General features: G+C 41.9%; 3 protein-coding genes and 1 non-coding gene across 4 annotated transcripts; 3 read left to right on the forward strand and 1 right to left on the reverse strand.

The window, feature by feature from the left end:
- Positions 1 to 6375: 6375 nt before the first annotated feature.
- TMEM41B (transmembrane protein 41B) lies at positions 6376 to 28071 on the reverse strand. Its single transcript, XM_077818395.1, has 7 exons — positions 27888 to 28071; positions 20710 to 20827; positions 19688 to 19816; positions 15048 to 15141; positions 12201 to 12305; positions 10323 to 10461; positions 6376 to 8314 (listed from the first exon to the last, which is right to left on the reverse strand). Exons 1-7 carry the CDS (start codon positions 27961 to 27963, stop codon positions 8145 to 8147), a joined length of 831 nt encoding a protein of 276 aa, XP_077674521.1. The 5' UTR covers positions 27964 to 28071; the 3' UTR covers positions 6376 to 8144.
- Positions 28072 to 63795: 35724 nt separating this feature from the next.
- On the forward strand, positions 63796 to 109932 carry IPO7 (importin 7). The gene is made up of 25 exons (XM_077818396.1): positions 63796 to 64014; positions 75920 to 76001; positions 79897 to 80050; positions 81076 to 81234; positions 83093 to 83249; positions 84100 to 84189; positions 84660 to 84754; positions 84858 to 84942; positions 90962 to 91096; positions 91957 to 92056; positions 93247 to 93323; positions 93751 to 93867; positions 94838 to 94927; positions 95447 to 95612; positions 96203 to 96363; positions 97342 to 97470; positions 99234 to 99300; positions 99381 to 99506; positions 99813 to 99910; positions 101367 to 101462; positions 102519 to 102739; positions 102847 to 103052; positions 104076 to 104282; positions 104689 to 104805; positions 108182 to 109932. Exons 1-25 carry the CDS (start codon positions 63865 to 63867, stop codon positions 108277 to 108279), a joined length of 3183 nt encoding a protein of 1060 aa, XP_077674522.1. The 5' UTR covers positions 63796 to 63864; the 3' UTR covers positions 108280 to 109932.
- On the forward strand, positions 95118 to 95299 carry LOC144267183 (small nucleolar RNA SNORA23). The gene has a single exon (XR_013346554.1). It is a non-coding gene; the product is annotated as a small nucleolar RNA SNORA23 (small nucleolar RNA).
- Positions 109933 to 120841: 10909 nt separating the features above from the next.
- ZNF143 (zinc finger protein 143) lies at positions 120842 to 197497 on the forward strand. Its single transcript, XM_077818398.1, has 16 exons — positions 120842 to 120950; positions 136429 to 136547; positions 137360 to 137452; positions 137817 to 137900; positions 138142 to 138222; positions 142007 to 142203; positions 143306 to 143380; positions 151602 to 151721; positions 153738 to 153813; positions 156869 to 156994; positions 171457 to 171636; positions 179929 to 180156; positions 181698 to 181846; positions 188646 to 188807; positions 190043 to 190186; positions 196739 to 197497. Exons 2-16 carry the CDS (start codon positions 136436 to 136438, stop codon positions 196820 to 196822), a joined length of 1911 nt encoding a protein of 636 aa, XP_077674524.1. The 5' UTR covers positions 120842 to 120950; positions 136429 to 136435; the 3' UTR covers positions 196823 to 197497.
- The last annotated feature ends 15659 nt before the right edge of the window (positions 197498 to 213156 follow it).

A 213156-nucleotide genomic window follows, 5' to 3' on the forward strand; every position in this document is an offset into this window, starting at 1 on the left:
AGAGACAAGCTTCTTTAGGTCAGGTTCTAATGATAACTGTCCACTGATTTCATCAGACTTGAATGGCTCTACGTATAGTGAAGTATTCACATTCCTCCGCTCCAGCGCTGCTTCAGCATAGGCTGTCAATGCATGTTAAGCATAATACGCAAAACCAGTCTCAAGTTGTCAATGGGCAGTAACAGCATTGAAACATGCACGTTAATGTCTCCAAATGAATCATTATGGTGTTTCATGACATCAGTACTGCAGTGTCTAGTATTCCATGTTTACAGGCATCTCCATTTCACCAGAATGGCTTGAGTACTTCCTGAAGTGCACCAGGGTGGCATATCAATGCATCATCCAAGCCACCTTGTATATGCAGGTGCCATGAAGCAAAGTGGATTCACTGGTTTTATATTTTCTTTAAATGCTATCATGAAAATAAAATATGCAAAAATTTACATTAAAACATTAGCACTACCCTAGGTATTACCCCACTTTTTAACTTATCTGCAGCATACTATCCCCTTTGAAGCTTGAAATATAAATCTGATCCCTGGCTGATTCCCCTCCCCTCCATAAACTCACTATTTTGTTGATGCTGCTCTTGTGTGCACCCAGATACCATAGCCCTTTTGTATACATAACTCCCACTGTGGTCAACTGGAATTTGGTGTGTGCAATGAACTGCAGGATTAGGCCTATTATTATTTCTGGTGTGCAGCCTATTAAAAAATACAACTAAGTAAAATCATTCTTTTTGGCTTGCCCCATTTACAGATAGTTGTGGAGGGGTTTTGTGGGGAGAGGGAGCATGGTAATTACATGCTCCTAATTAAAAATACTGCTGTAGCCACCTTCACCTAGCCACTTTCCACACCAGAGTTCCCTCACAATCCTTATTAAAATAGTTATTTTTATTTTATATAAATTGTTACCATACATTAGAATGAAGTAAGTACTAAGACAAAAGAAGGAAAGAAAAACTTCCTGTACTGCTAAATAGTATACATTAGTTTACCACTGTATAGGACCACAATTAAATAATATAAGTGAAGACAGGAGATTTAAAAGAGGTGCAATGTTCTGGGTCAAGGATGCCATGTCAGCACTTTCAATGTGGTTTTAAAAACGTGATTTCTTTTTTGTGGGGGAGGCTCTGTTTAAAAAGAAAAACCTAAAATGTTAGAGTTATTCACCATAGCCCAACACAAATCTGGTACACATCATCAAGGATGCAGATAAGAGTATTATATTTGCATTAGATTTTAGGTACCCTGGTTTAAGAGATGTTATTGAGATAAGTAATTCAAAAATGTTTTAATTCTATTTATACCTTAGTTTTAAAATTCAGTTTTAATAATCTATCTGCTTTATTAATTTCACCATTTAGGCTGTCTGTTTTATACTTCACTCAGTGTGAAAAAGTTAAAGTCAGTTCCATTTAATAGCTCATACTCTACCACAACTCTTTTCGGTTTTCAGCCCTGCAGGGAAGTATTTATATCCCAGGAACTATCCATTTCCCCTTATTTTTCCCTCCCATTAAAACATTTTTATTCATAGTGAGAGTTAAGGAAAATTGAAAGGGTTATTTTAAAAATTATTGTAAACTGTACACCTGAAACACATTAATGTGCTCAAAACGTTTGTGAAATGTTCAGCATTCAAGACATCCCACATACTTGCAACTATTAGCTAAACTAATTTATTTTTTCTCAAAATAGTAAAGACAATTATTTTAGAATTTAAACTAATCAAACACACACAAGTGCTAAGGATTCAGTCATCAAGATTTGAGAAAGAAAAATGTCTGATAATTCAAGCTCAGAAGAAAATTTATTCCCCCCTCCTCTCCAAGCTCCCAGAAAAGGTTTTCAAGACTGAACAATGTCTTTGATAAATCTTTATCTTGGCTCAGTGAATGATCTTTATGTCTGATGGGCCCAGTGGCTTATTACATACATTAAGGCTATAGTAGACTAATTATTAGAGTGTCTAAAAAAGTACTTGGAAATAATCTGAGTCTGCCAGGTGAGTAGAACTGGAGTTAGCAAGCTTTGATTTTGTTAACCCATTTGTAACCCTAGGTTAGGAATTGTTGAACCCTGGGTCTCAACCTGGGGCTCCAGCATCTACATTGCATTGTCCAAAACCATGTCCAACCACCCATATCCCAGACTTCCTAGCACTGCCCCAAAATGTGGCTGCTCTAGCCCTTTGTTCATGGTGCAGAATGGGAAAACTTGACTGTCCAGAGGATAAACGAAGTCAGCCCATGGGATTGTGGGATACTTTTGACAAACTCTCAGAGGACACATCCAGGGTGACTGCATCTATGCTGTAAAGCAATGGAACTTGTACCCTGTATCCTGGTTTTACTCAGGCCCTTTACCCCATGAGATCCTGGGACCACACCCTGGGTTAACATGATAAACGGAAGGGGGCTTAGGCTCTGGGTTTATATTGCAGTGTAGACATACCCCAAAGAAACAGAACCCAGCTGCTTATGTTGGGCTTTGTGCATTCAGAATTGCCAGCATCTGAACACTGGATAGCTCTGTAAAGAAGTTGTTGGTCTGAGCTACTAATAAACTGTTCCCTCACTCTTATCCAGAGCGCACTCTTCTCTACAGGGCTCTCTGGACATTTTAGTGAAATTTAGGTTTTCTCCTTTCTCTTTTTCTAATTGTTTAACTGTAGAATTGAAACTAATGAACAATATTAAAGAAACTCTATTTAGTAACTAAATTATAATTATATTAAAAATACTAAATTCTAAACCCACAAACCAGAAATCTAGTACATATAAGGAGATAAAGAAATTTCACATATAACACCTTCCCACAAATCTTGAAATACAACATGAAGTCAGGAACTGGGTATGTTTAGTTTGTAAGGGAGGAGAGTAAGGGGGGACATGATAGCAGTCTTCAATTACTTGGAGGGCTGCCATAAAAAAGATGGAGAAAAGTTGCGCTCTCTTGCCCCAGAGGGCAGGACAAGAGGCAGTGGGTTCAAACTACAACATAGCAGATTTAGGTTGCATCTCAAGAAAAACTTCCTAACTGTAAGAACTGTAGGACAATGGAACAGACTGCCTAGGGAGGTTGTGGAAGCTACTTCACTGGAGGTTTTCAAAAGGAGGCTGAAGAGCCATCTGTCTTGGATGGTTTAGCTGTAACAAATCCTGCATATTGGCATGGGGCTAGACTAGATGACTTTTACAGTCCCTTCTAACCCTATGATTCTATGATCAATACACAGCAAAACTGGCTACCAGGTGAGTGTCTGAGGTATAGGTGAAATATAATGCAATTTATCTTGCATCATCACTGCAAAGTGGGTAGGTTATGAGTCTGAGTGAAAGTGGAGCCCAGGCTCTAATCCACACATCCAGCTACCCCTAGGGCACATCTATACTAAACATTGTTTAATTGCAGCACTGATAGACATACCCACATTAGCTTTCATCTAGCTGGTGCAAGTGATAGTGAGGATATGGAAGCAAGGGCTAGCTGGCCTGTACTAGCCCTCCAGGTACATACTCTGGTTGATGATCAGGAGTCATGTGGCTTCAGTGCTATTATTAGCCATGGTCACTAGCTTAAAGCTACTGTAGGTATGCCTACCTGCACTGCAAATTGCCTTAATTTGCAGTGTAAATATACCTCAAGTTTCTATGCACTACTGAACTTGAGAGGTTGATGTATGTGTGAAGAAAAGGGGGACAGGGGTGACTGCAGTAAAGGCATATCCATAGTTGTGAACTTCAGCTCGTTCTGTCACTTGCAGAAGTGCCACATGTGCTGAGGCCCAACTACACCTGAGAGCTGTTGGAATGAAATCAGGTTAATCTTGCATATATACAGCTCAAAAGCAAATCTTTCTGATTTTGATCTTCCTAGAGTGGAGATTTTACTTCGCTAGGTAAAGGTAAACTTTCACTACTTTGCCAAAGTACAAAGTGTGTATGTAGAAAGCAATACCAGAGCCTGCATAGGGAACACATTAACATTAGTACAGTGGTGGTAGCTGCTAAGAAATTATAGCAATGAATTTTTTGGGGGGGAAAGATAGGTGCTACAACATAGAGGAGTTTAAAAACTAGACAAACTCTGAACAACTTTCAGATTACAACTTTTCAGGTCAATTCTGTTTTGGTGGATCCAGAAGAGGTAGAAATATCCAGCTGCTTCCTCTTTAAATCCTAGTAAACTGTACATAATGGTTTTTTGGCTATATTAGTGAGCCTCACTGTACCCATATATCTTAGATATCACCCCTCATGAAGCTGTGCTAGAATTGTACTTGTTAGTATTTCCACAGCATAATCACAGTGCTGCAAAGACATTAAAAATAGAACTTAACTCTTGCATAGCACCATTTACAAAATGCATAATATTCCACATAGTTTAAACGCTATTTACTAATGTTAAAAATAATTTTCCAAGGTGCATCAAGAAAACCTCTCGTTCAGTATTTCCATTCACTGAATAGGGTTGGTATAACCCCCAGCTGCCAGTAGGCCTGCCAGCTTGATACAGCCTTATCCCCTAGTAAAAGGCTGAGTATCATTAAGGCAGACAGGCTGAGAACACATAGGTGCCATTGCAAACCATAGGATGAGGTATTTCCAAAATTGTCCTAAGGTGAATTCTATTTTAGTTTATCTTACAATAGTGAATATCCATCTATTTCATATACCATTTACGAGCACAGACCAACCAAAACAGGATTGCAAACTGAGTTTGAAAAGCTCAAAAAAATAAATTAAAAAAGTGTTTTACTCTGCTTAATAGGATAGTCCAGTCAGTGGTATTTTAAAGGAAAAACACTTTCCTTATTTTCTATTGTAATTTTATGATAAAAAGCCTATTAGGTCCTTTTAATATGTAAGAACAATCCCACTGCTACAGGACAGCATTCTGTAGATTGGACATATGGATCCATCATTAACTTTGAAGACTATGAGTGATGTTTAACTTTCAAAACTTAAAATACTTCTGGGTCTTTCATCAATAATCCATTGAAAATATAAAATAAGTGATCAGCACAGATGATCTCATCATCTGGTCATCAGTGTCTGATTTGTATCATCCTAAATCCCTAGATATGGCAATTGTCTTAGTCTGAGCAGCATCACAACAGTACTCCATAATTAGTCATTAGGATTGTTTGTGCAAAATATTAAAATCCTCAGACATGGCAAAATGCCATGTTTTCTGACTTTGCTCTGATACCACAAACAAACAAACTAAATCTATTCTGCAAGGAGAATAGCCAGTGCATTGAAGTTGGCTTAATAATTCTAAGTGCCTGTAAAAACTATTTCAGAACACTTCAACTATTTATAAATAGATTCAGCTAAAAACTTACTGTATGTTCAGAAAAAAGGTGAAGATAGTGCACACAAAAGAAAGAAGTCATTACAAGTTTGTATAGTTTTGTTTTATTATCAAATGCAAAAAAGACATTTAGTAATGGTGTCTGGAAAATATTGTTTATAACTCCAAAGAGAACAGGTTACCTAACAGTTCAAAATGCCTTGATATTTCAAAGGAGCTACATTTTTTTATCTTCTTCTACCACCCCACTTGCTTCATGACAGACACTGTTTTCCTGTTAGAAAGCTGTGCCTACCTCTTAATCACTTGCTGAATTTCCTTCCAGTGAAAAGGCATTGCAAGTGTTCCATATCTAGGCCTTACCCCACATTCTTTTCATTCTAATGCCTGTAGTATTCAGATACCCTGAAGTAGTTCCCAGGGATGAGGGACTGTTCAAGGAATTTCTCTTGGCATCCACTGAAGATATATATGGAACAGTTGACTAGAAGCCAATTATGTTTTTGCAAAAGAAGAGAACTGTAAGATAAGGTCCTTTCTTTGATATAAAAAGCTACTGTGCTGGGAAGCCAATTAGAACATGGTTGGAGCAGTTTTAACTTCATAACATAGCTTAGTCCTATCTACACAGTGAATTGTGACTACCCTGTAAAATCCAAGGCTCTAGCATGATTCATAAGGACTTGAAACATATTTCAGACCCTTCTATGACAAGAGTCCCTCAAACTGCAGTTTGATAGTGTACATGAAACCTAAAAGTAGCATCTATACTGACCTATGTCAGGCAGGACACAAAGAAATGTTTAGAGATGCCACTGGACTAGCAGTGGTGCTGAACCATCTCTAAAGAGTGACTTTTTTTCTGACTGAGGTTAACACTACAGTAGGAAGAAGTCTCACTGTTCAGACTGGTGGATCCAAGGTCATAGAACATTATCAACCTTTAAAACTAAAGTACATTTTTAGACTAAAAATTCTAAACCCATAAATACCCAAAGCTGTATTTTACAAAGAAACTTGTAAACAAGTGATAAAACATTGATGTTTTAGTTAGCAACACAAAACCACCAGTTTATTGTGCAGTCCTCATCTGAATGAAAAATTCAATAGGCATTGAAAAGTTAGTTTACATAACAGAAAAACAGATGACAAAAATAGTGTAGGCAATTAATATATTTCCTATGTATTTACACATAATACTGTGATAAAATGAATGACTCAATCCACATTATGTTACAAAAGAACAAAGCTGTTGAAGGTACCAGTACCTTTCATATTATCCCATTTATAGTACTGTTCTCTTATATCTAAAATGTTCCATGACATGACAAGTTTTCAGGATGAGAAAACACTGTACAAAATTTCAGCTGAGTAATTCCTCAGAAATCTGAGCACTGCAAAGCAGGTACTAATGAGTCAGGACCTGATTCAGACAGATACTTAGGCAGTGCCTAACTTTAAAGCACGCAGATGCTGACTTCTGTGGGACTTACTCACATACTTAGGCACATGCTTAAGTATCATGTTGAATTGGGAGCTTATATTTTAAAGGGCCCACTGAGAATGCAACAAACTGACAACAGTAGTGATAACTATTGAAGAGAAGGTATTGTATACCTTAGTGAATGATAAAACACTACCAATTACCCACCAATCAGAACACAGAATGCAGCCTTCTAGGTTATGTATAAAGTGTAAGATTTTTATTACATGATGAACTGAGCTTTACATGGCAATATTTCAGATAAACAGAAGAATTTTGTAATAATTTGCATACCTGATAAAACTTTTTAGCCAGATGAGTTGTAATGGTAACAGGTTACTATTGCCAAGACCAAGATTCCCTCCCCTCCATCCCAAATTCTCAAGTAATATATCCTAAGAATTGTAAGTCACTTATAATTACTCTATTTGCTTTAATCATTTAAGGACTGAAAAATATTGTATAACAAAATCTGGTAATTATCTTAAATTGGCAGGATAAGTCTATGCATCTGAAATACTGGCAAAACTAGACAAATAAAAATCAGTCTAAACAAGCATTAAAAACTTCAGAGTTAATCAACAAGCCAAGATAAAATTCTGACCTGCTCTCCAAAAATAAAATCTACAATATGGGAATGATTTGACTGAATTTGTTAATCCAGTTAAAGCAGTTCAAGTATTTAAACTGAGACAACATTAATGAAGAGAAAGAAGAAAGCAGTTTAGCCTCCTGCAGTTTTACATCACTGGAATTTAACTTACTACTCCAAGAGAGAAGCCTTATGTTTTGCAAGTGAGTGCCATTGTACTTTACATTATTCTGGGACCAGTAAGGACAAAAGTAGATGAAAGGGGAAAATCAGAATGAAGAGAAAATTATTCAGAGCAAACCATTAAGTTACATGCAAGTCTTCAGAGTCATGTAGAATGCTACAAACTACATTGACCAATCAAAAGTTATTTGACCTTTTAGAAACCAATATTTGAAGGTTGCATTTTAAGCTATCCAATTTTGCCTTTCTGCCACATATATGAAGCAGAGCAAAAAGTTAACTAATCTTCTGTGTTTTGAGTTCCCTCCTCTTGCTTTCAAAGAATAAAACACTGATGATTTGGGCTACAAAGCTATATGCAGAGTATTTCTGAACACAGTTCCTTGAATTTCAGACAGTAAAATGTGCTCCTTTAAAGAAATAAGGAAGTTCTTATCCCTTACAAGTCTCCCCTTTTTTTACATTGCTGAGGATCTGATAAAAAACGAACATATGACCATCAGAAGTACTGATCCTGAGATGAATTATGGGAAATTTAGATCCAATGTGCTCTTTATTCAAACTTTTGTTTAAGCTTCTTCTGGAAGACAGCTGGCAGAATAGAGAGAATAGCTAGAATCATGAGAACAAATACAGAGTTCCAGGAAACTGCTTCCCCTGCTGTTGTAAGCTGGTACAGTGTTGTTCCCGCCTTAATTGCTACAAAAGATGGTGGTGCAACACCTATGCGTACAGAGATAAAACAAAGAATCAGTGAAAGAGAACTAAAACAATAAAAGCACACGTTACTTTTCAATTTTTTTTTTTTTTAAGGCAAGCAAATGCTCTCCATCTTAGAACTTTGTTGGAAACAGTTTAAGGCAACAAAGTCCAGTACTTAATAAAAATACAGTTCATAACAAGTACAGTATCATATAGAAAAACATACATACACACACCATTTTTCTATAGCACCTAGACCTTTATAATATAATCTAAAGAGGCAGTGTACATTCTTTTTCTGCGATGTATATTGTACTGACTTTTTAGTTTGCATACACAAAGACTAAGTAGCACATGGGGATTAGACCAAAAACAACAGTTTAACATGTCTAATTTTGTTTCTAATGACACATTTCTGTATGGATTTTTCTTAGTAATCCATTAGGAAATCAAATACTACATACTATTTCCAAAAAAAGACACTTAACTACCCATTCATAATAAAAAAAGACAAGCACGTATGCTGGTACACAAGAAGTCAGAGAGCAACTTCTGAAGGGTCACCATTTATAAAGAGGGAAATATAAGATGTAGTTCCATTGAAGCACAGGGAAAAAACTGAGCAAGTTTACCCAAACTGAGATTTCAGTTTGGATAGCTAATAATTTATGCATGTGGTTAAACTTTATTACCATGAGTAGTCCTTTTCTTTACAAGAGTGGGACCTTCCTAAATTACCACAACAGACTATATCCTAAAAGCCCAAACTAAGAACACCTTACAGTTCCCATTCATACTATTTCTATTCATTCTAAATTTTAAAAGACAGTGCCCTTCAAAAAAGCATATTACTTAGTAAGCTTTATTACAAACAGATTCTTATATTTAAGTCTCAACACCATAGTACAGTCTTGTTAAATTACATGCTGTTTTTCCCTACATAGTTAGTGGCTAATAATAAAATAAAATAAGTGCTAAGTAGATAATCTTTGTTTGTATTTTTAACTATGCAGCTCAATAAAACTGGAAGGTTGGAAAAATATAATTTTCTTGTGACAAGGAAAAGATGGAGTTTCCGAAACCTCTCGAAGCACATATTCTAATAGGCATACCAATGAATAGATGTATTTTGACATCATAGGGTTGGTTTTTTTAAGGGGAAAATAATTCACTTGTTCACCAAGATAGAGACAATTCCCATCCTGTAAGATTAATTTAGTTACCACTTTCTTTCAGGTTCAGTCAAGACATAATAAATAATACCACCACCTAGCTCTTTTATAGATCTCAAAGCATGTCAGTATTATCATCTGCATTTTACAGATGGGGAAATGGTGCACTTACTTTCCCAAGATCACCCAGCACTCCAATGGCAGGGCTAGGAATTGAACCAAGGTCTCCTGAGTGCTAATCCAGTGTCTCATCCGCTAGACTATACGGTTTTCAATACAGTTAATAGTATATGAATAGCTCATAGCCAATGCGAAAAATATTTGTAACAAAATGCAAACGGAAGCCCATTCAAAACATTTTTTTGAATATCATTAGGAAGTTAATCCGTTCAAGAAAAATGACAATGGTAAACAAATGGGAGAAAAACAAGCCCTTCATGTGAAAACAGAGATTCTGAGGCAAAACAATTTTGCATAAAGAACATGAAGTAAATCTGAGTTTCCCTTTTCAATAAAAAAAACCAGTCCCACTACTTCAAAGGAAAAAAAAAAGCACAAAATGGAACAAAGGACACTGCTGAAGCACACAGATTTGGCATGTAATTTTGGACAAGTAATTGAACTTCGGTCTCATTTTCCCCAACTGTAAAATGGGAACACTACTGGAGTAAGAAGTGAGGCCCTCACATATTATGATGATCAGCTCCATAGAGAAACAAATAAAAGAAATAGTGTAGTCATGTAATCATTCAGTTGACCAGTAGATGCGGATATACACTAAATGATTCTCTGAAGGGGCGGGAGGGGGGAACAATGGGGTCCTTAAAACGCTTTAATTTATTAACCAAAATTCTTACCTAGAAAAGTACCAATGAAAAATACTTTCAGTGGTACATTTATTACAGGAGATGTAATATTGATAAACCAATTAGGAAGAAAAGGCGTTATTCTCAAAAATATTATGTAGTTAATGAGGTGTTCTCTGTGTCGTTCAACCTGCCACAGAATTAGAAAAAATTCAGTAAAATCCCTGTCTTGGAAAAACACATGTATTATTCAATAAGGCTGCTCTTATTGAGCTACAGTGCATCTGCAGTCTAGTTATTAGCTAACAAGTTTATATAGATTTCTTTAGTGGAAACAAACACAAAAAAATAGACAATATATTTAAACAAGTTCTGGATTCGAGCTTGTGAGGAGGGTCAGGAAAAACATTTGTTAAATATAGTGCTGAAGTTAGCTTAGAAATTCTGACTTTTGGGATGGGAGTTAGACATTATATCTACTCAGTGAACTAAACCAACTCACTCTTTAAACAAGGAAAAGTAGTTCACCAAAGAGCAACTATTGGTCTTTGTTTGTGCAGCTACATCAGATAGAAAAGCAAAATGTATAAACTTAGATCCAGATGCCCTTTTACACCACATATTTGAAAACCTTATCCAGACTTGAGGTTTTACTATGTTTATACACCAAGGTTAGACATAGTAGATGTGTCTACATAAGGAATGAGGTGCATTTGAACATGAGTTAGCAAGGGAAGCCTAAGGCTTACTCTGACTAGCTAACATTAAAACTAATAACTACAAATTGTCTTGTCAACACCATGTTAAAAATACACTTTTTATCCTGGTGAAAAACAAGAGGAGTGAAGCCTTAAACTATAACACTGTTTGATCTTACCTGTGGGCCTAGAACCAAGATATGTTATCTGATTTAGAAACTGCTTCTCAACATGCTTATAACATGGTTTTGAGCTGTTCATGTATGTAGCTTTACTAGCGGAGATAGATTCTAGATAGCAAGTGCTTAATGTTTTCACTTAATTGGAATATACCCCAGGCTTTAGCACAATTCTTAAAACTGTCTCGGTTTCATCTACACTGCAGAACCAGTTGTGTTGGAAGAGTAATGGGACAACTACATTGTAATCAAATCCCACTCCCATAGTTGAATAGTCATGTAAGTGGGACTAGAGACCCTATATACACAAATAGCGATAACAGCTTAATGTGATTCCCGCCAAAACAGATCAGGTACAGTTTGCCTGGCTACGGAGAAACAGGTTTAAAAAAAAAAAAAAAAAGTTAAACGAACTATACGTCCAAAACAAAGGTTTGTAAAATAGTTATTCCTGATCCACAATTGCCAGAAAAGTTGGCTTTAAAGTTTGTTTAAGAATAGAACATTGGGCACAGAAAGTAAAGAGTATGGTTTTGTTCATCAAGAAAATCTCTTCCAGTGAAATTCATTCAAGAGGGTGTTTACTGTTGTAACATTAAAAAAGTCATGTTTTTAAAAATCTGAAATAAGAGGGTTACTGCAGTTAGATTAATTATGAACTCAAATTTAAGAGAACAGTTTAATTTTTAAATATTAAGCTGATTCTTTATATGAAAGAGTTTAAATATCATGTTAGAAAGACTACATATTTAATTGTATTTGCTGAACCTCCTTAATGCTAAATTTGCTTTCAACCTCATTCCATAAATGTGCTTTGGGCCAGACTCTGCCATGCTTATTCATACCAAGTACAGTAGTACTGTACACTCAAGGAGTTGCACCATTTGCTTTAAGGAGAATACACTTGGAGTGAGATACTAGGTGTGAGTAATGATAGCAGAATCAGCCATTTCTTATTAGGTTTATTGTGAACATCAAAACCTTTATGATTCCATCTTCTTCAATTCACATTTTATATAATCAGCATGAATGTTTACCAAAAGCAACTTTACCTGTTCTGACCATTTCACTGCTTTCTCTGTTAAATATCTGTACACAACTGGCCGTCCAACTAAATATGAAAGCATATAACAGAAAGAGGCTCCAAGTCCAGAACACTGCCAGTGGGAAAAAAAAAAAGTGAGAAGAAATTCTTTGCAATTTGTACAACAATCTCTAATCCCTGCTGATTTCATTAGCAGTAAAGGGCCTGGCTCCATACAGCTATCCATTTCGGCTGCTTTACAGGGTTCTCCTTTAATTGTCTGTGTTAGCCACTCCTACATATACACATACAACACCTATCGTTATAATATTTTCTATAACTGCTTTGCTTAGGCCACTGTGATCCATGGACGAGCTCCATTCAGGTGGTCCGCAGATAGTTCCCTCTAAGGTGCGCACCTGGGCAGCTGCACATGAGAGAATGAAGGGCCACCCACCTAATTAGTGCAGTCGCACAAGCTCGCAGCTCCACTAATTAGCTGCCTGGACCCTGGAGAAGACGCACATGTAAGGTGAGGTGGTGGCCTTGGGGGGAATATGGGGTAGTTGGGGGGGTGGGGCAGTGGGGTGAGGGGGAGGGAATTTGGGACATGCAGGGCTGTGGTGGCCAGAGAAAGAGGCGACTTTCCCCAGTGCTATGGCTGCTGGGGAGAGACAGCCCTCCTTCCCCGCCTTAGCTCCATGGTGGGGGAGAGACACACCTCCTCCTTCCCAGCTCAGCTGGGGGATGCCGCAGCAGGAGAGAGACAGCTCTCCCCAAACTACTGCTAAAAAAACTTAATGGAAATCACTTGTCCAGACAAGTGATTTCCATTACATTTGGGGAGAGGTATGGAAACCATTAAGGCCAGATCTTTATTACTGGTATAGTTCTGGCTCTTCAGAGTACTTCCATTGACTCTTAAGTAGCAAGCAGCACTAGGTTTAGTGGGGGTGCTGCTAGGTGTTTTGTAGGATAAAGACCTTATTTGCAAGCTCTTTGAAGCAGGGATCTGTCTGCAAGCTCCAAGCCACGTGTTAATGTGCTCCAGGGCTTGTAAAAACTCCATAAGTCCACTGTGAGTTTCTGAGTTGGTGACATACACAATGTGAAACCAGGAGATCTCTGCCTGTTTCTACAAGGCTCTGGTGCATTTGAACAGCGTGGGTCTTAAACACTCATTTAAAATACCCATGACCAACCACTTGATGTTTTACTTCCCTTCATATTTTCAGTGTCACTTGTTTGTTTATTGTTTTGCTCTTTGTGTTACTTTATTACTGACTCTTACTGTTCTATGTGTGAAGTATTAATCAAATTAAGAGTTGACATCTCAGAGAAATTTCATAAACCTGGGTGAATGCCTTTTACTCTCCTTTCCAGTATCAGAAAATATTGTATTAATATTTACAACAAGCATGACTATTTCTAGTTGACTCATAGATTTGTTTAGCATCTTAACGCAGAGCTAGCTATGTGTGCAGATAATATGCAAGCAAGAGGAATAGTTAATTATTATTACGTTTTTTTTTTAATATAGTGCTTTTATCCAAAGCGCTTGAACACAGTTAGCTAACGGTACAAACAACATTTGGAAAGATCATCAAGTGGTCCGCCAAGATCCTCAGCAATTTTCAAGTGGTCCACGAAAAAAAGTTTGAGAACCACTGATTTAGGCAAAAAGATGCATTGGTTTACATCCATCTTGACATTCATTATAGGTGTAACAAGATTACTTTCTATTCCAAAAATGCTAAATGAGAACAGTTACCACCAATCAGTTTAAGAAGACTTTGAATAGTAACAATAAAAAAGCCTTTTAAATGTATTCTAAATAGATTCAGATTCCTCGATTGTGAAAACCCATCACCTCAACTAGATCTAGCTCTAGACACCTCAAGTCTAGATCTACTTGACTAACTCTATCCTAAGCCCTTGAGGACCATCATCTTTTTGGCAGAAGAGGTCAGGACAAGACACGACACCCTTTGAAGCCTGTCAAGACCATTCAAGAACCTCTGTTTAAGCCACAAAACTCAGTGGTTTAAAAAACTGTTTCAGCTAACACCATTGTGTTACCAATAGGAACTGGAAAAAAGAAATTGGGGGGGGGGGGGCAGTATTTTTTGTAAGCATAGTGGTTTTGTTATATACACAGTATCCCTCTGATTTTGTAATGTAATGTAATAAATACACAGACCTAAATAATTAGCGGTCTGAATTTTATGATGTATTTTATAGGCAGTTTTCAGCATGAGTCAACAACTGGGGCCAGATTTTCGTAACTGCTCAGTACCCTGGCCCAAACAGCTAACACCAATGAAGTCTGGCTGAGCACTTTAGAAGCGAGGCTCTATCAGCCCAACAATGCTGACTGAAGTCTGCGATAATACTCCAATTGCCTCATTGGACTTAATCAGGGCTTGTCTACACTACACCGCTTTTAGTGACACAGCTGTGTCGCTACTGGCATGCCACTACAGCCGTGCGGCTAAGTCAGGCAGCGTAGGCGTTGTTTGTCAGCTCTCCTGCAGACAAAAAGCTTCCACCCCAACAAGCGGTGTTTGCGTTGTCAGCAGGAGAGTGCTCCTGCCAACAATGTTCACACTGGCACTTGTTGCAGCAAAACTTTTGTCTTTTTTGTTGTTGTTGTTGGGGGGGGAATTTAACACCTCAAAGACAAAAAAGTTGTGTCATTTAATTGCCAATGTAGACATAGCCTCGGTGCTAAAACCGCCTCACCAATACCTCAGGGGGTTAAGCTACAGGGATTAAGAGTGATACAGAGGCAGCATGCTCCTAAACCCTGCTTGACCATAACCGCAGTCATCCCAAATGCCAATTGGGGGAAGGGGAGGGAGGAATACATACTTACCAGACAGACAAGAAATAAGGCTAATGGGAACGGATAAAGAAACCCTGAGAGGATACTGAGAAATATAGAGCCAGGTATAGCAAATGTTTGCAAGCTGAGTGCTTCTCAGTTAAGGATAGAACATCGCATTACTTAGCACTTTTACATTCTTCATTTTAAAAGTGATCATGGTATTTACCAACTTACAAGCTGAATACTAGAAATATGTATATCTTCAAAATACTACTGTTGGCATAAGCAGTTTACAAGAGATATTTGGGGAGCACTGCATTAATGTATGAGTTTTTAAGGCCTTGCCCACATAAACTTGCACCAATTTAACAATCTTTTTTGCAAAGACACTTTTAGTTAAGTCAGTGCAAACTGTTTTCTTCTTTCAGATTTAGGTTTAATGTTCATTCGAGAGATGGGACAACTGAAACTGCTTTGATAAGGTACAGTACAAATAAGTACTATATAACCAGTAACAAAATCTCATTCTTCACCCGCAGCATACACATACCATTCCAGCCTCACACCACTTTTCTTAGATTTTAAGAGCAGAAGGGACCACTAGGATAATCTAGTCTGACCTTTCACATAACACTGGCCATAGACTTTTCACCTAGTCATTCCTGCCCAAACCTTTAACTTCTGTTTCAGCTGCAGAGTGGTTTTTTTCCCCCCCCAGAAGTTACCAAAACATCCTAAACATTGTGGAGGTTTTCTGGGTGTTGGTACTAGGATAAGACAAACCCATATTTGTTTGGGACATACACCAGAATTTGAAACCAAGTCTTCAAAAGTTAAAATCTAATACAATAATCCATTGTATGGGCTTAATTTTAAAGAGTGACAAGTTCGCATACAAACCAATGGTAATATCAGACAGCCATGAGATCGCCTTCCTACCCTAAATTTCTTCCCTTTTAAAAACCCCTTCATCCTAGAGGTCCATGTTAAGGACTACATACTTCTCACTACATAAACTAGATAAGGGATGTCAAACGTATAGTCCAGATTAAATTAAAGTATTTATTTATGTGGTCATCAAGACATGTTCAACTTGTGCAGAAGCTCACTCAGCTTCCCCCCACCCCCTTTCTAAAAAGGTGTATTTTTAGTCCTCAGTTGTTAAGGAAGCCATCCAAATGCAAACTTAGAGTAACTGATGCCATGTAGGCATGAATCTGAAAGCAACAGTGAGGCAGAGTGGTGGACTCCCTTGTCCAGTATTAATTTGCTTGAAGTGTCAATTCAAACTCAGTTCCATAGGAACTGGGAGTTGCTGCCTGGAAGTAGAGGAAAAAAGTTCTTGGGGATCTTGCCACCAATTCAGCTCCGTGTTGATATGAGGTGGGACTACAACCTTGTTCATCTGATGTCTTATCGAGCAGCAGGCTAACTGGAGCCAAAGTTGAAGGGGCCATAAGTGGAAGTCTGGAAAGCGCTGTCACAATCACTTGCCAATGTGGTATACAATTCCAAGGCAAGTCTGTACCATCATAGTCAGGTTTGATTTTATTCTGTTTAAAAATTACTACAATGATAGGACTCTGTCCTCTGGAAGGAAAGCCCTCACTGACCGGAACTGATCATGTCTCCTATGAACACTAATATTAGTGATGGGGAAGGACGATTCTTCTTAGTTCACACGGAAGCGCACTTAGGCAAAACAGGTAGAAGGCACATTTCAGGCTTGTTGACATCTATTGTTGGGGTCAGGTAGACATTGATACTTCTTCGGTTTGCAGCCACAACTAAGCATTTTGTGAAGGCTCACTGCTTGTACTAGTAATGGCTGGGCCCCAGTATGAATTTCAGGTACTTCCTGTGGGCCGGGTGGATGGCTATGCGGAAGTAGGAGTACTGTAAGTCGAGAGTTACAAGCCTCTATTGAGTCTGAAGAGATGGAATGATGGAGGCAAGTGTTACCATACTGAATCTGTGTCATTTTCATTCAATCTCCTCAGCTCTAGGATAGGACAAAGAATAAGGAAATACCAGATTCCCCCTTTCTTCAGAATAAAAAAATACCAGAACATCTCCCCGTATTCCTGCAGTACCTCTTTTATGACTTCTAGACAAAGCAACGAGGCTACTCCTGTTTGGAGTAGGTTCTCATGAGAAAGGTTTCTGAAAAGACAGGGAAGGAGGACTACATAGGGGGAAAGGCAAGGAAATGGTTAGAGTAGCCAGGGCTGATGATGCCTAGCACCCACTGGTCAACTGTAATCACAACCCACACCTGGTGAGAAGAACAAGGTGGCTTCTGAAGGTCAGGGTAGGCTCTAACTTGGCTCCAGTGTGTCTCCTTGAATCTCAGGGCCTTTCACAGAGGTACTCCAATTATTAAGTACGGAGTAGAAGGGAGCTCTCTCTTTTGGGGACGATATATGTACGATTACAATAGGGGACTGGGGTGCATTCCGCGAGGGATCACAACAGGGATCTAAAATCCTTAACGGAGTAGAGCACTTCAGCTGTTTGACTGCTGAAGAGCTCCATCCCTATGAAGGGCAGGTCCTCTACGATGCATTACACTTCTTGGAAATGCCGAACACTGGAAACCAAAGCCCATCTCATGGTGATGGCAGTGTCCGATACAACCGTGGCTACTTGTAAGCAAATCTTTGAGACCATTTGACCCTCCTTCATGAGCTCTCAGAGTTCCTTCTTATTATCCTGTGCGAGCATTGCTCTCATGTCACAAAATTATATTTTGAACAAAACCTATTTTACTTTAGAACACAGAGCTTAGTAGCGATGCTGAGGAATCAGTCTAACACCAAAAAAGGTCCATTTTTTAAATGGTCTTTTCTGGGGTGCCCTTTGCAGACCTGGATTTTTCCTGTACTACTGATATCACAGTTACAGTGGGCACATAAATTTTCAAAGCTCTTTTGTGGCTCCTCTTTTTTGCTCCTTGAAGATGAGGGAGCAAGAGTGGTTGGGGTCTGCCGAAGGTGAAGATTATGCCCTTCTCGAGTTCAAGTGTGCCCTCCCTGATAGGGAGGGCAATCCTGGCTGGGGCTGAGGAGTTCAGGATGTCAAAGATCTTAATGACCTTTTCCTGGGTCACTGAGATTTCAATGCACAGGGCCTCAGAGAGCCAGGTCTGCAGGTACTAGAATGCGTTGAAGGTGTCAGGTGCAAGTGCTACTGCCCCATCTAGTGACAAGGGAGGTTGCTGGAGCTCTTTTGGTATTGCCTTTTCATAAAGGCCCATGTCTGGCTCAAGCAAGGGAGGTCTGGCTAATGACCCCCCTATGGGGCAAGATCTTCTCTTCCATAAGACATGGGAGGGAGATCTGCTCCAGCACACACATGGTTCCCTAGTATGATGATTGGGGGCAAAGTGCTTAAATCCCTGTTAAGGGAACTTGTAAAAAAATATAGTATCAATCATATTTTAAAGTGCCATCCTGATATTAACTGTGTGTGACTGATCAGAACAACAAGACAAACATATAGTATCAAACTCAGAGTAAATGAACAAAGTGTACAATTGCTTTCTAAGCTTATTTCAAGGGTTGAGATAAACATCACAGCATGCACATTAGTTGACCAAAGTCTGTCACTAATCTAAGACCAACGACATTTAACTATCAGAGCAGCAGACGTCATGGTGTTTAGACAACTGATTGTTTTTTTTAAACACTTGTTACCTTACATCTATCTTTGTCATTTCAACTAATTTCCCTTTTGTACAGAATCCATTTAAAATGTTATTTGTGAACAACTGCTTTTTGGAATAGAATCAGCTGTAAAATAAATCATTAATGACATTCAATAACCCTGTTTTGAGTTACTAAAACCTCTCAAATTGAGTTAGAGAAGACCTCCTTCACCATCCTTTTTTAAAAATTGTAAGTGGAACAGCCATTGAAGGTTCACTTTTATCTAAGCATTTTTTTATTACCATTACTAATTAATATATTCTGAATCCTGCATCACTACCAACAAAAAGAAAACTGCTGCTTGGACTAACAATTAGACTGTACTTTAACTCCAAATATCTTGTACTTGTTAACTTCACATAAAGAGATCCAGCAATTCTTTGTGTAAAATAGGCATTACAGGAATTAAGGAGTGCCTTGAAATACTTCTAAGAAATGCCCCAGATACAAGTTTAAATTCTCTCATTCTTTTTATAGTAGCTGTAATAGATGCAGTGTTTGAGTATCTTAGGAATGTGGGGCTGTACTTAATTTTGATTTTCTTTTTAAGATCTCCACAAGATCCATACAAATGATTTGAAACAATTGAACCGATATGTTCTATAAAGCCAGATAGTTTATAAGTTAAATATTAAGAACCATTTCCAAAAAGGACACCGTCAAGATTGGTAGATTTAAAACAACGTTCTAGCTGCATTTACTAGTGAAGATGTACACCGCACTTTCCTTCTGCCAGTCTGGTCCATTCTTACAGGCAGGCAGGCACTGGAATACACAAGAAAATGACTAAGTACTTTAGAGTTCAGTATTCTTGTGCATTTCAATACCTAGCCTAAAGACAACCCAATAGTTACATTTTTAATCTTCATCCTCGAATGATTAAGAGCCAGTAAGCTTGTTTACATCCCTCCTTCAAATTTTTCAGAGAAAAACATCATTAATTGCAACTAAACAACTTTCATATCAGCAGGAAAAGGATACAAAACATATGTAGCAAAATAAGCCACTAATACTTGGACGTAGAAGGTGTCTTTGTATTTGGAGAGGACTTTTCCTAAGGCCTTAGCATCATCCATCTCTCTGGGAATCTTTATACATTCTCTCTCTTCTCTGAAGGGGGGGAGGGGGGGGAAAAAAAGATTTCCAAGAATTAGGCTAAGTAATCAGTAAATACAATTTTAAAATCATTTGCCCCAATATAAGATAATAAATCAAAGAGCTAGACTAATTGCTTTGCTCTCATCATAACTGCTGGCGATAGCTTTCCTAGCAGAGAACACAAATCTATAGGATTCTGCAGCTGAAACCCTCAGATAATTTTAGGTGTTTTCAACATTATTTCTCCTTGTTCAGTTTATACAGATGAAGAAAAATTAACATTGATTGAGATTTTTTGAGAGGGATGGCGTGTTACCTCCTTCAGAAGAGGAAACATTTTTCAGGTATTTTGCCTTATGGGTGCGTACTTTCTTTTTTGCCTTTAAGTTGAAGTCTGCAGTATAATTTTTGTACTGTTATACCTTATTTCAGTTAGGCATGAGAATTTTATTTTTTTGCCACTATAGTTAAAAGCAATACAACCTCCTCACTTTGGACACAATTATACCAGTATATACGTGCCTTACACAGGTATAGCTTATTTCCCCCACCCATATGAGAACAAATAATACCAGTATAAATCACATTTATACCCGTATAACTGTATCCAAAGAGGGGAAGGTTGTACTAATTTAATTATAGCATTATAGTTAAAGTGGTACAACTTTTGCTTTTAGACTAGCTGACTGGCAGTCTCCAGCACTTGCTTCTGGATATTTCCAACTTCAAAGTTTTATATTTTGACTTTCTGGGTTGTCTTATGAATTTCCTCCCCCCCAGTTTTTTTCAAATTTTTATCAGTTTATGAAAACGTTGAGGTATGTCAGTTTGGGGACCTCCTAAAACCTTTAGTTGTAGAGGATACTCCAAAGAAAAGCCAGCAAATTAATCCTTAATATACTTACTCACTAAGCTGTGGAAAATTTTTATATACTAGAAACATGATCGAAGCAGCAGACAGAAAGATGGACACTAATATGAGGAGTGACATTCGTGCTGATCCACCTTCTGTATGGGCCCTTCCTAAAAGTTAACAAAATTATAGTTAACATAAAAACAAATATGACAGAGTTCAAAGTTATGCTTCCAAAAGTTTTTAAAAGTAAGTATTTTGTGGATAAAATCTTCCCACCAAAAAGCCATCTCTCTTATATTCCCTAGAAGCTGCAGGCAAAATCTTGCATTCCTTACTTGAGCAAAGCTCCCACTGACATCAACCCAAATAAGGACTACTGGAGCTGGCCCTCAATTAATACATTAAAGGAGAAAGCCTGCTTTACACCCTTATTAACCACAGCAAAGTAACATGAGAACACGCAAGTACAGTACACTAAACTTTTTGCCAAAATTCCCCACCACTGGTTTAGCTACAGTAAACAAAATGCTGATGGCCATGCTGTCTAACTCTGCTCAGGGAAGATCTAGTGCTGCACTAACTCGGGCCACCCATGTCAACACTACAAGAAAAGGTATTTTTAAACACATTAACTAATCAAAGTAAATCCTAGGAGATACATTTACAAAATTATCTTCCCTTTTCTAGACTAGGATTTTAACACATACTTATTAACATATTGTAGCTAACATGTTAAAAACCACACCTTTTTAAATGTAGACAAGGCCTAAGGAAAAGGTACTTTTAAAGATCGCCTTAGTATACACAGGAAAGTTTTTTTTCCCCAATATAACCTAAGATGTGACATTAAACTGATATAACGATACAAGTAAACCCCTCCCCTACCCAATGGAGATACTCTTTACTCCTGGAGGAGTTCTGTGCTACTGTGTGCATGTATATTTAATGAGTCCCAGAGATTTCTAATTTTTCCCACACAAAAAAGCGTCTGCCAAAATGTTGCTGCAGTTCCACCTTTTGTCCACCAGAGGGTGCTGTGGCAACAGAACAAAGTTGCAGCTCCCCTCAGGGAGGGAGAGAACTGCCTTAGCAGCAGGGCTTGTCAGGCCAAGTCAGTGGACAGGAGCGGGGGGGGGGGGGGGGGGTGTGTCAGACAGGGGCTCATAAGGGCAGGAGAGACTGTCGCAGGGGCTGAATGGGAGTGGAGGCACAGGGCCACGGTGGGGAAGGAGGTGCAGAGACACATAGGGACAGGGGAGTGGCTGGGTGAGGGCACAGGGACACGTGGGGACAGGGGCAGATGTGCCTGACTGAATGGGAGAGGCTAGGGGTCAGCCAGGTTGCATAGGGGAAGCTCCCTAACAATCCTTCCCTACCCCACAAAAACACAACCTGTTCCATACTTTTCCCACCCATACCCAACAGCCCTCCAAGTTCACACCCAGGCTCCTTCCCAGCAATTACTTCCCTCTCCCTCAGCTCCGCTGTTACCCCGACTCCTCCAAGCCTTTGCTCTGCTTCAGAAAAAAGGCTGTGGGAAATACGGTTTTGTATTGTAGTTTAGATGAATTATTACTCAAAGTTCTGTATTAATATGCCTAGCAAGGAATCTATTTGTCAAAAAACATTTCTTGAATCTTTTTTGTTGTCTGTATTGTTACAGACATACTTGCTGACAGGTATTTTGAAATAAATTACCAAAAATAATTGAAACTGGTGTGATTATATTGTGTTATTCTGACAAATAAAATATGCAGAATTTTGCAGAATTAAAAAAATTCTGTGCACAATATTTTAAAGAAAAAAATTTGGTGCAGAATTCCACCGGGAACAACTCTTATTGCAGTATGAGGGTTTGTCTACATAAAGACATTCAGGAAAGTGAAGATTAACTGGTGCAACTTTAATGCACATTAACCCCCCCTCCCTCTATGGATGCTCTTTTTCACAAGTAACGTTGCTTTAGTCTGCTGTAGCTCAGTCCTTGAGTGTAACACAGCTATACCAGCAAAACCCTCCAACCACATATGCAGTAATACCAACCAGAAATGCTTTGGATGGTATAGCAGATACTGGGTTAGCAAGCAAAATGAGCTATACCAGCAAAGGCACTTTTTTAGCAGTATAACTGCATCTACACTAAGGCTTTTGCCAGCATAGCTATTCCATTAAAAATAAAAAAGCAAAAATTTTACATGTATACCTGGCCTTAATTTCTCTGCTGGAGCTCCACAACACAAAAATCCCAAGATGCTGTTTTCATTTGCAGCTCTTGGTGGCATGATTATGATGCCACTATGCAACATGCACAGCAATCTATTGCATTACCATTTCAATGTTGTAAGCCGGAAAAAGGATGATGAAACATAATAAAAACAAAACAAGTGCTCTGACTAGTTTCAAGTTTACTTACTTTGCCAATTTTGCCTTGAAGTCAGTAAAAATGTTTACCATAGTCCCTTGATTTTACTGCCTCTGTTTTGTCTGAAGTGCTAGAGCCATGCAGCTACAAACTTAATTGCGTTTTTTTTTACTACCACCTTCTCCAGGATGATAATCCAATATGAGGAAGGGAAATCTACTGAATGGAACTAATAGTAGTAAAATTAAGCATGTGTGGGACATTAGTATGTTCTCCATTTCTCATCCATTCCACCCAAATTTGTTCTAATAGTTTGCAAGATATACGGTAGAGAATTTATTATAAGTGACTAAAGATTTTAAATTGCACTGTGAAACCATGCCAATTTCCAAACCATGCTAATATAGTTCAATGTTTTTAACACAACCCAGAGTAGATAATCACAATACTTGCCATACCTAGTCAGACCAGATATATACAGCTGCCTTACCCAAATGCACCTAACTGATAGGGATTTTCTAAGTACGTTGTTGCCCTTTCCAACTCTATCAATTTACAACCAGATATTAAATTATTCTACTATTTTACATATCCAGTAAGTACACACAAATTAAAACCCCAATCTCGCAAGCCACTCTGTGCAAGTAAGGCTACGTGTGAGCACAGGGTTGCACATGACAGGTTACAGAAGTGAAAACTAAGGATGTATTTTCATTCTGAAGTGAGCTGTAGCTCACGAAAGCTCATGCTCAAATAAATTGGTTAGTCTCTAAGGTGCCACAAGTACTCCATTTCTTTTTGCAAATGCCTATGAACAGCCTTATGTACAACTGTGTGTAGTTTAGTACTGTACTTTATTAACATTGTTTCCCTGAAAATGCCCAGTCCTGACAAACTTACAAGTGACAACTCACAAATCATAGGTGCTGCAGACCCTTCTGTATGAGCCATTCACCCAAGAATGGTTCAGTACAGTGCCCTTCACTAGCACGTAACAGGGAGGGCTCAGATGACCAAAGTGAGATGTCTGCTTTAAGACACTCAGATCCTGACCAATGAGGAAGTGACACAACTGGAAGGGAAACACTGGGGTGCAAAGAGGGAGCCACCATTGGGTAACTGGCAGGGAGAGGCTTACTCCCTTGCTTACCCTTCTGGAAGAAGGGCAGAGATGCCCATCAGCACAGAATGAGCCACAGCATCACAGCCCCGCAGGGCTTAGCATGTCCTCGGAGCTGTTTGCTTAATGGCAACAACACTGCCCGCCACCTCCCCAAATCAATGCCACCTCAGTGCCTGCATGTCCCTGAACAGTGACCCTACACAGTGCCCCTCTCCCTGTCCCCATCTCCCCACATTGCTCCAACCTCACCAAACCAACCCCACCCCACTTCAGTGCCCCTTTCCCCAACACTGACCCCACAGAGTCCCTTCCACTGCCCCAAACCGACTGAACCTACAGTGTCCCCTGCCCCCCACACTACTCCACATCAACCCCCCTCAGTACCCATCCCTGAACACTGAATCCACAGACTCCCCTCTCCCTATTGCCTCCAACCTACCTTCTTTTGCAGTGCCCTTCCCTTTGCCCCAAACCAACCCCATATCAGTGCTCCCAATCCACACATCGACCAGACAGTGCCCCTCCCTTGACCTTCCCCCCACTCTGCCCCTACAGAGCCCTTCTCCCTACACCCATTGCCCCCTCCCCAGATACTGACTCCACAGAGCCCTTCTCCTTGCCCCCCATTGCCCCAAACCACCCCCCCAGTGCCCCCTCCCCAGACACTGACCCCCCCAGAGCCCTTCTCCCTGCCCCCGATTGCCCCAAACCACCCCCTCCTCAGACACTGACCCCCCCAGAGCCCTTCTCCCTGCCCCCGATTGCCCCCTCCCCGGACACTGACCCCCCAGAGCCCTTCTCCCTGCCCCCCATTGCCCCCTCCCCGGACACTGACCCCCGAGAGCCCTTCTCCCTGCCCCCCATTGCCCCCTCCCCGGACACTGACCCCCCAGAGCCCTTCTCCCTGCCCCCCATTGCCCCCTCCCCGGACACTGACCTCCCAGAGCCCTTCTCCCTGCCCCCCATTGCCCCCTCCCCGGACACTGACCCCCCCAGAGCCCTTCTCCCTGCCCCCGATTGCCCCCTCCCCGGACACTGACCCCCCAGAGCCCTTCTCCCTGCCCCCCATTGCCCCCTCCCCGGACACTGACCCCCCAGAGCCCTTCTCCCTGCCCCCCATTGCCCCCTCCCCGGACACCGACCCCCCAGAGCCCTTCTCCCTGCCCCCCATTGCCCCCTCCCCGGACACCGACCCCCCAGAGCCCTTCTCCCTGCCCCCGCCATTGCCCCCTCCCCGGACACTGACCCCCCAGAGCCCTTCTCCCTGCCCCCGCCATTGCCCCCTCCCCGGACACTGACCCCCCAGAGCCCTTCTCCCTGCCCCCGCCATTGCCCCCACCCCGGACACTGACCCCCCAGAGCCCTTCTCCCTGCCCCCGCCATTGCCCCCACCCCGGACACTGACCCCCCAGAGCCCTTCTCCCTGCCCCCGCCATTGCCCCCACCCCGGACACTGACCCCCCAGAGCCCTTCTCCCTGCCCCCGCCATTGCCCCCACCCCGGACACTGACCCCCCAGAGCCCTTCTCCCTGCCCCCGCCATTGCCCCCTCCCCGGACACTGACCCCCCAGAGCCCTTCTCCCTGCCCCCGCCATTGCCCCCTCCCCGGACACTGACCCCCCAGAGCCCTTCTCCCTGCCCCCGCCATTGCCCCCTCCCCGGACACTGACCCCCCAGAGCCCTTCTCCCTGCCCCCGCCATTGCCCCCTCCCCGGACACTGACCCCCCAGAGCCCTTCTCCCTGCCCCCGCCATTGCCCCCTCCCCGGACACTGACCCCCCAGAGCCCTTCTCCCTGCCCCCGCCATTGCCCCCTCCCCGGACACTGACCCCCCAGAGCCCTTCTCCCTGCCCCCGCCATTGCCCCCTCCCCGGACACTGACCCCCCAGAGCCCTTCTCCCTGCCCCCGCCATTGCCCCCTCCCCGGACACTGACCCCCCAGAGCCCTTCTCCCTGCCCCCGCCATTGCCCCCTCCCCGGACACTGACCCCCCAGAGCCCTTCTCCCTGCCCCCGCCATTGCCCCCTCCCCGGACACTGACCCCCCAGAGCCCTTCTCCCTGCCCCCGCCATTGCCCCCTCCCCGGACACTGACCCCCCAGAGCCCTTCTCCCTGCCCCCGCCATTGCCCCCTCCCCGGACACTGACCCCCCAGAGCCCTTCTCCCTGCCCCCGCCATTGCCCCCTCCCCGGACACTGACCCCCCAGAGCCCTTCTCCCTGCCCCCGCCATTGCCCCCTCCCCGGACACTGACCCCCCAGAGCCCTTCTCCCTGCCCCCGCCATTGCCCCCTCCCCGGACACTGACCCCCCAGAGCCCTTCTCCCTGCCCCCGCCATTGCCCCCTCCCCGGACACTGACCCCCCAGAGCCCTTCTCCCTGCCCCCGCCATTGCCCCCTCCCCGGACACTGACCCCCCAGAGCCCTTCTCCCTGCCCCCGCCATTGCCCCCTCCCCGGACACTGACCCCCCAGAGCCCTTCTCCCTGCCCCCGCCATTGCCCCCTCCCCGGACACTGACCCCCCAGAGCCCTTCTCCCTGCCCCCGCCATTGCCCCCTCCCCGGACACTGACCCCCCAGAGCCCTTCTCCCTGCCCCCGCCATTGCCCCCTCCCCGGACACTGACCCCCCAGAGCCCTTCTCCCTGCCCCCGCCATTGCCCCCTCCCCGGACACTGACCCCCCCAGAGCCCTTCTCCCTGCCCCCCATTGCCCCAAACCGCCCCCTCCCCGGACACTGACCCCCCAGAGCCCTTCTCCCTGCCCCCGCCATTGCCCCCTCCCCGGACACTGACCCCCCAGAGCCCTTCTCCCTGCCCCCGATTGCCCCCTCCCCGGACACTGACCCCCCCAGAGCCCTTCTCCCTGCCCCCCATTGCCCCAAACCGCCCCCTCCCCGGACACTGACCCCCCAGAGCCCTTCTCCCTGCCCCCGCCATTGCCCCCTCCCCGGACACTGACCCCCCAGAGCCCTTCTCCCTGTCCCCGCCATTGCCTCCTCCCCGGACACTGACCCCCCAGAGCCCTTCTCCCTGCCCCCGCCATTGCCCCCTCCCCGGACACTGACCCCCCAGAGCCCTTCTCCCTGCCCCCGCCATTGCCCCTTCCCCAGACACTGACCCCCCAGAACCCTTCTCCCTGCCCCCGATTGCCCCCTCCCCGGACACTGACCCCCCAGAGCCCTTCTCCCTGCCCCCGCCATTGCCCCCTCCCCGGACACTGACCCCCCAGAGCCCTTCTCCCTGCCCCCGCCATTGCCCCTTCCCCAGACACTGACCCCCCAGAACCCTTCTCCCTGCCCCCGATTGCCCCCTCCCCGGACACTGACCCCCCAGAGCCCTTCTCCCTGCCCCCGCCATTGCCCCTTCCCCAGACACTGACCCCCCAGAGCCCTTCTCCCTGCCCCCGATTGCCCCCTCCCCGGACACTGACCCCCCAGAGCCCTTCTCCCTGCCCCCCATTGCCCCAAACCGCCCCCTCCCCGGACACTGACCCCCTAGAGCCCTTCTCCCTGCCCCCCATTGCCCCAAACCGCCCCCTCCCCGGACACTGACCCCCCAGAGCCCTTCTCCCTGCCCCCGCCATTGCTCCAAACCGCCCCCTCCCCGGACACTGACCCCCCAGAGCCCTTCTCCCTGCCCCCGCCATTGCTCCAAACCGCCCCCTCCCCGGACACTGACCCCATCCTGCCCCCAGCAGCGGCCCCGCTGCTCACACCGCCCCCCGGCAGGCATCAGGGCGGCACCTTCAATGCGCTGCCGCTGGGGCCGGGCGCTCGCCAGCTCGCCGGGGCCCCGCTCCGCCGCTCTCCGCTGCGCCATGGCCCCGCGCTGCCAGGAGCCGGACACCCGGCAACGAGACACAGGCCCAGCCAGGTGAGCCCAGGCCCGCCCGGCACCAAGAGCCGCGAGAGGAGGCGGGACCCGTCGCTCCTGTCACCCCACCCAGGCCCCACACGGCGCATGTCCGCCTGCACCGCCTCGGACCTGCAGGCAGAGGGCCCCGCGTTTAACTGGTAAATACGGTAACGCCCAGTAGGTTTTGCGTTTTTAACCTGTTAATTACGACAAACCCTGAACTGTGGTAAAGCTAAATCAAGGTTGTGTGTTCAACCATGTAAATACGGTAATCCCTAGGCGGGAATATATGCTGTAAAACTGAGGGTGAGTTGCATGTTTCGGTTTATGCTAACGCCCAGTCACGGGTGCGTTTAGTCCATTAAATACGGCAGCGCACATCCAAGATTTCACTGTTTCCCGCTTCCCAACATGAAATCAGTAAAGCCTAGATCAGTGCGTGTTAAATGCTTAACCCAATAAATAATCTAAAACGGAGGGTAACGTGAGCCAGGTCTTCCTGATTAACCCATTAAACATGGTTTAAACCTCAAGATTGGACTTCAATAAATACGGTAACGTCCAACTAGAATAGCGTGTTTTCCGGAGTAAATATGACAGGTTTCAGCGTGGCAGCCCTGTTAGTCTGTATCCGCAAAAGGAACGAGGAGCCCTTGTGGCACCTTAGGGACTAACACATTTATGAGAGCATCCGATGAAGTGGGCTGTAGCCCACCAAAGCTTATGCTCGGATAAATTGGTTAGTCTCTAAGGTCCCACAAGTCCGCCTTTTCTTTTTGAGTAAATATGGTGGCCTGTTTAGCCTATTGACTATAACAGGAAGGCAGGGCTGTGTGTCTAGCGCAATACATAGGATCATGCTGTTAAATATGGCAATGCTCATCTGAGGCTGAATGTTTAACCGGTATACTTGGTAAGACACTCAATCAGAGCGCATTGTGTTTAAAACACAGTAAATACCGTAATGCAGAGCTGGAGTCAGTAAATATGGTAACACAGGGCCTCCTTTAACCGTGCCGGTAGTTAACCACTGGAACAATTTACCAAAGCTGGCAAATTTACCAAATTCTCCCTCACTGGCAGTTTTTAAATCAAGATTTCTAAAAGTTGTGCTCTAGGTCAGTCAGGAATTACTTTGAATATATGCTCTGGCCTGAGTTATACAGCAGGTCAGAGTACTGTAGATGATCTCAATGGTCCCTTCCGGCCTCAGAATCTCTGGGATAGTTGGTGGAGTGCTAAGTGCACCATGACTGGAGGGACAGCACTTTAAGCCCCTAGCAGCTGGTGGGTTCCAAAAACCACTTATATGTGTGGCTCGAACAATAGGATAATTAACTAGGCAGAAAAAAAAATGCAGATAGCTTAAATTTGTTGATTAAACAGTTACAACAAAGTAGGTCCTAGGACAGGGGTGGGCAAACTTTTTGGCCTGAGGGCCACATTGGGGTTCCGAAATTGTATGGAGGGCCAGGTAGGCAAGGCTGTGCCTCCCCAAACAACCTGGCCCCTGCCCTCTGACTGCCCCCCTCAGAACTCCCAACCCATCCAACACCCCACCTGCTCCTTGTCCCCTGACTGCCCCCTCCCAGGACTCCACCCTGCCCCTAACTGCCCCCTGGGACTCCACCCCCTATCCAACCCCCCCTGTTCCCTGTCTCCTGACTGCCCCAATCCCTATCCAAACCCCTGTGCCCTGACAGGCCCCCCGGGACTCCCACGCCTATCCAACCCCCCTGTTCCCCATCCCCTGACCGCCCCACCCCAGAACCTCCGCCCCATCCAACCGCCCCCTGCTCCGTGTCCCCTGACTGCCCCCCAGGACCGACTTCCCCTTATCCAACCCCCCACCCGCACCCTTACTATGCCGCTCAGAGCACCAGGACTGGCAGCCACGCCGCCTGGCCAGAGCCAGCCACACTGCCGCACAGTCTAGAGCACCAGGGCAGGCCAGCGGCTCTTGCGACCACGCTACCCGGTAGGAGTTTGTAGCCCCGCAACCCAGAGCGCTGGCAGCATGGTGAGTTGAGGCTGCGGGGAAGGGAGGACAGCAGTGGAGGTGCCGGGGGCTAGCCTCCCTGGCCGGGAGCTCAAGGGCTGGGCAGGAGGGTCCCGTGGGCTGGAGGTGGCCCATGGGCCACAGTTTGCCCACCTCTGCCCTAGGGGGAATCCAAAAGAGGATAGCACTTCTCAGGCCTAGTACCTGGGATTTATGTCCATTCCTTTCTTGGAGGTCCTCCTCTGAAAAGGATCTATCGCAACATCCTGTTTAGTCCACCAAGGGATCTTTGTGCCAGAAAGCTGTCCTAGGACTTTAAACCAAAAGCTTAAATCTCACAATCTCAACCTGCTCATTTTGGGTAGGGAACAGTGCACGTTCCAAGTGTGCCACTAGCCACTTCACACGGCTCACTGGAAGAGTAGGACTTCTTGCTCCCATAACTCTTGCAGATATAGATTACCATTTAAATACCTTTTAGCCTAGGGAAAGATGCCCTGAGTGGGGAGTCAGGAAACCATTACTTAAAATTTCACTCTATACTCTGCTGTCTATTTTTCTATGTATTTCATAATCATTAATGAGTAAGGCTTCATAGCCTAACTTGGGAGGCAGCAAGTATCATTCCTTCATTTTACAAGTTGATTGAGAGGTTGCACAAAATGGCTTCTGACAGATTTGGGACTAGAACCCAGGTTTCTACTATGGTAAACCCAAATCTCTGTCACACCGCCTTTCAGGTTTGAACATCCCAAATCTATGGCCTTAGCTATTTGTTTGTACCTCTGATCATAATCCACATTCCAATCTTAGAGCCAGGAGCAGAACCCAGGAATGTGAAGCTCCAACATTCCACTGCTTTTGAGCAAATAGTTGTATAAATCACTGGTAAAGGGAATGTCACATCCTCATGCAGGGCTGACAAATAACAGTTATTCCTTTAGATTAAATGGTAGATGCCTTTGCTGCAGTACACACAATCCAGAATTCAAACCAATGGAGGAGGAGGCCCTTGGAATTTCTGTTTCTCCCTTTTTTTCTGTCTTCTTAAAAATCTTGTTTATGCAATTAACATAAGAAAACATCATTAACAACACATTTTATAGTTAAAAAAATTATGTTCTGTCAATTATGGTGTGACACACAATAGCTAAGAGTTCCACTTTTTGGTCATTTGTCACCTATTTTACTTACTTATATCGCACATTGGCAAGTTTGAAGAATGATACATGTGAAGACTTTAGGGATATAGCTCTAGAGTGGCCATGTTCCCTGAGGGCAGAATGTGGCTTCAGTTCCATTGGAAACAATAGAAAATGTCAGCCATCTTTACTAGGGGCTCATTAATTTCCCCTGCCCCACCCAATCCCCTTATGAAAGCGTGACCATTGAGTTACTGCACTAAATGCAGCGTGAATGATTACCTACCTTGTGGGAAGGTAGCATATGTGTGCATTCAGTGCAAGGAGTTCATAGCCCTCAGAAACCAAGTACGGGCTCTTGAGACCGCAGTGGCTGAACTGGAGGAGCTAAGGCAGACAGAGAGATACATAGATGAGACTTTCTGGGACACAGTAGAGCTGTCCCACCCCCAGTCTGACAGCCTCTGTGCTGTTGAGGATGATGAAAATCTCAGGGAAGGAGAACATCAAATTGGAGAGGAAGAAAACAATCCCATAGTTGGGATTAGGGTGACCAGGTAGCAAGTGTGAAAAATTGGGACGGGGCAGGGGTAATAGTTGCCTGTATAAGACAAAGCCCCCAAATATTGGGACAGTCCCAGTGATATCGAGATGTCTGGTCACCCTAGTTGGACCTTCCCTCCAGATGATGTCATGGTATCCTCTCACACTGAGGATATCTCTTCTGGGGAGGGAATCCCAGTTATTGGGAAGATATAGGTAATAGTAATGGGGGGAATCATTAGAAACCGTTAGAAATATAGCTGGGTCTGTGATAACCGGCAGAACCTCATGGTGAACTGCCTGTTGGTGGCAAAGATTGTGAATCTCTCGAGACATCTAGGAAGAATTATGTGCAATTGCCAGGGAGCAGCTGATGGTCATGATACATATAGGTACCAATGACATAGAGAGAGGTAGGAGAGAGATCCTGGAGTCCAAATTTAGCCTGCAAGGTAAGATATTAAAGTCCAGAACATCCATGGTATATTCTCTGAAATGCTTCCAGTTCCGCGTGCAAGGCCAAGTTAGTCAGAATTGCAGGGTCTCTATGGATGGATGAGACAATGATGAAGGGAGGAGGGGTTTAGATCTATTAGGAACTGGAGAACCATTTGGGAAAGGAGGAGCCGATACAGGAAGGATGGGCTCCATCTAAACCAAAATGGAACCAGACTACTGTCATGTAAAATTAAAAAGGTAATAGAAGAGTTTTTAAATTAAGGGCTGAGGAAAAGTTGACAGGTAAGGAGGAGCATGTGGTTAAACAGAGACATCCCATAGGGGAAGATCTATTAACAGGGAATCTCTATATCCTAATAAAGAGGAGAGGATAGAAGTTGATAAAGTACAGGTAGGAACTGAAGAGAAACAGTCAATGAAAAATTTCAGAGTAGCAGCCGTGTTAGTCTGTAGTTGCAAAAAGAAAAGGAGTACTTGTGGCACCTTAGAGACTAACAAATTTATTTGAGCATAAGCTTTCGTGAGCTGTATAAGGTGCCACAAGTACTCCTTGTGGCAATGAAAAAGAATCCCATTCAATTACATCACATGAAGGCAGACAACTAACAAGTGACAATTTTTATAAGTGCTTGTATATAAATGCTAGAAGTCTAAATACTAAGACGGGTGAACTTCAGTGCCTGGTATTAAATTAAGATATTGATATAATAGGCATCACAGAAATTTGGTGGAATAATGACAATCAAGGGGACCCGGTAATACCAGGATACAAAATATATACAAATGACAGTGTAGGTCATGCTGGTGGGAGTGTGGCACTATATGTGAAAGAAAGCATAGAGTCAGATATAGTAAAAATCGTCAATGATTCAAACTGTACCATAGAATCTCCATGGATAGAAATTCCGTGCTTGAATAATTAAGAATATAGCAGTAGGAATATACTGCCGACCACCTGACCAGGATGGTGATGATGATTGTGAAATGTGCAGGGAGATTAGAGAGGCTTTAAAAAAAGAATAATGGAGGATTTCAATAATAATGGAGGATTTCAACTATCTCCATATTGACTGGGTATATGTCACCTCAGGATGTGATGCACATATAAAGTTGACCATTTGTGATCCCAGATGCTGTGCCCATCAACTACGTGGTATTGCCTCAGAGTAGCAGTGGTCACTGAAACAACTAAAAATAAGTGGTAATGTTAATAATCCAATCAATAGAATATTCCTCCCCCCTTGGAATTCCAAGGAATATGAAAAAAGTAACCATTGAACATAATATTGTCTTCCTGCAAGACGCTCTGTACTGGGGATAACAGCACTTACTAATCTGCCTAGGTATTGTGTTGTGAAGATCACTCTGAAATTGAAAAATACTGTATAAGTGCTAATTGTCATAATTAGTTATTAATAGCTCTCTCCACCTTGTCTATTTTATGTTCTTTTTGGTGCTTCTGTGGTAAATCTGTTAGCTATTTCACTACACACAGAAATTGTCAGTGGGGATTCAGATATACCTGAGGTCATAACTTAAATGTTTAGCCAAAGAGAATGCACATTCCTAACACCGTAGGCAGATACTCTGTGAAATATTCAAAACCAAAACATATCTGCCTGAAGGCTCAAACTGTACATAAATAAAGTAAATGAAGACATTAATTGAATTTGATTAAACTTACTGTAAAGAGGACAACGATTGAAACAATACTATCAAAGTTGGTAGTCTCTGATGAAGTTAGGAGAGAGAAAAATATGGCTAACTATAAATCACTAAGTGGCCAAGACAACTTTCTAGACAAAGATGCTTAAGGTAGGCAATGTTGGGAATGGCTTTGCTCCACAGTCCACTGGAAATAATAGATAGGAACTGAAAACAGTTACTGTTTACTGTTATCCCATAGTTTAACACACATGCATATCTTCAAAGTGTATTATAACATGAAATTGTGTTCTTTACTACATACACAAAGCCTCTCCTGTCTGCTAAGCCTCTCTCAGTGTACCACATAGTATGTAACACATGCTGCATTGCAATTATGCAGAGACTGGCTGGAGCAAGGAGCACGTCACGAGTACATGTTTGTTAATATAATCACAAGATGCAACTTCTTTTCTGACCATGCTGCTGCTGCTTCTAATTCCTTCAGAATGAAAATAAAACCCTGCCACAAGCTTCAAGTTTGCCCATTGGCTGTTTCAGCATTGGCTGGTGCCATACATACAGAATATGTACACGTCCCCAGAAGTTCTTAGTGAGTTATGCTTGGAAAATGTACCTTTAAACTGAACATATGAGAGTTTTCTCAAATTATATATATCTATTCAAGGGTGGGGGAAGCTTTTCTGAACCACTGAAAAGAAACAAACTATTTTGACAACTACTAGGGAGATGACTGAGGCGTTGGCTACACTTGCGAGTTACAGCGCAATAAAGCCGCCCGGAGCGCTGTACCTCACTCCCTGTGCACACTGGTAAGGCACGTAGAGCGCTCTGACTCTGTGGCTACAGCACTGCTGGTACTCCACCTTGGCGAGTGGAATAATGTTTGCTGCACGCCCGCTGGAGCGCTGCGCTACCAGTGTGGACTCCCTGGCCCTATATTGCACTCTGATCGGCCTCCAGAGGTGTCCCACATGCCTGTTCTAGCCTCTCTGGTCATCACTTTGAACGCTACTGCCCTGCCCACAGGTGACCAACCGTCAGACCCATCCTTTAAATTCTCTGGGAATTTTGAAAATCGCCTTCCTGTTTGCTAAGCCAGGCATGGAGTGCTCTCAGCGAATCTTTCCAGGTGACTATGCCTCCACGCACGAGGCGAGCCCCAGTATGGAGCAATGGCGAGGTGCTGGACCTCATCAGTGTTTGGGGGGAGGAAGCTGTCCAGTCCCAGCTGCGCTCCAGCAGTAGGAATTACGATACCTTTGGGCAGATATCAAGGGACATGATGGAAAGGGGCCATGAGCGGGATGCACTGCAGTGCAGGATTAAAGTGAAGGAGCTGCAGAATGCCTACCAGAAAGCCTGCGAGGCTAACCAGCACTCCATTGGTTAGCCTCGCAACCCCCGCAACCTGCTGTTTCTACAAAGAGCTGGACGCGATACTTGAGGGCGACCCCACCTCCACTCCGAGCACAACCATGGACACCTCAGAGGCCAGTCCAACAAGGCAGGAGGAGCAAAGTGGGAGCGAGGGTGCTGAGGAGGAGGAAGACACCCCAGAACCCCTAGATGCATGCAGCCAGGAGGAAGGTAGCCATTCGTGGCAGCCATGCTTGGGGAAGGACAAACACCAGAGGAGGTTCCCGGTTAGCAGCTTTTATTTTGGGAAGGAAGTTATTCGGTATGGGCTCTTGGGGCGAGGAGGGTTAGGGCTGCATCCATGCCTAGATGCGGAATAGTACGTTGATGTGCTCTCTAACATCACGGTAATCGGCCTCAGTGATCTCTTCAAAGGTCTCAGCCAGAACTTGGGCAATGCGCTTGTGCAGGTTTCTTGGGAGAGCCATTGTGGTCCTTGTCCCAGTCAGGCTAAGGTGTCCATGCCACTGTGCCATGAGGGGCAGGGGGACCATTGCTGCACACAGGCAAGCTGCATATGGGCCAGGGCAGAAGCCACATTGCAGTAGAAGACCCTCCCTTGCTTCCCAGGTCACCCTCAGCAGTGAGATATCTTCCAGGACGAACTCATCCTGTGGAAAATGTGAGGACAGTGTTTGGTATAGGGGTCCCCTGCCACTGTTGGCTCTCCCCAAGGCACAGAAACCCAGAGGACAGTACAGCCTTGAAACAGTCACTCTTGAGCCTGTGTTTACTCACCATTTTGGGGCTCCCGTGGGTTATGTGTGCTTGCTTTGGGTTGGGCAAATTATGCTATTGTGTAGACCGTGCTTGCCCTTAAGTACAGGGGAATCATTGCTCTGTCTGGTGTGAACAATGCTGCCTCTGTTAATTGTTGCATTTTGCCTTTACAGATGCAACCTTGAGATCTCAGCTATCCGTGATATCACCGGCCGAAAGGCTCCAAAGAATCAGAAAGAGGCCACGTAAAAGCAAGGAAGACACATTGCATGAAGTAATGCAGCATTCAAGTAATGAAAATTGAAAAGTGCAGGAGTGGCGGGACAGTGAAAGGAGGATCCGCTAGCAGAATGCGGATCGCCGGCACCAAAGCATGGAGCGGCTGATAAGCATCATGGAGCACCAAGCAGACTCTATCCAAGCACTCATAGCCATGCAGGCAGAGCACTACCGCACTCACCCCCCACCCCGCAGCTCTTGTCCCAAAACTCTTTCCCTTGTGCCCCCATGTCACCTCCAACCCACTTTCCCCAACATCTAGGTTCTTACCGCCACCAGCTGCTTCCAAAACCTGTAGCTTCACCACCCAGCCCTGAAAACTACGACCCTTACCCACTGCACTCAACCCCCATCACCATGCAGTATAGCCATCCTAAAGTGCAGCACTCCAGACAGGACATACACAAATCTGTGATTGTACCGTTCCCCACCCCACCCCCTGGCCCTTTCTGTTTCCCAAGCAGTTCTGTTTCTTTTCAATAAATGAATTTTTTGGCTTTGAAAACATTCTTTATTATTGCATAAAGTAAGAGATACCTTAGCCCAGGAAAGAAACAGGCACTGCAAGTCAGCGTAGGAAACATGGATTCCTACTAACATTGGAACCACTGCACTGTTCACTCCCATGCAGGGCACCAGATATTACTGGTGGCTTCAGCCTCGAATTGCTGCCTCAAGGCATCCCTAATCCTTGCAGCCCCGCGCTGGGCCCCTCTAATAGCCCTGCTCTTTGGCTGTTCAAATTCAGCCTCCAGGTGTTGAACCTCCGAGTTCCATGCCTGAGTGAAACGTTCACCTTTCCCTTCACAAATGTTATGGAGAGTACAGCATGTGGATATAACCATGGGGATGCTATCATCAGCCAGGTCCAGCTTCCCATACAGAGAGTGCCAGTGGCCCTTTAAACAGCCAAAAGCACACTCCACAGTCATTCTGCACCGGCTCAGCCTGATGTTGAACAGCTCCTTGCTGCTGTCAAGGCTCCCTGTGTAGGGTTTCATGAGCCATGGCATTAAAGGGTAAGTGGGGTCTCCAAGGATCTCACAATGGGCATTTCGACTTCCCCTAAGGTGATCTTCTGGTCTGGGAAAAAAGTCCCAGCCTGCAGCTTCCTGAACAGGCCAGTGTTCCAAAAGATGCGTGTGTCATGCACCTTTCCAGGCCAGCCTGTGTTAATGTCTGTGAAACACCCATGGTGATCCACAAGCGCCTGGAGAACCATAGAGAAATAGCCCTTTCAATTAACGTACTCAGAGGCTAGGTGGGCTGGTGCCAGAATTGGAATATGCATCCCATCTATCGCCCCTCCGCAGTTAGGGAAACCCATTTGTGCAAAGCCATCCACAATGTCCTGCACATTACCCAGAGGCACGGTTCTTCTGAGCAGGATGCGATTAATGGCCCTGCAAACTTGCATCAACACGATTCCAACGGTCGACTTCTCACTCCAAACTGGTTAGCGACCGATCGGTAGCTGTCTGGAGTTGCAAGTTTCCAGATTGCAATAGCCACCTGCGTCTCCACCATCAGGCCAGCTCTCAATCTCGTGTCCTTGCACCGCAGGGTACGGGCGAGTGCCTCACACAGACCCATGAAAGTGGCTTTTCTCATCCGAAAGTTCTGCAGGCACTGCTCGTCATCCCAGACTTACATGACGATGTGATCCTGCCACTCGGTGCTTGTTTCCTGAGCCCAAAAGTGGCGTTCCATGGTGGTGAGCATGTCCGTGAATGCCACAAGCAAACTTGTGTTCTATGCATTACTCACGTCAATATCATCGTCGGAGTCCTCACTATCACTTTGTAGCTTAAGGAGTAACTCGACTGCCAAACGTGACGTGCTGGCGAGACTCGTCGGCATATTCCTCAGCAGTTCGGGCTCCATTCCTGCAGCCCGAAAGGGAAGACAGAGCGCGCAGTACAAAAAACGTTGAAAGATGGTGCCAAATGTGGACGGAAACACAGGAATTGCTGGGATGCGAACCAATGCATCACGGGGCATTGGGACAGGACCCAGAATGCCCCTCCCTGCCCCCTTCCCACAAGCCACAGCGCCAGAATGGGAAGAGGTGCTCTGTGGGATAGCTGCCCATTATGCACCGCTCCCAATGCCGCTGCAAGTGCCGCAAATGCTGCCACGCCAGTGCGCTGTCAGCTCTCGGTGTGGACAGACCGCAGCGCTTTCCCTACTGCGCTCTACAAAGGCGAGTTTAACTCACGGCGCTCTACATCTGCAAGTGTAGCCATGCCCTAAATGGTCAGACATAGGTCAGCTCTCTTTGAGGGTAGTTGGTTGGAACATTGTATTTTTATCAGATGAAAAGAGCTGTGCCTTCCCTCAGTGGACCTTTCGCCTGACCAAATTTATGTATGTTTTTTTCCTTCTCTTAGGCAAGTAGAGAATATGTTGGAGGCCGAATCATTGACACTGTTGCAGACTAAGCTCTGTTTCTGACTGTCAGGAAAAGGCGAGAGTGGGCCTGATCCCTCCAGGTTCTAGCTGACCATATGTAAGTTAATTTCAAAATGTGAAGCAATACTCAGCTGTTTGTAGGTACTATTTCCTCAGAGGTAGAGGCAAGTTGTATTTTCAGAGCCCTTTATTCCCACTCCCATCAATTAGTCCTGGCTTCTTTGTGACCTCCATAGGGGGAAAATATGGGCTTGCTCCCTTTTTTGGTTCTTTTTGATGTATAAAGAAGCCATGAAAGGATTTTGTTTTATTTTTTTAAGACATTCAGGGCTTGTCTACATTTAAAACGCTACAGCGGCACAGCTGCACCACAACAGCAGCACCACTGTAGCACTTCAGCGTAGACATCACCTGTGCTAACAGGAGGGATTCTCCCGTCCATGTAGATAATCAACCACCCCAAGAGGTGGTAGCTAGGTGCAGAACAGAAAAATTATTCTGTTGACCTAGCACTGTCTACACAGGGACATAGGTCAGTTTAATTATCCTGCTGTGTGGATTTTTCTGACCACTGACAGATATAGTTAAATTGTCCTAGTTACCTACTGTAGGCCAGGCCTCAGGTCTTGTCTAACCAGGATCACTCTTGGTGACTGAAGAATTAGTGAAATGTTGATACCACAAAAGGCTGAAAGCTGAACACTGGAGAGCTGAGGGGATTTTTTAGTCAGACTGCTTAAAACTCTGTGGTTTTTGTTCACTTTTGTTAACATCTATTTAACACCAATGCATAATGAATAAGGCTAAAATTATGTCAGGGAAGTCACAGAAGTCACGGAATCCATGACTTCCAGAGACCTCTTGACATTTTCCACTTCAGCTGCCAGAGCAGTAGGGCCTATGGCAGAGTCAGGGGTTGAGCAGTGAGCACCCCCCGGGCACATTGGAAAGTTGGCACCTGTAGCTCCAACCACGGAGCCTGTGCCTATACAAGGAGCCGCATATTCACTTCTGAAGAGCCGCATGTGTCTCCGGAGCCACAGGTTGGCCACCCCTGGCCTAGATGGTAAATTACCAGATGGGTGTATAGTGTTGATCTTGACTAGCTATACTGAGGTAAAAACTACCTGCACCCTATCTCCATTAGGATTTTTATCAAGATAGTTATCACAATGTGAAAATGCACCTTTTTTGCAGCCAAGACATAGCCCTAGTCCAGACAAGGTCTTGGTTGAAAGGATGTTTCTGTTAACGTTTCAATGGACACACTTCATCCCTTCCATTAAAGTGTGAAAACTCACAATAAATACCTGATACCACTTCTAGGAAAAACAGTGAAGACCAGCTTTTATGTTCTTGATACTTCTAAGGTAAAAAATAGACAGGCCTTTTTGGTACGTAATAAATGAGCTTAGAAGGACAAAAACTCCTTTTCAGGTCACCTTTATTCATCTATTCAGCGTTTCTATAGGGAAGTTTTATGATAACAGCACATTTCTTTAGAGGGTAAATTCCCTAAGGGCTGATCTATACACAGGTCCTTTGAGAACAGATTTAACTAAATTGCTTTAGAAACTGATTTAGTTAAATTGGTGGAAACCGTCTTACATTGACACACTTATATCAGATTGAGAGTGCCCTGCTTTGATGTAGTTTAAGGCCTTACCTACACATAAAGGTTTTTCAGTATAACCCAAGGAGTAAATTTAAACCACTACTGTTATACGAGTAACCCAGGTCAACATTCTAGGCATGTCTACACTACAGCTACAACAGCAGCAGAGCTATGGCACAGTGCCATAACATAGACACTTCCTACATCAGTGGCAGAGTTTTTACCATGGACATAGTTAATCCATCTCTCCGAGAGGCAGCTAGATCTTTAGTACAGCAAAATACTCTTTAAGGAGGCTCACATATCCTCATGTGTCTTAAATTGCCCATTTGTCTGTAATGCAATTAAAACATGTAGAATCCTGTGTAAAGAATAAGAAATGTCTGCCAGAAATTAAACCTCTGGCATTTTTATGACTGATTTTATTCAAACTATAAAATACCCCAAATAAATGGTATGTGGGATATGCCCTACTTGCAACTGCAAGGAATGAGATTTGTGTGTTTTGATGAGCTCATCCCTTCTATTTACATTAGATCATGGTAAAGAGTTTCAGGATATAGACTGGTGAGTCAGCAGCCACACAAAAGAGAAATCAGGGTGGAATTCACTGATAAAAATGAATAGAAAAGTGCCATCAACGAGATAAACACAATAAACACCTCTCTAGTGGTTGAAAAGCTCTGCTTGCAGTGAATAAAGGATTAAAGATGTCTTGGAGCCATACCCAAAGATGAAAGAGAGCTTTTATTCAAGAGAATCAGTGCTCAAGGAGAAAATGGAGAAATAGGGATCAAACAGCAAGTGAGGTTAAGGATCTCACAGATCAAATTCAGCTGAGTCTGAACTAAAAAATCAAACAGTCAGAATTTCTTCCCCTTGCAGTTTGTTTATGGAATATATTCTCTTCTCACTATATGCATTATAACAAATTAGGTCAGGCAGTTTTTTTCTTGGTACCCATATCATTATTTAACTTTCTTTTCATTACTGTTTAATCAAACAGAAGCAGAGTACAAACTGATAATGTATAGTAGCTCTGATGCGCCATACAATACAGTATGTCTAAACATATGGGGCCAGATTCTCAGCTATAAAACAGCTCTTTTTTAGCACCCTGGTGCAAAAGGGGCCTTAAAGGCTGCTTAACTGGCCATCTAAGAATTTCCTTCTGCATGAGGAGAAACCCCTGGTGGTGTATAGGCTACTACTGGCCATGGAGCTTTTCTACTTAGGGCTTGGCTACGCTTGCGAGTTACAGCGCAATAAAGGAGCCCCGGGTGCACTAGCTCACTCCCCGTCCACACTGGCAAGGCACGTAGAGCGCTCTGACTCCGCAGCTACAGCGCTGCTAGTACTCCACCTCAGCAAGTGGAATAACATTTGCTGCGCCCCTGCTGGAGCGCCGCGGCGCCAGTGTGAATGAGGTGTTCCATTACTGCGCTCTGATCAGCCTCCGGAAACGTCCCATAATCCCCTTAAGTCAAGTGGCCATTCTTGTCATTGTTTTTGAATCGCTGCAGGAATGCGGATATGCCCTTTGAAAGCTCCATTTCTGACAGCCGGCTCCTTATCTGCTCTGAGACAAAGCAAGCCATTAGTGTGGAATGCTGTGTGTAAGAGAGAGAGGCGGGGGGCAAAGGGGGTCTGCTGCTGTCTGAACTTACAAGACAGCATGCTGACATGCTCTCAGCCCCCCCAAAACCCACTCTCCCCCCCCCCATATACACACAACACACTCCCTGTCACACTCCACCCCACCCACCCCATTTGAAAAGCACGTTGCAGTCACTTGCATGCTGGGATAGCTGCCCATAATGCACCGCTCCCAATGCCGCTGCAAGTGCCACAAATGTGAACACACCAGTGCGCTTGAAGCTGTGAGTGTGGACAGACTGCAGTGCTTTCCCTACTGTGCTCTCCGAAGGCTGGTTTAACTCAAAGCGCTCTACATCTGCAAGTGTAGCCATGCCCTTAGATTTCCCCTTTCTTATGTTTTAATGCAAAAAGGATTAGGGCCATTATGTCCTGTTGCCAAGCAGAAAAAGATACAAGTGTCCAGGAACAAACTTCTACCTTTCTAACCAAACCTCTTTGAAGCCCCCACTCTCATACTTTACTAGCAGTGCGAACCCCTTCCCCCTCCCCCAAATGCCTTACTACAGACACAAAAAACTTTACAAACCAGAAAATTATTTCCCCTAGAATACAACTCTCTCCTTTAAAACATCAGGAGAGGAGGGGACTTGCCATTGCAGGCCAGGAAACATCAAATGGCCTCTGGACACAAATAAACAATTACCAATAATTAAAAGAACACCAGGCAACCACCCACCTACCCTGCCAAAGGGCAAATAACCTCATCATAGCTCACCATTCAGACTCAAATACCTAAGTTATGGGAATGAATGCAGGAAGAAAATCTTCTGGCAGATCCAAAGACAATGGAGGACTTCTAGACTATCTAGGCTTAAAGCATACAGCGATTCTGTAGCCATTGATTAGATGAAAGTACAAATCTTCCAAATGCAGTAAAGTCCTTTTGTCACCTCATTCTCATCCACTGACACTAGCCACCCCAGAGCCAAAGGCCCCAAGGGCTCCCCACAACTGAAATTTCCCTTCATAAAATTTGGATGAAATAGCGCAAACAGAGACCAAATCCCACCTCATAGAACAAATGCAAGGAAAACACTGAGTGGCATTGGCACAAGAAGATAAGTCCTTGCTTGATTTGAAAGCAATCACAGTTGTGAGACTCCAACCATCTGGGACTTGTCTGTATTTGAAGATTTTAGTAATCTTCACATTAACTATCATGATTGTAAATTCCAGGTTAAATACTACATAAATATTTGTTCCAGGACACAAACACCAGGGTTAAACATGACTAGCACACACACAAAGTTTGTATCTAGTGTATAGCTGAATTTACAGTTATTTAAAGTAACATACCTAAAAATTCAAATGTAGTCATATCCTCTCTTTGGAGGAATTAGGTGATCTCCCTTCTCATTCTTCAGGTGTTTCTTCCCACCCACATCAGTGAGGTCTCTAAAGTCCTGTCTTCACAGGCAAAAAGGTGTGTTTTTTAACTGAGTTAGCTCATTGAAGTTAGCTTACTTGGATTGAAACCCCCTTTAATGCAGTTTAATACCTTTCAGATTGTTTGAGCAACCTCTGCCTATACAGGGTCTGCGAAGGTATTTCCAGTCAAGTTCAACTGAGCTACCCTCATTGAAACAAATACACCTATCATCTAAAATCTCACTTTTTCCAGAGGATACATGGCCAGGTCCTTGGTCTCAGTACAGTCCCTTTGCATCACTCTGGTAGCATAAAGGGTTTTTTAAGCTGCCATGTCTAGAAAGTTGTGGATTCCTCCAGTATGGAGAAACCCCAAGTGGCATAGAGCTGGGTTAGTACTCCACACCCTGCAGCCCCTAGTGTATGGAGAGTATCAGAGGTGTTCCTCTGAGAAGACCCTTTTGGGCTGTGGCAGCTGGTAGAACTTAAAGCATCAGAATGCAAGCAAGTGGTTTGAAGTCACTTTTGCCCCTGTCCTGTCAGCTGTACTGAGCAGGGCTGAGGAAGGATCTGGTTTACAGACCGCTAGGCTTCCAAGCTATAACAAACCAATCAGGAAACTCTTTTGTTTTCTACAAGCATTTACCCTCTGCATTCTTCTTCTCTCCAGTGGATTAGGCTAAAACAGGCTATGTTCTTCTCAACATTTCCACACAAGCAGCTTCATATTATTTTAATAGCACCTTCAAGATGGGCTCCTGGCAGTGTCCCAAAGAAATAAAGAAAGAAGTTGACGAGATAAATCTATTTACTGAAAATGACTTGCACAGTGCTAGTCTAAATACTGAAGAGAGAGGAAGTGTAATAAAAGACGCACAAAAAATGAGACTCTGTTGGTTATGAGACCTAAACAGAAACCAATTTAGTTTCCTCATTTACTCAACAGTACCTTTGTAATGTAGTCTTTACAAAAAAAAGAAAAGGAGTACTTGTGGCACCTTAGAGACTAACCAATTTATTTGAGCATGAGCTTTCGTGAGCTACAGCTCACTTCATCGGATGCATACTGTGGAAACTGCAGAAGACATTATATACACAGAGACCAGAAAACAATACCTCCTCCCACCCCACTCTCCTGCTGGTAATAGCTTATCCAAAGTGACTACTCTCCTCACAATGTGTATGAAAATCAAGGTGGGCCATTTCCAGCACAAATACAGGTTCTCTCACCCCCCCCACACTCCCTTTTTTTTAAAAAAACACACACACAAAAACTCACTCTCCTGCTGGTAATAGCTTATCCAAAGCGACCACTCTCCCTACAATAATGACAGGTTTCAGAGTAACAGCCGTGTTAGTCTGTATTCGCAAAAAGAAAAGGAGTCTTTGTGGCACCTTAGAGACTAACCAATTTATTTGAGCATGAGCTTTCGTGAGCTACAGCTCACTTCATCAGATGCATACCGTGGAAACTGCAGCAGACTTTATATATACACAGAGAATATGAAACAATACCTCCTCCCACCCCACTGTCCTGCTGGTAATAGCTTATCTAAAGTGAGCATCAGGTTAGGCCATTTCCAGCACAAATCCAGGTTTTCTCACCCTCCACCCCCCCACACAAATTCACTCTCCTGCTGGTGATAGCCAATCCAAAGTGACAACTCTTTACACAATGTGCATGATAATGAAGTTAGGCCATTTCCTGCACAAATCCAGGTTCTCTCACTCCCTCACCCCCCTCCAAAAACCACGCTCATACACACACAGACTCACTCTCCTGCTGGCAATAGCTCATCCAAACTGACCACTCTCCAAGTTTAAAACCAAGTTAAACCAGAACATCGGGGGGGGGGGTAGGAAAAAACAAGAGGAAATAGGCTACCTTGCATAATGACTTAGCCACTCCCAGTCTCTATTTAAGCCTAAATTAATAGTATCCAATTTGCAAATGAATTCCAATTCAGCGCTGGAGTCTGGATTTGAAGTTTCTTTGTTTTAAGATAGCGACCTTCATGTCTGTGATTGCGTGACCAGAGAGATTGAAGTGTTCTCCGACTGGTTTATGAATGTTATAATTCTTGACATCTGATTTGTGTCCATTTATTCTTTTACGTAGAGACTGTCCAGTTTGACCAATGTACATGGCAGAGGGGCATTGCTGGCACATGATGGCATAAATCACATTGGTGGATGTGCAGGTGAACGAGCCTCTGATAGTGTGGCTGATGTTATTAGGCCCTGTGATGGTGTCCCCTGAATAGATATGTGGGCACAATTGGCAACGGGCTTTGTTGCAAGGATAAGTTCCTGGGTTAGTGGTTCTGTTGTGTGGTATGTGGTTGTTGGTGAGTATTTGCTTCAGGTTGCGGGGCTGTCTGTAGGCAAGGACTGGCCTGTCTCCCAAGATTTGTGAGAGTGTTGGGTCATCCTTTAGGATAGGTTGTAGATCCTTAATAATGCGTTGGAGGGGTTTTAGTTGGGGGCTGAAGGTGACGGCTAGTGGAGTTCTGTTATTTTCTTTGTTAGGCCTGTCCTGTAGTAGGTAACTTCTGGGAACTCTTCTGGCTCTATCAATCTGTTTCTTTACTTCTGCAGGTGGGTATTGTAGTTGTAAGAAAGCTGGACAGAGATCTTGTAGGTGTTTGTCTCTGTCTGAGGGGTTGGAGCAAATGCGGTTGTATCGCAGAGCTTGGCTGTAGACGATGGATCGTGTGGTGTGGTCAGGGTGAAAGCTGGAGGCATGCAGGTAGGAATAGCGGTCAGTAGGTTTCCGGTATAGGGTGGTGTTTATGTGACCATTGTATATTAGCACTGTAGTGTCCAGGAAGTGGATCTCTTGTGTGGACTGGACCAGGCTGAGGTTGGTGGTACCCATAACTATTTCACATTTGGGGACAATGTATACCTTCAGATCAGCGGCACTGCTATGGGTACCCGCATGGCCCCACAGTATGCCAACATTTTTATGGCTGATTTAGAACAACGCTTCCTCAGCTCTCGTCCCCTAAAGCCCCTACTCTACTTGCGCTATATTGATGACATCTTCATCATCTGGACCCATGGAAAAGAAGCCCTTGAAGAATTCCACCATGATTTCAACAATTTCCATCCCACCACCAACCTCAGCCTGGTCCAGTCCACACAAGAGATCCACTTCCTGGACACTACAGTGCTAATAAACAATGGTCACATAAACACCACCCTATACCGGAAACCTACTGACCGCTATTCCTACCTGCATGCCTCCAGCTTTCACCCTGACCACACCACACGATCCATCGTCTACAGCCAAGCTCTGCGATACAACCGCATTTGCTCCAACCCCTCAGACAGAGACAAACACCTACAAGATCTCTGTCAAGCTTTCTTACAACTACAATACCCACCTGCGGAAGTAAAGAAACAGATTGATAGAGCCAGAAGAGTTCCCAGAAGTTACCTACTACAGGACAGGCCTAACAATTGTCCAGTCCACACAATTTTCCACACAATTTCCTACCCCCCCCCCCCAGATGTTCTGGTTTAACTTGGTTTTAAACTTGGAGAGTGGTCAGTTTGGATGAGCTATTACCAGCAGGAGAGTGAGTCTGTGTGTGTATGACGGTGGTTTTTGGAGGGGGGTGAGGGAGTGAGAGAACCTGGATTTGTGCAGGAAATGGCCTAACTTCATTATCATGCACATTGTGTAAAGAGTTGTCACTTTGGATGGGCTATCACCAGCAGGAGACTGAATTTGTGTGGGGGGGTGGAGGGTGAGAAAACCTGGATTTGTGCTGGAAATGGCCTAACCTGATGCTCACTTTAGATAAGCTATTACCAGCAGGACAGTGGGGTGGGAGGAGGTATTGTTTCATATTCTCTGTGTATATATAAAGTCTGCTGCAGTTTCCACGGTATGCATCTGATGAAGTGAGCTGTAGCTCACGAAAGCTCATGCTCAAATAAATTGGTTAGTCTCTAAGGTGCCACAAGGACTCCTTTTCTTTCTCCCTGCAATGTGCATGATAATCAAGGTGGGCCATTTCCAGCACAAATCCAGGTTTTCTCACCCCCCCCCCCCCATACACACACAAACTCACTCTCCTGCTGGTAATAGCTCATCCAAAGTGACCACTCTCCCTACAATGTGCATGATAATCAAGGTGGGCCATTTCCAGCACAAATCCAGGTTTTCTCACCCCCCCCCCCCCCCACACACACAAACTCACTCTCCTGCTGGTAATAGCTCATCCAAACTGACCATTCTCCTTACAATGTGCATGATAATCAAGATGGGCCATTTCCAGCATAAATCCAAGTTTAACCAGAATGTCCGGGGGGGGGGGGGGTAGGAAAAAAAAAGGAGAAATAGGCTACCTTGCATAATGACTTAGCCACTCCCAGTCTCTATTTAAGCCTAAATTAATAGTATCCAATTTGCAAATGAATTCCAATTCAGCAGTTTCTCGCTGGAGTCTGGATTTGAAGTTTTTTTGTTGTAAGATAGTGACCTTCATGTCTGTGATTGCGTGACCAGAGAGATTGAAGTGTTCTCCGACTGGTTTATGAATGTTATAATTCTTGACATCTGATTTGTGTCCATTTATTCTTTTACGTAGGGACTGTCCAGTTTGACCAATGTACATGGCAGAGGGGCATTGCTGGCACATGATGCCATCCACATGATGTGGATGATGCCTGCACATCCACCAATGTGATATATGCCATCATGTGCTGGATTTGTGTTGGAAATGGCCCACCTTGATTATCATGCACATTGTAGGGAGAGTGGTCGCTTTGGATAAGCTATTACCAGCAGGAGAGTGAGTTTGTGTGGGGGGGGGGGGTGAGAAAACCTGGATTTGTGCTGGAAATGGCCCACCTTGATTTTCATACACATTGTGAGGAGAGTAGTCACTTTGGATAAGCTATTACCAGCAGGAGAGTGAGTTTGTGTGTGTGGTTTTTGGAGGGGCGTGGGAAGGTGAGAAAACCTGGATTTGTGCTGGAAATGGCCCACCTTGATTATCATACACATTTTAAAGAGAGTGGTCACTTTGGATGGGCTATTACCAGCAGAAGAGTGAGTCGGGGGGTGGGGGGGCGGAGGGTGAGAAAACCTGGATTTGTGCTGGAAATGGCCCAACTTGATGATCACTTTAGATAAGCTATTACCAGCAGGAGAGTGGGGTGGGAGGAGGTATTGTTTCATGGTCTCCGTGTATATAATGTCTTCTGCAGTTTCCACAGTATGCATCTGATGAAGTGAGCTGTAGCTCACGAAAGCTCATGCTCAAATAAATTGGTTAGTCTCTAAGGTGTCACAAGTACTCCTTTTCTTTTTGCGAATACAGACTAACACGGCTGTTACTCTGAAACCTGTCTTTACAGAAAATAAACCACAATACTGGTACCGTCTTGGTATTCATGGACAGGATATGTCAACAGCAGGAGCTGTAGTTATCTAAAGTTATTTCAAAGATAATTGATTAAATACACAGTAGCATTGCCATCTTTCACTTTTTACCCTGAATAAAATTCTAACTCAAATGATTCTTTGGTGCTAATTAGTGAAACCATTTGGTCTGCAAAGGGAGAGAGAATCAGCAGTACAATTAGCACACACATACATGCTTTTTAATTCTTATAGCAGTTCACATAAAACAAAGAATCAACTAACGTTTGCTACCAAGAGGATATGTAGGTTTTAGGACATGTCTACACTTTGAAATTAGGTCAATTTTATAGAAGTAGATCTTTAGCAACAGATGTTACACAGTTGATCATGCGTGTCCCCACTAAGCACATTAGGTCGGCAGAGTGCGTCTTCAATACCGTGGCTAGCATCGACTCACGGAGTGGTGCACTGTGGGTAGCTATCCCACAGTTCCTGCTGCCCATTGGAATTCTGGGATAAGCTCCCAATGCCAGCACAAGGAAGATGGTGAGCAGGACATGGACACAGACGTTCCTGAAAGCACGGGATGTGGCAATTGGGATATCATGGCAGCATTGGGGCATGTTGATACAGTGGAACACCGATTCTGTGCCCGGCAAACAAACACAGACTGGTGGGACCGCATAGTGTTGCAGGTATGGGATGATTCCCATTGGCTGCAAAACTTTTGCATGCGTAAGGCCACTTTCCTGGAACTTTGTGAGTTGCTTTCCTCCGCCCTGAAGAGCAGGAATACCAAGATGAGAGCTGCCCTGACAATTGAGAAGCGAGTGGCGATAACCCTGTGGAAGCTTGCAACGCCTGACTGCTACCGGTCAGTCGGGAGTCAATTAGGAGTGGGCAATGCGGAGTAGAGCTGCTGTGATCTAAGTAGCCAAGGCAATCAATAACCTTCTGCTAACAAGGGTAGCGACTCTGGGAAATGTGCAGGTCATAGTGGACGGCTTTGCTGCAATGGGGTTCCCTAACTGTGGTGGGGCAATAGACAGAACGCATATCCCTATCTTGGCACCGTACCACCTTGCCAAACAGTACATAAACTGCAAGGGGTACTTCTCAATGGTGTTGCAAGCACTGGTGGATCACAAGGGCCATTTTACCAACATCAGCGTGGGATGGTCGGGAAAGGTGCATGACGCTCGCATCTTTCGGAACTCTGGGCTGTTCGAAAAGCTGCAAGAAGGGACTTTCTTTCCAGACCAGAAAATTACCATTGGGGATGTTGAAATGCCAACACAGTAATTCCTCGCTTAATGTTGTAGTTATGTTCCTGAAAAATGTGACTTTAAGCGAAAGGTGAAGTTACAGGGTGGAAGAGGGTGGGATATTTCTCAGTGAATGCCTTACTGCTAAATGATGAACTAGCATTCAGCTGAGCCCTCAAGGGTTAACACGTTGTTAATGTAGCCTCACACTCTTCAAGGCAGCAGGAATGGAGGGAAGGAAGACAGCATGGCAGACAGAGACAGAAACACACACCCTGTGTTAGAGAGAGAGAGAGATGTGCATTGCCCATTTAAGTATGCTGACACCACTCTAAGTACACTGCCTTTTTAAGTAGATCAGCAAGTTGAGACAGCAGCTGCGGCCAGCAAGCTCCCTCCGTCCTGAGCCCTGTTGTGTTCCCACCCTGCTTATATGGAGAAGGGGTAAGTGGGAGGGCAGGAGCAGGGGGGAGGGGGACACCCTGACATTAGCCCCCCCTTCCCTTCCCCCCGCCCGCACAGCAAGCAGGAGGCTCCCGGGAGCAGCTCCAAGGCAGAGGGCAGGAGCAGCATATGGTAGTGTGGGGAGGGACAGCTGAACTGCCAGCAATTGATAGCTGCTGGGGAAAATGGATTCTCCACTTGCCTGCTGTGCATTCTCCTTCTCCTCCTCTTCCTCATCCACAAAATCTTCCTCCCTGTTGCGTGAGGCTACCACCTTGCAGGTGTCCATGGACAGTGGTGGGGTAGTGGTAGGGTCCCCCCTTAGAATGAAATGCAGCTGATCAAAGAAGCAGCAGGTCTGGGGCTCTGACCTGGAGTGACTGTTTGCCTCTGTTGTCTTTTGGTAGGCTTGCCTGAGCTCCTTAATTTTCACGTGTGTCCCTGGTGTAGCCTCTGTCCGCCATGCCCTGTGCAATTTTGGCATATATAGCAGCATTTCTTCTGTTGGATCGGAGTTTTGCCTGTACAGATTCTTTTCCCCATACAGCAATCAGACCCAGTGTCTCCCGTTCACTCCATGCTGGAGCTCGTTTGCAATTCTGGTACTGTATGTTCACCTCTTCTGCTGAGCTTGCCATGCTGATCAAACAGGAAATGAAATTCAAAAATTCCTGGTGCTTTTCCTGTGTACCTGGCTAGTGCATCAGAGTTGAAAGTGCTGTCCAGAGCAGTCACACTGGAGCACTCTGGGTTAGCTCCTGGAGGCCAATACCACTGAATTTCACAGCGCTGCGTCTAAAGTACCCCAAATTCGACCTAGGACAGTCAATTTTAGTGCTACTCCCCTTGTCAGGGAGGAGTACAGCAGTCAATTTTAAGAGCCCTTTAGGTTGACGGAACGGGATTGGTTGTGTAGACACATTCCTTATAAAATCGACCTAATGCGGCTAAATTCGACCTAACCTCGTAGTGTAGACCAGGCCTTACGGTTACCAACTTTGGTTGGACATATTCCTGGAGGTTTCATCAGATGACATAATCTTTAATTAAAGGTTAATCTTTAATTCCTGGAGACTACAGGACTATCCTGGAGGGTTGGCAACCCCAGTATGTCTATTCACTAACTATCTGGAGCACAGACTCACTAGAGTTGTACCTTCTTTCCCTTAAGAGGTGTGACCCAGATGGCAATAAACACTACCAATACTGGAAAAATTCAAAGAACAAAGGGCCAGATTTTCAGAAGTGTTGAGCAAACACAACTTGAATTTAAAGTCACGCCCATAATATCCCAATACAATGCAATATCCAAAGACATTCCATTACTGGGGAATGCATTGTCCTATCTCCCATGTATTTGGCTGAACAATGCTCTATGCACCAACCCTTTTAAAGTTTACACTAAACCAATTCTCCCACAACTTCTCCCTGCTAAGATCCGCTGCATGTTGGGTGACAGGGCTGACCTGCACAGGGAGAGCTGTACTGCATGCTGGAGAGGATCATAGGCCTTCACCTTGGTCCTGTGAAGCACCAAGCCTGGGGAGTGGTAGGAAGGGGGCACATGGTACATCCATAGGACCTCTGAACCAAACTTCCCCTCCTTGTAACAGTAGGCCATCTACTTATGTTATCTTAGTCCACGTGGAGCTGGGGTAGCAAAAGAACTACAAAAATTAGCGGGAGTGCCACATCCCAGGATACAGTTTATGTGGTCATAGAGGCAAGCAGGAGCAGTAGACTGAGTTTAAACTTTGCATGGCCCTTTCCCAGAGCAATCAGTTGTTCACTTGTTGGCCCGCTGACCCAATCAGTGGCTGAGATTATCCCAAAGCAAGTCAACCATTGGTCAGGGTAGACAGCTGATGGATTTTCTGTGTAGATTTTTCTAACCTACAGTCATAACCTCCTGCCCAAGTGTAGCTTTTTAAAGTGGGTTTTCTACAATTAGATGTTCCGTTCTTGTCGTGAGTAATAATTTTTAGCATTTAAATAGTCTAAACCAGCAGTTACCCAACTGTGGTCAATGGAGCACTTGCTGGTGGCCTGCAGTCAGCAGGTCACCTATTCCTGGTTCCGCCCCTTGTTTCCAAATGGTTCTGCAGGCATCGAGAGGCTTCAAGAGCTGGAATGGAACTTGAAGAGAAGACAGAATTTCTAGCTCCACCAGAAGCTGTTTCTACATAAGAGGAGAAAGAGAGGAAAAATTAGGAACAAGAAGCGCTATCAGAAATGGCGACCTAGAAAGAGTGGAAAGGTACAGCAGAACAGAGCTAGGCAGCACATGCCAGAGAAAGAGGATTAGGCATTTAGGCAGTGTGTTGGGGGAGAAGGAAACCAAGTCCCTGGCAAATATATACAGAAGAGAAGGGGAAAAAATACATGCAGAGGAAGCCAAAGACCGAGACACACATGCTGATGAACAGAAGAGAGAAACAGAATAGATGGGAGGAGAGATGAAACAAAGAGCAAGAAGAAACAGGGGTTTTTTTTCCCTCAAAAGGACAAAACATTTATCACAATCAAAGAAGGTAAATAAATAAATAAATATTTTCCTAATATGACATCTCCATGTAAAACATTTGCTGCAGTTGCCAAATATGTTGCATGATTGCATATGAGACTGGGAGAGGAGGGGGGTTCATAAGATTATCTTTCTATTATGATGTGGTTCACACTATGAAACAATTTGAGAACACTTTGTCCAACCAGACTTTCATGTTATGTCATTTCAAGTTGACTTTAAGGTTGGGTGGGAAGGATACCTTTATTATTGCAATCACAAGACTGGAGGCAATGTGCATTACTTCACCTTGTGGGTGGAGAAGGCAACAGTGCACTAATACATAGTGAAGTATTTCTCCAGTTTTGCAACACAAAGGGACAGAAAGTTTTACATTTCTTTTCTGATTTATTTATTTAATAATTGATCAATCCTGTGAGGTATTGAGCACCTGCAACTTGAGAGCTCAGCACCTCTTATGATCCGGCCCTTAAGCTGTAAATTCTTCAGAGAAAAGACCCAAGTACTGAAAAGGATAAATTTTCCCGTGGTATTTGGAAGATTCAACATATAACCCCACAATTTTTCAAAATACATTCAGGCCACCATTAAACTAAGTATTCTACAATATAAGATAAGTAAAATATAAGGGCAATATCAAAGGGACCAACAACATATTTAATGGAAATATTTTAGAAAAGCTGTTTCATACAAAAATAAAGTGATGATAAATGACTATAGTTGAGTCCTTATGGAAAATTATTAGGTTAATTGAAGAAACTTTAGGTTTCAGAGTAACAGCCGTGTTAGTCTGTATTTGCAAAAAGAATAGGAGTACTTGTGGCACCTTAGAGACTAACCAATGGCATCCGATGAAGTGAGCTGTAGCTCACGAAAGCTTATGCTCAAATAAATTGGTTAGTCTCTAAGGTGCCACAAGTACTCCTTTCCTTTTTGAAGAAACTTTAGTGTCACTTACAGCATTTAGTGTCATAATAAATGGGCATCATGGAGTCAGCTGTTAATCAGGATTAGTGTTTTCCATGGGGAAGGGCTGAATGGAAGAAATGAGATAAGAACTACACTGTTTACACCTTAAGCAGCTCTCTGTACTAGAGCTGATTACTGATCTTGAACATCTTGGTTCCATGGCACAGACAAGTTCCTTGTTGACTAGCTTAGCTGGGTGTGGAAGGCAGATTTCTGTGGTGTAGAAATACACCTATATTTTGGCTGAACACAATACTTAGGACTCCATCCTTTTGCCTATGTAAAGATTGCAGGAATGGCTCCTTTGTATAATTCCCACAATTATATAGACTAAAATTATTGATTTCAGAAAAGAAATGGCTAAAAATAGTCTTGTGAAAGATTTAATAATAATTTGTAATTTAGAATTGTTTATGATTAGGCTAGGATAAGAAAAGGTACAAAAATGGTAATGTTAAACTACTAAAAATGTATGAAAAAATGTAATATGCCACTATTCTATATAAATCATTATTGTAATTGAATTAGCAATACTTTATTTGTATGAAGAAAAGGAGTACTTGTGGCACCTTAGAGACTACCCAATTTATTTGAGCATGAGCTTTCGTGAGCTACAGCTCACTGTAGCTCACGAAAGCTCATGCTCAAATAAATTGGTTAGTCTCTAAGGTGCCACAAGTACTCCTTTTCTTTTTGCAAATACAGACTAACACGGCTGTTACTCTGAAACCTGTCTTTATTTGTATGGAAATTCTTGCTCTATTGACACTATATTTTCCATTTAAAAACTTTAGTAACTTTTCAGCTTGGTTCAACCTCAGTAGTTATTATTTTGTCATGTAACACAGGCATGCAACACAATACATTTCATTATAATGTAAGGAATCCCCTGCTCAAAAAAGGCCCAAAAATTGAATACCAGGAGCACTGGAGGCCAGAACAAAGGTGCATTAACAGAGCTGCAAGAGGAAGCTAACATGCCACCTATGCTCTGAAAAAATTCTGGCTACCATGTGTACCTGTGCATGTCAGGAAACCTTGTACCATGACTACATAGTACCATTTGTGCATAGGTGTGTCAGGGGAATGAAGGGTAGATGTTTTTTTTTCACCTTAGCTTTGACTCCTTCACAAAACACATTGAGAAACCACTAGGAAGGCCTTCTGCAATTGAGGATACAGAGATATCAGTGGGGTGGTCCTCATGTTTGTGCACATAGCCCTCATCTCGTTGTGGCTCTGGGAATTATACAAATTTGCCTATTATCCTATATGAATTAATTTTGCTCTTAGCAGGAATAAATGTCAAGGAAGATGTCTGTCGGCTCACATGTGTAAAGCATAGACAGTAAAAATACAAGCTGGACAACAGTGGCACCAATTTAGATATTTCTGTGGGGAAGCAAATTCTGGTCCCTGCTCTCCTAACTCCCAGAAGGGACCCAATTCTGGTCCCCACTGTCCTCTCCCCTTCCACAAGGACCCTGGCGCCCCCTTGGCCAGAGATGGCCCCTGCAATGCATGAGACAGTGCTGCCAGGAGTCAAGCTCTCCGTGGACTCATTTGTACTGGGCCATTCAGGAACAGACTTCCTGTGCACCAGGTTGCAACACCATTTGGCTTTACCACCCCCTCTGCCTGGGCAGCGGGGCCAAATTTGAGTGGCGTTGTGACCTCATACACCACGTCACAACACCACTCACTGAAATTTGGCCTGTCTACCCTTTCAGGAATGGGGGTTGCCTGCAGCAGAACCAGTCTCTGGGCAACCTAACAAGTGCAGCTGGCCTGTCATCGGCTGCCTGATTGACTACACTGCCTGACTAGTGGAGAGTGATGACCAGACCAGCAGCAGCACTTTGGTCTTTGCTCAAACTGCTCAGGGCTTGATAGTACCTGCTCCTGCCTTGCCTCACTCCAGGTGACCTGGCTCTGATTCCTGACTTTGGCTCTGATCCTTAGCTCTGGCCTCTGGTCTATGACTCCAGCTCTGGGCCTGGGCTCCTATTCCTGGCTATTGACTCCTGCTCCAAACACTGGGCACACCCTCAGTATGTATGGAGGGGTGACGAGGGCACGTTTCAGTGGCATTGCAACCCTGCGCCCATGGTGATGCCATGGAGTGCTCTAGTAGCAGCCCTACTGATTTAGTATGGGACCACTGCTCCCTGGGCTCCACAGCCTTTGGAACTTTGAACAAGTGTAAAACTTTGGGGGGAGAGGGGAGAGAGTATCCCCCTCCTCCCCATAGTCCTTCCTTACTGATGCCATTGCTGGACAATAACAATGATTACTAGCATTAATGTGCCCTTGTTTCTGAGCCATTTACATGACTCCAGAAGCTGGTTCATTTTGATATTTCATAAACTAACTCAAACTGTTAAGTTTAAAAACATAATAAATTTATATATTCTAGTAAACTAATATATGACTTTATTGTTCAGTGTGGACATTACTATTGAATAGTAATAAATAAAAATATCACAAACTTAAATAATAAAGAAACCAGTAAAATCAGCCAAATAAATTAAAACGGTTACTCTAGAAAAGACAATGTTTCAAATACATGGAAAGAAAAACAAACAAAAAGTCATGACATTTGTTCTTGTCTTTGGAAGTATATAAAAATGTATAATGGAAGAAGTGATTTCAAATGTTTTGGCATACCAATGTTTTGAGACTTCCTTTTGTTGTATTTATAAAGTGTGTGATAGATATACTATATTATATTTTATTACTCCTCTGAACCCAGACAGCCAATATTTGAGATCTTGTGAGGTGTTTCCATTAGGGAGATAAATTGACAGGTATTTATTTTATGCAATCTTGTTTATTCACAAATAATGTACACAAAGTCATGTTTCCTTGAATGCAGTAGGAATAAAACAGGTGACAGTTTCTTTGGTGACAGTTCCATGTATATTTCCAGTCAGAACTCTACCCAAGAGCTCTTTCTCTTAATTTTTCTCAGGATAATGCTACAAGTGCTTCTTTGGATGCCTCTGGGTCTTCCTTGCTTCTTTCTCTGTTTGCTTCTGCTGCTTCTCTCACACTCAAACACTACCTATCCCCCTGCATTTGTGTTCAGGCCCCATTTAAACCCTTCCATCCACATAGCTCAAATTACTAACATCCTGGCATATGACCTGTGTTTTGGATGGTGGTTCCTATTGTTTCAGCTATTTATTCCATAAAGGAGCTTAACTGCTCTTTTTACCTTCCTCTGAATAGAAGACAACAGTTTTGTCTGCTGGCTTCAATGAGATTTCACCCAACTCTCCAGCATAACATTATATTTCTGGTTGTAGAATCCTCTACTCTCTTCCCTATTATCCTTGTAAAACATATAAAAATATTGAACTGGGAAAAAAGAACATGACTCTCAGCCCACACTAAAGAGTTAAATCAGAAAGTTCCATCATGCAGTTATTTTTAAAATAAACATATATATTTAAAGACTAGGCAGCTTCCATCTTGAACTTGCTGTCTAAGAAAGTTACATCCCTAATGTTTTGAACTCTTGATTTAGGCTTTTTAAATGGAAGATGCCAGTTAAAAGTGTGTAACTATAGTATATACAGTACACATTTGTCTCCTAAATTTTACAACAGAAAGAAAGAAAGGTGGATTGGGAAGGAGAAAGAGGGTAGGATAAAACATGGCAATAAAGAGCAAGAAATTGTTCTTTTTTTAATTATATATACAGACACCCAAACTGTGCATACAAAACCATAAATCATTTTTAAATTTCAGTCACATTAACTCACTATGCAAGCTTTGATTGCATGACCTGTGGTGTCACCATATCCATTCAGTGTAATTAAAATCTTTTAACTGAAATAGATGCATTTTCCCTTTCTTTTAATTAATCTCATTCCTTTACCTCTACTTTCTTCCTTTTACCTTTTCTTGTTATGCTATTTCCCACCCCTCCACCTTTGATTGTCTTTCTTTTTCTTTCCTTACATTCCTTCCTTCCTCCATATTTGCATTAAGAAAAGGAGGACTTGTGGCACCTTAGAGACTAACCAATTTATTTGAGCATAAGCTTTCGTGAGCTACAGCTCACTTCATCGGATGCATTCCGTGGAAAATACAGTGAGGAGATTTATATACACACAGAACATGAAAAAATGGGTGTTATCATACACACTGTAAGGAGAGTGATCACTTAAGATGAGCTATTATCAGCAGGAGAGTGGGGCGGGGGGGGGGAACCTTTTGTAGTGATAATCAAGGTGGGCCATTTCCAGCAGTTAACAAGAATGTCTGAGGAACAGTGGGGGATGGGAAATAAACATGGGGAAATAGTTTTATTTTGTGTAATGACCCATCCACTCCCAGTCTCTATTCAAGCCTAAGTTAATTGTTTCCAGTTTGCAAATTAATTCCAATTCATCAGTCTCTAGTTGGAGTCTGTTTTTGAAGTCTTTTTGTTGTAACATTGTGACCTTTAGGTCTGTAATCGAGTGACCAGAGAGATTGAAGTGTTCTCCGACTGGTTTATGAATGTTATAATTCTTGACATCTGATTTGTGTCCATTTATTCTTTTACGTAGAGACTGTCCAGTTTTACCAATGTACATGGCAGAGGGGCATTGCTGGCACATGATGGCATATATCACATTGGTAGATGTGCAGGTGAATGAGCCTCGGATAGTGTGGCTGATGTGATTAGGCCCTATGATGGTGTCCCCTGAATAGATATGTGGACACAGTTGGCAACAGGCTTTGTTGCAAGGATAGGTTCCTGGGTTAGTGGTTCTGCTGTGTGGTGTGTGGTTGCTGGTGCGTACTTGCTTCAGGTTGGGGGCTGTCTGTAGGCAAGGACTGGCCTGTCTCCCAAGATTTGTGAGAGTGATGGATCGTCCTTCAGGATAGGTTGTAGATCCCTGATGATGCGTTGGAGAGGTTTTAGTTGGGGGCTGAAGGTAATGCTAGTGGCGTTCTGTTATTTTCTTTGTTGGGCCTGTCCTGTAGTAGGTGACTTCTGGGTACTCTTCTGGCTCTGTCAATTTGTTTCTTCACTTCAGCAGGAGGGTATTGTAGTTGTAAGAATGCTGGACAGTCTCTATGTAAAAGAATAAATGGACACAAATCAGATGTCAGGAATTATAACATTCATAAACCAGTTGGAGAACACTTCAATCTCTTTGGTTACTCGATTACAGGCCTAAAAGTGGCAATTCTTCAACAAAAAGACTTCAAAAACAGACTCCAACTAGAGACTGATGAATTGGAATTAATTTGCAAACTGGAAACAATTAACTTAGGCTTGAATAGAGACTGGGAGTGAATGGGTCATTACACAAAATAAAACTATTTCCCCATGTTTATTTCCCACCCCCCACCGTTCCTCAGACGTTCTTGTTAACTGCTGGAAATGGCACACCTTGATTATCACTACAAAAGGTTTTCTTCCCGCCCCTCCCCCTGCCCCGCTCTCCTGCTGGTAATAGCTCATCTTAAGTGATCACTCTCCTTACAGTGTGTATGATAACACCCATTTTTTCATGTTCTGTGTGTATATAAATCTCCTCTCTGTATTTTCCACGGAATGTGTCCGATGAAGTGAGCTGTAGCTCACGAAAGCTCATGCTCAAATAAATTGGTTAGTCTCTAAGGTGCCACAAGTCCTCCTTTTCTTTTTGCGAATACAGACTAACAGGGTTGCTACTCTGAAACCTGTCATATTTGCATTGCAATTCTGCACTTCAGTGCTGAGTCATCATCACCACTCACAAAAGCCCTGCCTACTCCAAACATCTGACTGATGACTTCCGTTATGGGAGGAGGCAAAGCTTTAAGGACAGAATTAATGTTGTGGAAGAGCATTGCACTGACAGCAGTGTTCGTATACTTTTAATTGATAAGTGAGAATGTGGAAAGTTATGCAGTAACCTAAGAATCTATTTACCACATTCTTGGTGTTCCACTGACTATACTCGGAACACTCACTGAACAATGACATCTTCTTTTGGGAAGCTAGAATCTATCAAGAAAAGGAGGACTTATGGAACCTTAGAGACTAACAAATTTATTTATTATAAGCTTTTGTGAGCTACAGCTCACTTCATCGGATGCATTTAGTGTTTCTGGATGAATTATGCATTCAACCATTTGGAAATTCAAAGACCAGAATGGTTTAATAGTCCAAACTTTGTTACTAAATTATTTTATTTATAAATTAATGTTGAGGGCTCTTTGCAGATGAAAATCGTCTAATAAATGCTAAATACTCAATATATTTTTATAAAACAAAAGCCGAATCTTGATTCATTAAATACATTGATTTCACTACGTGCTGGATAAGGATCTAAAGACTTTAATTATTCTGAACTGAACAAAACTGACCTCTCTAATTGATTAATATCATATTAAATTATTAGAATTAAAGGTAAAATGTCAGGTTAAAATTATATATTTAATTATCTTTATCATATTACTAGCATCTTATACTATTACATCTGAAAGACTAAAATCCTATGAAGTTTTCAAAATTTTGGCTAAGTTTATTTTTTCACTTTCATATTCTAATGCACTAGAATAATATTGCTATGACTTGGTTGCAAAAACTTCAGTAAATGTTTATTTTTTAAAAAAAAGTTTCCATCACAACTTTAATAAATCACAGAAACACTTCAGTTGTTATTATTTTTGTAAAAGCTTATTTTTACAGAATTTAAATTCTGGGTCAAATCTGTCCTACCAGTAAAATATTGGGTCCATCCACTTCAATACTCCATATTGAAGTGAAAACAAAACAAAATACAAAATAAGGCTCCCACTGACTTTGACTTCATTATGTGATTTTTTGGCAAAAGGAATATGGAATAATGCTCCTAATGTACACAACTGAAATATATTTGGAGGTATTTCATGGTTCTGAGGCTACAGAACTTATGTCTTTGCTGCAGTACTGTGCTCTGGAATATTACCTTTCATTTTAAAATAACAAAACACTCCTAGTTCTTATGTTTGTGGTTATAACTTGAAAAATAGGAAGCAAGTGTAAAGTGATGCCATGTCCTCTATTAGTGTCAGCAGAGTCCTGAAACAACAGCTCTGACAGATGTTATTTGTTCCAATCATCTCAACTGGGGCCATATGAATTCCACAATTCTGTGGCTGTGTAATTTGGCATTTTCTCAAGTTGTCATGAATTTTTTGCAATTTTGCCACTGAATTCACTATTTTTCCAGGGCCCTGCCATTTTATTTTATCTTTTCCCTGCTCTGTCTGAAGCTGACTCTTGTTCTGCAGTTTTCCCTTCACACAGAAGTGAACTCAATTACAGCACATGTCTTTGCACTGTTCCATGTAGCCAGGCAGCTGGGCATCAGGGAGTCAAAGCTGGAGTCCAGCTTGCAGCCAACAACCAGGGGAAGCCCTCTGTGTAGGCCTGTGAGCTAGACAGCCTGGAGAACAGTGTAGCAACTGAGGGAGATAAACTGCTAAAACCACCTTCAATCCCCCCTCATTCCCTGGCACAAATGGGGGAAGTAGGCTCTGAGCTGCGTTGCTTGGACAGTACCATGCAATCCAAGGTGGACCCAGCCACCTGTCGAACATAGTGGGGAAAAAATCATGATTTGAGTTTGAAACCAGAAGGGACCCATTAGTTCATCTAGTCTGCTGCCTGTACACCACAGTTTCACCTAGTTACCCCTGTATTGAGTCCAGTAACTTTTGTGTGGCTAACGCATATATTCCCAAAAGGTGTCTGGTTTTGATTTGAAGACATCAAGAGATAGAGAATCCACTACTTTCTTTAGCAGTTTGTTCCAGTGGTTAATCACACTCTCTGTTAAAAATTTGTTCCTATCTTCTAATTCGAATTTGTCTGGCTTCAGCTTCCAACAGTAGATTCTTGTTGTAGCTTTCTCCACTGAATTACAGATCCCTTTAGTACCCAACATTTTCTCCCTGTGAAGTCATTTACACACTGTAATCAAGTCCTCTATCTTCTTTCTGATAAGCTAAACAGACTAAGTGCACTAATTGTCTCACTGAAAAGCATTTTCTCCAGCCCTGGAATGATTTCTGCGGCTCTTTTCTACACCCACCTCTCCAGTGTTTCAACATCATTTTAAAAATGTGGACCACAGAACTATATGCAATATTCCAGTAGCAGACTCATCAATGATGTACACATCACCACCTCACTCCTACTCACCACTCCCGCCTATATAGCCAAGGATCCCATTAGCCCTTCTTGCACAGTATCACACTCAGGTTCAGTTGCTTGTCCACGATGACCCCTAAATCGTTTTCAGAGTAATTTCTTTCTAGGATACAGTGCCCCATTCTGTACATATGGCTTGTATTTCTTGTTCCTAGATGTATAACTTTGCACTGGGCGTTATTAACACATTTTGTTTGAGTGCCCCCAAGTTATTCAGTGGTCCAGATTGCTCTGTACAACTGTCTCATCCACATCATTATTTACTACTCTGCTACTCTTTGGGTCATCCACAACTTTTATTTATATTTACTTACAGATCATTGACGAAAATGTTGAATAGCATGAGGCCGAGTACTGATCCCTGTGGAACCTTACTAGAAACACCCTGTTTGATGATCATTTCCCACTGATAACTACTGTTTGAGATTTTGAGGTCAGACAGTTCTTAATCTATTTAACATGTGCTCTACTGTTAGTCTCTAAGGTGCCACAAGTACTCCTTTTCTATTGATAATGTATAGTGCTCTTTTTTTAATGAGAATGTTGTGCAGTACTAAATCAAAAAGTCTATTACATGTACACAATTACCTTTATCAACTAAATTTATAATCAAATTAATCAATGAAATCACATTTGTTTGACAAGACCTACTTTTAATAAAATAATGATGACATTGACTGGCATTAATTGTATTGCTATCCTCTAATTCTTTATCAAATGAAATCTGTATCAGCTTTTGCATTAGTTCGTGTGGCGTTGACATCAGTCTAGTCATCTGGGTCATCTTGTTCACCCTTCTTGAATATTGGCACAGTATTAACACTCTTCCAATCTTGTGGAATTCCCCTTATTAAAAATTAGCATAGGTGGGCCAGCAAACTGCTCAGCCAATGTTTAGATCTCTTGGTGCAAGGTATCTGGGCCCGCTGATTAAAGAATATTTATCCCTATTAGATGTGGTCTAACATCCTCCTAAATTACTTATGGACTGTACTATACGTTATTGTTCTCATATTATATGAGTGCAGGGAGCCAAGCCCTGGCCCCGCCCATGTTCTGCCCTCTCCCCCATGCTGGTGCCCAAACTGGCAGAGGCTGAGCTTCACCTCTGGCTGGAGGCCAGCGGGCCAGCGCTGGGGGTGTCCCGGCGCTGAGGCCGGGGGGCTCATGCACCACCCATGGTGCTGTACAGCATTATTCTATCTGTATTATAAACAACAGAAAGAAACATACCTGAAAAAACATTCCTCCCCTTAAGCGAGTGCCAGGCTTTGAGATATAAAGAAAGTCCTTCCCTACTCTCCCAATAAAGACGATATTTGGAGACAGCAGATCTGACTGAAGGACTTTAAAGGGGTCCAGACAGTTACATGGCCCCCATTTCTATAATACAGTAGCCCCCCAAAAATATTAATTTATCCTCTCAACGGTCCTGTGAAAGAGAAAAATTATTCTCGACGTTTTACAGAGGAGGAACTAAGGTACAGAGAGGTTAAATAACCTAAGGTCGATTGGACGCGGCTGCCAGGGGGGTGAGGAAAGCTCCCCACCCCCACGAGGGCGGGGTTGGGGGGCACCGCTGCTTGGGGGGGAGGCCTCCCCCACATGTGGGGCTGAGGGGGGGTGCTCGGTTTGCTGGCGCACAGGTTGGCCCGGGGCGGGGCGGAGGAGGCCGCTGCCCCGGACTACAGCTCCCGTGGTGCCCCGCGGCGGAGCGGAAGGGCCCTGCTGGCCCGCGGCGCGGGGGTAGCTGCTCTATCCGGGGCCTTGGCGCTTCTCTTCCTTTCGCGCCGGCCGCCGCTGTGGAGCGGCGAGTCCATGTGCGCATCGAGCGGCGCTGCCCTGCCCTCCGCCTCCCCGCGCGCCGCCCGCCCCGGCCCGGCCATGGACCCCAACACCATCATCGAGGCCCTGCGGGGCACCATGGACCCGGCTCTGCGGGAAGCCGCCGAGAGGCAGCTCAATGAGGTGAGGGCGCAGCGGGGCCTGGGCTGGAGCAGGAGCCCGGCCGCCGGCAGGACAGGCGCCGGGCCTGGCCCGGGGGAGGAGGCGCTCAGCCCCCGGGGCCGCAGCGGGGAGGCCTGAGGGGCCGCCGGCGGGGGCAGCGGGGCAGGACTCGGCCGGGGAGCGCTGGCGGGATCCTCGGCGATGGGGGAGAGCCCGGGCAGAGCGGGGGTAGGCGAGGACGGGGCTGGGGAGTCTCCTGCCGTCAGCCGGGGCAGGAGGGGAGTCGCCCGGGGGACGCGGCGGCGTGGGGGGCCCGCTGGGGAAGCCATGTGGAGGGGCAGGCGGCGGCGGCACGGAGAGGTCTGTCTGCCGGAGGGGCCGGGGAAAGGCCGCGGCAGTGCAGTGCCTCGCTTGATGTCGTGTTGCCTTCCTGCTCCGTCAGCATTGTCCTCCGCTACCTGCCAGCCCCCGACGTGGGTCTCTGCAGCCGCTTGGGCGGAGTGCCTGGGGCAGCCCCCTGCTTGTCCCATGAGGAGCCATGAGTCGGACAAGTCCGGTTTCCATGAGCTTCTGTAAAGTGTTGGTCGTGAGTCTGGGGAAAGGAAAACCACGCTGAATTGTTTCCTAATTAAAATAGTCTTCGATATCACTCTCGGGTGTAGTTAATCCACATAGGGCCATACTGTTGAGTTTTGGGAGAGGGGGAGGAAGGGGTGTAACAAACTGCCACAAAAAGTTGTGCTCAGCTGGTGGCAGAAAGCACCCCATTCTGGAGGCCAAGAAATGCACAGTTCCTCTAATATCAGCCGTAAATTCTCCCCATTGTCTTTTCTGAACACCAGTAAACAATTTGTTTAACAGTGGAGTTTGGTGATCTTTATGGCTCCGAGGGACGGCATTTGGGACCCGGTTTGTGGCCATCTGTATGAATATTTAAAGACAACGTGTGTCTCTAAATTTGAGAACTGGAAAGGAAGATTAAACGGTGGAAGTCCATTGCTTTGTGATTTAAATGCCACAGGTAGCATTTGGTAAAAAGAAAAAAAGTTTTAGTTATGATTCTGATAGCTTGAAACTTTTTAATAGTTTTTAATCAGTTATTTAATCAATAATTTAAACAGTTGGTTTTGACCCTCATATTCAATGTAGCTTTGTTTTGCGTGCAGTTGGACTGTATATAACTTATTTACATAAGTGCCAATAGTGTAAATTTATGTGCTCAGTACATGTCTGAAGACAAGGTTCCTGCTCCAGAAGCTTGCACTCTCTACATGCCTATGTCTGGTGGTGGATGGGATGCAATGAAAGTAGCATGCCTTGTTAGTTCCATGGCTTGTTTGATTTTTAAAAAAGTTTGGGTGTCTTGTTTCAGTCCACCTAACTGGCTAACACACTTGTGTGCCAGAGGAATGGAGACTAAGACTTGTAGACCTTTTGGAAGAGTTGTATTTTAAGGGTTGATGTGAAGAAGGTGGTGTCACAGGGCAGACTTGGTGAGGGACTGGGCTGCCTGTCCGTTCTATACACTTGTAGAAAATATATTTGATGTGTATTAATCCTCAATTCAAATTTACTTTTTAATTTGTTTTTGAGTAAAAGTAATACAGAAGAACACACAAGTTGGCTAAAATGAATATAATATAATATATACACAAGTAAGTCAACATATATGGTAATTTTAGTTCAGATCTACTTGTACTGTTGTTTGCTGCAGGGTCCAGATTGTTGAGCATTCAGGACTTTTAGATCCTCTGGCAGTGGGGGACTCCAGGTAACAGATTAATACTGTTGATTGAGAAATCATGGTGACCATCAACTGACTTATTTTGTTCACTCTGAAGCGTGATGGCCTACCATACTGTATACAAGTGTCCCTGTAAAATCCAAATATCCCAGTTATTTTGAAATCCTAGGTCGTTACTGCACCAACATGTAATAAAATGGTGAATTATTTTTAAATACAGGCTCACTGACAATTGAGAGAACTTTCCTGGTTAAATATCATTAAGTCCTGATCCTACAAGCACTCATGTATGTGTACAAGTTTACTTATATGAATTCTCTTTCTTATCTGTTTTGTCAGTTATGCATCTGTTTGCAGGTTTAGGACCTTAATTTGTAACCTTTACTCAAATTGATGTTTTCTGCTCTATAATGGGCCTCCCTTTCTGCTGTAAAGATTAAACTGCTTCTAACACTTGAATGATACAATGCAAGTGGCCAGCAGCTCACATGCTTTTTAGTTTAATAATTCCTCCTGGCTGTCGTATTTCTCTATCTGTGCTTTGGCCGAAATGGTTCTGATGGACTGATATTGAGACTTGACTTGAGAATTGCTCTTCCTCTTTCCTTTTAAGAGGCTACTTCTGATTTTACCTTCTGACAAGGGGAAGCAGTTTTCAGCAAGAGAATAAAGAATGAATTGACAGTCATAATTAAACATTACTGCCAAATGTTTTTACCAGTGGTCATCCTATTCTTGATATGTAATATATGAGAAGGTATATGTACACAATTGTTGCATCATATTCAAATAATGTATTTGCTGGTTATGCAAACATTTTATGAGACTTCTTTCTGAAGGGGGGAATGTCATCAGAGTAGGGGACTGAGAGGCAGATTTCTGGATTCTTCCACGCTTTGCAACTGAATGTTTGACCTTGGACAAGTCATTTAATCTCTGCTTGACTTTAATATGACTTCTTCATTGATTTTATTTTATTTTGTTTTTATTTTGTTGAGTCAGGGATTGGCTGATTGTAAAGTGCTTTGAGATCTGCAGAGTTTGAAAGATGTTCTGTAAATGCAGAGATCTGAGGGCTCTAATCTTTTGCTCTTTCTTAGTCAATATTTGTGACACCACTTGGAGAGAGAAACTATTGACTATGATGCCACCAATAACCTGTTCCCCTGTCGTCCTCCCCCCAGCTCTTCATCTCATAGACTCATAGATATTAAGGTCAGAAGGGACCATTATGATCATCTAGTCTGACCTGCTGCACAATGCAGGCCACAGAATCTCACCCACCCACTCCTGCAATAAACCTCTCACCTATGTCTGAGCTATTGAAGTCCTCCTCTCATTGAGTGCTAATTCTTATCTCAGTATCTTACCAAAATAGAAACCTATATCATAACCAGCTATCTGAGGTTCAGTATAGGCAAAACAGAGGTAGTGTGTGTTAATAGAAGGGAGGGGAAATGCTTAGAAGAACTGGTAGAGTCTTTTATTACTTAGAGGGCATCTGTCCCAAGTTATCAAGATGGTTTGCAACCTGGGTGGTTCCCAATAGATTTATCTTTACTTCTTGGCTGGGTGGGAGGTTGCTAAGTAGCTACATTCTACAGGGACACTTAGGTTCTACTTGGAAGCTGACCCTTCAAGTAAGCCTATCACAAAGGAGGAGGATGAGCTATATTCCCAACTGGGACAATTTTGTACATTGAAAATGATATATAAAAAGGGCTCAGATACTAAAGTGATCAGTACCTCAGAAATGCATATGAAAAAAAGGTGTTTTAAGAAGGCAACTATGGGAAGACAGTCGATTGTATGCCCCTACCTTCTAAACTCAGAACAGTCACTATTTTGGTAGCTGGTGTTCTCTAGCATGTTCTTCATTGTGATTCCAGAGAATGGTTATGGTTTACTACTCGAGTCTGTCTGACATAACATTACAAGCTAGTCTTGTTAGGTAAGACACAAGAATAACTCAAATGCAGGTGTTATTAAAATGACCCATTCAAATAATAATCATACAACTTTTTTGTATGAGAACTTTCAAAAAATTACTGATTACAATGCTACATAGCATTACTTAACCCCAGTAACCTGTTTTTTGTGTTTTGTTTTTGAAGGAAAATAAATCTGAGTTTGTTGGGAAAAGTTATTATTCTTTGTGGTGTGAAGCCACTCCTTTCAAAAGTCAGGCTTAATCTGACGTCTCGGTCTGAAATATGATACGTAGAGTACTGTATAATATTGAAGAGTGGTCGCCAAAGCATACCCTCAGCCTAACAAAATAAATCTGTGTAATTCAATTGAGTAGCATTAATCTCCTGTTTTACACGCACGTAAATGCCTTGATGCTGAAACAATTGTTTAAGTAAAATTCTTGAACCTAGACTGACTAGTGAACGCTTTGGAGTAAAATGCATAATTTTCACATACGATCATGCCTTTGATCCAAAGATCTCCAGATGCTGAACCAAACATTAGTTCAGCTTTTTGGCATTCTAAAGTAGGGTAAATATAGTGGAAGTCCCATTTTTCAGATGGGTAAACTAAGATGGTCTTTAGCTGCATGACCATGGTGGGCAAATCACTTATCAGTGGTAACGCCAAGATTAGAGCATAGGAGTCCTGGCTATTTGCCATTTTCAAACCACTAAATCATGCTTTCTCAAGTGGCTTACTGTTTATAAGGTGCACTTGCTTCTCAGTAACCATCACATTTCCCCACTACTCAAAAACCAAAAAGTCGGTACATGACATCATTCTAAAAGGATTTTATCATCTTTGCCTTCCTTCCCTAATATAAATTGCTGTACAGTTTTTAAGAGGAAAAAATCCTAATGTTTATACTCTTGTCTAAGATGTTTTCTGTACTTAAAACTTATATTGACACAGCTGTGTCAGTCAGGGGTGTGGAAAAAACACTTCCCTGATCATCATAGCTATGCTGACAAAACTTCCAGTGTAGATGAAGCTATGCTGACTGAAGAGTGCTTCATAGATGTGGTGTTCCTACTCTGACTGAGAAAATAGGTATGGTGATTCTGCACTAGAGGGCTGTGCTGGTATTGGCTCAGTAGTGTAGACAGCCTAAGAGGAGGAATGGGAGAGATTAGCTTGTGAAAAAGAGAGTTTGAAAATACTGTTGCAGGCAGGATCAACACATGAAACGGACAGGAGGGGGCCAGAAGACTGTCTTCACTCGGGGGTGGGGGTTGGGGCAGAGTTGTGGTCTTAACCTGAGTTTGCTATTTCAAGTTAACTAATACTAGGTAAAATCCTTGTGAAGACAAGGCATCTTGTAGTTTCTATGTGAGTTATCAGGTGGAGTAAAAGACAATGGAGTTGGCTAACTCTAGGTCAGGCTTTTTCTACACTATCACTTTTGTTAGGGGTTATGGTACCCCCCTCCACCCCCGCAAGTTTACCGGGAAAAGTGAAAACAGCCTCTCCTTCTGACATAGGTCATTGGGAGTGGTTTAATTATCCCAGCAGGAGAGCGGCCACGTGGGAGAACTTACAGCAGCACAGCTGTAGTGGTACAGCTGTGCTGCTGTAAGGTTTGTGGTGTAGACACAGCCTTAGACGGCAGGTTTTTTTTTCCCTCACAAAACAGACTTCTGTACCTGCAGACTATTCTGATGAGTTAGGGCTGCAATGGTTTGCTTGGCAAGGTCTGATGTGAATGTATGCTCTCTCTACAGTATGCAGTGCTATTATAGCTCTGTCGGTCCTAGGATATTAGAGAAACAAGATGGGTGAGGTAATATCTTTTATTGGACCATCTTCTCTCACCAACAGAAGTTGGTCCAGTAAAAGATATTCCCTCACCTACCTCATGCTTGAATAGGTGTCCCGACACTGCTGCTTAGTAATGTTACATATCTTACTTACACTTTTTGTATGCAGCAAACAGTAACTTCACAAGAGAGACTAGATGGATACCACCAAATTGTGAAAAGATGAAATCAGAATAGCTTGAGCATCTTTTTAATGGCCAACTGAATTCTTCATCCTAATGTAATGATGTCTTGCTGTTTAGTGTCATTTCTGGATTGGTGAAGATAAGTAATTCACCTAGGAAAGCTTTACATTTTTGAAAAACATCATGATTCAGTGATGTGTTTATCTTGCTTGGAAAAGGTAAGTAAAGAATTCAGTGTTAGAATACTTTGTAAAGCTATACTGAACTTTTAAAAAAACTTGCATCTCATTGTAAAATAGTTTACTTGCTCAACTAGTGGCAGAGACCATACAGATATGAAATAGACTTTTTAGCAGTTTATATTTACTTCCTTTTGACCTATTATGCAAATTATTCATCTGATCTTTGTTAAAATGTGTGCTACCCTGGAAGAATATTTGTTTTTTGTTTACATAACTTGTGCTTCCAGTCTAGCAAAATATAATTTATTTTTAAAAACAGTCCTTTGGTTTGCTGCTTTGACTGTAAGAATTTTGGAAAAATACCATATGCAGTATGGCTTTTATGATAGCCTAAAATTTTCATGCTCCAAGGGAGAACAAGAAAGTTTACCTGTCTAGCAAAAGTGAGATGAAGTTGTTGGGGGTTATTTAGTATTCAGTTTTTCATAAAATATTATATTTGGGTATGAATATATATCCATTACAGTTACATTTATCTTTGTGGGAAAATAATGTCTTTTCTCTGTACTAATTACCTATCTGAAGTTTAATATGTTGTGCTTTGGTTTCTATCATGTTCATTTCAGATTGAATTTTATAGTTGAGATTATGTAGCACATGTTACAGTTTTCTGTTTGTAATATAATTGTACATGTATGACTATATCAGGTAGGCAGACACATATCTAGTGTATCAAATTTCTGAAATGTGCACGAAGATGTGTAGGCTCTGGAAAACTGATGCTAACGAACAGTGGGCTAACTTTTGTGGTCTGATAGAAAACATTCCTCAGCTAGTAAGGCTCAATGGCAAAGATTGCTCAGGGGAAAAGTCCCTGAATTCTTTGGCTCTTAGTCAACAAAGTCATACCAGTGACACAGCATGTTGGAGTGGGGAAAGAGCAGTAGGTCAGCATTGCTATTAAATGCTATATTACATGGTAGAAAAGGACAGGCTTTTATTACCAGAAATTATGCTGCAATTAAACATATTTGTAAGTCTAACTTTATTTTAATATGTACAAAAATTAATGATGTATGTAAACAAGGAAGATTAGAGCAAGATAATACTAATTTGACCACATTTTACTGATGCCAATGACTTAGACTTAAGAATTTCTCCTGTTTTCTCTACAGAATTTGAGCATTAGGTAGAAACCCTTTTGCAACCCTGCAATCTGTTGTTTTTCATTCCTGTCTTGGGTGATGGTAACTGCTTGTGGGATACTTTATACCCATATCTGGTATTTCCGAAGGCTGTGGTAAATGGAAATCTATAAAAACAAAAGCTTCTAAATTCAAACAATTGACATAAGGAGGAATAAATAAACTTTCATGCATTTGGGCTATTACTGTTTGAAATATTCTGAAAGTCATATTTCATTTTAATTGATGCCTGAATTTCCTCTCATTATTTTAAGTCCTCATTCCCAACTCCCCTTATGTTCTCAGATATTTCAGCTCATCCTGGGCATTCACAACAAAAGAAGTCAGTGGCTGTATAAAACAAGTGCTTAAAACACAGAGCATTTTTTTTTAGCTCTTGTGTCAGTGAACAGGAACCTGGAATGCTGGGACACAGCCATTTGTTAGAGAATAAAAATATGGTAGGAGCTTAGAGATGGCTGCAACAGGCAAGTCTGTCCAAAAACTTTTATGCTGTGATCACAATGACTACCTCCAGCATATGGTTCTAATCTTAGTTATAGTACGTAAGGCCACCTGTTGTGTGAAAATTAATGAAGTACTCAGGTGCAACAGAATGATCCATTGGAATTGAGTTGGTTTGGTTTTGTTGGTTTGCCTCAGACAATTAGGGTATGTCCACAGTTCAAGCTGGAGACATGCTCATGCTAGCTGTTGTTCAGTTCACACGCTGAAAACAGAGTTTCAGAGTAGCAGCCGTGTTAGTCTGTATTCGCAAAAAGAAAAGGAGTACTTGTGGCACTTTAGAGACTAACACATTTATTTGAGCATAAGTGAGCTGTAGCTCACGAAAGCTTATGCTCAAATAAATTTGTTAGTCTCTAAGGTGCCATAAGTCCTCCTTTTCTTTTAAAAACAGTGGAGCCTGAGCAGTGGGATGGGCTAGCTACCCCAAATACCTGCCTAGGGTCTTAGCTGGGCATGTACTTGGGGTAGCTAGCTCGTTGTGCTGCCATGGCTACAGTCTATTTTTCATGCATTCACTCGATGAGAGCATCCCTGAGTATGTCTCCATTGAAGTGGGAATTAGACCCCCAACGTAGTCATACCCTGAGGGTGAAATCCAGCCCCTGTTGACATGGCAAAATTCTCATTGACTTTGTAGTCAACTGCATCAGGCTCAGCTCTTGTTGAAGCCAGTGGAAAGACTTCAGTGGGCGCTCAGTCAGCATCTTAAATGTTTGAATGTACTTTTTTGAAGGCTGTTTGTTTAATAAAGAAATGGAAAGCAAGGGGAAAACTTACTTGACTCTTTTTGGTAGGGCCAATAAAATTCAGGCCTCAGAAGTCATATTAAGGCTTAGCTGCATGTGTATTGATGGTAATTAGGCAATGAGTCTCAACATTTTTTACGCTGGAACTTACCTTCAATTTAGTAGAATGGGGAAGATTGGGTTGTTGTGAAGCACATCTTGAGAGCCCAAATTTGATACACATCAATATTTACATTTTATATCTGTATGTGAATTTAGTGCTCATTGATTGCCTCGATTAGGAGAACAGCATTCATCTTTCATGCAGAGCCTATCTCACTACTGTGCTACTAGTGCAGCTACTTCAAGAATGGGTATCTACTCTGCTAAAGGGAATACACTAAATTAGAATTAAGGCCACTTAAGTTCTGTGTATGAGTGGCCACACAGGTTTAATTTAGTTTAACTGAATTAAATTCACACATTTAGTTAGTTCAGATTAATTTTTGGAATGATGTCCCCATCCCCTGACAGTCTCTAAAAGTGATAATTCTCAGGGTACCCAGGACTTTGAGCCACCTTGTTACCCCCTGTCTCCAGGCTAATTCTGAAGAAGATTAAAAATGACTTCAGATTTCTGTGTAGTCTGTTTTTTTTGTATCCATAGCAAGCAACTTGGGTAACTCAAGTCACCTTGTGTATATGCTGTCTTTTAAATTAAAAAAAAAAAAAGAAAGAAAAATTCTCGCTGAACTCCCAGTTAGCAAAATGCTTAATCCCTTTAAGAATGCCCCTTTAAGTATGTGGTCGTCCACTGACTTTAACGTTAGTTGTATGCTGCATTACCTTGCTGAATTGGGGCCTAATGCATGAGTCACTGCAATTAAAACATACTGCTGTACAAGAAAAAGTACTTGAATGCCATCCATTTCCACAAGTGCAGAGAATAGAGAAGGCTTAAACAGGTGCAGAAATTCATGTTATCAGATGATTTAAAAACAAACCTTTTTTAAATATAAACTAATATGCTTCATTTGATGAAAAGCTCCACATCTTTAGGACATAGGGAGCTGTGGAGAGGTAGGGGGCCATAGACCCTCAAACTCTGCAGTGTCTGTTACTCCCAATTACTTGTTCCTAGCTTTTCTTTCCTCTGCTCCTGTATCTTGAATCCCTGGATGCTGTAGGAATAATGACTCCAGTGCACGCTTTGTTTAAAAAGAAAAAAGACACTTGAGCTGTACGTAGTGGAGGCACTGTTTCTGTGGACTTCCACAGTCTGATATATATCGCATGTAGATCTTGTGACCCAGTGCTTAGAATGTGCATGCATAAATGTGTATTTTTTTTAAATCTCCAACAAAAAACCTTGTTAACTTCCAGTTCAGTTTGCTTCTTAATATTGTTTAAAATGAAGGTGTTTCAAGTTTAAAAAAAAAAAATCAAACGCAAACTATTAAAAAGTATGGAATTGACTAGTAAAGGCAAGTTGCATGAATATTCAAATATATGAACAAGTGTAAATGAATTTGTATCTAGAGCATTTAGGAGATGTTTCTTCATGAAACTTGTCTAGAGAGACTGCCACAGCTGGATAAACTAATCTGTTGATGTTGTAAATGCTTATAAGATGCATTCATGGTGTTACTGATTATTTGATCGTGTACAAAGAGCACTTGGTCCTGATAAAAGTATGTTTTTCATGATGGCTTGTTTATCTTGTAGAGGAGTTGTAAAAGATTGGTTTATCATAATTTTATACTGTATTGTAACGAGGCATTCTTTCATTTTGTAATGTCATAGGTAATGCCCTTTTAATGATCTTGAACATGTTGATATTTTCTTTGTTTCATATAGGAAGTAGCTAGTGGATAATGTGTAGGTAACAAACATTTTCCTATAAAATGTAGGTATTATGTTGCTCTGTCCCAGGTGCACATCATTGATACCTGTTTACTGAAAAGCAGGTAAAGCCACTATATTGACTTACGTTCTGTAAAGACAAGCAAGAAAGCAACATTTCACAAGTGGATAAAGGACAAAATCAAGGAAGAGATGTTTTCAAGTTGTAACGGTATTATAAACAAAGCCTTATATATTGTGTAGGTTTAAGTCGAGGTCACTTCCTCTCAGGAAATTTTCTTCTTTTAGTCTTTTCCAATTTTTCATGCTGGGGTTAGGGGCATATAGGTTGCTATCATAGTTTTAAACTTGGCTAGTAATATTGAGAATGCATACAACATTTTCTTGTAGGCAAAGTTAATCAGTGTAGTGAAGAAAACTACTCCTTTGAGGAGACTTATTGTGCATATCCTGCCAAATTTTTCACATTGCTGATGTTACTGTGTTTAGGTTTCTATGCAGAAGCCAAGGTTCTGTAAATTTGCCATTGTGCAGTGTATTCTGATGATGAGAATACAATTCTTTTGTTATAGAAGGCCATATTTATTGATAGTGAGGTTAAAAAAAAGTCAGTTGTGGTAAGAGTGTAGTGCTTAGTTTATAATAGAGTTGCAAACTACTCAGATTAGTCTATCATGAATTCATGCCTTGATGAATCATCCATGTCTCAAAGTAAAGGGAAGTCATTTGACATCCAGTGCCCCCTGTAAGCATTGCTAAAGAAGATAAAACTTTGGAAAAATGGTTCTAGGAATTTTAACAGCAAAGTGGACTTTGCCCAGCTGCACTTACATGCAGTAAGACAAGAAAATTGCCTTTATTTCTCCTTGCTTGTATCTTAAATTACATTAATCATCTCCTTTACTTAGGAAAGAGCTAACTTATCAATTTCCTTTTTCTGAGAGCAATTATAGCTCACATAATCTGATGTTAATAGACTATAAAATCTTATGGTTCTCTATTTGAGCTGTAGATGTTCACATCCTAAATGTTTAGATAAAGTGTAGAATTTTTTAAAAAAATTTAATGGAGGGTGATTTTATATAATATTAGATATTCAAATCTTTCTTTAAACATGGCAGCAAATTAGGTTAAATATAGGTCTATAAGCAAAGGCTCTGTCTAAACACAAATACGTATCTTTAAAAATATGTTTTTAGTCTGGTTCAAATATACTCATAGACTCAGGTCACAGTAGCAGATCAATGAATGACAAATGTTGGACAAAATCTGAGAATACCATGATGTTAGAAAATATGTACAGCCTGGCATCTCCAAATGCTAAAAAGATCAAATAATGACTTAACGTCACCATTCCATGCTGTCTTAATTCAGAATGCCAAGTTGTTATTTAATTACACAGTGTACTTGTAGCTGTGTTGTCATGATGTAATATATTTGTCCTAAACTGGGGATAATTTATTCTGTGGTAAAGAAATCTGATTACAGAAATCTGTTTCAGACATTGGGAAGGGAGGAAATGTGGTCTTCAGTAAATAATAAGAATGTCCCCCCCACCATGTGATCTTCTGAATACATCAAACTCAAGGGGTTTTGAAAGCTTTTATTTGTCACTTGATATTACAACATAATTTGAATTGCTGATGTCATGATTGCATCACATGGTACTCACAGACATTTTTGAAAATGTATCCTGAAGCTTCAAAGTTTTATTTGCAAGCCGATTGGTTTCCAGTGTTCTTTTTTAACATCTGGCTTACTTGGTTTTGTCTTCTGCTTTGCAGGCTCATAAGTCAGTGAACTTTGTTTCAACTCTGCTTCAGATCACTATGTCAGAGCAACTGGATTTACCAGTGAGACAGGCAGGCAAGTTTTCTTTTTCTTTATACTCAGAATGTTTACATACTGTATACACATTACATACAAAAAAATGAATATGACATTAAGGTTGCAAAGTCAAGCGTTCAAAAGCTAGACAGTGCCAGAATTAAGGTTGCCTATGTAGTAAATGAGACTGGTTGAATGATGAGGATAAAAAGAAATATTGAATAAGCTACCAGTTTAGTGAGCACAATCCATTCTGTGCAGTGAATGAGTGTCCTGTGGAAAAAATAATCTTAATTTATTATGCAATTTAGTATAATAGTGTACTGTCATGCATATGCATACACAGAGGCCAAATTAAGATGGCAACGGTAACCATGACTTTTTTGTTTTTTCTGAATTTTTGAATGCTTGCCTTTGTAACAGTAATGTTCTTTTAATGCAGTGTTTGGAAATAATTTCTAAGTTTATTTTGGTTTTTAGCACACTAAAATAAAAACAATGCACAGAAATTCCATCACATGGAACTATATTGACCTCTACATGGGTCCTCAGCAAGGCTGGAACCTTTTAGTCTTGGGGGAATTCTATGTCAAAAAATTAAAAATTCTGTGCACAATATTTTAAAATTCTGTTTATTTTGTTTGTCAAAATAACACAATATAATCACACCAGTTTCAATTATTTTGGTCATTTATTTCAAAATACCTATCAGCAAGTATGTCTGTAACAATAAAGACAACAAAAAGATTCCCCCAGGAGTAGAGCGTTAAAGAAACCCCTACATCAACCCAGTTCTTGTTTCTCTGTTTATGCTTTTGTTGGGTGCCTCAGACTGGATGTGTCACATGTGCCATCTGGGCACATCTTGCGGAGAAAACTCTGCCTCTCTGATCTTTTAGTAATTTTTCACCTCTTGCCCTGCTCCCATAGGGTTACCATATTTCAAGTTCCCAAATGCCAGGCTCAGGGGAAGCGAAGCTGTGTACTGGGATAGGGTGTTTGGGGGTGCAGGAGGGGCTGCATGGTGCCCCTGGACCAGACATCCGCACCCCCTTCGCCCCCAGAGCCCAGCTGCAGGCTCCACTCAGCTTCGTTACTGTCCTGCTGGGTAGAGACGACCTGTACCTGCTGATATGGGGGATGGGAGGCACAATTTAAAGATTCAGCTGTTCCTGGAACAGTTCGAGTCGCACCCCTGTCCCCCTGGCAGGTCCCTATTCCTGCTTACCCTCAGATTCTCTTCTCAGAAAGCAGCAGCCCCTCCCTACAGACCCCAGGTATTGCTCTTGTCTCTCCTCACAGAGCGCAGCTGCTGTACAGGGAGGGGGCCTAGCTCACCATGTGACTAAGCGGGGCCGGCAAACCTGGGAACCAAAGCCCTGCTGCGCAGGTGCACTGCGAGCTGAGGAGCCAGGCTCTGCTGGGTACAGCAGTCCCTGGCAGTGGCCAGCAGCTCTGCAGCACCATTTCTGCAGGTAAAAAAGAAATTCTATGCAGAACATTAATTCTGTGCAAATTCTGCATTGTGCAGTGGTGCAGAATTTCCCCAGAAATAACCTTTATATCCTAACACCAGACCTCTACGACATGAGCTAATGAAGTAATTGGTAGCAGTATGTGGACCAGCCACTAGAGGTGGGTGAGACAGATACACTTTGCCCATGGGTTTGTGCTAGATAGCAAGGGATGATTGAGACTCTCTAATCTTGAGTTGAATTCCAGGTTCTGTAGAGGCAAGTACTCTAAAGCAGGAGTTCTCGCAACAAATTCTTTTGTGGCCTCTCTTGCTGGTGGCTGAACTGACACTTTTTTCCCTAAAATACTTGATTAAGTTTAGGGAAAAAAATAAATAGCACATATACACATCCACATCATTGTAATTTATTTATTGCAGATACAAATATCACTTCACAGTAATATTTTTATTATTGAATGTTGGTTAATATCAGTCACTTTTCACAGGACACTATCTGGAAGGCTGTGAGAAGTGATACTTGCATGTTTAATATCACTTTTCTCAGCAACTCCCAGAACAAATTAAGCCCTGGATTGGGGGGTGAGGGGAGGGGTTGGCAGTGGGAGATGGGATGGGATGGATGTGGGCCGGGGGAGGCAACGGGGGCCTGGGGTGATGAAGGGGTGGATGCAGCGCCAGGAAGGCAGTGGGGTCCAGGGATGATGGGGAGGGGGGCATGGATGTAGGGCCAAAAGAGAGGAGGGTGGGGGGTGAGCCCTGCAGCTGTGCGGCTGGAGCGGGGTTGGCATCTGTTGCTGTGCGGCCAGGGGTCAGTGCCTGCTGCTAGATCCTGGAGCTGGGGGCAGGAGCTGCACGGCCGGGGAGGGGATCAGTGCTCGTGCCGGGATCAGGAGCTGCATGGCCGGGGCAGGGAGTTGGATCTCAGGGCCACAACACAGCCAGAGCCCAGAGCTGCATGACCAAATGCTGCGGGGGTCACTGCTCGCTGCCACAAGGCCTAAGACAGCACCTGCTGCTGTGCGTCCAGTGCGTGCTGCCACACAGCCAGGGCTGGGGATCGGCGTCTGGAGCCAACAGCCGCTTCGGTGTGGTTGGGACTACGGGTCAGCACCTGGGGTCAGCGGCCAGGGCTGGGGTTCAGAGCACATGGCTGGGGTTTGCTGCCAGGGTATTATTACATGGGAAGAACTTAGAATTTCAGAATCAAAAGGCTACAAGCTTTGACATATATTAAAAAAATTGAAAATGAAAAGGTAGATGAAGTGTTACTGCTTTTTAAAGAGAATATTTACAATCTTATAGTAAACTGTGGAGGTTCTTGGGTCTTTTGAACTTGTTATTTTTACATTGTGTCATATCTGACTGTGTTGGAACTAATTATCCCACCATCCTTTTCTGTTTCTTTGGGAGTGGCTCCTATCCTTTTTGCAGTAAGTAGGATAACTTCTGGTTACAGAAAATAAGGAAAAGAACAGCAGAAATAATTTCAACTAAAACCCTGATTTTCTTAGCTAATTTATACTGGCAGATTCTTGTGCCCATACAGATCAGCTGGCAAGGTCAGGAACTACATCATTATCATATTCAAAATAATAGGTTTACAAGGCGTGCTCTCTGAATCCTCTCTGATACTGGTGCTAGACACCATATAAACATTTAATTGAAAACCAGCAGAGAACCTATGGTACGTTGTACAGGTGTAGTCAGAATTCACTTAATATTAATTTTGCTGTAACTGTTTGTAAATCTGGACTTCCTTTTGCACTTGTAAAGAAAAGAGATTCATAAAGCATAGTAATCTGGAATCTGCCACATAAGCAGTTTGAATGTTTGTCAATTAGTGGAAACATGCATCTATGTCAGCAACCTAATATCTGCTATAAAGAGTCATAACGTATAATCTTTGTGTAGAGAAACTCAATTTGCTTTCAAGATTCACTTGAATGTAAAGCAGACCATGTAGCCCAAACATAGTCACATTATAGAATAAAATCATACTTTTAAAATACAAGCAATATTTGACTATAGAGATTTAATGCTGACTAGCCTTGTTTTTAAATGCCAAAAAATTGATCTCAAAATAATTACAAAGGAAGCTTCTTCAGAGATGGGTTTTAATAAAAAGTTACCACAATTCTTCTTCGTAACAAGAAGTGGAAATATGTTTTTCAAAAAGATTGTCTGAAAAGATAATAAAGTGTTGGGAATAGTGGACTTAAGAAATATTACAGATGCCACACTTGATAACTGAAGAAGGGGAAATTTTTGTTCCATACAGAAAATTGGGAGATTAGTGGTTTTTGTGTGCAGGTATGGTGGCTCTCTGATATGTTAAATGTTGTCCATTCAGTCAGAGTTCATTTATGGAATGCATTTTCTAAATGTAAAAATACGCATATCTGCATGATGACTGACTTTTGTATTGATACCAAGTGATGTCCTGCTGTTATCTGACAGGTGTTATCTACTTGAAGAATATGATAACTCAGTATTGGCCTGATCGTGAAACTACACCAGGGGAAATCCCACCTTATTCCATCCCAGAAGAAGATAGACATTGTATTCGTGAAAATATTGTAGAAGCCATTATTCATTCCCCTGAACTAATTAGGTATACAGTTTTAATTTGCTTATAATGTAGTCATAGTTTTGATACTGTTGTTTTAAAATTAATACCACTTGCATACTAAATTTCATTGTGTCTTGGATTGTAACACACAGATTTCAGAAAAGGGCAACAAAAATTATTAGTGTTAGGGAACAGATTCTGTGTGAGGAGAGATTAATAAGACTGCGACTTTTCAGCTTGGAAAAGAGATGGCTAAGGGGAAATATGATTGAAGTCTATAAAATCATGACTGGTATAGAGAAAGTAGATAAGGAAGGGTTGTTTACTACTTCTCATAACAAAGAACTAGGAGTCACCAAATGAAATTAATAGGCAGCAGGTTTAAAACAAATAAAAGGAAGTATTTCTTCACACAACACACAGTCAACCTGTGGAACACCTTGCCAGAGGATGTTGTGAAGGCCAAGACCATAACAGGGTTCAAAAAAGAACTAGATAAATTCATGGAGGTTAGGTCCGTCAATGGCTATTAGCCAGGATGGACAGGAATGGTGTCCCTAGCCTCTGTTTGCCAGAAGCTGGGAATGAGCGACAGGGCCTGGTTCACTTGATGATTACTTGTTCTGTTCATTCCCTCTGGGGCACTTGGCACTGGCCACTGTCGGAACACAGGATATTGGGCTAGATGGACCTTTCGTCTCACCCAGTAGGGCCGTTCTTATGTATTGGAGAACATAGAATTAATGCAGTTAGAGAAAATGGCTTTTCATTCTTCATTTGTACATTGTACAACATGTAAGCAATTTATTTGTGTAACATCTTTTGTACTTGGAGAAGAATGGATTCCTAAATTATTATAACCCTTTTACAAAATTTCAGAAGATAGTAAATGCTAAGCAGAAGGGAAATAGAAGACCAGATTAGACTCCTCTGTGTGTAAACAAGACTTCAGAACACGTTAAGTTTTATCTGTTCAGCCAAAAATGAGCTATTTCATCACCACAAAAAAACCTCTTAAAATAATGAAGGTAGTTATTTGTTTAACCATGTGTGTGTTTGATTTGCAGAGTACAGCTTACTACTTGCATTCACCATATTATCAAGCATGATTACCCTAACCGCTGGACTGCAGTTGTGGAGAAAATTGGTTTTTATCTTCAGTCTGATAACAGTGCTTGCTGGCTTGGAATTCTCCTTTGTCTTTATCAACTCGTGAAAAACTATGAGTGAGTTTTCCCCAAACAAAAAACTTAGAAAGTTTATCCATTTGTAGCAACATATTTTCTGTAAGTTTTATATATACTTCTGAATATGTGCTGGAGGTTAATGTATAAAATATTGAATTGCATGTTGCACTGAACACTGATAATTGGAGGTAATTTAATATAAATCTCTGAATTCAATAACAAGTCTTGGTAATATTTCACCATCTAGAGATAGTAGCTCATGTTGTCTTTCCTAATTAGTTCCATAAACGCAGTACATAACAATCTTTCTTCATATTAAAACTTTGAGATCAGAATACTAGGGTTTCTTTAAAGCAGTCGCTTTCTGAGTTGAAGATGGGCATGATTGTACAAGTCTTAGTGATAGGGGAAAGAGTGTCCAGGGGATAAAAGCATGGCTTTGTCAGGAACAACATGAGAAATAATGTTTGTTAGACATCTAGACAATTTGTAATCTAGATATTGTGTTACATGTGAAAAATATATAACAGTTGCAAAGTCCAAAAATTCAAAAGTTATGAAATGCGAGAATTAAGGTTGTCTGTGCAATCTTACTTTGGGCCCCTTGTGCGTATGCATTGTCCATTCTCTCATAGGAAGTCTGTAGCTGTAGCAGAGCCACAGATAAAATCCTATTCTCTAGCTCCCAATCTAGTGCCTTACATGCTTAATTTGTTTGTGAACGTCTGATGTTTGGCTATAAACCAGGTGTATCTAAGTGTAAATTCAGTCCATGCAATTGTATGTGTTAAATTTGAAAATCTGTCCCTCAGTGTGTAGTGTTATGGCTTAACAGTAGTAGGCAGTGATCCTTCACATCATCGGGTGTTAAGTAGCTGCCCCCGGACCACTTCCTACCAGCCTCCTTTTCCCCACAGATTAAATCAAAGAATCTCATATAAAGTCACTGACCTGCACTGTTAGTCATCTGCCTTTTCTTTGTAGGTGTGCTCAGGCAACGAGTTCCTGGGCAACACTGCCCCCAGAGTTCAGCGCCACTGGTCTCCTCCCTCTGAGCTGCTCTGCTTCCCCTTCCCCACAGGTGTGGTTGGGTGGAGCTGCGTAGGCCCACAGCTGCTCCTTAACCGCTTGCTCTCCCGTGTGGTGTTTGTACACCCCATCACTGTGGAGAATTTTGAATTTTGATTTTGTTTCACTTTGGAACAAAATGCAAAAAAATTTGAAATACTCCATGAAAGGGAATAGAGCCCTGGCTCCAGGTAAGTCCTCCTGGCTGGCTACCCTAGATCCATAGGCCGTGGAAGCACCAGGCAATCAAGGAGCTTCAAGCCTGAAAGCCCAGGCTCTCCAACAACTCAGTGGAGTTGGGTAGACGAGATGACAGGAAACAACTTCCTCCACTGATGTGGTTCTATCAGAATCAAACAGAATCCACGGAATATTTCAATTTTGGCAAATTCCAGTGAAAAAGTGTTTTGTTGGATATTTTCTGACCATCTTTACTTGTAACTTTCTTGTCTATAAAATTATGGGTTTTGCTCACTGTTTTCTTGCTACTGTGACCTTGTTTTACCATAGAAAATTGTGTGGCATGTATGTGATGTGGCATTCAAAGTGAGTGAGTTAGCAGGAGAACATTACGGTAGTGTTGAATGATAGTAAAATAATGGAAGCTGGGAAGTTGTTTTTTAACTTCATTTGGGTTTGGCTCTGTGTTGGTATAGCGCTTTTTATATGACCCCATGAGTGCCATAGTAAGATATAACTCAGTTTTTAAAATCTATCCTTAGGAGCCGCAGAGGCCTATGTGCCTCTCTTCTGTGCAGGCACAACTTACTTTTCATATCAATAAAGTTAGTTGTAAGATCTTTGTAAAGCATTTTATTCTTACCTAAAGGTACAAGAAACCAGAGGAGCGGAGTCCCTTGATAGCAGCAATGCAGCACTTCCTGCCTGTTCTGAAAGATCGTTTCATTCAGCTTCTGTCTGATCCATCTGATCAGTCTGTCCTCATCCAGAAACAGATCTTCAAAATCTTCTATGCTCTTGTTCAGGTGAAAGCAAATTTTCTGTATTCTTGAGCAAAGGTTTAATCTAAAGGTTTACTTCCTCCTTCTCTCTCTCGCTCTCTCTTCCCCTTCCCCCCCAAATATATTACACTCTAGGTACTAATGTATTCGAAACAATATTACCAATTCTGTTTCATTTGAGTCATTTTTCACCAATGCTCAACTGTGGTGTGAGTAACAAGCTTTTGGTATGATTCTGTGTACCATAACACCAATAATACAGATTTTTTTTTTTTAGTTTAAAATTGGGTTACACATTTTTTGAGTCTACCATCTTTGAACTCTCTGGAACCTGCCAGTGCCACTCCTGATTAAGTCAGAGTGGTTATGAGAGAACGAGCCATTTTATAACACTAGAAACAACCATTTATCTTTTATAGTGTTACTATATTGAGCTTATCTAACCAGAAGGAAACTGGACTAACATGCTGTTCAGAGCATTATTCTAATATTAGGTTGGGTGGTCTTGCAATGAAATTTAAAACCAGATTTACCAATCCTTCTATTGTACTTTAAGCGAAGCAAAGAATTGTCTCTAATTCGGAAAGATATAATAACTTAAATATTGTGAAATCATCTTCTATAGCAAAATTCTAAGTAAGGCAGAATTGAAAGGAAGCAGAATGTTTTTGAGGATGTAGAATAGGCTGCAAAAGATCTCTAACACCATCCAATATCACACTCACTTCTTTGCTCGCCGCTCATGGTACTCAAGTGTAGAGCAGATGTTCAGGAAGATTTTGGTAGATGAGCATTCAAACATATATAATTCAAGCAGTTGATCGGGTTGTTTTAAATGGCTTTATACTGAACCTATTTTATGCTTTTTAAATAGTATACATTACCTCTGGAGCTGATAAATCAGCAGAACCTGACAGAATGGATAGAAATTCTAAAAACGGTTGTGGACAGAGATGTACCTGCTGTAAGTACTTTTTTTATGTGTATGTTTTTCTTTCGGCTTGCAAATTGGCTTCTGAATTCGATTTCCTGTATTTAAAAGTTGGTTAAAAATGTTAACAGTATTGTTTTCTTTATTCTTACTACAAGACATCTTCTAAATGTGCGGCAGGACAAATAAGATTTTGTAAGGTTAATATGGTGGTTTAAACAGAGACTAAATGGAGAGAGTTTAAAATATTACCCTTTCTTTATAGACAAAACAGCAACTTGCAAGTTGTATTGTAACTATGTTGGCTTTTTACAAATGAAAGTTGTATTTGAACATTTATACATTACCTTTTTATTGTGGGCTTTTTTTAATTCATATTTTTAGATCTGATATTTCTGTTGATCTGGAAGCGTGTTTACATAGCTAATAGTGCAAAAAGAAAAGCAATTAAAAAAAAAAGACATTTCAGCAATATTCAACAAATTTAATCTTTCTTCCTAAAGGAAACTCTTCAAGTTGATGAAGATGATAGACCAGAATTGCCTTGGTGGAAATCCAAGAAATGGGCTTTGCACATCTTGGCTAGACTTTTTGAGAGGTAGTTGTTCTTCCCATGCCGTCAAATTGAAAAAAACCTAACTTCTAATATGAAATTTAGCAAAATATTTCTTCATACTTGAATTTTTCACTTTTAATTCTAGGTATGGAAGCCCTGGTAATGTTTCCAAGGAGTACAATGAATTTGCTGAAGTGTTCCTAAAGGCATTTGCTGTTGGTGTCCAACAGGTAAGAAATGCTTGAACCTGGGGTATTAGAGTAACTGTGACATTTAGCAATATTTTTTTCCTTCCCCCATCTTTTCGAAGGATATGACTCCTTTCAAAACATTTTGCATTAACCTGATGCTATCAGGGAGTATGCAGGAAATACTTACACTTAGTTATCAACTGAAACAATCTAGTGTTCACTTCTTAAGAAATATCGTATGTTGCTTGTGTAATCTGTTGAAGTACACTGTACCGCAGTTAGGCCCATGACACTGACTTGGGCTTAGGCTAAAGGGGTGTTTAATTGCAGTGAAGATGTTCAGGCTCAGGCTGCAGCCCAAGTTCTGGGACCCTCCCAACTGACAGGGTCCTAGAGCCTCGGCTCTCAGGACTGAGGAGGGGCACTGGATTTATGGCTTATTACAACATAAATGCCAATACATAAATCCATGGTATGACCACACTTGAATACTCATGAAGTTCTGCAGAGGTGTTAACAGTCCACAACCTTCAGTGGTCCCATACAGTATGTGCTAACTATTTATGCTAAACAGGCTGTTGCACCTTGCATTCTGCTGTGATGCTCCAAGTACCTTTCCCAGAACTGAAAAAGAGCTCTGTGTGGCTTGAAATCTCTCTCATCAACAAAGGTTGGTCCAGTAAAAGATACTACCTCACCTACCTTCTCTCAATATTCAGTGCAGTTTAGAAAGGCAAGATTTAATTCTCTCCCTAAAGTGGATTTGGCAGTAACTCCTTATAGAGGTGCTAATGTGCTAAGTACCAAGATTGTCCATCCTAAGGAGGAGTTATGAAGCCTGGATGGCTCCCCCCCCGCCCGATAATTTTAGTCTAGGCAGTTGATTGCATGGAAAAATGTCTTCAAAAGTTACAAGTTGATACTGTTAGAAGATTTTTTCAGGTGCACTTCTTAGACTTGCCTAGAATCACAGTTTCTCTGTCTGTGATTGTGTTATCCAGGAAACAACTATGGTTCAGGTCTTTAAAGGAAAATTCTTGAGGGACAGGATTTTTGAACCCATAAAAACTTCTCCTCTCTCTACAATATGAAGTTACATAGAAACGGAGTTATTTTGATCAGATTCTCAGGAAGGACACACATTTTGGAAGATGGTGCATGCGTGCGCACACGAGTGTGTGTGTGTGTGTGTGTATATATATATACATAAAAATAGGAAAGTCCAGAATATACTATTCCAACAGATTGTTTGCAGACATCAAACCCAACACGTGACACGGAACCCACGCTATTCAAAACTCTGACTTTTTGCACAGCGGTGGAGGTCAGCCTTAGGCATGTGCGCAAGGAAATTGATCCCTCAACTGCATGGTGGAAAAAATTCTTATAACATTTCTTTAATTGCAAAATCAAGAGACCCTCTGAAACACAAGAAAATAATAAGCAATTTCTGACGCATGAGGACAGGCTCAAGAGTTCCACTGACACTCTGTCGTGTACTCTGTTTTTATCAAAGAGAAATGGGGAGTAAATACACACTGTGGGATTACAAATTGTTCAAGTGCAGATTTGGCACAAAATAACTGAAGGTGTTCTTGGTGACTGTAGGCGTGCTCCTTCCTTCGTTGAAGAGCCATCTCCTATATTTCTGTTTTGGGTTACAAAATATCACTGATTGCCAATATGAGGCTCTATTGGTCATATCTCCATGAATTTTCAGAAGGGTCCTAATTACTGTTTGAAAGGAGTAGAGTACATGTCTGCTCCTCCCATTACTATCTCCTGATGGGTTTCCCAGAAGAAAGAAGGGATCTCTCAAAACAAATGATAAATGGGAAGAATCATATAGCTCCAGCACCAAGGATCCATTATCTGGATGTGATCATCGACCCAGGATTTTATTTGAATAGTAATCTGAAGGTTATCCACCACTAAATTTTTGGACACGTCATGTCACTCTGACTGCTTGGTGAAGCTATTAGTTGTACTAATTTCATACAGAAATGAAGTTTCTGCACTCTTCCTTCTTCTAAACAGCTTAAACAGCACAGTGAATGTACAGCAAGTGGTAAGAGATTATCTTACCACGAGGTGGCGGGGAACAAAACATAGCTTCTTCCAGAAAATGCTGAACTGGGAAGACTTGAAACAGATCACTTACCTGGGGAGTACATTCCAGAACCCACGTAGCACAGGACAAGTGGTCTGATAAGTCTTATCAGCTGGCTGATGCTGAGCCCAATTTGATTAGCTTTGGAAAGTATGATAAGTAATGTCAAAAGCAAACAGGTTTTCAATAATGCCATTGGTGTCATTTGAGCTGTCAAGGTTGAACCATCTGTATTGAAATGGGCAGAGCAGAATATAACTTTTATCCTACCACATTTGGTATCAAAGAACAAATGAACACCAGAGCCAACTGATTATGTTATGCTGAAATAAAGTGGGGAAGTGGAGCTCCTGTAACTAGGAAATTTAGGAACTTGGTTATAGATGTTAACATCCAAGAAAAAGAAAACTAATAATCTTTTCCAGAAGTAGCTCTGGATGAACTTTCTTAAACCTGGCCAAAAAAAACATTTATACACATTATGCGCATTCCCACGTCTAACAAAAATAATCTAGAACATTTGGGAGGGACAAAATCAATTACTTGGAATTATCTTCACTGTTTGAGACACCTGTGAATCTTGGACTGCTCCGCTGATGAATTAGGGGTGAGTCCAATGATAATACTCAAATAAGCATAGTCTTACTGTTAGGAGGGTGAGGAAAGAGGTGATCAAGAGTATTCGCACAGTATTCTGGCTCATAGAAAATCTTCACAATTTATTGTATATTATTGTTCAAATTCAAACATTGAGGGAATAACAAAGGAATTACTATAAAGATGTGAAACTAAGTAATATCCGAGAATTGTACTGGATGGCCTTTCCCTCAACTTAAAAAAAAACAAAACAAAACAAAAACACTCTTGTCCAGGTTTCAGCTATTGCTCATTTGATAAGAGCAGCAAGGGAAAGCTGATTTCTTATTCATATGTACCAGCTTCAAGGAATCCTCAGAGATACTGTTATCCAACACAGAACTTAAACTGGTTTAACAAGAAATCATCTTATATTCTAATCACTGCAGCCATATCTCTTTACGCATGTATGTGCCCATGCATAGCACACAGTGTAATTATGATGGAATTCCAATTTTGATTTTATTCCCCTATTTCGGTTGCTGGTAATTTAAATTTAATTTGAACTAAAAATGTTCAAGCTTGATCTCGGACCAAAGGTGAAGTTTTGTGGAGAGTTTGAGTAAAATATATTCAGCTGCTTCTGAGTTCTGGATGTGTGTTTGAGTTATAAGGTTTATTTTAAAAACTTTTTCTCCATATACTGTGTACTCATAACTCAAATGGCTGCATTGACTTACTATATTCCTTAGATTTAAATATCTACAAAATAAACCAAGTTCAAATCAAGTGTAAAGGAAATTGTTTCAATAGTTTTAAGTATTTAAAGGGGGAAACTTTATCAAGTAGTAAACATATAAGTTGTTTGATCAATTTAAATTTTTGAAAAGGCTGTGTACATGAGCCCATAGTTAGAGACGACAGAATTTAATAGCTAGATAAAGGAACTTACTAGCAGTTCTGATAATCTTTAAGGGAATTCAGTGCAAAATTGTATAATTTAATGCTAACTAATGCTAAAAAAACCTAAGGTCTCTGAAATCAGGAAATGCGGAAGGTTGAAAGTTTTAACACTGGTCCCTTATGCTTTGCCTTCTATAGTATGGTCTCTTGATATCTACTCATTGTCAAATACAATATATAATACAAACTGGAATTTCTGATGCAACCTTACATGCAGGAAATAACATTACAGGATATGCGCTCTTGACTTGGCTTATATCTCAACAATTTATTTACGTTGTTTAGCCTTTAGTTGTGCTCAAAGTTGGTAGTTTGGAATATATTTTAGAATACTACAAAAGTAGAATGATTTTGAACTTTGGAGCCTGTTTCACATTCATAGGTTAAATATCACTAAGCATAAAATATCTTTTACTGAAGTGATTTCTCCCCCCCCCCCCCCCCCAACTTGGCTTGTTTTGTAGCTCTTTATATTAGGCCTTAAAAATCAAGTCAATTCTGAATGTGAACTGTAACTTACTGTATATATAAGGCTGTATAAGACATTCCAACTCTATTGTTTAATTAACAGATTTAGTAAAGACTGTATTTTAAGGCATAACAGAGCTTAGAGAATCTGTTTCTTAAATACTTCATTTCTCAGTCTTGATGCAGAAATGGTAGGTTTTTTCCATGGAATATATTTTTAACCATCATTGTAGTCATCTTAATGACTGTAACTTTTCCAAGGAATATTTCTTAAAATAAAACAATTGAATTTCAACACTTTCAAGAAAATGATGGTGTCAGACCAAAGTTTCATCCATAAAACAAACTTCATCTTCTGTGAGTTTCAAGACTCAATTTCATATCCTGTATCTCTTCATTTAGCTTACAAGAGGGTAAACAGCAGTTTTGATACAAATAAGGATTGCTTTTCTGACATCCCAGGTGTGCCATTATAAAATCTAGGGTGTTTAAAGTCTTTGTGCTATGCCACTCTACTTTCTAAGGCAATGTATAAGCCATCTATAGTGGGATGGGTAAAATTCTGCATCTCCAAGTCTGCTAAGGTAATGAATGGGCTTTCAAACACCTTAATAGATCAGAGCCCAATCAATTTCAGTGAAGGCTAATATATAGGCAAAAATCATGAAACAATTTAGAAAGTAGCGATGTCCATCGTGAATATGTGGATAGATCCCTAGTTAAACTCCTGTGACAGTCTAAGGCAACTTTGTAATCTCATGTATAGATTTTTTTTTTTAAACTGAATTATTTTTCAAAATAATTGGATCTCATCTTCATCCATATTTCACTACTGGTAAGGTTTCGGAGGATTGATAGATGTGAATGACATTTTCCCAGTGGATACTTTTCTTTTAATCAGTTTTTCAGTCTTATCAAAGAGACAAAACATCAACTAAGCATAGAGACTGAACTTGACTTCTCCCTTTAGTCCCACCAGTTGCTTCTTTCAGAACAATTGTGGTATTACAGGCTTGGGCTGAGCTGCAGGGAAATTTTGCAGGACGTTGGTCCCCAGACTCGTCCAATCACTTGGAGATTAAATACCAATAATTAATGCAGTGGATCCAAGTTCTGGTTTGCAGTCAGCCCTTGGCTTGACAGAATTTAAATTGCTAGACTTACCTGGAGGAGCCCTATCCCCTTAGAAAAATAGGGCCAGGAGGCATACGAGAAGGAAAATGGAGCCAGCCCTCTACCCTCTCTGTTGCATGTTGTGTTTTGAATTAAGGGTTTTATTATACATGTATGTTATATGAGGTGACTGATACACCTCCATAATGCCATATTAAATTCAAACATGAAGCAGCAAACAGCTGGAAGGCCCCAGCCAAGGAGGCCAAGCAGTTTGGCAGGCCAAGCAGTGCAGCAGCTGGGTCTGCAAAAAGAATTGCAAGATGAAATGTCAGTGGTGCTCATTAACTTCCTTATCTCAGGGGAGAAAGGACCCATCATCCTGTGTTGTGGTGGTGGGTAGAGTTAGCATGAGTCACTGTTACCCAGACAGTTCTGAGGCCCATCTTCTCTCCTTTCCCAGAAGGCATTTTCTGATGGTGGAGTGTGGAGAACTTGCACTATTGCTGCATGAGCCATACCTGTTTGGTTAAATAAAGGACTTCAGTCTCCAGGGCTGTCAGTCCACCATCTCCCATGAACACTATAAAAATTACCTGAGCAAATTAACTAAACTTGTGTTGAAGAATTGGACGTGGCACAGACCAGAGGAACCCGTCACATGTTAACTTAGACTAGTCAACACTATTGTAGTGTAGTAAAAATCTGTTTACATTTGCAAGACTGTGAGGGGCTTTGTGTGGGCGGTCCTGCGGATTAAATGGCTTCTTGGTTACTGGTAAGGTGTTCAGATTTCTAGAAGCTGTTAATGAGACTTGATTTTCACAGGTGTTGCTGAAGGTGCTGTATCAGTACAAGGAAAAGCAGTACATGGCTCCTAGAGTTCTTCAGCAAACACTGAACTACATCAATCAAGGAGTGTCACATGCTGTGACCTGGAAGAATCTGAAGCCCCATATTCAAGTAAAACATTTTCTGGGAATAGCATCTAAATGACCAAATTACTATGTATAAGTCAGTTTGTTTATAAACTCTCTATCCCTACTAGAATTTAAGGTGTATGAGCTTGTATTATAAATTGTTTATTGAGCTTTCAGGTCTGCTCTGGGGAAGCACATCTTGTTACATTAGCATAGTTGAAATATTCATTTTCTCTGGATGAAACAAAAACATTTGCAATATTTAGGCCCCAGTCCTGCAAAGACTTCTACTTTAGGCTTGTGAATAGTCCCATTGATTTCAAGCATGTGTCTTTGCAGGATTGCAGCCCCACTAAAGGCTAAAACCCAGATTGGTTGATGCTCCTTATCGTGGACTTGGACGCTCTTTTAAAATGTAAAACATAGAGTGCATTTGTATTAGTATCATAATGGCTTAATACAATGGTGTGAACTAAGACATCCAAATGGAAACTGTTTTAAATAAGCCCTCACAATATAAATAAGATCCCAAAACAATCATGCAGTTTCATCAGCAGCCCTTTAGCATACTGAGCCTAATAGTTAAACTATTTGTATTCTTAATGGATCAAGAATTGTACATACAATGCAACACCACACAAGTTCAGAGTTAATGCCAGCAACAAAATTTATGCCACCTTTAGCAGCTCAATACTCCATTACCCAAAGCAAACACAATGGCTTGCATTGCATTGCAGGTCGTCCTTTAATTGGAAGCAGTTGGCTTTTATCTGTTATGACCGTATAATCCATCCCATATCTAAAATTGATGTAAGAGAAAATTTTAAATTTTTTCAATAGAAGAAAGCAAATGATGATTGATTTAATAGGTTACGTCCTTTTTTTGTAACACTTTAATTGCAGGGAATTATCCAAGATGTTATATTTCCACTGATGTGCTATACAGATGCTGATGAGGAGCTGTGGCAAGAAGACCCCTATGAATACATACGTATGAAGTTTGGTGAGAATTTTAAAATTTACATACACATTAATAAATATAATGCCAAACGAAGCCAGTATTTTAAGAAGTCCATTGTGAAAATAGAGGTAACTAGGGTTTTTTGTTTGTTTTTTTTGTTTAAGTGTAGTGCACTTTTCTTAAGTGAGGTAATAAATCAGTGCTTGTCAGCATGGCTACAGATACCTTAAATGCAGCTATCTTGGTTCTCACTGTAGGTGAACAACGTGTGTGTGTGTGAACACAAGATGTTTATATGGTGGTGCAATAACTTCTTCATAGCTGTAAAAGAGCTAAGTTTTAAAATTACAGAAGGTTGTTTAGATTGGCTAATGCTGTTTTTTGTTTTTCTTTAAAAATGCAGTTAAATTTAATTGTTAAAAGCATGTATGGCTTACATACAGTAGCTACTTTTCAGATGCTGATCTTTACCATGTGCCAAAATTTCTTATTACAAGGTCAAGTAATGCTTTACACAAGGCATAATTCGAAATAGATGTACCCATATAGAGACTAATATAGCCATGGAAGTTTTGGGTGTTCTGTTCATTTTTATGATGTTTTCCACTGGCTCTTCATTGTCTTTTGAAGTGTTCTAAAAGTCTTTGTAGCCTGTTCAAGAGGGGTGTGAAAGTGAAGGAATTGGACCTTCATGAAGGCTTTTTGATACACTTAGGACTTTAGGCTGCCTAGATCCCAATGGTATATTCTTTGCCCTATGGGCTAAACCCCAAAATGCAAACCATATGGCTATTGACAAGGGTTCTGAAAGCCTCTGAAGAAGGTTGAATAAGAAGAGAATTAAAGACCTAGTTTGTTTTCAGCTCTCCCAGTTTTGCCTCCTTATTACAACTAAAAAATATTTTCCCAGTGTAATTAGTATGTTAGATCTTTTGCAGATATAAGAGAAAGTCCTGGCCCTGGGGATCTTACAATTGCAAAAATTTGACATCATGCTGACAAAGGGTGGAATGTTTCTGTGCCAGAAAACTCAAGTCCTGTCTCATCTTGTCATTTCAAAGTTTAATTTTCTTATATGAGAGCTGCGTTGAAATGCTTGTAATATCAAGGCACAGCTGGGTGACATGTCTGAATACTGTTGCTCTTATTTTACATTAGATCCTTAATTTATTTTAACATTATGAACTGCATTAATGGACAAAAATTTATAGACTATTAAATTTATTTAATAGATGTGTTTGAAGACTTCATTTCTCCTACAACTGCTGCTCAGACATTGTTGTTTACAGCATGTAGTAAAAGAAAAGAGGTAAGCTGTTTAAGGATTAGCTTTGGACTAAACAAACCAAATAGTCTTATTTGATATTTTCTGCGCAACTTGCTGAGATATTTGAAACAAAAGATAAGAATCTATTAAGGTGGTTGTAAATCTTCCTGCTTAATACATAGGAACCATAATGTCACAATAATCCAATTGTTTTCTAGAAGTTTTTTTTGGTACTCATCTGTTGGTATGAATTTACTTCTTGAGGCTGGATAGCCATATTTGCTAATACACCCAGGAGTCATAAATCAACATGGTGTTTTAGCAATGGCATAAAACAATGCCTAAACCCAGTCTTTTGAAGAAAAAATGAAATACATTTTAACAATGAGAGTATTTTAGAGACCTGACAATGGTATTTTAGAAGACTGGCTGAACTATTTTTACTAACACAAAGCCCTTATCAAACTAGGTCCTGCAGAAGACCATGGGCTTTTGTTATCAGATCCTCACAGAGCCAAATGCTGATCCCCGTAAGAAAGATGGTGCTCTACATATGATTGGTTCTTTGGCTGAAATTCTCCTAAAAGTAAGTACTGATTTCTAGTGGGTTTTCTGGTTCTGTTTCCTTCTCCTTTTCTACCCATCCCCTCTACACCCAACCCAGTATTAGAATAGTCGAGATTAGCTCTCTAAATTTTTCAAATTTTGGTTTAGATGTCATGGTACAACTCTTCCATGGTGGAGCTTAATTATTTGGCTCTTGAACAGTTGCAGACTTCATTATACAAATCTCTTGCAAGAAGCTAGACTTCAGAAACATACACATATAGTTCTGGTGTGTTGACAACAAAGGAATGTGGATAACTGAATGACTCTCTGACAACATTCATTATAAATTATTTCATGAGACTTATTTTAGGTTCTTGGAACTGCTGTGCTGCCTTTTGATAAGCAGTAAATTGCTACATAGGTTCTTCAGTTCCACTTGATGATCAAATTCCTGGTTGTTCATGTCAGAAAATTTGTTTGATCAGAGAGAGCCTACTGATTTAGGCTTCATTTTCTTGTATAAAACTAGTTGTGTAACAGGTTTAGCAACCTTGTTTGCTTACGGTAGCAGAGGATGACGTGGAAGAAGCTGATTTCTCTTACTTTGGTTATAACTGATCCATCTTTTGAGGTGGTTGCCCTTTCATCCTTGTCATAGGTAGTTTGTCTTCGGTGTAAAATAGAGATAGAAACTGCAAAATAAAGAAGCCTTAGTGAGCCAAAGATAAGAGATTGTTTAAAAAAAAAACTGCACCATGAATCATTGCTCTTAATTGGTCTTGTTGGTTGTGATAGTGAATAGATAGCAAGCCATGCCACAAAGTGACAGACGGGCTAAGAAGGGTAAAAAGTCTGTTTTTCTTTTGTGGTATGTTAAGACATCACACTGTCTCCTTATTTACACTTTTATGTATAAAATAAGATTAACAATAACTCAGTTTTTTTCTCCCGCTTCTGGCTTTTATTTAAAAATACCAACTGATGTAATTGCCTTAATATTCTTGCAGAAGAAGATATACAAAGATCAGATGGAGTACATGTTGCAAAATCATGTGTTCCCTCTCTTCAGCAGTGAGCTGGGCTATATGAGAGCACGGGTAAGAATGTATAAGGTTTACTTTTATTCACTTGTTGATCTACAATTGAATAGCTTACAGTTTTTACTGAATTGTATCTTGCTCTAAATGGACAAACTATTTGCATCCCTCCTATAATAAAGTAAATTCAAGTTTTAATCATAAGTGTTAATTTCTTAAGATGTAGCAACATATAATTTTTTAAATGGCTGCAGTACTGTGTGCATAGTTTTTCCTCTGTGTCTGGTGGTATGGTCCATTTGCGTTTTGCATTTAGACCATACTGCTCACACAAAACCTGTGGCCAAAGATGAACTTGAGATCATAGTACTGGTCTAGTGATGTCTCAAAGACAAACCTACCACTGGCCAGCCTCCAAACTCTCAAACATCTTCATTTGTAAAAGTTCTTAGTATTTTAGTTAATAAATAACATCTGTAGTACTAATTAATTATTCATTATTTTCTTGGAGAACTGACAATCCACAAGTGTTGTTAAAATGACCACTTTCTGAAGTTGTTGGATGCATTTTTTTCACAGGCTTGCTGGGTCCTTCATTATTTCTGTGAAGTTAAATTTAAGAGTGACCAGAACCTCCAGACAGCCCTAGAACTCACAAGACGTTGTCTGATTGATGATAGGGAAATGCCTGTGAAAGTGGAAGCTGCCATAGCACTTCAGGTTTTGATCAGTAATCAAGAGAAAGGTACACTTTTTTTTTTTTGTTCAAGTTAGAGAAAACATCTCTGTAACATTTCTAAAGAAGACACAATTTAAGCAGAAAAGATATAATACACTATTTTCATGGGCTAAGCACTAATGTATTAGTATTGTAATTACCTTCTGGGAGATTCATTTTATATTACCATTTCTATTCATGGTAATTTGCCAGCTGTAGTTAGAACAAGTGGAGTGCTTGACATAAGTAATTTTTGGACAAGGAAACTTCTGTCGTGGCTCAGCAAGCTTAGAAAGAAACATAACCTGTAACATATAATTGCTGTATTGCTGAATTCCCAGCTGCTATTTGGAGTCTTGTAATAGTTATTTGTTAACAGTTTTTTGCTGTATACAAAATTTAATATGAAGTGTTTCATGTTTCATAGTACTTTGTTGATACACTTTGTCTCTCTGTTGGCTTTAGTTGTGTAAAAAATATATGTAGGCTATTACATGTCAAATATTTCAGTAGTATTAAAGTGTGAATTTCTGGTTTTCTTAAACTGATACAATGATTTTTATAACAAGAATGTAAGAATCAACATAATTGGTGTTTTATTTCTACTTACTTTGCAGCTAAGGAATATATTACACCATTCATTAGACCTGTCATGCAAGCTCTGCTTCATATTATAAGAGAGACTGAAAATGATGATCTTACCAATGTGATTCAGAAAATGATCTGTGAATATAGTGAAGAGGTTACTCCCATTGCAGTAGAAATGACCCAGCATTTGGTAAGCCTGTTTGGTCACTTCGCACGTGGGAAGTTTGTTCAACATGAGGGATTTTGTTCCTTATATTCAAGATGGTTTGTCATTTGCCAGCTGATTTTAGACCAGCCCATTTAAACCCGTTAATGCAGATGTTTCGCATACCTTGTGTTCAGAAGCTGTAAGCTGTTCTTAGCACAATAAGCAAATGTCTTCCATAGAGAAATAGTAATCCTGATTTTAGCCATGATAACCCTTCACAGCACACTTGAGAATCAGATTAGAGTAAAAAGTCTTACTGACCTCATTACTAAAGTTATTAAAACAGAAATTTAGAAGCAGTTTTTGGTAGTAAATTGTGGGTGCCAATAGTTAGATGTTTTAGGCTAAATTAGTTGCATCTGAAAATTTCCTGTTGTGTTCTTGGGACATCCACATAGCATAAGTTGTACCTGCAGTTTCATAAGTACAGAGGCCAGGTTGCTGCTGATCTCAAAATCAGGCCCTTTGTGTTTAGGTTTAATGGTTTATAATGAACTTCACTTTTCCGTTTCCTGTGAATTAGTAATATATGTGCAGTAATCCACTTTACCTATCTGGTACAAAACTACTAATTCTATTCTGTTTTTGAATCAGTCATCTTTGTTTTTGTAAACTGTTGAGTTAGCCCTGGGGTCTGTATTGTAAATGTTATTTCTTTATTTATAATTGCAAATCTACTTTATTCATATACAGATAAACCCTGATTATTCAAATGACTTTAGACAGAATTGAGAAATTTGGGATTTTGGAAAATGGGAATTTGGAAAAACAAAATTCTGATCTTGAGGGATATTTCAAATAGTTGGCATTCACCTGTACTGATTTTTTTAACACACGATATCTTAAAAGTTCAGTGTACAGAGTCTCAAACTTGTACAATAGTCTATCCCCCAAGCGTACCTTCTTTAATTAAACTACTTGAGTGACACACTTACCTGGGATTTTACTGTTACTGTGCAGGCAATGACATTTAACCAAGTCATTCAGACTGGACCAGATGAAGAAGGCAGTGATGACAAAGCAGTGACAGCAATGGGAATTTTGAATACCATTGATACACTCCTCAGTGTAGTTGAAGATCACAAAGAGGTAAGGAAAAACTCTTTCAAAGCAATTAAGTGCCCTAAGATGCTGGAAAATAGTTATTGTACATTGAATAAAAATCCAACAATATGCTTTCTGCCAATGTTTTAAAATCCTTTTAGTTAAAAATCTGTTAAGCTTATTTACACCTACACACACAGGTATAAAATCATAACTATGTTGCATGTACAATCTAGGAGCCATAACCATTTAAGATCTTGGACATTTTACACATTTCTGTAGCAGTCCAGATACTTGGATATAATTCTTGTGTACCAGCAGATAGAGGCAGTAACCACTAAAATTGAGTGATGTCATTTGTTCAGTTTGTCTGTAGCAAATGTAACAGTCTTGTCAGCTGTACTGACAAATGTCTGACTTGGTGCCGTCTACCCTTGGAGGAAAATAAATGCGTCAGTAATCAACTTACAATATTGTGTCCATTTCCTGCTGATGTATCAGTTTGCTGTCTGCCATGCAGCAAAGTATTGGAAAATCTGCATAAGGCCAAACTCAGTGTAGGGTTTTTTCTTTATTGACTTTGGCATGGTTGGCACTTAAAACTTACACCGGCATATCTGTCAGTCAAGGGTATGAAAAATATTCACCCCTGAAAGACATAGCTCTGCCGACCTAATCCCCATTCTAGACAGGGCTGACCTAGTTACTGCCTCTTGAGGAGGTGGATTACCTACGCTGATGGGCGAAGCCCTCCTGTCTGCATTAGTAGTGTGCACTAAAGCGCTCCAGCTATGCAGCTGTACTGCTGTGCCATTTTAAGTGTAGGCATTCCCTGACGTACCACAGTGGTGCAGCTGCATCTGTTCCACCCTGGTGTTTCTAGCATAGACATATCCTGCAGCTACACTAGGGGGCTCTGCTGGCATAACTCTGCCAGCATAGCCTCTGTAGTGTAGACACAGCCTTAGTCTGTGTTGTAAAATACTCCAGCAAAGATTGATGTAGCTACATTACTGAGTGTTATGCTACTACAGCTACTGACTTCTGATAAATGTTTTAATTCCATGGTGCCTAAACGGCTTGGTACTAAATATGTTCTTAAAGTTCCAGAGGTCTTGGTTAAGGAAGCATACTAAGGGTATGCCTATACTGCAATTAAAAACACACAGCTTGTCCATGCCAGCTGACTTGGGTTTGGGATAAGAGGCTGTTTAATTGTGCTGTAGATGTTCGTGCTTGGACTGGAGCCTGGATCATGGGAGGGTCCCAGAGCTCAGGCTACAGCCTGAGCCCAAATGTCTACATAGCCATTAAAAATCCCTGAGCTAAGTCAGCTGCCACAGGTGTCTAATTGCAGTGTAGATGTACCCTAAGACTTTTGTGTCAAAGCTCATAACATGATGCTGCCATATAACAAACCAAGGGACGTTCTGGTTTCTTAACTAGTTTACTGTTGTGTTATATGTATTCATTTATTATTTTTTTAATGGGGACTAAAAATGTTACTCAAAAACTAAATTAAAATAAGAGTAACAGTAAGTATAAGCAAAAACATACCTAAATGAGATTCCTCCAAGATCCAAAGAAGAATGGTGTTCCAGGAAAAAGATGGCATTAAAGAGAGGCTAACAGATCTTTAGCTATAATGGTGCAGTTATAATACATGTGGTATTCAAGAGATACGTAATCTTGTAATGTTTGTTAGAAGGTGACACTCTAGTAAAGGTACTTTACAGAATTTTATTTTAAAACTTATTTAAAACCAGTTTTTACATGTGCTTGAAACTCATTTAAACTTTCTCTTTCAGATTACGCAACAATTGGAAGGGATCTGTTTGCAAGTTATTGGAACAGTTTTACAGCAGCATGTTTTAGGTATGTGTCTCCTTGTTTGTGTCAATTATTTGCCTGTCATTAGCATTAAATTTAGTGCTAAAGTGCTACTTCCATTTTAGAATTCTATGAAGAGATCTTTTCCTTGGCTCACAGTCTGACATGTCAGCAAGTCTCTGCACAGATGTGGCAGCTTTTGCCTCTTGTTTTTGAAGTTTTTCAGCAGGATGGCTTTGATTACTTTACAGGTAAGAAATCCTAATAAAAAATGTCTTAAGATTAGTGGGTTTGATATATTTGTGTTGCGGCATAAATGAAATAAATCTCGATTGCAATTTAACCAATGTTCAGAACAGAGTTATATTTGCTGTACGTTATTTTGACCAAAATAGTTTTGCTCAAGCCATCTATATAACCAGGTTTGTCAGGTGACATCCTACTGTAGTATCCAACACCATGTTTAACTAGCTTACAATAAGCCTGAAAGCTACGTATTAACAGCTAGTGTTGTAAAAAATACACAGAACGGCTAATCGATTATTCTTATTTAATAGATATGATGCCTCTCTTGCATAATTATGTAACTGTCGATACAGACACGCTTCTGTCTGACACAAAATATCTTGAAATGATCTACAGTATGTGTAAAAAGGTAGGTAGACTCCTTCTGTCTAAAACTTACTGGCCTGTGTACAAAATGGAAAAAAAATTTTTGTAAAAATGTACTTCCTTTTACAACAATAGACTCTCAAACTGGAGACTTTTTTAAATTGTATCCTTCGGATATATGTTGTTTGGTATTTGCCGTGACTCTGCAAGGAACAGCAGCTGAAAAAAAGGAATTTACCAAGTCACTATCAGGGGTTTAGTTAAAGTAAACTCCCTCCTGCCCCCCAATAAGTTGTGCATCACATAAGAATATTAGAAATATGCACGGGCAATGGCTGGAGTCAGTCGTCATCGTCTTGTATTATTTGTATTACAACAGTGCCTAGAGTCCCATTTGAAATTGGAGCTTTATTATGCAAACATGTAGTAGGAGATTAAATCTAAATAGACAAGATAAATAACGTGGCAAGTGAAACAGGCACAGGGAGATGAAATTACTTGCCCAGGGCCACACGGCAGATTTGTGGTAGAGCTGGGGATAGAACCCTGGTCTCCTGGCTCCTGGTTCACCATCTTTTCCACTGGACTACACTGCCTCTCAACATTTTCTGTCCTTGGCATTTTAATCTTCTCAATATGTAGGGGTATATCGCATTCTTTGAAACCTTAGCCCTAGTTAGCCTAGGGAAATGCAAACCTTCTCAAATACAGTTCGTTTTCTCTTCAGGACTTGTGTATTGTATACGTGAGTCTTGTTATCTGAACTCTGCACCAAGCTGCTCTTTAGATTGAAGTGCTAACATTATTTCCTTTGGTTGAGTCTATGATTGGAAGTGTTTGAATTTTGTTGTGAATAACTTATCTGAAGAGTTATAGCCCTTTTTGTGTTTGTGAATTAGCTGCAAACAGGTTGATTTTTCATCTGTTTATTTTGTAATTGAGTAGTTCTTGCAAACAAACCATCTTAATTATTTGTGACCTGGTCATTGTCAGTTCTTACTACTTGTTTTCTATTAGTGCCATGTGGTTAGTCCTAGATTTTTATAGTATTTTCTGGTCCCTGGTTGGACAACAAAAATGTTATAAACAGGCTTTATAAAATTCTATGTGAATTGTTCAGATAACTATTCAGTGAATCTTTTGCACAAATAAACGTTTTCAAAATGGCTATAAGCACTTCTTATGCACGTACTCCTATAAACTTGTATACATACTAAGATTCAATATTTTTGCAGCACAAGTAGATGGTTGTTAGCTGCAATCATTTTTTTTGCTCCACTTACATATCTCCAGTTATGATCCTGAACCTTTGTTGAAGTTTATTCCCTTTTGTTTCTCTTCTTCACTGATGAAAGCTGGAAATGGCACTCTAGTTTTTATAGGACACTAGTATTTTAATAGAGATCTTAGTTGTACATTAACTTCTCAGAGAAAAACAGAATATCGAAAACATCTTTTATCCATAAGCAGAAAACTAACAGTAGTCTACTGTTTTTCAGGTCCTTACCGGAGTTGCAGGAGAAGATGCAGAATGCCATGCAGCAAAGCTATTGGAAGTCATCATTTTACAGTGCAAAGGGCGTGGCATTGATCAGGTTAGTTACATCTGCTTGCTATCTTAAAATCATGTGACAAAATCCACCATGTTTTAGTGAAACTAACAGTATCTGCTGAGATATCATACTGCAGTGCTAGGAGTATTATTAGGCAGCACTGGTAGAGCTAAAGAGCATACTTTGCCTCCAGAGGTAGAGTGCATCTGACAATCCAAAACACTTCCATGCATGAGGGAGCACAGTTTAAGAGCAGACTACGTCTTTTCGCTGTTGGATTAAATTCTGTAATGCACTTGAGTGCAAGGGAAAGATTTAATGGACCACATGGCAGCCCAGAATGAAGAAAGAGGGTGACGCCCGTAGCATCCCTTTTTGTACTGGCAAAAAAGCACCATCTGTAGGGACGCAATAATTTCTTCAGATTGTGTTTTAAAGAAAACCTAATCTGTGTTGAAATAATACTGCTAACCCTCTGCTTAGGGAAGCAGAGAAACTATTCTCACACTTCTGCTGGATATCTTGAGTTACATCCTGTAATGCTGTTCTCCAGTATTAATAACTGACATTACTACAGTAAAAAGTCAAAGGTGTGTTGTTTTTTTTTAACATGGGAAGTGACTAAGTCTGTTTTCTGGAGTTACTGATGATCATATTCTATTTACACCAGCTAGTTTTTTAAAAAACAAGATTACAGAATTATTGGGGAATTAAACATACACTTAAATATCTTTAGTATGGCTATCATGGGTAATATTACAAACCCAAGTACTACATATAGGTTTACTCACAGTTAATGATGTATTTCATTCGCGTTGGCTTGACTTCTACCACCAATTTAACACTGAGGTGTTAATATCCTTGGCGTTACTTACTGTTTTATTTCATCTATGTGTATGACCTCAGGTATATTTGTGCACCAGACTGCTAATTCAGCAGTGTTATGTACCATTCTGCAACTGTACCTATGAAATACTGTTGTTAAAATTATATATCTAATTATTCCATGTTGTGTATATAATTAACTCTTGCTTTTGGGGGGGGAAGGGTGTTAGAACCGTTATAAACTCAGTATTTTAATGGATCAATCTCTTCCAGTGTATACCTTTGTTTGTGGAAGCTGCATTAGAGAGATTGACCAGAGAGGTGAAAACAAGTGAACTGCGAACGATGTGCCTCCAGGTTGCCATAGCTGCTTTGTATTACAACCCTCATCTGTTATTAAATACCTTGGAAAATCTTCGTTTCCCCAATAACGTGGAGCCTGTCACTAATCACTTCATTACACAGTGGCTTAATGATGTAGACTGTTTCTTGGGGTAAGCTGCTCTCAGTTTGAAGACTGCCATGTGTAGTCTACCACCTATTTTCTATTTTTAGAAATTGGAAATAAGTAGATATAAAATGTTGTTGTTTTGTATTTTAGACTTCATGATAGAAAGATGTGTGTGCTGGGCTTGTGCGCTCTTATTGATCTGGAGCAAATACCACAGGTTTTAAATCAAGTTTCAGGACAGATCTTGCCAGCTTTTATCCTTTTATTTAATGGATTGAAAAGAGCATACGCTTGCCATGCAGAGCATGAAAATGACAGTGATGATGATGATGAAGCTGAAGAAGATGAGGAAACTGGTAAGGAAACCGAAACAGTACTGTTAAATTTCAATGTCTTGTGTCCCCTCCATGTCCGACAGTCTCTAGAGCATGGGGACGGCCAGCCCCTTCCTGTAATTCCCCACAGTCCTCTACCTCCACAGATAAAGCTAGTGCTGGGGCTTTGGAGCTTCTTTTTAGCCCTTTTATGGATCAGTTTGGCAATTTTCCTGACTGGAGCAGAAGTAAACTTTTTTTACGGATGAGATTCCTGGGCTGCTTCTCTCCAGAGTTGTCTTGGGCCGGCTCTTTTTATAGACATCCCCTGATTCCCAGGGGGTTATTGCTGGGACAGACCTTTCCCCCTTGCATCTATTTGAACCATGAGTGAGGGGCACAGAAAGAGAGCTGTAGGTGGACCTCTTGTTCCTCCACACTCCAGCTGTGCTACAGAGTGTCCCATGTTCTGGTGCTTTGAATCTGTATCTGAAACAGCACCTTCCTGCCTGTTCTAGCGTAATGTAACCTCCACCTCATCAGCTGTCTCCACTCTATCCAACAATCGTCCTTTCCAATCTCTCCGATCAGTCTTCCTCCTCTTCAGATCTCTTCTTTGTCTTTCTGCATGAAGTTCAAACTTTTGCAGAACTTTTGCCTGTGTCCACATCTATAGTCTCCATCACTTTCCACCTCTCCCCATGCTCCTGCCTGGACTTTTTAAATGCTAAATTCCTTGGGCTTAGGGACCATGTCTTGCTTAAATTTATGAAGTGTCATGCAAAATTTGCCATATAAGTGTATTTATTAATAACTAGTTTCTTGTGGCAGCAACATGTTCCTTTCCTACTGCTCAGAAGATAAGGAAAGGGACCACAAAGGAAAGTGTGACACTGGTAGAGGTGGAGAGGAGTGGCCCCTTTTGTGTGAAACCACATTTTTATTGATTCCATCACTGATCAGTATAACCAAAATCATACCTGAAGATAACAATTTGATTCTGAAGATAAAAATCTCATTGCTTTGTATGTAAAAGAGTCCTCTTCTGTGACATTCGCCTTACAGAGGAATTAGGGAGTGATGAAGATGATATTGATGAAGATGGACAAGAATACCTAGAGATTCTGGCAAAACAGGCAGGAGAAGATGGAGACGATGAGGACTGGGAAGAAGATGATGCTGAAGAGACTGCTCTGGAGGGCTATTCAACAATTATTGATGATGAAGACAACCCTGTTGATGAATATCAGATATTTAAAGCAATTTTTCAGAGTAAGAACTGTATTTCATCTGCTAGCTGACAGTTACATATTTTAATTCAATTTTAATTTGTTTTTGGAAAATTAAATGCATAATGGATTGTCATTTGGTGACAAATTATTAATTTTAGTTCCCTCCCTAGAGAGAGAAGTCAGTGTGGCTTACTGGGTGGGAGAAGGGAAGGTTGAAAGCAGTTAGAGAGATTAACATTTTTTGAGGCATTTTCATTGCTTTTTAGAACACTTGTATCTGTTTCTGAAATACCAATTTTAAGATTTCTTGTATTCTTAGTATTGTCTCTTCCTAAGGGAAGTCCAAGTCAAAATACAGGCTGCTTTCTGATTAAGGTGGCAGTGAGAAGAAGTTCTGAATGATGGAATAATCTAATGAGATGAATTGTCCTTTTTTTTCTTTGTAGCAATTCAGAATCGTAACCCCGTTTGGTACCAAGCTTTGACACATGGTCTTAATGAAGAACAAAGAAAACAGTTACAGGACATAGCAACTCTAGCAGATCAAAGGCGGGCAGCCCACGGTACCTTCCCATTCATACTTTATGGCATTTATTATTTTTTACTGTTTAAAAGTTGATATGCTCAGTGCTTCACAAGACATGCAACATGGACAGACCCTATCCAAAAAAACTTACATGTTAATAAGACATAAATAGAGTGTGTGGGTTGCAGTGGGAAGCCCAAAGGAGAGAGGATAATTAGTGTGTTTTGAATAGTTCAGCATTAACTTACAGCTTAATGTTTTAGCTTTTGATAATGTAACACTGTCAATATTTCTGCTTAAAATTGTTTACTGAATAGTGATCTCTCTCGAAATATATATTGGAGGTGGTTCAGACTTGCCCACAAGGTTCTAGGCCCTTCTGTACTTCTGCCTGTTTCTGTGCCTCCAGTGATCCAAATAGAGTAATGTCTCTGTTCCCACTATTGTAGTCTTAACTTCTAAAGCTGATTGGGAGAGTAGGCAGCAATAAGCACAACTTCCATGGCTTTGCTCTCCAAACAGGGACCACCTGCCACGCTCCTTTGTTTTGTTTTTTGTCTCCTCCCCCATCACAATGGAGCAGGCAAACAGAACAGGCTGAAGACCATGAGGTACGCAAAATACAAGGAGACCTCCCAGGAGTTGGAGGAGCAAAGTTCTGCCACAGTTGTTCTCTGCTCATGTAATCTCACTCTGCTGGGTGACAGGCCTTGGTCTATGTGGCTTGTTTGGGTCTGTGGATGCTTCTCCTCCCCCATAAAGCAGAGACTCTTTTAGAGTCTCCTCTGCAAGTATGGATCAGTCCTCTTCATCTCTTGGGACTCAGCAAGTTGGAATTTCATCTCCATGATCAAGGACTCTTTAGGAGGAAGTCCAAAACTCCAGGCCTCCCGTCCACTTAAGGGAAAGGATGTCCCATTGGAGGTTCATTCCAAAGTGGATAATCAAGTCACCTGGCAAGGAAACTAGAATCCTCCTGACTGTCCTTGACTTATTTCCTAGCTGCAATCATGTCGGTAAGAAGAATCTCCAAAATCTCTGCTCTTGAAGAACATGTAACTGACTGTACCATCCTTGAGGACTGTGTATTTTGTACTCCACAGTCTTGTAACCAAGGTTTACCTTTTCCACCCTGCTCCCCACATCTCCAGTGCCTCACAAGCAAGTAGTCTTCCTTTAGCTAATACAAAACCTCAACACATGATACAAACAGTCTGGCATATTGTAAATGTGAGCAGTGGTGCAAATAACTTAGTAGAGCTGACCGTCTGGAAAGCATTATTTGTTTCCTTTCTTTCTAAATGCCTGGGCCTGAAAGCATCGAGACCATCTTTAGCTAGGGTGGATCATGTGCTACAGTACACAGAATATGGTCTATGGCAGCCTGGGCAGAAAGGGCATCAACCACCGGAGGATTTCTCTAAAATGGCCACTTTATTCATTCATTAACAGGTTTATAAAATACTACAGTATTAACCATCATTATTCAATACAAGCATAATAGATTAAAGTTCTTAAGATTAGAAAAGAGAATATTTTCCTTCTGTTTCTTACTACTTCCTCTCGCGTATGTCTGATTGGGGATAGGTCAAGATCCAGACTGGAAAATTTGTTCTTTTCTTGGACTGACCTCGTCCATTCTGCCTTACCTTCAGAAGTTCTTCAGATATATCTTCTGAGTTCATGTATATAATTAAATAGGATTGAATAGTAACATAACGAATCAGACCAGTGGTATGGCTAGTCGAGAATCCTGCCTATCAGCAGCCAGTAACAGTTGCTTGAGTGGAAAGGTGCAAGAAACACAGTAAGCAACTATAGAATGACCCAAAGGGAAAGTTTTTTTTTTTTCCCTAATCATTATCAGAAGTTAGTTTATGCTCTGAAACATGTTTTCAAATGCTTGGGTTTTTTAATATCTACTATTGGAACTCTGGATGTCTTTATCCATATAAATGTCCAGATCTGCTTTGATCCCTGCTAAACTCTTGGCCTTAATGATACCTTGGGGGAGTGGGCTCCACATGCTAACTGTGCATGTTATGAAAAGGATCAGTTTTAAATTTTCAGCTGTTGGTTCCTAGCGCAAATTAAAGCAACTTTGAGGCTCATGTAATTTACATCAGCTGGTAATGTGTTTACATGCTTATGTTAGCCAGGGATTGCCCATAGCACAGAATCCTCCAGCTGGGCCCTCTGCAACTGAGCACACTTCTGACTTGCCCTATGTTGGAGACAGTTAGAATGTAGTCCACTATTGCTGACTCTGTGCCATGCAGGAATTTTCCTAACTGAACAGCTTTTCAGTCCCTTTACAGCACTGGAGCAGTGCACAAGGCTCATGGCATGTGCAAGGTTTTGGTTCTCAGTGTTTCCTTACTGCTCTGGAAGAAGTATTTGTCTGGTCTGAGTGCAGAAGAGGCACAAACAAGTCTGAACTGCCCCTGGTATTTGCAGGAAGAGGGGCACCATTCAAATGCGTCTGATCGGGAGAGAGTGTCTCAGAGAGGAAGTAATCAGGCAACTGTATGTTGTGCCTTTGATCTATACTAGTCTTGATTTGTGTGTGCATTGTAACTTATGAAAAGACACACCAAACCTATATAATTTTTTAAAAACACATGGAAACTATATGACCAGTCAATGTGGTCAGAGTTCAAATGTAACCGTTGATCCCTTCAAGATGAGGTTAGAGACGTGGACTCTGTTTGATAGAAAGAAAGGTAGCTGAGATTGAGAATTAGAGTGGAATGTAGAGGGGATGTTGAATAATTTAGTGCTTTTTGTTTTTTATAGTTTGCACCAACCTATGCAGTGTAGCAGCCTTAACTGGAAGGAGACGGTTTATTTTGTGTGTGTGCCCATGTGCATAGAGAACAACTTTCCTCTCCTCGTTGTTCCATTTATATTTCCCCTCCTACTGTTGAATCTGGGCAGGAACATTGAATTTTTCATTGACGTTCAAATGGTGCTTATTTAGTACAAGTACGTGTTTTTTTTTTTTTTTTTAGTGACTTGATTGACTGGTCTGTAGAATATCTCTTGTTAAACAGAAAGCATTGGAAGTTCAGTAGCAATCCAGTGGCCAGACTTTCAGCTATGTTTGACTCCTATTCAAGAACATGTCACACAGGAAGCATTTCATTTAAAAACTGTAATTTTTGAATTTATTATTAATATTCTCTGTAGATTTTTAAATCATAGTAAAATCTATTGCCAAGATTTTCAAAAGTGACTAGCAATTTTTGGGTGCCCAATACAGACACCTTAAAGGAATCTGATTTTTAGACTGTTGCTCAGCAGGTGCATTTTTGGGTGTCTCAAGCCCCCAAAATCTGAGGCATTCACAAACCGATTGTGATACTTACATTTTTTGATATCTTACATTCTACTAAAATATTTTTGTCTTTCAGAATCCAAAATGATTGAAAAGCATGGAGGATACAAATTCAATGCTCCAGTTGTGCCAAGTTCGTTCAATTTTGGAGGTCCAGCCTCAGGAATGAATTGAATTATCATTTTTCCTGCTACTGTGTGATTGTAGTGAAGAGCTTGTGTTCCTCCCAATAGTGGTTCCAGAACTGGTTCATGTTATCTACAACTCACTCTAAACGAATTGATAAATAGATTGGACAAAAAAAACCCAGGAAGTGGGACCTGATCATGCAACCTAATACTGGAAAGCAAACCAGAGGTTTTTTGAAGATAGGAAGAACCTGACTTGAAAGCTTCAAATGACACACTGTGGAAATCTGAAATCAAGAGGGGATGTCATGAAGGCAGCTTTTCTTTTTCTGAGGAAAAAATAGGCATGGGCTGCAGGACTATTTAAAATGTCTCATTTACAGGACAAGCTAGAAGGCTGATTTAATTTTGACACTTGTGGCAGTATGAGTATTGGCCCAATTTCCTTCCCTGTCCCTCCTCTCTATTGGGTGTTTATTCTTTTCATGTAAATAAGATAAGGTAATCGGATAGCCTTACTTAATCTTCATCATTTCCATTCATCAAGATTGTTCATATGTAGAATATTGGACACTTATTGTAGCACTACATAACTGGTAAATCTGTAAATGAATTAGCACTTTCATATTGAAACAAGCCTGCTAGCCTATGTACAAAATAGCAAAATGTTTGCTGTTTATTAAAAAAAAAAAAGAAAAAAAAAAAGGATGTAATGGGGAAAATAATTTCAAGTTTTAATTTAAAATTAACTAGCAGTTTTGTACCTGGTGACTTTGTGGTGCAGTCACCTCTGGTTGTGACTTGAATTCGGTTATGTAAAAAGGGGTTAGTGATATTTCATTGCTGCTAAAAAACAAACAAGAAAAAGGCAACACCCTCTGTGTCCTTTGTTTTTCTTAAAGCTCTCAATGTACAAGTGGAAATTTGGAGACAAAATCTTAATGTAAGCACTGAGAAACATTATCTTCTCTGAAGCATGTAAATTGGACATGAAATTCTGCTCTTAAAGAGTTTATTGAAGTGTGTGGATGAAACATCTATATATGCAATCTATTAAAAATTAATTCGGCTAACTTGGGCTTGATCTATGATTGCAGTTTATTCCTAATTTTGCAAAATAATTCATCCTGTTTTTTTCCCAGCAACTGGTAGTGGCTTTAACTACTACATTTCCTTCCCTGTTTTTGCACTCCCAGCATTAATATGTGCTCTGTTTGCCTGGTCCAGATGGGATGTTTGAGGTTTCACCAAGCTTTCACTTTTGAAGCCATACTTTCCCCCTTCATCTCCAGCTGTTATAGTACCTCGTATTTTAGCTAGAAAGGCAAAATAAAGTTCCCTCTGGGACCACTGTCAAAACCACTCTATCTAGAAGCCAGCAGTAAGGTGCTGTGAATGGGCTGGTTTATTGCCCCCCTTTTTCTTCTCTGAAAATCTAAATTAATAGTTTGATCCTGTGTTGAGATCATTGGTGTCAAATCTTTTAAAGCAAACATTCTTTTTTTTGGCTGTTTTTATGTGTCACCTGCTGTTACAACTGATATTAAACAAGCTACCTTAATTTAAATGTAAGCCTCCAAATCTTAAATGCAGGTTAAAATGAACTGAGTTTATATCTGTAAAAAATGAAACTGAAATGCACATATATATAGATATATATATATATTATGATATTCAAAATGCAGTCTTCAGAAAATTGGTTTGTGTGGTGTGTTTATTTTTTGAGTCAACAGAGTAACAGGTATCCAGAAGTTGGGTTTTCCTTGAGTTTGACCAGTAATAGTTACTACTTTTTGGCTTGTCACACAACTACTAGGACTGTTCTGAGCAGGGCTAACGGACGTTTCACTTATGCCTCTGTTTTGGATTGCCTTTCTCTCTCAAATCTTTCCATGTGCACAAAAACCAGTTCTAATGTGAAAGACTAGTCCAAGGCTGTGATGGAATGTTTCCCTATCTGAACACTTTAAGGGGATATGTGTAAGCAGTTTGTGGAATGAAGGAGTAGGAAAGAATGGATATTGCATCTGGTATAGAAGAGCCTACGGTTAGCCTTGAGCCTGGGTATCCTATATAGAGATGTAGTATGATAGCCCCATTATCACTTGCTGATTCCTAAAAAGGTTGACTGGCAAAGTACATATTTAAAATAAAACTTCTGAAAATGTCTATTCATTGCAGGCCTCAAAATGTGTTCTACTGTTGAGGTGGGAATCTCAAAACTTGATTTTGCTTTTGTGGCAAGGTGGTACAAGATATTATTACAGCATTTATTTTCCTGTCCATTCCTGAACTTTGAAAGCTTCCCTAATTTAACATGTTAAAAATAAAATACTGTATTTCTAAACTTCCACTTGTGGGGCAATAATTTATCTACTTATGCTTCCCAAGTATTAAAAAAAAAAAAAAAGCTTAGTTTTTGGGTCGGTGAGCATGACAATTTGGGTTGCAGGGAGGGAAATTTTGTGTGTGAGGGTGAAAAAATTGAGGGAAAGCTACTGAGAAGCTAGTTTCATGGTTATTTAGAGCTTGAATAGTTATATTTCTTGAGTCAATGGAAAATTTCTGTATCAGTGTGGAATAATGCAGTCTTATTTCCGATGATTTCATATGTATCTCAAAATTGGTAGGAACTGCATCACTTTTCAGGGTGGAACTGGGATTTGCTTTTTCTCTTCTCCAACAGGTACATTAGTATACAGTCCAAAGGAACAATTTTGCATTGGCAAGGTGATATGCTAGATTACCTAACAAGTTATGTTCGTCTTTTACTTTTAGTGATATTCTCATTGTACAATTCAGAACTGACTCCTTTTCTTGTGGGAACTTTCACTTATTCTGTTAGATTCTTTAAGTGTGTTGAGGAACTTAAAACCTGAGTGGTTTTTCTAATGTTGAAATTTTCCATTTGGATTAATATATCTAAACTACATCTTCACCACTTATCTCGCTGCATAATTCCAAACGCATAGCTGTAGACTTAGAATATCTTGGACTCTTGTTCTAGTTACATCACTCCTTATTAAAGTTTGCCTTATCCTGCTAACTATACTTTTTTCAAGCAGACATTCACAGATACAGTGCCTCACATTCCCCTTAAAAACTACACTTTTAAAGTTTAAAGCAAAAGTCAAGATATCTTTAAAGATTTGTGAAACCTTGTGAAGGTTTGACATGCTCTGGCCCTCAATAGCTTATCTTAGGGAAATTTCAAATGTCTGGTTTAGAAACCATTTTCTTACAATTCTTTCTGTCCTGGTCAGAAGTCATATTTCATGGATATTTGTCCAATCCAGGTGAATGAAAGCAAAGTTGTTTTTAAATAGAAATTACCATTCCTGTTCAAAATTAGAGTCCTGTTTTAGGTTGACATTGGTCCAGTATTAGATGCGTCCAAGGAAGTTTGAAGAAACCCCCTATCAACAAAAAGAAAAGGAGGACTTGTGGCACCTTAGAGACTAACATTTATTTGAGCATAAGCTTTCGTGAGCTACAGCTCACTTCATCGGACGCATGTGACAATTATGGAATAACGTGCCCATGGGGAAGTTTCTTGTCCCACTTGTTAGTGGCTGGCTTATATCTACGGCTTTGGATTTTTTTATTTTAACTGATAAACACTGATACAAAATGAAATTAAAATACATTTTATTTTATATATCTGGCAAGTACTGGAAAAAACTAAACGATTACTTGTATCTAAGCACTGGTGTACACAGAGCAGTAATGTGGACTGGGGCAGATGATTTCTAAAACACGTTAATATGCATTAATTGGTCACTGTGTACCCTGCTGGTGTGCACTAAATGTTCCTAGTACATTTTAACAGTGCTGTTTGAAATGACTATGTTAAAGCGCACTTGGGAACATTACAAAGATTGCTCATTACAGTACATACAGAAGAAGCCCTGAAAATCCCCAATATTTTGGACATCTACATCAAACTAAAACATTGCTAAAATTAAACATCTCAAAATGAAATTAACAAACTCCTAAAATATAAGACCTATTTATCTCCTATAGCATGAGTATTTATATCAACAAACAAAAATTCAAAGTGTAAATTTATGTTCTCTAGATATAAATGTCCATTTTTTTTTGATTCCTGCTAATACTTGGCCTCTGATACTTGGTTAATGAGATAACTTTAAAAAAAAAAAAAAAGCTGTCTTTTGACTGTCCCATGGTAAGCAGGAGTGCCCGATCTTTTTTCAGTCCTTTATACAAAATCTCTTAATATCTAATTTTTATTTCCAATGTGAACCCCTTCTATCTTCTCTTGAGAGATTGTTCAGAACTGAACATAGCACCAAGTGAGGACATAACATTAATTTGACCCCAGACCACTAGAGGAAGACACAGCTTTTTCAGTCCTCTACCCCCCTCTGACTCAAGACTCCTCCAGACAGATCTCCACAAGGACTAGTCACTTCTCTTCAGCTCTTGAGGCTCAACAATGACCATTCTGCAACCCAGTGTCTTCCCACAATCTGGATCTCTGGGTTTCTCTCCTCTACAGGTCACAAAGGCGGATCAGTGTTTTGGCGTTCCACAGTCCAGCCATGTCCCCTCTGCTCCTGCTTACTGCCAGATTCTCTGCCTCTGCAGCAGCAGGTAATGGTGGTTTCTTCTGCAGTCACCCTCGTTCCTATTTTAATTTTTCTGCTTAGCTTGGGGGCTCTGTGGAGCAGTATTCTGTCTCCTCGCCATTCTTCCTCCTCCCTGAGTTGGTTAACCCTTTAGGGATTTAACCCTTCGTGAGCCTCTGCACATCATCTTCCTTCTCTGTCCCTTACAGGCATGGCAGAGCATCCAGGAAAGCACCAGGTCAAATCCAAGAGGTGCTTTACAGGTAAGGCATCCTTCCCAGATTCAGTAGATGGCAAATTGTACCCAGACTTCTGTCACTAATTCTGTTAGGTTCCAGCGCTACAAATCAGACAGGCAGATGTGGTCCCTTATGCACCAAGGCACCCATCACCCCAGTGGGGGAAAATGGACTAGGAACCCCAGTGCAGAGCAGGGAGAGAGTCCAGATGTAAGATGGACCAATCAACTCAGGGGTAAGTCCTAGGAGACCCTGCAGAACAAAGGAGAGGCTTGCAGGGCTACAAGTCTTGCACCCCCCACCTAGTCTTAAAGTGGGTCCTGAGCACCCTCGGGAAAGAAGCACGGCCTCCAATCAGCTACCCTTCCTCACAAGCTAACCAGGGAGAATAGGACCCAGTGGGGGAGCATTCTAAGATGACCTCTCAGCGCTTCAGGCCTTAAGAAAGGGAAGCCACAGAAGGCCTCACCAAACTGCAGCAGAGCTCCTACACTCCCAAAGTGCTCTGAAAATGTTAAAATATCTAGAAAGGGAAAGGAAAAAGTACAAAAAAATCAGGAAATATGAGTCCTCCGCTCTTCCTCCTGCTTCCCCAAAGCAAGTTTGCTGTCTAGCAGGCTTCTGAGAGTAAACCTCAGAGTAAATTTCTCCCTGCAAAAATCCTGCCGTGAAGCTGAGATACCCCTTCACTACTTCAAGGAAGTGATTAGGGCTGAACAGAACAAGACTGATGAGGACTAGCACATTAATAAGAGCAACATCAGGCTCTGTAACATTCAAGAACCAAAGAGCTCTATTGTGGAGACACTATAAAGCTTGATGCTGCAGTAGCATCCCTCGCCAGGGATATGATTATTCCCTCAGAAGGGGAGTTCTACCCAAAGGAAGGTTTTCAGCTCCTTATAACTGGTTAGTTCGTGACAATGTTTGCAAAGGCATGCCCATCTGCCTTCCAGATCCTTTAGTCCTCACAGCTGAGGTTAGCCTGGAGGACTGGGGAGCTCACTTGGGAGACTCAAACAGCTCAGGGTCTCTGGAGTGAGAGGGAAAGGCTCACAGCATAAACCTAAAGTTGACTGGTCAGTCTAGCTCTGCAAAGGTTCCACCCACAGGGGGAATCATATTCTGGTTCAATCAGATAATATGACTAGAGTCACATATTGAAACAACCAAGGGGAAATCACGGCACTACGCATAGAAGAAGTGGAAGTGGAAATAATGAGGTAAGTAGAAGAGTTCCTTCTGTCCTTCAGAGTGATCCACATCAAAGAAGACCTGAATCAAAAGGCAGACTGGCTCAGCAGGCACGGGATCCAAGCTGCCTGATTCAGAAGGTTTTCAAGCTTAATGTTTAGCTGTCTGGTCTCCCTTCAACTGTTCATGAATTGTATGAATGAAAAGAGGCCAAAAAAATTCACGAAGAAAGCAGACACCAGATCCATAAGAACAGATGCTTAATAGCACAGTTAGCCACAGAGCCTACTTTATGCATTTCCACCCTTTCTGCTACTGGGGAAAATGGTTTAGAAAATAAAACAAGAAAAGGCAATGACAATGCTGATAAATCCTCCTTGGCTGAGGCTCAGACAGAATAGAGTTGACACTAGATCCCCCACTCCAGCATCTGAGAAGACTAGATAGCCTCTTGCCAAGGCCCTTCTCTTCAGACAAAAATGGATTCAACTAACACCATGGCTATTGAGAGGGAATGGACTCAGTCTGTCCTCCATAATCATTAAGACATTGCTTTCATCTGGGAGAGTACTGACACTAAAAGCATACTCTATCTGGCCCAGATACGGCAACTGGGGCCAAGCCCACAATGCAAATCCCAGAAATCCAGGAATTCCACCCATTCTGGACTTTCTCCAAGAAGGTACAGCTAGAGGTCTTCAGCCCAGTAGCACTGTCAGGTGTCTGCTCTTAATAGCATGCTATTCATAGGATCCTTGGGGTTCTTGGTAGACAATCCACAGGTAGCCAGATTCCTACAAGCAGTCTGATCAGCTAAAATGGGATCTTCCATTACCTTTTGAGCACCCTGATGAGCCATCCCTTCAAGCTTCTGTTTTAAGAGTCAGCCTTTTATCTATCCCTCAAGACTTGTTTTAGTAGCTCTTGTGTGTGCCAGGTGCTTGTCAGAGCTGGTAGCCTTATCTGTGCAGGAGTCTTACTGTGTGTTCAGGGCACCAGAATCTTTTCTTCTAAAGGTAAATTCCTCTTTCCATGTTTCCAAAGAGGTTGTGCTTCCTTCATTCTGTCCAAAACCATAATATCCAATTGAAAAGGTGAGGCACACTTTAGATGGCAGAAGAGCACTGAAAATGTATCTCAGGTATACAGAATCTACAAGATCAGACTCCCTACTCGTGTCCTTCCACCTAAAATGCCAGAGACTTAGAGCTTTCAAGTTCTCCATTGCTAGCTAGATTTTAGACTAAGCAGTGTGGCAGCCTACACTTGCAACCCCTCATAACTTAGTATCATCCACAAAGTTTATATGTGTATTCTGTCTTTATCTAAATCATTTATGAAAATACAGAAGTGGATCCAGGATAGATCCCTGCAGGATCCCACTTGATATGCCCTTCCCGCTTGACTGTGAAATATTGATAATGACAGCTTTCCAACTAGTTGTGCACTCACTTTACAGTAGATTAATCTAGACTGTATTTCTCTAGTTTGCTTATGAGGGGGGTCACACAAGACCGTTTAAAAAATCGGAAGTTACTAAAGTCAACATATATCACATCTACTACTTCTCCCTTATCCACAAAGCATGTTACCCTTTCAAGGGTAGAAGGTTGGTTTGAAATTTGTTCTTAACAAATCTATGTTGACTACCTTATTATCTACTAGGTGCTTACAAATTGTTTGATTATTTGCTCCATTATCTTTCCAGGTACTAAAGGTAAGCTGACTGTTCTACAATTCCTTGGGTTGTCCTTATTGCCCTTTTTATATATAGGTACTATATTTGCCCTTTTCCCATCCTCTGGGATCTCTCCGAGTTCTCAAAAATAATTGCTAATGGCTCAGAGGTCTCTTCAACCAGTTCTTTAAGTATTCGAGGATGTATTTCATCAGGCCCTACTGACCGAAGACATCTAACTTGTCTAAGTAATTCTCAACCCAGTTAATTATGTATGTTTGAAACAGTCTGGAAGTACTATAAAAAAGGATTTGATATTGCAACAACTTGGCTAAAATGTGTTTTGGATGAGGCCTGAATCAGGGTCTGCCAGTTCTGTGTGGATGTTAGGGGTCCAAAAGTACAGATATGAGGAGTTTGGTTGGTTGGCCTAAGGCAAAATTTCCGCTCTTCCTCCTGTTGTGATATATGTCAGGTAGATATCACTTTTCACTCCAAAGTGGATGCTCTTCTCTATTTCTGTGCACATGTATCAATTGTTGATACTTTGGGATTTTTCAAGAGGAATGCTTCATGTAACTTAAAATTACATAAAATGCATTAAACCAAACTATGAAAAAAGGGTGTGTAGAATGGGAAAATTTAAAAAACAAAAAAACCCCAAACCCACCACCACCAAAAAACCTTGGTCTGGATTTTGACTTGCAGAGTGCAGCAACTAGCAGGTGTATCTTAACTACAGGTTGAAAATGAAGGTGGGGTTTTGGTCCTTTTTTTAACACAACTACATGTGGTGGGGAAGAAGGGGAAAATTAATGTTTCCAGTGTTGTTTTACCTGTGCTGGTCCCAGGATCTGAGACAGAGTGGGTAAGGTAATAATATCAAGACCTGATGAAGAGCTCTGTGTACCCCAAAAGCTTATCTCTTTCACCAACAGAAGTTGGTCCCATAAAAGGCATTACCTCACCCACCCTGGCTCTACAAAAATTAATGAAAGAACAATGAGGCGAGACCAGGACAACTACCCAGAACTGGACAAATACAAAAACCAAGCTACAGGATTTCATAGAGCTCTAGGTGAAGGATCCCTATCTGAATTATTTTTTGGCCACATGAACTTGTGAAAAGAACAAGGAGTACTTGTGGCACCTTAGAGACTGAGGTGCCACAAGTACTCCTCGTTCTTTTTGCTGATACAGACTAACATGGCTACCACTATGAATTTGTGAGAGACACGAAATTGCCCAGGAACAAGACTCTACATTTACTACTAATTAGATGTTTGTGTAAAACAAAACATAGAAGTTTATAAATCTAGAATCAAGTGTTGTTTTTCCAACTAAGAAATGAAAAAGGACAAATCTCTTCTTAATGGAAGAGTAAAAATGTAGATCCATTTATTCAATTGTCATATACACAATCAGGACTTTTCTGAGGGTGTAGTTACTCAGGAACAACTGTGCCTGAATAACACCAGGTGTAGAAAACCCCTGAGGATTTTTAAAAAGCTTATTTTAGCTATAGTTTTTTGGCGTGGTGTTATAGGAGGCAGTCCATATGTTTAATATCCATGACGTAGTATAGATTTTATAGTCTCTTTGAAAGCAAAGGCAGGGGAAATTTTTCTATCTCAAAATCTTAGTGATGTGTTAACATGGGTTATTTTCTCTAATCAAGTAACTTATTAAATTGTTTTGAAACTAGAACTAGTTAAAAATTAGTTCCTTTCTCTCATTTGTTTGAAAATCTGATTTTTGGATCCTTCAATCTTTTAAAATTGAAATGCTTATGTGTTTAAAATAACTGTACATACATAACGGGAGACAACACCGTGTGTGGCTACAAAAGTTAGTAAAAACCTAAGAAACTAACAATTGCTAGCATATTTTTTACCACCTCAATTTAAAATTTTTAAGAGCTGACTCTGGGATCCTACTCTCTGAATTTCTAAAACCTTTGACAAGGGGAAAAAAAAGTGGAAAAAAATACAATTAAGGTGAGAGACATAGGTGGAGAAACAGGGTGGATTGGAAGGGCCTTCTCTTCTTCCCCTTTCATTAAGTTAGTTTCCACCTGAGAATCTGTCCTACTCCAACACTGCCACTGACTCCACAAGTCACTTTACAGGGCAGCTCTTGCTATAGGGCCCATCTCCCATCACTGTTGTTAATGTCAAGGGAAAATAAAGTCTGGACCTGGCTCCTATCAGCGGGTACAGGACGAGGACCAGCCAAGTTGGAGTTCCTGAGTAGGTAGAAGCTACATCCCAATAACGGGGTAGTCAGGATCCCCTTCTGGAGCGTAAGAAAAGGCCGTGGCCCAAAGAGTTTTGCAGTTAAGAAAAGCCAGGTTGGGGTTCCCCCCCTGTGTGGAAGTGGGAGGGTTGAGCTCAGTGGCTGGGGACGCTCCCCAATGTGTGTGTGAGAGGCTGCTGAGCCCATGTGTAAGGAGGGGCCAAGCTAGGTAGGGTTCTCCTCCAAAACCTCCAGGCTGTGTGGGGGAGGGGAAGCTAAATTGGGACTCACTCCCATGTGTAAAAAGAAAAGGAGTACTTGTGGCACCTTAGAGACTAACCAATTTATTTGAGCATAAGCTTTCGTGAGCTACAGCTCACTTCATCGGATGCATACTATGGAAACTGCAGAAGACATTATATACACAGAGACCATGAAACAATACTTCCTCCCACCCCACTCACCTGCTGGTAATAGCTTATCTAAAGTGATCACTCTCCTTACAATGTGTATGATAATCAAGTCGGGCCATTTCCAGCACAAATCCAGGTTTTCTCACCCTCCGTTCCCCCCCACACACAAACTCACTCTCCTGCTGGTAATAGCCCATCCAAAGTGACCGATGAAGTGAGCTTTAGCTCACGAAAGCTTATGCTCAAATAAATTGGTTAGTCTCTAAGGTGCCACAAGTACTCCTTTTCTTTTTGCGAATACAGACTAACACGGCTGTTACTCTGAAACTCTCTTTACAATGTGTATGATAATCAAGGTGGGCCATTTCCAGCACAAATCCAGGTTTTCTCACTCCTCCCCCCCCCCCCGCTTTTCCAAAAACCACACACACAAACTCACTCTCCTGCTGGTAATAGCTTATCCAAAGTGACCACTCTCCTTACAATGTGTATGATAATCAAGGTGGGCCATTTCCAGCATAAATCCAAGTTTAACCAGAACGTCTGGGGGGGTAGGAACAAACAAGGGGAAATAGGCTGGGAGTGGCTAAGTCATTATGCAAGGTAGCCTATTTCCCCTTGTTTTTTCCTACCCCCCCGATGTTCTGGTTAAACTTGGATATATGCTGGAAATGGCCCATCTTGATTATCATGCACATTGTAAGGAGAGTGGTCAGTTTGGATGAGCTATTGCCAGCAGGAGAGTGAGTGAGTGTGTGTGCGTGGGGGGGGGGGGTGAGAAGACCTGCATTTGTGCTGGAAATGGCCCACCGTGATTATCGTGCACATTGTGGAGAGAGCAGTCACTTTGGATAAGCTATTATGAACAGGAGAGTGAGTTTGTGTGTGTGGTTTTTGGAAAAGGGGGGGTGAGAGTGAGAAAACCTGGATTTGTGCTGGAAATGGCCTACCTTGATTATCATACACATTGTAAAGAGAGTGGTCATTTTGGATGGGCTATTACCAGCAGGAGAGTGGGGTGGGAGGAGGTATTGTTTCATGGTCTCTGTGTATATAATGTCTTCTGCAGTTTCCACAGTATGCATCCGATGAAGTGAGCTGTAGCTCATGAAAGCTTATGCTCAAATAAACTGGTTAGTCTCTAAGGTGCCACAAGTACTCCTTTTCTTTTTGCGAATACAGACTAATACGGTTGTTACCCTGAAACTCCCATATGTGCCCACGGGGGGGGGGGGGGGCAGGGTCCTGAGCCTATGAGCGTACAGAGTCTATGGATGTCCCTGGTGTGTGTCAGAGTCCTGGGGCACCTTATAGACTAACAGATGTATTGGAGCATAAACTTTCGTGGGTGAATACTCCAATATGTCTGTTAGTCTAGAAGGTGCCCTAGGACTCTTTGCTGCTTTTACAGATCCAGACTAACACGGCTACCCCTCTGATACCTGGTGTGTGGCTGTGTGTGTGGGGGGGTGGCACTGAGCCTAGGGCTCTCCCTGGTGTGTGCGGTGGGGGGAGGGGATGGTGACCAAATAGCAAGTGTAAAAAATCGGGACAGGGACTCCGGGGAGTAATAGGTGCCTATATAAGAAAAAGCCCCCCAAATCGGGACTGTCCTCTGGTCACCCTAGAGGGGGTCAAGGTGCTGAGCCGGTGAGCGGACGGGGTCTAGGCTGGATGTCCGGGGGGACGGGGACTGAGCCGGCGGGAGGGGCCAGCCTAGGGCTCTCCCCGCTGTGTGTGGAGCGACAGCTGATGCGCCACACTGTAGGCGGCAGTGATCCGCTCCTGAGGCGGGAGAAGCCCGGGCCCCGGGACGGACCAGGCTTGTGCCCCCATTACAGCACCTGGTGGTCCGTGGGGCTGGCAGAGGAAACCTACTAGCCTCCTCTCTGCGAGCGCGTCCGCCCGGCGGGGTGAATAAGAGAAACCGCAGGCTTCCACCCCCCAGAGCGCCCCAGAGCTCGCAGTCCCTGAAGCGCTGCTAACTACCGGCTTCTTCCTCGGACCGTGCGGGGAAATGGCGCCCCGCTCACTCGCTCCCTCTCTGACGCACAGGCACCTAGCTGGCCTTGATACAAAATGGCGGCGGTCACGGCCCCGAACCCAGCATAGCGAGAGTCTGTGGCGCGGGGATCAGGGCCCGCGGCGCATAGCCAATCGGGGTTGGCGCTGGGCCTCCGGCGACCAATGGAGTGTGTGGGCGGTGGTTTGTGGTGCCGGCTGTCCAATGGCGGCTCGGCGAGTGCTGGTTGCGGGGCCCGCCCGCATAGCTCTGGGCGGTGCTGGAGCGGGCGGGCGCTGAGGCGGCCGTTTCCTGTCCTGGTGCATGGTGGTCGGACGGAGGAATTGTTGGAAAATTTCTCGGCGAGGTTAGTATATAAATGTGTTTTTACCCAGTGTGCCTTATTCTACCCACCGCCATCTCCGGCTGGGCCCGCTGCGCCGACCCGCCGGGCCCGGCCCCTCCGCGCCGCGCGCGGGGAACCGGAGTGGGGCAGCCAGCGAGTGGGGGCAGCGCCGACTGACATTAATAAAACCGCGGTTCTGCCGCCCTCCCGCCCAGTACGTTTTCCTCCCCTCCCCCACCGGGCTTTCCACTGCCGCCGCCTCAGCTGCGCCAGCTTCCTCCCCGCTGGCGCCGCCGCCTCTGGATGCCGCTCGGGGCCGACGCCGCTCCCGAGCTCCATGAGAAACACGCGGCGGGGGCACGGGGAGGTGGCTAGGTCGGCGCGGCTCCCCCCGGCCTGCCCGCGCTCCGCGGGACAGGGGGCTGCGCGCCGCCGCTCCCCGGGGGCTTTGCCCTGGCCCCGGCCTCGGAGGGAAGGCGCCTCTAGCAGGGTGTGTCACTTGGGGAGCGGGGGCGCTCCCCTGCCCGGCGCTGTGTCCGGGCGGGTGTCGGCTCCCCTGCGCACGCTGCAGCAGCAGCTGCTTCCCCTTGCGCGCCGCTCTGCCTCGGGGGCAGGCGTCCAGCCAGCGCCGCCTCTAGCCGCAGTAGCGGGGGCGCCCATCAAACACACGCCTCGGAGTTTGATTGTATTGCGACGCAGGCCCGGTAGTGGTGTTCATGCTAAAGGGGTGTGTTGCAGACGCCTAGTTTTGGTTTTACTGTTGCCGTGTCTAAGGGATGGAGTCTTCCTCGTCCCTTGGACTTTTAATTGCCTTATGCAAAAGTTACCCTCTGTAAATAAAATTTTGCAGGTATAGTGTGTGTATGTGTTGGGGTGGGTGGGTGTTAATTGCTACCATATGTAAAGGGGATTTATTCGGTGTGCTTCTGTTTCCCCTTCTTAAAAATGACTTGCACCTGGAGCCAATTTGGAAGCTTTAAGTCACTTTTAGGAGGTGCGTGGTGCAGTGACAGTGAAGGAGGGAGTTCTCAAATCTGTCAATGACACAAACAGTACTCCATGCTTAAGAGGGAAGGACTTACAAAACAGCATTAAAGGGAATCACCCCCGTGAACGGGTCTCCCGCATTGGAGAGTTGGGAAGCAGCTCATTCTGGAGAAAATGCTGTTCTATCAATAGTATTTATAGTGTCATAAGTATAGGTACAGCTTCACTAACACAAGATGCAAAGAGTCCTGTGGCACCTTATAGACTAACAGACGTATTAGAGCATAAACTTCCGTGGGTATTTTGTTGGATGTGTTGCATGCGACGAAATGGGTATTCACACACAAAAGCTTAAGCTCCAATATGTCTGTTAGTCTATAAGGTGCCACAGGACTCTTAGTCTGGGTCTGTAAAAGCAGTAAACACGACTACCCCTCTGATACTTAACACAAGGTCCTTGCATTGTGTCTGATAGTCTATTTTACTTTAGCTTTCTCTGTTCATAAAAATAACATACAGCTATGTTTTTTTTTAAAAATACCATCACCTCTCTTTTCTTAGCACATTCTTCTTTCCAGAATTTGTAGCTGCATATATACAGTTAGAAGATCCAACTATAGAAAAAACACATTTCTTTTGCAGTAGATTACAATATATTTTCACAATTAAGCTGCTTTATGATTTTGTTAAGATGGGTCATCTTGTAAAAATTGAGGCTTTTTAAGAAAACCTAGCTGTTATCAGTGTTCTATATACAAAATCTATTATGGCTTAAATGTTAAGATAATGCAAATTTTAAATCTCTAGTAACTTGCGAAGTATGACATACTTCTCAAATGATTCCTTTTATAGGAATTTGTTTTTTTAAAAATTGTAAATAAAATACTTTTCTAGGATACTTCTCAAAATTTTGGTTCCAGTGTTATACATTTCCCATTGAATTAGAAGACTTTTTTCTGTACTAGAAATAACATGTCATATCATTTCAGGTAGATAATAGACAGTTAAATTTATTTACCTTTAATAGTTTGCATCCTTGGAGTAAAGGAATAAGCATTTGGTATATCTGCATAAATGTGCCTTTGGTTATCAAGATGTATTCTTAGAATTTCTAAGGTACAATAAAACAAGTATGCTTTAATGGCTTAGCTTTTTCGATTTCATTTTAATCATTTAATTTTGTGAGGGCTTAATCCTCCAAGACTTTCACATTTTCTAGAACAATAAGAATTTGAGTATTATTTTCACAGCAGAGTTTTTCAGCGTAATCAGTAAAGAAAATAAAACTGTTTACTTAAGATGATGCAGTGAAATACTGTATGGTCGTGTAATTACAGGATACCATATAGATTAAGTATAATATATTAAAATTATTTTACTGATGAGCACCATCCCCAGAGTTTATTGCAGTCCACATAAGTTGCCTTTCCGATAGTTGTGGAATAACATTTTACTTTTAACAGACTATCTACAGAATTATTATTCTGGTTTAGTTGATAAAACCTCAATTCAGTGAACACTTAAGCATGTGTATTACTTTATCACATGAATAATCTTGTAGGTTTCATTGGGTCTACTTATGTTCAATTTATTGCACACATGTGTATCTCTAGAATCCAAATACTTCATAAACATTAATTTATTTTCACAATACGCTGGTGAGGTAAAGTAGTAATATATCTGTTTTATAGATGGGGAACTGAGGCTCAAAGAGATTAAGGTCAAAAGTATTCACTAATTTTGGGTGTCTAAACTGAATGTCTTGGACCTGATTTTTCAGAGTACTCAGCATTACATAGCTCTATTTCCAAAATACAGCTCTCCGGTTATGTCTACGCTCCAGCCCAAGTCCAAACATCTACATTGCATTTAAGCAGACTCTTAGTGTGAGTCCCATAAGTCTGAGTCAGTTGGCGTGTACCAACCACACATTTAATTGCACTGTAGACATGCTTGTATTGACTTGAGTTGTAATTATGGGTGCTCAGCACTTTTGCACGTCAGACTGCAGGGTTTCAGATTGAACACCCAGACAATGAGGAACACATAATTAGTGACAACTTGTGAAAAGTTTGGTTTAGGTAACTTGCCCAATGTTAGTTATCATTGGCTCCCAGTTTTTCTTGTCCAGCCAGTCCTAGCCTTTCTCTCTAGCCACTCCTACTCTCTTCCCCTCTCTGATGGCACCCAGTCTCTCCCCTTTCAGTCTAATATCTTTGCCTAGCTACTTCCAGTCTTTTCTCCCTAGTTCCCAGTTCCAGTCTTTCTACCAAGCCAGTACCAGTCTTCTTACTTAGCCTGTCTCATTTCCTTCTTCAGCTCAGCCTCTCAGTATTCAGGCCAGACCTAGGAAAAACTGTTTCATCCTGGCATGCTTCAGCACGAGCAGGTAGGGGCTGACAAAGAACCCTCACATTCATAACTTTCATGCGCTTCAGCAAATAATGTCATAGCCAATTACTACTGTAGCTAACAACCAGTTCACCCTTATTTCCAGTCTTAGTCCAGAAAAGATTTATAACCTCCTTTCTCCCCAAGGCCTCTCCTCCTTGCTGTGGAGCAATAGCTTTTATGTTGCACCTGGGTTTGCATAGGCCTTACTTTTAAAATGACACTGATATGTGGGCTAGAAAGTGCATGTTGGCTCCTTCTAAGTCAGATTCTCTTTGTCTTATTCAAAACTGCTTTTGGTCAGAAGCCCTCTTAGAAAATTTCCCTTACCTCCTCAGTTATTCATTGGACCAAACATCCTTTCTACTTCATTCCTTCTGGCTTTATATCTTATTACTTTCAAGGCCTTCCTTCTGCTTGGTCATCAGGACTTTTCTTTACAACACACATTTCTTTAATCAAACTTAAGCTAACTCTTTAATTTCATATTTATTCTACAGGCATTTACAATATTTTCTCTACCGACTTATTTATTGAGTATGTTTAAAAACTATCTGTGAATTTATTGGTCAGTTGACAGCTCCAGAGACAATCCTCTTCCCAGGACAGGTGCACCATGCCATGGCAGTGTAAGCTTCCCACCTTGTTCCACCAATCTCTTTGCTTTTTAACTCTAGAGATGGTCCTTCTTAGTCAAAGAATGATTCACTGTGCTTGTTGGCCTTGTCTATGCTGGAGAAATTTGGTGTGCTAATCAGCCCTAATCTGCCTGTAACATATCTTGTATTTACACATTTATTCCCACTGATGCTTGCTCCACCTTTTGAATTAGACTGGCTTTGAGCTGGGCTGACCAAGAAGTGGTTGTCTCTCATGCCAAATCCACCAGTGCAATGCCGGTTGTATAGGATCACTGGCATAATTACCTTAACCATGAAAATGGTCTTTCTATTAATTATCCCACAGTCTACTATGTAAGTGCCTATTATACCTTCTGAACTCTACAGCACAGTGGTCAAGGATGCTTGAAGCCACACTCTCCAGGGACCTCAACATCGTGTTGTTTCCCCAGGAGGTTTTTGAAATCTGACTTCTAGAAAGCCTTTAAAAATCTTCCAGAAGTCACTGCTTCAGGAAGCTATTTTGGCATCTGTAGAATAGTTGTCCAGAAACTGTGCATCTGTTATGGTGAAGTACAGTGCAAGTGTGGTCGTGCTAGCTGACTAAACAGCACTGCTCTTGTGAACGTGCTGGATTTTTGGTTCTTCAATGCTGTCCTATTCATTCCGTTACCAGCAGTACAATTTTATGCTAACAAGCTTGCCAGTTGATGCCAGTTAGGATGGTTATTTTTGTATTGTACAGCTTACCCATTTTGAACTGTATCAAGACCACCAAAATAATTTCACTTAAGTCTTTAACCATCCTTTGCTAAGTTAAGTGCACGTATTCATGAATAGTGCTGAGTAGGCCAACTTAACCTGGGTCATCCTGAATCTTCAGCACATTATCAGTATTGTTTTCTAACCTTCCCACAGTCTCTTTTAAATGTCACACACTCTAAAGGGCACTCTGGGCACCACCAGAGTGCAAAATTTCACCAGAATGTATTATTATTTGTATTACTGTAGCACCCAGGAGCCCTAGTCATGGACCAGAACCACACAGTGCTAGATGTTGTACAAACCCAGGACAGAAAGATGGTTAGTGCCCATACAATTTACAATCTAGAACAATAATATCAGGGAAAATAAAACTTTTAAAATGTCAATTATTGTGTAACCAAGCTGGTTAATAAGATTCTTTTGTATAAAATGCAAGGATTGGCAATGTTCATATGTTCATTATTAAAGATGATTCAAACATTAAACTGAACATGTTTTTCTCCACTTCTGTTTGGGGTTAAAAATATAACTGCTAGAATAGTAAGAAAGCACAAAGGGTTCTGAGTTATTATCACTGTTCTCATAAGCAGGTGTAACTACACTGAAGTTAAAGGTGCACCTATGGCAATGATAACCTCAGTCTTGTACTTTATATCTTATTTGCGAATCTCAAAACTAGCAGCATTGTATTACCCCAGAGAAGAACTTAGTTATAACTAACAAGCCTCAACTTGTTGTGCAAAAAAGCTGAAGTGCCGTACAAAGGCCAAAATGTGATCTAGAATTTGGCCAGTCTCTGACGTGGCAGACCCAACTTTCATCCATTTAGCTACACTGAGTTTGAGAATGAATGTAATATCTAGATGCATGGCAGTATTGTCTGAAACCATAGTGTCCTCCAGAGCCAGAAATAGATACCCATAATTGTTTATTCCCAGCATTCCTTTGCTGTCTAGCAAATAGTTGTGTAAGACACTTTTCAAAATGCATGTCTGCCCTCACTCTAACTGCTGGTCTACATAGAGGTTAGCAGCCAAGTACTGCTACCAGTTTCTCCTTTAGCTCAACTGGTGGAGGTTTCTGCTGTGGATTTGAAAATCATGCATTACAAGCCCTATTAATGATCCATGCAAGGGATCAGTCTAGTTCCACCAGATAACTTCTGTTTTCTTTTCGGTTTGCTTTATAAAACCCTAGGAAGTTACATACACAAATTATATTGACAGAAAGTTAAGTTTGCAAAGTCAAGGACTTGGAAATGAGGAACTACCAGAATTAAGGATGTGTGTGCAAACTTAATTTGTCTTCATTGTGCATATGTGTTCTAGTCTTTACATAATCAATATTCTGTATGTTTTACAGGACGCATGCCCCATTTAGTGCACGGGTTAGACATCTAATGAGGCAAAGAGTTGCAAGAAGAGAAGGAGTATTTATTATGTTCAGAGCACTAGATTGGGACCTGTGAGAGCTGGATTCTATTCCTTGCTTTGCCACAGACTTTCTATGCAAAGTTGGCCAAGGCTATCCTAATATATACATATACCAGGGAATGGAAATAAAATTGCACAGACAACCTTAATTCTAGCATTTCTTAATTTTTCAATGGGTAACTATAATACTGTTTTGACATATTATGTATAATATATAACTTTTGTTCAGGCAGTCTCTATTCCAGACTTTTAGGCATCATTGAGTTCTCCAAGCAATTGTCAGTCCTGACCTTCTGCATTAAGGTCTGGAGTCTTATGATCTATATAGTATGATTTCAGGACTAGCACTGTGTGTGTCACTCTGAAGCCTATTTTCTGTCTGTAGAGTCAGTGTAAAACAATGGAAACCGCTAGAAGCATGTTTGAGGGCTCCTTTTATTCAGAATATCACCAGATTAAAACATTACTGGGTTTTGCTGTCTGTGTAACGTTACCAAGGGTACAATCTGGACAGTTGATCAGCTACGTCCCCTCAATTCTCCAGGCTGGGGTGCCTTTTACATTGCTTCACCGTGGGAGCAACCACTCCTGGTCTGCTCATGCACAGCCTCCACCATGTAAATTACTTCCAGTTGTACTGTATGAGTGCTACGGCCAGCCACTCTTTAATTACACTGCAGAGTAACACCAGCAAATTCCCAGTTCCAGACTTCCCCCAGAAATGTGCCCAGCCCTCTCCTGGACAACACAAGATTATATAAAGTCTGCAGTTTTAATAATAGAAAATGATGTGGACAAATCCTGTTATCTCAGATAGTTTCCCAAACACTTCAGTCCAATCACACAGTTCACATAAAACAATAAAACAAGTTTATTAACTACAGAAAGATAGATTTTAAGTGATTACAAATAATGAAGCCTAAAATTCAGAATTTGGTTACAAAGAAATAAAAGGTCAAACACAACTAATACCTAATTTAACAAACTTAAGTGAATTCAAAGCAAAAGGTCTCTCTCACCACATGTTTCAGCAGTCTTACTGGCTGAATTCATTTCAGACAGGATCCCTCCCTCAGTCCAAAGCTGTTTCTTTGTTCCTCAGGTGTGATTGCCATGGGTTGAGAGAAAGGGTGGACTAACTTGAGGTATCAGTTCTCCATTCTTCTGCTTTCCTCCTTTTTGAGAATCATCTCCAGCGGGGGTTCAGGAGACAGAAAGTCTGTGGGGATGGGAACCTTCTGCTGTTTCTTTGCCAAGATGTAAATTTCTCATTCACCCGTTTTCCCTCCAAAGAATGGCCACTTAACAAGGTGATGGTTTGACTTTGTTGTCACCTGGCTGAGGGTTTTTTTGTCTTTGAGGAACTGGTTTGTGGCGGCTTTCACAGGTTTGAAATATGTCTTAGGGCACGTCTTCACTAGCTATGGCAGCAGCGCTTTAGCGTGGCTGTGTAGTCACGGCACCAACGCTGTAAAAAACCACCTCTGCGAGGGGTTTAGCTACCAGCATTGTAGCACTGTCTACACTACCATGTTACAGCTCTGAAACTTGCAGCGCTCAGGGGTGTGTGTTTTTTCACACCCCAAGCGAGAAAGTTGCAGCGCTGTAAAGTGCCAGTGTAGACAAGCCCTTAGTAACATCATACAGTAGAATCTTGTAACTTTACATACAGTGTTGCCACACATATTTTACCAGGACAATAATGATCAGCAAATTCAGAATTTTCAAGTGATCCCTTACAAGGCAGAGTTTGTACAAAATTTATCATAGTCTTGAAACAGGGGTGAACATAGGGTTACAGACTGTCAGTCTGTTACCATCCAATTTTAAATTCTTAGCCATTTTAACTTTGAGTTACACCAATCCCAAGTCTCCCCCTCTGGGTTCTCTGTCTGAGTCCTCATCTTCCCTCACAACTCTCACAGAGTTACACCTGTGTGGTTTGAAGCTACCTATGTCATGCCAAGAGTCCTAGACCATTGTAATAGCAGAGGTAATTCAGCCAGTCACTACCCTTACTCAGCAGTTAATTTGCATGCTCCAGGTTGTATCAAGGAGACTGCACACATGGTGGATTCCTTGGTCGAACTGCCACTCTTGTGCACTCCACATGCTGCCATCACAAACCTCAAAGCACAACACAAATAGCATACACAATAATCCCTAAAACACACAGCCCCTCACTGCAGCACGTACCACTTCTCCATTCACACAAATCAACACAGAATCCCCCAGTACTACTACCCAGACACAAATCAATGCAACCACCAAACACAGCCCCTCACTGCAGCATACACATACTATTTGCTACCTGCACAAATCAACATACCAACTCACCACCCTCACTCATACTTACCATAAAACCATAAATGAGCCGCAAAACAGCAGGCCATCACTAATACATGTTAATTGCCAATTAACTTATAACCAACATGTTAACCATTGTAACTGTAAATGCTAATGTAGACACTTCACAAAATGAGTTGTGCCCTGGAATAAACATTTGTTAAGTGTCTGCTTTAGTGTTTACAAGTGTAAGAACCTGTATACAAGTGTTACAACATGACTGAACACTCTAGTCAAACATATTTAGGCTTTGTCTAGGCAGGGACAGCACCTCAAAGGTATTTAGGCACGTTAGGAACCTGAATACTTTAGAGGTTCTGGGTCTTAATACATGTTCTAAATACATGCAGTGATCCTTTATGCGTGATCTGCAATTTTACCAACTATAGGATCTCAGTTTCACAAGCCCCATCAATGAAAGCTGGTATTGTTCCTTTATTTCTGTTCTGTGTTATAGAGTTATGTGTCTTTTATCATTCTGGTTGTAGTTTTATAGTCCTGTTTTAGTTGTTTTCATAAGATTTTTTAAAATTATTGTACAGCACCAGAGGTGTGTTTATAAATAAAATTAATATTTATTATTCCATACCCTTTACAATACCATCTTCAAGGACAGAGAATAAGTAGCAGCTAACCTACCTTTCCAGGTTGATTTTTCTCAGGCTTTTTTCCCCCTCTACCCTCAGTTTCTTCCTTGGTCTTTTAGTTTCCTCTTGCTCTCTCATCAGCTCACTTTTCCATCCCCGACATTGCTGTTGTTACAAATTTTACTGTACTTCTTGTTAGTTTCTCCTTAGTGACTGCCATGTTTCCCCTCTCTTTATGGGGATCCTGCTATTGTTATTACCCTTTTCTTCAGTTTTCTTTGTCTAACTTCCCTGTGATTCCACGTAAGATTCCAGCTTCCTATTTCTCAACTGACCTTCCCATTCCCAACTGCCTCTTTGCCATCCATCATTCCAGTTCTCAACTGCCTACCTCCCTCCAGCCAAGTTCCTAGCTGCTGATTTCCCAGGTGCTCATAACCCAGTTACCACTCCCATTCCCAGATGCCCATTTCGTAACTAACACGGTTGCTCCCAACTGCCTAAATTCCAGCTGCTATTCCTGATCTCTGCTGCCCAGTGCTCAGCTGACACTCCCAATGCCAGCTGCTGCTTCCAGCTCCCATTGAACCGTCTGATTTAAACATTTCATCCCTTCTCCAAGTAAAGGAAAAGAACCCAAAATATTCTGTTGCTTGTTTGAGTACAGAAGCATGTTACATAGGCATCTTGTTTGACTGCTGCTGCACTCTGCATTATTCATGATAGATCCAATAATTCTTTCCTCCAACTTATGCAAGTTCAAAGCTCGTTTTTTTGTTTTTGTTTTTTATAAAATGTTCATTGCTCTACATTTATGGAAGGTAAATTCTGTCTGTCATCAGTTGCCAGTGTTTAAAGTCCATTTGAATTTTACATTTCTCTGTAGGTTTTCTACACTGAACCCAGTGCCAGCAGCAATCTTCACTCATTCACTAGCCAGTTCTGCCTCCAAATCATTATAGGCAGGGCTGGTTTTACTGCCTCTTGTTAAGGTTTCCAGACACATTGTATTATAAGATCGTGTTTTCAGTTGATTAATCAAACTTTAACCAACATTTTCCATGTAAGGTGTCTCAGGTTGAATTTTTTTGGGAAAATGTCAGACAAAATGGGTCAGCTGTTTCCAAGAATGAAAGAAGGGAAGAATACATTGTTTTGCCCCTACTAAAATTTTGTGAGGCCTTTTCTTTAAAATGATCAAGTAGCATGCAGTGTAGCAGGGGCTTGAAATTTGGAAGGGGTTGCCTTTGTGTGAGGAACGTGTCTTTTGCAGTAAAAATAAGTTCATAGCAACAACTGCAACTAAGCTTGCTTTAGCCCAAAGCTAGAGTATCAGAAAGGCTTTCTCTGTAATGGCTTTTCTCACAGGCTCTGGGCTGCGGTGGGGCAGGGCACTGGAACAGTGGAGATTGGGACTGGGTGCCAGGGAGGGAACCGGGGGTGGGGGGAAATGGACATCTGATGGAGTTATGGGGACAACACTGAGATTGGATAAGGAGCTGGGGTGAGGGGGAGGAGACTGGGACTGACTGGAGGAGGAACCAGTGAGGGGGAGAAGAGAGACAGATCTGACAAGGACCTGGGGTGTGCGTGATGCGGAGAACTGGAATTAGCTGGGCAAAGAGACTGAGACAAGGAGGGGATGAGGTGAGGAACCCAGTGAGGGAGACTAGTTGGGAGCCATTGGGGTGGGGAAGAGACAGTTCAGGCAAAGAGCTGGGAGTGGGTGACTGGGACTGAGAGTTGTGAGGGAAGATGAGGACTCAGACGGAGAACCCAGAGGGGGAGACTGGGATTGGCTGGGCAAGAAGACTGGGATGAGAAGCCTAAAGAGTGGAGAGTGGGTAGACAGGGAGTCTGTGACCGTGACAGGGAGCCTGGAGTGGGGAAGAAACAGGACTGGGGCAGGTTGGAGGGGGCTGGGCAGAAAGTCTGAAGACTGGGGGGAAACGAGTTTGTGTCCACTAGAACCTGTTTTCCTCCAGAGTGTGAAATGGTACCTCAGATTCCTCAGTCTCCCCATTTCTCTGCTATCAGCAAATATCTGTGAAACCCACTGACAAAACGTACGTTTCTTCTGCCTTTAGTGTTGGTCCACATAGCGAATGATAATCTACTACTGTTATCAGTTGGCTCGAGTAGCAGAGGTCTGTGTTGAGAATCTAAAGATTCCAGCCCCGCTCATGAATCTTGGGTGTCAGTATGATGCCACATGATGACATTTTTGGGAGTTTGGGTTTTTTTTCCTACTTGCTTTTTAGAAACCTAGCAAATTACACACACACAGCTATGTTAAAAGAACATTATTAAGGTTACAAAGTCCAGCAAACAAACATTACAAAATGCCAGAATTAAGGTTGCCTTTGCCACCTTAATTTGGCCTACTTGTGCATATGCATTATGATACAGTCTTTAATTAGATAATCACGTACAGTAGAACACCAGAGTTTATGAACTGGCTGGTCAACCACACACCTAATTTGAAACAGAAGTATGCAGTCAGGCAGCAGCTGAGACAAAAAAAGCTAATATAGTGCTGTGTTAAACATAAACTAGTAAAAAAAAGATTTGACAAGGTAAGGAAACTTTCTGTGCTTGTTTCATTTAAATTAAGGTGGTTAATAGCTGCATTTTTCTCCTGCATAATAAAAGTTTCAAAGCTGTATTAAGTCAATGTTCACTTGTAAACTTTTGAAAGAACAACCATCACGTTTTGTTCAGATTTACAAACATTTCAGTTACGAACAATCATCATTCCTGATGTGTTTGTAACTCTGAGGTTCTAGTGTCCTCTTTTTTTTTTTCCAGAGGACCCTCTGACTCATTCAGTGCCTAGAACAGATGGTGCTCTAGGGATGAATCAGGGTTGTACAGTGAAGGAGGCTGTTGACTTCAGGCCTCCTGTCTTATTTGTTTCAGAAATTGGAAGGTGTGTAGTGAATGAGGCAGGGAGTTGCAGGAAGAGCAAGGATGGTTTCATGGTTAAGAGCCTGGCAAGTTCAATGCTGAACTGAATAATTGGATTTTATCCCTGCCTCTGCCTCAGAGTTCTTGGTGCAATGCTAGTCAGATGACTTAAACCAAACTTTTCACAAGCGGTCACTAATTGTGTCATCCTCATTTTCTGGGTTCCCAGCTTGAGGCCTGGGGTCTGATTTGTAGAAATGCTGAGCCCTCACAGCTGTAACTGAAAGCACAGTTCCTACTGATTTGACCAAATAAGGTACTATATAATGCTAAGTACTCTGAAAAATCAGGTCCTAGACATCTGTTTAGATACCCACAATTACTGGGTACTTTTGTCCTTAATATCTCTGTGACAGTTCCCCATCGGTAATATGCTCCTGACAGGGGTGTTGTGAATACATCAACACAAAAAAAAAAAACCAAACCCCCAAATAAACTCACAATAGTGAGTCTCAGAGCCTGGTTCCACTGACGCAGGCTCACACCTCGGGGCTAAAAATAGCAGGCTCAGGCTGGAGACCGGGCTCTGAAACCCGGTGGGGAAGGAGCGTCTGACCAGGCTCCAAATTGAGCCCAAATATTTATATTGCTATTTTTAGTCCTACAGTAGGAGCCCAGGGAACCTGCATCAGCTGACCTGGGCTCTGAGACTCACTGCTGCCGCAGTGTTTTGTTGTTTTCTGTGTAGACGTACCCTGTTACTAAGTGAAGAATGCCATAAAAAAGCCCACAAGGAAGTTAATTCTGTCTTCTGAGCATAGTAGGTATTCCATAACTAAAATATTGAATAGCTACTCTTCAACTGAAGATCGTCCATCCCGTGCAGTGCATGAGGCAGGGGTCATGGAAAAAATAATATGTGATTATGTAATTAGAACATTATAATAATGCCTAGGCACAAGGAACCTGAATTAAGGATGCAGAGACCACCCTAACTCTGGCATTTTTTAACTTTTGAGTGCTTGACTTTGCAACTCTAATAGTGTTTTTTTCACATAGGTTTTTTGTGTGTCTAATTGAGTAAAACAGTGGTGGCCTCTGTAACAACCGTTAGATTATCTTTGCTGTTAACCTCTGTCTGTACTGAGTAGTCAGAAGTTCACTGACTCTTTTTGTTTTTAATTTTTTTTTAATCCACTGCAGTTTTTCTCTTTGTCCTCTAGTGGAGGGATTTTATAAAATATTTTGAAAATTCAAGTAAATAATTGTGACTAGATCACTGAAATTTATTTTTTTCTGCAAATAAAAGCAGACGTTTTCTCATACAACAGACATGATGATTTGACCCTGTCAGGCTATACTTCTTATTTAAGTGTTCTATTCTTCTGTCTGTAATCCAACTCTATTCTCATGATCTCCCTTGACTTTTTTTTAAAAGACAGATACCATATTAGTAGCTTTCCAGTTTTTAGCTACATTAGATCTTCTAAAGGATGTATTGTATGAATATAAGAGAGGCAACACAGTTCAGTGGACTGAGCACTGGGCTGGTGGCCAGGACTTCCTTCATTCTAATCCCTGCCAGATTCAGAATGTAGTCATGGGCAAGATCAGTAACTTCCTTGCCTCTGTCCTCCCATCTGTAGAATGAGGATAGTTACTAAGCAACCTATTTGAGAGAGGTGTCTTGAAAATTAATTAGTTAATGACTAGAGAACACTCTGAGTATGTAAAGCACTATGTAAGTGCTAAGAACTTAGACCATCATCATTAATAATAATACCCAACTTTTAGATAGGGCTTTTTGTCTTTAAATCTCAAAGCTCTTTATAAAGGAGGTCAGTATCACTATCTATTTTACAAAAGGGGAAATTGAAGCACAGGAAGGGAAGAGACTTGTCCATGGTCACCCAGCAGGCCAGTGGCAGAGACAGGAATTGAACCTAAATCTCCAGTGACCCAGTCCCATGCCCTATCCATGATCCTACCACTTTTAAAATATCTGCTATTGCACATTTTTTTCCCTTCAGAAATTTGGTGTGAATAATATCTGATCCAGGTGATTTTTCTGCACTGGAGTTTTTCTTTATGAGAGAACCAGATGATGAGATGAGAAATCTGCCTGTCAGTTATATGCAAATGTAATCCTTTTGCATGTTTTTCTAAATGATCTATGTTTCTGTTACTTTAAGAGAAGCTGTCTGATTGGAAGAGATGAAATAGAAATATAACTTTAAAGCCAACTAGCTAAGCGCTTCAGAAGCTTAATAAATTAGTGTAGGTTTTCTCTATGATTTTTCCTAAATCTGCAGCTCTGTGTGCAATATGTCAGAAGGGAGAAATGAGCCTCTGCAGTGCCCATACAAATCAATTTCAAGAATTCCTGGTTGAGTCGGTATGTGATGTTACTTAAAGAGCACTGAAGAACTCAGCTGGCAGGTGCAAGTGAAATATATGGTCTGTCCAGTCCAGTTTTTGATTTCTGTGGTGATGGAACCAACATCAGAGCTCTTAGAAGTCACTGTTGTCCATTTAATCCGTAACTGCTGGCTAATTGTGGAATATATGATTTTTGAAACCGTACTTGCAGACTTTAGGATCCAACAGTGTTCTGTAGTCCCTTGTGTTGAAACTTGGATAAAATACATTTCTCATTGAAAAGGGATAAGGTTATCTGATTTTACCAGGTAAGTGCTCAGTTGCAGTCTCCATTTGCCAGTCAATTCCTCTTTTCATAGTGACAGTTTTATAACATAAAACATAGTTACTTTCGAGCAGGTCATTCTTTTAATAGAATCCTGAATAATAGAGCCAGAAAATAAACAGCTGGATCATTCAGTCTGACTTCCCAATATTCAGGTCTTTCTTTAGCATGGGCCAGAGTGTGAACCTCTTAGTCTTACTGTTGAGCAGTTACTTGAATGGATAGTCCCACTGACTTTAATAGGACTCAGAAGGGGTTCTCCATATGGCCATGTGTGATTTGTTAAAGTTGTTGTTTTTAAGTCTGAAAAGAGATTATAGAACAGTGTAAACTGGCCCAAATACTTTTTAAAGCTTAGTAAGCCTTAATTAGCGGTATAATTACTGAAGTTTAATTGAAGTATAAATAGAGTTGGACCCACCTAAAATCTAGCAATTACTTTGATAAAGTTAATGAGAATAATAGTTGGCCATTTCATATAGCACTTTTTTTCCATCTTCTAAGCACTTTCCAGACACTAATAAATAATTGTATCATCTCTATGAGGTAGGTAAGACAAACTATCCGTAACATGCTAAGTGAAATTCTGGTTAAAGTAGGATTGTTCTTAACCTCTAGGATTTGTGTCTCATCCAGAAAATGGAATAAAATTTCACATAATTTCTTGATGTTACTTCTTAATGGTCCCTTCTGACCTAAATATCTATGAATCTATGGTTCTGAGTCTTTATGTTTTGTAAACTTGCTATTTGTTTCTAGATAAACAATGTTACTAGCCCAGATAAATCGAGACTCTCAGGGAATGACTGAGTTTTCTGGAGGAGGGATGGAGGCTCAGCATGTGACTCTCTGTTTGACAGAAGCAGTAGCTGTGCAAGGTGAGCATTCAGGTTAAAGTATCTCCACATCATCATGCAGTTTGTAGTTTTGCATTCAGAAAGAGCAGACTGTGTACTCTGTTGAACGTCTAAGCTTTGGAGTGATGTTGTGTATTGCAAATGGAGAAAATAATAAAAAGACCAAATTGTTTTTAGATAGTGTATTTGATTAATCTGAAATTTGATTTAATTCTGAAATGAAATTATTGCTTAATTAAAATAACAGTTGTGTTTGTAGTATAAAATCTGATTCCAATCAAATTAAAATACAGCATTACTATTTTGGATTATGTAATTCCAATTTATATGTAAATGATGTACAAAATAGACTCAGTTTTGCAGAAAGAATGGTGTTTTAGGATTGATATTAACATGTTGATGCTTTTTTGGCCATGCTTAATATTTATAAAAGAATAAAAGCTTTTGTCTAATTACTATATTTTACTCAAAATGGTCTTTTATGTGTTAATGACTGATGGTGCACAGAACAATGATTTACATTACGTGCATGTAATACTGCCATTTCTCATGATTTTGTTGTGAGTCTTCAATATTAGGTGTTTTTCTTAAAGCCCCAGTTCTCAGGCCATTTTATTTCATGAGAATTTTAGCTTTTATTTAAAATAAAACATTTTAGTTCTCATGCTTATGGGTAAAAACTTAACAATGTGACCTCAGTATATCCTAAAGGTTCAAAATCAAAAGGCTAATACAAAGCTTTTAAGTCCATCCCATGATTTTTTGGGGCTTGACTCACAATTTTAGAGCATATGGAGTTGGCAATATTGTAAATAAACTTTTTCCCCCAATAGATGGTGACAATTTAGAAAACATGGAAGGTGTAAGTTTGCAGGCAGTTACGCTTGCTGATGGCTCCACTGCTTACATACAGCACAATTCTAAAGGTATGTGCCTGACTAAAAATCAATAATTCTTCACTGTACATAAGTACGGCCATACTGGATCAGAGCAAAGGTCCATCTAGTCCAGTATCCTGTCTTCTGAAAGTGGCCGGTGCCAAGTGCTTCAGAGTATTCAGTGTATTTATTTGCTTGTTTGTATAGTACCCAGTACAATGGGGATCTGGTCCCAATTTAGTGTTTTTTATCCCAGGATCTCAAAGCACTTTACACATCCTAATACTATGGTTAATACTTCTTAAACTGTATTTTTGTTCTATGAAATACTTTATTCCAGAGAGTTTCAATGGTATGGTTTAAAATGTAACATGTCATATAGGATATTTTACATAAATATAATGTATTCCAGATGGTAAATTAATGGATGGCCAGGTGATTCAACTAGAAGATGGCTCTGCTGCCTATGTTCAACATGTATCCATGCCAAAAAGTAGTAAGTATATTACATCCATGAGTATGTTTTTAAATATTGACTGCACTGGTATAATATAGTATAGTTAGAATCAATAAAACATTGTTACAATAATTTCAGATGTCCAATACATATACTTTTATTATTTGAAGGTTAATATTTTTAGTGACTGTGGTTTCTAATCTGTTAAAACATTAAATCAAATACATTTATGATTGGTGATGCCTAAAGTTATGCTCTCCACCCTCCCTTCCCCAAACAGGGGACAGTCTGCGCCTGGAAGATGGACAGGCAGTTCAGCTGGAAGATGGAACTACTGCATTTATTCATCATGCTTCAAAAGGTAAACTGCATTTTGAAGTGTGATTCATTATATTATGAAACAATTTAATTGTAATTTCTCTTCTAGAGTACCACTTCTGACAATATGTTTAGATTATGACCATATTTACAAGTATTCTTATTGTAAATAACTTGTTGCATTTAAATAGGAACATCTGAAAAGAGCTGAGTTGAGAGTGGTTCGATTTCCTCATTCAGAATGTAGTAGTAAATGGCTGGATCAGAAGATTGCTGGGCATTTCTGTGTGCTATCCTAGAATCTTAACTTAGAAACAGTCATGCTACTTCTAGAGAATTTAAACCCTTGTATGAATTTCAAGAAAGACTGGACCTGGAAATGAAAAAAGGAAACCAGAAAAAAGCAGACATAACTTGAATGAGATTTTTGAGCTCTAGGGATATTTTAAATACTCTAAAAGAAAAGGAGTACTTGTGGCACCTTAGAGACTAACCAATTTATTTGAGCATAAGCTTCCGTGAGCTACAGCTCACTTCACGAAAGCTTATGCTCAAATAAATTGGTTAGTCTCTAAGGTGCCACAAGTACTCCTTTTCTTTTTGCGAATACAGACTAACACGGCTGTTACTCTGAAACCTTTAAATACTCTGTGAGTGAGATTTGATACTTTTTGGAAGACCTATCAATGTAACACACAAAGAACACCATAGCTGACAGTCAAGTATGCACATTTATTTTATTTTAAATTGAGCCTTAGATTGGCCTTCAAAAGAAGGGAAAAATAATGTCGTACCAGTACGGGTGTACTTCACTAAAGGACTTGGACAATATATGATCTTCCTTCTCCTTCATTATCACATTAGAAGTCGTACCTTTCTGTATCCATATACTTTCCAAATCTGACACAGGAGAGTGATTATTTCTAGACCTTATGGTTGTGAAGAAAAAAATATGGACTGAGTATAAACTGATGTTTTGCTGGCTTCTTGAGTGTGCGGATAGGAAGATAGCTGTGCCTCTGATCAGTTTTCACTCTGGTGTATCTTGGGAAAACCATAAACAATAGCAGAGTCTTGCTAGCTTCACTTTTCTACTAAAAACCCTGAATCTGGTACACTTCATAAGGTGAAAGTTAGTTAATTGTGTGATTTACATATAGTACATAGTATGCAGTGCTTTTATTCATTTAAATTGCAGTGCGGGTGTGATATTTTAACCCAGACCAATGAGGGGTTATGGCACAACCTGCCCTGTAACTCTGCGTGCTTTCAGTGCTGTGGTACTGTGGCTCACAGCCCTGACACCAATAGCCAGTGTTACAAGCGTGCAGGTCACACCCTGGCTTCCACCACCCAGTTATTTTTGCAGTGATCCAAATACCCACCCAGTCCCAAATTTACCCAAAACTGTCTCCGTGTGATAATTTGCTGAGGCTCCCAGAATTGTGAGCAGGAGAGTGAATTTGTGTGGGGGGGTGGAGGGTGAGAAAACCTGGATTTGTGCTGGAAATGGCCTAACCTGAAGATTACTTTAGATAAGCTATTACCAGCAGGACAGTGGGGTGGGAGGAGGTATTGTTTCATATTCTCTGTGTATATATAAAGTCTGCTGCAGTTTCCACGGTATGCATCTGATGAAGTGAGCTGTAGCTCACGAAAGCTCATGCTCAAATAAATTGGTTAGTCGCTAAGGTGCCACAAGTACTCCTTTTCTTTTTGCGAATACAGACTAACACGGCTGTTACTCTGAAACCTGAGTTACTCTTCTGAGCCTCAGCAAGTGAGAGTTTTGCTACTGCTAAGCTGTGTGACAATTCTCCTGCCACACCAGCTTGTCTGCCTTGCCAGCAAACTCCTCAGGACTCTGCCAGTCCAAACTTTGCCTTACAAGTAAAAGTGAACCCCAACTCCTGAATTTCCCTGAGACATCTCCCTGCAGTGTCCAGCTCTCTTCTGGAACACTCACAGAAGTTAAGTTTGTTGCTGCTGTAAAGAGAATAAACAGCAGTTCATTAATTTCACTGCAGTTTGACAAATGCTCTTATTTCAGTCACACCATAGAATTGATTTAAAGTAAAAGTCAAACAAGTTTATTAAACAAAAAGTCATAGGTTTAATGATACCAAGTATAAGAAATAAAGACAGAAATCGTTACAAACAAACAAAAGTAAAAATACACTTCAGGGACAGGTACTTGCTAAAATTAACTTTTAATCCTTGCCTAAGCAGGTTTGTCACCAATATTCAGTTCCCAGAGACTTCAGCCCTCTTGCTTGAAGGACTCAAGATTCTGTGATTTCAAGAGCTCAGGCCCCTTGAATCCGCCAAGTGATGGACCTATGGGGTTCTTTCCCCCTTTCCTTTTATAGTCCAGTTAACCTTTGAAATGTATTCTTTGGAAAGTAAGTCCTGCTGGGATTTAGACACTATGCTATCTTCCTAAATTTCATTGGCCCTGCTTCACAAAGCAGGAAGGCTTTCCAGGGGTACAGTTTCCATTCCCCTGCTGATTTGTATGTAAATTGAGCTTCCATTGTTTTTATTCCACACTACTTAATTTACATTGGAGACAAATAGGTAGCTGCCTTCCCTCTATCTAGGAGAAAACCTGTTTCTCTCTGTGTGTGGTCACAGACTTTAAAGCATAAGAACAGTGAGTATCTATAATTTGTTATATAGTGTTAATGCATACATTTTACATTGATATTAATCACTAGTGTGTCACAGGCTTTCATAAAAGCTCTTACTCAATACATTTGTATAATACAGTAATATTGTATACAATCAGCTGATTCAGCTGCTTATATTTGAGATTCAGACCCTGCTGTCTTTATATTTAAGAAGCTATCTCCCCACTCGTTAGTTTGATGGCCTTTTTTACCTTTTATATAAATGTGCCTTCATTGTCTCTGCCTGGTGACCAGGCAGGTCAGACAAGCAAATACACATTTCTTTATCTATGGCAGACAGAGTTTATGCATTGATTGCCAAACGCCTTTTAAAAACATAATTCAGGCACATATTTATAACTCTGTACAGCAGACGAGAATATTAATAATCAGTGAGTTATTAGTTTTCCAGTGATGTATTACATGATGATGTTTGGGTATATGTCATCACAGCAATGTTAGGTGTAGTGACTATGTCAGGCCTATCAAGAGTTGCTGACACAGAGTAGTGAATCACCAATGGGACTGTGTGTCACAAAGGCTTTGAGGGGAGTGACAGCACAGGTATTTTCACCCTGATTGGAAGACTTACTCCTCAGGCTAGTAGATATTGGGTAAATGTTTCAAGCCCTACATCTTTATATGATCTTAATATTGAAATTATTGTTGTGGTTGCTTATTAGGTTCCCACAGATTACTCGTTTCTGTAAACAATGCCATATGCAAAGTGTTTAAACCTTTATGTAAAATTAAAGCAATGGCAAAACATTGCTTTAGCCGTTGAAAGGATGCTTGGGTTCTTAGTGTAAAGGAAGCAGGTATACAAATCCTAAAACAGAGAGTATCAACAATTAATTGATCACTAGTGAGTAGAAATTTCAAAGTGTATGGTGTAATACTTTGTAAGTAAGAGCTAGGCTGTAATTGTAATTGTAATGCTGTTTATAAGCGGACAGAAATAGAAGTATTTTGGGGTAAGTAATCATTTACAACAAATTCAACCTGTGGTATTGATAGCAATTTTCTAAACTATTGTACTCATCAGTAGCATTTTAATGTGTATTGATAATTTCATATATGTGATGCCTTTATATTGGAGAAATGCAGACTCTGATATTCATTCCCTGTCTTAACAGTGTTTTTAATATTATTTCTTAGACAGTTATGACCAGAGTGCATTACAGGCAGTCCAGCTGGAAGATGGAACCACTGCTTACATTCACCATACAGTTCAAATGCCACAGTCAGATACCATCTTAGCTATTCAAGCTGATGGCACAGTAGCAGGCCTTCATACGGGAGATGCTACAATTGATCCAGATACCATCAGTGCTTTGGAGCAGTATGCAGCTAAGGTACATTATAATACATTTTATCTGTATGTAGTTTCTTTAATATATAGCATCACAATACATTTTACACAGAGATCTTGTAAACTAAGAAATATATGATGAGAATTAATTAGAGGAATTAGTTAGAAGCGTGGAAGATGGAAAAGGATGAATTCCTAATAGACAAGGCATCACAAATAAAAGATGTAACTTCAAACTGTGTAGAGTTGAAGGTAGGGATCATGAAGTTAAATACTGAAAGTGCAGAGTGAGATAGCAAATGTATAAGTGGATAGAAAATCAGAGGGGTATAGTAGAAGCAAATATATGGAAAACCACAAGAGTTATTTTGAATAATTTAAAAGGTGGTTTGGAAACCAGTGAAGGTAATGGAGAGTAGGAACTCCCTGAAGTTTACAAGGCATTGGATGTAGGAGGATTATAGAAAAAGGAATTGCAGTGGTTGAGATGAGATGAAGTCATGAGCTAGCTGTTGAAAGGGTTAGGGTAAGAATGTTTCTGAGCCAGGAGCTTTGGGGATAGTTTAGAAATGGTTATGGTGGATTCTCCCACATTGGAGGAATCCTTTGCTGTCTAGTTAAGCTGGTTTTACTGTCTATTTGTGCTGTTGGAACAGCTCAAAGGGGCCATTGTAAGGGCATGATCTGGCTCTATACTTTTAAATTTGCCATCATGTCCCCTTTACTAATAGTTTCAGGAACTCCATGCACAGAACAATGCTAGAAATGTTTGGTTAGAAGAAAGATTTAGAACCAAATTCATCCCTGATTTTAGCTTAATTGAAGTCATTGGTGACCAAACTAGCTCTTGAAGTCACTGTAGTTAAATCCGGGACAAATTTGGTCCTTGCTCTCCCTCCTTAATTGAATACAGCCTTAAGAAGTTCAGCACTTTGGTAGTTACACAAGGCTTTTGTTATAACATGGGGAGGATTTTACATTTTTTAAGAGCTAATATACCATATGGTAGCCATGTTTCAAGATGATGGAGTAACAGAGCTATGAATGTGCACCCTCAGAAGCTGAGTCCTTTCACTTCTGCATTATTCACTGAAGAAAAGCAACTGGTATATAATTTTAATTTTTTTCTTTCAAATTATTTTCAGGTGTCTATTGATGGAAATGAAAGTGTTAGTAGCTCAGGAATGATAGGTGAAAATGAACAAGAGAAAAAAATGCAGGTATGTAACACTATACAATATAATTGGATCCACTGGATTTTTATTTTCTCTGTCTCTTCTATGCCCAACAGTCTTTACAGTGCAAGTGTTCACCTTCCTCATAACAGCTGGAAGCATGCCGAATCATAGGCGCTTGAACTAGCGGTGTGGGGGTACTGCAGCATGCCCTGGCTTGAAGTGGTTTCCATTATATACAGGGTTTACAGTTTATTCAATGGCTGTCAGAACCCCCACTTTACAAATTGTTCAGCACTCATGCGCCAAGTATTTAGCTCTGAGCCAGGTCCTTGGGCTGCCTATCAGGAGTTCTCTGACTCCAAACCTGTGCAGATGGCAGGCTCCATTTCTCCCTTTATAGAAGAATAATTCACGGGATTTAAAAAACTTTTACAATTAACCACCATCACCAGCTGCCACTCCGCCAATGTATACAGTTTGGGGAGACAATGCCCCCACAACTCTGCCCATGGCAGGCCACCTGGGACTGTATCACAGCCCAGCTTTTGGCTGTGGCCCATAGTTTCGGAGCCCCTGATCTAGACTGAACTCCTGCACATTGCAGGCCATAGAACCTCTCCCATCCACTCCTGTAACAGACCCATAACCTCTGGCTGAGCTACTGAAGTCCTCAAATCATAATTTAAAGACTTCAAGTTACAGAGAATCCACTATTTACACTAGTTTAAACCTGCAAGTGACCTGTGCCCCATGCTGCAGAGGAAGGCAGCCCCCCCCCCCCCTTCCCCCTTGAGCTCTGCCTTTCTGACCTGGGGGAAAATTCCTTCCTGACCCCAAACATGATGATCAGTTAGCCTCTGAACATGTGGGCAAAACCTACCAACCAGACACCTGGGAAAGAATTATCTGTAGTAAGTCAGAGCCTTTCCCATCTAGTGTCCCATCACCAGCCACTGGAGATATTTGCTACTAGCAATGGAAGATCAGCTACATGCTGTTGTAGGCAGTCTCATCATACGATACCCTCGATACATTTATCAAGCTCAGTCTTGAAGCCAGTTAGGTTTTTACCCCTTCTACTCCCCTTGGAAGGCTGTTACTTCGCTCTTCTGATAGTTAAAAACCTTCATCTAAATTCAAGCCTAAACTTACTGATGGCCAGTTTATATCCCTTGGTTCTTGCATCAGCTTTGACACTGAACTTAAATAATTCCCTGATATTTATCCCTCTGATGAATTTATAGAGAGCAATCATATCTCAGCCTTTTATTGGTTAGGCTAAACAAGCCAAACTCTTCGAGTCTCCTCTCATAAGGTAGGGTTTCCATTCCTTGGATGATCCTAGTAATCCTTCTCTGCACCTGTTCCAGTTTGAATTCTTCTTTCTTAAACATGGGGGACAAGAATTGCACATGGTATTCCAGATGAGGTATCACCAGTGCCTTGTATAATGATACACTTCCCTGTCTCTATTGGAAATACCTTGCCTGATGCATCTTTAGTTCAGATATTTTTAATAAGCGGTGTCCATTGGTCCACACACACGCAGTTGTTGTTCTCACTGTGAACCGAGGGTATAAGGGAAGTGGCATCTCTCCAGTTCCTTGTTACTGCCACATGGCCTGAGTTGGAACCTTCATCCAGTTTCTTCTTCAATTGTGTCTATATGTAAATATATTTTTAAATAGTTTTAGTATTTAACTCTTTTAGTTTTAAGTACTAGTGTGGTTAGTTAGTTGTTTTTCACTGTCCCCAGGAAATCCTTCCTGAGGAGTTAGGATTATGTCCAGAGTCCTGGAGTTCAAAAATTACGTTCCTTGTCTCCGCTACTTTTTAGTGAGCAACATACACCAACTCTGCTATTATTGCCTAGGTGAGGCTCACATCTCAGTGAAGTACAGGATTTGCTGCTCCTTCCCTCCCAGAACTCATGATGATGAAGAGCTAAGACTTAGAAAACATCTGATGGAGAAAGCCAGGAGACTCCACTCAGATCTGGGTCGGGGAGACCCCCCCTGTACATCAGCCTCAGTCAACAGGCAGTGCAGGAGCTCAGGAGTCGAGGCTAAGACTTCCAAGACAAAGGAGAAGGCTTCTCTTGAGAGTAAAGGAAACTCTTACAAGCATAGAGACAAATCATCTTCTTCCAAGGATGCCCCCCAGAAAAGAGATCCCTCCTCTCCTTCAAGGTCAGGACAGTCCTCACACCTGTGTTCTGTAGATTTTGCCAGAGTAAACCTCCTTAGCAGGAGAAAGTGACCAGAAAGAGTATGGATCCCTCAACTGTGGCTTTTGTGACTCACTGGCTTTTGACAGGCAGACCATACAAGGCCCAGTTGCCAACTCAATTCCTCCTCTGTATGCTACATTCCCTGGGAATTTTTACCAATCACAAAAAGTCCTCTTTGACCACCCACAAGGTCCTCAAACTTCTTAGGAGCAACCTTAGACTCAATGAGAGCAAAATCCTAGCTACCAGTCGAAAGATTCCATGCCATGGGCAATCTCATAAAACAGGTCACCCATGGACTTCAGTTAGACTTGCCTTTTCCTCATGTGCACACCTGATGCCGTTTGCCAGGCTCCATCTCCATTATCTGCATACCTTGCTTCAGTCCGTCTACTCACCAGAAAAAATCAACATCAGTCCCAATTCATAGTTCCATCCAAGATTCTAGCCTCTCTTGTCCGGTGGACAAAGCCGGAGAAAGTTCAAGTGGGGACTCCTTTCCTCACACCTACACCTGAGGTGAGTATCATTACAGATAGTTCCCTCTTACATGGGGGAGGTCATATGAACAATCATACTGCACAAGGCAACTGGACCCTTCGGGAGTTCAGGTTGTATATCAGTTTATTGGAATTAACAGTGGTCTGTTGGGTCTGCAACACTTTCCTCCCACTCATTCAGTCATGACCTATCCAGATAATGTCAGACAGTATGTTAACTGTCTTCTAAATATAAAAAAGCAGGGAGGAACAATATCCTTTCCTCTGTGTGCAGAGACAGTCAACCTCTGGAATTGATATATCAGACATCAAGTAACTCTTTCTGCAGCATAACTACTAGTTGTGCAGAATTCCCTAGCACTGGGATCCTTGCTATTCTAGAATATCTACTTATCCTTAAGGCTTGGGTCTCTCTGTTAGCTCCTTACAGAGTCATTTAGCAGCAATCAGTGCTTTTCATTCTCCTATCAACGACTGTATCCTCTTAATTCATCCCATGACAAATAGATTCCGTAAGGGACTTCTTAAATCCTTCCCACGACTGGTGAAGCCAAGACCTCAATGGGACCTCAATGTTATTCTTTCATCTCTCACCAGACCTCCTCCTGAACCTTTAGCCACATGGACCATGACCCCTCTCTCAGTGAAAGTTGCCTTTGTAGTCACCATCACATCAGCCAGAAGAGTCAGTGAGCTGGGAGGGCTCATGGCAGACCCACCATATACTATCTTTCATAAAGAAAAGGTCTTTTTTTTTTTCACCCCCACCTGAAATTCATCACTAACGTAATTTCAGAATTTCACGAGAGTCAAACCATACCCTTACCATATTTTTTTCTTTCCCATGTGTTTGCTGAGAAGAGATGTCTTCATTCTCTTGATGTCCAAAGAGCACTGGCCTTTTATTTACAAAAGCACATAGAAAGACATCTAGACTTTTTGTTACCATAGCAGAGAGGTCAAGATATACATGCTCAGAGTCTTTCTAAATGGATCTCTGGCTGCATTCTCCTTTGCTATGAAACTAGCTCACATACCTCCCCAAGAGAGGGTGAGGGTCATTCCACCAGAGTGTAAGCAATCTCTTCTTTATCTGTAAGAGATGTACCTCTACTAGAGATATGTAGACCAATTACCTGAAGCTCCTTCCACATCTTTACAAGACATTACGCTTCAGCCAGTCATCAACTACAGATTCAGCTGTGGAGACAGCAATATTACATTCAGCCATCACTTCTGTGACCTTGCACCCACTTCCGGTATGACTACTGCTTACTCATCTCTCAGGTGGAATACATACAGGGGCCATCACTCAAAGAAGAAAAGGAGGTTACTCGAGGGTTTTTTAGATGTATAGTCCATATTTGTATTCCATTACCTGCCTTTCTTTCCCTCTGCTGCGGATATTACTAGATTTGTAGTAGGAGAAGGAACTGGAGAGGCGCCAGTCTGCACTGCCCCTTATGCCCTCAGTTCAGAGCATGAAGAGAACAACCACTCATGTGGGGACCAATGGATACTGCTTCCTAAAAATCTCCAGAGTCAGGAGAGCATGGTGCGCATGCGTACCCGCATGTAGAATACAAATAGGGACCACGTATCTGGAAGACCCTCCAGTTACAGTTAAGTAACCTCCTTTCCCCCCACCCACTATCGTCTTCAAAGTTTTTCTCCTGAAAACTGCTAGATTAAAAAAAATTCTCTTGGGTTTCTGATTTGGGTTTATAGGCTGACTCTTGGTTTGAGGACACAGCAGCAAGGGGTTAAGACAGCAGTTCTCAAACTGTGGGTCGGGACCCTAAAGTGGTTGCAACCCTGTTTTAATGGGATTGTCACAGCTGGCTTAGACTTGCTGGGGCCGGGGCCAAAGCCCGAGCCCCACCTTCCGGGGCTAAAGCTGGAGCCCGAGGACATCAGCCCTGGGCTGTGGGGCTCAGTTACAGGCCCCCTGCCTGAAGCTGTAGCCCTTGGGCATCAGCTTTGGTCCCCCTGCCTGGGGTGGTGAGGCTTGGGCTTTGGCCCCCCCACCCAGGACGGGGTCAGGCTTTGGTCCCCCCTCCTGGGGTCGTGTAGTAAATTTTGTTGTCAGAAAGGGGTCGCGGTGCAATGAAGTTTGAGAACCTCTGGGTTAAGCAATTCTACATCTAGTTTTTCAGCTTCCAGTTATCTCACAAAAGGTGATGAAGTGGCTGTTCTTTTCCTTAGAGAGACATACTAGGTATATGCCTCCAGACGCTCTCTTCGGTCTCCTTGGTAGCATTTCATTCTTCTACCAAGTGCCCCCCACTTGTCTCACAGATTTGGGCAAGGGAGCAGCAAAGGAGGCCTTGATCCAAATCAACCCTTTAAGGAGCAATGTAAAATTTCTATTCCTTTTGAAAATAAGATTGTTTCATTGAGTTCATAGTACCACTTAAAGTTTAAAAATCTTTCCAAAAGGGAAGTCTTCCCTGAGAGGTTCTAGTGGGAAAACTTGGATGCAATTTCTGAAGCTAGGCCCGGAGAAGGGTCAGGAGTCTCAATCTCTTAAACATAAGTGGGTATGACGGTCTTTCTCTTCACAGGGTCTTTTTGTAAAGAAATAGAATAAGACAAGGAAAGAACAGAGTTGCTTCTTTACTTTAAAGTTCCACAAACAAAAAAGGTAATTAAAAAAAACAATAAAAAGTCTTTCTTCCTACATCAAAGAAAATCTCTGTAATTCCTGCCGCTCCTGGCTAATGAGGACATGATTTAGATGGGGTGGAGAATTTCCTAACAAAGTGAAATTTGTGTCTCCACCCATGAAAGACAGGAAAACTACTCCTTTTCTTAATATTTGATGATGTCCTCCGAATATTCTGGTTATAAGCTCTTTGGAAAGCTAAGTCAGACAAGATAAAGATTTAAAACTGGACGTTGTCTGCATACCAAAGGCACTGGAAGCCCACATCTCACATGCCACAATGGTGTCAGAGAGCTGGGACCAAATTTTAAGTAATTTTATCCCCAAGGTATGAAAATTCCTTCACAGAAAGAAATTTTACTCTGTAACTTAGGGGAGACAGCCTAGATTAAATCATGCTATCAGTCACTCTAAACTCTACTGTTCAGGATTTCATGGATGCTGGTATGGGCCCTCTGTTTCAACAGTCAAGGACAAATTAGTATGCTACAGTTCTGTTTGATCATTAGTAGCCGTGTACAGTCAGCTGAATGATGCTTTCCCATTTCATCACCAGAATTTCTTCAGCGAGGAGGCCATAGCAGGGTAGCAGAGTAGCAGGTTTCCAATAGCAAACTTGCTTGAGAGACGAAATGCTGAAAACAATTTATTTTTCACTTTCTGAAGGCCCCTCATTAATTTTAGTTATACTTAGTAGTAGTAAAAATTGGTGAGTGCCCAGCCTGGTAGTTTCCTGGCACCAATATTTTCAGATGGTCTGTGGATGTGGTGTCTAACCTGTGGCCCTCAATGGCAACTACATTAAGAAGAAAATTGATTCTCCCACCCAGCCACAACACACAGCAACTTGGAGTCTGCTGTAACTTTGTACAGGTTGGCTTTGATTCCCAAAGAAACATATGGCAACTGAGGAGAGCCAGGGCGCAGCATACTCCGACCCAGAATGAGACCTGATTTTCAGAAAGTGCTGAGTATCCACTCTAAAAATCAGGCCTCTTTGAGGTGTCTCTAGTTGAGGCACCCCAAAATCACTAGTCACTTGACCATGATTTCATTTAGATTCAGGTTGGTGTCTGCATGTTTATTAGAGGAATGATACATTGAAATCCTCAGCTAAACAATAAAGGTAATCATGGGCATTAGTTGTCCAATGCAGCACCTTTTTGAGCCATTAGATTGGTTATTATATAGCTATTTTTCTGGTGGTAGCAAGTTTAGTACTTAAAATTAGTGAGTTATTGGCTCAAAAGATTGGATTAATTTTGATGTCCCGTGTGTTCTGTTACTTGTAATCTGTGTTGCAAGCAGAGAATCTTATTTCATGATGGTAAAGATAAAATAGCCCTTTATCACCAGCATTTTGAAAACGGAAACTTAAACCCAGCTGTGTATTTCAGTAATACTTCTCCCAAGGACACACTGATTTTAGACTTTAAAGGGACACTGTCAGAATAAAAATAATATTTAACAAAAATATTCCCTTACATTTGTTAATATTAGTACCTTAAATGATTAAAATGAAATAATTTTAACAATATAATTTACTCTTTCCAATTAACCTGATTTGTTTACTTTTTGCATTTTCAATTTGGACAAGGAAGACAGATTAGTTAGTTTTGCTTTTGTTTATAATGGATTTCAAATCTATTTTATGTTCTAGTTTTTATGTACCAGTGCAGTGCATTGTTCCATTGGGTTGCAAATATTGCTGGGGAATATTTAGAGCCGTGTTTTCTCTGAAATACTAATAATTTAAAAAATAAACCATATGAGTTAATATTTGGTGACGTAAACCTTTTTTAAAAAAAAGTAAATCCTAATTGGACTGTCCTGACCTGATATTTAATATTTTATTTTAAAAAGGTAAATTGGGAGTTGCTTCTGTTGCTGATTAATATTAAAAATAAAAGTTACAAGTGTCTGCAGTTGCATATACATTGTATTGTAATTTAGAGATAGCAGGCACTTTCAGAGTAGAAAGTAGGAAGCACGGCATCTGAATGTGTTCAGAGAAGCACTTCCTTTAGCACCTTTCCTATGAGTTTGGACAAGTGTTATAGTCTAACCCATTCACTTCCACTAGATTATTTACATTCTTTCTGGACTCACTTTTCATGTTAACTTTCTTTTCACTGTTTTTTGATTATTCATTTATGCCATTGTCATTTATTAGCTGAAAATAAATTAACTTCACAGGCTTCTGTGTTTTGTTTCCTCCTTTCACAACAAAATTCTGTTGGCCAAAATTTTGCAGACTGAAGTGCAATGTTACTCTTAACTTTTGAATAATTGTTTCTTATTTATTGAGCCCTGGTAGTATTCTCAGCCCCATATAAACCTATAAAAAGACTGTTCCTACCCTGAGGAATCGATAATCTAACCAAAACATAGATTACACAGTCCAAATATGCAGGCATAGAGGCTCAAGGTCTAATCTTCAAGCCAGAAATGCTTTTTTTTTTAAAAATCGTTTGTTTTTAAGTCTATATTAATTGTTTGGGGGGTTATTATTAAAAAGCCTCACAGAAGAATTGTGTTTTAAGGAAAGATTTGAATAAAGAGAAATAAAGTTGCTTGGTAGACCAGTTTGAGAGGAAATTCCAATTGCAGGAGCTGCATTGAAGAAGGCATGAAGACAAGAACGGGAGAAGGAAATGAAACTTAAGGGACATTAGGGAGAGTAGGTTGGAAGGAAGACAAGCTTCAGGAGGAGAATCAGCAAACACAGCAAATGGCAGGGTGGACTGAGTCAAAAGACATCAACTAGGATTAACTCTCATTATTTCTTATTTTGAAAATCTGATTTTTGTCTAATTGGTTATAAACGTCTTAAATGATTTCCATGTTGTCATATTTGTTTTATCCTAGATTGTCTTGCAAGGACATGGAACAAGAGTGACAGCTAAATCTCAGCCAAGTGGAGAGAAGGCTTTTCGCTGTGAATATGATGGCTGTGGAAAATTGTACACAACAGCTCACCATCTTAAGGTAATTGCAGAATGAGGGTCAGTGGCTTGCAGGCATTCTTTGGTTACACAATTACATGGACAAAGGTAATGGAAACATACAAGAAGTCAGACACAAGAGCATTCTTTTTATCCTAAGTTGAGTACACTGAAATCTCCATCAATAGGATGTTCTAGATGCCCCAGTTTCTCCAAACTGTCATGCTTAGTGTTCTGCGATGAGGCCCTTTTTAGAAAGTTTAACAGGTAATGGACTGTTATCAGTGGGCCAGCCAAATACACGCCACGCTTTGGGAAACGCTGCCAGAAAACATGAATTAAACAAATGCATCACAGCTGAGAACTGGGAAGACCAGCAGGAAAAAAGGTTGAATGTAAAGGTTGTCAATCTTCGGATTTTCAAAGCAGAATGAATGTAGATGTGTAAGGTTCCTATATTGCAAGTATCACAAAGTATGTCACTTTTTTCATCAAGATAGCCACCATCAGCAGTAGCCTGGAGATGCTACAATTAAATTTTAATTTCTATGTTTATATACAATGGGAAGCTCTGCTCTATCATGTGAATTCTCATATTGCTGTATTGTGATCTTTAGTTCTTTAGAGCGATCAAATATTCAAAGTTGAAAAGTTGGAACAGTTCTTGTTTTTCTACTTGCTCCCTGGTTCCCTTTTTCAATCCCGTGCTTAGCTCTGGTACATGGAACGTAGAGAAGTACAGATGCCAACTAGGTTAGTCGCTTGCAGATGCGGGAGGGTGCAACCTTTCCAATGATAGTGCAGTCTAGAATCAGTCTCTCACTCCATGTGGATCTAATCCAGTGGTGGAGTACTGGCTAAATGTCTCATGCAGCAGGGGAAGGATCACTGGGAGGCGTCATAGGGATTGAGAGAAGATTGGAGTGAAGGGTTGCCAACTTTATAATCGCACAAAACCAAACACCCTTGCCCCGAAGCTCTGCCCATACCCCTTCTCCTAGACCCCGCCCCCTGCTCACTCCATACTCCTTCCCTCTGTCGCTCCCTCTCCCACACCCTCCCTCACTTTCACTGAGCTGGGGCCTGAGGTTGGGAAACGGGAGGGGGTGAGGGCTCCAGCTGGGGGTGCAGGCACTGGGGTGGGGCCAGAAATAAGGGGTTCAGGGTGCAGGAGGGGGCTTAGGGCTGGGGCAGGGCATTGGGGTGCAGGAGGGGGTGCGGCTGGGGATGAGGGGTTTGGGGTGCAGGAGGGGGCTTAGGGCTGGGGTGTGGGAGGGGATGTGGTGTACAGGCTCTGGGAGGGAGTTTGGGTGTGAGAGGGGGACAGGAGGTGGGGGTGTGGGCTCCGGGAGGGAGTTAGGGTGTGGGATTGGGTTCTGACCTGGGGCAGGGGGTTGGGGTACAGGCTCCAGCCAGGCGATGCGGCCAGTCGGAGCTGCAAAGCCAGCGCTCGGGGTGGGGGCGGCCCGCAGAGTTCCTGTGGCTGACCCTGCGCCTAGGAGCCAGACATGCCAGCTGCTTCCGGGAGACGCGTAGAGTCAGGGAATGCAGGGAGTCTGCCTTAGTCCCACTGTGCCGCTGACTGGACTTTTAATGGCCTGGTCAGCAGTGCTGACCGGAGCTGCCAGAGTCCCTTTTCGACCAGGCATTCCAGTTGAAAAGTGGACTCCTGGCAACCCTATCAGGGTGGAGTGTAGCCCTTGAGACACACATGCACACAGCCAGACTACTGTCAATTTTGCCAGTTTAGCTGTTTGGTGACCCTTTCAGTTGTCTCTTCTGCTTCTTTACAAAAATAGGACAAATCACCTGTTTCAGTAAAACTGATCAGGGCATCAGGTCAGATCCTGAAAACAGAGACATTACTACTTTTCCAGAACACATTATTATCCTATTTTTAAAAAATCATTATTATTGTTGAAAAAAAGAACACTTCTTAAGCAGTGACTTCCAAGAAGAGAGACTAAACATATAATTTTTGACAATGAAATAGTTTTTATATTTGAGAAAGCGGACAAAATACTGTATTATATCAATGTGGTGGATGTCTTTTTAACAGGTGCATGAAAGGTCGCACACAGGAGATCGACCATATCAGTGTGAACATCCTGGTTGTGGCAAAGCATTTGCAACAGGTAACGTTTTGGGGAGTGTTTTCTCCTGTTTGCTAGGGCCTGTCTGTTTCCTTATAAGACATGTTTTTGTTAATGCAGTTTTTAAACTGCTATGCAGAAAGGCTAGATTTCAGTCCATTTATGAGAAGTGGGCATATTTTCAGCTAACATAGCTTAGTAAAGATGGAATGAGGCTTATGGAAAAGAGTATTTTGAGCGTTATTGAAGCAGAAACGTAATGAAACAAAGAGATACAGAAGAAAATGTGTAATCTAGCATCCTATTGTCAGTTTCTACACTATGGACAGAAAAATCTATTAATGTGGAATAAGTTTCATGAGTTAAATAAGGTGAAAATAAAAAGGCTCAACTTGCTGGCTGCAGACAAGGATATCTGAGCCTCTGATCCCCAGTTGAAAAAAAAATTTTGATCGGTGATACTCTGTGTCAAGCAGTGTGCTTGATCTGGTTCTTTTTCACCGTCGCATCAAGCAGTGACATTTCTCATAAAGTAAGTGAATTTAACAGCTCATACAGACTAGTCCATTTATGCATGACATTTCATTTGATCTTGTAAAATGGAGTGATGAGATGAGTAAGTAAAATATGGAGGATAGTAAAACAAGCAGTGGCTGTTTTAAAAAGTTCTTTTCTTGGTTTTTGAACATGATTGTAATAGAAACAAAGAGATAGGGTTAAAAAAACCCTGAAACTTGAAAGATTAAGAAGATTGCATGAAGAACTCCTTCCATGGTAATATAAAAAGCCTGGTTTCTTTGTAGGCATACTAATATAAGCAATACTAGGCTGAAAGGCCAACACAAAAACAACTGCACTTCAGTGACTTCACATAAATTTAGTTGCACAGTGTTTGTAAAGCAATTTTAAGATTATAGTACAAGGGTGGCCAAATTTACTGACCCTCTCAGCCACAAATGACAATCTTCAGAAGTTCGAGAGCTGGGGCGCACCTGTCGGAACTCGGGGCTTCAGTCCTGTGAGAAGCACCTGTTGGGGCTCAGGGCTTTAGCCTTGCCAGGAGGGGAGGTTTCTGGCTTTTAGCCCCATGGGAGGTGCCTCTCATTGCTAGGGGCTGAAGTCCCACTCCTGTTGAAGCCCTGAGCCATGGCAGGTGTGCCCCGTGGGGCTGAAGCCCTGAGTTGGGGTAGAAGCCAGAGGTGATGCGTGAGGTAGGGCATGTGGGGTCACATCCCCTCCCCGTCCCACACCTGATTTTTGCCAGGGTTTGCTGACCCCACTCGGTCTTATGGTGTCGCCAGGCCTCCTCCCTGCACGGCAGCTGCTGGAGCTGGCAAATTGGGAGCTGCGACCATGCGGAGAGGCAGCAGCAAACAGCTAGGAACTGCAGGGAGTGCCACTGCTTTTGCTGCTGCTTGTCCCTGTAGCTCCCAGCTGTTTGCAGCTGCCTCTCTATGGGGAGCTAACACCTGGGAGCTGCAGGGAGGGGCTGCTGAGGGTAAGAGGGGGGGATGTGCCTGGGGATGGTGACTCAAGCTGTTGGGGAGGCCGAACCTTTAAATTTTGTCCCCCCACTCTCAGCAACCACCTGTCATCTCAGGCAGAAGCCCTTCCCCCCACTGCAGGGCAGAAGCCCTGAACTCTCCCTGCCAGTCTGGTAGGCGGAGAATGTGCGGGGTTCTGCGAGCTGCACTTTAACTATGCAAGAGCCGCATGTGGCTTGCAAGACGCAGTTTGGCCACCTCCGCTGCATACCATTGCAACAGACAGAAGGACAAATACATTACCTTTTATTTTCCTATTAATGTCTAAGTGTATTTTTGATCAGTTATTGTACCAGTTGAGCCTGGCAAACCCTGCAGATGTTTAAATGCATCTTCAAGGATTAAATGACCTGGATTTAATAGTAGTAGCTTTTCTGAGTTGGATTCTGAGGCTGTGTTTGTGTTGTAGAAGTAAGAAAGAACACAAGTTAGGGGATTGGCTAACTTGGTAGACGCACTTCATGTTTTCAAATAGTGTTTTTAATCAAAACTTCAACTGTTACGGAGATATAGCAACAGCACATTGTAAAGTTAAATCAGGAACCACATTCTGAAAATCCAAGGCCTTTGTTTAGTAGAAATGTGTGTATCACTATGGGGCCAGGAAAGATGCATGTTAGTCTGTCTTCAGCAACTTTTTCTGGGTTCTTTGGTTCTGCATTTTTCTAGGGGACTAGAGATAGGATGCTCTCAGTGGAGGATCCTTTGCTCAGAAACTAGCCCCCACCTTCTCACTTCACCAAAACCTCCATTTTGTTGTCCCTTCAGGGCACAGCGCAAGGCAGTCCCTTTAGGGCCTAATCCAAAGCCCACTGAAGTGAATGAGCCTCCTCAAGGGGGGTATGTCTTCCCATTGAGTTCAGTGGCCTCTGGATCAGGCCCTTCAATTTCTCAGTATTGTTATTTATCACAGGATTATTGCTCTTGATATTTGCCTTAGAAGGGGAGATTGTCTATGGTTATTGCATAATGTGTTTCTAAAAAAATGAAATAGCACCCGGAGGCTTGACTGATGGGTGCAATTTTATAACTCAGAATAGTCGTTTGTAGAATAAGAAGCCAATAAATAAATGGGAGCCACGTGCCAGCTGTGTGTCTGAAGTCAGTGGGAGCAGGATTGGGCTCTGTCTGAAACTATTATGATGAGAATAGCTGCTAAGAGAGAGAAAGCTCAGATTGTTCTGGACCTTTTTTTTCTTTTACAGAAGCTTGAGCAAAGGTTTGACCACTTTGGTACAATCACCAGAATTTGTCCCATTGTAAGGAAAAGGAGAAAAATTAGAAAAAGTATGTTTTTCATAAGTAATGTGAAAGAGGATTTCTAAAATGCAAGCAGTGCTTTGTTGCTCTGGTTATGTGATCAGTGATATGTTTGGAGAGTGAGATGAATAGAAGAACTGATTTTTGTTACTGATTGGTCAGAGGACTTCATAACTGGACTGACGAGCACAGTTCTTATGACCAGATACATTCGGAGTATTAGATATATTTCCATGGCAGTATTGTAACATCTAAGATTTTGGTTTGTTGTTTTTTTTTTTAATTGTCTTCAGGTTATGGGTTAAAAAGCCATGTCCGAACCCATACTGGAGAGAAGCCCTATCGGTGTACAGAGGAGAACTGCACCAAGTCATTCAAGACTTCTGGAGACCTGCAGAAACACATCAGAACCCACACAGGTACAAGGAGTCTTTACAATGGTCGCTCTTTCTCTTTGCTTTCTTGGTTCTTTGTTTTAAATTAAAATCTATTTAGTTAGAGACGCTATAGAAGGAATTTAACCCTTCGCTTTGAGTGACTTGTATTTGTGAAATCAGAATAAGTATACTCTGCCTTAGCGCACAACTGCTCTCAAAAGTCCCCTTTGAAGCCTACATGACAAAATAGTATTTTAGCATTGCAAACACCGTTGCAAGTCCTTAGCACAATAGTAATGCTCCTCATCTCAACATACAGTTTTTTTGGGAACTGTGCATAGGCCTTCACACTGCTATTGCAGTTGCACTATCTTTGAACCAGGTGCATCACCATTGAATCCTACACTGACTGAGTCCGTCTGCACCTTTGCAGTGCCACTGTGGATAAAAGTTACTAGAATTGCAGCTGCAACAGAGCAATTACTCCTCCCAGTGCCAACTCTCAGTGCTGCTACTCATCCTCCAGTGACAGTTTTGTCATTTCAGAGCTAGCTGTCAAATACCTTGCCAACCAGCTGTGTGCAGGTCCAAGAACTGTGGTACTCAGCTTGTCTTGGCTCTTTCTGTTTTCCCCACGCCCTTAGAGCAGCAGGGAAGGACACAACAAGATCATGCAGAAAAACAGCAAAAATACTTTTTATTAAAACTTTTCAGTTGTATAAAAAATAAAATCTTTTGGTGTCTTCCATGCAGTGGTGGATCACTTAAAAAATAAAAAGAACAAAAATCCCTTATTAGCAGCAGCATGTAAGCACTTTACACACACCATCCACTTACTATAATAGTCGTTGTATTAAGATTAAGATTAAACTCGGTAAGTTTATGGAGGAGATGGTATGATGGGATAACATGGTTTTGGTAATTAAATATTCATGGTAAATAGGCCCAATGGCCTGTGATGGGATATTAGATGGGGTGGGATCTGAGTTACCCAGGAAAGAATTTTCTGTAGTATCTGGCTGATGAATCTTGCCCATATGCTCAGGGTTTAGCTGATCGCCATATTTGGGGTCGGGAAGGAATTTTCCTCCAGGGCAGATTGGAAGAGGCCCTGGAGGTTTTTCGCCTTCCTCTGTAGCATGGGGCTTGGGTCACTTGCTGGAGGATTCTCTGCTCCTTGAAGTCTTTAAACCATGATTTGAGGACTTCAATAGCACAGACATAAGTGAGAGGTTTTTTGCAGGAGTGAGTGGGTGAAATTCTGTGGCCTGCATTGTGCAGGAGGTCAGACTACATGATCATAATCGTCCCTTCTGACATAAATATCTATGAATCCATGACAGTCTGTACATCTATGGAATGTCACCTTCACTCCTGAGATCTGAAAAAGGGACATAAATTTAAAAATACACAACCAGGATGACCACCTAACCCCTACTCAACCTCTAGTGCCATTAAATACCTCATGATAGTGCTCCAGCACCTCCTTGTTCTTCTTCCTCCAACCAAATACCCTTGAAGAGTGATAGAAGAGTGGGCCCCCAGTTTATTAGATGGGATGGAATAATGGGGAGCTTGTTGGACCACATGGAGGACATCCTTCCTTCAGACCCTGGCCTTTACCGCTCACATCTCTGGATTTTAGAGGCCAAAAAAAGAGAGAGGGAAGGAAACCTTTAGTTGTACTTCAGATCCAGAAAAGAGAATCAAAAGCACAGGCAAAGAACAATTATAAAAACTGTTGAAAGAATAAAATCACTACATCTTTCTGGGCTTCCAGATCCAAAGTCAATCTACCAGTGGGCCAGGAGATACTTGTGATTCTTCACAATGATATCTGTGTGAGGGCATACAAGTGTTCATCACCTTCTCCTCCCAGCTCCTGTGTAGATCTTTGTTGAGAACTGAACCATATTAATGCAGTCATTACACAGTGCAGACAAATACACATTTAGATACCATAGATTAGGGCTCTCTAAATTTTTCATAGGATGGACCTCATCTTAATAGAAAAATTGTCCTGTGGATTGTCCCTCCTCTCATTCTTGCAATCACATATATTTGACAATTATAGCATTTGCTTACATAGAAAAGTCATATTAGTAAAGAATGTTACGTATTTTAATGCAATTTAGCAGCTGCAAGGAGTTGAGCCAGCACCATGTAACCAGCCAGCTCTTCACAGACCACCAGCAAGTCTTTCACAGTCCATCAATGGTCAAGGGACCATAGTTTGGGAACCTCTGCCATAGATATTGGATGCTGCGCCAGGAATTATGAATAGATGCAACAGTCCACAGGCTCAGCAGTAGTTGCAGTGAGTTCTGTTTGTGGATAAACCGAGTGATGCACCCAAAACAGGATGACTAATGTGGATGCACTGAACCAGTGCAAGTTGCACAGTGCAGTTCTCTTCCGTAGACCATGCCAGAGGCCCTCAGCCCTGATTGGCATTACGAACTAAAGCTGATATTGATCAATGCAAGATCTGCTGCTAACAACAAAAAACACATGCCCTCATGAGTGATGAGGCACCTGACATAGTCTGCATCACCAAAACCGGGAAGGATGACTCCACAAGCCTTGTGTTGGTGCACTTCACTCCCCCAGGTTTCTCAATATGCCACAGACCTAGATAGCACAAAAAGGCAGGTAGTACTGCATTCATTTTTTCTGCAAACCTGAAATGCAAGAGAGGTGCCTCAGGTAAGACCACTTCATCTGAATTCATTCATCTCACAGTAGAAACCAGAGCCAAAGATAACCTAGATTTTATGCTCACTTACAGACCACTAAAGGGTTCACAAGAGAGTTCACTGATACCTTGCCAGAGATGGTGGAGAGATACTCCAGACTTGTCATCCTGGGAGATTTAAACAAGGTCACAGATACAAAAGACCAGAAACTCATCTCCTCACTTCCCTCCCGAAGGTGTTCACAGGTCATCTCTGGTTCCGTCGACAAATCCAGTCACATCCTGGACCTGATCTTCAGGCTCTATGTTAGGATACAGAACATCACAACCTAGTCATTATTTTGGACTGATTGTTGTATGATTAGGGCAGTGGTCTCAGACTTTTCATTGCCCACACAACAAGAAAGACCAGTGACCCTGATTCAACCATGAAGACTCATGGACACCAACAAATTCCAGAGCTTTCTAAAGGACAACAGTACCCCACATGCTGAATGAGGAGTTGAGGACCTGGTGAGTCATTGCCATTCCATAGTGGCCTCAGCCACTGCTGTGCTGGCTCCCAGTTGGTCCCCTTCTCCCCATCACCCATACAGATCTTGGTTTTCTGACACTCTGTTTTGGATGAAGAAAGAAGGGGTGGAAACGTGAGTGCCGATAGTGGAAAACAAAGCCTGATTCAGATAGCATGAAAAAAAAAATTCCTCAAAGCTTATGCTGTGGCTGTGTTACAGGCCAAGACCTCTGTTGAAGCTGCTAAATCCCACCCCAAAGAGCTATCCATTGTGGTAAACCTCTTCATCAGTCCTGAATGCCAACCTGCAACAGAGCCTAGCACCAAATACTGCAAAGAGTGCCACTTTGCTGAAAAGATCATTTTGAGAAGCCGTCTCAAACAGCATGCATCTGCTCCACCTCCGCTCACCAACCAACATCCCACCTGCATTTCCAGAGTTCAGTACATTCAATGAAGAAGTTTTGTATACCCTAAAGGAGACTCGACGCAAGACTTATGACTCTGACCCATGCCCTTCTTGCTTGTGAAAGAGAGTTGTGAACAACTGGTGCCGCTTCTGACTGAAATAGCCAATGCCTCATTTAGAGAAGGAATCTTCCCTTGCTCCTTCAAACACCCAATAGTTTGACCAACACCTGAAGAAACCTACCCTGTATACTCAAGTCCTAGTCAGTTACCATCCTGCATCAAACCTCCCATAATTAAGCAAGTTCAGAGAAGAGCTAGCAAAAGGCTGATGATGCTCATTTAACTGACCCTAACGTTCTGACCCAGCACAGTCTGTATTCAGGGCAGGGCACAGAACCGAAACTGCTTTATTGGCACGGATGGATAATCTCCTCCTTTCAATGGATAGGCATCCATTCTCATCCTGCTGGACCTCTCTGCAGTATTTGACACTGTTGACCATGACATTCTGCTGTCTCGCCTTAGAGGGGTGACATGGGTCCAGGATAAGGCACAAAAATGGCTTGAGTCATCCCTGGAAGGATGTTTCCAGTGAGTAGTGATAGGAAACTGCAGCTCCATCAGTAGACCCTCACTTGTGGAGTTTCACAAGGATCAGTTTACTATCTGGTACTTTTTGACATCTACATGCAACTAGTAAGTGAACTGGTTAGATGACATAGACTCAAGTGCCAACAATATGCAGATGGTACACATTTCTACTTATCCTTTACCACATACAACCACACTACTTCTACCAAGATGGCCCAGTGGTTGGATGAGATCAGTTCTTGGACGAAGAACAGTTGGCTGAAGCTGAACCTGAGCAAGGCAGAGGGGAGTATTTTGAAAAGCTTATAACCCCGGTGTAGTCTCCATGGGTTGAAGATGCACATCCACAATTGGTCAGGTTAGTTTGTAGTGTAGGAGTACTCTTCGATTCCTCACTGTTGCTGAATTCTGACATAGCAGCATCCACGAGTAATGCTTTCTACCGTCTCTGTCTGGCTACGAAACTCCATCCCATCCTGGCCGACTAAGACCTAGCCTCAGTTATTCATGCCTTCCCCTCTCGTCTGGAGTACAGCAATGGTTTTGGTTATATATCTAGGCATGAAGCCTTCAGCACTTAGGAAACTCCAGTTAGTACAGAATGCTATAGCGCATCTCCTCAAAATCACAGGCTACCTGGAACATCTCAAACCTGTCCTTGACTCTCTCTATTGGCTTCACATAGAACCTTGAATCAAGTTCAAGGTCTTCAAAGCATTCCTTGGCCTGGTTCCAGGTTACCCAAAAGATCTTCTAAAGCTCTGGGATGAAGATCATGATGGACAGTTCTGCTCCTCTGGCCCAGTGGAACTCTCAACAGTAAGAGTAAAGCTCTTCTGAAACCTGTCAACAGTAAGAGTAAAGCTCTTCTGTGTGTGAGACGGAATTTTCTCCCGGGGTGATCCAAGGCACTGGAATGAACTCCCCTAGAAACTAAGGAAGATCACAAATCTAATCAATCCACTCCAAGTCCAAGGGACATTTCTTTGACTTTGCCTTCTCTAATATAAACACATAGCACCAGGTATATTTTTATTAAAAATAAATAAAGACACACATTATCTAAACAAGACACTTCACTGCAAGTGCTTCTCCCTCTGTGGAGGGGATGAGAGAACAAACAACGTGACAGATGTGTAGCTATGTGGCTTAACGCACTACTGAAAGGTGTTTAATGAGTGCGGTATAAAAACCTATATAGACAGGAACCCTCCCTATAAATGCTGAGCCTTTTCTTTTCCTTCTCCCTGATGAGACTCGTAGACTTTAATGTCAAGAGGGACCACTGTGATAATCTATTCTGACCTTTGCAAATCACAGACCACAGAACCTCACCCACCCACTGCTATAATACACCCATAACCTCTGTCTGAGTTACTGAAGTCTTACTAAAAACAACGAGGAGTCCTTGTGGCACTTTAGAGACTAACAGATTTATTTGGGCATAAGCTTTCATGGGCTAGAACCCACTTCATTGAATGCATGGAATGAAAATACAGGAGCAGGTATAAATACATGAAAGGATAGGGGGTTGCTGTACCAGTCTTACTGCAACTCACGCCCCAAACTACATCAACCTGATTCTCCCTCTTCCTCATTGCCAGTTTTCCCCCAGGCCCACTTATTGCTGCCAGAATGGTTTCTCCACTTACAAAGGGGCCTTCCCTGACCTTCCTGGCCTGGCTGAAAACTAGTAGTTGAGAGATGGTCATCTGGAAGGGCATATATCCAGAAATTAATAATGGTTTCTGGTACTGGGGAGGAGAGCAGGACTTGCTCTAGAAAACAGTTCTGACCTGCTTTGTTTGTTATTGTAACCCTCTTTAAACTAGACTGAGGTAGACTAGCTAACCCAGCAGACCCTGCTCTCCGCCTTTTGAAATAGCCATCTTCCAGCCACCTGGAAACTGGTCTGTTTTGTAACAGTTAAATTAGAAACACAAAGGGCTGGGTTCACAAACCAGTTGTGTGACATTCCTGCAGGCATTCTTTACATTACACTAAAAAAACCTGACTTTAAGAAAACACTGGTGCTGGGCAGGTCTGGCTCCAACTCCGCTCTTTTCTACCTGTAATCTGATGTGCAGTGTTCAAGGAACAATTGTAGAAACCATGGCAACACTACATTGCGACATGCACATTTAAAACACACACATACATCCTTTTGGCAGGAAACTGACAAATTTTTCTAGAACTGCTGTTTTAAAGAATTACTTACAGTTTCCTCTGCCAAACAGCTAACTGCTCTGAAGTTTCCTGGGAGTTAACGTCTGTCTCAGGGCTCCTTTTTTTATTTCTGTCTTACAATAATTATCCCTGCCCCTCCCTTCCTGCCTCCCCCCACCCCAGCCTTTCCTGAGCATGTGGGGAGGCTACCAATATAAATAATTTATTGCATGATTTTAAAAAACAAATCAATGTAGCTGTTATTAAGATAGATGAGTGTAAATTAGAAAATGTGGGGTGTCGAATTTATCATTCATGTGTAATTTTTTGATGCAGTTATACCATGGATGAATTTGAAACTATTTACTATTCTAAGGTGAAAAAACAACGAGGAGTCCTTGTGGCACCTTAGAGACTAACAAATGTATTTGGGCATAAGCTTTCGTGGGCTAAAACCCACTTCACCAGATACATGGAGTGAAAAATACAATAAGGAGTATATATATATTATAGCACATGAAAAGATGGGAGTTGCCTTATCAAGTGGCGGGAGGGGTGGGGGGACAGTGCTAACAAGGCCAATTCAATCCCGGTGGAGGTGACCTATTCTCAACAGTTGACGAGAAGTGGTGAATTAGCACTAACCCCCCACTTGGTAAGGCAACTCCCATCTTTTCACGTGCTGTAATACATATACTGCTTACTGTATTTTTCACTCCATGCATCTGATGAAGTGGGTTTTATCCCATGAAAGCTTATGCCTGAATAAATTTGTTAGTTTCTAAGGTGCCACAAGGGCTCCTCCTTGTTTTTGCTGATACAGACTAACACGGCTACCACTCTGAAACCTATTCTAAGGTGCCATGTTTGAAGTTCTATTACACAAAATAGATTTGTTTAAAAAAAATAATAAAGGCAGCCATGTCTGTAATGAATTTGCTTTGGTATTTTGAAGAAGTAAACTAAAATGTCAGGGATATTTATCTTTAAAAAGATAAAAGATGTTTCTGCCCATGAAGAGTAATTATTTTTATTAAAGAGTTTTAACTATGAAAAAGCTTTAATTTAAAAAAAATCTAATTATATGTTAAATCACTAAAACATTTTTGGCACTTTGTCAATTTAAGCTTATAAATGTACAAATTGTATAATACGCTTACATTTGATAAAGTGTTGGGTTTTTTTTAAATTGTCTAAATGCATATTTACATGTTAAAGAGCATTGAATGGGTAGGAGTCATTAAAAGCTTGTGAATAAATGATACAAATTGGTAAGCACCTTTAATCTAAACATTTACACAATTTGAGAATTTTGTTGAAAGGCCATATGATTGCCCCAGTTTCAGCTAAATATTTAGTAACAATGATTCAGCTAGTCTCAGCAGAAGATTTGTTAATTCAGTATGTTTCTGATGTTTGTGTTCAAGCCACAGAATGGATTTACATGAAATACTTTTTCCTAATATGATCATGAGCTGTGGAAGAGACTCCATGTGTTTCAAGGGCCAAAGATCCTAATATTTTTGTATTCTAAATCTATCACTTTGATGCTAGTTGTAAAATGGAGAAGGATTATAGGCAGAGCAATTTTAAGAAAATACTAACAAATTTTTAAAAATACCAGTAAGCAGTTGGTAGAATGTCTCTAATTAAAAATACAAAAAATATATATTCCAAATGAAAGACTGAACCCCATTCTCTGCTGTGCAGGTACATGCTAGAGTAATTGAATTCTCCATATCTAAACCGCCCCTGTTCAATAGAACATTATTGACTTCCTGTTCTAAACTGATGTATAGTTAGTGCTATGTGCTGTTATGTAGCTACTGTATTTACCCATTGAGGTGGCTACACATTAGTTATGGATTATCCACGCTTATAGTTTGTGTACTTATTTTAAGGACCCAGGTCTGCAGTCCTTATGCGAGAAGTCCCTTTTTACACAAGTAGTCCCAGTGGCTGAGTAAGGTTGGCAGGATTTGGTGCTAAATTTATAAAGCATTTTTGGTTGTTTCAAAATGAAGGATTCCGTAAAAATGTAGGGTTCATTTTCTTGGAACACCCACAATACTTAGATGGCAGGATCAAGCCCTAAAAAGTTAAAAACATTTTCTTAGGGGTTTATGTGGATCTATTGGGCACACCAGTGGAGCTCCATAATAACAAAAATAAATTAAAATAGTTAATGTCATGGTACCATATTGGTTAAAAAATAATATAAAACAGTTCCAAATAAATCTTGTAAAATGGACACAAAACACATCAATATTTAACTGTTGAGGGCATAGCTGCAGTTCTCTGCAATCCTTACAGCAGGATATTATGTTGTCCGTATACTGTTTATCAAAAGAATGTTTGGAAAAATGTGTATAATCAAACCCTAACCTCTTTGTGAGATGTTAACTTTATTAACAAAGGCCCTGATTCTGCAATTTTCTTCCACTTGGGTAAGACCCCTGGGCCTTTGTGACTCCTGGTGGTCATTTTGATCCACCCAAGTGGATATGAGTACAGGATCAGGACCAAAGACAGTAAAAATCAAAATAAAACTCTGCTCAAGCCTTCTCCCAGACTTGGCTTCTTCTAGGGGTCAGCCCACATTCTAAATCCTCACTTTTAAATATAGGCGAGGTTACAAATCACCTCCCTCAGTAATTCAGCAGAACCAAATTAACTATTTTCCCAACACCTGCTGACAGGGTGGAGTGTTTCAGGCAAAGACTGCCAGCCTCTTACATATTTTAGTATACATTTATTTCTTTCCTTCCTGTAATATTTAGGACACAGTTTTAGTTATTAAATACCAAATAATTATAAAAAAGAACACAATTTTTAAATGCTTTAATTATGATTGACTAAGAGAATGAATTGCTTTGTGCTACAACTCTTCAAAATCAGCTTATGCTGCATGTAAAAGTTTACATATTAGAAGTTAAAATTAATTTTATGAAATAAAGTGAGCACTGTTGATGAATTTATTTCTATAAAATTCTGGTCTTCTTCGTGTCTTTCACAATATTTGCACATCATTGTGTCATCATGCGTTTATACAGTCCTTAATAATAGAAAAATTATATTCTTAAAGTATGTATCAGTGTGAATCCTACTCTATGTATTCATGCACCAGGTGTGTGAGAAACCAGGGTTTCTTTGAATAATAGTGTCTGTCGGGGGCCACGCATGCCCTCTGTGCCTCCTCATGCCCTCATATGAGGGCATAAAGGGCAGTGTGGCTGCGATCCTCCCTCAGTTCTTTCTTACCACCCATAGCAAAAAGATGGAACCTGGCAGTGTCTGACCTGCTAATTTTAGCTTTGGCTAAACCTTTTTGAAGATCCTCTAAATATAATATCTAATATCTTCAGAAGTCTTCTGATTACCTTGATTTTTCGACTGCAATGATAATTTAGGCCTATCTTGACTAACCGGTAGATTCCTTCCTCCCCTCCCAAGTACTCCCTGTACTATACTTCTTAACATAGCAGTCTCAAAAATTGCAGGCTTTAAGCCGTGTCCATCCTGCAATTGACTAATTTCCTTAAAAATAAGTGCCTTATCTGTCTAGGAGAATCACGCATAATGACAGAGGCTCAGTGTGCCTGTCATTCTCTGCTGAGTTGCATAAGTCACAAGACGTGAGGCTGAAACTCAGTCTTCTGGAACGATCTGTGAAGGTCTCCTTGAACCTTGAGGAGATGAGCTCCAAGGTATCCTGCTAATGGACAAGCCAGTATTTATCCAGCACCCTATCTACCAGACAAGCTACACTGAATACCAATGCAGAGAAAATGGAGCTGAGAAAGGGCCAGGCACTAGCACTAAAGCCAATCCCAACATCCCTTACATTGAATTGGGCACTAACACCTTTGTTGTTGACCCCAAAAGGGACGACTCTGAATGGGACACCAAAAGGGACTGCTCCAAGTAGACCTTGGACATAAGGACAGACATTGCAAATCCTTCAGAGGGAAATCCACCAGGCCTTGTTCAGTTTCAAGGGCTAGAGAGAAGGAGTATCCTAAAGTGCAAAAGACCTTGCCAGCCCTGATCTTGGCTCCCGTGGTGCCCCCGTTGGTGTTGACGTCAAACATAGAATAAACTTGGGGAGAACTGGAACAGTCATTGGTGCCAAAGCACCTGCTAGTGCCAGGTCAGACTCTGGAACTGAGAGAACCATACGCTTCGGCAACACACCAGAGGAAATCTATTCCTCACCATCGGCAGAGCAAACGTTCTCCCTATCTTCAAGTAGCAAATCTTCTCCAGGGTGGTCACTAGTCAATACCATGGAAAGGTCTGTCAGCTTTCCCTGCAGGCCTGCACCACCGCGGATTCATAAGGAAAGGCACTGGACTAGCCAGCATCTGGTGAACAAACTGTACTTGTATGTTATGCTTCCATGGCCTAAATAAGGTTACTGGGGTCCACCAGCCAGTCTTTGCCAAACTTGAGGAAGAGGTCACTCTACCTATCAGCATCTCTTGCCAGACCACATATGCCAAAGTACCAGGAGGAATCGGATCTGCTGGCAGAGCAATGCCAATGCTCTGTATCACCACCAAAACATCAGTAGAGTTCAGGGGAAGAGAGTTCTATTCCTAGTATTTCCTCATTCCAAAGAAGAAAGGAGGTCTTCATGCCATTGAGGGGATTCAGTGAATACATTTGTTGCCTCAGGCCCAACATAGTAACAATTGGTTCCATCGCTCCATCTCTCTGAGCTCAAGACTGGTTCAGAGGTCTGTACTTGCAGTATGTGTACTTCCATATAGCTATCCATCTGCCCCTCAAAAGAATCTAAGATACATGGTGAAGCCCAACCATTAATCAGAGAGGATCCTCCCCTTCAGATTCTTTGCGGTAAGAGTCTTCACGAAATACTTTGCAGTAGTGGCAACACATTTAAGGAGGCAGGGAATCCATGTCTACCTGTACCTTGATGATTGGCTCATCAGAGTCCGTTCCCAACAGGGGATTGCAACAACTTTGGGATACATCTTTTCCCTGCTCTCTCAACTAAGACTCCTTGTGAAGAAATCATCCCTTGCACCATCGCAGATGATAGAGTTTATAGGTGCTTTGATCAGTTCCACATCAGTCAGAGCCTGCCTACCAGAAGACCAATTCCAGTCTCTCCAGTGGGTGGCAAACAACCTAAAATTGAACCCCCAAATGGTGGTGCACACATGTCTGGGACTCTTTGGCCACAGGTTTGTGTGCATGTAGATGACACTGTTGCCAGTCTTCACCGCCAACATTATAACGGTGGCTGAGGTCCATGTACTCCCTCTCCAGGCATCACATGAACAGGAGGGCCACTGTCCTGCCTCAGGTCCTACAAGAGATCCCTTGGTGCTAAGACCCAGTGAACATGTGGAAAGGGGTTCCCCTCTTTGTTCCCTTCCCAGCTGACACTTGCCACATACACTGCAGGAACAGCCTGGGTGCCCACCTGAGCCATTTGAAGGTGCAAGGGACATGGTCTCTGGGTGACGTAAATTTTATATATGAATGTCCTGGAGCTGAGAACTATCAGACTAGCCTGTAGAGCATTCCTGCCTGTTCTGCAGAACACCACAATGCAAATCCTAACTGACAACATGTCCACTATGCACTATACACATACCAAACAATGAGGTGCCTGATCATCCCATTTCTGCCAGGAAGCCATCTGACGCTGAATGTTGTGTCCCCAACACAAGATTACCTTGCTTGCTATATACCTACCCAGGGTCGGCAATGATCTGGCAGATTTCTTAACCAGGCATGCAGTGACCAGCCACAAATGGTCACTGTAGGGTCTATCATGGTGCCATTATTCCATCAATGGGAGACCCCCGCAATAAACTGGTTTGACACAGAAGACAACACCAAATGACCAAACTTCTGCTTAAGAGAAGGTGAGAGTCTTGGCTCATTACAGCTGCTTTTTCTTCCTTTTGGTGGTCTTGAGGGATGCTATATGCTTTTCCACTGATTCCCCTAATCCCCAGGATAATATCCAAGATCAGGTGAGACAAATTTGCTGTCATCCTGATAGCCCCTGACTGGCTAAGGCAGTTTTGGCTGTCAAACAAGATACAGATGTCCATGTAGCCTCCCCATTCCTCTGAGCCTGTCTGGACATAATATCTTAGAATCAAGATCAGAACTTGCACACAGATCTGCAGTGGTTGCAGTGATGGCTTGGATATTGGCTGGGTGAGCGCTACTGACAAGAGACTGGTCTCTGAAGGTTAAGAAAATTCTCATCCAAAGCACGAAACCTTGTACCAGGAAGATTTACTTCCACCTAATGGAAAAGATTTTCCTTATGGGTATTCTAAAATAATATGGACCCAGTAGAGGTACAGATACCAAAGTTCCTTGACTATACATAGCTACTAAAACAGGTTGGACATTTAACTCTTTCAAAGTCCACCTACCAGCAATATCAGTATGTATACCTTGGTAAAATCACAGTCTATCTTCTCGCATCCAAAGGTATTGAAATTCCTTAAAGGCCTCCTTCATGCCTACCCTCCAGTTAGAGACCCTACTCCTTTGTGGAATCTCTGTCATCCTCCTGCAACTCACAAAACCACCCTTTTACCACTGTTGGATTACTCAGTACACCGTGCCATCAGGGTGGTCTTTCTGGTTGCCATCACTTCAACCCCAGAGAGTCAGAGAGCCTCCAAGCCCTCATGGGTTGTGTGGCCTACACATCATTCTGTAGGGACAAGGTGGTGTTGAGACCACATCCCAGGTTTATCCTTAAGGTAGTCTCAATCCTTCACCTGAACCAATCAATTGCCTTGCTAGTCTTCTTCCTGAAGCCACATTCTGGATGTTGCCAGGGCGTTAAAAGACCAATACTTCCCAGCTGTCTTCCCACCTCTTAGTGGCCATTTCCAGCCCATTTAAGGGCCAAACCATCTGATCACAGAGAATCTCCAAGTGGATTTCAAAGTGCATTTCCACTTGCTGTCAACTGGTTGGCAGGCCTACTGACGCACATTCCACTAGGGCAGCGGTTCTCAACCTTTCTCTTTCTGAGGTCTTCCCAACATGCTATAAAAATTCCACGGCCCACCTGTGCCACAATAACTGGTTTTCTACATATAAAAGACAGGGCGGCATTAGGGGGTTGTAACTGAACAATTGCCTGGGGCCCCAGTCCACAGGGGCCCCCATGAAACGACATTGCTCAGGCTTCATCTTCAGCCCTGGGTGGCAGGCCTCAGGGACCTGGGCTTCAGCCCCATGCAGTGAGACTTAGGCTTTCTCCCCTGGGCCTCAGTACGTCTAATGTTGGCCCTGCTTGGAGGCCCACCTGAAACCTGCTCGAGGCTCCGGACCCCTGTTTGAGAACTACTGCACTAGGGCATAGCCTGAATCTACCACCTACTTCAGGAACATTCCAGTTTCTGAGATCTGTATGGCTGCAATGTGGAGCAACCCACTGTTTTGTTTTGTTTTTGTTAAACATTATTGCCTTGACATGGCAGCCAGGGCAGATGCCAAGTTCAGGAGGCAGTGCTACAGTCATTGTTCGACTAATGTAACTGGAACTCCTCATTCCCACCATCCAGAGGACACTGACACATTCTCTAAAACGAATACCTACAGTAATTGTGGCTCCTTGAGATGTTGTAGTCAGTGTGGATCCCATAACTTACCTTACATCCCTGGTTTTCAGAGTCCTCCGCAACATTGGCTTTGAATTGTGGGGGAACTGATAGAGGCTGATGGCTCTCCTGCCCTTTATGCCCTTGTATGGGAACATGAGGTGGCACAGGATATATGCATTGTCCCAAAGGACACTGTTGTTCAAAGAAATTCCAGCTCTGCATGCATAAGGCACGTGTGAACCAACAGCGGGATCCACCCTGATTACAGTATCTTGAAAAACCACAGTTACTGAACGGGAAGTAACCGTTCTTTTCTTGCACCAGTTGATCTGTCTTGAAATGTTTTCTATGTGAGGTTTTCTTTCACAGTAAGACTGGGCTAAAATATGATCTAAGAAATGCACGAAAAATCATTAATCAGGCACTTCAGAATCCTAAATTTAATCTCAATCCAGCTACTTATTTTTGTAGTGGTTTATAACTTTACCTATATACATTTCTATATTTGTTCCAGGTGAAAGACCATTCAAATGTCCCTTTGAAGGCTGTGGAAGGTCATTCACAACATCCAATATTAGAAAAGTTCACATCAGGACACATACTGGTGAAAGACCCTATTACTGTACAGAACCAGGATGTGGGAGAGCATTTGCCAGTGCAACCAATTACAAGAACCATGTGAGAATACATACAGGTACGTGAGTGACATTTTGTTTGAAGAGCAATTTCCTTTTTAGCTGCTGTGATTTTCTCCTTGGTGGACCAGTTGTTGCTGCACATCAGAACTGGCGTAGAAAGTTTTTTATAGTGATATGTCATGGTTTTTGATATTATATTTAACCCTTTTCTCTCCTTTGACCAGCCACAAATGGTCACTGTAGGGTCTATCATGGAGCCATTATTCCATCAATGGGGGACCCGTGGATTGACTTGTTCGCCCTAGGAGACACCACCAAATGATCAAACTTCTGCTTAAGAGGAGGTGTGACTTTTTCATCCTGCTCTCAACACAGTTGTACCTAGGGCCTAATCCAAAGCCATTTGAAGACAATGGAAAGACTTTAAAAGGCTTTGGATCAAACCCTTAGTCCCCAAATTTCACCTTTATTGTTAAGTAATGTAAAGCACAAACCTCAGCCTGATGTTGGCTGTTCCTAGAATTTTTCTCTCTTGGGGTTCTCTGTCCCTGCCCTTAGTTCCCTCTCCCTTGTGGAAAGAATCAAAATCTTCTGCTGCTCTTCGAGAGATGTCCCTGCAGGTGCTCCACTCCAGGTATTGGTGCACCTCTGCGCCTTCACTCGGAGATTTTTACAGCAGCACTCACGCGGGCCCCGCACGCGCGGTGCCTACCTCATGCGCCAACTGCACCTCAATAGCGTGTACGCGGCCCGGGCTCCTCAGTTCCTTCTCTACCATCTGTGGCCTGAGACGGAGCTCAGCAGTCTCGCTCAATTATTTTTCGCTTAAGATAGTTAGTTGTTTATACAGTTTACCTAGCTTTTTTTAGTCAGAAAAGTTACATTTCTCCCTTCTTCTCTTAAAAAAATAAAATAAAAAAATTCCTTCCCAGTTTTTTCTGTCAGTTAGACAGTTTATACTGAGCCGGGCTCGCCAGGTTTTAAGAGATGCACTATGTGCAGAGAGGCCATCCCTATCTCTCATGGCCATTTTCAATGTGTTTGCTGTTTGGGGGAGTCCCACATCCCCCCAAAATGGGCCCACTTCAGTAAACTGAAGGCTTTACTGAAGGATAGAGACCTGAGGCTCAAGTTAATTCTAATGAAGTCCCTCAGACCTGCCTTTGACGCAGATCAAGAGTCCTACTCGAGACACAGCCCTCCTAAATCCACTAAGGACAAGAAAACAACAAAAAACTGGCCAGCTTCATCACCTCACAGAGACCAGCCAGCATCCAAATGGTCTCCTACCAGGTCTGTCTCGTCAGTGCCGAACACGGCTCAGCACATACAATACTCCGGGGATCTCTGGCACCGTATGTACCCCAGCTGCTGCTGGTATGCACCGTTCCGGTGCCAAGGCTATGGGCTTAAAGTTGCCTGCCTCTTCTAATACGGCACCGCACAGCACTGCAAAGGACTTGGTGCCAACTCAGCTGAGGCTGCCCGTGCCACACAGAAGTACAGTTGCTGTCCCAGCGCCGACACCTCACCCACCTATGACTCCGCGTATGGCGCCGCACCAATCGGCACTGGCCGACCGTGTGGCACCGCCGCTGCATCCAGCACAATATATTCCGGCTCCTTCTACCTCTGCACCACAATTTATTCATTCCAGCGATTTGCTAATTTCGCCAACTCCAGATTCCCCGTTACTTGGTAACGATCTCTCACTGGAACCGTCAGCATGGCACTGACAGCTGTCCCCTGTTTCCTCTCACTTTTCTAGTGATAAGGATGATGAAGTGGAGGGAGTTTTTTTCACCACACCATTCCACTCTCATTCACACTCCTGCTAGCATAGGACTAAGGAGACTGAGGTCCTCATATTCTAGGGTCTTACCACCCTGGTATGGACACCTGTGGATGGGACCACCCATGCCCTTCCTCAGACAATGGCATTACTGGAACCCATGGGGGTCCTACAGCAGGCACCACAGTAGCCGGCACAGCCCATGCAGAGGTGACGCTAGATCTCCTCCTGTACTCATGCACGCTTCTGTGATGGATGGATGGGAGCAACCGGCAATGGTGCACGCAGACAAGGAGGCACCTGAATCCTCTCCTAAATAATAATAATTCTTCCACCTCACCGGACAAGGGCTATTATGCCCCCACCCCCAACAACAGCAGATAATTTTACTCATTTTCAGGACTTGTTCAAAAGAAAAGGAGTACTTGTGGCACCTTAGAGACTAACCAATTTATTTGAGCATGAGCTTTCGTGAGCTACAGCTCACTTCATCGGATGCATACCGTGGAAACTGCAGTAGACATTATATACACACAGAGACCATGAAACAATATCCCCTCCCACCCCACTGTCCTGCTGGTAATAGCTTATCTAAAGTGATCATCAGGTTGGGCCATTTCCAGCACAAATCCAGGTTTTCTCACCCTCCACCCCCCCACACACAAACTCACTCTCCTGCTGGTAACAGCCCATCCAAAGTGACAACTCTCTACACAATGTGCATGATAATCAAGGTGGGCCATTTCCTGCACAAATCCAGGTTCTCTCACCCCCTCACCCCCCTCCAAAAACCACACACACAAACTCACTCTCCTGCTGGTAATAGCTCATCCAAAGTGACCACTCTCCCTACAATGTGCATGATAATCAAGGTGGGCCATTTCCAGCACAAATCCAGGTTTTCTCACCCCCCACCCCCATACACACACAAACTCACTCTCCTGATGGTAATAGCTTATCTAAAGTGATCATTAAGTTGGGCCATTTCCAGCACAAATCCAGGTTTTCTCACCCTCTGCGCCCCCCCCCCACAAACTCACTCTCCTGCTGATAATAGCCCATCCAAAGTGACCACTCTCTTCACAATGTGTATGATAATCAAGATGGGCCATTTCCAGCATAAATCCAGGATTACCATCAGGAGAGTGAGTTTGGGGGGGGGGGCGGAGGGTGAGAAAACCTGGATTTGTACTGGAAATGGCCCAACTTGATGATCACTTTAGATAAGCTATTACCAGCAGGACAGTGGGGTGGGAGGGGATATTGTTTCATGGTCTCTGTGTGTATATAATGTCTACTGCAGTTTCCACGGTATGCATCCGATGAAGTGAGCTGTAGCTTACGAAAGCTCATGCTCAAATAAATTGGTTAGTCTCTAAGGTGCCACAAGTACTCCTTTTCTTTTTGCAAAGACAGACTAACACGGCTGTTACTCTGAAACTCTTCAAAAGAGTGGCTAATGAGCTCAAGATCACTCTGGAGGAGGTGTCAGACTCAGCATGAGCTGATTGACCTATTACAACCTTTGACCTCCTCCAAGATCACCCTACCTATTAATGGAGCCATTATGGACCCTGTCAGGAATATCTGGCAAACCCCAGCCACCATACACCCTACCTACAAAAGGGCAGTCCGGAAATTCTATGTTCCCTCCAGGGGCTCAGAATTCCTTTTCATGCACTCAGCACCAAATTCACTGGTAGTAGTAGCAGCCAACCAGTTGAACAAACAGCAGCATTTTCGGTCCACTCCATCTGATGATAGCAAAAGAATGGACCTACTCGGCCGCAAAGTTTATGCTTCATCCACGCTATAATTTAGAGTGCCAAGCTACACGGCCCTACTGGCCAAATATGATCACAGAAATTACGGGAAATTCACGGACTTTATTAATGACATCTCAGAGGACAAGAGACAACAATTCATAGCAGTAGCCTCTGAAGGACAAATTATTTCCCGCACAGCATTGCAGGCCGCCCTCGATGCTGCAGACACAGCTTCCAGGTTCACCACGACGGCCGTAGTGATGCGTCAAGCTTCATGGTTTACCTCTTCTTCTTTCCCACGCGAGATACAAAACACCATGGGGAATCTCCCGTTCGATGGCGAGAAGTTGTTTTCATTAAAAACCAACGAGGTGCTGCACACCATGAAGGATTCCAGAGGGACGCTCAGATCTGAGCAACAGTAGCAACTAGAAGAAGACAATACAGGTATTAGCCTTACCCAACGCACATGATACGTGGCCTACATACAACAACAACAACAGACGCCATACAACCACCAGAAGCAACACTCCCAGAGACCCAGGCATCAATGACGATGCCCCACACCATTGGCACCATCCCAACTCCCTTCACCTAATAAGCAGATTTGAAGCCTTGGTTGAGGGTATAGAAGACCTCCCACCCACTCCAGCACTTATACTTCTCATCCAACCTTTTGGTCCCCGTTTGCTCCCATTCTACCACAACTGGCGAGATATGGACAGATGGGCCCTAGAAGTCACCCGACTGAGCTATTCCATCCCTTTCCTGTCCATACCCCACACCCACCTTCCACCCCGTCCTTTAGGGACCCCTCTCACGACCACTTGTTCTGCCAAGAAGTACAAGATCTTCTACAAATAGGAGCAGTGGAGACGGTGCCCAATCAGTACAGGGGAAAGGGTTTTTATTCCCACTAATTTTTGACAGAAAAGAAAAGTGGGGGATGGTGACCCATTCTCAACCTCAAGTGACTCATCGAGTTCATCGAAAAAGAAAAAATTCAAAATGGTTACCCTCACAACCATAATTCCAGCGCTGGAGCAGGAAGATTGGTTTTCAGCCCTTGACCTGCAGGATGCTTATTTTCATGAAACTATACATCCTGCCCACAGGCGTTTTCTCAGATTTGTCATGGGCTCAAATCACTAGGTTCTGCCCTTTGGCCTCTCAACAGCACCCCGTGTCTTTTTCCAAGATTCTCACGGTGGTAAGAGCGCACCTACTGAAAAAAGGAGTCCTAATTTTTTCTTACCTGGACGATTGCCTGCTGAAGGTGCAGACTCTTGAGGAGGCCTTCCAAGCTATGCAGATGACCATCAACTGCTTCCAGGGTCTTGGCCTACAAATAAACAAAAACAAATCCACATTAACACCTACTCAACGACTAGAGTTCATAGCACTCATCTTGATTCCGTAACCGGATTTGCATAATCTCCCATCCGACGGATTCAGTACCATAAAGAATCTTGTTGCCAAGTTGCAAGACAGCCCACAAGTCACTGTTTGGGACCGTGTGCAACTTCTTAGCCATCTGGCCTCTTGCACTTTTGTGGTCAAGAATGCATGCCTCTACATGCGATGCCTGCAGAGTTGGATGACCACTGTCTACAGACCGAATGTGCACAGCCTAAACATACTTCTGTCCATACCTACCAAAGTCAAGGACTCACTCACACGGTGGACTTGTCCACACAACCTCTGCTCTGGAGTCCCATTCGTGCAGGAGTCCCCCTCTGTTATAATTACCATGGATGCTTCCCTCACGAGCTGGGGAGCACACATGGCACACCACACCACTCAGGGACTCTGGTCCCCTAGAGAAGCCTCACTACACATAAATCCTTTAGAGCTCCAGGCGGTCCACAACACCTGCCTCCAATTTCTCCCATACATCCAGAACCAACATATCAGGCTCATGACCGACAACATCGTCTGCATGTTTTATATAAACAGACAAGGGGGAGCTCGATCCCACTCACTCTGCATGGAGGCTATGAAACTTTGGAATTGCTGCCTTCAACACAGTATCCAAATTTCAGCCTCCTACATATCTGGTTTACTAAACACCACTGCGGACGAGCTCAGCGGATCTCTTCCCGCAGATCACAAATGGGAGATAAACGATACTATCCTACACAACACATTCAGAATACAGGGCTACCCGAAACTGGATCTCTTTGCAACCACAACCAACAAGAAATGCCCGGAATTCTATTCCAGAGTGGGCCTGGGAAAGCACTCAGGGGGAGACGCATTCATCATCAAATGGAGTAACAATTTCCTATACGCATTCTCCCTGATACCACTTCTTCACAGGGTATTACAAAAAATACTAGCGGAGAGGGCCGGGGTCATACTAATAGCCCCTACGTGGCCCAGACAGGCATGGTACCTATTTTTAATGAGATGTCGGTTTGTCTGCCGATTCCACTCCTCCCCCCCCCCCCCCCAACCTATTACCACAACACAGGGGTCAACTACACCACGCCAGCGTAACAATGCTGCACCTCAAAGCATGGCTCCTCAGTGGTTCTCTAATGAGGAACTAGACTGCTCTGAACAGGTACAAAGAGTACTGTTACATAGGTGGTATGTGTGGATTTTGTTCTACTATTTCCATAAATGGACGAGGTTCACTCACCGGTGCTCCACCAAGCAAACAGCTCGTGCTTCCACCCCTCTTTCACTAATGCTAGACTGTCTTTTAGAACTTAAACTATCTGGGCTCTCCTTTAGCTCCATAAAGGTACATTTAGCAGCAATTACGGCGTTTCACAATAAGACTGAAGACACTACTTACTTTACCCACCCCATCACAAAGCGGTTCCTCAAGGGTCTCCAGACGCTATAGCCGGACATTAGACCACCCACTCAACCCTGGGACCTGCACTTGGTCCTCACATCCGTGATGCGCCATCCATTTGAGCCTCTTGCAATGTGCTCCCGCCTACATCTGTCCATGAAAACTGCATTTTTATTTGCCATTACATCTGCCAGATGTGTAGAGAACTTGGAGCGCTTATAGCTGATCCACCGTACACTATATTTTTAAGGACAAAGTCACGCTCCGAACGCATCGTAAATTCTCCCAAAGGTGCATTCCTTCTTCCACCTCAATGAACCTATCAGTCTATCAACTTTCTTTCCTAAATTGCATGCAAACGCTTTTGAATCAGCAGTGCACACACTCGACATGTGCAGATCATTGTCCTTTTATTTCGATAAGACTAAGCCCTTTAGGGCTTCCCCTAAACTTTTCATTTCAATTGCAGAACGATCCACAGGTAAATCCATCTCTACCCAGAGAATATTCAATTGGATAGCAGACTGTTATGCTACAAACTAAAGAAGATGAATCCTCCAACTTCTGTTAGAGCACATTCCACCAGATCTGTGCCAATGTCTGTGGCATTCTTATGTAACAATCCCCTCACAGATATTTGCAAAGCCGCCACCTAGACTTCAGAGCATACCTTTGCTTAACATTATACTCTTACTCAGGGTCCCCAGACCAACATTCAAATGGGCCGAGCTGTTCTGTCTACAGCTTTCTTACCAGATCCGAAGTCCCTACCTCCTTAAGAGATACTGCTTTTCAGCCACCTGGAGTGGAGCTCAGGGGCATCTCTCGAAGAAGAGGAGGTTACTCACCTGTGCAGTAACTGACATTCTTCAAGATGAGTGTCGCTGGGTGCTCCGCTACCCGCCCTCCTCCCCTCTACTTCAGAGTTTGGAGCTGCCTCCGTTGTAGAAAAGGAACTGAGGAGCCTGGGCCGCGCACGGGCTATTGAGAGACAGTCAGCAAATTAAGTAGGCACTGCGCATGTGCGGCCCATGTGAGTACTGTTGTAAAAATCTTGGAGCGAAGGCGCAGGGGCGCACCAACACCTGGAGTGGAGCAACCACAGGGACACTCATCTTGAAGAACGTCAGTTACTACACAGGTGAGTAACCTCCTCTTCTGGACCTAACAGGATCCACTTGGTCTAGCTGCTAGGATGAATCAGCAGAAGTAACACTGCATCCATGTGCAGGGTCCTACAGCCCTGTAGCCATCATTTTTTGTATCCTCCTGTTTTTCATTGTTAGCAGGGATGAATAAATCTCTTGGAGTTGAAGATTTTGTATACTACTTGAACTGGTTTTTGGGTTTGAGTTTGTGTTATATTGATTTTACATGAAGAATGTCATTTCTATTTAGCCTTAATCATTTTAATATATAAATCCCATAAAATTTCTGTAGAGCTAAAGAGACTGAGGTTTGGAACTCTAACTTACCAGACCAAATAACATTTAATCTTCGAGGATAAGTGTAGATCTTCCTATGAAGTCAGAAGGGCAGCTAATGTAAAGAGTTAGGGCAGAATTGTGAATACTGTGCCAAATGGAGGGCTGTACTGGCATCTTGCCAGGAGCTTGGAGGGCCATATGTTGTTTTCATATAGTGGAGCAGATTGCAGCTGCCCTCATCTTTAGTATGAATATCTGGCACATGAAAAGTAGGAGATCCAGCATGCATAGTCCTTCTTGATCTGAATGGCCTCCTCAGATCGTCTGGTAAGGCCAGCTTATTGTGGCAGCACATTGGTATTAAAGAGGACAGTCATGCATTGCATTGTGACCATTGTTGCTGCATTACGGAAGGAAGCTGGAGAATGCCTGACTGACCTGGGTGGTAGTAAAATTGTGCCATTAAATATCTGTGAAAGTGGCAGGATATTTATTGTCAGGGTTTTCCTGCATATCCTGGTTATAATTTTCTTAATCCCTTTTGTCTTTCCCTGCAGGTGAGAAACCCTATGTCTGCACGGTTCCTGGCTGTGACAAACGTTTCACAGAATATTCCAGTTTATACAAACACCATGTTGTACATACTCATTCCAAACCATACAACTGCAATCACTGTGGGAAAACATACAAGCAGATTTCCACACTTGCTATGCACAAGCGAACAGCGCACAATGACACAGAGCCAATTGAAGAAGAGCAGGAAGCTTTCTTTGAGCCGCCTCCAGGTTTGTGTTTGGTGTTCCTAGTCTCTGATCTTCCTCCCATAGTAGCAAAATAAAAGATTGCATCCAGCACACACCTATGACTATCAGTATTCCACAGAGTCAGGGGAATTAAAAGACAGGTGTGATATTTTCTTCATTAATGCTTTGCACTAACTAACATCTTTTATCTGAGAGTACTAAAGTGCTTTACAAACACTAAGTAAACCTCAAAATACCTGTGTGAGGCACAGTAGGTAGATAAGTAAACGGGCACTGAGAGAGTAATTGACTTGGTCATAAAACAAGTCAGTGGCAGAGCTGAGAATAAAACAGAAACAGCCTTCCTGTGCTCTAACCACTAGATCACACCATCTATGAATATCATATTGAAGCAGGCCTGAGGATGGACAAAATGTTTATATTACATCCTAAAGGATTCTTCTAAGTATATAAAACACCATGCATGAGAGTCTGTGCTGTAATCTTAAAGGCGCAGTGCTGGAGAAGGGAGGGAAAAAAGTGGCTTCACACTATCTTTGCACCCTCTTGATTTTGAGCTACTCCTGAGACCAAAGTGGTCTGCCCTAAAGTTATAACAGCCTTTCTGGTCTGCCCTATGGGTAGTGGGGCTGTTGAGAATGCCGACAGTGCTATTCTCTATGGATTTGCCCCCAGCACAGCCCATACAAGATGTCCATTTACTGTTGCCAAGCAGTTTTTCTGTATGTAGGAGCACTATCTAGAAAACGGTCTTTACGGTACTTTAGACACTTTAAATCCAGTCAAAGTAAAAAGTCAGACTGATTCGAGTATGAAAAAATGCATTTTCTTATTGCAAGAAAACAAACATAATTTTTTACATTCTTATTTTAGCTGGTGTTGGGGTTGGATACAGGGTAGATGTAAATAAGTGATCTATCCTGACTGGAAAAGCAGTTTTACTATTTGTATATGGGAGACTGACGTGAAACCCCTCTTAAGTAAATTGCCGCATTCTGATTGCTACTTACAAAGGAAAGATTAGAATGGAAGATTTCTATTTGCCAAGGTTAAACATTTGTTAAGATAATATACTGTTATATCATTCCTCACACAATGATGCCACTCTGCTTCTCTGAGGTTGTGTGTTCGTTAATGAATACTTTTTTTAATGGGCTGCCGACTGTGTTTACATCAAACCTTAGTATGTAAAGGTTAATGTTTAATTAAATGAATCACAGTATTGTTTGTCACCCTTTTTAATATTCTCTTTGCTTATAAACTAAGTAAATATGCCTTAAATACCAAAATGTCTATTTTCTTTTCAATGCACAGGATTTATATGCATTATTCCCCATTTAAAAAGTATGCCCCAGACCTAGTAAAACAGTCATTTGGGGCATTTTGATTTGATTTCAGTATCAGTTTCATTTCCTTCTCTCTCTCTCCCTACCCCCTTGTTACAACCCAGAATTTAAAACTTTTTATCCAGAAAGTTTCTTTTTCTGTTTTTAGGTTTACTCTTATTACTATTAGTATTTGCAGTATGTAACGTATCCTCCTGTCTTCCTTTTATGAAATAGATCAAGGTGAAGATGTTCTAAAAGGCTCCCAGATAACCTATGTGACAGGTGTAGATGGGGAGGATGTCGTTTCCGCACAAGTTGCTACAGTTACTCAGTCAGGACTGGGTCAACAAGTTGCATTAATTTCCCAGGATGGGACCCAGCATGTAAGTATTCACCATAGTAAAGAATTTGCTAACAAGAGGACATTCAGAATTAAAACTGTTATTTATCTTCAGATATTCCATTATGCTTACTTACATTAGAGTTAAAATCCCTGAATAATGGATGTTTGTATGTATTAGGGCCAGGTTTCAAAAGTTGGGTCAGAATAAATATAAGTTTAGGAATGGTCTTCCTTTGGAATACCCAAGTTAGGCCTTGTTTGTTTGTTCTGAGTAGAGTATGCATACAAAGGCTTTTTGGCCTTCACAGCATCCCACAGCAACAAATTCCACAGGTTGAATGTGCGTTGTGTGAAGAAATGCTTCCTTGCATCTGTTTTAAACCTGCTGTCTATTATTTGCACCAGGTGACCGTTAGTTTCTGTGTTATGTGAAGGGATTACAAAAATCATTTCCCTATTCACTTTCTCCATACCATTCAAGATTTTATCCACCTGTAGTCATCTCTTTTCCCAAAATGAATAGTCCCAGTCTTTTTAATCTCGCCTCATATGGAAGCTGTTCCATACCCCAGTCATTTTTGTTGTTCCTTTTCCAATTCTAATATGTCCTTTTTGAGATGGGGCAATCAGAGCTGCACACAGTATTCAAGGTTTGGGTGTCTCATGGATTTATATAGTAGCATTATGATATTTGCTGTCTTCTTAACTATTCCCTTCCTAATGGTTCCTAACAATCTGTTTGCTTTTTGACTGCCACTGCATGTTGAACAAATGTATTCTGAGAACTATCCATAGTGACCCCAAGATCTCTTTCTTGCATGGTAACAGTTAATTTAGAACCCATCATTTTGTATGTATAGTTGGGATTACGTTTTCTAGTGTGCAATTACTTTGCATTTACCAATATTTTATTTCATCTGCCATTTTGTTGCCCAGTCACCCTATTTAGTGAGATCCCTTTGCAACTCTTCTCAGTCAGCTTTGGACTTAACTACCTTGAGTAACTTTGTATCATCTGGAAGTTTTTCCATCTCACTGTTCATCCCTTTTTCCAGTTCATCCCTTTTTCCAGAATCTGTTAAACAGCACAGGTCCCAGTACAGATCTTTGGGAATCCCACTATTTACCTCTCTCTCTCCACTGTGAAAACTGACCCTTTATTCCTACCCTTTGTTTCCTGACTTTTAAGCAAGTATCGGGGGTAGTCGTGTTTGTCCATATCCCTTTGGCTTTTAACCAGTTACTGGGGATCTTCCCTCTTATACCATGACTGCTTACTTCGTTTAAGAGCCTTTGGGGAGAGACCTTATCAAAGGCTTTCTGAAAGTCCAAGTATACTATATTGACTAGATCACTCTTACCCACATGCTTGTTGACTCCCTCAAACAATTCTAATATACTTGTGAGGCACATTTTCCCTTTACAAAAACCATATTGGCTCTTCCCCAGGATATTGTGTTTATCTATATATCTGATAATTCTGTTCTTTACTATAGTTTCAACCAATTTGCCTTGTACTGAAGTTAGGCTCACTGCCCTGTAATTGCCAGGATCGCATCTGGAGCCTTCTAAAAAAAATAAATGTTACGTTAACTACTCTGCAGTCATCTGATACAGAGGCTGATTTAAGAGAGAGGTTACATACCACGGTTAGTAGTTCTGCAATTTCATATCTGAGTTCTTTCAGAACTCTTAAGTTAATGCCATCTGGTCCTGGTGACTTATTACTGTTTAATTGATCAGTTCCCTCTCTCAGGGTTGGAAGGCCTTAGAAGCTTTGCAGGCTCATTTTGCTCACCCCCACTGCCACAGACACACCCCATAATAAGAACTTCTTTGCATAGAGCCTGATTTCTGAGGCTTCCTGAAATTCCTTTATAAGCTGTTATGATCTCACAGGTCCAGGCTTTACTCACCTATATCTGTACAGACTCCCTGACCTTCTGAATCTTCCCTCTGAATGCAGGGGCTTGCCAGTTCTAGTGCTGCTGGCCAGTTCCCATCACTAGCCGTCTTCAGTCACTGCCAAGAGGGAACAAGAAGTGCACTGCCCTCAGCACAAAGATCTCTGCAGAAAGTTTGTTTTCATTTAAGTCATTTAAGTGGTAAATAAAGAACTTAGTTGAGAGAGGATCTTGCCATAAGAAGTTCATCTGTTTATTTTTTGTTTGGGGCCTGCACCACCACCAAGACATATATGGGAAAATCCTTGCTTTTTATATTTCAGCAGGGCAAGGAGTTGATATATGTATTTAGATCTGAAAAATACTCTTTGATTCAGATGGGGAGGTATGTCTACACTATGAAATTAGGTCAATATTATAGAAGTCCATTTTTAGAAATCGATTTTATACAGTGCGACTAAGCGCATTAAGTCGGCGGAGTGCATCCTCACTACCGTCGTCAGCGACCACTTCTGCTGCAACTCTGCTCTCCTGCAGACGCCATGCCACAGCAAGCATGGAGCCCACTCAGATCACCGCGGCAGTTATGAGCGTTGTAACACCTCGCGCATTATCCAGCAGTATGTGCAGAATCAGAACCTGCAAAAGCAGGCGAGGAGGTGACGGCAGCACAGTGACGAGAGTGATGAGGACATGGACACAGACTTCTCTCAAAGTACGGTCCCCAGCAATTTGGACATCCTGGTGGCAATGGGGCAGGCTCATGCCATGGAATGCCGATTCTGGGCCTGGGAAACAAGCACAGACTGGTGGGACCGCATAGTGTTGCAGGTCTGGGATGATTCCCAGTGGCTGCAAAACTTTCGCATGCATAAGGGCACTTTCATGTAACTTTCTAACTTGCTTTCCCCTGCCCTGAAGCGCCAGAATACCAAGATGAGAGCAGCCCCCACAGTTGACAAGCGAGTGGCAATAGCCCTGTGGAAGCTTGCAATGCCAGACAGCTACTGGTCAGTCGGGAATCAATTTGGAGTGGGCAAATCTACTGTGGGGGCTGCTGTGATCCAAGTAGCCAACACAATCACTGAGCTGCTGCTATCAGGGGTAATGACTTTGGGAAATTGCAGGTCATAGTGCAGGTCATAGTGGGTGGCTTTGCTGCAATGGGATTCCCTAACGCATATCCCTATCTTGGGACCAGACCACCTTGGCAGCCAGTACATAAACCGCAACGGGTACTTTTCAGTACTTTGCAAGCACTGGTGGATCACAAGGGATTTTTCACCAACATCAACGTGGGATGGCCGGGAAACGTACATGATGCTCGCATCTTCAGGAACTCTGGTCTGTTTGAACAGCTGCAGGAAATAACTGCAGACCAGACCAGAAAATAATTGTTGGGGATGTTGAAATGCCTATAGTTATCCTTGGGGACCCAGCCTACCCCTTAATTCCATGGCTCATGAAGCCATACACAGGCACCCTGGACAGTAGTCAGGAGCTGTTCGACTGTAGGCTGAGCAAGTGCAGAATGGTGGTAGAATGTGCATTTGGATGTTTAAAAGCACGCTGGTGCAGTTTACTGACTTGGTTAGACCTAAGCGAAACCAATATTCCCATTGTTATTGCTGCTTGCTGTGTGCTCCACAATATCTGTGAGAGTAAGGGGGAGACGTTTATGGCGGGGTGGGAAGTTGAGGCAAATCGCCTGGCCACTGATTACGCACAGCCAGACACCAGAGCGATTAGAAGAGCACAGCAGGACACACTGCGCATCAGAGAAGCTTTGAAAACCAGTTTCATGACTGGCCAGGCTACAGTGTGACAGTTCTGTTTGTTTCTCTTTGATGAAAACCCACCCCCTTGGTTCACTCTACTTCCCTGTAAGCCAGCTGCCCTCCTCCCTTCGATCACCGCAGGCAGAGGCAATAAAGTCATTGTTGTTTCAAAATCATGCATTCTTTATTAATTCATCACACAAATAGGGGGATAACTGCCAAGGTAGCCCGGGAGGGGTGGGGAAGGAGGGAAGGACAAGGCCACACTGCACTTCAAAACTTATTGAATGCCAGCCTTCTGTTGCTTGGGCAGTCCTCTGGGGTGGAGTGGTTGGGTGCCCGGAACTGCCACCCCATGTTCTTGGGCGTCTGGGTGAGGAGGATATGGAACTTGGGGAGGACGGCAGGCAGTTACACAGGGGCTGCAGTGGTGGTCTGTGCTCCTGCTGCCTTTCCTGCAGCTCCACCAGACACTGGAGCATGTTAGTTTGATCCTCCAGTAGCCTTAGCATTGCATTCTGCCTCCTCTCATCATGTTGCCGCCACCTCTCATCTTGCTCGTCCCTCCTGTCCTCACATTCATTTTCTGCTTTCCTGGACTCTGCCTTTGGTTGCCTCCACCCATTCTGCTGAGCTCTTTCAGTGCGGGAGGACTGCATGAGCTCAGGGAACATTTAATCGCAAGTGCAGTTTTTTTGCCTTCTTATCAGCGCTAGCCTCTGGGACGGAGATGATGGGGGAGTGTTGAAACATTTGCAGCTGCGGGAGGGAAAAAAAGGGAGAGTAGTATTTAAAAAGACACATTTTTAGAGAACAATGGGTAGACTCTTTCACGGTGAACCAAGCTGTTAACATTACATAGCACATGTGCTTTTGGTACAACATCGCATTTTGCCTCTTGTATTGAGGGTCTGCCAGTCTGGTGTGAGAGATCACACACACAGGGCCGAGCAACGGAATTCGGCTTGCAGGCAGCCATGGTAAGCCACAGTCTTTCGGCTTCTTCAACCTTCATAATATGTGGGAATGGTTTCAAACAGCAGTGTCCTCCTTTCTCATACCAAGCACCCGTTGGGTTGGCCATTTAAAAAGAGGGGCTGCGGTTTTCAGGTTAACGTGCAGCACAAACCCAACTAACCCCCCCACACGCACCCAATTCTCTGGGATGATCACTTCACCCCTCCTCCCACCACGTGACTAGTATCAGGGAAGATCCCTGCCTCTTTGGTTTTTTGGTAGGCTTGCCAGAGCTCCTTAATTTTCACGCGGCACTGCTGCAGATCCCTGTTATAGCCTCTGTCCATCATGCCCTTGGAAATTTTTTTCAAATATTTTGGCATTTCATCTTTTGGAACGGAGTTCTGATAGCACGGATTTGTCTCCCCATGCAGTGATCAGATCCACTACCTCCTGTTTGGTCCATGCTGGCAGAGCCTCCAAGAGAGTGGGGCAAGTAGGGCAATTTGCTCCGGGCCCCACAGGGGACCCCAGGAGAGTTTTCAGGGGTCCCCAGGAGAATTTTTGGCAGCACTTCGGCAACAGGTCCTTCAGTGCCGCTGAACACACCCAGAGTGAAGGACCCGCTGCCGCTTCTTCCGCTCCGGGTCTTTGGCGGCAATTCGGCGGCGGGGGTCCTTCTGCTCCATGTCTTCAGCGAAGTGCCCCGAAGACCCAGAGCGGAAGGACCCCCACCGCCGAAGACCCCAGACCCCCTGAATCCTCTGGGTGGCCCTGCATGCTGGAGCTCTTTTGCAATTCTGGGACTGCATGGTCACCTGTGCTGATGAGCTCTGCCTGGTCACCTCTGCTGATGAGCTCGCCACACTGGCCAAACAGGAAATGAAATTCAGAAGTTCCTGGTGCTTTTCCTGTATACCTGGCTACTGTATCTGAGTTGAAAGTGCTATCCAGAGTGGTGCAATGGAGCACTCTGGAATAGCTCCCGGAGGCCAATACCGTCGAATTGCGTCCACACTACCCCGGTGATGTCAATTTCATCGCTAATCCCCTCATTGGGGAGGAGTACAGAAATCGATTTTAAGAGCCCTTTAAGTCGACAAAAATGGCTTCGTCGTGTGGATGAGTGCAGGGTTAAATCAATCTAACGCTGCTAAATTCGACCTAAACTCATAGTGTAGACCAGTGCAAAGATCAGTAGTGTTTGAGTGTTGTAGTGTTTGAGACCATTACTGTAGTGTATTTTTTTTTTATGACCAAAGGCTTTTGAGTGTGGCAGCCCTAACCCAGAAATTCTTTGCATTTGTTCTTACACCCCAACTTGATTTTCATTTTTGGATTTCTTTTCTGTTTGGTAATGCATGTGAGACTGAAAACATAAAATAAATACTTACGTCTTTGAATTCTTAAGAAAAATTACAGTGATGTTTTACCAGCATTTTCTAAGCCAAATGAAAATGCAGGCGTGTTTGATGCTTCTATTAAGACCAAACAAATGGTATTATGTTGAGTTCATATCTCCAACACTTCTAGTGAAACTTTTAGTTATACTGTTCCTTATGCAAGACACTTCCATGGACAGTTTGTAATGTCTGAGGTTAATTTGGTCGTGATCTAATTAAAACAGAACTTCTAAGCAGTTCTCTGGCTGAAAGAGGATATATGCTGCTGCTACCTATCCATTGTAGTTTAGTTTTATTTCTGTAAACATGCATTATGAATTAGGAAACCTCTGAAAGATTGTGGGATAATGGATTCCAACCAGTAAAAGAGCTGGGATGGTGATACTTTGTTCAAGAAGGCTTGGGGAAGAAAATCAGTTTGGAGGAAATGCAGGAATAACCACAGCAGGACAGTGGTGATGGCTTTTCGAGTCTATAGCCAGTTTAGCTTAAATGTGATGGCTGGATAAAGTAAATTCTTCAATGTTACTGAGAATTGGCTGCCTTCTTAAGGATAGTTCTGGCTTGTTGTTCGTTGACGAAGAAATTGTGCTACCAGATGGCAGAAGAGTATTTTATAAACACTGTTACATTTTAAGTTTGTGTTGTCTTTATTTAAACTCTTATTTGGAAACATTTACAAATCTTGGATTGTTGTCTGAAAACACATTGCCATATGACCCAAAGTTAAAACTCATTTAAGACTCAATCAGCAATTAAAATAAATTTGTTTTAATTCAAAAATTACATTGTTTTAGGTCAACATATCTCAGGCTGACATGCAGGCCATTGGAAATACTATCACTATGGTAACACAAGATGGCACCACCATCACAGTCCCAGCCCATGATGCAGTCATTTCTTCTGCAGGAACGCATTCTGTTGCAATGGTAACTGCGGAGGGCACTGAAGGACAGCAGGTAAAATGTTTTTCTGCATACCTGTGTCTTTTTTTTCTGAGATATTTTTAAATATATACACAAAGACACTTGAACTATTATCTGCTTCACACAAACATATCTGATTAGAGCAAAGATTTCCATACATGACTATATCATTCCTTTCATAATAACATGGTAATGCGTTGTTCTGTACTGCCTTACATGAAAGGCTCTGAGTTTTATATACATTAATTAGTTGAACCTCAAAACAACCTGTGACCTAGTGATGAGAGAACCAATTTACAGATGCGTAAAATAAAGCACAGAAAGGTTGTGACATGCCCAAATCATACTGCAAACCTGTGACAAAGCTGGGAATAAAATCCAGAACTAGTCCTGGCTCTTTGTCTCCTGCAAATCCCATTAAGGGACAACATTTCCTTAAGCAGAATAAAAATACTTTTTTTTTTGGCAAATTTTACTGCACTTTTTTGCCTTTAATCTGCAAAACATTAGATTTTTTTTTTCAGAAAGATATATAGAAATTTAGTTATGAAATTCTCTAATCCCTGTTTTTCAGAATGTATTCAAATGTTGTAAAATGATCCCCTATTATATCTGTTTTAAAGGTGTGCTTGCAAATGAGAATATTTATTAATTATTATAGAACTATGGATCTATAAATCACAAATTAAGCAAACATTCTAAGACCATGTGCAAATAATGCAATCTTCTCTATTTAAATTTTGAAAATATAAAAGAATTTGAGCTTTTCTGGGGTACCTTATTAGGCTGCCAAAGGAGAGAGTTAAATTTAAATGTGAATTCAGTCTTCTATTTCTCAGGACTGAAAGAGGTAACATCTGATGACTAGCTCATAGCATCTCCCTTAATTCTAAGTTCTGATCCTTGAGGATATCCATCTTTTGAGAATTGGGGTAGCCATGTTAGTCTGTATCCACAAAAACAACAAGGAGTCCGGTTGCACCTTAAAGACTAACAGATTTATTTGAGCATAAGCTTTCATGGGTAAAAACCCCATTTCTTCAGATGCATCTTTTGAGAGGTCATGACAGATAAGATTGAAGAAGAGCATGAACATGATGATGGCGGTGTTGGTTTAAAAAAAAGTTGATCATATTTGTCTGTCTCTTAGATTGCATTGTTGAATCAAGTTAGAATAGTAAATTGTCCTAGATAGGCCCTGAAGTTAACATTCAACTGAGATTATTGAAACAAATTTTAAATTTCAGATTTTTTTCTTTGCCTTAAAGGTTGCTATAGTGGCTCAAGACTTAGCATTCCATAGTGCCTCATCAGAAATGGGACATCAGCAACATGGGCATCACTTAGTGACTACAGAAACCAGGCCTGTTACATTGTTGGCTACATCCAATGGAACGCAAATTGCAGTGCAGGTAAGATAATAATGCATTTTTATTTAGTGTGTGCCCTGTGTACAATGGTCTCTGGGCACCTAATGAAATAACTAACAAACTTATCTCCACCCTCCCACCCCAAAATAAAGGGCAGTCTGGCCTAATAGTTAAATAAATAAATAAAAAATACTAGCATGGATGCAGAAATAACAAACATCCTTATTTCCTTCTTTCAAACATAAAAATAGCACCTATCAAATTGTAAAATTAGTTAAAAATACTGAGGCATATTGAGCCATACTTGGAAAAGTACCATATTAATACATTTTCTTGTATATTGATGGAGAGAATATTCCAGAGGCACAGGCCTTCAGTGAGAAGGCCTGCTATCCATCCTTCAAGATTGTATTTTGGGATGGTCAGAAATTCCAAACTCCCCAATTTACATTGCCAGGACTAGATAAAGGGATTGAAATGATTTCCTTGGCAGACTGATTCTGTGTTATTTATGGCTCAAAATACCAATACTGAAACCACCCATTGAAATCAGTATCTAGATTTGTGCAGGACTGACATCCCCAGAAATCGCATCTTCTGTTTTATCCACGTAACAAGTACAGTTTGGGTAAAAGCAGAGTCAGAAGAAAATAAGGGTATTTGTTATTTCAGTAATAGGTATCAAAAAGTAGATGAGGTAAAAGGAAGAGAAAGTACCTGAAAATCTCCAGATTAGGATAAATATCGGTAAAAAATATTTTAGTAATTAGTAATGAATGGAAAGGAAATACTGAATAAGTATGCACCAGTTTTATGTTGCTCGTGCAAAATATATTTTATGATATTTACCTGAGTGTATCAGTGGGATGCTTTGGGGGATCACCCAGACCAGCAATGGGTTGTGTTACCGCCTGCCTTTAACACTGGGTGCTTCTGTACTGCTCAGCTTTGGCTCAGAGCCCTGACATCAGCAGCCTGCTCACAGCACAATGGGCTCACCCTGGCTTCCACCAGCCTGGTTACTCCAGCAGCTTTTCTAGTCCCGAGTCTCTCCAAAACCATCCCCCTTGTAGTGTCCAGAGCTTCACTGGTCCCTCACAGAAGTTATTATGGTCATTGCCTCCAAAGAGACAGAACACACACATCAGTCTGGTAGTTTGGCTGAGGATTTTAATCTTCAGTTTAATATACAGCACTGAGATGGTTTCATAATAAACAAGAACAAGTTTATTAACAAAAAACAGATATTTAAGTGATAATAAGTAAGAATAGAAGGCACAGAGATGGTTACAAGTAAAACGAAACAAAACACGCTTTGTAGTGACTAAAACTTTTAAAATCTCTATTTAAGCAGGTTCCTCATCTAGAGTCAGTTCCCAGACACTTCGTCCCCCTTGGTTGAAGGATCCATCTTTCTCAGATTACAAGAGCTCTGGCCCTTTGTCTCCGTCCTATGATGGATAACAAGATGGCTTTTTGTTTCTGCTTATATCTTCCCAAAGTTCATTGACCTTGTTTCAAGAGGCAGGAAGGCGTCTTGGTGGTGCAGTCACAATCCCCTGTCATGATTGTTAAGTGGTCATCTTCTGCCAATTGCTCACCTGATGACTTTGTTTACCTTACACGTAAATGCCTTTTTCATTGTCTTTGATCTCACCTTGGTTAATTTACATTGGAGACATGGTCAAACTGGGCAAAACAACGTTCCTTTGTCTAAGATGGGCTGGGCTCAGGCACTACCTACCAAACACATTTTAGGAACAAATTTCCAGCCCACGTCTATAATTCTTTACACACTGCCAGTACGTACACAATAATATTAAGGACCAGCATGTGACTAATTTGCATATGACATCATCTTACGTGGTAAAGAAAAGGAGTACTTGTGGCACCTTAGAGACTAACCAATTTATTTGAGCATGAGCTTTCGTGAGCTACAGCTCACTTCATCAGATACATACCGTGGAAACTGCAGCAGACTTTATATATACACAGAGAATATGAAACAATACCTCCTCCCACCCCACTGTCCTGCTGGTAATAGCATATCTAAAGTAATCGTCAGGTTAGGCCATTTCCAGCACAAATCCAGGTTTTCTCACCCTCCACCCCCCCACACAAATTCACTCTCCTGCTGGTGATAGCCCATCCAAAGTGACAACTCTTTACACAATGTGCATGATAATGAAGTTAGGCCATTTCCTGCACAAATCCAGGTTCTCTCACTCACTCACCCCCGTCCAAAAACCCACCCCCATACACACACAGACTCACTCTCCTGCTGGTAATAGCTCGTCCAAACTGACCACTCTCCAAGTTTAAATCCAAGTTAAACCAGAACATCGGGGGGGGGGGGGGAGGAAAAAACAAGAGGAAATAGGCTACCTTGCATAATGACTTAGCCACTCCCAGTCTCTATTTAAGCCTAAATTAATAGTATCCAATTTGCAAATGAATTCCAATTCAGCAGTTTCTCGCTGGAGTCTGGATTTGAAGTTTTTTTGTTTTAAGATAGCGACCTTCATGTCTGTGATTGCGTGACCAGAGAGATTGAAGTGTTCTCCGACTGGTTTATGAATGTTATAATTCTTGACATCTGATTTGTGTCCATTTATTCTTTTACGTAGAGACTGTCCAGTTTGACCAATGTACATGGCAGAGGGGCATTGCTGGCACATGATGGCATAAATCACATTGGTGGATGTGCAGGTGAACGAGCCTCTGATAGTGTGGCTGATGTTATTAGGCCCTGTGATGGTGTCCCCTGAATAGATATGTGGGCACAATTGGCAACGGGCTTTGTTGCAAGGATAAGTTCCTGGGTTAGTGGTTCTGTTGTGTGGTATGTGGTTGTTGGTGAGTATTTGCTTCAGGTTGCGGGGCTGTCTGTAGGCAAGGACTGGCCTGTCTCCCAAGATTTGTGAGAGTGTTGGGTCATCCTTTAGGATAGGTTGTAGGTCCTTAATAATGCGTTGGAGGGGTTTTAGTTGGGGGCTGAAGGTGACGGCTAGTGGCGTTGTGTTATTTTCTTTGTTAGGCCTGTCCTGTAGTAGGTAACTTCTGGGAACTCTTCTGGCTCTATCAATCTGTTTCTTTACTTCCGCAGGTGGGTATTGTAGTTGTAAGAAAGCTTGACAGAGATCTTGTAGGTGTTTGTCTCTGTCTGAGGGGTTGGAGCAAATGCGGTTGTATCGCAGAGCTTGGCTGTAGACGATGGATCGTGTGGTGTGGTCAGGGTGAAAGCTGGAGGCATGCAGGTAGGAATAGCGGTCAGTAGGTTTCCGGTATAGGGTGGTGTTTATGTGACCATTGTTTATTAGCACTGTAGTGTCCAGGAAGTGGATCTCTTGTGTGGACTGGACCAGGCTGAGGTTGATGGTGGGATGGAAATTGTTGAAATCATGGTGAGCTGTAGCTCACGAAAGCTCATGCTCAAATAAATTGGTTAGTCTCTAAGGTGCCACAAGTACTCCTTTTCTTTTTGCGAATACAGACTAACACGGCTGTTACTCTGAAACCTGTTACGTGGTAAAGATACAGGTTATGACAACAGTGAGTTGGGGCAATGAGTGTGTCAGGCCTGATAAGAGCTATGGTATGGTGTGCCCTCTGCCAATTGGTATTTGAGAGGCTCCCTGGGTCACAATCGGTAACTCTTCAGAAGTGTTTTGACCACTCAAAACTATATATATTTGATAAAGCTAACAGAGAGATTAAAAGCTTCCAAACTCATGATTACTCAGAAGGTGACACTCCCATGAGAACTATATTTTGTGTCCTCAGATGCATACAGCTTTCAAAGAGCTCTTATTACAGGTTATTTCCTTTTATTTCCGTTGGAGGTCTGAGTATGAGAGGATGTCATTGTCACTTTGGTTCAGGAGGAAAGGAACATAATTTGAATGGTAATGAATTACAGAGCCTTCAGTTCTAGGACATTGGTTCTAATTTTGCCTAAATTGGTATTGATTAAAATTGGGTACTATGTGAGGGCATTTTAATGGTCCCTCTGAAATTAGTTATACAAATAACAAAAAGCAATAGTGTAATTAGCTCATCTTGGCACCCTCAGCAGAGTGTCCAGTGATTGAATGGGCAAGGAAAACAAATGGCCCTTTCACTCACAGAAGTTATCACTCTGTGTCAGAATTGAAATACACTGGCAAATCAGTCTAGGAAAGCCTGTTTAATGAATACTAGACTTACATTTCCAGTAATACTAGTTAGATGGAACTAGTTTAAATTTAAGGTATAACAACTCCCCAAAAAAGGAATATAATATAGGATTCACATGTCTAAATTCCCACATACCGGGCTGAAAATGTACCCCATAAAATATGTCTCATATGCTGTAAATTAGTTTTGAAAAATTACTCTTAAATACTTACTGGAGAATAATAATACTATGATCTCCTAAATTTTATTAGTTTTCCTATTTCTAGAACTGGCAGGGCATATGGAAAGCAGGATTAACTGAACACTTTCATACCTGAAAACGTATTATTTCTTTCTACACAGAAACTTGAAACAATGCCCAGGCTTACTGATTTCCTTAACTGCTTATCAAGAACATTAAAGTGCATAAGTAGCCTGCCAGTGTCTCTTTGGAATATCTGATAGACTATGTTCCTAACTGCCAGTATTTGGGATACAGTGAAAATCACTCTCAATGCCATGTTTACTGGATGGAATAAATATTCTGAATCTGCAATATTCAAAAGTTAATTAGCATTCAGGAGTGTGTACATTTTTCAGCTCCCGCCAGGTAACAAACTGACCATGTGCTGCCAGAGAAAAAGAAAATTTATCACATTGTGAGGCAAAAGTGTCAGGTTTGCAGACTTCTGGTAGTATTTATTTACTGGCCTTTTTATAGGCAAATCCATTTATTTCCTCTGTTGTATCATGTTCTTTCTGAACATCTTACTTTCACTAATTTCATAGCCTTTATCAAAGTAATACATAATTTCTGATAGTCTTTAGATGCAGAGGAAAATCTATATTAATAAAAGTTTCAAATATATAGCAAAGGTAGAAAATTCCATAGTTACCACTTTAGAACAATTCCTCCACCATCCCTCTATACCAGGGCGGGCAAACTTTTTGGCCCGAGGGCCACATCAGGATTGCGAAATTGTATGGAGGGCTGGGTAGGGAAGGCTGTGCCTCCCCAAACAGCCTTGCCCCTGCCCCCTATCCACCCCCTCCCACTTCCTGCCCCCTGACTGCCCCCCTCAGAACCAGCGACCCATCCAACTCCCCCCTGCTCCTTGTTCCCTGACCGCCCCCTCCCAGGACCCCCCCCCCCCGCCCGCTCCCTGTCCCCTGACTGCCCTGACAGGCCCCCTGGGAGTCCCATGCCTATCCAAACCCCCCGTTCCCCGTCCCCGACCATCCGCCCAGAACCTCCGCCCCATCCAACCACCCCCTGCCCCTTATCCAACCCCCCACTCCCTGTCCCCTTATCATGCTGCTCAGAGCAGGAGGAGCTCACAGCCACGCGCTGCGCTGCCTGGCAGGAGCGGCGAGCCAGAGTGCGGGTGCTAGCCTCTGTGGCCGGGAGCTCAGGGGCCGGGCAGGATGGTCCCGCGGGTCGGATGTGGCCCGCAGGCCGTAGTTTGCTCTATACTAATAAATGTGTTCCATTGATATCTAAATATTGTTGAGGCCAGTAGAATGATACATGTCGAGGGTGAAATCCTGGTCCTGTTGGAGTCAAATGAGACTGTCATTGCTCTCATTGACTGCAGTATGGCCAGAATTTCTCATCTGGTGACTATAAAAAACACACTTACTTGGACTAGGGAACTATCCTCCCAGATCTAGTCGTCTGTCTTTGTCTTCACCCTCTGTGCAACTTGGTAATGGCTAATGGGCAGGTTAGCACAATTTAAAGATTACTTTTTCAGCCGTGAGTTCACTGATATAGAATACTTTGAGAACCATTTCCAACAACAAAAAATCGGAGTTTGATGGAATGGCTTCTAACAATGATACAGTTATACTGAAGGTCCTGTAGCTGCTGCCACAAGAGTCTTCTTTTTTTAAACTGCTGCTGTGTTGAGCACTGTCATCACTATTTTCCAACTTTTTGATTGCATCAACTTGAATTTTGCCACTTGTATTAAAAAAAAATATATATGCCATTCTTCCCAAAGTCTTGTTTATATGCTGAAAACTTAAAGAAAAGTGGTATCATACATTTTGGCTTGTGAGTATTAATAGGTCATTATTTAGCACCTGCCTGGCTTGCTGAAAACCTTATCTTAGCAGTTTCTTTTAATATCTGCCAAGTTGAAAGATTATCTCTAATGCATGTGGTGAAATTTTGTTTGCAGTGCACCAAGACTCTGAAGGCCATTCAGCAAACTGAGCTTAATTCCTCGGGTGTATTTTCATTTTGATAACTGATTAGATAACTGCTTGTACATATTATTCAGAAAAATGTGACCATACTGGCTATCAGAATTACTGCAGAAAGGAGGATTGACTGGTGTAGTTTTTGCTTTTCCCCCTTTTTCTCATAAGAAAACAGTGATCTATCTCATGGAATGTTTTTGATCAATTTATGTTTTTCACATACCATTGTTTCAGCTTGGAGAGCAGCAGTCTTTGGAAGAAGCCATCAGAATAGCCTCCAGAATACAACAGGGTGAAACACCAGGGATTGATGATTAACTTCTAACACTGCTACAAGAACAATAGAGCAAATGATATTTTATTTTCAATCAACAAAGGTCCATGCCAGCTGCAATCCATAAAAACTTTGATGTTTTCCTGCTCATTTATACTCTGTACACATTTTATGCAAGAGTGAAGAACGTTTTAAAACATGCATAACTTTTGTGTACATGACCCGTGGAATAGACCAGCACCATCTTCTCAACCCATTATATATCCAGGAATATGAAATTAGGATTACATAGTAAATTTCCTCATTATCCTTTCGTCAGATTTCAACCAGTCTACAAAAAGCAAACGCTGATGTAGAAGTATTGGAATGAATTTTTAATATAATGTGCAAAATAATGAAGGCATTATTGAAGATTTCAAATGTTTAAAACATTATACCAAAATCATTTCAGGAACCCTTACAGGTAATAAAGAAAGTAAAGCATTTTTAATTGTCTCCCATAAATAGAAGAATCTTGGAGTTGAGCCTACTGTAAATCTTTGCATTTTGATTTGCATTTCATACAGATGTGAAGATTCTCCATATTTAGATTCCCTGTCCAGCTCATTCATTGTAAATACAGACTGTTAATGCTGGAAGTGCTAATTATATTATCTTAAAAATGGATTATGTACAAAAGAGAAACTTTGGTTGTTCAATATTAAAGGAAGTAAATCTAATTTTTCTGTTTCTTTACATATTTTACTTAATCTTAAAATGTTATCTTCAAATCATGATGCAATAAAGGATAACAAGTTTATATTATCTAGATAGGATGATACTGTGGTGTGAAGTACCGTTTTACTTTTTAATGAGACTGAAGTGCAAATTATTTATTTACTGCTTTGTATAAATCGTTCCAAAGTGAGTTTATCATGAATTTTATTCTGTGGTATACTAATTTTGACCAGCAGCTACCATAGTGTATTAAACATTTAGTATACATTTTTAATTTAAAAAAATTCTGAGACACTACAAGAGTGATTATGATGGCAGGTTAGCTAACACATTCTACCAAAAATGTAAACTCTGACCATAATAAAACATTTTTTAATTTAAAAATGTTTGTTATAATATAGAGACAAGCATTTACAGTCTGATTGTTCAAAGGTGCTGAGCACCTGCAGCTCCTCTTGATTTACGTGGGATTTATGGATGCTCAGAACTTCAGAAAATCAGGCTAGAAGTCACTAGAAATAGATTTAATTCCTGGTATTGTAAGTACACCACTATTCATCATACATCATTCTGTAAAGAGGATTCATTGTAGTTGCATCTGGAAAGAGATAGTAAAAGGAACCTTTAAACTTTTTATATACCAAAAAGTGCCTTTAATTTAGTCTGGTTAGTAGACATGCTAAAAAAGAACCTTTGTTTTAAGATAAGAATTTATGCTTGTTTTAGATGAATATTCTCTTCAAAGAGCTGGTCATATGAGGTTCTAAGTGCCCTCAACTCTCATCTCACAGAAGGCAGTCAGCACTTGCAGGATAAAGCTGTAAAGGAATAGTCAGTCTCTAGTAAGTATTGTGACAAAAAAGTTACATAAAAATCTTGTGCCTCATTATTCACTCTGGCATTTGACCTCAAAGAACCCAGGTGCAAATTGTCAAATCAGTGATTAATTAATGTAGTTCTGGGTTACTGATTCTAAACTGGTTGTATCTTTTCAGGTTGCTCATACATATGACCAAAACCACTTGTAATGAACAAGTATTGTAATATGGAGTAGGGTTGGGAATACAAGAATATTCCCATTGATCTAGCATATCCTTGAGATTAGGGCAATATTCTCAAAAGTGCCTAATGACTTTTAATGGGATTTAGGCATTGATCACTAAATCACTGAGCTGCTTTTGAAAATTTTATCCCCACTCTTCCCTCAGTATGCTGTGTAACTCGTATTATCACACAGAAGTAAATATTATCTGGCATGGAGGGATAAACTGCCTGCCAGCTAGGCTAGTTTGTCACAAGCATTTAAAAATTGTCCCTTTATACATAAATTAAAGATACGGCATTTGGCATAAACTCCCAGAGATTTTTTTGTTGTTGTTTTGGTTTTTAATCTTCATTGTTAACATCTTTTTGAAGAAGGAAGAGGACTATGACAGGAATAGCTTCAGCTCTATTTTCTGTACATTATCTACAACCCAAATTTGATTACTGCTTTCCTATTTCTACTATTCAGTCTGTTGCACGGCCTATTAATCTATCACTATTCAGAAGGCTGTTTAAAGTATTATCCTTTAAGAAATCTCTCTTATACGTCATAGGAAGTATCTTCATAGCTTTTATGAAACTTGAAAGTTCTTAGGTGTGCTTTAGTATTGTTTGTTACCAGTTATTAAAAAAAAAATCATAGTTCAGTGTACAGAATAAACTGGAGATGGAAAGAGGTAGGCTGCCTATACAAGTTAGAGAGGGAAGGAGAAATGGTGTTTACATACATTTTACTTATGGGGCCTGCATGGGAATCAAGTGTGCATGTGTAATGGGATGATATTCAGTTCATGGTGAAGGGATGAATGTTCTTTTAATCTCTGCTTTTACTCTAAGAGCCAGAAGAATGTTTTTGGTGAACTGTCTTTACTAGGAGAAGATATCAGATGATGTTGGAATTGGAAGATTCTTTGGTATGGGGCAGATCAGATACGGAATTGGGTTGCTAGAGGGAGGGATTGGCAAGAGGAAATTGGCAAGCAGTGAGAAGGAATAGGGCATGTGGGAATGAGGGAATCAGGTGGGAGGTAGGAGTGGCATTTTAAAATTGGGCAGTTAGGAGTAGGAATATCTTGCCCTGTCCCTTATACCATATTCCCTTTCCTTGGAGGTCCCTTCCTCCTCATAGTGAAGTGAACTCTTTAATACAAGCCGAGGACAGGGAGGCAGTTTATGAATGGCTCCCCCACAAGCAAAATAACTTACTGTACAATTCACTCCCCAACAATCACCCTCATTATCCAAGTATTCCCTACACATTATTTCCTCTCACTTTCAGATTTGAATCCCCACCCCACACAATCAGTTCTGCCCCTAGAATACCAACTCCTGCCCTAAAATATATCCTCTTCCCTGTTCTTCAAAATCAGTCAATTTCCCCACCTCCCAACACACACAATCACATTTTCTCCTCTAAGGTCCCAAGATCCTTTTCATCACCATGGGCTAAGCTGCTCTTCACAACAGCCTAGCGTCTCTCTCCCTTAAGAGTCCTGCTTCCCCCAGATGGGGATGGTGGCTACTGTTGGTGCTCCAGCCCAGCTGGCCCAATGGGGCTGGCACTGTACACATAACAAAGAGTGTCCCTGCCTTGAGGAGGGAACTCAGAAGCATACATGTATAGGCTGGGTCTGGGCTACCTTCTTTTTGCTCTTATGAGGCCAAACTTCAGGCCTGGTTACACTCTTGTAAAAGGAGCAATAGTCCCTTCTTGCTGCATAGTTACTCTTGGCACCATTGATGCTAGAGCTATTCAGGCACAGTGTGAAGGGGCAGAGGCAGGGGGAAGAGCTGTTCGGGCATTTGGGAACTGAGCAACCCTATGTGGCTCCTGGATTCTCTGAATCCCACTGGGGCCACAGTGGCTGCTGCAGCCCTCAGTTGTTTCTCTTGTAGGGGTGTGGGGAAAGAAAGGGCTGGGAATATAGTGCATATATTACAAAAGGTTAAAACGGAAATGGTTCACCCTGGAAAGTAGTTCTCCCCATGCCTCACCCCCCAACTGCATTGGAGGGAGCGTTTCTTTGGCTTAGTGGCCCTTTGTTATTTACTGGCTGGCACTCTGATTTGGAGACCTGTAAGGGATGTGAAACACCCTTTAAAGTTCTTCGGAGGCTGCTTGCTGCATTCTTCAACATGGAAGAATCCGTATCTTCTTCTTTGAGTGCTTGTCCACAGGCGCATTCCACTAATGGTGCCCATGTGCCAGAGACAGATGTCTTTTGGCCAGTGAGTGTTGAGGCACTGAGCATGCTCAGTGCTTCCCCAACCACATCCTCAAGGACACAGGTGGGTTGGATTGCTATGTAGCCTCCGGTAAGGAAAGAGTTAAATTCTTTCTTCAGCATCTGGCATCTTCAACAGCCATGGAGCTCACTCATGCTGGCCCTGAGATTTGGCCTGTGGGTTACATAGTCTATCATAGCTCAGCCACATAGTACTAGCTGTGATGCAGGAGAGTTCTCTGATATAATTGTACTCTAGTTCTACCGTTAGACATTGCTCCAAATGGGTGACAGGACTGAAATACTTTGTAAAACCCTACAGCTATTTTAAAAAAAATGCAACTCTGAAATATTTCATTGGTAGTTGCGGGAAAGGAGACTTGTTATTTGCCTGCTTAGGGAATGGGAATAGTTACCAGACAGAAGGTGAGTGGTGGATTGTACCTGACCAGTATGTCTGATTCAGATACTACTTTGCAATTGTTAGCATTTAAAAAATGTACTCAGTTTGACCCTTCACTGTCTTGGAAAAATGTATAAAATAAGTGTATAAACTAAATGCAGTTAGATAATTATTTGCATTGGGTTTGCAAATGCGTAAAACCTTAGGTCGAAGTTAGCACAAATAATAATGGGGTACAAAACATTGACAAATTTTACATTTCCTGCAGTTCCACATAATGTTTAAAGATGGTAGTAAATGTAACGATAGTCAATGGGTAATAAACCCCTGCTATGTGATAAGGATATAATTGTTTTGTAACTCTGTCCCATGGCATATATCAGGAGCCAGAAAATAAAGAGCAGTCTCTTACCAGAACTCTGATGTGTCACACCTTTATTACAGTAAATTATACTGCACTTAAGCAATACAAACAACCATTTCCTCCTGTCGCGTCTTGATTTAAGAATTTATCTTAGGTTTTCCCCCAGTTGTGACATTGCTCCTTGTTCTTGGTTCTTCCAGCAAAGTTCACTTTTTCAAAGGGAAGGGAGCATCTGACATTAATGCAATTAGACCTTAAAAATGATAACTGCCTGACACTTAAACCTTCAGGGGTATGATATAAGACTTCTTCAGCCGAAAGGTACATTCAGAGGATACCTTTATTAACCCAATAAAGGTACAAGGATATATCAGAAATATACATTTCCATAAGCATTTGGTCCTAAATTCTCTCTGTATGTTCTTTTCTAATGAAAGTGTGACTCTCTTAAATCCCATTTCAGGTTCTGAAGTGAAAAGAGAGTTTTGTGTATTGATTTGCTTCTGTTCTGTTGAGATTATTTAAATATTTTTCTCAAAGGAATGATAAAATATTTACAGCTCCACTGGAACAATTGAATGCTTTTTACCCAGAGGAAAGGAGTCTTTTTCATCTCTGTCAGAGCCATGAGGATTTCACTATTTCCTTCCTTTAAATTCCTCACTGACGTTCTGGCTGAGAAGGAATGATTGAGATTTAAGAATCCATCAAACTTCTCTTATTGGCTACCTAATGTTATTGGTCTGTCTAGGTAATTTTATGGCCCTCACATCACCAGAGTATTTCAGGCCTTGTCTTCACTGAAAATTTTCTGCACAGTAAAGTAGCTTCCTGCATTGTAACTTCTGAGGTGTACACACTGCCAAGCCACTTAGTGCGCAGAAACTGCACAGTTGCAGTGCTGTAAAACAAAACCGTCCTGACGAGAGACGTACAGCTTTCTGCACTGGGGGTACAGTGCCATGGTGCCAGTGTAGACACCCTGGTTGATTACAGCACTGCAGTTGGCCCCCGGGAGGTGTCCTACAATGCCTGTTCTCGCCTCTCTGGTCATTGGTTTGAACTGTACTGCCCTACCCTCAGGTGACCAACCATCATTCCCACCCCATATATTCCTTTGGAACTTTGAAAGTCCCCTTCCTGTTTGCTCGGTGATGCATGCAGTGGCCTCAGCGCATCTTTCCAGGTTGTCATGCCTGCTCCACACACCAGGCGATCCCCTGCTTGGAGCAATGCTGAGCTGCTGGACCTCATCGGCATTTGGGGAGAGGAGGCTGTCCAGTCCCAGCTGTGCTCCAGCCGTAGGAATTATGATACCTATGGACAGATTTCATGATGCATGACAGAAAGGGCCATGACCGACCAGGACACACTGCAGTGCAGGGTCAAAGTGAAGGAGCTGCAGAACACCTACCACGAAGCGCGGGAGGCAAACCACTGCTTCAGTGCTGCACCCATGAGCTGCCTGTTCTACAAAGGGCTGGACGCAATACTCTGTGGCGACCCCACCTCCACTGCAAAGGCCACCATGGATATTTTGGTGGCTCACGTGCCAGTCGAAAGTGGACCGAGCCAGGAGGAGGAAATCTTGGACGAGGATGTGCTGGGGGAGGGGGATCCAGAGGCAGAGGACGACTCAGAGGTCAGAGATGCATTCAGCCAACAGCTCTTCTCTACCCCAGAGGAGACTAGCCACTCACAGCTGTCGGATCTTGGTGAAGCGCAAACTGGAGAGGAGGCCCCTGGTATGTGGAATTGATTTTGGAAATTGCTGAAGCAAGTTGTTGGGGGAGTAGGGTTGCAGAAAGCAGGCTTGTGTCTGTATGATGCGTGTACCACTAAATCCCTAGTTTGAGCGGTGGAACAGGGTGTGGATTGACTTCCTCACTTCACAGGAATCTGCCTCAGAGATCTCCAGGAAACTCTCATGGAGATGCTGGGCAATCTGCTGACGCAGGTTCTTTGGTAGAGCTGCTTTGTTTCTTGCCCCATTAAGGGTAACTTTCCCACGCCACTGTGCCATCACTGGGGAGGCAGAGGGACCATTGCTGCACACAAGTGAGCCGCATAAGGGCCAGGGCGGAAGCCGCAGTCTTGGAGAAGACCCTCTCTTGATTCCCTGCTCACCCTCAGCAGCAGATATCTTCCATATAAACACAGCCTGTGGAAAATGTGGGGACAGGAATGATTATAAGGCCCCTCCCCCCCGACAGTGCTGGCTGTACCCAAGAGCCACATGCCCAGTGTACAGTAGGGTCCGGGAACACTGATTTCCCCCCATTTTGGAGGCCTTGTGGCTCATGTGCGCTTGCCTGGGGTCAGCCAGTTAGTGACAGGTATGTGAATAGTAGCTGTGTTTTAAATCAGTGGTCTGTATATACTTAAATACTGCTTCTGTAAAATGTTGCATTTTGGCTTCACAGAGATGATCTTGGGAACCCAGCCTCCCTCTTTGTTATCGCTGGCTGAATGGCTGCCCAGAATTAGAAAGTGGTCACCAAGAACTAAGGAGGACTTTCTGTGTGATGTCAAGATGCACTCCATGGCTGAAAAAACAAGAATTGAAGGAGTGACAGGACAGTGAGAAGAGGGACCTAAGAGAGAATGCAGTGTGCTAGAACAAAGCCATGGAGCGGCAAGTGGACACGTTACAGGAGATACTAACACTGCAAACCAAGTAGCTCCGCGCCCGCCCTCCCCTGCAGCCGCTGTTGCAAAACTCTTTCCCATGCACCCTGCCCCAGACAGCACCAACACAGTCTTATTAACCTCCTGGCTCCAGTCTGTACCCGCTGCATTCAATTCCTGTCTCTTCACAGTCCAGCCCTGCGGACTCCCAGTACCCACTGCACTCAACTCCCATCCCTCTGCAGTTTAGCCCTACTGAAGTACAGTACCCGCTGCACTGTACTCCAAAGGAGAAGGTTGTACATGATACCTGGACATACACAAATCTTTAACTGTCCTGGGACCCTACCTCCTCCTAGGACCCTCCCTTCCCATCCCTGTCAGTGCTGATGTGTTTTTTTGTTTGTCTCTCTCCTCTGGTTGTTGTTTTTTAATAAAAGAATTGTGTTGATTTGAAAGCAATCTTTATTCCATTAATTGAAAGCAAATTGAGCCCTGCAAATTAATTGAGCCCTGCAAAGCAACAGGCAATTTTCTTCACCTTCATAGTGCATTGTCTGTACCAATAACAGTCACCTCCTAGCATTACAAGCACTGCACATCTGAGCACAGCAACAAATATTAGTGGCTTTCAGGCTCAAATTGCTGCCTCAAGGCATTCCTGATCATTATGGCCCTGCACTGCGTCCCTCTAATAGCCCTGGTCTCTGGCTGTTCAAATTCAGCCTCCAGACACTGAGCCTCAGTGGTCCAGCCCTGAGTGAAGCTTTCACCCATCCCTTCACAAATATTACGGAGTGTACAGCACGCGGCTATAAGCATAGGAATATTGTCATCAGCCAGGTCCAGCCTCCCATATAGGTAGCACCAGCGGGCCTTTAAAAGGTCAAAAGGACATTCAACAGTCATTCTGCACTTGCTGAGCCTGTTGTTGAACCGCTCCTTACTACTGTGAAGGTGTTCCGTGTATGGCTTCCTAAGTCACTGCATTAAGGGGTAGGCAGGCTCTCCCAGGATCACAATGGCCATTTCAACTTCCTCTATGGTGATGATCTGGTCTGGGAAGAAAGTCCCTGCTTGCAGCTTCCTGAACAGGCCAGTGTTCCCAAAGATGCATGCGTCATGCACCTTTCTGGACCAGCCTGTGTTAATGTCTGTGAAATGCCCACGGTGATCCACAAACGGCTGGAGAACCATTGAGAAATACCCCTGGCGATTAATGTACTCAGTGGCTAGGCGGTATGGTGGAATATGCATTGGAATTGGAATATGCATACCATCTATCCCCACTCCGCAGTTAGGGAAGCCCATTTCTGCAAAGCCATCCACAATGTCATGCACGTTGCCCAGAGTTACGGTCCGTCACAGCAGGATGCAATTAATGGCCCTGCACACTTCCATCAACACGAGTCCAGCGGTCGACTTTCCCACTCCGAACTGGTTAGTGACAGATCGGTAGCAGTCTGGAGTAGCCAGCTTCCACAGTGCAATCACCACGCACTTCTCCAATGACAGGGCAGCTCTCATTATCGTGTCCTTGTGCCGCAGGGCTGGGGCGAGCTCATCACGCAGTCCCATGAATGTGGCTTTACTCATCCGAAAGTTCTGCAGCCACTGCTCGTCATCCCAGAAGAGCACCCACAGTAATTTCCCGAGCCCAAAAGCAGCATTCCACTGTGGTCAGCACCTCCATGAATGCCACAAGCAATCTTGTGTCATAGCTACATCAATATTGCGCTCCTCTTGCCTTTATAGTTTAAGGAATAACTCCACTGCCACTCGTGACGTGTTAGCGAGAGCGAGCAGCATATTGGTCAACAGTGTGGGATCCATTCCTGCAGCCCGAAGAGGGAGAGTGTGCAGTACACAAACCGTTGAAAGATGGTGCCAAATGCAGATGGAAGCACAGGGATTGCTGCGATGCGAAGCAATGCATCACGGGTCATTGGGACAGGACATTGGGATTAACTGGCATTTACTTCATGTATAATTGTTTTTAAAATGTCAAAATGTGTATAAAATGTATATATTTGATTGTATTCCTCTCCCACTGCGTTCTCCCCCCCCAATTCTTTGTATATTGCTTTCCTTCTTAGGGCCCAATCATGCAAACTCTTATGCCCTTGACTAATATGCATCTTTAGGCATGTGAATTGTCCCACTAAATTCATTGTCCCACTCATATGTGTAAAGGTACTCACATGCATAAGTGTTTGCAGGATTAGAAGGGCTAGCTAAGGCCTAGTCTACACACAGTTTTTGTACTGGTATAGCTGTTTGTTCAGTATGTGTAAGTCCTTCTCAGGAGCATCCTCCTATTCAGAAATAAACTATGCCAGTATAAGCACTTTAATACTGGTATAACTGCATCCACAACAGGGGAGTTGTACTGTGTTAACTATACTGGTATAGTTAAAGTAGTACAACTTTTGTGTGTAGACACTAAACATAAGATTTTAAGCTCTTTGGAGCAGCGACCACGATTCAGATTCTCAGTTTGTGTAAATTGTCATAGCTCAGTTGAAGTCAATGGAGCTACGACAATTTATATCAGCTGAGGATCTGGCCCTGTGTTTTCCTGTGTGTTTTTACTATGCCTAGTACAATGGAACCATAAACTCTGTTGCAGCTTCTGGGTACTACTATAAGATAAATATAAAATACTCAATAATAAATTATATGATATGGCCCTCTGTTGTATGTATTTTGGATTTCATCCCTCTACAATTTAGAATTTAAAAATATAATTTGTACTTTCTTTATTATACAGGATATTGATTTTTGTTTCTTGTTTTGAATATTAGTGCCCAGAACAGCATGACCCAGGATTAAAGATCTAGAATAGATGGTAAACAGCGTGCTGACAAAATTCACAGATATTAAATGGGAAGAATTGCAAATGCCACTCAGGACGGGGACATAATACAAAGGTACTTATGTTAGAAGCATACCCAGAAAATAAAATGAGATTCAGATTAGTACATCTAAGGAAAAATAATCTGAAGTACAGATATTCAATGGGAAGGAGAAACTTGGAACAGTAATTTTAAAAAGAATATCTAGAAGTGATAACGACCAAGCAATGTGATGAGTTTGCATATGATATGGCAGCCTAAAAGACTGATGCAGTTCTGAGCTGCATATGCAGAAGTGTTATGTCCTGAAGGAGGAAGGAAACAGGACCCTTTTTGGTGTGACTACACCTGTCTGGACTATTGCATTCATTTCTGGTCCCCTCCTTAACCAAAAGGTGTTGACGAATTGGAGGGAGTTCAGAGAATTGCAACAAAGTTATTGGGGAAGGGACTGACTTGTGAGGAAAGATTAGAAGACCTAACGGCCAAATTTGTAAAGGTATTTGGGCATCTAAAGATGCAGATATGTGGTTGAGGGATTTTCAGCAGTGCCTAACTCCTATTGGTGCCTAACTCCTATTGATTTCAATGGGAGTTAGGTGCCTAGGCACTTTTGAAAATCCTGCTAGACACCTATCTGTACCTATATGTTTAAAAATCTGGCCCTCAATCTGTATAGTATGTATAAGAGATGGCTAAAGGGGGACAAACATAATAATAGTGAAAACCCCAAGAAGATAGAGGAATTATTTAGGGTTTTACATACACTAAGAAAAATTATTACTAACAGCTAGTGAAATAATTACTGTGATTGCTTAGATTTGTTTACCTTGTGTTGGGAAATTGTTTAATATTTTTTAATTACTAATACAAAATGCTGATTTCCATTTTATGTTAAATCATTATTACTGTATTCTTTTTAAAAAGGAATAGAACATCTTAACTCTATATTATAGTCATAGTATCTGTTGATGTTAGTCAGAGCAATAATTATTTTAAATTATTCTGACTCATTAACTTTTATCTTGACTTCATGTTGATTCCTCATATGAGTAAGAGTTACAGGAACAGATCCTAAGATGCATAAAGGTAAGAAATAAAGGCTTTATAAAACTACTAGAAAATCTCAACAACCATGTAACTATTTTGTACTACAGTACTGAGTAATATTAAGGATTTCTGTGAAAGTTAGACGCCTTCTCTATACTCAGCACATTCCAAATGTGTGGAATTCTGTCTGAAGTATTTTAAGTTTCAACACCAAGAACTTGTGAGTCAGAAGGCTAGATCCTCTGGTGCAAGTGAGCTGCGTTTGGTGCAAGACAGAGGAAGAGGTGAGGATTTTTTTAAGCTATCTTAATAGTTGTTTGATTGCAGGGTTGGGCCAATACTTGGAATAAATTAGAGCAATCTATGATCAAGATCTGGAAAAATAAGAATTTTGCTGCTATTACACAGTATGTGCTTTTCTGCACAGCTTGTAGGGTTCAGATTTTATCTGAAACATCAGTAATTCTAGCACTAACAGTTTTAGTCAAGGCTGTGTAGTTATGACAGGATAGTCTATTGCTCAATGAAAACAGGGTCATCGCTTATAGCAATGTGTAAAATGTCAGGCAGCTGTTTAGATTATGCATCTTAACTTGCTTTTCAAGCGTAACCACTGTAAAGCATAGCATTTTGTTTTATTTTCTTTCATTACATTAGTCATCAGGGTTGAGAGTTGTCCTGCTTTACTCTACTTGCTTCTGATTCTCACTTGTGCAATTTGGCTCTTCAGCTGTTCTTTTTTGGAAACTGTTTTTTTTCTCACCATTTTAACCAGTTTTAAGTCCATGGTGGCTGCTGTGGACTGGACACCATCCAAACCTTGGTTGAGCTCCTCTAATTTAGCCATAAGTGGTTTTAGGAACAGTGGCTGACCTTGTAAGTGCAAAAAACCTTGACAAGAGTCCCATCGGCGGTGCTGCCTGGCTAAGGCAGGCTAGTTCCTACCTGTTCTGACACCACGCTGCGCCCCAGAAGCAGCCAGCAGCAGGTCCAGCTCCTAGGCAGTGCGGCCATGGGGCTCTATACGCTGCTCCCACCCTGAACACCGGCTCCGCCGGCCAATGGGGGTGGGGGGTGTGCCTGCAGGCAAGAATTGCACAGAGCCATTTGTACACCTCCGCCTAGGAGCCAGACCTGCTGCTTGCTGCTTCCGGGGCGCAGCGCGGTCCACAGTGCCAGGACAAGCAGGAAGCCTACCTTAGCACCCTCACTTCGCCACTGACTGGGAGCTGCCTGATGTAAGCCCATGCCCCAATCCCCTGACCCAGCCCTGAGCCCCCCCCCACCCGGAGCCCCTTCCTGCACCCCAAACCCCTCATCCCTCGCCTCACCCTAGAGCCTGCACCCCCAGCCCAGAGCCCTGACCCCTCCCACACCCCAACCCCCAGCCCTGAGGCCCCCCCAAACCCAGAGCCCCCTCCTGCACCCCAAACCCCTTATCCCTGGCCCCACCTCAGAGCCTGCACCCCCAGCCCAGAGCCCTGATCCCCTCCCGCACCCCAACCCTCTGCTCCAGCCCTGAGCCTCCCCCAAACCCAGAGCCCCCTTCTACACCCCAAACCCCTTATTCCTGGTACCACCCCCGAGTCTGCACCCCAGCCCAGAGCCCTGACCCCCTTCCACACCCCAAACCCCTCATCCCCAGCTCCATTGAGTCGTGGGCATCAACAATTTTCTTCAACTGGGTCGCCAGAAAAAAAGTTTGAAAACCACTAGTTTAGGCCATTCACTCTATGGTGCCTTTGCTGAGGCTGTCAACAGGGGTGCAAACAGTGGTAGCAGCTTTTCTGATGTGGAATGTATCCACTAGGGCAAGAGTGTCAAAATTTATTCTGTGGAGAAGGCCAAATTCCATTTTGAATTATGATTCCTGGGCCAACGTATATAAATTTAGGTCTACATAGTCTCCTGAGTCTCATTGGAAGGGGAGGTCTGCACAAAGTACAGTTTCTCTATATATGACTAACATGTAGTAACGAACCTTCCATTATCAGTATTTGATTAGTACATCATTGTCTCATTCAGCCTCACTCAGTGGAAAAATAAGCTTTCTTTTAGGACCACTGCTATTTCTCCCCTTTATTTCTCTCCTTTTCTCACCATTCTTTATCTTTTCCCTCTCACTCATCCATATTTTTTGGGTCTCCCCTCTGTTTTTCCTGCAGCAATTGCCAATTATTCACCACATTCCCTCTGCTATTCAGCAATTAAATAGTTAATGCTTACATTAAAGTATTGTAATTAGGCTTTAAATTAAAAATACCTCAGTGGAACTGATGGGGTTTGAGACCATTTATACCTCTACAAGCCATTATTCCAGACTGCCTGCAGACTCAGGAAGGCAACAATGCATTGGTTACACTTGGGCCAAATTTGGAAGGGGAACTTTGCAACTGTGAGGGCTATAAACTTATTTCTTGTTTCAGTCGAAAACTTAAATTCTGCAGAATCTGAAAATGTCATGCACGTAAGATCTGGCTTATGGGCTAGGTGTTTGGCCTCTGCACAAAGAACTGCACTGCACCTCCTATTTCTTATTTCTCCCTCAAAAAAGAGCCTACATGACTTGCCCTTTCCTTTGGCCCTTGTGAGTCATGATGATCAGACCTTTTCTGTAAAGTAAATTTGAATATCTTGTTCAAAGTTATTACAGTGTAATTTTGCACTATTTTAACACAATGCACTGGCTATTTGTGGCAAGAACAGTCTTTATTGACTGGAGCATGAATGAAGAATGGGAAAGAAAAATACAAGACTTTTTATGGGATTCTTCAATTTAACAAAGGTATCATCATATGGAGAAACAATGCTGTTCTATTTAAGCATATTGTTGTTGTTGTTTTTTCACTCTGACATCCAAAAATCCAAAGAGCTTGTGTTTTACACCCATTTGACGAACTCTTCACTTCTTTGTTTGCAGTTACAGGTTTTTCTGCATTCTCTATGGGGGAAAATCTTAGAACATAAGATCATGCTTGTGGCTGAACTTTTAAAGTGGATGAGCAAACTTAGTAATGACAGCAAACCCATGATCTAGGAAGCATGTCAAGCAGAATTTACCAAGATGTTATTGTCTATATCAATCTTTGTTTTATCCAGTATTGTGATGATTTAAAAGCTGTTTAATCCAATACTGCTAAAGGTTTCTTAGCAGTTAATATAGATTATTTTTTAAAACTTCCTTTTACTTTGAGAAGGTAATACCGACAGGATGGGCAGAAACAGGATCAGAAAGTGAAGCAAGGAGAATTGTGTTGATTTGCAGTGTATTTTTTTAATTTGATAAAATGATTCTTGTCTTAGTGAAACTGGACATTGGAAAGTGATTACATTTCTCACAATTTACACCAAACAACTCCCCCCCCGCCAAAAAAAAAAAAAAACAACATTGTCAGTGAAAATGAGAAGATGAGATTCTTTGCTTGGCAAAGAAACAAATGAAAAAGTGATTGCTTTAAAAAAAATTAATAAAATCATTCACTGATCTACAGGCATAAGGGAATGTAAATATGTTGGGTTGGATCCTGGGATCTGGCTGAGGAACACTTGATACAAGTTAGGAGTGGGGGATGGTACACAGGTGACTGTAAACCAACTTTGAACTCCCCCAATCTTGGGACCATTAGCATGCTCCAATTTGCACCAGTGCCAGCAGCCCTAAAATGATACTCCAGCAGCCAGAGATCATCAGGCCCCTACGCTATCTACAGGAGGGTGTGGCATAGGAGCTGTAGGCAGGAAGGTAGGCTGTTTTAAACACAAATATCAGCACGCAATACCCCCACCTATCAAGAACAGATTAAACTAATGGCCTAATGAATGGAGACAATGCTACCTCACTTCCTAGCACAGGATTTTCCCTTTTAATAGTACTTTAAATATATATATGTTAACAGGCAATTTTTATTTTGTTGTTGTTGATAGTTTACCTTCATATTAGCCCAAAGTTTCCATAGCCCAAAGATTGTCCTCTGGAGGCTCTCTGTGGTTTAACACCACCTGTACTGTACCTTTTGGTAAATAAAAAGAGTGCTTCAGCTCTCAAGCACACTAAAGAACATGAGAAGTATGTAAAAGTTTGATATTTTATGGAAGCGTTCCTGTTTATGATTTACAAAAGGAATAATTACCCTCTCATATTCTAGTGAATTTATCTGCTCTACTGGCAAAGGAGGCTTTGTCTACACGCATTTTGTGCACCATTTAACTAAATCGGTTTCTAAAACTATTTAATTAAATTGAAGCAACTCCCTCCCTAACATGGACACACTTAAATTGGTTTATGTGTCTTAAATTGGTTTAGTTTATGTCAGTTACAAAATGGCATAAGATGAACTGCTTTAAGATGCTCTAAAATGGATATAATGGTGACCCGCACAAAGTTGCACCCATTTATCTAAACGGGAGAAAAAAATCACACATTTTGTTTGACCTGTGCAGCTCTGCATGGGAAAGAGAGTCCCACTTCCTGAGAAAAGAAAAGGAGTACTTGTGGCACCTTAGAGACTAACCAATTTATTTGAGCATGAGCTTTCGTGAGCTACAGCTCACTTCATCGGATGAAGCTCACGAAAGCTCATGCTCAAATAAATTGGCTAGTCTCTAAGGTGCCACAAGTACTCCTTTTCTTTTTGCGAATACAGACTAACAGGGCTGTTACTCTGAAACCACTTCCTGAGCTGGTTGATTGACAAACTGATGCTCCAATGGGAAGCCTCTGTTCTTGGAGTTGTCAGTTAGTGGCAGTTGTTTTGGCCCAAAGGGGAGAGAGGTTCAGAACATCTCTAGAGAGAAGAAACAGCAATTAAAGGAAAAGAAGAAATAGAAGAAAGGCGTAAGAAAAGAGAAGGAAGAAAGAAGCCATGTACATTGACCAGTGCTGGCCCTAGGATACAGTGGCCTCACCACCAACTTTTGTGGGATCTCAGGCCTCCACAATCACAGGTGATACTGAATAGAAGAGGAATAGGGGCTCAGACCCTACGCTGATAGGCGCCCAATGAGAACCTGGATATGGATAGATACATAGCATAGAAGGATAGGTCCTGTTCAGAAAAAAAGAGTTCTTGAGCCTTTGAGATCTGCTGTTGTC

This window comes from Eretmochelys imbricata, chromosome 6 (assembly GCF_965152235.1).
Source record: "Eretmochelys imbricata isolate rEreImb1 chromosome 6, rEreImb1.hap1, whole genome shotgun sequence".
In the NCBI taxonomy this organism is placed as follows: Eukaryota; Metazoa; Chordata; order Testudines; family Cheloniidae; genus Eretmochelys; species Eretmochelys imbricata.

Bases quoted from the DNA above. Each gene is read 5' to 3' on its own strand.
- ZNF143 (XM_077818398.1), top strand. From the start codon at position 136,436: ATGTTACTAGCCCAGATAAATCGAGACTCTCAGGGAATGACTGAGTTT. The intron at 153,814-156,868 runs GTAACGTTTTGG...AATTGTCTTCAG, and splicing joins TGGCAAAGCATTTGCAACAG to GTTATGGGTTAAAAAGCCAT. The intron at 190,187-196,738 runs GTAAGATAATAA...CCATTGTTTCAG, and splicing joins GAACGCAAATTGCAGTGCAG to CTTGGAGAGCAGCAGTCTTT.
- TMEM41B (XM_077818395.1), bottom strand. From the start codon at position 27,963: ATGGCGCAGCGGAGAGCGGCGGAGCGGGGCCCCGGCGAGCTGGCGAGC. The intron at 12,306-15,047 runs GTAAGTATGTAT...TCCCACTGGCAG, and splicing joins CCTTATTTCTTGTCTGTCTG to TGTTCTGGACTTGGAGCCTC. The intron at 8,315-10,322 runs GTAAGAATTTTG...CTGTACGCATAG, and splicing joins TTTCATTGGTACTTTTCTAG to GTGTTGCACCACCATCTTTT.
- IPO7 (XM_077818396.1), top strand. From the start codon at position 63,865: ATGTGCGCATCGAGCGGCGCTGCCCTGCCCTCCGCCTCCCCGCGCGCC. The intron at 97,471-99,233 runs GTAAGGAAAAAC...TTTCTCTTTCAG, and splicing joins TAGTTGAAGATCACAAAGAG to ATTACGCAACAATTGGAAGG. The intron at 99,911-101,366 runs GTAGGTAGACTC...ACTGTTTTTCAG, and splicing joins TCTACAGTATGTGTAAAAAG to GTCCTTACCGGAGTTGCAGG.